Raw genomic sequence first — 255964 nt, forward strand, 5'->3', positions numbered from 1 at the left:
GACAGAGCAAGACCTTTTCCCTTCACGGACTGCTGAGCTGAAGAACTGCCTGCTTCCCCTTGGATGGATCAGAGCCTCCCAACTCGATGGAGCTGCTTCTTTCATCCTGGCGCAAGCAACAGCTTTCCTATTGATAAAGTATCATTTCCTGGAACCAAATTCTTTCCCCGCTGCCAACTTTGTTCTCTTTGCCACCGACGTTTTCGAGCCAACTCGCAGATCAAAATAAGCACAGCGCAAGTGTGGCCTCTCTTTGTGGAGGTGTGCAGAGATGCCACACGAGGCAAAGAATAAATGGTGCATCTCTTTCTCTCTGTGCCGCAACTCAGCCCACATTTATCTGGACACAACTGTCTGCTTTGCAAAGTAAGCCTTGCTGTGGTGTAGTGAAACCCGATGATATTTGCCAAGCCAGACAGGCAGAGGAACTACTGGTTAAATCAGGTGTGATGTCAGGTAAAGGTGGGGCTGCCTTCACCATAGGAGCTAGCTCCTAGGGGCCAAGGTACCTTCAGCCCCCCCCCATAAAAATAATCTAGGGAGCTGGACTCCCCCAAGTTGATGGGCATTTCCAGGTTGTGTTTTTTAAAGCAGGAACTTGGGGATACTTACAATTTTAAAATTAAATATATATATATATATTTGTCTGTGGGAGCTGGAACACATATACACCCAATGCCTGAGCCCCAAATCCACCTGTATCTGGAATCAATAAAGTTGCAGCCATTTCTAATTCAGATCATTGTGTGCTTGAGTTTATTAATCACATCTTACATTTAGCCACTGCTCAGGGGCTGGGAATGGCACTGCGGCTGGGCCCGCAACAAACAAACAAGCAAACAAACAAACTTTGTGGTGAGTGTTAAGTTGTGGATGAACATATCAGACGACACAGCGATTATTCAAACAGCTCTTGTTTATTCACAGGCCAGAACAGAACTGAACTGAAGGGTTCAGCCAGCCTGCTTATATAGAGCTCCACTAGAACGCAACAGTAGCCATTTTCTGTAACTATCAAATCACTGAACGTCACTTTCAATCCCTTATTTGCATATGTGGACCTGAGTGAAAACTATCTACAGTGTCCCCCTGCTGGCCCAGGGTGAGAACTTCAGTACATAACAGTGAGTTCCCCCACCTTTATTCCAGAAAAAAAGCTCTGGGCATTGCCATTCAAATGGTGTGTGTGCCATTTGAATGGCAATGCCCATGGGATCAATTATGTGGGGCAGGGCTTACCTGCCCCCCATCCCCTATTTTACTCAAGTTCACACCCCTGCTCACCATTGGTTTCCAAATGGTTTGCAGTGGAATGGCTTGTAAGGCGGATTCAAAGCAATGTCTCTGAATGCCCACCAGCTGATTGACACCGAAAGACTTTGCCCTTGAAGTCCCTTTGCTGGCAGTTTTGGTACAAACTGCTCACAGACTTCAGACTCTTAGCACCAATTGCCAATATCTCTTGGTGATAGCCCAGAGACATCACCTCTGAGGTCCCTTTCCAAACCATTTGTATTGTTGCCCCTTAGGCCATTGGCGAGGCACCCGACGTCATAATGATGTTGGGTGATTGACAGGTGGGTGGTCCTGCCCACCTATCAAAGGTGCTCTGCAAGTGGCAAAGGGTTAGATCTAGTGCAGAGGTCGCCAGGCTTTGGGCGACAATGGGCACATCTATAATTCCCACCAAGTGCCATGGGCCTCAATTGCAAAATAGCTACCACTGGAGTGTGGCATAAAACACACAGCACTGAGCTATGACCCCCTCTTTAAGCTGTTCTTGTTGTCCGGTGTTTAAGTACTTCCTTCTCCTTTGTCACCACCCCTATTACACTTGAGGTTAAGCTAGCAACCTTTCCTTCTGGTCTCCCACCACACCATCAGCCAGATGTGGAAGGGAAGTGATTGACTGGTTGGCCCATTGCCATGGATACAGTTGCCATGGAAATAATGGCCCATGTTGCTGCCCTAGCCCCTTTCCTCCATAGTGCTCTCCTAAGCATGGGTTCAGTGGCTACAAGTGGTGGAGGCTGGGGCAGCTGGGAATTCTGGCTTCTCCGAGAGGCGCAAATGAGTTATTGCATGCTGCTGGGAGAGAAGGCCGGGAACGTAGAATTTCATGTTCTCAGCAGGAAGAAGATCAATGAGTCGCTATACATCAAGGGGAAGAGGAGGGGGAGATGAGAGAATTGGGACTCCCATGTTCTCTGTGTGTGGAAGGAAAGCAACCTAAGGAATTTCCTCAGAAGGCATTGCAAGTTGTAGGTCTGGGAGAAGGAAGAGGGAGAGAATAGGTGGAAGGCAGAGAAAAGAGTCGGGACGATTTCCCCAGGGTAGGCGTTTGATCCATAACCTCCAAGTGTCCTGATTTTCCAGGGATAGTCCCGGAATTTCTAAAACCATCCCAGCTTCTGATTTGATCCCGGAATGTCCCTATTTCCCCTGCCAGTGCTGCTGCAGCAGAGCTCAGGGAAGAGGATGAGCTGGTACTTGTCCCCAGTGGTGGCGGCGAGGGAACGTCCTGTTGCCTCTCTGTGGTTGCTGCTGCCGGCCTCCTCGCCTTGGCAGCTCGTAGTGGCTGCTGGAGAGCAGGAGAGGCTGCCATTGCTGAGGCCCAGCCCCGTGTGATGCCCTGTCTCTGAGGTGCAGGCAGAGAGCAGGGTCGCCCTGGGCAGGAAGAAAGGGGGAGTGGAACAGAACATAAAGAGTTTAATTTTTTTTAAAAAAATGCTTTGTGCATCCGTGTCTAATCTTGACCCTTTCGAAAAGTTATTTATTGGTGTGTGTTTTTCTTGTTGTAAATCTGCCAAAGGATAAAAACAAAATAACATCAGGATTCTAATTTTTTAAATCATTTTAATTTGATTTTACAAATATAAAATTTTCACAATCCAAATACATATCCATATATTGAGATTACTCTGAATCTCGCGACTTCCATGGGGTCCTATTCTCAACATTTACAACTGCATATTATTGATTCATATCAATCCATATTATCCATGGCCACTGGGCCCATCACCTCCTGGCAAATAGAAGGGGAAGAAATTGAGGCAGTGAGAGATTTTACTTTATTGGGCTCCATGATCACTGCAGATGGTGACAGCAGCCATGAAATTAAAAGATGCCTGCTTCTTGGGAGAAAAGCAATGAGAAACCTAGACAGCATCTTAAAAAGTAGAGACATCACCTTGCCAACAAAGGTCCGTATAGTAAAAGCTATGGTTTTCCCAGTAGTGATGTATGGAAGTGAAAGCTGGACCATAAAGAAGGCTGATCGCCGAAGAATTGATGCTTTTGAATTATTGTGCTGGAGGAGACTCTTGAGAGTCCCATGGACTGCAAGAAGATCAAACCTCTCCATTCTTAAGGAAATCAGACCTGAGTGCTCACTGGAAGGACAGATTGTGAAGCTGAGGCTCCAATACTTTGGCCACCTCATGAGAAGAGAAGACTCCCTGGAAAAGACCCTGATGTTCGGAAAGATGGAGGGCACAAGGAGAAGGGGACGACAGAGGACAAGATGGTTGGACAGTGTTCTCAAAGCTACCAGCATGAGTTTGACCAAACTGCGGGAGGCAGTGGAAGACAGAAGTGCCTGGCGTGCTCTGGTCCATGGGGTCACAAAGAGTCGGACACGACTAAACGACTAAACAACAACAATAACAAATATTATCCATGGTATTTGTTACATAACAAGTCAAATTAAAATCCTGCTAATGTTTCCATCTGCTTAGAGTGGTCTCCTAGATAACTTATAATTTTTTTCCATTCTTTTTTTAACGTTTTTGTCCTCTTGGTTCCTGAGTTTTTCCAGTCAGCTTTGCCATTTCAGCTTGGTTTGCCATTCCTCTTTGGTTGGGGCTTTGTTTTCTTTCCATCTTTCTGGGCTAGTAACATGGATTCTGAGTGGCTGTTGTCCCAAACATAAAAAATCTTTTCTGCTCCTTTGGGATGTCGGTACCTATAATTCCTAATAAGAAAGCTTCTGGGTTTTTTTTTTAACAAAGGTTATTGTAAACATTTCCCCCCCCCCCCATTTCATTATATATAATCTCCCAGACTGCTTTTATTACCTTACAAGTCCGCCACATATGATAAAAGGTACCTTCTTTTTCTTTACATTTCCAGCAGGAATTTGTACTAACATAGAATAACATCAGGATAAAGGGGTTTTCTCAGGATGGTAGAGGGTGTGTATTCTGTGTAACTCACCCTTCTTCTGATAGGGAATGCTCTGCAGTGAGAGGAGAGGGACAAAAATGGGAGATTGAGGAATCCAGTTGCAGGGAATTGACCATCAGCTATCCTACCTGGGGGCTGTTGATGGGAGCTGGAGAAGAACGACAGCTGCAGAGACTCAGGTCCCCCAGCCCTGATCTACTAGGGAAGAATGGAAGAGGATGAAAGCCTGGATTTTCTGGAAGGCATTTTAATAAGGAGTGGGTGGCCCTCTGGATGGTTTCTGGACTCCAGCTCCCAACATCCCCAACCAGCATGGTTGACGATGGTGGAGTCGGTGCTGTTATATACTGAGATGAATAGGATCCAAATTGCAGCAGTCTGATTGGTCCTAGAACAATAGGATACAGAATGCAGCAGTCTGATTGGTCCTAGAACAATAGGATTCAGAATGCAGCAGTCTGATTGGTCCTAGAACAAAGGATTCAGAATGCAGCAGTTGATTGGTCCTAGAACAATAGGATCCAGAATGCAGCAGTCTGATTGGTCCTAGAACAATAGGATTCAGAATGCAGCAGTCGATTGGTCCTAGAACAATAGGATTCAGAATGCAGCAGTCTGATTGGTCCTAGAACAATAGGATCCAGAATGCAGCAGTCTGATTGGTCCGCAGGAGCCACCCAATCCAATTCCAGGTGGAAGTGAATCTGCAACCTGATTGGCCTACAGGAGAATCCCAGAATTAGCCAATCACGTGGGGCCCATTGTGTAAATAATGTATATAAAGCAGACAGTTTGGGGAAACTTCCATTCCTCACTACTATGAGTAAATAAATAAAGAGCATGAAATCCACACTCACCTCTGAGTCTATTTCAGGTGCCTAGCAATGTATGGAAGGCTGCAGTTTCCCCTCCCGATCTAAAGCATCGGAGGGACAACCCCATGCTTGAAATGGCCTTTGCGGCCTGCAGCCATCTGAAGATGTCCAGTTGAGCTCCGCTTCGCCATCACCCCTGCTGCCCCTTCGCTCCTCCCAGAGTTCCCATGCGTGCTCAGAGTAATTGCTCTTTCCTGTGGTAACCTTGCCCGCCAGGCCTGTTTGTCAGCCAGGATTAGCCTGCGATGTGCTGACATGTGCCGCAGGGCGGCGGCGTGACAGCGAGGGACAGTGACAGGCAGGTGCCTGTAGCCAAAGAGCTGCCCTCTCGTCTTCCTGACATAATGGCTCCATGCAATTTCCTGCTTGGAATAGTTGCGCACGGGCGGATGTATACCCAATATGTATATTCAAAATGCAGGTAAGCTGGTTGAGTCAATTATAATCCGTTTATCATGAGTCAAAGGACTCCATTACCCCAAATCCTGTGTTTTATAATTTCAAGATGAGATTCTGCAGGGAAAGAGGGCTTCCAAAATGGCAAAACCAGTTTCTTTGTTAAACAAATAGACTAGTCAGGTCTGTTAAGCATCTGCTTTGCTATGTAAACTTGGACGAAAGTGTTAGCAAGGGCGGAGGAAGGGTGGGTGGGTGGACCGCCCCAGGTGTCACCACTGAGGGGGGGGGGTGACAAAATGCTGGGCAGCACTCACCACGGGGCCTGCAGCATGCCCGAGCCATGCGTCTCTTCTGGGAGAGCCATGGTGGCTTGGGCACGCACAGGTTCCACACTACCCAAACCATGGGTAGGCAAACTAAGGCCCGGGGGCTGGATCCGGCCCAATCGCCTTCTAAATCTGGCCTGCAGACGGTCCAGAAATCAGTGTGTTTTTACATGAGTAGAATGTGTCCTTCTATTTAAAATGCATCTCTGGGTTATTTGTGGGGCCTGCTTGGTGTTTTTACATGAGTAGAATATGTGCTGATCGCCAAAGAATTGATGCTTTTGAATTATGGTGCTAGAGGAGACTCTTGAGAGTCCCATGGACTGCAAGAAGAACAAACCTCTCCATTCTTAAGGAAATCAGCCCTGAGTGCTCACTGGAAGGACAGATCCTGAAGCTGAGGCTCCAGTACTTTGGCCACCTCATGAGAAGAGAAGACTCCCTGGAAAAGACCCTGATGTTCGGAAAGATGGAGGGCACAAGGAGAAGGGGACGACAGAGGATGAGATGGTTGGACAGTGTTCTGGAAGCTACCAGCATGAGTTTGACCAAACTGCGGGAGGCAGTGGAAGACAGGAGTGCCTGGCGTGCTCTGGTCCATGGGTCACAAAGAGTCGGACACAACTAAATGACAAAATAGTGGCAGTCTGGAAGTACCCTGGTAGGATTATCATCCTGATATTGTTGATGGGAGTGTGAGGCTTTGGGAGAGTGCTTGCCTAAACCCAGCTATTTAGCATATGGCAGAAGTGGGATTTGAATCGAGGAATTCCGGATTTACAGCTCAGTCTCCCGTTGCTTCGTCCCTGCTCCTGCCCACCTAGCAGTTCAAAAGCATGCAGTGCAAGTAGATAAATAGGTACCGCTCCAGCGGGAAGGTAAACGGCGTTTCCGTGCGCTGCTCTGGTTCGGCAGAAGCGGCTTAGTCCTGCTGGCCACATGACCTGGAAGCTGTACGCCGGCTCCCTCGGCCAGTAAAGCGAGATGAGCGCCGCAACCCCAGAGTCGTCCGCGACTGGACCTAACGGTCAGGGGTCCCTTTACCTTTACTCTTAGTTGCTACGTGCACAGAATGTGTGCGACACCAGTAATGGGTTAACGTGTCCCTTGAAAGAAATTGGGGCTGCATACAGACCATAAATCTAAAGCATGTGTCTTCCCCCAAATTTCTTTGGAACTGTCGTTCGCCCTCAGAGACCTACAGTTCCCAGTACCCTTAACAAACTAAAATTCCCAGAATTCCTTGGAAGGCATGTGCTTTAAATGTATGCTATGTATACAGCCTGAGAGTTGTATCCCTCTGCGTCCGACTCAAAGTGCTTTTTTATAAAGAGTCCTACTCAAAAGTTGATCCATTGAAATTAATGGCTCTGCATTCGCCATGCCCATTAAATTCAGTGGGTCTACTCTGAGTCTACTTTGACTGAAACCCAGTGTGTCTATATGGAACCAGAATTTTTCAGGCAGCATTTGATCCATCAAAATCTTCTGGGAAGCAAGGAATGGGGGCCGAGGAGCGGGAACTCCCTCAGCCAGTTATGAAAGCAGCCATCCCTTACTGGTTGCTGGCAGGCGCCAGGTCCTCTGAGCATGCACAAAACGTTTCACATTCCAGACAAAGTAAACACAGCCAGCCTCATAATCTGGGTTTTGGAGCATCAGAAAAAAAGCAACTTCTAAGCAGGCATGTGTCCTTGGTTCCTTTTATTTTAGAACTGGCATGTAAGTGCATACGAAAGAACAGCTTGTGAAGATGTGAGTTGATCACAGTGTCCTCTCTCTCCCTGCTTCATGTTAGACTCTGTCCTCTGGACGCCAGAAACCACATGGCCACAGAGAGTGGCCGGGCAAGAGCAAAGCCATATGTTTCAAGTCAGCATAGCCCAAGGGCTGTCTCTGCACAGAGCAAGCACAGAGAGACAAGGCGATCGGGAGCGAGAGACTTCTCTGGTGAGCCTAGGCACGCTGAGAAATGAGTGGCAGGTGGTGCATGCAGTTTGTGGCTGCAAAGGCGCATGCCAGCCGAGCATGTGTGCGATGGGTGCACTACGGGGGGGGGGGGGAACGACACACAAAGCTGAACCCTCCTTTTGGAAAGCGAGATTCCAAAGACTGCCTGCTCAAATCAGAACAGTCACAAAACTCTCATCTGGAGTACCCAACTTCCAGAGCTGAAAATTATTTTTTGCTCTATAAGACTCACTTTTTCCCTCCTAAAAAGTAAGGGGAAATGTACACGTCTTATGGGGCGAATGCAGGCTGCGCAGCTATCCCAGAAGCCAGAACAGCAAGAGGAATTCCTGCTTTCACTGCGCAGCGATCCCTCTTGCTGTTCTGGCTTCCGAGATCCAGAATATTTTTTTTCTTGTTTTCCTCCTCCAAAAACTAGGTGCGTCTTGTGGTCTGCTGCGTCTTATAGAGCGAAAAATACGGTAATTGTTGAGAGTGTGTACACGTAAGAAGACCTGTGCTTGGGAGGGTTGAGCTGGGGTTTGAACTTGAAGTGTAGAATTGTGTCCTGGACATGCACACCAATCTTCCCCGTGATATCACAGTCTTCACAACATAATCTGCATGACAATGTGTTCTGTATTTTCCTCCTTACACCCTTTGAAATGTAAAGTGTTTATGACCAAACTTGAAATGGGTAATGAAATTTATAAAGAAGCATATACTGAGCTCTCAATCTTTAAGTTGAAAATTGGGTTGTAGCTTTTTTGCAGTTTCCTGCCTCCCCTTGAAAACGGACACGAAGCTGGGAGGGCTGGTGAATTTGAAGCATGCAGTTGTGTTCCCAATGTACACACCAAGATTTGTTCAAATGTCCCGGGAGTTCAAAGGAGACACCAGGTGTTAGGGGAGGGGCAGTGCAAGGGGGAACGTCGTGCTCCTTGTGGGGTAGTTTGTCCACTTTTTCTACCTATCCTGCACTCAGCTCTCACTCATGGCTCCTAGAAGCTATCAGCATGTGACAGCAGCAACACCTTGGGAATGGCTTCGACTGCCCAGCTAAACCAGGTGAGGGTGTCAGGAGCTCGTCCTACACTTGAGTAGGACCCTGGCAGAGACACATGCCCAACTGGCATGTTCTCTCCCTCCTGGTTGTTCATTTGGGAGCTTCAAAAGCTTTCTTCTGCCTGAACATCACAGTGACCGATGCCAAGAGACATCGGCACACTTAGGGATCCACAGAGTCTTCGTAGTTACGTAACAGACCTCAGCAACTCAGCATTTTGGCTAATCTACTTTATTTACATATAAACACACACGGAGCCCTGCAACATGGCTCCCTCTCTCTCTAGCATCAGACAGCAAAGAGAAAAAGAACAAGGCACAACAGTCCACTTCACGGAACACAGTAACACAAACATCCTGTCTCCGTCACTTCCCACTCTGTGGAATCAAAACACACACCGTCATGTCATAGACAAAAATCCCATGACTGCAATCATGGAGCAGGAATTCTAACAGAGGGTCGGCTGATGGGACTCAAAGGCTCAGTGAGTTGGCGACTTACCCTTGCATGCAAAGACAGGCTCTGGCAGATTGAGCAGACAGGACCAATAGTGGGTTCAACAGTCAATGAGGCGGTTTCTGCATGTGCTGTAGAGGAAAGCGAGGGGCAGATCTGCCGCAGATGGGATTCATCCTGGGAAGGTAAGCAGCCCATCTAGGAGAAAGAAAACTCTGATCCTAAACCTCCACTGTTTTGTGAGATACATTCGGGAAAAGAAAAGGCTAAGGAGTAAACCCAAACAAATCTGCAGTGGAGTCCCTAAAATGGTCGGATGGCGTCTTGTATGTCTCCTTGCAGCAACTCCTGCAGCCAAGCTGGTGCAAAATGTATTGCTCTGCTTTCCTTTGGACCTCATCAGCACGGCTGAGAGGAGGGTCTTGTCGTCTGGGCAGCCCAGGACCTCCATACACCTTGCCCAGGCTTGCGCCCTGAAGAGGTCACTTCGGTGCTGGTAACGCAGCAGTTTGACTTCACCCCCAAAGGTGCACTCCATTGTCTCTTGAGACAGAGGGAAGTCAACAACAACCACCTCCTGTGCAAATATGTGTGTGTATAGCTAATATGCAAGCTCGAAACAAAGACTAGCACCTCAAACATGTCTATTAAACTTCCTTCTGTTTTGATGTTACACACAAACTGTCAAACAAGCCTTACAAAAGAGGATGCTGAATCTGCAAATTAAACCACAGTTGTTCCATAGCGGAGCCCTTTATTATTTCTAGAAGAAGAAGAAGAAGAAGAAGAAGAGGAAGAAGAAGAAGAAGAAGAAGAAGAAGAAGAAGAAGAAGAAGAAGAAGAAAAAGAGTTTGGATTTGGATTCACTCCCCTTCAGGAGTCTCAAAGCGGCTAACATTCTCCTTTCCCTTCCTCCCCCACAACAAACACTCTGTGAGGTGAGTGGGGCTGAGAGACTTCAGAGAAGTGTGACTGGCCCAAGGTCACCCAGCAGCTGCATGTGGAGGAACGGAGAAGCGAACCCGGTTCCCCAGATTACAAGACTACCGCTCTTAACCACTACACTACACTGGCTCTAACATTTCTAACATCAATGCACATGGAACTTTATAGAGCAACCTCAGTTTAAGACAACTTCAGGAGGCTGCTGCCCCCATGAGCTTACAATCTAATTTTTAAAGGGTGGGAGATAATAATGATGATGATGATGATAATGAATTTTATTTATACCCCGCCCTCCCAGGCCAGAGCGACTAACACCAGTAAAATTACAGTAAAAACATTAGGGCGGGGAAGGGACCAGTTTAAAATACAGGTTAAAATGCAATTTAAAATGCAGTCTCATTTTAAAAGTAGCCCATAGATCAAGACCATAAGGGGAGGGAAACATAAGGGTCAGACTGAGTCCAAACCAAAGGCCAAGTGGAACAGCTCTGTCTTGCAGGTCCTGCGGAAAGATGTCAAGTCCCGCAGGGCCGTAGTCTCTTGTGACAGAGCGTTCCACCAAGTCAGGGCCAGTACTGAAAAGGCCCTGGCCCTAGTTGAGACCAATCTAACATACATCATTTCATCACAGAGGAAAAGAAGGAATGAATCCGGCGAGGATAACTAGTTATGAATGTGAGCTAAGAGCACTTACATTATGGGACGACTAACTAATGTAAACATGGAATGCATAAGGCAATGTGTTGAATATGGTTTTGCAGGGAATCTCGGGCCCACGGGTCAAATGTGGCTTCACACTTGGAATGTTTTTACCTGACTGCAATGTGGCCTTGAACTCTGATCATGTCTCTTGCTTGTCTGGATTTGGGAGTAGGGAGTGTTTAGAAATGTACAAAGGAAAAATGTAAATTCATTGCTCCACCCACTTTTGAATCTGGCCCCACCCACTATGGGCATGTGACCCTCAGAAGGTTCCACAGAAGAGAATGTGCTCTCAGTCGGGAAAAAAGATTCTTCACATTGGTGCGGTCTGTATGAAAAAGCATGTGCACAGGCAAGAAACCCAGAATTGCTTTTGCAGGTAAATCCAACCAGGTAAATCTGTGCCTGCAGGTGGGTGGATGTGCTTTGAGCATCAGGCATGCAGGCCTAAAGAAGTTACATTCATTTCTGTCGGTGCACACTCTAAACCTGGCAGCCCCTAGTGTGTATATGCAGAAGGACATCACAGGATCCGTGCACTCTGTGTGCATGGGAACGAGCAATCTCCCTCTGCCTCAGTGCTGTGGCTCCACAGATGCTGTGTCCCCGTGGCTTGTCTCTTTCCCCAGTCCCAGAAGGTAAACGGAACACCTTCCCAGCTGTGAAATGCTAACAGGAGCTTGCTCCATGTTGCAAAGATGTCCAAATGGCTTCTCAATGCACCATAAAACAGGAGCATGTGGCACTTGTACAGGTACCCAAGCCCAGCATGCAGACACGCACAATCTACTATGAAGCTTCTTGCACTAAGCCTGGCCTGATCTATTAATAATAATAATAATAATAATAATGTTGTTGTTGCTGTTGTTGTTTAGTCGTTTAGTCGTCCCCGACTCTTCGTGACCCCATGGACCAGAGCATGCCAGGCACTCCTGTCTTCCACTGCCTCCCGCAGTTTGGTCAGACTCATGTTTGTAGCTTCAAGAACACTGTCCAACCATCTCGTCCTCTGTCATCCCCTTCTCCTTGTGATGATGATGATAATAATAATAATAATAATAATTTTTATTTATACCCCGCCCTCCCCAGTGCTGAGTGTATGTTGAAATTCCTGAGAGCATTTAAAATAAATAAATACTGGAAGCAATACTTGAGTGTTCGTGGGTTTGGTTTTTTAAAGGAAGTTTCTAGTCCATAAGAATGCCAAGATTGGCTTGGAAGCGAGCAAGAAATACTTGTTAAAACTGCAGAAGCCAAACAAATGTCTCAATGAATCAATTTTAACACTCATTGGGCGCAGCCTCAGTGTCTCACAAACACTCGCAACTTGTGCAGAATCATTTTTTTAAATTCAAAATTCCGACAATGAGAGATTATACAAACATACCCAGTGCGTATGTGTCATGCCGTTTGCAGAATCCAGCTTATGTCGATGCGGAATTTTATTTCTGCGAGTGTGTGGACACACCCCTCTTTCCAGTAAGGAGGGACCACAATGCAACTATTTCTGGGGGGAGCTGCGCACACTTTTATTTTTTGATATCCTAGCTTTCCTCCTCCTGCCAACCTAGCAGTTCGAAAGCACGTCAAAGTGCAAGTAGATAAATAGGTACCGCTCTGGCGGGAAGGTAAACGGCGTTTCCATGCGCTGCTCTGGTTTGCCAGAAGTGGCTTAGTCATACTGGCCACAAGACCTGGAAGCTGTACGCCGGCTTCCTTGGCCAATAAGGTGAGATGAGCGCCACAACCCCAGAGTCGGCCACGACTGGACCTAATGGTCATTGGTCCCTTTACCTTTACCTTTCCTCCAAGGAGCTCAAGCTGGTAAACATGGTTTGTGCCTCCATTATACCTCCACAACAACCCTGCAATGTAGGTTGTGCTAAGTGTCGCCCAATGAGCTTCGTAGCCGAGTCAGGATTTGAACCCTGGTTCTTCCGAGTCCTAGTCCAACACCAACCACTACACCACAGTGGCTTTGGTGCAGAGATGCACTTTTTCTTGAGGTTGGGCCACTGGGACAGTTTGCTCAGCAATGCTGGGTCAAGTTCCCCACACGCACCCTTGCTCTGGTTCCTGTGACTATAGCCCTGGGGTGCCCAATGTAGTGCCATCCAGGTGAGGGGAGAGGGACTTTGCGCTGGCCATCAGTCAATGGCTTTCCCCACCTGTCTTGCCCCATCCTCCAGCCCTAGGAGCCTTTAAAGGAGCTGTTTCCAGAGGAAAAACTGTGAGGGGAGGAGAAAGGAACTTTCAGAATAGAATTGCTGCCACAGAGTGCAAGATTATGGCCCAGGGGAAGGGGGAGTATGTGTGTGTGTGTGCGCGCACAAATTCAATAGTGCTTATTTTAGGGTTGCCATACACCTGGAATTATCCCAGATATATCTGGAATACCGTGGTACCTCAGGTTAAGAACTTAATTCATTCTGGAGGTCCGTTCTTAACCTGAAACTGTTCTTAACCTGAAGCACCACTTTAGCGAATGGGGCCTCCTGCTACGCGATTTCTGTTCTCATCCTGAAGCAAAGTTCTTAACCCGAGGTACTATTTCTGGGTTAGTGGAGTCTGTAACCTGAAGTGTCTGTAACCTGAGGTACCACTGTACTGCAGTTGGTAGCAGTGTCCTGGCAGAAAACAACATATGGCAACTTTTCCATAAAAAATAGCTCAAAAACGTCTACTTTTTAATGCGATTTTGCTCAACAACTTTGGCAAAAAACAAACAAACAGTGAAACATATTTCACTGTTTGAAATATGGCAACTCTAGTTGGATTGCTATTTTGTCGTTAGTATTGTTTTATAGATTAAAACAAACTAAGGCGGGGAGCACGAAAGAGGCAAAGTTAATTTCTGGTGAGACAACCCTCTCCCTACATGTTAGATTTCTGAAATTGAGAGATGAGTCCATTATTATTATTATTAATATACAGTAGTAGCTCAGGTTACAGACGCTTCAGGTTACAGACTCCGCTAACCCAGAAATAGTACCTCGGGTTAAAAACTTTGCTTCAGGATGGGAACAGAAATCATGCGACGGCGGTGCAGCCGCGGTGCAGAACAAATTAAGTTCTTAACTCGAGGTACCACTGTACTGCCCTATACCCGCAGGTCTCACTTCAGAACCCCAATCCTAACATCTCTTCTCTGAAGTCGTGGAAGCACGTTTAGGATTATAGTAGCCTGGATTTAACCTCCAGTTAAATGATTCAGTTATAATGAGCTATGATGGAAATTAAGAAACCCTCCCTTCCAGTAACCACAAAAGTCCAGCCACGGGGCAGGGATGGGGCGAATTATTGGCCAGTTATTGTTGTCGTCACCCCCTACCTACCCTTTAACTCTCCTGTGGCACCAGCTATGCAGAAATTAGGGAATCATGCAGAAATTAAGCGCATGAATCTCCTTCCCATCCCCGATAGCAGGAAGGGCCCCCAAAGCTTAGTTCCTGCACATGAAACCGCTTGTTAAAAGCAGGAGGCGAGGGCGAGGGAAGAAAGGTCCGCTCCCCAAATGCGCAAAGCTCTCCTTGCGCACGTCGGGGGTGAAAACTGGGGGAAGGAGCAGAGAAGCAACCTGCTTGGCCTGTTACGCGCTTCACAGCAAATAAAAACAAAAATAACCAGGCAGCAGTGCAAAGGCTGTCTTGGCCCTGCTCATTCTTTCCCCAGACCCAAAGGGACCTCTTGCAAAGTTGGCAATCTCCAGGGCACCTTCTGCCTTGCCGGACTCCCCTTCCTCGACCCTCCCTTTAAGGGCACCCACCACCTGCGTCCATCTGCACACCCAGCGCCTCCAAGACGCCTTTGCAAAACCGGGGGCTGCCCCAGTTCCCGCCCCGGAACCCAGAAAATGCACCGCCGCTCCTAGAGCACTGCTGGGCGTGCGCGCGCACGCTGGGCCATGCACCCCGGCGATGCACAGCCCGTGTACACGCGCAGCGCACAAGCGCCGCCGTCCAGCCTCCGCTTGCAGTCTCTCCACGCGGGGAACCCTCCTGTTCCTTCCCGCCGCCCCCTGACCCACCCGGGTTTGGGGAAGCGGGCTGCCTGCTGCAGCTCTCTTCGCCCACCACCACCACCACCACTACCCCACCTCTCCTCTTTCCTCTCTTCCTTCCTTCCTTCCATCTATCCATCCATCCATCCCTTTCCAGGACGCGCGCCCTCTAGCGCCGCCGCTTCGGCCGGCAGCGCCAGCTCCCGGGCAGCCGGGCGAGGGAGGCGGCGGTCGTGGAGCTCAACAAGGCGCCCGCCCTTCGCGCAGCAAGCAGCGGCTACTCCGCTGCCGCCTCTGTCCTGCAGGTAAGGGAAAGGCGACTCCGGACGGGCGCTGCTGCTGCTGCCGCCGCCGCCGCCCCTACCGCGGAGACAGGGCGCAGGGCCGGGCGATGCGGTCGGGGGTTGGTTGCTTTGCTTTCCCCATCGGAGGAGGAGGTGGTGTTGGGAGAAGAGAATAAGGGGTGCGCTGAGAAGAGGGAGGTTGCATGGTCGAGGGGACCCCCCCCCGACCCACGGACATCGCTGCAGAGAGGAGGAGGAAAGTGCGGTACAGGTGGGCCGGGTGTAGGGCGAGAGCAGAAAGGGGTGCTCCGTAGGGAGAAAAGAGGGGTGCACTTTGGGGGGGGCAGCGGGGGGGGGCTGTGGAGGCATGCAGGCGGCTGGAACGCGAGAGGCGGGTGGGGCAAGGGGGCATTTGATTGAGGGGTGCATCTGGAAAGGCGGGGGGGCGGGCTGCAGGCTGGGGGGCGAGGCACAGGTGGGGGTAAGATGAGAAGGGTTCGGGTCTCGGTGGGGAAGCCTAAGAGCTGAGGATGGGAGGAGGGAAGAGAGAAGGGGGCAATGTCTGGGGTGCAGTGGAACAGGGGTGCAAGTGGTTTAGGGCCAGGTTAAAACGCTTTGCTTCTTTTTTTGCGTGGGGGTGGGGGGAAAGGGAGGAGGAACGTGGATGCGCTGCAGCTGCAGGCAGCCAGGCAGCAATGTATGGATACTGGGCCCCTGCTGGTGCTTGGCGGTGGGGGCGGGTGATGGGGGCAGCACCCATCAGGCTTGCACGGGCCTCCCCCGCATGCATGCACACAGACACACACACCCCTGCCTGGCACAGGGTGTAATTAGGAGGCGGTTGGCAGGGCTCGGCACGTCAGGGCACAGACAATGGGCCAGCCTCCCCGGGGCGGCTGTTGTGCCAACACGCTGCTAATGTGATTAGGGGAGCATTTCGGCAGCCAGAGCTGGCCTCCTGTGTATGTGTGCACGCTCGTGTGCCAGGGAGTGTGCAGGGGGGAGGCAGCGTGGGTGCGAGGCAAGGCGAGGAGGAGAAGGGGTGCGAGGCAGGGAGGAAGGTCAGTGAAGGCCGCGTCCCCTGGAGCAGAAGAGGGCAGTGAGAACAGGCGTGGTAGCCAGAGGCGTTCCGTAGAGCTCGAGAACAGAGGGTGCTCACACGCGTGTGCACCCGTGTGCATGTGCCTGCCCAGACGAGGCAGAGGGTGTGATTTGCACAAGGGTACCTGAAGCACTGGTGCCCATGCAGCGTCCTCCCCCTCTCCCCCAGCCTTTTGCGTGAAACACGTGTGTCAACAGCCATCCCGTGACCGGGCGTGTGTAACACCACCAGAGCTCGCGCTTGGTTTGTGAACGCACCAAGGGTGCGAGTGCGATAGAGCAGCTGTTTTTCTGTGTGCAATAAATAGGATTCTAGTAACACCCTGTGCGTTTGCGCTGCAGCTTCGCAACTCACGTTAGAGATGGGAGATGTTAACGTGTGTGTGTGTGCGTGCGTGCGTGCGTGTGTGTCTGTGTAGCTGAATGAGGGAAACGTGCCTGGGAGATTGGGGATACTTTTATTCAAGGCATGAGTAGTTGGGGGTCATCAATCAAAATTTTTCACACTTTCCCTGCATGTATTGTGTAGGAAACAGTGATGGACATGCGTGTCTCTTTTGCCTTGTGCATATTGGGCCTAATAGACTCGTGTGCCTATCATGCATGTTACAGGTGTTCATGCAGAGTAAATGCAACTTTCTGTATCAGGCCGCGGAAAACTAGGTCCTGGTAGAAGTTGCTGGACTCCAACTCCCATCATCCCCAGTCTGTGCGGCCAGGCATGATGGGAGTTGCAGTCCACCAACTTCCAGAGGGCCACAGGTTTTCCACCCCGGTCCCGCAGAAAAGCAGTATCCACGTGGGGAATTTGTCATGCATTAAACAAAAATAAATGCATCCACAATATTTGTCTCGTGAACTACAGTATTATGCTATTTGCTTGGTGTGTGTCCTTTGTATGTATATATGCATGTGTGAATTGCATCGTGTGCTAGTTTGAGGAAAGTATGAACTGTTTTCTCCTATGGGGGAGCCTGTGGCCCTCCAGATATTCACATAGAATTGTAGACTTTGGAGGAACCACGGGGGTCGTCTAATCCAACCCCCTGTAATGCAGGAATCTTTTGCCCAATGTGGGGCTTGGAACGCATGAACCTGAGAGTCAGAGTCTCATGCTGTACTAACTGAGCTATTGCGGGACTCCAACTCCCATCATCCCTGGCCGTTGGCCCTGCTGGCTGGGGATGATGGGAAATGGAGTCCCAACAGAATCACCTGCCTTGCTCCATCTTTGCTTCTTGATTTCAGGTGCTTTGCTTTGGACCAAGGATGGCTTGTTAGCCTGCAGGTGTTGCTGAGACTCCAACTCCCATCAGCCACAAGCAGTACCGCCAATGGGCAGGGATGATGGGATTTGTGGTCTTTTCTACCCTGCTTGTGAATATTAGAGCTCTCACTCACCCCACTAGGCCCCACCCCTGCCTGCTAAAAAATCCTGCCTCCCAGCTCCCCACTCACCATTCCAAAACCTCCTGGAAGAATTTCAGGAGTTCTGATTTGCAACTCCTTTTTCCCCCTCCTAGGAATTCTGTTCCCATTTTGGAGAAATGCAGCAGTCGTCCCCCACTCCCGCTCACCCATTAATGAAATTAGAAGGAAACCAGTATTAAGAATCAGGAGGGAGGGGATATATGGATTCCCCCCCCCCACCACCAATAGGCAAAACGAATGGCAATCACTTCCGTCAAGGGGGTTGCGGGAAAAGTTTGCGGAACGGTGTTAGGATTCCTCTTTCTGGCAGCGACAAGGTGTCCTATCGACCCGACACGGCTGTGGATGCAACAGGGGTGGGTCATGTTTCCCGGAGATGCAAGCTCTGGGAAAGGCAGACTTGGGGAGGGGAGGGACTCATCGCTTTATATATGCGCAGGGTTGGGGCCTACCAGGCGAGAGCGAATGAGGGCAACTGGACTCCTGGGAGGCCGGATTCCTGGGTTCACTGGACGACGCATGAACAAGCCAGCAGGTGAAAGAAGCCCGTGGTGGTTAGGTCATTTTAGACTCTCCACCACCCTTTCTCCGCTGTTGGAGGGGAAAGTACAGTTGCTCTCAGGTCCTGCTCTGGTCACTGTGAGAGCAGGATGCTCAACTAGATGTGCCTGATCATAGAATTGTAGAGTTGGAAGGGACCACAAGGGGGCATCTAGTCCAGCCCCCGCCGATGCAGGAATCTTGCCCAAGGTGAATCTTGAACCCACGACCTTGAGATAAGAGTCTTGTGCTCTTCCTATGCCCCCTTGGTGTTATGAAGATGTGGGTGGCTGTTTAGATAGCGATGTGTATTACTTGTTTTTAAATTGAAATCTCCCCACCTTTTGACTGCAAGGTAAACGGTGCAAATATGACGAAGGGCTGCATCTCACAGGTAGATCATCAGCTTTGTGTGCAAAAAGTCTCTGATCCATCCAATCACTGACATCTTTGGGCAGGCCTGGGAGTGACTCCTGCCTGAAATCCTGTGAGCCCCTGATATTACTGAGCTATGGGGACCAGTGGTCCGGTTCCTATGTGTATGTCTGCACTTGTCTTCAAAATATGGTAAGCCAGCATTGCTGCATATGGGGAATGGGGGCCTGCACTTTCTGCTGGGTGGGACCCAGACCTCTGCCCTGATAGCATTACTTGAGAGTAGGATGAGAGGGGAAAGTCGTGACTCTTGAGTTCACAGGGTATGGTTCTAGGTCTGGTGCTGGGCAGGGCTGGGTGATATATCGCCCCAAACTGGTTTGAAGTCCATATTGTGTTATCGGTTTTGTGATTTTTGACCTGGCAGTATATTGTAAATCATGATGCGTATGTGTGTGTGTGTGCTATGCAAAAAAACACAATGTGGGGGAAACCGTGAAGCCAGCCAATGTTTCTGCGTAGCTCCATCCTTAATTCAGATATTGTGAAATATTGGTATATTGAGACGTTTAGCTGGTGATATATCACAGTGTTGGAAACCAGATGTTTCCCAGCCATGGCTTTTTTCCAGCTGGACTCAGTTCCGGCACCTCTCAGGTGGGCACTATTGCCATTCAAAGAGAAACGAGCGAGGTGTTAATGGTGAGTTAAAGGTAAAGGGACCCCTGACCATTAGGTCCAGTCGCGGACGACTCTGGGGTTGTGGCGCTCATCTCGCTTTATTGGCCGAGGGAGACGGTGTACAGCTTCTGGGTCATGTGGCCAGCAGACTAAGCCGCTTCTGGCGACACCAGAGCAGCGCATGGAAATGCCGTTTACCTTTCCACCGGAGCGGTACCTATTTATCTACTTGCACTTTGAGGTGATTTTGAACTGCTAGGTTGGCAGGAGCAGGGACTGAGCAACTGGAGCTCACCCCATTGCGGGGATTCGAACCGCTGACCTTCTGATCGGCAAGTCCTAGGCTCTGTGGTTTAACCCACAGCACCACCCGCATCCCCTTCATGGTGAGTTACGGCACCTCTTTTCCTAGAAAAATAGCACTGCTCCCAGCCATAATGCTAGGCTGTGAAAGCCTGCCTCCCTCTGATTGTTACTGGGACTACAACTCCCATCAGTCCTGGCCGTTGGCCATGCTGGCTGGGATTGATGAGAGCTGCAGGCCCCCAGATCCACCATCCCTGGATTATAACACAAGCAAAGTGTAGCAAAGGGTGTGCAGGAACAGTCCCCACCATCACCCCAAGATGCCAGGAAGGGGTGTGTTTCAGTGGGGCTTGCCCTCATGAATCATAGCAGGTGAGAACTGCTGGATTGGGGAGAGAGGCTAGGCCGGAGTTGCAGGATCTGCGGCCCTAGCCCTCATGACTAGTGGTCAGGGATGATGGGAGTTGTAGTCCACCAGTACATGAAGGACTACAGGCTTCCCTTATCCCTCAGTTAAGCTGAGGTAAACTTGAGGAGCCAGGGCCCAAGGCGTGTTGCTGCCTGAGGCAGAATAGCAAGTGGCAGTCAATCCCCCGCATCCTCCCAGCTGCCTCCCCCCCCAAAAGTCATGGTGCCCGGCTGGCCAAGTTATTTTGGCACCTGGGGCTGAAGATCTCACAAGCACCTCTATTCCTCCCTGGCAGCAAGAATGGTAACAGTTTTAATTAACAGATTACTTGCACGATGCTCAAAACCAGCTGCTTGAAGACACGGCAAATGGTAGGGCCGGCTCTGTGAAGTCAGGAGGAGTGCTATGATTTAGCGGGGGTGAGGGGTGGGTTCATGCACCTTCATTTTCTTGCCCCTGCCGGGTGAAAGAAAGCACTACTTCACACTGCGCCTTGTTAAAAGTCTGGAATGCTCTCCCACAAGACGCCATGATGGCTTGAAAAGAGGACTGGGCAGATTTGTGGTGGGCAAGGCTGTTTGTGGCTGTTCCTGTTAACTGCTGCTTCCTCCGCTGAGGGAGGCAATGTGCCTCTGAATCAGTGATAGGGACTCAGGTATATAAGCTAGGTGCCAAATGCCTCCTTAAACCAGGGTTACCGTCACCAAAACGGAATATCTAGTTTCCATTTTGAAGCCGAATGGCTTGAAAGTCGTATTTTTAAAATACTACTTTTCGGTTCCTGTAATTCATTCTGATTGTGCAGATAAAATATAACTGATAGAATTCCAAAGGATGTGTTACTAGTGTGTGAAAACAATCAGGATCCAAGGATCCCCCAAATGGTGGAGACATCTTAGGCATCTTCACTTGTTCTTAAGTGGCCAATAAGGTAAAGGGGTGAAGGGACCCCTGACCATTAGGTCCAGTCGTGACCGACTCTGGGGTTGCAGTGCTCATCTCGCTTTATTGGCAGAAGGAGCCAGCGTGGCCAACATGACTAAGCCGCTTCTGGTGAACCAGAGCAGCGCAAGGAAACGCTGTTTACCTTCCCGCCGGAGCGATACCTATTTATCTACTTGCACTTTGACGTGCTTTTGAACTGCTAGGTTGGCAGGAGCAGGGACCGAGCAACAGGAGCTCACCCTGTTGCGGGGATTCAAACCGCCGACCTTCTGATCGGCAAGTCCTAGGCTCTGTGGTTTAACCCACAGCTCCACCCACCAGGTGCAAAATGCGCCTGGCGAATTTCGAACCCTGCCCTGAATTCCAGCTGCTCGAAACTGCAGGAAGGGAGAACACCATTGCCCTCGGGTCCTGCAGGCTCCCAGTGGGCATCTGGTCCGTGTCTGTGAGAAACAGGACGCTGGGCTATGCTGGGCCATTGGCCTGATCCAAAACACTCTAACGTCTTGCCTGCCTGCCTTCCCCTCTTCCCACGTGAGCAGATGGTGGCAGATTCCCGCCTGGGTTATGCCGGCTATTGTTCACCTGCCCGGGCCTCATTAGCACCGCTGCCATGTCTCCCTCTCTCCCTCTTTCTCTCTCTCTCTCTCTGCTACCTTGCCAGAGATGCTCTGCTTTTTCTCTCCTCCTCCGCCAGCAGCAGACACAGACACATAGGGGAGCCCTGTCTGGAATCGCAGCAGCCCCAATTAGTCAAGGCCTTTTTGTGTACAACACAACAGTGCCCCACAAGCTCTCTCCACGCAGCTGAAGGAGGGAGCAGCGTGGAGCCGAAGGAAACAGCTTTCATGTTCAGTTGTGTGCGTCGTGTAAACTGCAAGGCCTCCTGGACGGGGATGGGGGGCTTTTTTTTTAAAAAAAGTGCTGTTCCTGGCGCACAGTTGGGGCTGGAGATGTGCTAAATCACAGCATTAGCTGTGGCTCCTTCCTCCCGTCTCCCCCAACCCTTCCTTGCTACGCTGTGTTCTCTCTCTTTTTTTTAATGTATAGAGCTGCCTTCATGTCGGTTTGGGTTCCCACCCGTGCCTTCCTTCCCGTTCCCTTCCACCCCCAGCCTTGGAGACCCTGCAGAGGAGGAATCTTCTTCCTCTCTCCTGTGCACTTCTGCACTGACGTGGGGGCGGTGGCACTAGCACACTGCTCCAAACCACCTTTGTGGAGGTTCCCTCGAAAATCCCCGTTTCTCTTGTTCCTCCTCCTCATCTCCTTCACACACAGCACAGTGACTCATTGCATGCGGGGGTGGGGAGTGGCGAGTGATTGAAGCGGTCTGATGTGGGAGCTGGGGAGCTGAAATCCCCGTGTCTCCCCCTGAGAGCGTGCGCACGGCGCTCGGACACACGCTTTCACGCACGGACACATCTCTCTCTCCTGGATTCCTTCCTTCTGCGTGGCATCCAACCGGCAGCCAGCAAGACAGCAGGTGAGCGCCTGCCGAGCATGCCACAGGTGTGTGTGTGTGTGTGCTTGCACATTTGCAACATGCCCATGCTGGGTGGGTGTTCAACATTTGCAGGAGGGTTGTGTGACATGCTTTCCTGAGTTTCAGCGTATGGGCTCAGCGGGGGGTGGCGGCGGGCTATTGTGAATTTCTCTCGAAAGCAGCAGGCCCTGTGCTAATTGTTGTCGCCCTGGTGGAGTTCTGTGTGCCAGTATTGTGCGCGGTGAGCACTAAGTGAGGTGGGCGTCGGCGTTCAAAGTGCTTCGAAGCAGGTGCTTTGCCCGTGCGCTTAACGCCAAGGCAGGTTTCAAGGGCTGGGTGTTATCGGTGGAAGTCCCAGTTGGATGCTGGGCAGTGGACCAAGTGGAGCGGAATTAGACTGTTGCTGCATCCTTTTTTTGCCCAGCCAATGAGCATGTGCGTAATGAGCGAGGGATGATGTGCAACAGGCTGGTGGAGGTGTGTCCGGTGCTGGGGACAAACTGTAGAGGATGGCTGTTGCTTCCATGCTCCGCTTATGTGCCTGCAGAGGCATCTGTTGGAAACTGGATGCTTAGCTAGACAGACCTCAGTCTGCTCCAGCTAGCCAGCTTGCAGGTTCTCAGGTGAGGCGTGGGAAATATTTCAGCGGCAGGCAGGGTACTGCGACCTGCATGGATGCCTGTGTGCTGCTGGGTCTGCGTATGGATGCGTGCAATTCAGCGGCGCATGTACATGCAATGACAGGAAGGGTCCCGCGACAAAATGCTGCAATTCGGAGAGCTTCTGTTCAGGATCCCAGGCATGCCAATTTCCCCCAGCTCTGCCCCATTTCCCTTTCTCTCTCTTTCCCACAACCAGGCAGCATTCTGTGCCCACTGAACACGCTCAATACAGTGGTACCTTGGGTTAAGTACTCCAGAGGTCCGTCCTTAACCTGAAACTGTTCTTAACCTGAAGCACCACTTTAGCTAATGGGGCCTCCTGCTGCTGCCGCGCCACTGGAGCACGATTTCTGTTCTCATCCTGAAGCAAAGTTCTTAACCCGAGGTACTATTTCTGGGTTAGTGGAGTCTGTAACCTGAAGCGTATGTAACCCAAGGTACCACTGTATTTATTGGACTTGTTTCTTATATTGACAGTGGGGGCAGAGATCAATTTTAGATGAAGAAGGATGGTGGGACGTTCTTGTGCCTAATCCCAGGTGTATTAAAATCTTGGATTTCTCCATTGCTTTCTATGGGCAGCTTCCACTTCCATCCCTGGAGACGTTTAAAAACAGTTCGCCCGTGTGAACCAGGAAGCTACCTATCCCAGGCAATGAGGGGATTCTCTACACCTTTTTTTATGTCTATGGTTCTTTCTTCCTTCTTGTCCAGCTGCTCCATTCCATCCTCCCTCCTCCTTGATTCCCTTTTCACTTTTCTCTCAGCATTGGGCTGTTTGGGATTCCCCCCACCCAGGTTTGTGTGTGTTCACTTCTGCAGACACCAGGTGTACCTTGACCCTGCTGATACCTCTCTCTTACTTGTGGGTGGGTGGTGCTGATTGGCTACATTTGTGCAAGCACACGAAGACTCAGAGGCAGAGGGAAGGTTGCGTTGACATGCTCCTGATGTGCACTTAAGTTTGTGCAGTGGAGGTGAGTTCTTGTAAAATTCCACATGGAGCACTGCAATGCCTTGGAAGAACACAAGAGCTGGATCAAGGCCTTAACATGCCTGTCTCTGAAATGGGGATATTCCTGATCTTTGTCAGGTGCGAATGAACCAAAGAAATAGAGGGACACTCTCTCTCTCACACACACACAAACATGTTTCCTGTTATAGGGCTTTCAAAAGAATGACGATGATAAAAGAAAACGAGAAGAGATCCATATGCCAAAACCTCACAATTAAAAATAGAAAGGATATGGAAATTTGCCAGCACGAATGGCCCTATTGTTCTGTCTGCTCTTGGAGCTGATACTTAAATTGCTTGAAAGAAGTACGAGCCAGAAAGACAAACTGCACTAGGAGGTTGCCTTCCCACCGCCCCAAAGAAAGGAACTCGGAAGAGTTGTTCTTTAACATCTTTTAATGTGGCATAAACAGGAGCCTGTTTTTTCATCAGATGCAGAGATGTCATCAGGGCTGAGCAGGAGGACCCCAAACCCAGCAGGGCTGGGTTGCTACATTTTAAAGTACATGAAAAGAGGCCCGCCCTTGCCCAGAGGCCATTAAGCCACGAGTCTAAAATTACTTAAGTGCACCATCTGGTCTGATGCTGCCTGTTTACGAAAGTTCGTGCCATAGTATGACTGCAATCCTGTACCTAGGAGTAGTGGATGGGGAAGAAATTCTGCTCCGTTTGCTCTTGAAGGCAAATCGGTCAGATGTGCACTTTGAAAAACTGTATGAGGACCGTAACAACGACCTTCCTTCAAAATTCGCACTTGTCCGAATTTTGTGATGCAGTTGTTTGACCAAACTATGCTTACAAAGGTGCATATATAAGGAGGTGGGGAAAGTGTGCGTTAAAATGAATATGTTCCCAAAAGCAACATACCAAAAAGCATTGCATGATGAGAAACTGCTTACAAGAATGAGTACATTGCTCAAAACTGCATACAAAGATGTGTTTATTGGGAGAAATTTGCAAAAGTGCTGATGAATTTTCTTGAAATTGCAATTTCAAGAACGGAAATTAAGGTTGGGGAAATGAGAAACCAAGGGGACCAGAATTGGCAGATCCTGGGAGCAGGTCCCATTGAGTACAGTAGGACTTACTTCTGAGTAAAGAGGTGTAGGATTGCACTATTAAGTGTGTGAGCATTAAGGTGCCGCCTGACTCTTGAAAGTTAGCAGGCATTCCTATTTATCTTCCTGGGGAAACGTGAAACAAACAAGCATCAGACATATTGCCTTCCTAGGAAGTTTCCTGAAGGCTTGGAAAGCCCAGACACAAACAGAGGTGAAAAAAATCAATCTCTCTTTCAGATATTTTATCTCTGACATGCTTGATCCATATCTGGCTTATGCTGAGAAAAGATGATGATGATCACAATTCTCATCACAGGCTAAAACTGGCCATAAACAGTGGCACAGAGAAGACTGCAAAAGGCTGAGGTGTGCTAACTTAAGCAAATACAGTGGTACCTCGGGTTAAGAACTTAATTCGTTCTGGAGGTTTGTTCTTAACCTGAAACTGTTCTTAAACTGAGGTACCACTTTAGCTAATGGGGCCTCCCACTGCCGCCGCACAATTTCTGTTCCCATCCTAAAGCAAAGTTCTTAACCCGAGGTACTATTTCTGGGTTAGCGGAGTCTGTAACCTGAAGCGTCTGTAACCTGAAGCATCTGTAACCCGAGATACCACTGTATGTGTAATGCAACTGGCCCAACTGCAGAGGGTTCCAGGCTCTCCAAAGAACTAGGGTGGCCATGTGCCCTATTTCACAGAGACAGTCCTCTGTTTGATGGAGTCTTCTCCAGTCGAGAGAGCCAGTGTGGTGTAGTGGTTAAGAGCGGTAGTCTCGTAATCTGGGGAACTGGGTTCGCTTCCCCGCTCCTCCACATGCAGCTGCTGGGTGACCTTGGGCCAGTCACACTTCTCTGAAGTCTCTCAGCCCCACTCACCTCACAGAGTGTTTGTTGTGGGGGAGGAAGGGAAAGGAGAATGTTAGCCACTTTGAGACTCCTTAAAGGGAATGAAAGGCGGGATATCAAATCCAAACTCTTCTTCTTCTTCTTCTTCTTCTTCTTCTTCTTCGAGAAGTCCTCTCCAGTTCAGATTCTGGCTAAAACCCAAAAACCATAAGAAGGGAGCCACAGAGGTCATGAAACTGCCCACTGGCAGTTAGTGCACCCTTGACCACTGACTGAACAGGACTGCAGATCACAGTCCTCCCCGCGACATTGAGATATATAATTCTATTTAAATTGGCGAATGGGGAACCTGTAACATTTCCAGCAAACGCACCTCACTAGGGACAGTCCCTCCAAGTGTCTCTGTTTTCCAGGGACAGTCCTGGATTTGCAGAAGCTGTCCCGGTTTCTGATTTGATCCCAGAATGTCCCGCTTTCCCTTAGGAGGTCCCTCTTCTCCTCGGAGAAATGTTGGAGGAGGATGTCTCTATTTTCATCAGGGAGATGTTTGAGGGTATGTAGGATAGTGTGGGGTATCTCACAGTCATGGAGCCACCAATGAAAGGCTCTGCCAAGGGCCAATGCCAGCTGGGCAGCCAACCAAGCCGGGTGAGGGTTCAGTGCCCCATTGGTCTGACATTGCAGGGCTGTTCCTCCATCTTTATGAGCTTCTCAAATCCTCCAGGCCTCCTAAGTGGGGCCACAGTTCTTTTCGCGGTCAAACTGCATTATTTCCTGCTGTTGGCCTAGTCCAAGTCAGGTACAGTGGTACCTCGGGTTAAGTACTTAATTCGTTCCAGAGGTCCGTTCTTAACATGAAACTGTTCTTAACCTGAAGCACCATTTTAGCTAATGGAGTCTCCCACTGCTGCAGCGCCACCGGAACACGATTTCTGTTCTCATCCTGAAGCAAAGTTCTTAACCTGAGGTACTATTTCTGGGTTAGCGGAGTCTGTAACCTGAAGCGTATGTAACCTGAAGCGTCTGTAACCCGAGGTACCACTGTACCATGATTCATTTTTAGAAGCCATAGTCTGCCACGAAAGAATGCACCTACCCTGTTTTGCATCCTACTCAGAGCCAACCTTCGGTTCCCGGTACACCTTGCAGTTTAAAAGAATAAAATGTTATAATAAAAATTCATTAATCCAAAATGCAAAAAACCCAAACAAACCACAACTCCCTGGCAGCATCAATTTAATTAAATCAGATTGGACAATAAAGCAACACTTAAAACCAGTGCTTTTTTCTGGGGGGGACGCAGACCCCTAAACATTTTGTGTATCTAAGTTTGGCCTCATTGAGGGGAAGTATTTAAATATGAGTAGCAAAATGAGAGTACCCCATAACATTTTATTTTTTTAAAGAAAAAAAGTGCTGCTTAAAACTAGCTGTATAACACACTGGAATGTCTGGATATTATTATTATTATTATTATTATTATTATTATTGAAAAGCTCTAAGAGCAGGGGCCAGGCAGGCTTCTTCGAAGTGAGCACTCCAAAAGTGAAGCGCCATGACTTAGAGGAACCTCCTTGTGGTCATCAGCCACCTAACCACGGATAGTGACAAAGAATTGTAGAACTGGAAAGGTACACAAGGGTCATCTAGTCCAACCCCCTTCAATGCAGGAGTCTTTCACCCAACGTGGGGCTCAAACCCACAACCCTGGGATTAAGAGTCTCTTGCCCTACCGACTGAGCTATCCAGCAGGTGATTGTAAGGTTTGGTACAGACTCAGATAGTGTGGTTAGAATATGGTTCTAAAGAGGTCCCGGGCCATTTGTTATGCATTCCCTGCCACTGCTTTTTCACTATATTTTTCATTTATATTTTTAATTCTATTTGAGGAGTCTGTATTTGAGCACCCTTGCCACTAAATCCTCCTCCTTTTTTGACTGCTCATTGCCTTTTTAAAAATTAAGCACATCACAAAAATTAAATAGTGTATACGACTCAACGGCGAAGGGGCGGCGCTGTTCACCCGCAATCCTCCAAGTTTGTAAAATCGCTTTCTCTCAGAATTCGGCCATCTTTTCCAAGCCAGCCCATGTTGAAGTTTTGTTATTTGTTACATTTTTATCCCGGCCCTTCCCCTGAAAACCTTGGGATGGCGTATGTAATTCTCTCTTTCCCTCCAATTTTATCCTCGCAACAGCCCTGTGACGTAGATTAGGCTGAGAGCTGAGGTAATTCAGTAAGCATTGCGGCTTACTGAACTCAGTCCCCTGCCCCCCAATGTAAGTCCGACCATTGCACCATACTGCCCGTCTGTGGACATCTGCCGTGACTCTGTCTTGTAGGGCCCGGCTCCTGAGAAAGGGAACACGGGTTCATAGGTAAGATGAGTGCTGGAACTTCCCTTTTCGCGAAATTAAGCATTTCTGCTCCCGCAAGCATGTCAGAATTAATGAACTCCTTTTAAGCAGCTTTGCGTCAGAGACATGGCGGCACCAGCGCGCTTTTGGTGTTCTCCCAGGTTGTGTGACATATTCGGGGCAAAGCAGCGTGGCTGTGCTTGGAGAAAAGGAAGCTGGCTTCTACCGAATCCGACTCTTTGACCATCAAGCCTAATATTGTCAACTCAGACAGGCAGCCGTTCTCCCAGCTCTCTAGCAGAGAGGGGGTTTCCCCCACTTACCTGCTGCCAAGTCTTTTAAACTGGCGATGCCAGGGACTTAAACCTTTGTGCCTGCAGAGAAGGTGCTCTGCTATCGTTCCCCATGGAGTCCTTTCATCGCTCAGGAGAACGGCGGGCATTTGATTTGCTAAACGGAGGTTTGAGCGCGTGGGCCAGCTTCTCAAAGAAAAACGTGCGTGAGCAAATATGTGCGCGGACCCCGGAGCCACGCACACGGGCACGGATTGTACCGCATCTGGGCTGGCGCTGCAGACAGCTGGGTGCTTTGCGTATGTTTTCCACATGCTCCCTCTGCCCTGCCTTCATCCCCAAGCGGACTGGCAGAAGGCTTGGGCTGGCTGCGGCCTTGTTTGCAAAGCTTTCCCTAACGTGATGTGGCAGGGACCATCTGGGCGCCTGGCATTGATGGGGTCTTCCTGCTAACACTTTGACCCGCAGCGCCAGGGGAGAGGATTTTCCGGAGTGGGTCACCGTCCCAGCCCTTGAACTGTGGCTGCCTACACAATGTGTGCTTTGCTTTTACTCCTCAGAGAACCACAGTCCCTGGGATTTTTTGGGAGGCGGGGAGTGGTGTGTGCTAAATGTAGACTACGTAAGCAGCCTCTGCCAGCCGGTCCAGTGGTGTGAACACCTTCTCGGGCCTGTCCTCACTCCCTGTCATGGACTGGCTTGATGCAGAGGGGTGGGGGCAGGAGTCAGTTGGGGAACCCCCCCAAGGGAACCCCCAGGGGAAGAAGGCTCAGAGCCAGGGGACTGGTGGTGGGACAACAATGAGTGGTCAGAGGGAGGAGAGAGAGGAGACTGGGAGCAGGAGCAGTGTTCAAAATTAGCCAAGTGCGTTTTGTGACTGGCATGGGTCCAATTGCGACCATGTGGAGATCTCTGGAAGTCAGGCTGGTGACTACGGAAAGCAAAATGCCACTTAGAGGAAGATCTGAAATATTTTCCTTGAAGCCTGAATTGTGTTTTACAGTGGTACCTTGGTTCTCAAACTTAATCCATTCTGGGACTCCGTTTGACTCCCAGAACGGTTCAAAAACCAAGGCACAGCTTCCGATTGGCTACAGGAGCTTCTTGCACTCAATCGGAAGCCATGTCAGACGTCCAGATTCCGAAAAACGTTTGCAGACCGGAAAACTCCCTTCCGGGTTTGTGGTGTATGGGAGCCAATTTGTTCGGGAGCCAAGCCGTTCGGGAACCAAGGTACCACTGTATTCTGGATTGTTTTATTTGATGTTTTAATGTGTTGTAAATAGCTTTGAGATTTATTCATATATATATGTGTGTGTGTGTGTGTGTGTGTGTGAAAATAAGAGTGAAAATAAGAGGTTCCATTGCAAAAACAAAAAATGCGGTACCTAGAGGTTCCGTTGTGGCGACTATAACCTATGTACCTGAGTTTCTAATGCTGAGGAGGAGTCAGAAACTGAAGAGGTAACATGGTTTAGTGAGCAGGAAGAAGCTGTGGCAGAGAGCAGTCCAGAAGCAAAGGCTGGAGAGGAGTCAAAAGGCAGAGTGGAGGCAGGTTGCTGAAGAAGTTGGGGGGTCTCCTCCTCCTGTGGCACTCAGCTCCCTGCTCCCCAGTCTCCAAGAACCCAAAGAGGAATGAAGAGGGCGGAGCAAAGAGAGACAAGATGAAGGCGCCTCAGGTTGCTTGGAGAGAAGGAGATTTGGGCAACTGTGGGAAGGCAGTCCTCACAACTGCCACATTGGGGCAAGATCTACTCACTCGGCCTGAGCTGCTTTTTGTTTCTTTGAATAAAGAGTTAACTTCGCCAACACCTTGTGAGTTACTGCTGACCTTACACCGGCACCTGCCCTGACACTCACTTCCACATGACGGAGGGCAAGGTTTATGGTGTCTCCTAAGCGAGGGGGCCTGTGAAGAATCCGACATTTTGGGATGGTTCACTTCAGAGAGATTTGGGTGCATGGATGCGCTTTCACCCCAGAGGCCTTTGGGATCTGTTCTTCCCCATCTCCTCCTCCCCGTAGCTGAGTGATTCCTTCTGGAGCTGATAAATGAAGGCTCGGGTGGCAAGGCAGGGTGTTGCAGGGTGGATGGATGAATTGAGGAAAACTGGGAGGCAGAGATGGTGAAGATGTGTGGCAATTAGCCGTTCGACCGGGGAAGGTGTGAAAGGTGCATGTGTAGTAGCAGAAATCCTGTAGATAAGGCTGGGAGGCTAGACAGGAAGATATTATCATCAACAACAATAATAATTAGATTAGCTTTGGCCCAGAGGACGCTACTTAGCTGGGCAGGAGAGCAAGAAATAAATCGAGGGAGGCCGGAAGGGGCATGGGGGGAGACCCCAGGTCTGTCTGATAAGGATGTCAAAAATAATTATTAATGATTTTAGATGATCCTGGAAAAACCGAGAGGACAGGGGGTGAGATAATGAAATGGCTGAAACCTGCTAATTCGGGGTTTGCCGAGGGCAAGGCTGTTGCCAGACATGTGCCTTTCATTCTCCCCTCAGCCCCCGCCACCCGGTCGAAACGCTGTCATGTTTACCTGCCTTTTTGAAAAGAAATGTTTATAAATGGTGGCAGCGGTATGGAAAGAAGAACCGGCTGTTTTGGGGGTGTAGAGGAGCTGCCAAGGATGGGGTTGCACGGGGGTGATTTTTGGTCCGGGTGTGTGGGCGAGGCAGGCCGAGGGCCGGGGATGAGAGGTGAGCGAGAAAGATTGAGATCACAGCTGTAAAGACTGGGGAGGAGGGGGGCGAGGGGGGGATATGCTGTACTATCATCACCCAGCCCTTGGTACTTGTTATTCTGGGCAGGAGCGGACGCTGGCGACTCCAGCAGAGATGCAGCGGAAGAAGCTGCAGCGGTATTGGCAGGGTGGGGGAAAGCTGAAGACCTGGATATCATCTCCTCACCCTCATGACTCACTATTCTCCCGGAGAAAAGGAGTCTCCCATGGTTAGCCCGTCTTCCTTTATAGAAAAGGGACAAAGGTGGAGAATGAGAAAAATTGGTTTGTGTTATCTCTTTCTCTTGCACACAAAAACCATTGTGATTTCCAACCTTCCAGTCTCTAATTAGGCCACACACACTGTTCCTCAGTCTGCAAAGGCAGGGAATGCTGTGATGGAATTTATATTTGGGGGAGACCCCCCCCCCACGTTTTTACGCAAGAGCACAGCGGCACAGATTATCAGCAGGTGCCTAATATACCCCATTCCTCACACCCGTAGGGCGTCTCGGATTCCCTCGCCTGAATCCACTACATCACACCCAGGGGTGTTGATAGCGGGTGGCCTAGGGGAGTGCCAACCTCTTTTGTGTGTGTGTTTTTAGCCCCATCTCTCTCTTCCCCACCCCCAATATTTATTTACTTATTTATTTGCGCTTTGTTTACGGGCCGACCCAACACACTGCAAAGTGCTCTGCCAGTCAGGGTTCCAGGCCACCCGCCATCTTCATTGACTTTTCGGTCATGGCTCCGATTGTATTGATCTGTGGTTGCCAGGCATCCCGCGTGGATGGTATCGACTGGCGACAAGTGACTTGCAAGCACTGTGGTCTAAACCACTGAGTCTCTTGGGCTTGCCGATCAGAAGGTCAGTGGTTCAAATCCCCGCGACGGGGTGAGCTCCCGTTGCTCTGTCCCAGCTCCTGCCAACCAAGCAGTTCGAAAGCATGCAAGTGCTACTAGATAAATAGGTACCGCTGTGGTGGGAAGGTAAACGGCGTTTCCGTGCACTCTAGTTTCCATCATGGTATCCTGTTGTGCCAGAAGCAGTTTAGTCATGCTGGACACATGACCTGGAAAGCTGTCTGTGGTCAAACGCCGGCTCCCTCGACCTGAAAGCGAGATGAGCGCTGCAACCCCATAGTCGCCTTTGACTGGACTTAACTGTCCAGGAGTCCTTTACCTTTTCTTTTACCTGCAAGCGCTGGACAGGGCGGAAAGGGGAAATGGATGCCTGTGAGTAGGTGAGGGAGAGAAGTTGCATTAGAGGTTCGAAGAGACCTCACAGTTTTAATTCTAATATGTACCTAAGCAGCAGCTCTTGCTGGTAGATCGCAGGTGGGGCAGAGGTCCCAGTTAACGTACAGCGAGCCCAGAAAATGCTGCTGGCACTCAATAATGTAATAGAGTAATCTTTGATGGTGAGAACCTAAGTTGTCTTCCCCCTCCCTCAGAAACTCTGCACTATAAATCTATAAATAAATCTATAAATGGATGGACTGTATCCAACCAAGTCCTACTCACAGTAAACCTGTGTGGAACCCAAAAGGATCCAAGTCAGCAGCTTCCATTAATTCCAGTGGGCCTGCTCTGAGCTTGACTGACGTTGGTTACAACCCTATGGCTGCCCACTCACCTTTAAAGAACATTCAAAGCACATTCTCTGCCCTCAAAGAATTATGGGCACTGTCATCTGTTGAGAGTTGCTGGGAATTGTGACTCCGTGAGGGGCAAACTACAATGCCCAGAATTCTTTGAGGAACATAATGGGCTTTGAATGTGTCTTAAGGTTACAGTGTGTATACAGCCTATATCTTGGAAGTGGGCCCCAAGTCTTGTGTGTACTTGGCCCTGATCACACTCTTGGCTTAGAGAATCTGGGCGTTATTGCCTTTCAGTGACTGCCACCTCTTAATTCTTCTAAAACATTGCCGGCGTTTTTTTAGGCCCAGTTTTTGAGCGAGAGCTGTAGGTCCCTCCCCCTCTGATCATTTCCTTTCTCCTTCCCACAAATGACACCCGTAACACACACCCCTGCTGCCTCCTCGAGAGACAGAAAGGGAGAAAATGTGTGCGCAGTTTGCTTTTCCAAGGGATCTGGGTATAAGGTGGATGGTAGAACCATAGATTTGTAGAGTTGGAGGGGGCCACAAGGGTCAGGAATCTTTCACCCAGTGTGGAACTCGAACCCACAACCCTGGGATCAAGAGTCTTGTGCTGTACTGGCTGAGGTATATCGATGCGAGCCTCGAAAAGCACATCTAGCTGAAAGAGGAAGTGGGAAAGAATGGCACTCCTCCAACTTTTTCCTTAGCTTGATGAAGAAAAAGGTAAGCACCTTCCCTATCTGATTGCCAGGGGGGCAGTGAAGGATGGGGGGGCCCTCAGAGGCTTTGTGGGCACCAGAAGAAGACTTCAAGGGCACCATTGTGCCCATGGGCACCACGCAAACAGTGTTTCTTTTGTGAGAACCCTGGCATAACCAATTCCCAGCGCTAGAATTTGGATTTCTCTTACTCTGCGACTGCCCAATCCCACCAGATAGCTCTCAAGAAACCCGGGTGTCCTGGCTTCCACTATTCTTGTTTTCAGCCTGTTGGAAGAAGATGACTTGCCAGCGCCAGCGGAGGAAGAAACTTAAACACAATGCAGAGTTTTATAACATAGACCAGAGGCAATTGTACTTCATCCAGCAGAGCTTTACTGAAGGCAAATGAGCATAATGGTCACGGATCCAACACATTCAGGATTGGAACAGTCCGCGAAAAATCCAGTTGTAGCACTTACTATGAAACTTGCAATACTTATAATAAGGCCAAACCTTAACATTATAGCATCCAGAACACCAGACTAGAACAAAGAGACAGAAAAGAGATAATAAGTGAAACTCGGGCTCCTTCTGGCCTCCCTATTATAATCAGCATGACCTTGACAGAAAGATAACAGAACGAGTTTAAACCAGCTGTACTCAGCTTCCCAGAAGGAAATAACCCAAACAACAAAAACCTTCCTGCTTCTTTCACATAGAAACTTCTTGAACCTTCTTGTATTAAGTAGAATAGGAAAGATCTCCACACATCAGATCAATACTTTCTGTACTAGGAAATGCAAACTGACAGAAGAAGCTGTCTTTGGGCTTACAAAAATGATGTTGGGGTGGTGGGGGTGCTAGAGATCCATATGCTCTGTTCCAGGTGATGTGGCTGGGGGTGGTCATGGGAAGAATGGGAGCAACAGGAGGAGGGAATGAGCCCACCCCAAATAACTAGCCTTTGTATCCATGCAGGTGCTTACGGAACTAAAGAGGGTGGCAACTGCAGCGGTGCAATTTCACCAAGGACTTAAGACAACAGCCCCCTCCCGCCATGAAGAAGCCCCCCAAGGACAGCTGGGGATTGGGCACGCCACCCAGGCATAGCAAAGCCAGCCAGGACTACTAACCCAATTCGCCTCTGCAGATTGTTCCCTCGTGCATCCAGCAGAGGGCGCAACCCCTCTCACCCTGCCGCTTCCCCACTTGGCGACCCATGGACCCAGCAGCTCGCCGGATGGCAGATTGGGTGCCCTGCTTCCGGCTTGCAGCTGCTCACACGCGGACTCGGATCCCCGGGGACTTGGTATTGGCATCTTGCTGGCATTGACCTGGACTGGTTGGCATCCTGGATCCAGCAACACGGAAGCAACCTGACAGCCACCCCCTGAACCAGTTTGCTGACCAGGTGAGATAGCGCCAACGTTCATTTTCGAAAAGGGCGGTTCCTGCCTCCCATCTCCTTACTTCCCCTGTGTTGAATGTTTGATTGTAAGTTCCTTGGTGGGTAGGGACCTGCCAGAGAGCCAGTGTGGTGTAGTGGTTAAGAGCGGTAGTCTCGTAATCTGGGGAACCGGGTTCGCGTCTCCGCTCCTCCACATGCAGCTGCTGGGTGACCTTGGGCCAGTCACACTTCTCTGAAGTCTCTCAGCCCCACTCACCTCACAGAGTGTTTGCTGTGGGGGAGGAAGGGAAAGGAGAATGTTAGCCGCTTTGAGACTCCTTAAAGGGAGTGAAAGGCGGGATATCAAATCCAAACTCTTCTTCTTCTTCTTCAGTCATCTTGCGCTCTGCAAAGAAAAGAAAAAAATGTTCATAGACACCAACTATGGGACCAGAAGTACTGAAACAGCTGTTTCCCCCCCTTAAAACTTGATCCAGTGGTGATCTAACCTTGAGGGAAAGCCCGTAGGCCTATATCTGTAGGGAAATGTTCCACTGTCTTTCCTCAACGTGATGTCCATCAGCTCCACAAACGGTGCTGGGATGTGGGGCAGCCATTGCCATTCCTCCTCCAGGGCCAATCTCCCCATCTTTCTTTCTTTCTTTCTTTCTTTCTTTCTTTCTTTCTTTCTTTCGCAATCACTCATAGCCGAGTAAGATTGTCTTCCATAAACACAATTTTAACATTGAGTCCGTAAGTGGCTATGGAGGCCAATTCTAGATCCACACGTCCTTCCACAGTGGGGACATTGGTGTCCGGGCAGGAGTTGATCACGGTGTGGATTTGCCAAGCGTGCCTTCCTCTTAGCACGTTTCTCCCTTGCCTCCTGAGTTCGATACCTGGACCACAAAACAGCAGCGGTTGGGAAACAGGAAGTGATGTTTAGCGAATCCTTTGCTTCTCTCCTTCTTTATACATTTATTTATCTAGTTTTTCAAATTAAAGTTTTACAATCAAATATCCAAAATACATCATGAAAACAAGATTCCAAATAATCTTCCTTCCTCCCTTTCGTGGGCCCTATTGTTAGTCATTTCCTCCTGCATCTTTTATAATAATCCAAATCTTTTACATCTCCATTATGTCCAAAATTCACCATTAAACTCCTTTGCCTCCTTAGCAACCGGCCATGTCCCTTTTGGAAGGGCCTAACATGCTCTCCATTTTATATGCCTTGTTGACTGTGTTTCACCTCAGTGCCCCATCTGGCTGAGGAGAGCCCTTCAAGTCAAACTTACCTATAGGAAATGCCTCTCCAAAGGAGCCTGGGAGCACCTTAGAGCAGCCTTGGCCTACCTGGTGCCTGGTTTTGGACTGCGCTGGCAAGGACTTCTGGGAGTTGTAGTCCAAAATGTCTGGCGAGCGCATGTTTGCCAAGGCTGCCTGGGAGGGACTGAGATCTAAAAAGTGTTGCCTCCTGATTCTGCTTTGCAAATGTGGCCCCCATGCAGACATGTTAACGTTACAAGAGAATCGAGCTCATTTCCCTGGTTAAGGTCCAGTTTGGCTCCTGGCCTCCCTTCTGCAATTCTCTGAAATGGGGAATCCCAAGCATGGATCGGTCAGGAAACCAGAAGCCCTTCCTATAAATGCCTATTACCCTGAAAAAAGGTCATGTTGCTTCTCCTGCTGTCTGCCCTTGTCTGCCTGCCTTTCTATTTTCTGCCTGGAATAAACAGAACGCAGGCTGACTGCATTTGACGCTTCTGTCAGGGGTTACTGGAGGAGAAGCCTTTCAATCTAGGCTGCTCTACATTCCCTTCACTGTATATGATGTACACCCTGGCTCAAAAGGAAAATGGGGTGTTTGTGGGAAGGGGTGAGGTCCATACGCTGCAAATCTAATCCCCCCCCCCCAATAGTTTTCCTGAGGAGACATCATGTATAAAATCCATTTACAGCCCACCCTTTCCTCTGGGGAACTCAAAGGTGGCGCACGTGGGTCTCCCATTTTATCCTCACAACAACCTTGTAAGGTAGGCTAGGCTGAGAAAGATTGACTCATAGTGGCTTGCCCAAGGTCACCCAGTTAGCATGGCTGAGACCCCACTGAGCTGCTTGGACCTGGGTCTGCCCAGATATATTTTGGCTTAATTTCATGGAGGGAAAACAGAGGGGTTAAATGGGTAGCAGAAGCAAAAGAGCAAGAATGAGATGGCAGAGAAAAAGGAGGTTCACACCCCGCTTCTGTTCAGCCCCCCACAAATTATCCCCATGGCCTTTGGCAGAAAGAAGTAACAACAACAATAACAATTTTATTATTTATGCCTCACCCATCTGACTAGGTTGCCCCAGCCACTCTGGGCAGCTTCCAGCATATACAAAAACGTAATAAAACATTAAAAACTTCCCTATACAGGGAAACTGCCCTGTCACTGCTCTAACCTTTATACGGTACTGCTTTTCTGGGTAAAGTAAATTGGTATGCCAAGTAGGAAATTGGGCAAGTTTTTTAGGTGGGGTGGACCAAAGCTGGTCTCCCCACAAGGTAAATCTAAACAGAGGCCCAGGACGGCTTATTCCAAGGCAGGCTTCCTCAACCTCAGCCCTCCAAATGTTTTGAGACCACAATTCCCATCATCCCTGACCACTGATTCTACTAGCTAGGGATCATGGGAGTTGTAGGCCAAAAAGATCTGGAGAGCTGAGGCTGAGGAAGCCTGTTCTAAGGGGTGACGGTTTTGTCACATCAATGGACGAGGCTTCCCTTTTCCTCTTCTGCTGGGGGAATTGAAGTTGAAGGCATGCTGAAGGCGAATGCGGAAGAGGGCAGAACCCCAATGGAACAGATGCAGTCGTTTCCAGCGGCAGCCCAGTTGCCCCCAAATAATGAGCAGACATAGGACGCATTTCTAGGAACACAGGAAGCTGGCCTTATTTCAGGCCAGACTAGTGATGTCCACTCTGACTGGCAGCCACTGTCCAAAGCCTCAAGCAGAGAATCCTTTTCCCCTACCTGCACACCTGATTTGTTTACCAGGGGACGCTGGGGAATGAACCCAGGACCTTATAGGCAGTAGCCTCTTGGGAACCCACTTCCGTGAACATTGGGAATCAGTGTCGCGCTGAAAAGTAGCCACATTGAGCTTCGGTTCTGAGGTAACCGTGGCCCCAAAGACTTGCATGACCTTGGTTTCCCCCCCTCCCTCCTTAAATATATGTTGAAAAATACGTTTTCTGTCCTGTCTTCAGGCATCATGTCGGGAGATTATGATGAAGACAGACACCGCAGGGCAATGGAGCTTCTTCATGTGCTGTGTTCCAACACATGCGCTGCCCAGGAACGTGAGAAGTGTCAGGAACTGACAGGCCATGTGGGTCCCATCAACTCAGGTGAGGAGCCTAGAGGTAGGGAAGGACATGACCCATATCTAGGGGAAGGATCTCAACAGGAGGAAGAATCGAGGCCTAGGCATAGGCAGGAGTCCATGAAGGTGGAGGGAAGGCACAGGGACTGTTAGGGTAAAATCGGATTCTCAGTGTTGATGCTGGCACTCAGGCAAATGGTGTGTCAGCTGGTCCGTGTTTACCAACCAAATGTGAAGATCTGTAGGATCCTGGCAATTGTATTTTAAAACAATCAGGCTTCCAGTCCTCACTGCTTTTGCTGGAGCAAAAAACCCCCCCGTGGGTGGTGGGGTGGGGACAAATGTTTTGAATTGAGAAGTGTAAACATGTCAACTCCTGTTGCAAAAATGCAAATTACCTCCAATTCGATTTTTAAAAATAAAATTCTGGAAGTTTTTTGTTTAAACTTTTGTTGCTGGGGTATTTATTAGGGCACGGGTTGTGCTGGCTGTCTCTTGCAAGGGTGGGATTTAATGGGAGGCAGTCTTGGCATATTTTAGCAATGGAGAAATCTGGAAGGCTGGATATACAAGAGAGACCTTTTCTTCAAGGTGCCAGCCAGTGAGCCATATCTGTTTTCCAGGGTACTCCATTCCATTGTCTTCCATCCGTTTTCTTCCCTCAGCAGATGGCTCTGCGGCCATTGAGCATGCTCAGTCCTCAGTAGACTGTTTTGGGTCTCGCCCCCATCACCCTAATTTATTACTATCATCATTACTATTTCCACAGCTTGGGGGTTGGGTTTCCCCGTAGCCCAATGATACCTCCCTCTTGTGCTTAGATTTATAGAATTGGACCATCTGGTCCAAACCCCTGTAATGCAGGAATATGCAGTTGTCCCATACTGGGATCGAACCTGCAACCTTGGCATTATCCCTACCACACTCTAGCCAACTGAGCTGCCTAAGACTCCACCCTTGGCAAGCTGAGTTTCCTAATATGTACGATTTATTCTATTCATATCTCGATTTCGAGACAAGTGGCCCCCAAAGCACCTTTTCTATTAAAACCTGCAGAAAAGGCATATTATTATTATTATTATTATTAAAATTTGTATAATGCTTTTCATCCGTAGATCTCAGGGCGGTTCACAATATCATTAGGGGCTATGTGGATTTGTCTGCCAGGGTGCCAGGGGCTGGACTGAGGAGGAAAGGTGGAGATTGCTGTCCCCCCCTCTTCCTGAACATTCCCGAGAAGAGGACAGTATAGATGTAGAACAGTGGTTTGCAGAAGGGGATAGTTCACAGGCTGCAGAGGGGAGAAGCTGGGGAATATTGGGAGAAGAACAGCAGGAAGAAGCAACAGCACCAGGGGAGAGACAGCTGACAGACTCAGGGTCTTTGGGAAGCATTCCTAACCCTACCCCCCCCCCCCCCAGAACCAGGTGAGCCTTGAGAGTAGTAGAACAGAGAGCTCCGAGGCAGAAAGCTCAGATTAGCCGCCACAGGGGTGACGTAGAATAGGAGAGACAGAGGGGGTGGGACTTTACTCAGAGCAGCGCCACTATCTTTGGGAGACTGAATTCCCTCTGTGAATACAGTTGTACCTCGGGTTACATACCCTTCAGGTTACAGACTCTGCTAACCCAGAAATAGTACCTCGGGTTAAGAACTTTGCTTCAGGATGAGAACAGAAATCGTGCTCCGGCGGCGTGGCAGCAGCGGGAGACTCCATTAGCTAAAGTGGTGCTTCAGGTTAAGAACAGTTTCAGGTTAAGGACGGACCTCCGGAACGAATTAAGTACTTAACCAGAGATACCACTGTATTGAATAAAATTACTTGGTAAAAATTATTCTTGTTTACCTGCTTTTTGGCTGCCAGTGCGGGAGGGATCAGATTCACAAGGCCTCTACTGGCAGTTGGTGACATCGCCCAGGTTCCGGGCTGTTCCGTCCTGAGTAGACGAGGCCCCTGAGGGTGCTGGAGACAGGTGCTGCATGAGGCCAGCGCTGGCTTCATAGTGTCAACCAAGTCATACAAGCGGCCCTGTCACTGACCTGCAGAACCCCCTGGCCTTCGGCCATTGCTGATAATAGTTCAGGTGTCCTGGGCAGGGTAGGGGACAGAGTCCAGCAGAGTAGAGGGGACGCGCCTGGGCCGGCGACCGAGATGCCAGGCGCCTACAGCAGCCACCTCCCTGCCGTTGACCTCCCGTCGTGGTATCTGCCCCTCCACTTTTCTCCCCTAGAGATCCTGGTCAGCCTCCTGTCAGTGATCGTGACCTTCTGTGGGATCGTGTTGTTGGGCGTCTCCCTCTTCGTCTCATGGAAGCTGTGCTGGATCCCCTGGCGGGACAAGGGCTCCTCTTCACAGACGCAACGCAAGGAGCACCCTCTCCATGCTCACCTCCACCATTCGCCTTTCGGGGACCTCCTGGCCGAGCGGGTGGAGCTGGGTCCCGAGATGCCCGAAAGGTCCTACCTCGATATGGATTCCTACCCTGAGGCCAACCTCAAGGTCAGCCAGACCTCCCCTGACCTCCCCGTGGAAGGCCAGACCAGCACCAAGGAAGGCACCATGCCCAACGCCCACTCCCATCAGCAAGTAGCAAGCTTGGCGCCCACGCCCAGGTGAGTTGGGAAGGTGGGAGGGTTGCCAGGGGCGGTGGGCATAAGGATGAAAGAGGGATGGATGGTTTAAGGACTTTAAGAAGTGGCACCCGTTTGCTGTTTTCCTGTTCCATCCTTCCCCCTTTTGTGTCATGTCCTCTGCTTTGTGGGCAGAGACAGCCTTGTTTTAAGTCATCGCAAGCCGTTTGGGAAGGGACGCAGGTGGCGCTGTGGTCTAAACCACAGAGCCTAGGACTTGCCGATCAGAAGGTCGGTGGTTCGAATCCCCATGACGGGGTGAGCTCCCATTGCTCAGTCCCTGCTCCTGCCAACCTAGCAGTTCGAAAGCACCTCAAAGTGCAAGTAGATAAATAGGTACCGCTCCAGCGGGAAGGTAAACGGTGTTTCCGTGCGCTGCTCTGGTTTGCCAGAAGCGGCTTAGTCATGCTGGCCACGTGACCCCGAAGCTGTACGCCGGCTCCCTCGGCCAATAAAGCGAGATGAGCACCACAACCCCAGAGTCGACCATGACTGGACCTAATGGTCAGGGGTCCCTTTACCTTTACCTTTTTAGATGGCACCAACTCTGCATATATTTGAAAGGCTTGCAAAGAAGGGGCACGTTTTTTAACCTAAGCATTTGGGAATCTTTGTTCATCTTACTGGTTTTCTTTTGTTTGTGCTGTTGTTTTTAGTTGGTTTGATTGTTTCCTGTCCTGTGTTTCTTATTGTTTATTACTGTGTAACCTGCCCTGGGACCTTCTGGTCCAGGGTGGGTGATGTATGCATTGAAGACATGAACCTGGGAGGCCTGGTGTGTTGAATTGTAACTGACCCCTTAACTACAGCCCAGACTCTTCCTTCCCTTGACCAGGAAAACGCCCAAAGCTGTTGCATATTGAACAGCTATCTAAGAATATTGGGGGTTTTTAAAAGGGGAAACCCACCTTAAATTGCCAACAGATTGCTCAACTGGCAATGAATGGTGTGGCAAGTAGGATTCAAGTGTTGCCTCCATTGTGAACTCTTTGGAAAAGTTGCGATGGGGCACAGAAACTGTGGAACTCACTGCCACAAGAGGCGGTGATGGCCGCCAACCCAGATGGCTTTAAAAGAGGATTAGGTAGATTCATTCATCCAGTGTTGGAGGGAGTGTGGCTCTGAATTCCAGTTGCTGGAAATCACAAGAGGGGAGAGTGTTGTTGTTCTCAAGTTTCGGGCTTTGCTTTCGGGCTTCCCGCAGGTTTCTGGCTGGATACTGTGAGAACAGGGTGTTGGACTACAATGGGCCTCTGGCTTGATTCAGCAGGTTCTTCTCATGCTCTTATTCCTTGGCGTTGCGCCTCAACCCTAAAATGAAAATTGTAGGGACAACCCACAAGGTTGTTATGAGGACAACGAAAATAAATAGTGTTTCCAGGTGTCTGGAATCTAGACCAGCAGCTTTAAAAAATCTTTTTGGACTATCTGAGAAATTGTTAATGTCAAATGAAATCGCAGGCAGGTCCAGAAATATAAGCAAACGAACGAAAAAGGAATGCAATGTAGGGTATATGTTATAGAAATAAGCATTCTATTTAAGGCAGTAGATGAAAGGACTTGGAACAGAAACAGCGTGGAAATAAGGATGGGATGTCAAAATGATAAGGGAATACTTTATGAAACTCAATTGAATTTGTTAAATTGGGTGAAAATCATTAAAAAAAATTATGACCAAAACAAAAAAATCTCTAAAATGAGGAGTCACTCTATCTCTCTCCTCCAATGCTTTTCTTCCCTGGCCAAGGGCAGAATTCAACTTAGTGTTGAGGAGATTTCTCCATAAGCACAAGCATTAATAATAATAATAATAATAATAATAATAATAATAATAATAATAATAATAAATATTTATAACCTGTCCATCTGGCTGGGTTTCCCGAACCACTCTAGGTGGCTCTCAACAGAATATTTAAAACACGATAAAACATCAAACATTTAAAAACATTCCCTAAACAGGGCTGCCTTCAGATGTCTTCTAAAAATCAGATAGTTGCTTATTTCCTTGATATCTGATGGGAGCGCGTTCCCACAGGGAAGGCGCCACCACCGAGAAGGCCCTCTGCCTGGTTCCCTGTAACCTCACTTCTCGCAGTGAGGGAACTGCCAGAAGGCCCTCAGAGCTGGACCTCAGTGTCAGGCTGAATGATGGGGGTGGAGACGCTCCTCCAGGTATACTTGCTTGATGGAACAATGTCCCCTCTGGCTGTCGGAAGTTCTCTTGACCCTCGCAGAGGTCATTTGGAGGTGTGGGGGGAGGAAAGGGGGGAAACCTATTGCCCTAGTGGAAGTCTTTGCACTGGCTTCCATTTGCAGGACCCCTTAGTTGAATTTGGCCCAGAAGATTCTCCATTTGTCCGGTGAATCGGCCCATGGTGGCTAATCTATACGGTCACGCAAGCCACTGTTTTCTCCCCCCCCCTTTCTCCCCAGGTACAATACGCTGCCACGCCCCGTGACACAGCAGTTGAGCAGCCCGGACACCGGGGTCCACGTAGGGGAAGAGAAGGTGGAACAAGTGACTAGCATTGGGCAGATCAAGCCCGAGTTATACAAGCAGCGCTCGGGCGAGTCGGACTCCAAGAAAGGCGAGGCCGCCAGCTGCGGGCGGATCAGCTTTGCCCTGCGCTACGCCTACGGCACCGAGCAGCTGGTGGTGAGGATTCTGCGGGCCTTGGACCTGCCCGCCAAAGACGCCAACGGCTTCTCCGACCCCTACGTGAAAATGTACCTGCTGCCCGACCGCAAGAAGAAGTTCCAGACCAAGGTGCACCGCAAGACGCTGAACCCCATTTTCAACGAGACTTTTAACTTCAACGTCCCCTTTGCCGAACTGCCTTCTCGCAAGCTCCACTTCAGCATCTACGATTTCGACCGCTTCTCCCGCCACGACCTCATCGGCCAAGTGGTGCTCGACAACCTGCTGGAGATCGCAGAGAGGGACAACGACGCACCCCTCTGGAGGGACATCATGGAGGGACATTCGGTGAGCGGGGTGATAAATCTGGGGCGGGGATGGGGGGGTGGGCACCTCCTCAAAACGACAGCACATGCCCAAATCTAGCCCTCTTCAGGTACGTGATTTAATACGCAAGGGTTAAAATGAGGGGCAGCGGTGCCCATGCAAGTCATGCCCTCTGAGCCTCCCCATATTTCTGCTCCTTGGTGTAAGCTAGGGCTGGCCAATATATCATCCAAACTGGTTTGAAGTCCATATCATGAGAGTGGTCTCCTAGTTTCTGACCCGGCAATATATCATGGATCAGGATGTGTGTTAGGGCTGGGCGATATATCGTCCAAAACTGGTTTGAAGTCCATAATTTTTGACCTGGCAATATGTTGCAAATCATGGTGTGTGTGTGCGCGCTATGCAAAAAAATCACAATGCGGGAAAGTCTGTGAAGCCAGCCAATACCTCCACATAGTTCCATCCTTATTTCAGATATGGTGATACAGTGGTACCTCGGGTTAAGTACTCAATTCGTTCCGGAGGTCCGTACTTAATCTGAAACTGTTCTTAACCTGAAGCACCACTTTAGCTAATGGGGCCTCCTGCTGCCGCCGTGCCACCTGAGCATGATTTCTGTTCTCATCCTGAAGCAAAGTTCTTAAGCCGAGGTTCTATTTCTGGGTTAGCGGAGTCTGTAACCTGAAGCTTCTGTAACCTGAATCGTCTGTAACCCGAGGTACCACTGTATATCAGTATATTGCGATGTTTAGCTGGTGATACACCATTAAGTTGAAAATCAGATTATCACCCAGCTCTAGTGGAAACACACCAGGAGGAGCACCAGATTTGTTCCACTGGTGCATTTGCAGTGCGCCAGTCTTCCTTCTGCCTCATCCTGCGTCTTGGTAAGCAACAGTGAACCCACCTGCTGGCAAATTTCTTCCGATGATCATTAGGGCAGCTGAGACTGGAATGCAGGGCCCAAGTCCAGGGTCCCCCTTAGTGATCACCCGGAACATGGCAAAAGCTGTGGCTTGCAGCAAACAGGTCTGTGGCTTGCAGCCCGCCGGGGCTGGTCGCTATATCGCCTTCTTTCTCTCTTCCTTTTAATTTCATAAAATGTTTTATAGTTGGGGGACAGCCAGCTTGGCACATACACGTTTACAGATGCTCAGTTTATTATTTTTACTTTCAAAACATATCATCCTCTTTTCTTTTCTTTTTTTCTGGCGGAAAATGTCCATGCTTATACTCTAGTGAACACATCTAGCCTGTAGCAATAATGGTGCTGTGATTGAAAATGAGTTATAAAATGTGAAACTACACATGCTGAGGGTATTTTTCCCCTTCTTTAATCAGAGTTGGCAAGCTGGGTTCTCTCTCTTTCTCTCTGTTCCTTGGAGGCAGGGGAGAAGAGAAATTTTAATTGTGTCCTTCCCAGCTGAAGCGACAGAGATAATACATATTGCTCAATCCCTCCATGTAAGTCCATTAGATTCAGGGTCCAAAATTACCAAGTTTCACCTCCGAATGTGATGTAGGAAGCATTGCCCTCAATCTGATTTGGCTTTGCTTGAATGTAATAAGATTGATTGATTGATTGATTGATTGATTATTTATTTATTCAATTTACATAGACAAATCTGACTGGCTGCAGTACGCCATCACTCTTCCCGAGAAAGGTGAAGCTCCCTTCTCCTTATTAAGGGGAAACTGCCACTTTAAAAGAGGCCCTGCGCAACACAGTCTCTCCTCCTCTCTTGGCAAAGGGAAACTGGTTGATTTCATGGCAAGCAGCTAGCCATTGCTGCTAACCCCGAAATCCCATGTCTCTCAATGAAACAGGAATCCTGCAAAATTTCAGCATAGTCCTGGTATGACTGGTAGGCACCAGTTCGTAACTGCAGTATTACCCCCTAATAGTATCATACGTGGGGTCTACGAGAAAAGAGGCATCCCTAGTAAATTTGTGGCTGAGGTGACTTTTTTGCTGAGCGTTTTTGGCTCAGAAGCCCTGCTCTTAGGCCCTGCTCTTAGAGCCAGTACCCAGTTCACTCTTGAGTATGGAGGACTGACGAATAAACCTCATACTCCGTAGGCTCCCCACTTCTGAAAATGATGTGCCTAGTACAGCGCTGCAAACCCATCCCTGCATCTCAGCTGTTGAAAAGGAGAAGGGGTTGTCAGCTGGTTATTTATTTATTTATTTATTTATTTGGGTAAAGTTTTAAATTTCATTTCATTTGATAACGTATATAAAACAGAGAGAACAAACAAAAATTAGAAGGTGAGAAACAAAATAATAAAATAGGTACGTAGAATGAGTAGTTGCACATGAGTTAACAAAGTCCAAGTATAGACTATTAACATTATCAGATCATCAAGTCTAGCTCCAGGCTTGTGATGGGTATAATCAGTTTTAATGCCGGCCATTCGACACAGTCAAAAGCCTTAAAAAATCCAATATACCAGCTTTCAATTTATTTCTTATTATATCTATTTTATTCAGCACTCTTCCTATTAAGCTAGACACCTGTGTCTTCCTGCTACAAAGCCACATTGGTTTTTATTTATATATTTATACGTAAAATTATTCATCCTTTTTGACATTATTGTGGCTAATATTTTAGCATCTTGATTTATTAGGGAAATCGGCCTATATGATCCTGGGTCCTTCAAATCTTTTCCTGGTTTTGGAATTAAGATAATTATTGATGGTTCCCACAATGGAGGGATCCTCTCACCCTCTATTACTGAATTATATAATGCTTTTAATTTAGGATCCAATATTTTTAAAAATACCTTCTAATATTCCGTTCCCAATTCATCTGCTCCTGGGGCTTCTCCCCCTTTTAATTTCCCTATAGTTTCATTTCTTTCTTTTCCTGAAATTGGCTGTTCCATAGCCTCTCTATCCCTGCTTTCTAGCTTTATCTTCCAGTGTGTCTCGATATATTCTTTCATCTTCCCCATAAAATATGTTACCTGCCGAATATAACTCCTGGTAAAACTCCTTAAATACTCTCAACTTATCTTTAATCAGATTGTGAATATTACCCGTTTTATCTTTTATTAGGCTAATTGAATTCTTTACTTTTTTTTACGGTACAGCTCTCGCCAGCAATTTGGAATTTTTATTACCATGTTCAAAAAATTATCTTTTCAAGCATATCAAATCCCTCCGAACTTTTTCCATATCTTTATTTTCTAACTCCTTCCTTTTTGCCTGTGATTGTGCATAACGTCTTTTATGCTTATCATGAATATATTGATTTTACAATGTCCTAATTTCTTCCTCTAACTTTTTCATCTCATTTGTCCCCCCCCCCCCCGCACCCTTCAGTTTACTGGATTTCCTTATGCCAATTCCCCTCATCATCGCTTTCATTGCACCCCATATGATTCCTTGAGTGCTTTGGCCCTTCTCATTAATCTTCCATATGTCTAATAATTCTTTCCCTATCTTATTTAGTACTGTGTCCAGTTCTGGGCACCACAGTTCAAGAAGGACACTGACAAACTGGAACGTGTCCAGAGGAGGGCAACCAAAATGGTCAAAGGCCTGGAAACGATGCCTAATGAGGAACGGCTAAGGGAGCTGGGCATGTTTAGCCTGGAGAAGAGGAGGTTAAGGGGTGATATGATAGCCATGTTCAAATATATAAAAGGATGTCACATAGAGGAGGGAGAAAGGTTGTTTTCTGCTGCTCCAGAGAAGCGGACACGGAGCAATGGATCCAAACTACAAGAAAGAAGATTCCACCTAAACATTAGGAAGAACTTCCTGACAGTAAGAGCTGTTTGACAGTGGAATTTGCTGCCAAGGAGTGTGGTGGAGTCTCCTTCTTTGGAGGTCTTTAAGCAGAGGCTTGACAACCATATGTCAGGAGTGCTCTGATGGTGTTTCCTGCTTGGCAGGGGGTTGGACTCGATGGCCCTTGTGGTCTCTTCCAACTCTATGATTCTATGATTCTATTATATGATTTACTGTTTGACTATCATTGAAGATCCTCGTATCTAACTGGGACTGGTGATTCAGACGCTTCATGCCATGTGAGTCAGGGGCAGGGGAGTCTCTGGGAAGCCCCCTTTTCTCCACCAAGCAGCATGGAAGTGGAGCCTGTTGGCCTGGGAGAAAGAGCTCATTCTGTTCCTCCATGAGCTGTTCTCGGGGTTTCTGTGCTGCATTTTGCGGAAGGGGAGCCCTAATTCATCCGGCTGCTGCACTGCAACCCATCAAACTGAGTGTGTGTGAGGCGTCTTTGCGTGTGAGTGTGCATGCATGAGAGAACAGTACATGTGCGCATACATGTGTGGCGTTCTCACATCCATGCCACACTCTTGTATCGCTTTAAGAGTCACGATACCCCTCTTCAAAGTGTCCCAAACGCCTGTCACAGAGAAGAGGGGCAAAGACGTGCTCTGCTACTGCTTCAAAGGAAAGGACTAGATCTAAGAGGGTTAAATGCCAGGAGTAGTAGATTTCAGCTGAAGATTCAAGATTGCTTCTTGACGGCAAGAGCAGGTCAGTCACATCCACACCATGTGTTTAAAGCACTCTTGTGAGATTCGAAGCGTCATGGTTTCCCCCAAAGAATCATGGGACCTGTAATAAAAATTATAATAATAAATTTTATTTGTACCACGCCCTCCCCAGCCAAGACCGGGCTCAGGGCAGCTAACAACCAATAATAAAAACAAGTTGATTAAAATACATCTTAAAAAACAAGATTAAATAAAACATTAAAATGCAGCCTCTTCACAGGAGGAGAAAGGAAAAAAGAAAGAGGGGGAGGGAATCAAATTGGCTCTAAGCCAAAGGCCAGGCGGAACAACTCTGTCTTACAGGCCCTGCAGAAAGAAATCAGATCCTGCAGGGCCCTGGTCTCATTAGACAGAGCGTTCCACCAGGCCGGAGCCAGTGTTGAAAAGGCCCTGGCTCTGGTTGAGGCTAATCTAACTTCCTTAGGGCCCGGGACCTCTCGGGTGTTGCTATTTATGGACCTTAAGGCCCTCTGTGGGGCACACCGGGAGCTTTAAGGGTCTCCTTAACCACTCAGATATTTCAAAGGCTGTCACATGGAAGATGGAGCGAGCTTGTTTTCTCCTCCTCTGGAGGGCAGGACTCGAACCCATGGCTTCAAGTCGCAAGGAAGGAGATTCCGACTCGACACCAGGGAAAAACTTTCTGGCAGTAAGAGCTGTTCCAACAGGGAAGTTGGGGACTCTCCTTCCTTGGAGGTTTTTAAGCAGAGGTTGGGTGGCCATCTGTCATGGGTACTTTATCTGAGCTTCCTGCATTGGTCCCAATGACCCTTGGGGTCGCTTCCAACTCTATGAACTCTATGATTCTATTAACCCCTCAGCTCCCAGTCAGATGCCTCTAAAGGAGGGTTAAAGATAAATAAATCCACAGAGAATAAGTCCACCAGTGGCTGGTACCCCAGATGGATGGATATGTTCCACTGTCGAAGAGGGGGCCAGTTTTGGGGAGACGCAGGTGGGGAGGGTGTTGCTGCCCTCAGGTGCTACTTGCAGGCTTCTTTTAGGGATCTGGTCGGGCACTGGGAGAACAGGATGCTGAGCTAAACGGGGTTTCGCCCTGATCCCTGTCAGCTTCTCCCTCCTTGCCACCCTTTCCCTTGGCGTCAGCACAAAGCAGGTTTGCTTCGCCCAACTCCCTGGTGCATATTTTTAGCTGGATTTGTTATTCAGGAAGCCGGTGGCTAATTAGGGCAGTCAGGTGTGAGGCAGACAGTCCCCTCTCCCGCCTCCTTCCCTGTGTCATCCCAATGCCCCCTCATCTCAGTCTCCCTGGTTATGACAGGTGCTTTGATTTACCAACTCCCCCACCCTGCCCACAGTCCAGACCTGCAGCCACCTTCTTTTCCACCCCCTCACCTTCAGAGCCCTAAATGTCCTCCCGGTTGAATGCAATTGTCATTGATTGCAATCTTGTTCCTGAGCTCCGGGAAATCAGCTGATGTCGGTAGCGGGCAGGGCGGGGAGGGGGGAGACCGAGGAGAGAGACGGGCAGCGCTGTGTGGATGTCTCCACTTTGGGGTGTGTGGAGAAGGGAGAGGCTTACCCACAAGCCAAAGGAACTGGAGTGCTAAAGACAGCTCAGGCCTGTGAATTGTGGAAATAATTTCGGCCTAACAGAAATCAGTGGTGCCACTATTTCGACACACACAGCTGAGCCGAAACATGCCCCCCCACCCTGCCCCCCGCTGCCCGGTTTCCCACTTGCCTTCCTTCCCGATGTGGCGGCCAGCGCCCTTGCTCCGAACTGGCTATGCTTGTCCTCGGTGCCAAATCTGATAGGACTGTTTGGCATGAGGGATGTCATCACATCCCTAAGATGCTCTCTCATTGGCTGGGGTCACATTTTTAGGAAGAAGCAGCTCAGTGGAAGGCCAAAAAAAGAATAAAAAAGTAGCACAAGCAGCTGCCCAGAAAGGCAATAAATACTACTACATACAGTGGTACCTCGGGTTAAGTACTTAATTCGTTCCGGAGGTCTGTACTTAACCTGAAACTGTTCTTAACCTGAAGCACCACTTTAGCTAATGGGGCCTCCTGCTGCTGCCGCGCTGCCGGAGCCTGATTTCTGTTCTTATCCTGAAGCAAAGTTCTTAACCTGAAGTACTGTTTCTGGGTTAGCGGAGTGTGTAACCTGAAGCGTATGTAACCTGAAGCGTATGTAACCCGAGGTACCACTGTACATAAAAACGCATACCCACACAGATTTTGAAACACTTTTGAAGAACATTTCCCCCTCCTTTTTTTCCATGCAATATCTCTATCTCTATCATCTCTATCCAGTGTTGTTGTTTTTCTGGAAAAAAGGTTGGAGAACTCACCATGAATTTTGTTTGTTTGTTTGTTTGTTTGTTGCGGACCCAGTCACAGTGCCAACCCCCCACCCCCACCCCTGGGCAATGGCTAAATGTAAGATGTGATTGATAAACTCAAGCAGACAATGATCTGGATTAGAAATGGCCACAGCTTTATTGATTACAGAGAAAGGTGGATTTTTTTGACTCAGGCATTGGGTGTATATCCGTCCCAACCCTCCTCCCCCATCCCAACAAAAACAATAATTATTTCATTTTTAAAAGGTAAGGGAATTCAGTCCCCCTGAGTTCCTTCTCAAAAAAACCCCTATCTATATCTGTATCTATGTTGTTGTTTGGTCATTTAGTCGTGTCCGACTCTTCGTGACCCCATGGACCAGAGCACGCCAGGCACTTCTGTCTTCCACTGCCTCCCGCAGTTTGGTCAAACTCATGCTGGTAGCTTCAAGAACACTGTCCAACCATCTCGTCCTCTGTCGTCCCCTTCTCCTTGTGCCCTCCATCTTTCCCAACACCAGGGTCTTTTCCAGGGAGTCTTCTCTTCTCATGAGGTATTGGAGCCTCAGCTTCAGGATCTGTCCTTCCAGTGAGCACTCGGGGCTGATTTCCTTAAGAATGAAGAGGTTTGATCTCCATGGGACTCTCAAGAGTCTTCCAGCACCATAATTCAAAAGCATCAATTCTTCGGCTATCAGCCTTCTTCATGGTCCAGCTCTCACTTCCATACATCACTAATCTGTATCTGTAGCCATAGCTATTCACTGATGAATATTTGATACAGCCCTAGCTGTTAACTCAGGATTTGCCTTAGGCTTATAAACAGCCATTCACTTTGTTGCCAATGACAAGAATAGTCTCCAAGTGACCCGTCAAGGAATCATTTCCAAACAAGGAAAGGATGACTAACATAGCACCTGTTCTGGAGCTGTGGGGAGAACAATATGCGGGTCCCACAATTCATCCCTGGCATCTCCAGGTAGGACGTGGAAATACTCAATGGTCTGACTCTGTATCAGGCAGCATCCAGAGCTCCTTCTCAAAGTGCATTTCCATGTGCCAGAGTGATCAAGCTTCTGCTTGAAGATCCCCAGCTAGGTCCCATTGTTGACCTGTGTCAAATCCACTCTTCGAAGAATCCTGGGGACTGCAGCTTATTAAGGGTGCTGAGAGTTGCTAGGAGGACCCCCGCCCTCACAGAGCTACAGTTCCCAGCACCCTATAGTTCCCACGATTCTTTGGGGGAAGCCATGACGCTTCAAGTATCGCAAGAGTGCTCCAGACACATGGTGTGGATGTGACTGATCTGCTCTTGCCGTCAAGAAGCTCTCCTTAATCTTCAGCTGAAATCGACCCTCCTGGCATTTAAGCCTGTTAGATCTAGTCCTTTCCTTTGAAGCAGTAGAGAGCAAGTCTTTGCCTCTCTTCTATGTGACAGGCCTTTGGGGCATTTTGAAGAGTGATATCATGTGATATCAGTCTTCTCCTTCATCGTGTTGAATTTAAAGGAGGCGATATGAGAAATGACTGTTAGCTATTTAGGACTGTATTCAGTGCTAGACCCATTGAAACTAATGAACATGATCTAGCAGGGCATATATTGTACAAGTGCCTGCTGAGAAACTCTCTTGAGTAGTTTTTTAGGGGCGATAGAAGCTCCTCTTTGGGTTTGCTCCATGTTTTTGTGGCACCATTCCACCCTTCCTCCAAGGAGCTCAGCACAACATATTATATATATTTATAATATTACATATTATATATATTTAAGTTATTTATCAAATTTACACACACACATCTTTTCTCCTAGGACCTCAAGGTTCTCCCCCTCCCCATTTCATCCTCACAACAACCCTGTGAGGTAGGTAGCTTAGACTGGGAGACAGTGACTGGCCCATTGAGTTTATTGGCTGAGTGGAGATTTGATCCTTTATATCCCAGGTCCTCCCAGTCCAGCACTCTAAACCAGGGTTTCTGTGCTGGTCCCATGGGTCAAATGAGAGGCGAGGTCCGAGTCCAGTCCGAGGTCGAAGGTGTGATATGGAGGCAGTCTGTAAAAGCTGGAGCTGGGTGCAGGGCAGGGAGTCAGGTGAGGTCAGGAACACAGGACAGGGTTCAGGTAGGAACTGGCAACCTACAAAGTTGCTCCCACAACCTGGGACTGGGGCTGACTGGCTTTTATTTGCCCTGAGGCATAGGGCAGCCCCAATCCCCTGGCCTGGAGGTGAGCACTCCTCCTGCAGGAACTTAGTTCCCTCCGCCTCTCTGCCCTGAGCCTCTGCAGCCCAGGAGAGGCTGGAGGGTTACTGGACCCAGAGGCAACCTCCACTTCCTCTGACGGGGCTGAGAGTGGAGCACCTGCAAGCAATGGGTCCTCCCTCACCTCAGGAGCCAGAGCAGACTCAGCTTGAGCCTACACCTGAGGATCCAGCACAGGTGAGGACCCTTCAGTCTCATGCCCCAGCTCCGGCTCAGCTGGTTCTGGAGGCAGGGAATCCTGTGCAGGCTGAGATTCCTCAGTTTCAGCATCTGAGTCCGAATCCCAGGCCATCACAGTTTCCCAAACTTGGGTTTCTGGCTGGTTTTGGACTACAACTCCCATCATCCCTAGCTAGCAGGACCAGTGGTCAGGGATGATGGGAATTGTAGTCCCAAAACAGCTGTCGACCCAGGTTTGGGAAACTTTGCTCTAAACACTACACTACGCTTCCTCCCCACCTCCCATTTTATCCTCACGATGGACCTCTGAAGGGGATTCGGCAGGGAGGGTTCAACTGGCCCAGGTCGCCTAGCAAGCTTTGTGAGAGGGCGAGTTTCGAACCTTTGTCTCCCTGGCTCTAACCACTGCACCAGGGACACAGAACCTTTTTGGCCCAAGGGCCGCATTCCTTCTACGCAGCCTTTCGGGGGCCAGAAGCGAAAATAGGCATAGCAACAATTTACCCCCACACCACTCCCTCTTCACCATCCATGCAAACATTATCAGAGTTCAAGGATGGGCAAAACATTCAAGGTTGGGAGGCCTGTGGTCTACAGAAAAGGGGTACGGCATGGGGAGGAGTGTGTCCTTCCTGGGGAAGAGGGAGCAGGCTTCTTTTCTCCTCCTCTCGAGGGTAGGACTCGAACCAGTAGCTTCAAGAAAGGAGATTCCGACTAACCATCAGGAAAAACATCAGAGGAAGCTGACAGCTAGGGACATCCCTCTGGACTGGCATGTGGCAAACTGAGTACTTCAACAAATAATACACAGGGTGGTGATATAATAGCAAAAATGTTGTGTGACTTTTGTTAAATAGTTTATTTTATTTCCATTTTTCATTTTTAAACAATATTCTAATACATTCACATCATTTTCAATTTTTACACTCCTGGGATTACTTAGATTACTCCCCCCGGCCCGGTTTCCAATTTTCCCCTATATTTTTTGCATCTAATTACATTTTTCTATTCCATTTTATTTCCTTTTTTTACCTCAACTCATATTACGTTAGAAGTGTTACAATAATCCTGCTAACGTTTTCAAGTGTACACAGTGGTCTTTAAGATATTCTATAAACTTTTTCCACTCTTCTTGACTGAATTCCATATCATCTTGGTGCCTGACCCTCAGGGTCATCATTGCCATTTTTGGCATAGTCCATCACCTTGGTTAGCCACTCTTTTTTGGTCGGGACTTTCTCTTTGGTCGGGACTTTCTCTGTTAAGAACAGTTTCAGGGTAAGAACGAACCTCCAGAACGAATTAAGTACGTAACCAGAGGTACCACTGTATTGGTATATTGCAATGTTTAAAGGTAAAGGTAAAGGTACCCCTGCCCGTACGGGCCAGTCTTGACAGACTCTAGGGTTGTGCGCTCATCTCACTCTAGAGGCCGGGGGCCAGCGCTGTCCGCAGACACTTCCGGGTCACGTGGCCAGCGTGACAAGCTGCATCTGGCGAGCCAGCGCAGCACACGGAACGCTGTTTACCTTCCCGCTAGTAAGCGGTCCCTATTTATCTACTTGCACCCGAGGGTGCTTTCGAACTGCTAGGTTAGCAGGCGCTGGGACCGAGCGACGGGAGCGCACCCCGCCACGGGGATTTGAACCGCCGACCTTTCGATCAGCAAGTCCTAGGCGCTGAGGTTTTACCCACAGTGCCACCCGCGTCCCATTGCAATGTTTAGCTGGTGATATATTGGAAACCAGATATTGCCTTGCCCTGGATAGCGTACGTTGGCCAAACGTGCTAGGAGGAAGGCACGCTTGGCAAATCCACACCGTGATCAACTCCTGCCCGGAAATCAATGTCCCCACTGTGGAAGGAAGTATGGATCCAGAATTGGCCTCCACAGTCACTTGCGGACTCATTGTTAAAACCGTGTTTATGGAAGACAATCTTACTCAGCTACAAGTGATCGCCAAAGAAGAAGAAGAAGAATGTTGGCCAAACTCATCCTGTGACTGAAAAGACTCTACAGCAAAGAAATGACAGGAATAAAGTAACTGATGGCTTCTGAACCACAGGCGTTTGGTGGTGGAAACAGCACCTGTGGCATTCCCACCTGCTAATAGGGTTGCTAAAAAGCACAACGGCCCTTGCCAGGAAATGAAAAAATGGGCCCGCAAGCCTAATTTCTGGTGGGGTGTCCAGAGAGACAATCCCACTGGAGAAACTTCCTGTGGTTCTCCAATCCCTTAACACAGGTGAGCCCTGAACACCCCTCACCCCACCATAAAGAATGTCTGGTATCAGAGGAGGGGGAGGCCAGGAACCTGAGCTATTTGGTAGAGGGGCAACGAGAGGATGCCAAGACTCCCGGCCTTACCAGGCGGTGCGTTGTTTCCTGCGTGAATATTTCATACCCTTTTACCAGCTCGATCCCATTTGCAGCTGCATCAATATTAATGAAGCCTTCCCCCCCCCTCCTTCCTCGCCCCCCCCTTGCCCCCGCTCCGGCCTCCACTCACCAGCCCTCCGGCCTGCTTTGCCAACTCACTTGTTCTGGGGCAAGCGAGGGCTTTGCTGGCCGTTGTTCAGGCCAAATCCCAAAGGGGCCTGAGGCTAAGAGAAAGAAAGGCAGAGCGAGAGAGCACTGGCGGCGGCCGGGGGGGGGGAGCATGACAGGGCACGGATGGGCCCAAAGCAAAAAAAAAAAAAGGATAGTTGGAGAAGAAGCAGAGGCGGCAGAGAGGAATGAATCAGTGAGAAGCACCGCCTTGATTTAGACAAGGCCTGAGAGATGTGCATCGATGCCCTAAGCTGGGGCGGTGAGGGTTTTTTTAAGGGGGGGTTGTGTGTGCAAGATCACTTCCAAGAGCGTGCAGGACTCCAAACACCGATAGCAGGAAGACTGTCCACCGGCACTGTCTCTTCAATATTTTCCCCGTCTCCTTCAGGGAGATGCCTCATGCCAGCAACCCAAACGCCCAAACGGAAGAACAGCCCTCCACAGCCAAGAGCCAGGGTGGCACACAGTTGAAATCCTGGCCTGTCGTAACCGGGGTTGCCGGTTCCAGGCCTGCAATGGGCATGGTTCCTGAGGATGGCTCTAGGCCCGTGGGTCCCAATTAGCTAAGTACAGTGGTACCTCGGGTTAAGAACTTAATTCGTTCTGGAGGTCCGTTCTTAACCTGAAACTGTTTTGAACCTGAGGTACCACTTTAGCTAATGGGGCCTCCTGCTGCCGCCATGCCACTGCACAATTTCTGTTCTCATCCTGAGGTATTGTTTCTGGGTTAGCGGAGTCTGTAACCTGAAGCGTATGTAACCTGAAGCGTATGTAACCTGAAGTGTATGTAACCCAAGGTACCACTGTATTGTGGACCCCCTGTTTTTCAAAACCCAAGCCATGGACCCCACTACTTTTGAAAATTTTGAAATCTCTATGGTAGTTTTTGTTATGTGAATGGGGCCACAGGCGTCCGTCCGCCCCCACCCCCGGCGGACCACCAATTGGGAACTGCTGCTCTAAATGCCAAACAGATGTACCATCTTTGCCAAAACGTGCTGGCGGACATCGAGGGAAACATTCCGTGGCAAATCGTCCATGGGGACTTAATTCCACATGCGCACCTCAGGACTGAGAGATGAATCAGCCCAATGTTGCGCCAGGGTGGGGAACCTCAGGACCAGAAGCCTAATGTGGCCCCTGACGTCTATGTAGGCAAAATTGCACCACCAATATGCAAGAGGGGAGATATCGGCAAGTCTGGAGAAAACCCAGTGTTTTCAGAAATATGAAACAAACCACGACAAATCTTCGGAGAAAATGCCAAGAGGGAAAACCCACAACAATATGGAAATGGGGTTGGAATGGAGTATCCTGATCAGGAGCAATTCACGCTGCAGCATGTTTTTTGCAGGTCATGCTCAGAGCAAGCTGAATGCCGAGGAGACAGGCCAGAATCCTACTGTCCCTGACATGTAATTTTCTATATGGATGCAATATTTAGACTGAATGCATAAGTGGGTTTTAGATAACCAGCCTCAGCAGGAAAGTTAGGCTCCAAGGAGCACTGTCAACAAGATTCTGGCTCGTGAGGAATATTAAAGACTAGATTTCCCCTGAAGCATTGCTGGGGTGGGGACTTGGATGAGTGTGTCCTCTTCTCTGTATGAAAATATTCTCTCCCCTCCCTCCCCACCAAAAAGCCCTGGATTTTGGGGAGAAGGGTCTTTGCCTAGTCTTCTCTCTGAGATGTTCGCTGGAAGCTGTCTTTTCTAGTGTGTTGTAATAGAACCCAGACGATGGTGTAGGAGGAAACTCATAAATTGATGATGACGATGATACAATTTGCCACCTCAGTGAAAAGTAGGCCTAAGGGGCCACTGATCAGAGGAGGCCTTTTCCTTCTCACCATGTTGCTGCGCTCTTCCTTCTTGGGAAAGAACAGCCACCCTGGGGACAAGGTCTCAAATATCTGCAGAGTTTCTGAACATATGTGTGTATATATATGCACTCCATCAAACACAGCAGCTGATCCTTGAGAATTCAGCGCTAATTATGCAATGACTCACTAGGCCCTCCGTACTCATAGAGCCAGTGTGTGTGTCTGTGTGTTTAATACACTCACAAGCATGTACACGCACAAACATATATTTCTGTTCCAACCCTGGTGTGTGATACTCACAGATACTCCATGTGTTGGTCACCCACTGAGTATCTGAACAGAATCTGTGTTTGTGTGTGTTAGCATCTTCCATCCCCAAACAAGAAGGTCGCAAAGAGCAGCAGCAAATCATCTTGCCCGGGGATGTGAAATTGGCATTAGCTGTCTACCATCTTGTCAATTTCACCTGCGCTCTTTGTGGTCTTGGTACACAGATCTTTCAACTTATGAAAGATGATCTGATCCCAGCCTTCTGATTTCTCCCTCCCTCTCTCTCTCTCTCTCTCTCTCTCTCTCTCTCATTTGTTCACCGCAGCTGCTTTTAAAACGCTTTCCCCAGGTGATAATAACCTGGGATAGAAATTGACATCAGCAGAGTCCAGGATATCTGTTCAGCCCAGCAGAATTCCAAGATCCATGTTGGTATTTGAATTCCAACTACATTGGGAAATACCGTACTTTTCTGTGTATAAGATGCCCCTGTGTATAAGACGCCCCCTATTTTGGGGACTGAAAATTAAGAAAATGGGGAGAGATTGCCCAGAGTGGTTGAGCTTTTTGGGGGAGGGTGACCCAGAAAATCACTCACCTGCCTGGCTGACGCTAACACCCAATCAACACCACCCCTTGCCGCAGACACCAATAACATGCTGCAGACCATCTCTGGCTCGTGGCCTCGACCAATCCCACGTCACCCCTAGGCACTACCCATGTATAAGACGACCCCCTATTTTAAACCGAATTTTTCAGTAAAAAAAACATAGCCTTATACATGGGAAAGTACGGTATGCCTGTGTGCTGATACTCTCGCCTTTTCTGCCTCAGAGGAAATGAAATTTATTATATTTCCTCCCCAGCCCATCTTTGCAACACTGAAATTCTTTGTTCTGAGATTCTGTTTTCCATAGTGCTTTTCCTAATGCAAACGTTGGTTAGATTTTTGAAGCAACAGTCCCTCCCATATACACACGTGTTAGGGCTGTTTAAGCTTTTAAAGAAAACCAGCAATATTCCATCAGGTTTGTATCCATAAGGTTGTAACTTGTAATGTGAAATTTGGCGAAATCCAGTTGATTCCAACATTATTATGAAATATGGTGGGTTCCTTGTGTCTGTCTCTCCTGAGGATTGTGTGGCTGCACAGATTTTCCTTGACTACCTTCTTGCAGAAGGAGAATAAATGTGCCAAGCTTGTTCTTCTTGCATTGTAGGGAAGATGCTAAGTAGCCTATATGTATTTATATATGTATGTATTTCAGAGATTGGATAATCCAAGTAAACAAATGCCCATTGACAGCATGAGGAAAAGGGGCCACTTGAGGGAATGCATTGGTGATAACAGATTCATTATAGTAATGAATAATATTAATATTCTGAATAAATCGGGTATAACTCAGATTAGAGCAGTTTGAAACAAAGCCTACAACGTGCTCTGATTTGGGGCTTGCCATGTGTGGCTTATATCAGATGGGTCATGTATTATTGATACAATTAATTGGGTATATGGGGGGCGGGGTTATGTTAGTTTCCGATGTGGAATTTTGTTATATCGTTGAATGGTGCACAATTGTGCAATGCTGCAGCCAGACCATTGACTGGGCCTGGTTTTAAGGAGCACGTGACACACATACACAACAGCGCAACTTTGGACCCGGTCACAGAATCACAGAATTGTAGAGTTGGAAGGGACCCCAGGGGTCATCTAGTCCAACCCCCTGCAATACAGGAATCCTGCCCACAGCTGTCCCTGGGTAAGCTCGAAGCACCAGCCTTCAGGTTAACAACCAGATACGCTTAACCTGTTATGCCACTGAAGGTTCCATCTGAAAGCCTTTACTCTTCATTATTCAGCATGTTTACTGGATGCCTAATAACATGGTTTCTCTGGGCTGCTCACAACGATAAAATACAATATTAAAATATTGGGTTGTAGCCAAGTAGGTTTTACTCAGAGTAAGCCTATAGAAATCACTGAATGGGTCTGCTCTGAGTAGGACAAACCCATTATTTTATATTATACAGCTGTACCTCGGAAGTCAAATGCCTTGTGGGTCGAACATTTTGGCTCCTGAACACCACAAACCCAGAAGTGAGTGTTCTGGTTTGTGAACGTTCCTTGGAACCCGAACGTCCGATGCAGCTTCCGCGGGTTCTGATTGGAGCTTCCTGCAGCCAATCGGAAGCTGCACCTTGGTTTCCTAATGTTTTGGAAGTCGAACAGACTTCCAGAACGGATTCCCTTCGGCTGCCGAGGTACGACTGTATATCATGCCTCTCAGCCACCATATTGACTGATGCTGCCAGATTCCAGCAAGGCAGCCTCCTCTGTGCTGGGATTTCCTTCTCCCCCAGATACTTTTACTGACCACGTTGTTTTCTTCTTCATCTTCTCCCATCTCACAGGAAAAAGCGGATTTGGGGGAGCTGAATTTCTCTCTCTGTTACTTGCCCACCGCTGGGCGCCTCACGGTCACCATCATCAAGGCCACCAACCTCAAAGCCATGGATCTGACTGGATTTTCTGGTGAGCCAGCGGGGCAGTCGTGGGGGAAGAAGGGCTATAGCAGGGCCGGCCCTATCATTAGGGCGAGTGAGGTGGGTGTCACAGGCGGCAGGTGCTGGCAGGGGCAGCAGGGGCGAGGTGTTGGGGGACATCGCTGTCTCCCTGTGTGTCACGGAGTCAGCTTCTATTTATGGAAGTGTGAGTAACACACGCCATCTTTTTCTTCGCTTTAGGCGGCAAAATGTGTTGATCAGTCCCATGTGTTGGCTGGTATGTTGGCCAATCCAATGTGTGGTTGGAGGCTTGAATACGTTCGGATTGAATCAAGCAGTGGAGCCCCACATTGGGGACGCGGGTGGCGCTGTGGGTAAAAGCCTCAGCGCCTAGGGCTTGCTGATTGAAAGGTCAGCGGTTCGAATCCCCGTGGCAGGGTGCGCTCCCGCTGTTCGGTCCCAGCACCTGCCAACCTAGCAGTTCGAAAGCACCCCTGGGTGCAAGTAGATAAATAGGGACCGCTTACTAGCGGGAAGGTAAACGGCGTTTCCGTGTGCGGCTCTGGATCGCCAGAGCAGCGATGTCACGCTGGCCACGTGACCCGGAAGTGTCTTCGGACAGCGCTGGCCCCCCGGCCTCTTTGAGTGAGATGGGCGCACAACCCTAGAGTCTGTCAAGACTGGCCCGTACGGGCAGGGGTACCTTTACCTTTACAAAAAGGGACCCCAGAGAGGGAAAGGGCTTGGAGGCAGGAGAAAAATATGGGCAAGTAAGATGAGGAGAGAAAAAATACAGTAATGCTGGAAAGGTGGAAAGGAGGTTGTGGTGTTGAAATACATTTGGCAGCTAGGATAGAGAGGCACCAATCGTGTTTTGGGATCCGGTAATCAGTCTGTGGCTTATTTGCAGTAAGTTGACCAGGGTGGTTTAACAGCAGCAGAAACAACACAGCTCTTTCCCCCCACAAATGAAACTGCCGAAATTAAGAAAATGGCAGCGGGTGGGGGGACCAGGAGCGATTTTTGTGTGCGAAAGGATGTGTGAGCTCAGGGACGAACAGCATGTGATGTTAAATGAAATGAAATAATGTCTTTGCATTTTATGGTCACATTAAAAAAAAGGCAAATTGCAGCCATGGGGCGGGGTGTTGATGCTTAAGAGATTGCAGCAGGAGGAGACAGGAAGTTCAACCGTTTCCTTCCTTGTTGTGCTGCTGAAGTAAATCTTCCCTCCAAAGCTTCCTTTTGTAATCCGCCTAATGGTGCCTGCTATAATGCAATAATTATTCACCACCACTCCAGCAGCTGCTATTTGCATTACAAAAAACCATTCACGTGAAATGCAAGGATATGTTTAATGCCATGTCTAGCTGGGCCTATCCCTTCCAGGGCTGAAAACAACCTCCTGGACTGAGCATGTGCTCAGAGGCACCCTGTTTCTTATTTCTGTGTATGTGTGTCCACCCATCTGAGGCACTGTTTTGCACCTGGACCTGATTGGTAGACTTTGGAGCTCCTGGAAAAAATAGGTCACACCAGCCTGATAGCTGCCCTCCCCTTGGCTAGGTTTTAGCAGGGTGACACATGGTGGGTGGGGTGGGTGGAACTGTGTCTACTGTAAAGGTGGGATAAGGCAGGATTCGAGGCTTATTAATAGGAAGAAGGCAGGACACAAAAGGTGGCTGTATGGTTGGTGAGAAGCAAATGGATGCTACCAAGAACACGATTGCATCTCTATGGTAGTTGCTGCAAGCAGCCTTTGTGTGGTTGTCATGGAGGGGTGGACTTTGAGAGTCATAAAATGTGAAATTGGCTCTGGCAGGCTGGGGCTGGGCCTCAGTGCTTGGGGAGAGGTGTAGACCTGAAATATTCTGGGGGCAAGTAGGTTTTCACAGCCTGCAGCATTAATATTAATAATAATAATAATAATACCCTGCCCATCTGGTTGGGTTTCCATTCTGGGTGGCTCCCAACAGAATATTAAAAACACAATAAAACATCAAGCATTAAAAACTTCCCTAAACAGGGCTGCCTTCAGATGTCTTCTGAAAGTCAGATTGTTGTTTATTTCCTTGACATCTGGTGGGAGGGCGTTCCACAGGGTGGGAGCCACTACCGAGAAGGCCCTCTGCCTGGTTCCCTGTAACCTCACTTCTTGCAGGGAGGGAACCGCCAGAAGGCCCTCCGGAACTGGACCTTAGTGTCCGGGCTGAACAACGGGGGTGGAGACGCTCCTTCAGGTGTACTGAAGTCCCCCTTCTCTCTCCCGGAAAACACAGTTGTATGGAGTTGGACGAGGTTGTACCCACTGACCCTCACCCAAGTGTCACATCCCATCTCGGGCATCTTTGGAGCAAAAACAATTGGCAGGCGCTGTTCCCCAATCTCTAGAGGTCATCTCTGGTGGGACTGGGGAGCACTTCCTGGAACTGCCCAGCAACCGCAAAGGCCAAGCATATCTTAGGACTGGAGCCTCTGTCAAGATGGCAGGGTGGGGAGAACGGTGGCAAGTAGGCAGCATGGGCCGGGCCTGGGCTGCTTCCCCCATAATTCCACCAGCCTCCTCTCTCCAGATCCTTATGTCAAGGCATCCCTCATGTGTGAAGGAAGGCGGCTGAAGAAGCGCAAGACGTCCATCAAGAAGAACACCCTCAACCCCAGTTACAACGAGGCCCTCGTCTTTGACATCCCCCAAGACAGCATGGAGCATGTCAGCATCACCCTGGCGGTCATGGATTATGACTGGTGAGGCACAACGCACACAGGTGTGCACTCTGCCCCAAGTCCCTCTTTTCTCCATTCAGCAGATGAGTCTCTTCTGGGCAGCGGTGATTCCCACTGTGTTTCTTTGCTCTCCTGCCAAAATAAGGCAACTCTGGGATTCTTAGCTCTGACCAAAGGGATGTGTGGGGTCTTAAGGGCTCTGGCAAAGGGGACACTAGGAACCAGGACCACACGTGGAGGAGGAGGAGGAGGAGTTTGGATTTGATATCCAGCTTTATCACTCCCCTTCAGGAGTCTCAAAGCGGCTAACATTCTCCTTTCTCTTCCTCCCCCACAACACTCTGTGAGGTGAGTGGGGCTGAGAGACTTCAGAGAAGTGTGACTGGCCCAAGGTCACCCAGCAGCTGCATGTGGAGGAGCGGAGACGCGAACCCGGTTCACCAGATTATGAGAATACCGCTCTTAACCACTACACCACACTGGAGGCAGAGACCCAGTTTTCCTAGGCCAGGGAATGGCATGATGTGCGGTGCAAGAGGCAGCAAGGGAAGACGTCTGGCTTCTCAGGAAAAGGCAGTGCAAGCTAGAGGAAGAGCTGAGATTTCTGCTTCTTCCGAAAGGGGTGTGGAAAATCCAGACCAGGTTCTCCTGGGAGGAATCTGGTGTCTAGTGAATGGCAAGATGCAGGGGGTTCAAGGGAGGACCCCCACTTCTCAGGAAAGGCAGTGCAACCTACAGGAATGCTGGGATTCCTGCTTTGACTGTGCAAAAATGGGAGCTGAGTTCTCTGCAAGGCGAGTGGGGGCTTTTCAATGAGGGGAGGGGGCTGAGTGCCAGGATTTCTCACTTCTTTCGAGCGATGGGAAGCAGAGCAGAGAATGGGAGTCTGGGAGCCCGGATGCCTTGGTTCCATCCTCTTCTCCTTGACCTTGAATGGAAAATGTTAGTGTGGCAGGTTTTGTTATTTTTTAAGAGCTGCTTCAATGTTATTTCTGCACAGGAGCCTTGCAGTGCTGAATCAGAGACGAGAGTCTGGCTCGTTTGCACAAAGCAAGCTTTCCTTGTGTCGCCAGCCTGCTGCCCACAGCCACCACCATTTCTTACAGCAGAGATGGGGAACTTGCAGCTCTCATCAGCCCCAGCCAGACTGGCCAGTGGTCAGGGATGATGGGAAGTCCGGAAACATCTGGAGGAGTTCCTCATCCCCATCTTAAACTATTAATTCTTTAAGTGGGGAAGGGGCATAGCAAGTTTTTTAATGGCCTTAATAGTCTTTCTCCATCCCCGGTCCCAAGATTGCAATGCTAGTTCTACCCAGAGGAAGCCCATTGACTTAGATTCAGTTATTTTGACGGTGTGCTCTGAATAGGACCAGCCTTGGTTACAGCCCAATGTAAATAAGTTAAACTGACTTATAACACACGCGCCGCAATGCTGAAGTTGCATCGTGCCCCCTTCCCCACCCTATTCGTTGCTCATCCTCTTCTCTCCGTTGGTAGAGCATGATACTCTTCATCTCAGGGTCGTGGGTTTGAGTCCCACGTTGGGCAAAAGATCCCCCACATTGCAGGGGGTTGGACTAGATGACCCTCGTGGCCCCTTCTGCAATCCTTATGATTCTATTATTCCACAGCATTGGGCACAACGAGGTCATCGGGATGTGCAGAGTGGGCAGCGACGCAGACGCACCTGGGAGGGACCACTGGGCCGAGATGCTGGCGAACCCACGCAAACCCATCGAGCACTGGCACCAGCTAGTGGAGGTGAGTCTCGCATTGCAGCGAGAGCAGGAACTACAATTCCCATCATCCCTGCTAGCTAGGGATGATGGGAGTTGTAGTGCAAAATCAGCTGGACACCCAAGTTTGGGAAACACTGGCTTAGAGGAAGTGGGGGCGTGGCGTTGAAAAGCCAGGGATGTGATCTGCTGGGGCACAACGGGAGAGCAAGGACGCCTCGGTCCTCTCTGGGAAAAGCAGGCAAAGCAGTAGCATCCAGTGGTTAGAGGGCAAGGCTGGTGGCTTCAAAATGCCGTCAGTGGGATTTTGGATCATGGTGGGAGCTGAGAGCATCCCGTTTGCTCCTTTGAACACTTCCTCCTCTTCCCTTCTTCAGGAGAAGACTTTGAACAGCTACATCAACAAGAATCCTCCAGCGCGGGACAAACCCAGCATCGTAGTAGAAAGCGTTCAGTCGGACTAAGGCAACCACCACCAGCCCTTTGCCACCAGGGACTGTGAGTACCTATGGCAGAAGGGGGCATGGCAGCGGAGGCAGGAGAGAGAGAAATGTACCCACGAGTCATAACTTTAGTGCAATTTGGAGATGCTTCCCTGGTTACTTTTTTTTTTTAAGGGGCAAAAAAAAAACCCTACACTGAACTTTTTAAACCACTGAACTGTTTTTATTTTGATTCTATATTTTGTGGTTTTATATTTTGGTTTTGTTCTGTGAACCGCCCGGAGACCTCCGGGAATAGGGTGGTACAGTGGTACCTCGGGTTAAGTACTTAATTCATTCCAGAGATCCATACTTAACCTGAAACTGTTCTTAACCTGAAGCACCACTTTAGCTAATGGGGCCTCCCGCTGCTGTCACGTGATTTCTGTTCTCATCCTGAAGCAAAGTTCTTAACCCAAGGTACTATTTCTGGGTTAGCGGAGTCTGTAACCTGGAGTGTATGTAACCTGAAGCGTATCTAACCTGAGGTACCACTGTATATAAATTCAATAAATAATAATAATGGTGATGGTGATGATAATAATACAGTTGTACCTCTGAAATCAAACAGAATCCGTTCTGGAAGTCCGCTCAATTTCCAAAACGTTTGGAAACCAAAGCGTAGCTTCTGATTGGCTGCAGGAAGCTCCTGCAGCCAATCGGAAGCGGCGTAAGCCCCTTCTGTTATTCAGGTTCCAAAAGTAGCTTGCAAACCGGAACAGCTGTGGCATTCGGGAGCCAAAACGTTTGAGAACTAAGCTGTTTGAAAACCAAGGTACGACTGTAATAATAATAATAATAATAATAATAATAATAATAATACCTTGGTCACTCAGCTTGCTTGCGGTTCCCCCCTTTGACCACCTGAGGGAGTCAAAGCCAGGTCTTTTACAGCTCCTCTGAAGCCCCTTCCCTCCCCACTTTGAGCAGGTCAAAAGAGGCCTGTGGCCAAGGGAGGGCTATTTAATGCATTGCTCCACTTGCAATAACACTTTGCCCCACTTAGGTTTTTATTTTTATTTTTTTAAAAAAAAAACCATACACAGAGGTCTTCATTTGTCAGCTCACAAGCTGCCCATTTGATAAATGAGGTTTTCATTTTGGAATGGAAATTTGGCACCCCTGCCATAAAGCAGCAGGGCCCATCCAAGAATCGCGTTCCCTTGCTCACCGTGGGTTTTTCAAAATCACGTTGCTGTACTAACGCTTTCAATCCCTACTTTTTTGTCTATCGTAACTGGGAACATGCCTGGGTAACTTAAGAAAGCTCTAGTTTATTTACAGTAAGGAAGGCATTTGGTTTCAAGTAACCAAATACCACAATCAGGACGCGGGTGGCGCTATGGGTTAAACCACAGAGCCTAGGACTTGCCAATCAGAAGGTCAGCGGTTCGAATCCCCGCGACGGGGTGAGCTCCTGTTGCTCGGTCCCCGCTCCTGCCAACCTAGCAGTTCAAAAGCACGTCAAAGTGCAAGTAGATAAATAGGTACTGCTCTGGCGGGAAGGTAAATGGTGTTTCCGTGCACTGCTCTGGTTCGCCAGAAGCAGCTTAGTCATGCTGGCCACATGACCCGGAAGCTGTCTGCGGACAAACACCGGCTCCCTCGGCCAATAAAGCGAGATGAGCGCTGCAACCCCAGAGTCGGCTACGACTGGACCTATTGGTCGGGGTCCCTTTACCTTTACCTAAAACCCCAAGGGATCTGGTTGGATGGTCTTTTCATTTTATTATATTGTGGATTATGTTTACATGGGATTGTAGGATCCCCACCCCCTTTCTATGCCAACCACTAAGGACTAAACCCTACACAAATCCAGAGTGGAGTCCCTAAGTGGGTGGATGGCACCTTCTGGCAACTCCTGGTGTCGATCGTTTTGCTCTGCTTTCCTTTGGACCACATCAGGGAGGCCAGGGCCAGGGGGGAACTTGTCGTCTGGGCAGCCCAGGACTTCCATATACCCTGCCCAGGCTTGTGCTCCGGGGAGGTGACCTTGGGTGCTGTTAACTCAGCGGTTTGACTTGACTCCCAGAGGCACACTCCCATTTCCCTTGAGACAGACAGATGCCAACAACTCCAGCACAACCCTGGTGGATTACCTGCGCTGAGAGATGGCCAGAGGACATGCAAATATGTTGGTTCTTGTACACTTCTCAGCAGCTTTTGAAACCATCAGCCATCCTGGTCTCTGCAGCCACAGCTGGTGCTGTGATTCTCCAGCAGTTCGACCCTCAGAGGCGCATTTCACTGTCTCTTGAGACAGACAGTTGCCATCAATAATACAGTGGTACCTCTGGTTATGTACTTAATTCATTCCAGAGGTCTGTACTTAACCTGAAACTGTTCTTAACCTGAAGCACCACTTTAGCTAATGGGGCCTCCTGCTGCCGCCGCACCAGCAGCGGCATGATTTCTGTTCTCATCCTGAAGCAAAGTTCTTAAACCAAGGTAATATTTCTGGGCTAGCGGAGTCTGTGACCTGAAGCATATGTAACCTGAAGTGTATGTAACCCGAGGTGGTACCTTGGTTCTCGAATTTAATCCGTTCTGAGAGTCCGTTCGACTCGAGGAACGGTTCAAAAACCAAGGCGCGGCTTCTGACTGCCTGCAGGAGCTTCCTGCACTCAATCAGAAGCCGCGTCGGACTTTCAGCTTCCGAAAAAAATTCGCAAACCAGAACACTCACTTCCGGGTTTGCGGTGTTCGGGAGCTGATTTGTTCAGGAGCCAAGGCATTTGAGTAGCAAGGTACCACTGTTCCAACCTGTTTCTAACACACACACAACACTAAACTAAACCCCACTGAAACCGCAGTTAAAGCAGTATACAAATTCCAATAATTAGAGAAGTAATATCACTGTTCAGAGCAGGGATGGGGAGTCTCTGGCCCTCTTGCATGTTGTTGTACTCCGATGCCCATCATCCCCAGCTGGCATGGCCAGTGGATGATGGGAGTTGTAGTCCAACGGCACCTGTAGGGCCACAGGCTCCCATCCCTACCAGCCAACTCCCACTTCCATCCTATCCCAAATGCTGCTGTCTAAAAGGTACCTCCCCCTTTGTCTCTCTCCCATTATGCCCAACCTAGACTAAAATGTATGATGGTACCTTGCGGCTGCTGTCCCTTCCAGGGCCAAAACATGGTGATCTCAAACATTCTCAACACAAAACCTGACATTTTGGGAATGGGCCGGGGTGGGTGGCGTGCAGGGGGAGAAGAAGGAGCAGCAAAGAAACCAACATCAATTTCCCTTTCCTTTCTTTAGGGTTCCAGTGATGTGCGCTCAGCCTCGGAACTTTCTGGACTGTTGTTTCCTCCGCCCCCGCCCCACAGGAACTGTCAGCAAAGGGGGTGGGGACGCCTGATATGGTGGGGTGTGAGATTCTGCCCTTCTTCGATCCCCCAGGAAACCGCTGCCTGTTGCATCTTATTTATTTTTTTCCAAAGCCATAAAGGCAGCCACCAAGGAGCATTTTCCATGCGGGGCAGGAATTGTGCGTGCCAGGCGTCTAGAGCGGAAAGACATTCCCCTTTTCCCCCCTCGTCCTTTTTACATCGGGGAGGGAGGGGAGGTGGCAGCCGGTGACATGCATGTTTGGGGAGTTTTTGCTACGAAGGGTCAGGCTGGAGAGATCGGGCGCGCCACCTTTTTGTTTTCCGGCGGAGGTCCCGTACCTTTTCAACAAGTTGCATGGCAGGCAGGAATCAAACCGGTGCCCCCTTCACGAAACACACCTGTGGGCCAGGCGACTGCTCTGTTGGGAGTTTTGACAGCAGAGACTCCATGAAGGGCAAGAGGGACATTTTTTGACAGGTTCCCAGATTTAACCTTCTCCCCTCTCCCTCCCCACTCCCAAGTATGGGATTTCGCTCTCTTCCTAGCTGTGAATTTTGGACAAAGTGACTGTTTACCCTCTGCTGGGGAATGTGGATGTTTTTTTGTGGGGTGGGGTGGAGGGGATATTCTGGGCTCCCTCTCTATTCTTTGCTTTCTCTCCTCACAATAGGCCTCTTGGATGAGGTAAGAGAACAGGCAGTGGTTCCTTCTGCTGCCTCATTGGGGGGCAGAGAGGGAAAAGGTCCTCCCATTTCGCAAGAATGCACGCGGGACCCTTTGCTCCAGTCTGCATGTGGGGCAGGGGGAGATGTTGGGGCTTTCCTGCCCTCACTACTCCGCCCAGAGGGGCAACTGGCAAAGAGAGGGTTAAGGGGGGCACTGCCAGTCGTGCCCGACTGTGCCCGCCCACGCTGAAAATGGCCGCAGCATTTCTCAGCGCGCATTAGAAGGTGGCCTGTAGTCACCACAAAAGGCTCCACGATGGACAAAGTTTGGAGCCCATGTTTTGCTCCTCCTTTAAACTGGATTGGGGCCTCCCTGAACTCCCAGCGTAGTCAACTGATTCTGGACTGTTCATGTGCGTGTGTGTGTGTAAGTGTATGGGGGTAACAGTGTCTCTCTTCCCCCCTCCTTCCCCAAACTTCGTTAATTTAGTTCTTCTGTAGCTTGCATGGTTGCCTCCCGCCCGGTTTGGGTAGGCGGGCTGGTTCCCAGATTTAAGCTGGGGGAGTGCCTGTTCAGAGAACCCAGGTGTCCTAGTTTTGTCTTATAAAAGTCCTGCTCGTGTCGCTCTTTCTCCCTGCTTCTCCCCCCCCCCCCCCGGAATTTCTTCTTCTTTGGAATGTCAAAAGGTGTTCTGTTTCCCCCGCCCTTGCCCTCCTTCTATGCCCCCACCCACCCAAAACGCACGTCCATTCGTCATTTTGTCTTTGTCCGTCCTCTCGTTTATTGAGATTCTGTCCTGTTTATGGTTGGGTTGTTTTTTTGGGTTATTTATTTATTTTAATAATATAAAAAAGTGTGTGAAATGAACGTGGGGAGGGGAACAAAACAGGAAAAACAGCCCTGCTTCCTAAACCTCTGTCCCCCTTTTTTTTGGAGAAGCCATATACCTCCCCCCCAATTGCTTGGGTGCCAACCCGCCCGGCACGAGTGGGGGAGGGGAGGGGGCCGGAAGGTGTTCTCTCTCTGCAATAGGTTTGGAACTTGAAGCTGCTGCTAAAACAAAACAAAACCGTGACATCAATAAAACTGGATAAAAACACCATCTTTAAGACCAATGAGATTGAAGCAGTGGAGGGCTGAAGCTGGGTTTGTGGATTCCAAATAGTTTGAGGCTTGTCTCTCTCAGAAACATTCTCCTAAGTCCAGTGTTTCCCAAACTTCAGTCGTCAGCTGTTGATGGACTACAACTCCCATCATCCCTAGCAAGCAGAGCCAGTGGCCAGGGATGATGGGAACTGTAGTCCAAAAGCAACCCAAGAAACACTGTCCTAGTCATTTCCATATAAATCCATTCTACTGGCGAACCTGGCGACTGAACGGCACTGCAGACAACTGTGGCATCTTAAGCTTGGTGTGGGGTGGGCAGTGGCGTAGCATAGGGGGCACGGGGCAGTTGTCCAGAGAGCAAAATTGTTAGGGGGGGGGAATTTCAACACCCAGTGTTGCCTAAATAAAGGTGCGTGGTTCTCTTGCTGGGCTCCTGGAAAACAGCTTCTCCATGAGAACCAGGAAGTGATCTCTCCAGACAACAGATCACTGCAGCTGTGATCTCCTGGGTGACACGGACGCCATAAGGCAGTTGAATGTGCATGCATACTCCGCCCATTTTCCTCCCTAGCCCCCCTTCCATATGTCCCCGGGCACTGGCAGCCCACGCTACACCACTGAGTGTGGAGTGAGGATTTAGAGCCTGACACTGTAGGGATGGGGAACCAGCCCCCCTCCAGCTGTTGCTGAGATTACAACTCCCACCCATGACTAAGCAACCGGCAGGAATCTGAATACAACATCTGGAGGTCCACAGGTGCCCCATCTCTGGCTATATAGAATGATCATGTTGCAGACTCGAAATCTAGCACAGTTGCTCTGACTTTGCAATACACACTTGTCGTCTTTATTTTTAAAAAAATGCATCGGCTGATCTGTAGGAAATCCCTCAGCCAGCCACACAAGAACCAGACTTTATGTAGCCAAGGCCTTCAAGACAGGAAGAGAAGATCCTGTGCTGCCAGTTTGCATCTGTGTTTTGGGGTAAGCATGTGTTATCCAGGCTAATAGTTGTACCCAAGTCCCAACCAAGCATGTCTACAGAAATGAAGCTCCCAAGGGTGGCTGAATTTGGGGAGAAGTACACTGCAGGGGATGCGGGTGGCGCTGTGGGTAAAACCTCAGCGCCTAGGACTTGCTGATCACAGGGTCGGCGGTTCGAATCCCCGCGGCGGGGTGAGCTCCCGTCGTTCGGTCCCAGCTCCTGCCCATCTAGCAGTTCGAAAGCACTCTTAAGTGCAAGTAGATAAATAGGTACCGCTTTATAGCGGGAAGGTAAACGGCGTTTCCGTGTGCTGCGCTGATGCAGGCTCGCTAGAGCAGCTTCGTCACGCTGGCCACGTGACCCGGAAGTGTCTCCGGACAGCGCTGGCCCAGGGCCTCTTAAGCTAAATGGGCGCGCAACCCCAGTGTCGGACACAACTGGCCCGTACGGGCAGGGGTACCTTTACCTTTACCCTTTACACTGCAGGACCTCAGACAAACCCGACAAAATGGGTCAGGCCAAAGACCACTGAGAACACCGTTCCCGCTTCTCAGGAAGACCACATTTGGAAGGGGGGGCTGTACCATTAAGCTTTATGTCAAGAATGCCTCCAGATAGAAAACTAGAAATTGGGCAGAAAGGTTCTAGCATCCCCAACCTGCTAGCCTGCTGCACACAGCCAACTTCAAAAATTCCATTAATCAGGAATGGGAAACCTATGCCTCCAGGTGTTTATGGACTGCCAACTTCCAGCAGACCTAGGCAGCCCAGCAGCAGCGGCGAGAGATATGCTCTCAACAGGTGGAGGGGGCCACAGGTCACCACATCCCCAGGCCGCTAAGCAACAAGGGCTTTTACAGTTGCTGCCTATTTAAGGACTTGCTTAATTAGGCAGCAACTGTAGCCATAGGAAGCAAGAGAATTACTTTCAGGTACATAAGCAGGCAAAACGCTCGGCACAAAAGTACAGCAGGTTTGGTGGAGGAAGATCTCTGTCCCTCCGCTACCAGCCCCCTCTTGGGATTCAACTTACAAAAGCTGGCCTTGTAAATGGTGCCTGACCCTGCCTGTGTTGCAATGTTAAGGAGTCAGGCTCAGTAAGGACTCTTCGGGTCAGATATAAATAAAACAGTTGTAAGGTAGTTCAGTTCTTGACCTTGTCTTGTTCCAAGGACAAGAGGCTCAGGAAGCTGGGCTAGCAAAGGAGCTGGAGATCCCACTAGACTAACAAATCAATACTTCTCTGATCCCACTGGGTAGAGTCTGAATGTACTTAAATCAGCAAGAAGAAGAAGAAGAAAAGTTTGGATTTGATATCCCGCCTTTCACTCCCTTTAAGGAGTCTCAAAGCGGCTAACATTCTCCTTTCCCTTCCTCCCCCACAACAAACACTCTGTGAGGTGAGTGGGGCTGAGAGACTTCAGAGAAGTGTGACTGGCCCAAGGTCACCCAGCAGCTGCATGTGGAGGAGCGGAGACGCGAACCTGGTTCCCCAGATTACGAGACTACCGCTCTTAACCACTACACCACACTGGCTACACACACACACACACTGGCTACTACACACACAGGGAAAAGACTGGACCAAGGATCTGGGGTTCTCTATGGCAGAGTAGGGTCCCTTGGACCCTGCATCCGCAAGCAGGCTCTTCCTTTTGTCCTAAAAACACAAGCACTGCTTAGGTGAAAAAGAATAGAAACCCACTATTCATCATTCTTGCCCAGTGGAGCACCCAAGTTGCAGACTCCGTCACAGCTATGAGCAGGAGAGATGTGCTGCTGCAGCTGGTTATCTTTATTTAAAATGCAGCGGTCTGGACCCTGCAGAAGAGAAATGGGACAAGCTAAGTAGTTGCAGGTGCCGGTGCAGGACTGCAGAATCAGCAGCCTAAATGCCTTGGCCTTCCTCTGCAGGGAACAAAAGTTCCTCTGGTTTCTAGGTCTGGTGAATGCAAAGAAAAGCTCGGGGACAGATGAGCAACATCAGCTGAAACCTCAAGTATCCAAAAAGGTTTTTTGAAAAACCCCTCAAGTAAAACTCCCTGCACAGCATTCGCTTCCTTCCATAGGGGCATTTTAATCATCCCCTTGGCTTGCATCCAACTCACCAGTTCCCACAACTGCCCCAGTGAACCGCCTTGGAAACAGAATTATACAATATAAGCAAAAGTGCAGCCCTTCAGTTTATTCCAGGCAGACTGTTGGGGTAAGATACTAGCTGTGTGCAGGCTCATAGCCTACTCGCCATATTAAACAGACATGGGGCCTTGGCTTGACTCCTAATTCAAGCCCAATCTGTTTCACGGACTCTCCTTCACACAGCGCCAAGCTCTCATCCCCACCAGTTCCACATTCAGTCACACGATCCTCCTGTTTGCAAGAGTTCTGGGTCCAAGCTCCACAATTAGGCCACCCCCCCCCCCCCAAAGGAAGCCAAATACCTTCTGCGTTTGCCTTGCTGTGCATCACACATTCTAGAACTCCTCCCCACTCCCGAGTTCTGTTCCTTTGTTGTTGCTGCGGCAACACAGGGACAGGAAGCTACAGGAAGCCCAGCTGGGCCACAAGAGTGACCCACAATCGTGAGGGACGCAGCATGGAAGAACACCGGCCAGGACCACCACAACGGGGGATCCATGCGTTCTGGGTTCTGGGTCGTAACAGGTAGGCAAGGCAGTCTCATATATGGTTCATGGTAGTTGCTAATAAGTGGGAGTGGCTCGTTTTGTCCAACAAGCAACAGGGACTTACTGTGTGTCTGTCTTACCTGTCACATCCTCCCCCTCTTAAGTCCTACAAGGCAACTAACCTGGAATATTTAGAACTATCTGGCAATGGTGCAGAAAGGCCCTGCTCTCTGCCTTGCCTTAGTTGGCTGTAGCGTCAGGGAAGCTGTCACTGCTATCTTGGCCCTTGGCTCTTCACCTTTTTGTGGATGCACATTCCTCACATAAGGGCATTCAAAGTGTTCCAAGTGTTCCAAGGAAGCAGCACTTCACGTCCCAGCCACAAAATCTAGCATGACTCAATGGAGGAGGAGACAAAGTTCCTGATTAAACAAGCACATCAGCTCCCAGAGCAAATGCCTGTGCTTGGCTTGAGAAAAGGTTAAATTATGAAACTCCTTGCCACAAGGAAACCACTATGGCAAATTATAGCAAATTCAATTGATTAGATAACAGCATGATGCTGGTCATTGCTAATTTATGCCCAAATCTGCCTCCACCTGCCTCCATTTTGTGACCGGCTGTGCCCTGCACCACCAGTTTGTGGCTGACAATCCCAGTAATCTTTAGCCATCTCAGGCAGATCTGCATGGAAAGTTTGAGAATCCTTGCTCTAGAAAATGCACAGAAGTGGATGGCTTGAATCCACCTCTTTCCTTGTCAGGACGGGAATTGGCAAAAACACACTCGGTTCCATAGATAGAGCTGTGGCACCTGGTAACTGGGTTATTTTGAGCATGCTGTCGGTTGTTCCTTTTGTTTTCAGTATTATCAGGAGAGCCAGCTGTAACTTATTGATTCCACCTATACATCTCTTCCCTGTGCCTCATCTCCTCTGCTAGTAACAAAGGCATCCTACAAATATCTTCTACAATCTTTTTTTTTTTTTTTAACCCAGCAAGCTCCTAGTCCTCATGTTTTCAGGGATACAACAGTGTAGAATTGTGGACAGTTTCAACTGCAGGGCTTGGTCAGATAACCATTTCCTGTTCTGAATTCTGAAGGCAAAATTTGAGTCACTCGGACATAAATATTAGGGTGCCCAGGGACACAGCAGTGTGGTTACTTGGGAGCGAATCTACCTGGCTTGACAGGAGGGCAAGCTGGCATTTCCTCTCAAACTCCAGCAGCACTTACTTCACGATCAACCCTGGCCCTGCTCCCCCACAAATCAAAACTAGGAGAGATGCTATTTTCCTCCAATAATATTTATTTACACGATTCTTTCCTGCAACGTAGGAAAGGCAGGTCTCCCCTCACCGCCCCCCTCCCCCGGCACTGCCTCCATTGCCCCCTCCTTGGCCCCCCGCGTCAGGTGCTCCAGACATCATGAGGAACAGGACAATGGGGATGATGTACATCCACTGTGGGAGAAAGAGAAAGAGGTTACAGCTGAAAAGAGGCTCTCCCACCTGCTCCTTCCCTGAATTCTCCTCCTGGGCAATGGCAACAAGTGCCCCCACCACCCTCAAGGTCTGACCCACCCCCATCAGCACTCCGGAAGAGGGTTCACTTGAAAACCAAAACGCCATTCCGTGTTACGTATCCCTCCCTCCCCAACAGCACGCAGACACGGTCCCTTTTTCCAAATCCCAATCACAAGATTCCCACCACCAGGGATTAAAAATGGTTAAGTCTCCGTGACAGCCAGTGGGAAGGGGGTTGTGCCCATGAAGAAGGAAGGACCTTCCACCAGAAAAGGGAATTTTGATTCTGCCATGCTTTGGTGGGGCGCAGGGGAGCGAGAGCCTGGCAGGACGAAACGGAAAAGGACACAGAGGAAGGGCTAGACTCCTGTTTCCATAAAATGAGCCTGGCTTTCTTTTCACAAAGAGCTATCCAACCAGGGGCAGAGGAGGTGAGTTTCTTGACTCAAGCAGGGAAAGTAGTAGGTAAATGAAATCAAAACAAAACGTGGCAACAAGCTTTTGAAGGCTTTGGCTGTTCTTGGAATGTACTGTACCAGGGACTAGAAAATGGAACACCAGCCCACTGAATCAATCGATCCGCAGGTGATGAATGGGGGGAAATGCATCTATCTACCTTAAGCACCCTCCACCTTGATAGACAGCAGTGGGGTGGGAAACCCAGGGCCCTCCAGGTGTTACTCCTATAACATCCTATAACTCCCATCACCCCAGACCATGCTGCCTGGGGCTGACAGGGGCTGGAGTTCTTCACCTGGAGGGCCAAAGCTTTCTCATCCTCATACAGAGGTTGTGAGACAGAAAGAGGCTTACAGGAAAGGCTTTTTTGTGGGAGGGAGGGAGTCCTTTCAGGGAGATATTGGCGGGGGTGTGGGAGGGAGGGAGAAAGGGGAGCACCGAAAAGTATCGAAGGTGTGCAGGAGGAAGATGGAAGCAAGATGAGCTGAGTGTGGCTTTACTTTTGCTCAGGGCTGTCGTCCTGGCTCCCGAGGGGCCGTTGCAGAGCTGGTTGCTAGGAGAAGCACTGCCCCGCCCAGAATTAAATGCCACTGCAGGGATCGGGGAGAACAGATATCAGAGCAGGGAGCAGGGATCGCCCTCACCCTCACCCAAGAGCAGTGCTTTGGCCAGATTCAGAGTCAAGCCAGCAGTCGGACTCCTGAGCTTATTCTGTATTTTTGTATGGAGGGGGGAGGAAGAGAAGGGAGGAACTGGGCAGCTGCTCTTCCCCACCCCCACTTACATATTTGGCAAAGAAAGATTTCTGCTCCTGCGGATTCTTGGCTTTCTGAGCCTGCTCTTGTTCCATGCGTTCAATAAACGCCGCCGTCTCAGGGCTGGGGAAGAAAGCAAAAGGCCGTCAGTGGCAAAAAAAGAAGAAGTCAAAGCCAGAAAAGAGAGAGAGAGAGAGAGAGAGAGAGAGGAGGGAGGTGCAAATCCTCATGCTGCTGCTAAAAATAAATGGAATATTATTACAACATGTGATATGCCCAACACATTTCAATACAGTGGTACCTTGGTTTACAACCATAATCCGTTCCGGAGGTCCGGTTGTAAACCAAAACAGGTTGTAACCCAAGGCGCGCTTTTGCCAATGGGGCCTCCAAAAAAAAAGGGGTTGTAATCCAAAAAAAGGGACACGCGCTTCCAGGTTTGACATGGCTGTAATCCAAAACGGTTGCAAACCAAGGTACCACTGTACAGTTTTATCCATGGACCAAGTAATAATATTAATAATACACAAAGCAATGTTCTGCAGTCCCTCCCCTCATTTATACAAGACATCTAAGTGTCCATCACCACATCTTGTGGCAGTGAGTTCCATGCATTCATTACCTACTTTGCGGCCTACCAGAACCCCTGCTGCCAGCCCCGCCTAACTGCACACAGAGACTCACACAGCTGCTGGTATGGGCTGTTGGAGGAGGACGGTGGTATTGAAGAGCTCTAGGTCCACATCTTCCACCTCAGCCCCATGGCAGGAACTGGGCAGGGTGACAATAGAGAGACCAATGATGTTGCCAGCGACATCCGTGTGAACAGTCAGCCTGTCTGACAGATGAGACTCCACCATGGAGCACTGCAAGGAAGGGGAAGACAGACAGAAGTTGTTGACCATCTTACCCTTTTCTCCAACGCAAACAAGCAATGGGACGCAAGCTGGCCTTCCACGGCTCAGCTAAAAAACCACCGGTGGTGAGTAAATGGAGTCCACAACAAGCAATGCTCTGTCCAGAGACAGACTCATTTTGAACTTGGCCACTGTCTTCCGACGTTCTGCCAGTTTCTAAAGATTAGAGGATAATAATGATCTAACCCCAAGTGCATGTAGGAGTTGGGTTCTTGGTAGCTGTGCCAACAAGGAAGGAGTTCCTTTTTTCTGGAGCCGAATCAGCCCCCTAGCATCTTTAGAAAGCATCATAAGACAAGTTTCTAACTTAGGAACCAAGCCAACATTTCCCCACATTTCTGGCTCTCAATCTCTCAAACCCCAAAATAAGATACATGTACCCTCAACCACTTCCAAAGCTGTCATGTGCCTAGGCTAGATACTTATTTAGCAAGTTTTTAGACTGCTCTTCCTTAAAACAATTCCAAGGCGGGATACAGTGTAAAATGTAAACACGTAATACACAATGAAAACGAAGTACAGAAAACCTGTAAAACAATAAGCTCATCTTCACATACAATAATTCAATGGGGCAAAGGGGGGCAGGCTATGCAACTCCAAATCCAGTGTGGCCAAAGGCCTGAGCAAAAATGTTTTCTTGCCTGGCACTGAAAGCCCATCAGGGTTTGTGCCAGTGCAATCTGTGAAGGGAGGGGACTCCACAACTGAGTGCCAATATTGAGAATGCCCTCTCACATGTTGCCTGCAGTGCTGCTAAGAAGTCACCTCTACCCGACTGTAAAGTCCAGGCAGGTGTATATGGGAGCAAGAAATCCACCTGTTTGTGGGTGTTCTGGCAAAGAGGTGATGTCGGTCCAAGATGCTGGGCAGAATTCAGCATCTACATCTGCACTCTCCACATGCAGAAAAGTACAACCCCTGCCCATGGTTCCCCATGAAAGGCACTCACCGCTCGGATGAAAGAGGTGACGTATTCAACTCCAGCCTCCTCCATGCTGCCCAGGGGCCGTCGTGGGATCCACACACGGTACAGCCCACCCTCTGTTGCCACCTCCTGGGGTATGTGGAGAAGAGACACTTAAGTAGAAAGGAGGCACAAGGCGCCCAACTCCCCCAAACCCCACCCCAGCCAAAGGAACCATATCCAAGGCTGCACAATCAAAACTCAATGGTATTGAAGTACATTTGATTAGTTTTGCATGGCTTATTTTGCTTTCAGATAGTAATTTGGAGCCTTTAAAAACATGTAGAAGGAAATAATGGAAAGGTGAAGTATTTACAAACGTCTATCAGGAGAGACAGAAATTTGCTCCTTTTTTTAAAAAAAAAAGGTCCTTGGGATGCTACAGTTCTGTTTCAGAGGCACAGCCACCATAAAAAATGTAGCATAAACACCAACAACTGGGAACACTGGCCTGCGAGCGCTCCAGTTGGAAAACAGCCTTTACCAAGGTGTCATGGGCTTTGAAGACGCCCGAACTCAGGACGAAAGGGAGAAACACACTAAGAGGAAGGCACACTTGGCAAACCCTCACCGTGATCAACTCCCGCCCGGAAACCTATGTCCCCATTGTGGAAGGATGTGTGGATCCAGAATTGGCCTCCACAGTCACTTACGGACTCACTGTTAAAACCATGTTTATGGAAGACAATCTTACTTGGCTACGAGCGATCGTCACAATAGAAGACACACTATCCTGCTGGTAGCTGGCAGGTGCATGGCACACAACACACACTCCAAGTGCAGCATCACCAAAGTCCCCCTTCCATCCATGACTCACCCTCACTAGAAGAAAGTCACCCTCTTTCAAAGTGCCCCACAGCTAACTGAGACTGCTTCTCCTGGAGAAGGCAAGGCTTCTCCTCTTCCACCCACACTCACCCGGAGTTTGTTGCGCTCTTCCTCAGACAACTGCTTCTGGCTTAGTGAGAGGCTGGAGTCGGGGCCCACACTCCACAAGAGGGTGCCCCGCTTTTTGAACCGGATGCTGTCATCTGAAAGAGAAAGAAAATCCCACAGGGCCCTGGATCACGGTCAAACTCCAGTAGGATGAATCCCATGCCTCTTTCTATATATACCTCCTGACCAGCACAAGGCCCAAATCTGGAGATCCCAAGAGTCTTAGTTCCAACTAGACCTCCCATCAGAAATCCACTGGTGCGACACATCTCTGTCCCTTTTCTCACCAGCATGTCGGAGGTGGAATGCACACAACCATCAAGCCAAGCCCTACCAACACAATCTAGACCCCAGTGTAGCACAAAAAGAGAACAGGTGCGCACAGAAGCATTTACATAGGCAGGGACTGTCAAAGACTGAAACAAGAAATTGATTGGTGGGTTTTAAAATACATATTTTTAAGGAACTTCTATTTTTGGAAGACAAATGTAGTCAAAATTATTGGGCAAAGGTAGGCATGTGAATGTGTTGGACAGCTGAAGGGACTCTTCTTTAATCCTTCCTCAATGCAGCAGTTGCCCCAATTGAGGGCAAGGGTGCTTCACTTCACCTTTCCCAGGAACTGGGAACAGAATAGAGGGGACAGGGCTTGCCCTCCTCTCAGCTAGTCTGGGAAACGTACAGTGCTTTCCAGGGACAGTACTGCTGGGGGAAATGGAATGGACAAGGGCCAGGGTTTGGCAAGAGTGCACGGAAGAGGAAAGTTATGATTTATGCTTTCATGGACTAGAGCCCACATTCTGAAGGAGAAGGCCTTCTCAAGCCTCACTCGTCATACCAAAGCAAAATCCATCCACAAAGTAATCTCTTCCTCTTCTGCTTCACATACAACATTAGGGGTGACTTACACCCCACATCGCCTGTGGCAGGAGATAAATTCCAAGCTTGCATCTGGGAGGGGCACAGCAGCAGCAGCAGCAGCAGCAGCAGCAGCAGCAGCAGCAGCAGCAGCAATGTGCGGGGGTTCATTTTTTAATGGATTTCCCCCCCCCTGTTCCATAAGTTCATTAGTAATAGTGAACTGATGCCAACTGCAAATGCATCAGGCAAGCCTGGCAGTTTCAAAACTTTTAGCTTATGTTTACAAGTAAAATAAGCATACTAAATCAAATCACTTTCTGGGGTATCAGATTTCCCCCCAAAGTAAACTGAAAATTCCCCGATGCATATTACCGCATGCAAATTAGGGGAAATCTCCCGAAAACCCACCTTAATTAACAAAATGCACCCTTCCTGAACCCAGTAGGGCCATCAGACCAGGAATCTCATAATAATTCTGCAGTGCAAAGGCCCCATTATCACAAAATATCCAAGGTGAGTCACATACATACAACTGCACAAAAATAAAAAGATCCCTACATGTATACATTTATGAACATATGGAACGGACTCCCCCAGGAGGTTGTGGACTCTCCTTCCTTGGAGGTTTTTAAGCAGAGGTTGGATAGCCATCTGTCATGGATGCTTTAGCTGAGATTCCTACATTGCAGGCGGTTGGGCTAGAAGAGCCTTGGGATCCCCTCCAACTCTACAATTCTATGATTATACAATATAGACATTCAGCTGAGAGTGTGCAGGTTGTGGATGAGCCTGATGCCATGAACCTTCACTCACCCTGGGTATGTTGCCTAATCAGGCTTCACAAACCCTTGGGTCCATCCCTATCCCATCAACTCACCCAACTCAAATGAATGCTCCAGCTGCAGGTTCAATCCACAGGCCTCAGTGTCACGGGCCTCACCTGGCTGGAAGGAACAAAGGTAGATCAGAGAGTGATTCTGATATTCTTTTGGCTTCTGTCGCCATCCTCTGCTGTGCCCGTTCTTTCCCATCCCACATGTGTAACTATTTAACAGGCCTGGCACCTACTTTCTTAAAGAGCACACTGTTGATTGCCATGAAGCAAATACAACAGAGCTTCTCTACACAGCATGTTTTGCTTGGGAACAGACTCTCACAGATTTGGTGGCATACACTGATTACAAAATACTGATACTTTCATTCTGGGTGAAAACAATGGGCAATGCCAGAAAAAGTAGATTTATGACATGTAAATACAACTAAATATTATAGTATTATAGTATTATATATATAGTATTATATATATTTGCTTTCGTAGATTTTCACGGGTACAGGAATGCAGGTTTTGGTGTCCTCGGGTGTCTTCCCGTGTAAAAGTTGGGGTGTCTAGGCGACGTTTCGACGAGGTCTCACTCGTCATCTTCAGGCTGGTGCTTTCGGCTTCTTGTTACTGGAACAGAGCAGGATCTCAGTGTTTGAGTTCCTATAAATACTGTTGAGGAGGTGTGGTGTATAGCCTCCAATGTTCTGGGCAGAGAGGAGGTTCCCAGGCTAGTGTGCCTTTTCTTCTTTTGTTCCTTAATTACTTGAGGGATATCTTGAGTGATTTCTTGAGTGATTTCCTGAATCCCACTTAGGTGGGTCATTAGGTGTGGATTAGTTGCTAAAGCCTTCGTGTCTTGAACTCTTGAACTTTGTGAAGAGTTTTTCTGAGAAGATGGCTGTACTGCACTTGGTTGTGCTCTGGCTTGGCTTCGTGTATAGGGGCGAGCTGTGGTTTTGTGGCCTGTGCCAGCCAAATCTGTGTAGGGATTGCAGGGGGGTGCAGCATCCGGAGGTGCCACCCTGGTTTGGCTACTGGATGGTGTCTGTAATTTATCTGTGGAGAGGGTCTGGGTTTGGGTCTGGTGTGGTTGATTGGTGATGGCGTTCTGTGTGCCTCTGGATCTGGTGTCAGATTTTGTGGGGAGGGCTAATTTCCAGATGTCTGGCAAGCGGGATGTGTCGTCACGCTTGTTCATGTTGTGAGGGTGTTTCTCTATCTCGATGGCTTCCATGATTATTCTCTTGTGGTGATGTTCCATGTTAAAGAGCAATTTGGAATCTGCAAAATTAATTTCGTGTCCTGTTTCTTTCATGTGTTGGAAAAGAGAGGAAGTTTTTTCTTCTTTTTTGACGGCATTCTTGTGTTCTGCGATACGTGCATTTATTCGTCTGTTTGTTTGTCCAATGTACGTGGCTGGGCAGATGAACTTTGCAGTCGCCCCGAGACGCATCCCCACGGAAAACATCATATGCGGAGTCGAAGCTAGCCTAACCAAAATCAATCCAGATGAAGCCAATAAAATCAGACTTGAAGTCACCAACATCCTCTGCTCCAGCAAACCACCCAGAAGCAATTTACACAAAGAAGAACAGAAAGCACTCACCAACCTGAGGAAAGACAACAACATAATCATTCTCCCAGCAGACAAAGGTAATGCCACTGTTGTGATGAACACATCGGACTACCAAGCAAAACTATCAAATCTACTCCAAGACCCTACCTACCAACCTATAAAAACAGATCCCACCACCTATCTGGAAAAAACCACCAAATCCAAAATAAAAGCCTCTCCTATCAGTGAAGAAATCCAGCTAAGAATCATCCCCAGAGAAAAATCATCCAGATGCCCCAAACTCTACGGCCTCCCCAAGATACACAAAGAAGGAACACCACTCAGACCAATAGTCAGCTCCATAGGCTCACCTCTACAAAATCTCGCTAAATTTCTCGCCAAGCAACTTCAGCCCTATGCAGAATCCATCTCTTCACACGTTCCAAACTCCTTCCAGTTCATAGAAACAATAAAGAAGCAAAACCTACAACCCAATGACCTACTTGTGAGCTTCGATGTTGTATCTCTCTTCACACAAGTACCCATTAATGAAGCCTTGACAGCCATCCAAAACAAATACAATCCCCCCGAATACATCTTGGACCTGACCAACCACTGCCTAACCAACACGTACTTCATCCACAATGGACAAAGATACAAACAGATAGAAGGAGCACCTATGGGATCACCCCTCTCACCGGTCATCGCTAACCTGTACATGGAACACTTCGAAACCAATGCTTTAGACAAGTCAGAACACAAACCCAAACTTTGGCTCAGATATGTTGACGACACCTTTGTAATTTGGCCACACGGGAAGGAAAAACTGGATAGCTTCCTCACACATCTCAACAGCCTACACCCCAAAATACAATTCACTATGGAAATAGAAGCCAACAACCAACTTCCCTTCCTTGACGTCCTAATCTACAAAAAACCTGATGGCTCCCTAGGACACACTATCTACCGGAAAAAAACACACACCAACCGCTACTTACATGCACAATCACACCACCACCCTGCACAAATAAACTCCGTAGCCAAGACTCTCATCTCCAGAACCAAACGCCTGGCTGACGAAGACCACTTGACAACTGAGTTACAGAATCTCTCAAATGTGTTAATTGCCAATGGATACCAGCAAAACAGGGTTACGAAGCTAATCCAAAAAGAAACACCCCCCAAAAACCAAGACACAGAAGAAAACAATGGCATAGCCCTCCTTCCTTATATCAAGGGCACTACAGATAAAATTAGCAAAATCCTCCATAAACACAATATCAAAACAGCCTTTTGCACCAACCAAAAAATAGCCAATATCCTCAGAAACCCCAAGGATAAAATTCAGTTGGAAAACCAAGGGGTCTATGAAATACCCTGCAAAGTCTGCCCAGCCACGTACATTGGACAAACAAACAGACGAATAAATGCACGTATCGCAGAACACAAGAATGCCGTCAAAAAAGAAGAAAAAACTTCCTCTCTTTTCCAACACATGAAAGAAACAGGACACGAAATTAATTTTGCAGATTCCAAATTGCTCTTTAACATGGAACATCACCACAAGAGAATAATCATGGAAGCCATCGAGATAGAGAAACACCCTCACAACATGAACAAGCGTGACGACACATCCCGCTTGCCAGACATCTGGAAATTAGCCCTCCCCACAAAATCTGACACCAGATCCAGAGGCACACAGAACGCCATCACCAATCAACCACACCAGACCCAAACCCAGACCCTCTCCACAGATAAATTACAGACACCATCCAGTAGCCAAACCAGGGTGGCACCTCCGGATGCTGCACCCCCCTGCAATCCCTACACAGATTTGGCTGGCACAGGCCACAAAACCACAGCTCGCCCCTATACACGAAGCCAAGCCAGAGCACAACCAAGTGCAGTACAGCCATCTTCTCAGAAAAACTCTTCACAAAGTTCAAGAGTTCAAGACACGAAGGCTTTAGCAACTAATCCACACCTAATGACCCACCTAAGTGGGATTCAGGAAATCACTCAAGAAATCACTCAAGATATCCCTCAAGTAATTAAGGAACAAAAGAAGAAAAGGCACACTAGCCTGGGAACCTCCTCTCTGCCCAGAACATTGGAGGCTATACACCACACCTCCTCAACAGTATTTATAGGAACTCAAACACTGAGATCCTGCTCTGTTCCAGTAACAAGAAGCCGAAAGCACCAGCCTGAAGATGACGAGTGAGACCTCGTCGAAACGTCGCCTAGACACCCCAACTTTTACACGGGAAGACACCCGAGGACACCAAAACCTGCAGTATTATATATACTATATATTATATATATTATATATATAGTATTATAGTACCTAAAAGACTAACTGATTCATTGTGACAAACTGCTCACTTCAGATGCATAAAATGCCACTTGAGACGTTATAGTGTGTATGCAACAGGTTTTCCACCCATTTTAAGTGACTTGCAAGAAGTATGACACAGACTTCATTAGGTAAAAGTTGTGCTAAGTGCAAAGAAAAACACCTCTCTAGCCACACAGCAACCAGTTCAAGTAACTGGAAATTCACCTGTCCCAACCTGGTGATGCCAACAACACCCTGTGGAACTCCTGCTGGAGCAGTTGCCTCATTTCTAAGCAGGAGCTCATTACGTCTGAAGAGGAGAAAGTGGACAAGAGAGGCTGTTTTCCTTCTCTTATAACACTCGAATCAGACACCCAAGTTTCTCAAGCCTTCCGAAGAAGCTGAATGCTAGGACTTTCCGGACGGGCAAAACAATGTATGTCCTCAGAAAGAAGAAAGCTAAAAACTCTGGAACTCACTGCCACAAGACACTGCAACAGTCACAACCTGGGACAGATCCAAATGTGGGGTGGGGCTAGACAAATTCATGGGAGTTAAGGCTACCAGTCATTGTGGCTCTATGCCACCTCCAGAATCTGTCTGTATATATGCTATACATTGCAAAGCACCCCATGCTTTACAATGGGAACTGTAGTTTAAGGGTGCTGGGTGGCACTGTGGTCTAAACCACAGAGCCTAGGAAGTGGCACTCGTTTGATGTTTTCCTGTTCCATCCTTCCCCCTCTGGTTTGTGGGCAGAGGCAGCCTTGTTTTAAGTAATCGCAAGCCGTTTGGGAAGGGACACGGGTGGCGCTGTGGGTTAAACCACAGAGCCTAGGGCTTGCCGATCAGAAGGTCGGCGGTTCGAATCCCCACGATGGGGTGAGCTCCCATTGCTCGGTCCCTGCTCCTGCCAACCTAGCAGTTCGAAAGCACGTCAAAGTGCAAGTAGATAAATAGGTACCACTCCGGCGGGAAAGTAAACGGCGTTTCCGTGCGCTGCTCTGGTTCGCCAGAAGTGGCTTAGTCATGCTGTCAACATGACCCAGAAGCTGTACGCCGGCTCCCTCGGCCAATAAAGTGAGATGAGTGCAGCAACCCCAGAATCGGCCACGACTGGAGCTAATGGTCAGGGGTCCCTTTACCTTTACCTAAGTTAAGAAAACTACAGTTCCCAGGATCCTTTGGGGTGCGTGGAGGGGAAACGTGATTAAATGTGCGTGGTGCGTACGCAGCTCTGAGAGGGCCGCTGCCCTCGTGTCCTGCCCATGGGGCTTTTCAGGGGCCCCTGGCCGGCCACCATACGAAACCAAACGCAGGACTAAGCAGGCTTCTCCTCTGACCCAGCAGACGCTCTTGAATACAAATCAGCCGGTCTCCCGGCAGCCAATCCCCGCTCGGCCCTCATTGCATATTAATTACCCACCCCTCAGGAGACTCACTCTGAGGCCCGACTCCCCCCGGCAGCTCCCGGCTCCGGCGGCCCGGGCGAGGAACGGCGACGACAGCAGGAGGAGGAGAGCGAGGAAAACCGGGAGGGAGCGGCTGGAAGGCCTTCCAGCGGCCCCCACGGCGGCCATTGCTCCCTTTTCCCCCTGTCACGTGACGGAGCGGGCCGCAAGGCACTATGGGAGGAGGAGCAGGCGTGGGTTAACCGAGGCATCTCGGCTAGGCGAAAAGAGCCAATCGAAGGCCGCCGAAGGTTTGGCTCGCGCGCGCGTGCGCGCAGGGGCTGGACCTCCTACCCTGAACGCTACCCGGTTTTAAAAAAAGGCGGGAAGCTTGCTGGGTGGACGCAGAACAGGTGGCGGCGGAGGGGAACCAGTCGCCTCCCAATAAATGTGCACTATTTAGGCTGCGATCCTATTGACTTGAAGCCAGTACCAGATTTACATATAAGCTAAACAAGTTATAGCTCAGGGCCCCACTCTCTTGGGGGCCCCCAAAAAAATTGTAAGAAAAAAAATAGATGTACATTTCCAAAATATAAGATAATAAACTAAATAAAATAAAACCTTCATACAGCAACAGTGTTTTGTGTTGTGTAGACTCCTCTGATGTAAGTTATGGGCCCCGCCTGCTAGCCTGCTCCCTGAAATATCACTGGTTTGCTCATTTCTAGATATAGGGTGCCTACATTCTGCATGTGCAAATGGCTTTAGATACCTATTAGGGCCATAAATTACCATATAGAATATATTCAACATAAAAAACAGCGGCAATTTGTTGTTGACAAAGGACAGCTGGACATATAAAGGGCCCCATGACCTTCAGTAGCTTAGGGCCTCGTCCAACCGAAATCAGGCTTTGCTTGAGGCAAATTATTTTTTGGGGGGGGGGAGAAGAAATAACAAATGGGGATTTTGTGCATCAACACACTGCCTCCTCTACTGCCTTGCAAAACCACAAGCTATTACCCTCCGAATTTTTATTTTTATTTTGCCCAACATTAGCCACTGATGATTGGGGAGCAGTCTGTGGTTTCCCCAATGGTTGGTCAAGCAGATGAAAATAAAGACAGAAGGGGCTGCTGTCTGTATTTCTGTTGCTTCTGTCCTTGCTCCATATGAATTTGGGCAATGCATAGCTGTCAACTTACAGATTTGAAAATAAGGGACCAGCAGCCTCGAAAATAAGGGATCAGCAGCCAAAATAAGGGATTTTTGGGACACAGGTATGTTCGACTTCTGAGCCCCTCCGAGCCAAATGCAGAAAGCCCAGCCAGCAGCCAAGCAAAACCTCAAGCGGTGGCTCCCACAGCGCAGCAACCCGGCAAAGGGGATGCAGCAAGGAAAACCACCGTCACCTCTCCGCTGGGAAGCGCTGAGCAAAGGCGAGTCCCCAGGCAACGCGGCCGATTTGATCGGCACAAGGCATGCAGGCTTCACACACACCACAGTCGTTCTTAGACTCCTTATTGGGTGAGCAGCGCAGCCAAGCAACACAGTTGGAGCCTCCCTCCTCCCTGGCCAGCAGGGAGGGAGGGAAAGGAGCTGCTTCCTTTGAAACCCGGGAAATTTAAGGGACATCATCAATAAGGGACAGCAGTAGGACACAGCGCTGGGATAAGGGCCTTTCCTGCCAAATAAGGGATGGTTGACAGCTATGGCAATGGCTGCATTTTTAGTGGTTTCAGAATCAGCTTTTCCACAATTGTTCCTCCCTCCGCTTCCCAACATCGCGGTGTCTCACCATATCGTGATGTTTGGCTGGTGATACATTGCAATGTTGAAAAGCTGACGTTGTTTCCCAATTGTCTTTTGTGACCAGAATAGGATTTCTCCCCCCCCCCCTTTTTTTCCTTTTCTATAATTTTTATTAATTTTTCTGTTTCACATTTTAGAATATTCATTGAAACAACCTTAAAATATCAAGGACTTCCCTTCTTCTCTTTCCATGGTTCATTTTGCATAGCATAAATCCCTGCATATTTTACATAAACTAAACCATTCAGTATTCCATTATTACATCCATCAAAACTCATACTGTTGAATTTATCTTAATGCTGCTAATGTTTTCACAGCTGTACACAATTATTTCCCATATATTCAATAAACATTTTCCAATCATTCTTTAAACGTATGTTCTTCTTGTTCTCTTATTCTATATTTTAGGTCCGCAAGCTGCACACATTTTGTCAGTTTAAGTTGCTATTCTTCTTTAGTTGGGAACCTCGTTCGTTTTCCATTTTTGGGCTAACAAAACACGGGCCGCAGTATTGGCATACATAAATAACCTTTATTGACACCTGGGAATTTCCGTCTGAATTATCTCCCAAAAAAAGGACTCTTTTTTTTTTTTTTTTGGAAAAGTCCTTTTAAACATTAAAAATAAAACCAGAATAGGATTCCTTGGCACTTTCAGACTTTCCCCATGTCCTCCTCCTTCTCCAAACAGGTTCTAGGCTGCAGTAGCCCGGACCGCTTTTGTGCCCACTGGATGTCCCAAGTTTTGGAATGGGAGACCTGCAGAGGTGCCTAGCTACTGGGGAATATGGCTTGCTGAAGGATTGTCCCCTGTTTGAAAGCAATTTCATGCAGGTGAGTTTGGTACTTGACTCGCAGTGGAGGCTGCCCCATTAGAGCAAACTGCCCCAAGCAACCCCAGGTCTGCCGTCAGCCAAATACACCTGCCTGCCTTCTTACTTAACAGCCAATGCAGTGCAAAGCGAATTAGTTGGTTCCCCCTAGTGTTGGCTTCCCTATTTTCCACCCCAGCAAACACCACTGATATAACCCTGGCAGGCCCACTTGACTAAAAACAAGCTTAGTCAGATGTGTTGCAGTTGGTTCATCAACTGATTCATGTTGGGTTGAAATCATACGTGGCAGACGAGTAGTGGTGTCATGTGGGAGGCATCTCCTCGACCCAGTCTCGGAGAGTCCCTTTTATTGTATATTACCCCAATTGCTGCATATGTGCTTGGTGCTGATTGGTTACACGTGGGGTGCGTACAGGCATTACAATATTGCATACACATACGAGGGGTTACATGAAGACATTACACATCACTAGATAGAGAGAGCACAGGAACATAGTAATCTATGATTGATAGGATAGTACTCAGAGATTATATAGAGTGCACTTAACATTCTTCTAGTCTGCGGTGATAAACAGGGGATGTATATAGTTAGATAGGAAGGTCATGACATCACTTAGAGACTCCGAGTTATCCGTGCCAGGGTTGTTTGGAAGGCAATGTGCAGAAATACCACCTACGCAGGATCTCTAAGAATTCAACAGGAAGGCAACACAGGAAAGGAATACAGGAAGGCCATATTCTAGTAATACAGGAAAGAAATACTCTACAGATTCATCTACATAAATATGTGTAGGACTGCAATACAGGCTGGGTGATGGCACTTTTCCCCTCCACAATATATTTTATGATCTTCTGGATTATAATGATAGATTCTAAGTACATAAAATTCATAAATACATCATGTGGTTTTTTAAAAAGTTACTCTGAGGATAAGATGGAGAAGAGAAGGTATGTAATAATTATAATATGCAGCAGTAATAGATAATTTGAGGAAACCACGGAATGGTGGAAGGGAAGTTGATTACTAAGGGAAAGAATATTTGAAAATGTTTGACTAATTGTCTTATATTTTTGGAGCTCATACCATCACACACCCCATAGTCTCCTTTGACTGGACTTAACTGTCCAGGGGTCCTTTAACCTTATTTTTGGAAAATTTAGATTTTTTTTTTTTAAAGCATCTGCATCACCCAGGAGATTGCAGCCACAGAGATAAGAAAAGAAGATCCATTCTGTTGTCTGGAGAGGTCGCTTCCTGGTTCGCATAGAGAAATGTTGCACCCCCCCTAACAATTTTGCGCCCAGGGCAACTGCCCCTGTGTTCCCCCCTCCCCATACACATTACACCACTGGGTTTCCTCCTCCCTGTTTTAGCTGCTACTAAGTGCTTGGGGAATTCCCTGAAGTTTGGGAGGACCAGATGTCTCTCTCCCTTGCTTTTAATAGTCCTGATGTGAATGCCGCCCCAAGATGTTCTTTAGCGGCAGTTGCTGTGAAGGCGTGAGAAAGGGAGTCTCTCTCTTCCCAGGTTACCAAGACAGGAGACATAGCCAACAGGGTGACCGTGGGCATCGCTGCCACCAGCCCAAGCCTGGAGCTGCCAGATCTCATGTTGCTGGCCCGACCCGGCTCATGTATAACAGGGCAGTACCAGTGCGAGTGTCCCAATCCTGAAGCATCGCCAGGCCCCGACGATGAGCTGCAGCTCTTTGGGTAAGTCCCTTTCTCAGCACTTGCCGCCCAGTCCTGGAGCATCCCTACAACTCGGAGGCAAGTCCCAAAGGTTGCATTTAAGACACTGTGTTCTGTTTTCAAGCCTGTGTTCCTAGGGTTCCACCTTAAATCATGGTGTAGGAGGCGTAGAGAAGGTCTGGAATCTCGAGGCTGCCTGGAAGTTTTGCTTCCAAATTACCGTATTTTTCACTCTGTAAGATGCACCAGACCACAAGACACACCTGGTTTTTGGAGGAGGAAAGCAAGAAAAAAAATAATTCTGAATCTCAGAAGCCAGAACATCAAGAGGGATCGCCGCGCAGTGAAAGCAGCAAACCCTCTTGCTGTTCTGGCTTCTGTGATAGCTGCGCAGCCTGCATTCGCGCCATAAGACGCACACGCATTTCCCCTTACTTTTTAGGAGGGAAAAAGTGAGACTTATAGAGCAAAAAATACGGTATGTAATCCTACCCGCTTACCATAGACCAGGAATGGGAAATCTGTGGCCTGCCAGATGACTCCCAGCATAACCTAGTCGCAGCTCAGGACTTCAGTACCTACGGACGCCTCTCCCCAGACCCTGTGCTTGTCATCCGAAGCCCTTCTCTGTGTCCCCCCCCCCTCTCTCTGAGAGGCTCAGAGGGTGGCCTTTTCTGTGGTGGCTCCCCATCTGTGGAATGCTGTCCTCAGAGAGGCTCACCTGGCAAGATCATTACAGTCATACCTCATGTTACGTCCGCTTCATGTTACGTTCTTTCAGGTTACGTCCCGCGTCGACCCGGAAGTACCGGAAAGGGTTACTTCCGGGTTTCGCCACTCGCGCATGCACAGAAGCGCAAAATGACATCATGCGCATGGGCAGAAGCGGCGAATTGCAACCTGCGCGTGCGCAGACGTGCTGCTGCGGGTTGCGCTCCTTTCATGTTGCGAACGGGCCTCCAAAACGGATCCCGTTCGCAACCAGAGGTACCACTGTGCATGTCTTTAGGCGCCAGGCGAAAACATTTCTCTTTACCCAGGCCTTTGGCCATTAAATAATCTATGGCCTGTTAAATGTGGGACAGGAGGCTGTTATTATACTAATAGTAGTAATGGTAATAGTAGTAGGAGTAGTAGGAGTAATAATAATGATAATAAATTTATATGCCACCCATCTGATTGCACTGGCCCAGCCACTCTAGAAGCTCCCAGCCAAAAAGAGTAAAAATAATAGCAATAGCAATAGCAGAAAAGAAATAATATTAAAAATAAATAATAGATTTTAAAAGTAAAAAAAAATGTTTTTATTAGTATGCTGTCTATTAAGGTTTGTATTATGTTGTTGTTGTTATGCTCCATAAAATATCTTCTTAGTGTGGTACACTGCCCTGGGATCTTTTAATAAAGGGCGGTATATAAATCAAATAAATAAATAACTAAAATAAACAGTAATTGGCTGTGCTGCCTTGGGCTAATGGGAGTTTTAGTTCAACCACATTTGGAGGACCACAAGTTCCCTGTCACTGCTTTAGATGGACAGATCCTGGTCAGGACCCTCTGCACATGCTCAGAGTAATTCTCCAGCCTTTTCTCTGAGTGTGTTCAGGAAAACAACCCCAGGCAGATACTTTAGAAAAACAGATTCTGGATACAACCAACATATTCAAGTTAACCTGTTTCAGTAAAAAGAACTGTGGTGCTTGCTATAAAGATTGAACAGTTACTGTGGCCAAAGCTTCCAAGGGCTATGAACTAAGTGGAAAAACATGAGCCGTGGGGACTGTGTGAATTCAACAGTCTTTAGTTTGTTTTTGATTGTTACGGTGGTTAATATCGTTCTGTGGATTATGAGTGCTGTAATGCTTTATGAATTTCACAATTTCTTGTGGTTGTGCTATGTAGCCTTTAGAGGGGTGTTTTCTTAATAATGTATTATAGAAGGTGGTTGTTTTACCGATGGTTTGCAATTGTTCCACTGATGGTTTGTTAATTATTTTATACAATTTATGTTGCGATCGTGATCTTCCATTATGTCATTGTTATTTGTTGTTTGTAAGCTGCTTTGTTAACTCGCGCGGGTGAAAAGTGGAAGCATAATAAATAGATAGTAGAAACGTAATAAATGACATGAAGTTAATTGGGCCAGAGGGAACATTATTGGCTACCCAGACATAGAATCTAAAAAACCCTGCAGACCGGAAGTTCCTCACGACTGAGGTAGATGGATCAATGGTACGTAGCAGTTTCAGAGGACTTGGGGTACAGGTGGCAAAGATGACATTTCTGGGCCTTCTCAGAAAGCCCTATGGATAAAGACAGTCTCTTAACTAAGGTAAGCCATTATATCTGTAATTACAGGCCAACCTCTTTCTCCAAATCCTGCCTTAGCCTTGCTATCTTTGGACATACAGACCTAAGCTCCACCCTGCACCACAGAGAACTACAATCATACCTTGGAAGTCAAATGGAATCTATTCCGGAAGTTTGTTTGACTTCCAAAAGGTTTGGAAACCAAAGCGCGGCTTCTGACTTGCAGCCAATCAGAAGTCATCGAAGCCCCATCAGACGTTCAGCTTCCAAAAATAGTTCGCAAACCGGAATAGTCAGTTCCAGGTTTGCAGCGTTCAGGAGCCAAAATGTTTGAGGACTAAGCTGTTCAAAAACCAAGGCACGACTGTACTAGGCTTCTTACTGACCACAGCACCATATGCGATAGCTGAGCAACGGAAGATCCAGACTGAAATACCCCTGAATATACGGGAGAATAATATCTGGGATACACTAATGCCCAAGTGTCTCACCAGACACAGGAGGGCAGTTAAAGGCATCATGAATAGAGACACCTTCCAAGACACAGGGGCCCCTTAACTACGTTAATGACCCAAATCAAGACCTTGTTATACCAACCACTCAATACTCTCACTGGAGAGGTTATGTTTGAATGTTGAGAGTGTAAGTGTATGTCCAAAGACAATGGATACAACAAGCACCCTTAGATGTAATAATAATAATAATAATAATAATAATAATAATAATAATTTATTTATATCCCACCCTCCCCAGCCAAAGCCGGGCTCAGAGCGGCTAACAACAATAAAAGTAACACAGAATTCTAAAATCAATTCACTCTAAAATCAATTCAAAATCAAATTAATGGCAACCATTGGGCTAGAGATCCATGAGGATTACCAAAGGAGGGGGTCAGCCTGTGCCTTGGCCAAAGGCCTGGTGGAACAGCTCTGTCTTGCAGGCCCCGCGGGAAGATGTCAAGTCCCACAGGGCCCTAGTCTCTTGTGACAGATCGGGGCCACAGCCGAAAAAGCCCTGGCTCTGGTTGAAGCCAGCCTAACCTCTGTGTGGCCCGGGACCTCCAAGATGTTTTTGTTTGAAGATCGTAAGGTCTTCCATGGGACATACCAGGAGAGGCGGTCCCATAGGTACGAGGGTCCTAGGCCGCATAGGGCTTTAAAGGTTAAAATCAGCACCTTAAACCTGCTCCTGCTCCATCGGGAGCTAGTGCAACTGGTATAGCACCGGGTGAATGTGATCCCGCGGCGAAGACCCCGTAAGGAGTCTCACATTCTGCACCCGCTAGAGTTTCTGGGTCAGTCTCAAGGGCACTGCTAGGTAAGTATTTAATGGCTATTGTGTTTGTTTAAAAGCAAATAAAAATTGTTAACCAAAAAAGACTAGGGTAAGCCTAAGCGGCTTGAGGGTTTTCAGGCTGATCCCCACCAGCACTTTGAGCTGAGACTACAGTGCAGCAGGGAGCACCCAGGTGGAATGGCAACCGGTGACAACGGCCTGATTTCCGGAGCTGCCGCACTGATGTGAGAGTGGCCCTTTTGTGCCACAGGAGGGTCTTGGGGAGCAGGTGTCTCACCCTGCCTTCTCCTGTAGGGACGTGGGTGGCGCTGTGGTCTAAACCACTGAGCCTCTTGGGCTTACCGATTGGAAGGTCGGTGGTTCGAATCCCCACGACAGGGTGAGCTCCCGTTGCTCTGTCCCAGCTCTTGCCAACTTAGCAGTTTGAAAGCCCGCCAGTGCAAGTAGATAAATAGGTACCACTGTGGCAGGAAGGTAAATGGCATTTCCGTGTGCTCTGGCACTTGTCACGGTCCTCCGTGCACCAGAAGCGGTTTAGTTCTGCTGGGCACATGACCCAGAAAGCTGTCTGCGGACAAACGCCGGCTCCCTCGGCCTGAAAGCGAGATGAGCGACGCAACCCCATAGTCGCCTTTGACTGGACTTAACTGTCCAGGGGTCCTTTAACTTTACCCTTTACTACCTTCTCCTGATGAGCACACTTCCGTCTCCTCCGCCAGGCTTCTGCCCTTGAAGTTTGTCCGGATCTACATCCACGACGAGACGCGATACCAGCTCAAAATCCGCCTGGCCAACGGCCGCACCTTTTACCTGCAACTTCTGGCACACCCCCTTAAACAAGAGCATGTCTTTGGGCAGTGGGTACGGCTGCTCTACCGCTTGCGCTTCCACCAATCTGACGCTCCAGTCGCTTACGAGCAAGTGAACCAGCAGAGCCGGAGGCCCAGCAGACAATAGTAGGTGAGTCTTGGCTCGCTTCCCAAGGAAGCCAACGGATCCCTGGGGCCCAATTCACCAGGTGCACCTAATAACGAGGAAGCATCCAGATTCCTGGGGATGATGGTACATCAGGGGAGAGAGCAGAGGAGAGCAGTGGCTGCTCCTTTGGGCAGAAGGTGGCATGTGTGCAGAAAGTCCACCACCAGCAACAAGCCTGGGAGTGCATACCCTCCGACATTTCTCTGAAATGGGGGCATCCTATTTATTTAATAATAATAATAATAATACCCCACTTATCTGACTGGGTTGCCCCAGCCACTCTGGGCAGCTTCCAACATATATAAAATATAATAAAACACTAAACATTAAAAAACAAAAAACTTTCCTCTACAGGACTGCCTTCAGATGTCTTCTAAAGGTTGGATAGTTACTTATCTCCTTGGCCTGGAGGGTCACATAGCTCCACACCCTCCAACATTTCTCCAATGAAAATAGGGACATCCTATGGGAAAGCGGGACATTCCAGGATCAAATCAGAAACTGGGATGGTTTCTGTAAATCTGGGGTTGTCCCTGGAAAATTGGGCCACTTGGAGGGTCTGGGAGTGGCTATGTTCACATCCGCACCTGGCATTTAAAGCACTCCTTTACCACTTCCCCCAAGGAATCCTGGGAATTGTAGTTTGTTCAGGATGCTGAGAGTAATTAGAAGGCCCTTCACAGTTACCAGCACCACTCTGGGAACCAGTTGTGACCACCCTGGAGAACCAGTTGATGAAGCTTCCAAGTTCTGAGGCCCAGGAGTGCTCTGATGGTGTTTCCTGTTTGGCAGGGGGTTGGACTCGATGGCCCTTGTGGTCTATTCCAACTCTATGATTCTATGATTCTATGAAACCATAGGCTTTGGCCAGGGAGTCAACAAAGGATCACTAGGCCTAAGAGTATTATAGTTTCTGGGGAATTTTGACTTCTCAAGTGCACATTAGGATGTTCTCTATCGTTCGTCTGCCTCCTACATCTGTCTCCCCCTCTCTCTGTTCTCCTTTGTGCTTTGTATCAGGAGGAAAAGAAAGCGTGTTCTCCAGGTGAGGAAGAAGACAATGACTCTGGGGGAAAGCAAGGATTTCTTTTATCTGTCCCCCGAAACTAATACAGAGGAAGGTCCCCCTCCCTGGCAGGCTGCCTGGCCCCGGACACCGTTCCTCCTCACATGAAGTCGTCGCAACGCGCCCAAGGAGGAGACCGCGCCCCCGTTTCTTCCCCCCTCACACACACAATAAAACCAGTGAACACAAATGCTGTCTACTCGGCTGATCTTTGGCCGTTCCATCCCCTCAGACCAGCCTCAAAACTCTGGATCCCTTTCTTCAGCTGTGGCCTGCCAAACCATTTCAGTCACTGCTCCCCTTTCCAAAACAACTCCCTGAAAACCAGAGGGACAAGCAACACACACAGGTTATCCCATCAAGGTCACTTTATTGACACAACAACGGACCAGACAGGCACACGGACAGATACAGGGGCGGGTTAGCTGGTCTGTGGTAGCTTCCTTCTATCCAAGCATGAAATGTGTAGCTTCTTCAGTGGGGTGAGGAGGTGAAGACGGCTCAATCCCCTTTCCCACTTAGCATCTGCACGAGGTGGGAAGGGACACCGTGGAGAAAAGAAGGGGGGTGATCGTAAGCTGTGTGGAAAGAGCAGAGCAGGAATTAACACCGTTAGCTAGTGGGTAGGGCGAGGCAAACAGATTCATCCAGGTAAGCACACTCAAGCATCCCTCCTCCATTTTGTAAGCACGGCTTCTGTGCACAGTTCCTGCACATTTGGTCTTGCTTCGGACCACGAGGCTCTGTTCCTGCCAACCACGTCTGACACGAAACATACACAGCTCTCTCCCTCTCCACCCCAGCCCAAATTCTAGTCACCCAGCAACTCCATCCCAGACTGCCACAGCCTCCATCACCAGGCTGCTGCTTCCTCCACCCTCCAAATTGCAGTTGTTTCCAGATTTATAAAGGAATTCCGTTTTCTTTCTTGAAATCCAAATAACTGCTTGTTCCTCTTCACCCAGCATGGCGTGTTCCGTGTTACTCACCTCTTCCAGGTGTTGGCAGTTGTGGCAATAAGATTACTGCGGCGCTGTGGGGCGGGGGGGGGGGAGAGAAGAGAGGAGAGGAACAGAGTATCAAGCAAGAGTTTTGGCAGACACACTTTTACTCTCTGTGAACGAGAAGGGATTGTGTTTTCCACTTCCACCAATCCCACTTGCCTATGAATGCATGTGGGAAATAAGTATGGAGTCCTCCTTTCTGCACTTCTTAGCAAACATCTTCCTGCAGAGGCTGTTGAACTACAACTCCCATCAGCCAACAGGCATGGATGATGGGAGCTAAAGCCCAGGAACATCTGAAGGAACACATATCCCTCAGCCTAAAGGTACAAGTGAAATTGTCAGGTCTAAACCTGGCAGTCTATATACCATATTTTTCGCTCTATAGGACGCACTTTTCCCCCTCCAAAAATGTAGGGGAAATGTGTGTGCGTCCTATAGAGCGAATGCAGGCTCCTAGGCTTCAGCGATAGCAACGCAAAGCCTCTGAAGAGCAGACGGAGCGCTCCCTCCGTGCTCCGGAGGCTTCGCGTTGCTTTCGCTGAAGCCTGGGGAGTGAGAGGGGTCGGTGTGCACTGACCCCTCTCGCTCTCCAGGCTTCAGGGATAGCAGCCTGAAGCCTTTGGAGTGCAGGGCGAGTTCCCGCTGCGCTCCGCAGGCTTCAGGTTCCTTTCGCTGAAGCCGGGAGAGCAAGACTTTCCTGGCTTCAGCAGAGAGGCAGAGCTGCGCAGCGCCCCTTCAGCCAAGCGGGAGGAGAAATGGAAGGGGCTCCGTTTCTCCTGCCGCTTCGCTGAAGGGGCGCTGCACAGAGAGGGCGAGAATTTATTTTCTTGTTCTCCCCCTCTAAAACAAGGTGTGTCCTATGGTCCGGTGCGTCCTATAGAGCGGAAAATACGGTAACAACAGTAACCATTTTAGGGATGTGGAGTGAGCTTATGGAATGGCTGAGAGAAAGCTTCCCTTCACAAATCAGGGTTCTTGAACATTGCTGTTCAAGTTTCAGTTTCCGAAACAGATCCTGGGACTAAAACTCTCCCATTCTCTCCTCTGTGCTGCACCATCCCTAGGCTGGGCATGTCATTATTTTTAAAACAACGGCAACAAAAAGGAATTTGAGCAATGGCAACCCATTTCCCTTTCCTGCTGCAGTCACCTTTGACCTCCAGCTTGCAGTCCACTATGGCCTCCCCCAGTTCATTGACGGCCTTGCAGGAGTAAGTGGCGCTGTCAAAAGGGCTCGGCTTGCGGATGTTGAGGGTCAGCACTCCCTGGTTGTTTTTCTGCAGGAACTTTGGGTCTCCGCTGATGTCCATTTTGTTCTTCATCCAGATTATTTTGGGCTGGGAACAGACAAAGGGCAAGAAGAGATTAAAAGGAATCCAGATGAAAGGAATCCTGATCACCACACGCTCCATTCTAAACCACATTGTCATGTACCGAATTGTACCGCCTCAGACGCTCAAAGGCGAAACGGTTGCAACCAAAATTGTGTGCAAAAAATCCCCAACCTATCAGTTTTAAGTATTAGCATTGAAAACGATGCCAACCTTTTTATCCCTGAAAATGAAGGTTTGTCACCCATGTGCTTAAAAAAAGCAAAAACCCCAAGTGTGCCAGATTCCAGGTGTCTTTCCAGCACTCAGTATCTAAAAAGAGTTCATATTTCAGCTTGACAATGCATCCCATCTGTAGCAGATCAAGGCTAGACCAACCTCGGCTTAAAAACCGCCAAGGAAGGAGAGTCCACAACCATTTCCACCATCAAACAGCTCTTACTGTCAGAAAGTTCTTCCTGATGTTTAGTGGGAATCTCCTTTCTGGTATCCTGAAGCCATTGGGTTTGAGTCCTAACCTCCAGAGCAGGAGAAAACAAGCTTGCTGCATCTTCTACGTGACAGCCCTTGAGATATTTGAAGATGGCTCTCATATCTCCTCTCAGCATCTCCTCTTTTCCAGGTTAAACATACCCAACTTCCTCAACCGTTCCTCATAAGGCTTGGTTTCCAGACCTTTTATCATCTGGGTTGCCCTCCTCTGCACACATCCCACCATGTCTATATCCTGAAATTGTGGTGCCCAGAACTGGACGCAGTATTCCAGATGCGGTCTGCCCAATGTTTTATTGAGCATTGTGATTCGTTTTCAGGGTGGTTATAGGACATTAAGCACTCGTTCTGATTTGCTTGCAGGGGGTTCACATGCCTTCCTATTAAACATTCATTCCTTTCACGCCTTTCTGTGCATTTCTGCACTGCTTTTCCAAACTGCAAAAAAACCTGGGCTTTTTAAAAGTGGATTTGTTGCTCCAGGGCAGCACTTTAATCCACTTTAACTGTGCAAACCTCAAAGTTCCTGTATGCGCTAGATTTCCTCCCACAAATTACTGACTGACACGCTGGAGGAACTCTTGGAGAAAATCAATTAAAACATGCCAGCAGAAGGGGGGGCGGCCCTAGCAGTTGAGAGAAGGCTTAATCACCTCCCTCACAACACACTAATTATCACTGGTGGTACCTTGTCACCCTCCTTATGAGGAACAAAAAAAATGAATGGCTGGAGGCGAGGTGGGGGGGAGCACAGGCATGTTTATTTTAATTAAATTAGCAGCATCTTCAAAATCATATTCACAGTATCTGACAATTATTGAGGAGTTGGTGTGTGTTGCTATTAAGAAAAATCCTCAGGTTTAATATTGGTTTTAATTTACTGAATCTAAGGTTGTTGTTTTCTTATTTGTAGCAACGCTTTTTTTTTAAAAAAAGCCCAACATTTTGAAAGTACCATCCTTAGTCCACTGTTCACTTTCCCCGCCTTCATGCTTTCCCCTCCTCTAGTTATCTCACATCCCTCTCAGCGCCACATTCCTAGTCTTTCGATAACAGCCGCTCCAAACAACTCGACATCATCCCTTTCCACCTCCTCACTCAGCACTTACTTTAGGAAATCCTCTCACAGCACAGTTCAAGGCAGTGGTATACCCAGCCACGACTGTCCGGTCTACCAGGGGCGTCATGAACACAGGGGCATGGCTGAAGTCGTGTTCCTTGTAGTTTAGCTGTTTACAGATTATTCCTGAAAGGGAAATGGGGTGGGGAGGGAAACAGCAAATCCATCAGCGGATCTTAGGGATGGGCAAATTGGGCTGCAAGGCCTACGATACGCACAGACCCGGGAGTAAATCATAGAACTGGAGAGTTGGAAGGGATCCCAAGGATCATCTGGGGATCTCAACTGAAGCATCCATGACAGACGGCCATCCAGCCTCTGCTAAAATGAGAGCCTCTCAAGGGAGACTGTCGAACAGCTCTTAATGTCCCGTGGAAGCTTTCTGTAAACTGCTTTGAGGATTTTTACAGTGTGTATGAAATAAACTCAATGGGGTTTACTTCTCAGGCAGACATGCATAGGATTGCATTGCCAGCTAATTTCTAGTCTGTGTCATTCTCACGTCTGTTGGCTTTAGTGTTTTTGGGTACTAATTTGCCAACGGCATGTTAGGTTGCATGAAAATTTGCATTTAAATATGTATTCATGAATATATTATTTTCCCTCAAAATATTATTATTATTATGAACATTTGTTAGTCACTTTATCTTGCCCAAGGCAACCCAGAGTGACGTACGACCAAAACATCTAGCCAGTATGCATTGCATGAAGTAGCCCAAAACCGTGGGTCAGGTTTCAATCCTATACAGACTTAACCTGGGGTAAGTCCTGTCTCCAGTTGGCCCCGAACCACAACTCCCATCACCCCTAGCCAGCGGGACCAGTGGTCAGGGACGATTGGAACTGCAGTCCAAAAACAGCTAGAGACCAGAAAGCCCTGGTTCAATTGAATATTTCTCCTCAAAATATCCATCTTAATGTCCTTTGATGCTTTTTTTATGAGCCAAGAACTGCACCAGAGCATTCAGAAGCATGAAAGCCAGCAGATAACGAAGTTCCCTTCTGTGCATTAGTCTAGAAGGTGCAGACCGCAGCCCCTTCTGCTAAGCCCTGGTGGTCCCATTCCCTGACTGTTAGAGCAAATTCCAGCCACCATCTGGCTCCACCGCGTTTACCAGATTTCTGAATGTTGGCGGTGTTTTTGGAGACCCCGGGAGCTTCGCTAAGCCCACAGATGTTCTCGCTGTAGACTCGGAAGTAGTATTCGTTGCCGATGATGAGGTCAGACACCGTGCAGCGGGTGAGGCGGTTGTGCTCATATACTGTGAACCACTCCTGCGGAAGGAGAGCAGGGACGGTCAGAGAAATAGCTGCAGGGGAGGGAGGATCTGAGCCACAGGTGCCCCCCCCCCCAAACAACAGAGAGGTGTGCAGGGTCCACAGAGAGGGAAGGAATAGATGCTCAAGAAGTGGGATGAGAGGCGATGTAGGATTGAGGCTCCCTGGTTGTGCAGAAGTGCTTGATGCCATTTTGGCAGTAGGCAAGGGAATGGTGTTCTTTTTTATTTAAAAAAAAAACCAGCCCGGCTTTTCTGTTTTATGCATTATTTTATGTGGCTGAAAGTTTCTCCTGCTGTTGTTTTTAACATGCTGTTTTCTGTGCTGTACTTCTACAAATCTGTCATTTGGGTTTTTATTTTTACTCTGAAAGCTTGTAGCCTAAAATAAGAGGATATAAATCATATATATATATATATATATATAATGGGAGGTAACTACATCATGTCCTCCAGAAACAAGATCTGTGCTCCTTTGATGCTGCTCTCATAGCAGGCTTGGAACTGCTGCCTGGTCTTCCTGCTGTGAATTTTGCCACTGGCAAAATGTGAACCTTCACAGTGGTAGAAGAAGTTCTCTTTATTTCTTCCTCTCTCTCTCTCTCTCTCTCTCTCTCTCTCTCTCTCTCTGATAGTGTCAGCAGTAAATGAGCAATCTGAGCATGTTTTTATGAATTTATTCTGACTGAATTGGGGTCACTAACTTAGGATGGGAGGCTGCTTCCCTTTTGCACAACTATTCAGAGTATCCATTTGTCGCAAGTGTTTTTATACTGACCAACTCACAAAAGCAAGCCGCAGGGTCTAAAACCGCATTGACGGCTGGGCACGCACCGTATATTTAAAGCATGTTTAAAGCACACAGGTTACCCCACCTCAGGAATCCTGGGAACCGTAGTTTGTGAAGGGTGCTGGGAGTTGTAGCTCCGTGAGGGGCAAAACTACAGTTCCCGGGTTCTTTGGAGAGAGTTGTGTGCTTTAGATGCATAACACAGCCTAAAGAACTCATGGGGGGGAAATGTTTAAAGCATTTGCCCCTGTCAAAAAGGATTCTAAGACCAGCACCGAGCAAATATTTCTAGGGAGAGCATTCTGCAAGTGGTGTGCTGTCACCAAAAAGTTCTTACCTCTGGTCACCTCTCAACTTAGATGGCAGGGGCACCTGTAGGAGGACCACCACAGAAGATCTGCACGTGCAGGTAAGTCCACCAAGACAGGTGGTCCTTCAAGTACCCTGACCCTATCTCATGAAGGGCTTTAAAGACCAGTGTTTTTGGTTTTGGTTTTTTTAAAATGTATTTTTATTAAAGATTTTCTTGGCTTACAAAAGTATGTGCAATGCCTCTCTCTCTCCTTTTTTTCTTCTCCAAGTAACATTTTTTGCAGATCAATTTCATTTGTTGAGACATTAGGAAGAAAAGGAGGAAAGAGGTGGAGGGGGGAAGGTGAGTGGGGGTGGGGTCGGGTGGCGATGTTTCTATTATACTTAATATATGTGGGGATTTGTGTCAGCGTCGCTTGTGCAGGTTCTCTGCTATTCACTTGTGTTTCTTTGGTGGTGAGAGAGGTTAGGGTTGACCTAGGGTGTGGTTGTTTGTTTGTGATTGGCTGTGGTGATCTTTGTTTTTAGGTGTGGGTGGGTGTTTTGGAGCAGGTTAGCCATATTGATTTGTATGCCGTTGGTGGATTTTTGTCATTGTCTTGTTGGGCTGTGTATGCGATAAAGGGGAGCCATACCGGGGTGAAGGTGTCTTCTTCTATTTGTCCCCATGTCAGTTTCAGTTTATTGGCTAATTTTTCTAGTAAGGCTGTTTCCCATACTATTTGGTACCATTGGTCCATGCTTACTCCTGACAGGTAAAGACCAGTGTTTTTGAGCAGGTCCTGGAAATGGACTGGAAGCCATTGCAGTCATTGTCATTAAGGGACCTAGTTAACCCTGTTGGTTGATTTCAATGGGTCTTTTCACTGCATACAACCCACAATATCCTGCCTCAGTTAGACTCTTTGCAAGGTAGCCGCTGGCACACGTTCTCAGCGAGAGCCAGGGGAAAACCCAAGCCCATTACTAGACTTTGATTCATCATTACTAGAAGCAGAAGCCCAGTAGTGAAAGGGAACCTTACCATGGTCTTTTTGTCAGCTTTTTGGATGGAGTAGCCCGTAATCTCCGAATTCCCATCGTCCTTGGGAGGTTCCCACTCTACTAAGGCATTGAAGCCCCACACTTCCTTCACCATCACGTTGTGTGCTGGACCCGGTTTCTCTGCAGAAGGAATGGGAAACAACAAGGGCTGCTGCATCACTATGGATAAACAGGGAACGGTCCCTTAGCCAAAACAGTGTAAGCAAAGGTTCCCTGCAATTGCTAAAATGATGTAAACAAATACAATAGGCCCAGCAGCTCTCTAAAAAAGGTAAAGGGACCCCTGACCATTAGGTAGGTCCAGTCGGGGCAGACTCTGGGGTTGTGGCACTCATCTCGCTTTATTGGCCAAGGGGGCCGGTGTACAGTTTCCGGGTCATGTGGCCAGCATGACTAAGCAGCTTCTGGCAAACCAGAGCAGCACACGGAAACGCCGTTTATCTTCCCGCCGGAGCAGTACCTATTTATCTACTTGCACTTTGAAGTGTTTTCAAACTGCTAGGTTGGCAGGAGCAGGGACCGAGCAACGGGAGCTCGCCCCGTCGTGGGGATTCGAACCGCTGACCTTCTGATCAGCAAGTCCTAGGCTCTGTGGTTTAACCCACAGTGCCACCTGCGTCCCTAGCAGCTCTCTAGACCATATTAAATTATCAGATTTTCCTCCACCAGGGCCAGGGCCTTCTCAGTGATGGCTCCGACCTGGTAGAATGCTCTGTCCCATGAGACCAGGGCCCTGCAGGATTTAACTTCCTTTTGCAGGGCCTGTAAGACAGAGCTATTCCACCTGGCTCTCAATTTGAACTTAGCCTGATCTTTTATTCCCCTTCCTTCCCTCCCCCTCCCCTTTTTATGAAGATTACCCACGCTGGGATCCCACAGCTAATTCTCCCCTGGTCTCCTCACTGGCCCAAACAGGACTAACTTAGCCAGCTAGTCCTGGTGATCATGTAATGTTTATTGAATGAATTTCCCACTAAATTGATTTTTGAATTCTGAATTTATTGTTGTTCACATTGCATTCTGTATTTTATGCTGTTTTTTGTTGCATCAATTAAGTGTTTTAAATTTGTTGTTAGCTGCCCTGAGCCCAGTTTTCTTAACAGGGAAGGGCAGGTTATAAATAAAAATAAATAAAAAATTGTTGTTGTTGTTGTTGTTGTTAAATGGGGATAGCATGAGTGAATCATTGAATCTTCTGTAACCTGCTAAAATGCTTTCAGCAGGCTTTGGGGCAAAAGTCCAGGGCTCCACTCAGCAGACTGAGCAAATCCAGCAAGGCCTGCTTGTCACATTTCAAAGTTAAGTAGATAATACACAATATCACCACAGTGGGTGGCGCTGTGGGTTAAACCACAGAGCCTAGGACTTGCCAATCAGAAGCTCGGCGGTTCGAATCCCCGTGACAGGGTGAGCTCCCATTGCTTGGTCCCTGCACTGCCAACCTAGCAGTTCGAAAGCACATCAAAGTGCAAGTAGATAAATAGGTACCGCTCCAGCAGGAAAGTATACGGCGTTTCCATGCGCCAGAAGCGGCTTAGTCATGCTGGCCACATGACCCAAAAGCTGTACGCCGCTCCCTTGGCCAATAAAGCGAGAGGAGCGCCACTACCCCAGAGTCGGCCATGACTGGACCTAATGGTCAGGGGTCCCTGTACCTTTACCTATCATCTCAAGAGAGGAGCCCATTAAGAACAGTAAGACAATAGCCTGAAACGACCCAAAGGCTGAAGCGTCATTGCACCCCTGGCTGAAACGGATGCAGGAAGCAGCTAATTCAATACATGGTCGATACATGCAACACAAACACAGAGAGACCCAGCCCTGTCCGCTGGTGCTGGGAAGGTGGGGTGGGGCGGGCCGGAGGGCAGATTTGCGGCTAGCACCTTCTCCAGCGTGCTCCACTTTCAAAGGCAGATTCCCAGAAGGCTCTTGGAAGATGCTAAATTTCACTTCAAACATTCCGCCAGCCAAATCGGGATTAGAGGAGGCGGCTGATCAGAAAGTGCCCATGTCTGGGGAGGGCGAGGGAGGGGGGCCTTTTTCGGTGGTGTCGGGAGAGGTGACATCTGGCTTAAACCATCAGGGAGAAGCTTAAATATAGAATGGAAGAACATGATCTCTCCCCTCTCAGCATGGGGGAAGGGTGGGAGCTGATAAGAGATGGTGACACAGGCAGAGAGGGGGGAGGAGGGGGTGGGGGAGGGGTACCAGGCACCAAGGAGGTCAGGATGGAGGGGGAGGGGCGAGGGGGGGGTAAGAGAGAAGTTGTGGGCACCAAGTTTGTCTCCCAATGGAAGGGGGAGAATTAAAAGGTAAAGGGACCCCTGTGGCCGACTCTGGGGTTGCGGCGCTCATCTCGCTTTACTGGCCGTGGGAGCCAGCATACAGCTTCCGGGTCATGTGGCCAGCATGACTAAGCCGCTTCTGGAGAACCAGAGCAGCGCACGGAAACGCCGTTTACCTTCCCTTTATCTTTTGAATTATGGTGCTGGAGGAAACTTTTGAGAGCCCCATGGACTGCAATAAGATCAAACCTATCCATTCTGAAGGAAATCAGCCCTGAGTGCTCACTGGAAAGACAGATCCTAAAGTTCAGGTTCCAATATTTTGGCCACCTCATGAGAAGAAAAGACTCCCTGGAAAAGACCCTGATGTTGGGAAAGATGGAGGGCACAAGAAGAAGGGGGCGACAGAGGACGAGATGGCTGGACAGTGTTCTCGAAGCTACCAGCATGAGTTTGACCAAACTGCGGGAGGCAGTGGAAGACAGGAGTGCCTGGTGTGCTGTGGTCCATGAGGTCACGAAGAGTCGGACACGACTAAATGACTAAACAACAACAAAGCACAGACATTTTTGTACACATTCCTTGGCAGGAGAGCTGCGCTGCAAAATGCAGGAAAGGGTGGGTTTTTGAAGGACGGCCGTGTTTCGGTTTGTGCATTGTTTCAGAATGGGGTCTGTTGGGATGTTTGCTTTTAAATGCAAACTGGATCCAATTATTTTCTCCTCTCCCTAGGCAGAACCCCAGTGGGGCAGAGGCCAGGAGGCAGCTGCCAGCCCAGCCAGACGACGAGGTGCCTTGCTTCCATGGGCAGCATCTTCTGAGGTCGCTGCGCAGCTGGCTGAAGGCTGCCTAGTGCCCTGCCAACCCTCCTGTCTCTCTCGCAGGCCTGGGAGTTGAGAGCATCTAGGTCTCCCACGGGGAGAGAGGAGACTGATGGAGGAGGCCTGGATTAAAGCTTGTTAACAATTTAGCAGCTGCAGAGAGAAGGAAGGGGGAAGGGAGGGGGGGGGGAGAACAGAGACTGCGCCCACCCCTTGCTTCCCTCTAAGTTGCCAGGCCATCTTCCAGCCGCCCTTGGACAGCAGAGCTGAAGCGAAGGAAACTCTCGCCTCTGGGCTTTGGGTTTAGGGCCACTGGTTGCCTGCACCTCTTGCCTTCCAGGAATAATAATAATAACAATAATAATTTATTATTTATACCCCGCCCATCCGGCTGGGTTTCCCCAGCCACTCTGGGCGGCTTCCAACACAATATTAAAATAAAGTAATGCATGAAACATTAAAAGCTTCCCTAAACAGGGTTGCCTTCAGATGTCGTCTAAAAGTCTGGTAGTTGTTGTTCTCCTTGACATCTGGCGGAAGGGAGTTCCACAGGGCGGGTGCCACTACCGAGAAGGCCCTCTGCCTGGTTCCCTGTAACTTGGCTTGTCGCAGGGAGGGAAGATTATAATGGAATTATATTATATAATGGAAAGGTAAAGACCAGCTCAGCCCCGCCCATTGGCCAGATAAGGGAAGAGCAGAACAGCTGTTCGAATGCTTGCTTCCCTCTTCCCTCCCTGCTCCTTTCGCCAGTCGATTGTGAGCCTGTGGGCAGGAGTTGGCTCCACACATTTAAAGCACATGGCTTTCCCCTGAAGAATCCTGGGAACTGCCATTTTGCTCCCCAGCACCTTTTAACAAACCACAGTCCCCAGGAGGTGTTGACGTCATGGGCTTTACTTGTACGGTGTGTGCACACTCAGCTACCACCTTCCTTTTGAATGTCTGCACAACACTTAGAAAATGTTAGGCCTTCTGTAAGTGTTTCTTCATCTCCCTTTCTGACTACCTGCACCAAGGCGAGAGTGGACCTCACCAAAGACAAAATAAAGATTATCTGTTACAAGATTCGCGCATTGAGCTGGGTGGGGTGTTGAACTAGACCAATGGTTCCCAAGTAGCTAAGCACCCCTAACCAAACCGTCGACCCCTTACTTTTGAAAATTTTGGTATCTCTACGATATCATTAGACCTTTAAAGCCCTAAACAGCCTCAGCCCAGTATACCTGAAGGAGCGGACCCACCCCCATCGTTCAGCCCGGACACTGAGGTCCAGCGCTGAGGGCCTTCTGGTGGTTCCTTCCCTGTGAGAAGTGAGGTTACAGGGAACCAGGCAGAGGGCCTTCTCAATAGTGGCGCCCGCCCGGTGGAACTCCCTCCCATCAGATTTGAAGGAAATTAACAACTGACTTTTAGAAGACATCTGGACGCAGCCCTGTTTAAGAAAGTTTTTAATGTTTGATGTTTTAGCACTTTTTAAATTATTATTAATATTCTGTTGGGAGCAGCCCAGAGTGGCTGGGGAAGCCCAGCCAGATGGGCAGTGTATAAATAAAGAATAGTAATTATTATTATTATTATTATTATTATTATTATTATTATTATTAATTATTATTATTATTTTATTATTATTATTAATTATTATTATTATTATTATTATTATTATTATTATTATTATTATTATTTTATGGTAGTTTTTGTTATGTGTATGGTGCCACGGACCCCTTGGGTGAGTTACACAGGCCCTCTAGGGTCTGTGGACCAACAATTTGGGTACCACCGAAATAGACGTTGATTGATTGACGCAACTAGATGACCGCCAATGTCCTTTCGGCTCTAAAAACATGATTCTAAGAGAACTGGAGACAACACACACACACATCCCCCTCTACATAGTCTCCCCCATATTCACCTACCCCGGCTGCACCCTCAAAACATGGTTAGCTTTTTAAAAAAATGTAAATTTGCTGTTGCAACAATGAAATCTCAAAGGAAGGCCGGTCCTCCTTACCAACAACCCGGATCTTGATGATAGCCTTGTCCTCCATGTTTTCAATCTTAACCGAGAGTTCGTAGAAGCCCGAGTGGTGCCGTTGAGCTTTGCGTATGAAAAGGATGGTGTCCAAGTCGGAGGTGCGGATGTTGATCTCTTTGGGGTCCAGAGGCTTCCCATCCTTTGACCAGGTGACTACAGGGCGGGGTTTACCCTGGAGATGATAAAATGCTTGGCATTGCCACAGAGACCTTCATTCCAGCAGCATCCCTTCCACCCACCCTGCCCCACTTCTCCCAACATTTTGCTCCAGAGCTGGAAGCTTTTCCCAGCTGAGTTCTCGGTTGGCGCATGAATAGTTTTATGCAGGCATAGCCGGCCCTCCAGATGTTTTGGGAGTACAACTCCCATCACCCCTAGCTAACAGGACCAGTGGTCAGGGATGATGGGAGTTGTAGTCCCAAAACATCTGGAGGGCTGAGTTTGCCTATGCCTGGTTTTATGTCTCTAAAAATCAATAAATAAAAGGAAGTTGTGTTTGTCTATAAGGGGAGGAAGTTCAAAACCCACAGCTGGCAAACCTTTTACAGTTGTACCTTGGAAGTCGAATGGAATCCGTTCTGGAAGTCCGTTTGACTTCCAAAAGGTTCAAACACCAAAGTGCGGTTTCTGATTGGCTGCAAGAAGCTCCTGCAGGCATTGGGAAGCCACAGAAGCCCCGTCGGACGTTCAGGTTCTGAAGAACATTTGCAAACCAGAACACCTTCTCCTGGGTTTGCGGTGTTCAGGAGGCAAAGCGTCCGAGTACCAAGGCGTTCGGGATCCAAGGTATGGCTGTATTAGGAGTGCCAACCAAAACGTCACCTAAAAAATGAGTTGCTTTCGGACTTCTCCTGCACAACGAGGAAAGACCCCGCAAAATATGAGGAAAATAAACTGGCAGGATGTTGTAGGCATACATTCTCCATTTGGGCTTGGTCCCGAATTGGAGACTGCAGGGGGAATGAGTCTGCAAACACTGCAGTTGGGTGGAATATTCCTAGGATGCTGGGGTGTGGGGGTTCTGGCTCTTTTCCAAAAACAAAGTTTTTCAGTTGCTTGGGGCAACCTTCTTTCAGTAGGAAGGTTTGCAGGCTAATGGGGCTGGCGCTTCCTCAGTGGGAGAATCATGGTTGGGAAATACAGTGGTACCTCGGGTTACATACGCTTCAGGTTACATACGCTTCAGGTTAAAGACTCCGCTAACCCAGGAATAGTGCTTCAGGTTAAGAACTTTGCTTCAGGATGAGAACAGAAAATGTGCTCTGGGGGTGCGGCAGCTAAAGTGGTGCTTCAGGTTAAGAACAGTTTCAGGTTAAGTACGGACCTCTGGAATGAATTAAGTACTTAACCTGAGGTACCACTGTATCTGGAGAGCTTTCAGAGGTTAGCCATCAACGCTCAGAGGAGAGTTTTGACAGACACAGCACTGAGAGGAAGGGCTGACAGAAAGACTGTGTAGGTAAGTGTTTGCTTGCTTGCTTGCTTGCTTGCTTGCTTGCTTAAAACTGTGATGGGAACATGAAGCATGATGCAGAACCTGGATGAGGAAGGGCTTCAAGTGAAACTTCAAACCTCCCTCAATGTTCTTCTGGGCAAAGGTGAATTCCAGGGTGGGTGGAATCCCCAAAGCCAGCTGCTCACCTGGAATGGGATCACCAAGTTGACCTGTTCTCCAACTCTCCTGATGTACGTCGTCCGGAGATGGCGAGGAAGGCGGATCTTGGGCTGCTCTATAAGGCGAGAGAGAAAGCAAGTGGGTCAGCATGAAATTTGCATAAGATGGCAGGTGGTTGGGGTCCAGACTTTCCAAAGTCAGTTTAGGCACATATTGGGTTGGATCTAGATTAATGTGTTGTACTTAAGAGCACATCTACTGAAATAAATGGGATGACTTTAAGACAACTAAGTTCAGTCTTACTGATTTCAGTGGGTATATATTGAGTATAACCCCCCTTTACCTGGGAGTAGGCCCTATTGAATTCAATAGGACTTACTTCTCATCAAGCATGGTTAGGATAGTGCTGTAAGTCTAGACTCAACTCCTTCAGTGTTTTAAGTTTATAATTTGGCAACGTCCTTTAACATTCCAGCCTTAAATCCAGTTCTCCCTATTTCTGCAGCACTTTGCGGTTTTTAAATGCTTACAAAAATTCTTCAGCATTTCAGTTTGAATTTCTCCTACTAAACACATTTACATGTATTCCCCTTTTTTGCAAGCCATTTCTCCTAATTCTTGTATACTATTTTCATGGCTATAATAACTTTCATGCACACTTTCACCTAACATGTGCGTTTTGTAAACTGTGGTAGGAGAAGCGCATTGCAAAATATGGCTAAGCACGAATTCCGAAGGACGGCTGTGCGTCAGTTCTTATTTGGTTTTGGAAACTGCAAATTTGACAGATCCACCTCTAAATGCCAATGGAATAATAATAATAATAATAATAATAATAATAATAATAATAATAATTTATTATTTGTACCCCGCCCATCTGGCTGGGTTTCCCCAGCCACTCTGGGCGGCTTCCATAGAAACCAAAAATACACTAAAATATCACAGATTAAAAACTTCCCTGAACAGGGCTGCCTTAAGATGTCTTCTGAATGTCAGGTAGTTATTTATCGCTTTGACATCTGATGGGAGGGCGTTCCACAGGGTGGGCGCCACTACTGAGAAGGCTCTCTGCCTGGTTCCCTGTAGCTTTGCTTCTCGCAATGAGGGAACCACCAGAAGGCCCTCAGAACTGGACCTCAGTGTCCGGGCAGAACGATGGGGGTGGAGACGCTCCTTCAGATATACTGGACTGAGGCTGTTTAAGGCTTTAAAGGTCAGCACCAACACTTTGAATTGTGCTCGGAAACGTACTGGGAGCCAATGTAGGTCTTTCAAGATAGGCGTTATGTGGTCCCTGCGGCCGCTCCCACTCACCAGTCTAGCTGCCGCATTCTGGATTAGTTGTAGTTTCCGAGTCACCTTCAAAGGTAGCCCCACGTAGAGCGCATTGCAGTAGTCTAAGCGGGAGATAACTAGAGCATGCACCACTCTGGCGAGACAGTCCGCGGAATCAAGTTTCTCCCCTCCTCCTAATTCCTAGCGACTTGGAGCAACAAGCACATCTAGCCCACGGACATCTTCTCAGTCTGGCTCTCCAAGAACCTTTGGAGGAGTGAAACTAGAAGCTCTTGTATGTTCTGCCTCTGCAGGCTCCCTTTATAAGGCAGCAAGGCCCAGGGTAGGGACATTGAGGGAGCTCAGGGTTCACAGCTCAAGAAATACAATTGACTCACGGACAATCTCTCGGATAGTGACCGGCTGCGCAAGGGTGGCTGGTAAACTCTTGCCAGCGATGTTGACTGCAATGACCCGGAACAAAAGCTTCTCCCCTGTAGGAAGTCCCTTAGCGGTGTAGCCACAGCGTTCGACCAGCTCTGTGTTGGCAGCGACCCATTCGTCGGCTGGGAGCGGAGAACACAAGGTTAGGTGTTGGATGACAGGAGCGAGCCAGCAATAAATCACACTGTGTAAATTGGAGTTAACTCTTTATTAGCCAAAAAACCACACCCCAGCATGTGGACAGGAGTGCCAGGCCTAATAAGCCCAGCAACTCATGTCTGGTAGGTCTTGCCTCCATGAAGCAGTTGCTGAGATTGAAGGTCCTTCCCTCCCCACAGCTCCCTAACTCCCCTTCTTTCCAGGGTTTCCCCCAAGCAATTTGAGACTACGCCTATGTAAAGCTAACTTATCCTCCACCCTCTTCATGCCTCTCCTGGTTCTGGGAGACAAGTGGGGAGGGGATATTGTAACAGCAGGAGGGGAAAACACCCATGCCTCTTCACCAGCCAGAGTCATCTCTGCCTCTTGGCCTCTCTCCTCTCCTGCCTCCGATTCTGGAAATCTCTCTCTGCTACAGACTCTGCCAACTCATTGAGCCCTGTTGCCCCTTCAGCTCCTGACACCTCCTCCACCCAGTCTTCTCCCTCTGACCACCTCAACATCATCCCACCACCAACCCCAGGCTCTGAGTCCTTTCCACTGCCGAACAGCTCTTCCTGACGTTTAGCTGGAACCTCCTTTCTTGTAACTTGAAGCCATTGGTTCGGGTCCTACCATCCAGAGTAGCAGAAAAGAAGCCCGGTCCATCTTCCATGTGACTGCCCTTTAGATATCTGAAGATGGGTACCATATCTCCTCTCAGTCTTCTCTTATCCAGGCCAAACATAACCCAACTCCCTCAACCATTCCTCAATAGGCTCGGTTTCCTTGACCCCCTGATACTCACTTCCTTCCTTGCACCACTCAATGAGGTAGCCATCAATACCCCCTGCACCAATCCGGTCTGGAGCACGCCACTTCAAAGTGGCCGTGGTGTCTGTTACATCCTCCAGGGTGAGGTGGAGTGGCTCGCTAGTGGGGGCTGAAGGAGGAGGGAGGAAGCAGAAGAGCAATTACACATATGCACAAACATAACATTGGTCTCTCATCTACACTGACAAATCCACAACTTCCAGTTGGTCTCGAATGCCAAGAGCCTGCCATTTTGTACTTTTGGTCAATGCCTTCTCCTTCTCCTTCTAAAAATGTAGCATAAACAACTGGGAAACACTGGCTGCGAGCGCTCCACTTGGAGAACAGCCTTTACCAAAGGTGTCATGGGCTTTGAATACTCTCGAACTCAGGACGAAAGGGAGAAACATGCTAAGAGGAAGGCATGCTTGGTAAACCCTCCCCGTGATCAACTCCCACCCAGAAACCTATGTCCCCACTGTGGAATTAGCCTCCACAGTCACTTACAGACTCACTGTTAAAACCGTGTTTATGGAAGGCAATCTTACTTGGCTACAAGTGATTGCCGAAGAAGAAGAAGAAGAAGAAGATTATACTCTCCTAGTTTTCAAAGTTACTCATGACATCATACAATGCAAAGGACAAAATGATAATAAAATATATCGGGGGATTTATTATTAATATTTTATTGAAAAATTTTCAGTTATAAAGAAATAAAGTGATACAAAAGATGGGGAGGAAAGAAAAAGTCGCAAAAATGTGTAGAGAAAAAAATATGTGAATAGATCCCAAAAAATACCCTAATCCCATACATTTGTTTATAAATCTGATATTATTATCCTAATACATATGTAAATTTTAATAATAAAATATAGAGCGATCCCTTGAAAAATCACCAATATTGACATCAAAACCAGGCCCCTAGAATGACATCAAGAACAGCTAGTGAAATTAAGGCATCAAATAATTACCAGCAAAAAAGAGAACAGCCAGGTAAAAGTATTTTTGAACAGCCATGTTTTCACTAGCTGCTTCAAGCAATGTTGGGAGAGGGCCTAGCTCACCTCACTTGGCAAGGCACTGAACAGGCAGGGTGCCACAACTAAAAAGGCCCTGGCCCTGGTTACCGCCAGCTGGGGTGAAACAATCTGCCAATTACAGTTCTCTCAATTTCTCATTTTTCCCAATCATAAATTTGGTACCTCACATTTTGCAGCAATTTGTGATTTGTTTTATTTTTAAACCCTCATAAAAATCCACAAGCATTTCAATGCAATTTTTTCTCCTAACATACACATTTTCATATGCAGTTTGGACTAATGTACACATTTTTACAAGCAATTCCCCCCCCCCCCAAAAAAAACGTAATGCATTTGTGTATGTTATTTCCACCAGTGCGTTCATTTTTATGCCCACTGCCCCCTAATATATACACTTTTGTAAACACTTTTTGGCTGCTGAGCTGCATAGCAAAATGAAGATAAGCGCAAATTTCAGAGGGTAACTGCGTTTTTCAGTTCATACATTGTTTCACAAAGTGTGAATTTGATAGATTTGGATTCAAAACGAGACCCAAATCAAATTTCTCCTCCGTCCCTACTGCCAACTAACTTCCTTTTCTTTGTCAGTCCCTCTGCAGGCGAGAGAAGAAGGGGCGAGACACCCAGCGGCGCAGCAATAAAATGGCTAGCACCATTGCAAAGCTAAGCAGGGCCCAGTATGATTTCATTCACCTAGGGTAGGAAGAAGGGATTATTTGGCTTTTATCCCGCACTCTTTATCATTACTCCACGGCTTCCACATTTCATACTCTTGTCTCTTTCCATCTCTTTATCCATAGCGCCCTCCCCCATAAACACACAAAATGTACTCACCGATAGGCATGAAAGGTTTGGTATTCAGGCTGGGCTGAGAGACTCCGATTGCGTTGACGGCAAAGACTCGCATCTCATACAGCACCCCCTCAATCATCTTGGTGGACTCATAGGTTGTCTCGGTGAAAACGTCAAAATTCAGCTTCATCCAACGCATGCTTCCTTTCTTCTTGCGCTCGATCAGGTACCCTGAGGCAGAAAGGGGGGAAATGTGGTCAGCGGGAGGAGATACCAGCTCCCCAGAGATTGTCCACAGAATGGAAAGTGGCAGGATCCGCAAGGATGTGCTCTACGGGCAGCTGGCTTCAGGCACCAGGCCAACTCTTGAGTTACAAAGTTGTCTGAAGAAGAAGAAGAAGAAGAGTTTGGACTTGATATCCCGCCTTTCACTCCCTTTAAGGAGTCTCAAAGCGGCTAACATTCTCCTTTCCCTTCCTCCCCCACAACAAACACTCTGTGAGGTGAGTGGGGCTGAGAGACTTCAGAGAAGTGTGACTGGCCCAAGGTCACCCAGCAGCTGCATGTGGAGGAGCGGAGACGCGAACCCGGTTCCCCAGATTACAAGACTATAGCTCTTAACCACTACACCACACTGGCTCTCTTCATGTCTGCAGACATGAAGGCTGACAACATCAACCCCATCATTCTTGAGGGTGACCACAGTGTCTGGAGATACGTAAGCAGCCAGGTTGGGCATCCACAGCAGTGACCAGAGGAGGAATGACCGCTGGGAGGAGCACAGAGAGAAGAAATGCCATGGTGCATCTGCAGCAGCACAACCGGACGCCTTTATCTGCCCCAGCCGCAACAAAACATGTCTCTCCCATATCAATCTCTACAGCAGACGCTGCAACCTTCCAACAGTTTGACTTTACCACCGAAGATGCACTCCTCCATCGTTTCCCTGCCAACAGCAACTGTCCCCACAGAAAAGGGATCCCCCCCCCCCCCAGTGATCCAGCTATGCCATGGGTACATAGCTGGCAACTGTTTCCTTTTTTAAAGGGAAATTCCCTTATTCCGAATGGGATTCCTCACAAGAAAAGGGAAAAGTTGACAGCTATGCATGGGTAGGCAAAGTAAGGCCTGGGGGATGGATCCGGCCCAATCGCCTTCTAAATCCAGCCCACGGACAGTCTGGGAATCAGCGTGTTTTTACATGAATAGAATGTGTGCTTTTATTTAAAATGCGTCTCTGGGTTATTTGTGGGGCCTGCCTGGTGTTTTTACATGAGCAGAATGTGTGCTTTTATTTAAAATGCATCTCTGGGTTATTTGTGGGGCCTGCCTGGTGTTTTTACATGAGCAGAATGTGTGCTTTTATTTAAAATGCATCTCTGGGTTATTTGTGGGGCATAGGAATTCGTTCATCCCCCCCCCCCCAAAAAAATATAGTCCAGTCCCCCACAAGGTCTGAGGGACAGTGGACCAGTCCCCTGCTGAAAAAGTTTGCTGACCCCTGAGCTATGCCATCTCAGGTTCATTCGCAGGTAAGATTCAGAAGAACTTTATGCTACTGAGAAGAACTATACAAGGCGATGGAGTTGTGAAATCGACTGGGCCAATTTCTCTCCCAATGGGGAAAGAACCCAAACTAAAAATGTAAATGCTTTTGAATAGGCACGTGCAAGAGTGATTGATGGAGGAGGACACATAACCATTAAAAAAAATGATTTTGAAAAGAAGGGGCATGTTTTTGTAATCTGTGATGATGAACACACCCATTTTAAAGGTATAATAATAATAATAGGTATGGGCACTCATCTGAATAAGAGGGATATGCACATATCCTGAACACACAGAAACACTAATAATAATAATAATAATAATAATAATAATAATAATAATAATAATAAATAATTAATAATAATAATAATAATAATAATGTGACCTGACCAATGGAGAGTGAGGGTTTGCCACTCCCCAACAAGGCATGTGAAGGGCATATTTTTATTATTATTATTATAGCCACAGTATCAAGCAATATGCACAATTTGTACGCCACCCTATACCACAGGTCTCTTACCAGTCACAGGCATGCCGCCGTCGTATTTGGGCACATCCCACACCAAAATGGCCCAGTCCTCTCCCACCGAAGTGATGCGCACAGATTCCGGAGGATCGGGGACGTCTGCCAAAGACATGGAGCAATGGGAGTAAGATGGGAGCAGTGAGACGGCAGGCCAGCCAGGACTAAAAGACTTGCCCCGCAATTGCAGCCGGCCAGGTTACTCACCCACCACCTTGATATTGAGGGTCGCTATGTCCTCCCCCACCGGATTGGTCACCTTGATGGTGTAGCTCCCTTCATCTGAGCGCTCGGCACTCTCTATCACGAAACTGCTCAGCTCATTCCTCTCCTCAATACGGACCCGGCCTTCCTTCTCCGCAAAGACCTGAGGAGCATGGGAGAGCAGGCAAAGATGAGTCAAGCAGAGAAGTACACATAACCTCCAATGAAAACAGGAACATCCTAAATACTACTACTACTACTTCTAATAATAATATTTTTGACAACCATTTTTATTAATTTTCAATTACAATAATCCAATGGTAGCCACATTATAACAACGCCAAATCACAATGCAATTACAGTGGTACCTGTGGTTACATACGCTTCAGGTTACATACGCTTCAGGTTACATACGCTTCAGGTTACATACTCCGCTAGCCCAGAAATAGTGCTTCAGGTTAAGAACTTTGCTTCAGGATGAGAACAGAAACCGTGCGGCGGCGGCGCAACGGCGGCAGCAGGAGGCCCCATTAGCTAAAGTGGTGCTTCAGGTTAAGAACAGTTTCAGGTTAAGAACGGACCTCTGGAATGAATTAAGTACTTAACCCGAGGTACCACTGTACTAATCCCAAACATTCATATGCCAAATTGTATAATTTAGGCACGTGCCAGAACTGATGGTTTGATAATTTACTTTGTTTCTGCATTCCAAGATCTTATTCCTCTCAATTCCATTCCATTCCATTCAAAATAACAATCCCTTATATAACAACTGCTATATTAATGACATCCATTCGTCTTGACGCATTAAACGATTTATAAACTTATAGGTGAAGCGATAGCCTTATTCCTCCTGTGTGTGACAATTATTCTGTCTGCGGTGTTCCTTCCTGTCCTTGTAAAATGTTATGCCTATCTTTTTCCAGCCGATACTTCCATCATGCCTTGGGCGGCGCTAATATCAATATCAATAATAATAATAATAATAATAATAATAATAATAATAATAATACCCCCGCCCATCTGACTGGGTTGCCCCAGCCACTCTGAGCAGCTTCCAACTTATAGAAAAACAGAATAAAACATTGGAGGTTGTGCACTCTCCTTCCTTGGAGGTTTTTAAGCATAGGCTGAATGGCCATGTGTCATGGATGCTTTAGTTGAGATTCCTGTATCGCAGGGGGTGGGGCTAGAGGGCTCTTGGGATCCCTTCTAATTCACAATTCTATGATTAAACATTAAAAAAAACAGGGCTTTCAGATTTCTTCTAAAGATTGTAGATTGTATAGTTACTTAACTCCTTGGCTCAGTGGGTCCATACCCTACAACATTTATCCAGCGAAAATAGGGATGTCCTAAGGAAAAGCAGGACACTCTGGGATCATGGGCGTAGCTAAGGTAGGGGCAGCTGCCCCCCATCAAATAAAACAATAGAACTAACTTACCAATCACGTCAGTTCTGCCCGCCCCCCAACAGAAGTCCTGCCCGCCCTCCCATAACAAAAATCCTAGCTACACCCACGTCTGGGATCAAATCAGAAACAGGGACGGCTTCTGTAAATCCGGGACTGTCCCTGGAAAATAGGGACAATTGGAGGGTCTGAATAAGCTGCGCTGTGCAGAGTCGATACAGTGGTACCTTGGTTTACAACCACAATCCGTTCCGGAGGTCCGGTTGTAAACCAAAACAGGTTGTAACCCAAGGCGCACTTTCGCCAATGGGGCCTCCCCCCCCCCCAAATGGGTTGTAATCCAAAAAAAGGGACACGCACTTCCGGGTTTGACGTGGTTGTAATCCAAAATGGTTGTAAACCAAGGTACCACTGTATATGTATATATCGTCAAAAGCAGAAACAAATCTTGAGCTCTCACGATGGAGCAAACTGACTTCTAAAACGTGCTCTTCCGAAAAAGAGCACATGTGTTTGGATCCGGACTAAGTTAGCTGAGATCAATGTGAGGGGGAAATCAGTCCTGGTTTAAATGTGAAAACAAGCCAAGGCCCATCGATTTCACTGAGTACCAAGGCTGCAATCCTAACTACGTCTACCCAGAAGTAAGTTACATTGAATGGGGTGTGCAATTCCACAGAATTTAGTGATTCACGGTGGTTAGGATTGTGCTGTTAGTGCAACTAGCAAGGCACTAAGACACAGTGGTGTGGCTGCTCCTTAAAAAGGCTACCCTGGACCCAATGGTATGCAATTACTAGAATTTTTTGGGTAGGGGTTAAAATGTTCTTCTAAGTGTTCTTGCCTGACAGCCACAGCTGACTTCTGCTTTGGTGTTGTTTAAACCAGAGGTTCCCAAAGTGAACAGTACCATCCCCTACAGGGCAGAGGGGTCACCTATGGGGTGCCAAGGAGCAAGGGGGAACCAGAGGCATAAAAGACTTCGAAAAGCTGATATCACTGGATGAAGTCCATCATTTTTGCTGAACGAATTGAGCTGTATCATTTTATCTGGATTCTAAATTAATGTGGTATTAATCGTTACCATTTGAATCTCATTGTATTATTATCTTGGGTTGTGCAAACCACTACAGTGGTACCTCAGGTTAAGAATTTAATTAGTTCTTGAGGTCCGTTCTTAACCTGACACTGTTCTTAACCTGAGGTACCACTTTAGCTAATGGGGCCTCCTGCTGCTGCCGCTCCACCGCCACACAATTTCAGTTCTCATCCTGAGGTAAAGTTAGTACCTGAGATACTATTTCTGGGTTAGCGGAGTCTGTAACCTGAAGTGTCTGTAACCTGAAGCGTCTGTAACCCAAAGTACCACTGTATTCCAAAGAATGCTTTTTATAGAGTAGGGGCATTGGGGATGAGCATATGAAACCAAGGGGGCAGGACCTCCACAAAAGTTTGGAAGGGGGGCAGTGGGGAAACATCGCAGAACAACTAATGACACCATGTGGACACAGGACAGTCCAGTTTCAATCCGCCACTAATTCACTAGGATTGCATCAATGTTGTTGCTGGCATCCGTTTGCCTTGGGAGACAATGAAGGAGTGCCCCTTTGAGAGTGAAGTCAAAGTGTTGAAAGGTTGCCTCAAAGACATGCTATAGAACACCTGCTTAAAAAGTAAGTAGTAAGTGTGCAAGTAGGACTAGACAAGTTCTTTTGTGGCCAGCTTGAGAGATTTCAGAGCTCCACCTGGTACGCAGGCTGAGACCCTACCTGCCCGCAGACTGTCTCGCCAGAGCAGTGCATGCTCTAGTTATCTTCCGCTTAGACTACTGCAATGCGCTCTACGTGGGGCTAGCTTTGAAGGTGACCTGGAAACTATAACTAATCCAGAATGTGGCAGCTAGACTGGTGACTGGGAGTGGCAGCCAGGACCACAACACACCTGTCCTGAAAGACCTACATTAGCTCCCAGTACATTTCCGAGAACAATTCAAAGTGTTGGTGCTGACCTTTAAAGTCCTAAACGCCCTCAGCCCAGTAAACCTGAAGGAGTGTCTCCACCCCTGTCATTCAGCCCGGAAACTGAGGTCCAGTTCTGAGGGCTTTCTGGCGGTTCCCTCCCTGCGAGAAGTGAGGTTACAGGGAACCATGCAGAGGGCCTTCTCGGTAGTGGCACCCGCCCTGTGGTACGCCCTCCGATCCGATGTCAATGAAATAAGCAACTCTCTGACTTTTAGAAGATATCTGAAGGCAGCCCTGTTTAGGGAAGTTTTTAATGTTTGATGTTTTATCGTGTTTTTAATATTCCGTTGGAAGCCGCCCACAGTGGCCATACCTACCTCAGTGCCCCTCATCCAGGTGGCCACAGGTGCTGGTTCCCCAGTGATGGACACATCCAAACGCAGCTTGTTCCCAGCAACCACCACAAGGGTGTTTTCATTAGTCTTTCCGGAACAATCCAAGTGGATCTTGGGGGGCTCTGGAGAAACCAGAAATGACTTGAGGGCGGAAATGAGAGACCTCTTCTCCACACCACCACATTTAATACCTTAAATCAAGACCCACATTTTCCCCACAGCACAGCTATTCACTGCCTGCTGCCCCAGAAGGCCGCAAACAATTGGAAGTTGCCTTCTATGGGTTTTACTTCTTCGATTTTCCCCATTCCCTCCCTCATTTGTTTCTGAAAAATTGGGAAAATCAGGAAAACATAATTGAATTTTTTTCCTGTGTCCCGCCCTCCCCCCCTCCCCGGGCTTTCACATCTGTACTCTCTCTTTCTTCTTTTTTTAAAGTAATTTTTATTAAATTTTCCATTTTAACAATCCAATCAAATGACATTAAATTTTCCAAATTATACAAATACATATCATATAGTCTGAATATTCTGCCAAATTATAAATTTTTATTGGGACTTCCCATGCTTCAAGTTCGGGGGGGGGGGGCCTCTGATCTCTACTCTCTCTTTCTTAATGGATATTGAAAAAAATCCTCCGGCTTTCATACCCACCCACCCTCAAAGGATGGCAGGGCCCATCCAGGACTCACCTTGCTTGGGAACATATTCAATCTTGATTTCTAGAGTGGGAAGAGAACAAATGGGGAAAATGAGAAACAGCCGTGAGTACCTCTGGAAAGTGTGGGATGTTGCAATACCTGCTTCCACCCTCCCACATTATTTTAGAATTAAAGTGCAGGGGGATTCCACACCAGCAGTGTCCCTGTGAGAAATGGGGACATCAAACAAACTCTGTCAGGATGCTGTCAGCGGCTCCTGTCTGTAAAGATTGAAATCAAAAAGGAGGCTAAGAAACTTTTCCCAGGAAACCTCCCAGGAAAGTATAAAGACAAGGAAAAGTTTCTTACCCTCCTTTTTGATTTCAATCTTTACAGAGGCTATAGAACCCAGCCTCAGGGGCAGAAGAAGGGGGGGCAGTGGAGGTGGACTGCCCCGGGTGTCATCACTGAGGGGGTGACATTCGGCGTGCCACCCACCCACAACTCCCAAGCCTACCCCGAGCAGTTGGGTGAAGGGGGGGAGCTGTGCCGCCTTGCCTGGCGGCCCTCCCCCCGTCGTTCTGACAGCTCAGGGGAGGCTTGGGAGTCATAGGCGGGTGGCGCGCCATTGACCCCTGCTTCCGGGCTGCTTCCTGGGGAGGGGGAAGCCTCCCCCAAGCTGTCAAAAGTAAGAGGAAAGGGAGGAAGGCTGCTGGCAAAGAAGCGGCTCCCTCCCCCTTTGCCCAGGAAGCAGCCCACCATGGATGGCTCGCTCCACCCCCCATGGGCAGCTCGCTCTGCCCCCTAAGGGTGCTTCACCCCCTGGGATGCTTGCCCCACCTCATGGCCCCGCCCCCAGGTGCCTAGCATGTCCGCCGCTCCAGGTGCCAGAGAAGAAGAAGAAGAAGAGTTTGGATTTGATATCCCGCTTTATCACTACTCAAAGCGGCTAACATTCTCCTTTCCCTTCCTCCCCCACAACAAACACTCTGTGAGGTGAGTGGGGCTGAGAGACTTCAGAGAAGTGTGACTAGCCCAAGGTCACCCAGCAGCTGCATGTGGAGGAGCGGAAACGCGAACCCGGTTCACCAGATTACAAGTCCACCGCTCTTAACCACTACACCACACTGGCTCCGCCTCTGCCCAGCCTCCTGGATAATGGCGTTGTCCCAAGTCAATCTCCGCCCCCCGTCTCTCTCACTTACTCATTCGACACTTCTATGGGTGCTGAAACATGCCCTCTGTCTTTGAGCTCTTTGCTCTCCTACTTTTAAAGCTCGCCTGGTTCTGGGAGATGGGGAGTCTGGAATGCTTTCTAATAACAACATGTCAGCTGGGTGTTGTTCCGGCTCTCCCATGACTTCCCCAGCTTTCCCCCTCATCTGCCTCTGAGCTGCGACCTCCCGCAAACCCCTGTTGTAAATCTACACTGTCTTCCTCTTCCTCCTCCCTGGAAGGCTCAGGATGGGGAGGCGGCCTCCACCATTCCTTCTCCTCTGCCCAGTCCCTGACAAATGCCTCCTCACAGCGAGGGAAGATCCATGGGGTCTCAAGTCCCTGAGCATGTCTTTGAGCAAGAAACATGGGTTCTGCAACAAGCATGGAAACTGGTGTGTTTCACCTCAGGGCAGAACCTCAAGGCCTTTTGTCCAAAGTCCCTCCATACACTGACCCAGGAAGTTGAGCTTGGCGGACAGAGAAAGAGCATATCCATCAGGGACGAAGGTGTAGTCTCCCTCGTCCTCTGGCCTCACGTCATCGATGACCAGCTTGTGGAACCTGAGGGGTGAGAGCACGATTAGGGGCAAAGCAGATGGGAGGATGGAAGAGGCTTCCGATGGCAGTCACTGAGAAATGCCCTGTTCATAGCGGAAAGAGGAAGAAATCCCGACGAAAGGAGAATGGATTTTTAAAGTTAATGGACTAGAAGGAGATGGCAAAGCGGACAGCAACAAAAACACCCCATCAAGAGATCAAAAAGATGAGAACCTTGTCGAAGAGTGGAGGGTTTTTTTGGGCCATTTGAGAAAAAAACTGTGGCCGAATGAAAACGCAAGCAGGATTTGAATAAACGGCAAGGAAAGGAGAATAAATAAATGATTGTAATGTACCGTATTTTTCGCCCCATAGGACGCACCGCCCCATAGGACGCACCTAATTTTTTGGAGGGGGGAAATAAATAAAAAAAAAATTATTTCCCCCCCAGGCACGGGGCTGGCACGGGGGAAGCCCGAGCTTCCCCCGACCCCAGCCCCCAGAACAGCCTGCTATCCGCAAGCCTAGGGAGCCGCTATCCGCAAGCCTAGGGAGCCCAGGCTTGCAGAGAGCTGTGCGAAGCCCAGAAGCGCTCTTCAGCGCGCCCCAGGCTTCGGAGTGCAGGCAGCTCTGCGCGACCCACCGGAGCCAGGCGTGGCTTCGCGCCGGGCTCCAGAGGGTTGCACAGGGCTTCGTGAAGCCTGGAGAGCGAGAGGGTCGGTGCATACCGACCCCTCGCGCTTTCAAGGCTTCAGCGAAAGGCTGTATTCGCCCCATAGGACGCACACACATTTCCCCTTCATTTTTGAAGGGGAAAAAGTGCGTCCTATAGGGCGAGAAATACGGTAAGTTATAATTCAACAGAAAATAAATGGCAGTTATGACAGCCGATAAAGGAATACAGTGGTACCTTGGTTTAAGAACAGCTTAGTTTATGAACAACTTGGATTAAGAACGCTACAAACCCGGAAGTAGGTGTTTTGGTTTGTGAACTTTGCCTTGGAAGCAGAACATGTTGAGTGTGTTCCATTTATAAATTGAGTCGCCCACTGCTATGGGAAAGCATGCCTTGGTTTAAGAAGGCTTTGGTTTAAGAATGCACTTCCAGAATGGATTAATTATTAATTAATTAATTAATTAATTGAGTGTTTGTGGGGGGGAGGGAGGCTCAGTTAATTTCATTGTACAGTGATTGTACATTGACAATAAAGGTATTATTATTATTATTATTATTATTTCCCCTTCCTCTCAGGAAATCAGAACATTAACAATATTTTCAGCACCTGCTAAAAACATTTCTGTTTAGATAAGCCTACCTGGGTATGTAGAATATTGACATATGCTTTAATCTGTTTTTTTAGCTCATTGTTGATTTTAACTCTTTTTCAAATCTTTTAAGTACAGTATATGTTTTTATTGATAATGTTACAGTTTTTATTCTTCTCGTAAACCACTTCGAGGTTTGTTTGGTAACATTAAAGCGGTAAATAAATTGTATGAAATAAAGAATATTCCAGTGCAATACATTAGACCAGTGATTCCCAAACTCCGGTCTCCCGCTGTTTTTGGACTACAACTCTCATCATCCCTAGCAAGCAGGACCCAGTGGTCAGGGATGATGGGAATTGTAGTCCAAAAACAGCGGGAGACCAGAGTTTGGGAAACATTGAGAAGTGATAGCTGGCGCAAGGCCTTCTCATGAGATCTGTGACAGGATTCAAAGCTGGATTTTACAGTCCAAATGTGATACTCTACCCACAGTACCACAGAAGAGTCACCTCTGCTTACAAAAGCAAAATGGCGGCCGCCAATGGAGCCGCAGAGCCTGCAACTACCCCACATAACACGCTCGGCCCTCAGAGAACGCTGGCTTCCCTTGAGGCTCACCTGCCCTTGTGAGAGATCGTGATGCGTTTGCTGGGTCGGACCTCGACTCCGTTTTTGTACCATTTGCCGGTAACCTTCTCATCCGACACTTCACACTTGAAGACAGCCTGCTCCGCGGCTTTGACGGTAAGGTCAGCAATGCCCTGAAGAACCTCCAGCTGTTTGTCTGGGTGGCAAAAGAGAGAGAGATGAAGAGGACTGATCCCACAGCATCCCACGTGGGGGTGGAAGCCATCCAAATCTCTTTCGGAGGCTATCTACCCGCTGGTCCAACCACTCCTCACAAACCGTCAACTATAAGGTCCGCCTCTGACTGGCCGCCATTGGTCATGATCATGTAGCGCCCAGCATCCTCCTTGGTGGCTTCGTTGATGATGAGAATGTGCTTTTTGCCATCCTTCTTGAAGCGGTACTTAAACGTCTCTTCACGGGTCAGCTCTACACCATCCTTCGACCTGGAGGCAGAAAGAAAGGAGAGGAGACTAAGATGGAGAGGGGGCAAAGCTGGGAAGACAGCTAGCTGTTTGTTTGTTTGTTTGTTTGTTTGTTTGTTTGTTTGTTTGTAATGGGATTCTGTCAGGTTTGGTTTCTTTCCATTTCTCATTATTCCAGCCATCATAAGTTCAGTTCACCACAGTTCACCATCAGTTTGCAATTTATTTTTTAAAGGAAAATCACCAGCATTTTAGTGTGCCTTGCTCCATATATATGTTTAATGTCATTATCATCGATATGTGCCTTTATCCCTAACACATGGATAGGCAAACTAAGGCCCGGGGGCCAGATGCGGCCCAATTGCCTTCTCAATCCGGCCCACGGACGGTCCAGGAATTAGTGTGTTTGTACATGAGTAGAATGTGTTTTTATTTAAAATACATCTCTGGGTTATTTGTGGGGCATAGGAATTCATTCATCTCCCCCCAAAAAAAATATAGTCCGCCCCCCCCACAAGGTTTGAGGGACAGTGGAATGGCCCCCTGCTCAAAAAGTTTGCTGACCCCTGCCCTAACATATACTTTCTCTTTTCTTGTTGGAAAACTGCACCACAAAAAGTCAGAGAAGGGTGAATTTCGACGGATAGATTGCTTTTGATTCACATATTGTTTCAGGAACCGAGGCAGGCCTCACATTAAAATGTGAACCGAACTGAATTGCTCTTTTGTCCCTAATAAACATTTAGCTGTCTAGACACGCTAAATGGGAAGGGAAGGAAAAGGGTGGGGGGAATAAGTCTGCCTTAAACATGGAGGGTGGGGCAAAAATCTGCACCAAATTCAGTGTCGTGCTTGTGTGTGTATAGAAAAGCCTGGAAAGGAGGAAGTTTGTACTGCAACAAAAAAGCTCCTGCCCCTTGCAGAGAGGCACCTTCAATATATTTTGTGTGCAAACGATAAATCCATTGAAGCATATGATGCTTCCTCTTTTTTTTTTTTGTATATAATTTTTATTAAATTTTTGGCTTCACAATTTAAAGTACTCATTTTTTATATCCTTAAGATATCAGTGACTTCCCTTCTCTTTCCATGGTTCATTTTACATATGATAAATCCCTGCATATTTTACAAAAACTATACCATTCAGTATTCCATTATTATTGCATCCATCAAAACTTATTTACACTGTTGAATTTATCTTAATGCTGCCGGTGTTTACAGCTGTACAGAGTTATTTCCCATATACAGTAGTACCTCTGGTTACGAACTTAATTTGTTCCGGAGGTCCTTTCTTAACCTGAAACCGTTCTTAACCTGAGGTACCACTTTAGCTAATAAACGTTTTCCAATAATAATAATAAATAATAATAATAAACATTTTCCAATCTTCTCTAAACGTATGTTCTTCTTGTTCTCTTATTCTATATGTTAAGTCTGCAAGGTGCGCATATTCTGTCAACTTAAGCCGGCATTCTTTGGTTGGGACCTCGCTCCTTTTCCATTTTGGGGCTAACATATGATGCTTCCTGATATTGGTACAAGCATCTAGTCTAGGGAGGTCCAACTTTTCACACTAAGTGGGCCACAAGAGTACTTCAACACAGGACCCACGGTCCGGTCCACACACTGACTTATCGCACAGGGAGTGGGACCAAAATTTGACACCTCCTCCCAGTCCTCCTGCTGCCTTCTCAGAGCTGGATAAGTGGGCTTTGGGAAGGAGGCGTGAGGCTCTGGCAGGGTCCTAGAGCCCTCCCACCTCCTTCTCAAATCAGGGGAAACACTAACTAGGCTTTGGGAAGAAGGCAGGAGGACTCTAGATCGCTGTCAGAGCCCTTACACCTCCTCCCCAAAGCCCAGCTCATTGCTTTCCTGGCTTTAGGAAGGCAGTGCGAAGGTTTCAAATGTTGCCCAGGGCTGCCCAAAACATCGGACCTGTTGGGAAACTGTGTACGTGCAGCTACTCACACAGAGTCAATTAAGGTTTGGCAGACAGCCAGAAGGCAATCTGAAGGAGTAAGTCTGCCTGGAGATAACAGAGGCATGGAGACCGCTCCCTGATTGGTCAAGCTCTCTCAAAGGAGTGATAATTAATGACCTACTAACTGGAATGTGTTTGAGTTCAGTGGTTCAGTGTGTCAGTGTAGGAGTTGTGAGTCGTGTCAGAGAGAGCTAGCAAAAGATCCGTGTTCTGTTCCTGTAAATAGTCCACTGTATATAATAAACACCTAACTACAAGTTCCTGGTTCCTGCTTCGTCTATCCTGTCTGCAGCCAAGCTGCCAATTGCTTCCGTGAATTCTGCGTGTAGTCTGCTAGGTCTGGCTAAGGTCCTGCAACTAGTCAGAAAGTTGTGAAACACCAAATAGGTTTTGCCAATAGGACCACCACAATCTAGTCATCTATTGTGACAGACAGCAACTTGCCAGGGCCTTTCACCTTGCCTGACCATTTTAACAGGGGATCTCTGGGACTGAACTCAGGACCCTCTGCAAGCATCACACGTATGAGAAGATTCAAGAGGCAGCTCTACGGAAGCCAAGGCTGGAGTGGGAGGGGGTTGTTCGGATGACAACGGTCTGGTCAGGGAAAGTATGGGGAGGGAACTTACCACATCACCTGGGCTCCTTCCTCAGACACTTCCACTTCCATCTCCACCTTGTCCCCAACGAACACTTGCTGGTCATCCAAGGCACCCACAATCAGGACAGGTGGTTCTAGGGACAGACAGACAGAATAGCATGGGCACAGCTCCAGGGCCAGCATCAGGCGGTCCCAAACAAACCTCTCCAGCCCATCCCCTCTGCCTGCCCCCAGCCACCTTGGCATCTTCCTAACTCTGCTAAGTTTGTTGTTTGCTGCATTTGCAGCACGAAGTGACCTCTCTGGGGGAATTTGTGTATCACTTTCATTGTAAAAAAACCCTCTAAGTTGTGTGTGTGTGTGGTTGGTATTATTTTTGCTGGCATCCATCCTTCTCGAGAGACAGTGGAATGCACCTGGAGAATCACAGCACCAGCTGTGGCTGCAGACACCGGTATGGTTGATGGTATCAAAAGCTGCTGAGAAGTGTACAGGAACTCACATGTTTGCATGTTCTCTGTCCATCTCTCAGCACAAGATGTGCAGGGGTTGTCGGTATCTGTCTGGATCAAGAGAAAATAGAATGTGCCTCTGGGAGCAAAGTCAAACTGCTGAGCTAGCAACACCCAAGGGGCACAAGCCTGGGCAGGGTGTATGGAGGTCCTGGGCTGCCCAGAAGACAAGACCCCCTCTCTCGGCCTCGCTGATGTGGTCCAAAGGAAAACAGAGCAATACGCTTGGCTGCAGGAATTGCAGGAAGGAGGCATACGAGGCGCCGTCTTAGGGACTCGTGTAGAGTTTACTCCTTAGACTTCTCTTCTCCTAAAGATGTCCCATAAGGCAGTGGGTATGGATTGTTCCTCAAGGTTTATTCCCAAAGCCTTCCTCCTGAACGGAGGTTCCGGATCAGTGTTTTCCTTCTCCTAGATGCGCTACCTTCCCAGTTGGATGACCCCAGTGTGCCCCTCATTCGCCTCCAAAGCTCCTGGAGAAACCACCTTCTTGACTGTTGAACCCGGTCTCACCCGCTCAATCCGTGGGAGTCTGTAATTGCATGCAGAGGGACTCCCTAACTCATGGAGGGTTTGGAATAATCCATCCTCTCACCCTCACCTGGTTTAGCCGGCCAGTCGAAACCATTCCCGGGATGTGGCTGCTGTCAATGGCAGCTTCTCAGAGCCACAGATGAGAGCCGAAAGCAGGGGCAGAGAGGGGACCATCGGTTGATGAACTACCCAGAAGGAGCGCAACATGTCCCCCAACCGAGATACTGTCCCCCCCTTTACAAACACACACACACTCTTCTTCCATCATCCTCACCTTTAACAAAGACCTCCGTGAAGCACCTCTCTTCTCCACAAACGCATTCATAGGCTGCGTCGTCAGCCAACGTGGTCTTAGTTATGGTCAGGATGCGTTTCTTGCCCACGTTCTCAAAGATGTATCTGCCCACGGAGAAGAGACGCCACGTCACAACTGAGAAAGACTAATCCAGAGTCCGTCCGTCCGTCTCAGCAGCTGTTTTCCCATTTTCCCCACCCAACAGAACCCAACTCTGCTTTTAGAGGATGCCAAGAGGCACCCTTGGCTATCCATCCACATTCAGACTCACTTTCCACTGGGCTTGATCACTTGGCCGTTCTTCATCCATTTGATAACAAGGTCTGGGTCGCTCAGCTCCACATACATCTTGATCTTGTGCCCTTTGTCAACTTGGTAGGCTGGGTCCAGTTTTTTGATAAAGGCTGCAAAAGAGACGGGGAGAGGACTACTAAAAACGCCTTTGGGGCCCCAGCCTGCTTCCTACTTCCTTGCTGCAGTCATGAGGTTTCTGCTCCAAATACAGCCTCTTCCTGTCCTGAGAGCTAAAGATCTCCACTTCCACCTCAGGGGGAATTTCTGCGCTCCTGTCACTAAGGTGCTCTGATCACAGCAGCCAGCTGGGATATAGCTTCCATCACTTCAGCACAGAATGCCACCTTGATCTCCTTAGGAGAAAGGCGGGATAGAAACACGGCGAGAAAAAGGGAAATGGATGGAAACCGCAAGAAGGGAATGGTACCTGAAAAGGGAGTTGGGTTCAAATCTCCTCTCAGCCAGGAAGCTCATTGGACGACTCTGTGGGCCAGTCGCCGTCTCTCAGCCTAAACTACCTCACAGGGTTGTTGAGGGGACAAAATGGAGGGGTGAGGGGAAGAATTGTGCATGTTGCCTTGAGCTCTTTGGAGAAAAGGCCCAGTATAAACATAATGCACATATAAAAAGGAAGGAAGGAAGGAAGGGGCACCTCTCAGGTGGGCGCCATTTTTATTCTAAGAGAGGTGTTTTGGCCCCTCTTTTTCTAGAAAAACAGCACTGAGGGGGGGTACTGGATGGCACTGTGCTGAAAGACCCCCTCCATCCTAGAGCCATCTCCCCCACCACACATACATACAGCACCGCAGATAGTCAATGTAGACGTGGCCTCCTCCCTAAATTTCCCAGAAGGTCTGATACGGGGTCCAGGCCCACCCACCCATTCCTAAGATACCCTGCTCCCAACCAGTGACCTCAGGAGACTTGGCTCCCAGGCCAAAAGGCAGAGAGTCCAGGCATTCTGACTGACCTTCGCTCTTCTTGACTTCCACCTTGGCTTTCTTGAGCCTCTTCAGCATGCCACGAAGGTCAGTAATGCCATACTCAAAGGCGATGCGCTCATACTCGCTCTTCTTGGTCACTCCTTTAAGCAGCTCCCAGATCTCCGGCGGGATCCCCAAATCGTCGTCGTCGTCCTTCTTCTTCTTCTTCTTCTCTTCTTCCATCTGCTGCTGGCCCTCTCTGCACAGAGAAGGAGGAAGGACCTTCTGAGGTGTAGCTTCCCGTGGGACCGTCGTTCAACCCCTGCACCCCACTCACAATGGGTGAGGTGGATAAGGGACTAAACTGCATTCACAGTCGTGTACTCCTCAACCTCATACCTGTGCATCTCTCACGGGGAATTAATTCTGAGTCCAACCCAGCCTCTCAAGCTACCACAAAGTGCATGTTGACAAGAACTTCTAAGAAATTGCAAGGAAGAAGATGAAATGGTGGAAGAAGCACAATTTAGTCCTGAAATTATTCCCCTGGTAGGTATGGACATCTCTTCCACATGGAACTTTGGGGGGTGGGGTGGAGGCTGGACAAAGCATGGAATTGGGGGGAGGGCAGAGGAAGTGGGAGACTCTCGCTAACGTTCAAAGTTGCTGTCCTCAGCCTCTGATTGGCTTCCAACCTGCCCTCCTCCAATGCCAGCCACCTATTACAAAACGCTAATCTCCTGTCCCTTTGCATCTGGACTCCTGCCTGTCATTATGAGCTGCTTTGCTTTCTGCCCACGCTTGATCATTTTTGACCACAGCATCGGCCTAGTGGATTCCCCCATGACCAAATTCGGTTTCTAGACTTCATCCTACACCTACAAGGGTCTCCAAGCAGGTTAAAAAAAAGGGGGGGCAAAGGACCCCTTTAAGTCCAGTCAAAGGCGCCTCTGGGGTTGCAGCGCTCATCTCGCTTTCATGCCAAGGAAGCCGGCGTTTGTCCGCAGACAGCTTTCCGGGTCATGAGGCCAGCATGTCTAAAGCGCTTCTGGCGCAACGGGACACCATGACGGAAACCAGAGCGCACGGAAATGCCGTTTACCTTCCCGCCACAGCAGTACCTATTTATCTACTTGCACTGGCGTGTTTTCGAACTGCTAGGTTGGCAGGAGCTGGGACAGAGGAACAGGAGCTCCCTCCATTGCAGGGATTCAAACCGACAACAGTTTTTCTAAAATTGGCTAACAAGAAATGCAATAATTGCTTGTGCTCTGAAATGGAAGCAGCTGAGGAGCAATGTTTCATTTGCCCAAGCATGCCTTGTAAATGATTTTCAACCCTTGCCAAACCGTTTCCCTTGTGTCTCCTGTGTTATGCACTAAGCTGGTGGGTAGGACTGCTGTTTCCCCACCTCTTAAGGCACTCCATCCTCTGACGGCCACCAACTGGGATGGCTTCAAAAGATTAGACCGATTCATGCAGATGAGGCTATCAAGAGCGACCAGCTATGACTTGCTGGGGTGCACTAATTGGGAGAGTTGCTCCTTACGCTGAGGCCCTGCTTGCAGGTTTCTAATGGACATGGATACTGGGCCTTTGGTCTGATCTAGGAGGGCTCGTATTGTGTTCTTATTCTCCATTCTTCACCTACCTCTTCTTCAGCAACCCGCTGAAGTCCAGCTCTCCAGCAGTATCGTCTTTGCCGCCTTCCCCTCTGCAAGGAGAAGAAGGGGGGAGATATAACCCAGCACTCATTGAACTGGCTCAGCCTCCCGAGCAGCAGATGTTTGCAGCGTGTAAGGGAGCTGTGCCTATCAAGGCACAGCCTAAGAGTCTGTGCTCTAACCAGCGACACTTACGTCCTTTTGAAAGCCTGCAGCACGCCGCCGGTTTCCTCTGTCCTTGGTGCTGGAAGAGAAGAAAACAGACTTCTAAAACTGGTATCTTGAACCTAGTTGGCTCTTCCCTTGAAAGGGTGTCTCAGCTTAATCTGACCTTCGCCAAGCTGGTGCCCTCCATGCGTTTTGGACTACAATTCCCACTAGTCCATTTTGGACCGCAACTCCCATGAGTCCAACGTGACCCTAATGGCTGATGGGGCTGATGGGAGTTGTAGGCCAAAATACTGGAGGGCGCCATCTTGGTTAAGGCTGGATTAATACATTAGCAAGCCACATGCAGAAAGGGAGCTTAGCTACCCACAAACACCTCCTTCCCCAGGGCGGCTCAGAATCATTGTGCTGTGTGGGATCCAGAGAGTCTTTATTCAGCTGGTGCGGTGAACAAAAGCTTGTCCCTCCATGGATCTTTTCAGGTGCCACGGAAACTCTGGGCTGTCGTGATTCATTCTGCCATTTTTACTGTTTTGCACACATTATTCTACTCTTGTTACTCAGGGTAGGTACATTACTCAGGTGAGGTACAGTAAAAAATGTAAAGGTGATTAGGGAATTAAAATAAACTCATGCCACTGCAGAGCTCTGCACATTTTTAAAAGGCAGGAATCATATTTTGGAAAAATAGTGATGATGATGATAATTGTTTGTTTGTTTGTTTGTTTGTTTGTTTGTTTATACCCCACCCATCTAGCTGGGTTTCCCCAGCCACTCTGGGTGGCTCCCAACAGAATATTAAAAACACAATAAGACATCAAAAATTAAAAACTTCCCTAAACAGGGCTGCCTTCAGATATCTTCTAAAAGTCAGATAGTTGCTTATTTCCTTGACATCGGATGGGAGGGCGTTCCACAGGGTAGGCGCCACTACCAAGAAAGCCCCTCTGCCTGGTTCCCTGTAACTTCAATTCTCACAGGGAGGGAACCGCCAGAAGGCCCTCGGCGCTGGACCTCAGTGTCCGGGTTGAACAATGGAGGTGGAGATGCTCCTTCAGGTATACTGGGGCGAGGCCGTTTAGGCCTTTAAAGGTCAGCACCAACACTTTGAATTGTGCTCGGAAATGTACTGGGAGCCAGTATAGATCTTTCAGGACCGGTCTTGGGCCTTGGATAGATTTCTCAGACTACAAGCACATGAGGGACAAGGATACCTCTACTACCTGTCAGCTGCCATGAGCCCTTGGGACAGGGGGAATAGACTAGGAATCCAAATAAAAGAAATAAATATCCAGGGGAAGGGAGTTCCAGAGGTGGAAAGCAGGCAGCAAGAATGCCGCTCAGTGTGTTCTTGTGGTTCAGATTTCACAGGTGACAGGTTCACACTCACAAGACCACAAGGGAGGATGTTGCCTCCAAAGGATAAGGCTATTTAAGGAGCAATCTTATATACAATAAGCTGGCAGAAAGCAGGAATGGGGTTGCTGCTGGCTGAACCAGGCTCAGCCTGGCAGAGGGAAAGCAAACCTTCAAAATAGTATTTGCCAGCTTAACTTATGCCAGGTTCCCAGGTCACACCCCTAGAATGCCTCCTTTTCAAGACGTATCCCAGTTTAAGATCCTCTGGGCTCAGTTCAGCCGGCTGGGTCCCTGCAGCTTAGCTGATTATGGTGTGGCCCAGTTGTGCTGGATCCTAACCCCTCTTGCTCTAGGATGACTCCTTTAGCGTTTACTGAGTTAGGGCTCCTGGTGGTACCTTCCACGTCGATGTTGAAGGTGCAGCTGTCAAACTTGTCCTTGGCTGCCACCTCAAAGCGATAGTCCCCTCGGTCTCCGATTACCACTTTGCCAATTTTTAGCTCATAGGTGTAAACCTTCGGGAGTAAGCAAAGAATAAGCAGGAGGATTAAGGTTCGTTAGTGGCGACCATTTCCGCCATAGCCTTTTGAGGATGCAATAGGCATGATCCAGACAAAGCCTGGCATGCCTCAATCTCAATTAACAGAGAATTCTCAGTCGCCTTTGCAAACTATAATTCCCAGGATCCTTCGCAAGAAAGGATAATCATGTAAAAGGTGGTTTAAAGGTAAAGGTAAAGGGACCCCTGACCATTAGGTCCAGTCGTGGCCGACTCTGGGGTTGTGGTGCTCATCTCGCTTTATTGGCCGAGGGAGCCGGCGTACAGCTTCCGGGTCATGTGGCCAGCATGACTAAGCCGCTTCTGGCAAACCAGAGCAGCGCACGGAAACGCAGTTTACCTTCCCCGCCAGAGCGGTACCTATTTATCTACTTGCACTTGACGTGCTTTCGAACTGCTAGGTTGGCAGGAGCAGGGACTGAGAAACGGGAGCTCACCCCGTCGCAGGGATTCGAACTGCCGACCTTCTGATCAGCAAGTCCTAGGCTCTGTGGTTTAACCCACAGCGCCACCCGCGTCCAAATGAATAAATAATTGCAACAGTCTGGTATGAGTTTAAGAAGGCAACGAGTCATAGGAGACTTGATTCGCCCCTGGCCAAATCCTTCACTTTTCCTTCTTCTGGGACTCACGTTTTTCTCCTTGTCGAAGCTGTCCTTGAACTGGAACCTCAGTCCGCTCTTGATACCCAGCTCCAGCCATTTCCCCTTGAACCATTTGACGGTGGGCTTGCAAGGCAGAAGAGCCCCGTTCACCTGCACTACGATATCAACATCTTTCCCTGAAAGACAAGACAGGACGCATGGAAGTCACGACTTCCTCCACTTAAGAAGGAACCGCCTCTCATCTAAAGTCAAAGCCTCCATGGGGCGTTTGCCGGAGAAACTGCTCAAGCACCAGCAGATGGTGCAAAACACAAAGTTGTCACGAGATGGACAGTGGTACAAGTTAGGTCTCTGGCATCTCTAGGAAACGCCCCTCTCTCTTAAACTCTGGGGAGTCTTTGCCAGTGTTGACAGTAGTGAGCTGGGCGGACCGGTGGTCTAAAGCAGTTTACGAATGCCATTTCCCTCCGAATTCATTAGTCCAGTGTAGCTGTCAACCACTGGCTCAAAAAAAACCCAACCCACTTCATTTCTTTGACCATGGACATCATTTTTACTGTGCATTCATGACGATTTGTGCTCATGATGCTATCAGAGTGGTTACACAAACACACACACAGGATTCCAATTTCAATACTGTTTGTGCCTTCAAAAGACATGGGATAGTCACACCGCTTCATTTCCAATCAATAGCTATCCTGCTGGAATCCCAGGACCGTTCTGGTTCGGTTTTTGTCCTGCTTTTGTTGCGCGATAACGCCTCCAGATGCCAATCACAGAATGAACCAAAGCAGGTTAAATCTGCCACTAATGCACCACGCTAAAGAACACATTAAAGAATACTCCTGCGACAAAAAACACCACTCTGGAGGGCCCCTTGTACATCACATGATTAGGACCAAACTGAAAGTGATGGGGCCACCTGTGTCTGCTTATTAACTTGCCTATCTGGTTCACCTCCAAAGTAGCATCATGGTTTGAAGTTTGGCCCTAGCTTCAGTCATGTTACTGAACGTGAGCCAGTCAGAGTCTAATCTGTAACTGGAGGACAGACTGCCTGGGAATCTCACATATACCCGCTTGAGGCAGCCTCCTCACTGCGCCTAATGCTTGGGCCGGCCCCCCCGGTGCAATTCTGCTCTGCCACTTACCGCTTTCTATTAAGGCGCTTTCTGGCTTCTTGAGGAAGAGTGCGTCGGACTGAGTGGAGGGCTCCCCTTTACCTTCATCTGAAAAAGAGGGAAGGGAAGATGAAGAATGGGTCACGGCTTGCAGGTGAGCTGGAAGCCGAAACAGAGTGATTTGGGAGTAGTGGGGTTCTTCAGGGCAGGGGGTGTGGGCATTGTTAGAATTCCTGCTCCATGATTGCAGTCATGGGATCTTTGTCTTTCACATGACGGTGTATGTTTTGACTCCACAGAATGGGAAATGACGGAGACAGGATGTTTGTGTTACTGTGTTCCGTGAAGTGGGACTATTGTCCTTTGTCCTTTCTCTTTGCTGTCTGATGCTAGCGAGAGAGGGAGCCATGTTGCAGTGCTCCGTGTGTGTTTTTATGTAAATAAAGTCGATTAGCCAAAATGCTGAGTTGCTGAGGTCTGTTACGCATGATGCACAAACTCTGCGGATCCCTAAGTGTGCCGGTGTCAGTTGGCATCGGTCGCTGTGATGTTCGGGCTGAAGAAAGCTTTTGAAGCTACTGGACGATCAACCAGGAGGGAGGGAACATGCCAGTTGGGCATGTGCCTCTGCCAGGGTCTTACTCAAGTGTAGACTGAACTCCTGACAGGCATGGCTGCCCTGGGGGTAAGAGGAGGAAGGGCCTCAACTCAGCGGTGCAGCATCTAACTTGCACGCAAACATTCCGCATTCAATTCCTAGCATCTCCAGGTAGGGCTGGAGTATTGTGTAGACAATAATAAGCTAGGCCTGACTCAGCATAAGGCAGCTTCCAATGTTCCCAGGGGACAGGTAGGCCACAGTCCATGGGGTCTACTCATGAGTAGTACAACTCACATGGGATTAAGAGGCCAATGAGGAAATGTTCTCCTGTATCCCTCACTGACACAATGGAGAGTCCCACATGGTTCAAGCATGCGGCTATATTTTCACTGCTGGTAAAGATAAAGGACCCCTGGACAGGTAAGTCCAGTCAAAGGTGACTATGGGGTTTTGGCACTCATCTCGCTTTTAGACTGAGAGCCGGTGTTTGTCCACAGACAGCTTTCCGGGTCATGTGGGAAGCAGGACTGAACCGCTTCTGGCGCAAAGGAACACCATGACAGAAACCAGAGCGCACGGAAACACCGTTTCACTGCTGGAGGAGGTATCAAAAGGCAGTAGCAGCAGCAGCAGCAGCAGCAGTGGCTCAGTGGTTTAGACCACAGCGCCACCCGCGTCCAGTAGTAGCAGCAACAGCAGGCAATAGGTATTGGGGTGGGATATCACTGAAGGGTAGGGATACACCTCAGGGAAGAAGCTGATATTTATTCAAAGCCCTGCAGAAGCTATGAGTAGGCATGGGACAACTTATTGATGGAAGGTGGGACATCTCGACAGGTAGCTGTGAGAACTTCTATACACGAGGAGTGGTACGTCTCTGGGGACAGAGCATATGGAAACACATATAACCAATATACAAGCAATACCAGCAGATGTTAAGGACATTTTTCTCCAGGCTGCAATCTCTGGGCCTCACCTGATGGTGCCTGTTCTGCCGGAGCCTCTGCTAAGGAACACAGAAAAGGGGGAAAATATAAATAATGTTAGAACCTTGACCCAAACCATGCTGGTATTTCTCCACAACTCCAAGTATATTTCCCCACTGCCTGAAGCTTGTAAGTCTGGTGAATATTCTCTAGGTCTGGAAGTTGGTACAGCCGTACCTTGGAAGTCGAATGGAATCCGTTCCAGAAGTCCCTTCGACTTCCAAAATGTTTGAAAATGAAATCACGGCTTCTGATTGGCTGCAGGAAGCTCCTGCAGCCAATCAGAAGCCACAGAGGCCCCGTCGGACGTTCAGGTTCCAAAAGAAAGTTCGCAAACCAGAACAATCTCTTCCGGGTTTGTGAGCCAAAACGTCCGAGTTTCAGGGCATTCGGGATCCAAGGTACGACTGTATTTTACTTTTGTTCCTGTTCTGTTCCAGGACATCCCTTATGAAGAATAATCAGAAATCTGTGCAGCTATGTTTTCATATCAGCTCACATGATGCATAAAACGAACCAGTATGTTTTGTTAAGGATGTGATGGTCAAACCTTTGTGTAGCAGCTGCATTTATGGCTTAAGGATCTGGGGTCTAGATCGGTCTTGTGTCTTGTGTGACTGCCTGCTTTAAATACATATTGTCTAATTTTGGCTTTTAATTTTTTTTAAAGGGCAGTAATGTCCTTCTCACTGCCATGAGGGAAGGTTGCAAAATCAGCAAAGCACCACTTTTTTACTGGGCCAGCATTTCCAGTAAAACATATCATCTTACCTCTGTGCCATTTATTTAATTAAAACAGTCTGGCGGAGGCCTGCAGTTTATTAGCTGGGAGTCAGAGCTTTCGACGGCAACACGCCAGAAGATGAAAGTTTAATGCTGACCAGGAGGATGGGCAGAATATCTTTGTGTAGGTTACAGGGCACACAAACTCTCCCCCTCTCAATTCTGGAAATTCAGGAATAATACTGCCCTCCTGTTCAACTAGAAATCTAATTAATGAAAGCGACTCGTGCCAAAAACATGGCCTTTTCATTCAAGGCAACAGTTACATGGCACCATGCAACAGGATTTCCAGGGAATCAAAAACAAGGACTTCAGCAACGGCCCCATCTGCACCATACATTTAAAGTAGTATCATACCGCTTTCAACAAGCATGGCTTCCCCCAAAGAATTCTGGGAACTGCAGTTTGTTAAGGGCGCTGCAAGTTGTTTGGAGACTCCGGTTCCCCTCACAATTCCCCAAGCTGTTAAAGTATGGTAAGAATTGTAGTTCTGTGGGGGGGGGGAATAGGGGTCCCACAGCTCTTCATTCTCCCACTCCCCCAAAATTATGACTGGAGCATGACTCCCTCTGCTAGCCAGCATGTGCCTGAACATTCCTGGCCCCACCTTTCGCCTCTTCTTTCGCCTCTTCTTTCTTCTCCTCTTTCTTCTCCTCTTTCTTCGCTGCCTTTGGGTCCTCCTTCTTCTTCACCTCTTTCTTCTTTGCGGCTACAGAAGAATGAAAGTAAGACTGATTACGAGCCAGAACAGAAGTACGGGGATAAGGAGCCGTTTGAGTTTGGTATATAGTCAAATATGCACACTGATTCCAAAAATATGGCAGTGGTGATATGCATCCCAGGCACGCAGAGCTTTACGAAGTACCCCCGCCTCCCCACACCACACCAAAAGACAAGTACCCTATTTTTTGCTCCATAAGGCGCACCTGACCGTAAGATGCACCTAGTTTTTAGAGGAGGAAAACAAGAAAAAAAAATTCTGAACAAAACAGTGGATGTATGACTTTTGTGGTCCACGCTGTGGCCCCAGACATGTGATTTGATGGTGAGTTTGGGGTAGCCCAGTGCAAAAATCCTGAGGATCCATGTGGATCCATGCTTTGTAACCACGTTTGTGCGCCTTGCAGCCCTAGGGAACAGTGGGTGAGTGATTTTTTGTGTGCAGGCTGTAGCCATGGACATGCTATGTGATCTGATGGTGAATTTGGGATGAATTTAGGGTGACCCAATGTAAAAATCCTGAGGATGCATGGGCTTTTACCTCCCCCCCCCCGTCAGCCTACTTTATCGCTAGCGTCCCTTATCTCTCTCCCGATCGCTTGCAATCAGTGGCTTTGTTTCAACACCCACTTCCCTCTTTCAAAAAAAAAAAAAAAAAAAGCATGATCTGCTTTTTGCCCCTGGGCAATTCAGCTCCAGGGACCACACATTTGCTCCATAAGATGCGCAGACATTTCCCCTTACTTTTTAGGAAGAAAAAGGTGTGTCTTATGGAGCAAAAAATACAGTACTTGCCCCCAAGAAACACAGTCTAAACGCTGAAAGTGTGGGAAACAAGAAAAGGCGGAGAGGGGGAGAAGAAAGGGGATCAAGAGATGATTGTGTGAGCAACTGCATACGCATACTTGTCTTTATTTGGATTGTGGGTTGTGTTATGACTGAAGGGTTCAGTGCCAGTCCAATACACTTTTTCACCAAAAGCAAAGCCCAAATTGCAGGTACTCTCCTGCCTGAAGCTGAGCTGAAATTGTGGCTCAAAACTTGTTGCACCATTGAGACATCAGTTCCTGCCTTTATTTCTCCTCGCAGGTCACTTCAGCATGGAAGGTCCAGCAGGGTTAAGCTGGATACTTCAGAGAAATGGTACATTTTGAGGAGGGAGTTGAAGAAAGAGGGGAAGGTTTGACTCTATTGACTCTTACAACTAGGCAGAAAAGGTGGACCTGATCCATTTCTTCCACTTGAAGGCTCCTCCCAAATTTGTGTGGTGGTTAGGTTAGGTTTTATTTGTTTGCAGGAAAGTTATAGGCAACAATGAGTAATATACAATTCTTCCTGCATTCATCCTGATTTGCTTGTAAGGTATTTATCCACCTTCCTGCTAACCATCAATCCATTCCGCACTTTTCAATCCATTTCTCCATCACTTTCCTAACTGCAGAAAAGTCTGTTTCTTTTCCTCTTCTTTTTAAGTGGATCTATTGTAAGGACGCGGGTGGTGCTGGCGATCAGAAGGTTGGTGGTTCGAATCCCCACGATGGGGTGAGCTCCTGTTGTTCGGTCCCTGCTCCTGCCCACCTAGCAGTTCGAAAGCACGTCAAAGTGCAAGTAGATAAATAGGTACCGCTCCGGCGGGAAGGTAAACAGCGTTTCCGTGCGCTGCTCTGGTTCGCCAGAAGCGGCTTAGTCATGCTGTCCACATGACCTGGAAGCTGTACGCCGGTTCCCTCGGCCAATAAAGCGAGATGAGCGCCACAACCCCAGAGTCGGTCACGACTGGACCTAATGGTCAGGGGTCCCTTTACCTTTATTGCACTTTGGTCAAAGGAGGAAAGCCAATGTGACCAAAAGAGAGTGTAGAAAAATCTGTAGCATGGGAGGCTTAGGAAAGTTATTAAGAAGCAGGAGTTTTGTTATGTCTAGTACAGAAGAGCAAGGTGGAAAAGAAATATGGAAGAATTTTCACACACGAATTTGTGGAAAATGTGACGAGACATTTTGAGGTGGAAAAATGCAAGGCAATGGAGTTTTTGGACCTAAACTTTAGGACTCAGAAACATCAGTTTTGATCTTTGAATTTAGTGGAACCCACACAATGTAGACCATCTACTGGCATATATTGCACACCCAACCCCACCTGTTGGGCATGTTCCATCCCGTCCCTTGCAGTGCCTTCCAGGCTTTAGGCTGCTCTCCAGCTTTCCATGCCCCTTATGTGTAAATGCGTCTGCTGGGGGTGTTAATCCAGAGCGAGGGCCCTAATTACCACCTATAGGAGGAGGAAGGAGGTGTGGATTTGGGGGCGCAAATAGGGGGACTGCAGAGGAGAAGCAGAAAAATGGTAAGGATGAGCCTGGAGGAATTGGGGTTGTTGCCACTGGCTGGTTAGGGGACCCAGGAAGCAGGGAGCTAAGGGAGATAAATCATGACTGTGGGATGGAACCAACGGGGGAAGGAAACACAGGAAAAGTGAGAACGTTACAGCTCTATCTGTAATGAAGAGCAACCATTGGAGGCTGTCATCAGGAAAGAATAAAAAAAGAAAGGTTAATGAGGGTGAAACACTTAACTTTTCCCCTGCCTGTATCTCTATTCTCAGAATTGTCCTCCCCTCAGAATGCCCACCTGCAGCAGAAAATAAATTATGGGGCTGAGTTCTGGCATGCATTAAAAGCAGGCCAGATATAAACACTATTGCCTCAGTCCAGATATCATGGCAAGCCATGGCCGTGGAAGCTTTAGTGTGAAGTCTAAATTGGCAAACCATGGTTTCCAATCATCCATCAAACCAGGATTGGAAACCATGGTTTGAGGTGGGTATAGGAACCATGATATGTGCAAACTATGGTTTGGAATTATCTCTGAATCGATCAACTGTGGAGCTGCCAGACCTGTTATGTCTCCAGAGCCCCTGCACTTAGAAAGAGGAGTTGCAAAAATGAAAGCAGAGATGCAACTATAAACTATGGTTTGCCTGTATATTTGGAAGCTCAAACCATGGTTTGCTCAAACTCCAGTGACTGTACACCATGGTCTGGTACAATGTCTCAGTTAAGCCCATATCATACTTGCTGGTGCCCAACATAGTAAGTTGTCAGTTATTTTGTCCATCTACTCCAGTATTGTCCACACAAACTACCAGAAGCCCTCCAACGTTTCAGGCAGAGTTCTTGTGCATCACCTGCTTTCTGCTACTTCTAGCCAGAGATGCAAAAGAATGAAAGGGCCTGTTGATTTAAACAATTTTGTGTGTTTTTAATATTGGTTGTTAAGATGTCCTATATAGTGATATCTCTGGTTACGAAATTAATTCGTTCCGAAGGCCCGTTCTTAACCTGAAACCGTTCTTAACCTGAGGTACCACTTTAGCTAATGGGGCTTCCTGCTGCCACCGCACCAGTGGCACGCAATTTCTGTTCTCATCCTGAGGTAAAATTCTTAACCTGAGGTACTACTTCCGGGTTAGCGGAGTCTGTAACCCGAAGTGTTTGTAACCCGAGGTGTTTGTAACCCAAAGTACCACTGCATAGTACAAGGCAACGCAAAATATAAAACAACATTAAATTGAAAATGGAACTGTAATGGTTCTAGGGGTTGCTCGTGCGTAAGTTGCCGCCACTCCTGGCTAGGTTACCTGGTTGAACCCTTTCTGTCTAGACAGCCTCAAGTTTCGTGGCTGCCTCAGTCGCTGGCAGAATCCGTCAGTGGGCGTTTCTTGAACCTCTTCCAGCATAAAAGCTGTTTGACGCCCAGTCTTCTCCTACTCTCCCTGCGTGGAAGTCTTCTGCGCAGGGTGGGTGTGGGCAGCGGAGTACCCGTATTCTCTCCGCTGGTCTCCGGCGAGGAGTCCTGGAGCCACCTCTCCGATTCCCCCATCTGCCCCCCTTCTCGAATGGTGTTACGCTGATTTCCTTCCCCAGCGGATGGGCTGCCCCTCTCCTTGCTGGGACCCTCTCCGGCATCCCTCTGGAGCCTTCTCTCCGCCTCCAGCTCCGATGGCAGTTCCCTGACAGGAACTTTCAGCATGTGTTGCAGGGGTTAGACTAGATGACCCTCTGGGTCCCTTCCAACTCTACAATTCTATGACTGTATCTCAGGATTGTGCTCTACCGGTGAACTATGGCCCCTACCCATAGTTCCCCTTGGGGAAAGGGAAGCAAAAACAGCACCATATATAATATAAGGCCCTTGTCCTCCTGTCGAGCCAAGGTTTCAGACCCAGGTTAAGCAAAAAACTAAAGGGACTGCATTTATGGACGTTATAGCTGATTCACTTATTTATGCCATAAAATAACAAAAACCCAGACATTTAGAGCAACAAGCAAGCCATAAAGTTGCCAGGTCCATTAAAACAGCAAGCCTCGTGCTTTGCCAACAGTATAAAAAGCAATAACATCACAATGGAATAAAAGCACCTAAAATCGATACGGTGCAGCCGTCCGCATCAGAAATCATCAAGTAGTTTCCTATTGATCCAGACAAAAACCAAGAACATTTAGAGCGTTTTTGCCGAGCCGAAAAGGCTCCCATCCAACAGGGCAACATCTAATCCCATTTTAACCAGTGCTAATGCAAAGGTGGCCTGTTACAGTCATTTGCATGCAAGAAGGTAGCTTGCTCATATTCACAACCTTGTACAGGAGCAGAAAACAAATGTAATCGTCCTAATGACGGGAATAGCTCCAGTTAGGGGAAAATAAAAACCTGCTATCTAAAAGGGTTATTAAACACGTCAAGAGACAACTGCTAAAGGCGAGATCCAAGTGCTTGTACCAGTTAACTCTCTGAACATTTGTGAATCAGCATTGGAAATGAGCTAGGTTTGCTTCCAGGTTACTGACCTGCTTTTTGACATTTTGCAGTACTTGCTCCCCAGACCGTTGAATGAAAAATCAGATAAATTAGTGTGACTGACAGTAAAGGTGCCTCTGATGAATCACCATTTTTTAAAAAAATGTATACGTGTTTTCAAATTATATTATATTCTAATTCAGGCAAGTACTAATCTTTTATAAAAGTAGCACCTATAAAAACTGCAGATTGGAAGCACCACGTTTTTTAAAAAAGGCGTTCCCTCCTGCGTGACAGAAAACAGGGTATGTGCCCCTTCTAATGTGTTCGTTGACACCTGTATGCATCATCTAAACAAAAACAACAAACATGACTTTTCCCTTTAGAATAGTTTCATTTCATCAGCTTTACAATCCATTTAACATTTCAAAATTTGACTTCCTTCCCCCTCTTTCTGCGGTTTCTTAAATTTGTTTTTTAATATCTTCTGCATATCAAAATTCATTTAACTTGCTCATTTAATTATCTACTGTAAATATATACTTTGATAAAACTGCAGGTTATTACATTAATCGTGCTAATGTTTTGTTTATCTGTAAATATCCAATAATGTTTATCTGTAAATATCCAATAAACAGGGACGCGGGTGGCGCTGTGGGTTAAACCACAGAGCCTAGGACTTGCCGATCAGAAGGTCGGCAGTTCGAATCCCCGCGATGGGGTGAGCTCCCGTTGCTCGGTCCCTGCTCCTGCCAACCTAGCAGTTCGAAAGCACATCAAAGTGCAAGTAGATAAATAGGTACTGTTCCGGTGGGAAGGTAAACAGCGTTTCCGTGCGCTGCTCTGGTTCGCCAAAAGCGGCTTAGTCATGCTGCCCACATGACCCGAAAGCTGTATGCCGGCTCCCTCGGCCAATAAAGCGAGATGAGCGCTGCAACCTCAGAGTCGGCCACGACTGGACCTAATGGTCAGGGGTCCCTTTACCTTTACCTATCCAATAAACCATTTCCTTTCTTTTATTAAAAAAAAGTTTGTTATCTTGATTTCTTATTCTTCTGGTAAGTTTTGCCATTTCTGCATATTCCATAAGTTTTTGTGTCCATCCTTTACTGGGACTTCTGCTTCTTTCCATTTTGGGGCAAGTAACATTCTTGCTGCTGTCGTAGCATACATAAGTAAATTTCTATACAATTTAGGTAGTTCTGTCTTTACAATTCCCAAATAAGTAATATTTTATACAAGTGTTTTTTATTTTATAAGGCATGGGTAGGCAAACCAAGGCCCGGGGGCTAGATCCAGCCCAATTGCCTTCTAAATCCAGCCTGCAGACAGTCTGGGAATCAGCATGTTTTTACATTAGTAGGATGCATGCTTTTATTTAAACTGCATTTCTGGGGCATAGGAATTCGTTCATTTTTTTTCCTTCCAAAATACAGTCCGGCCCCCCACAAGGTCTGAGGGACAGTGGACCGGCCCACGGCTGAAAAAGTTTGCTGACCCCTGTTCTAAGGTTATCAGTTGCTCCACATCTCAACCCTTTGCTCCCCCCCCCCCCGTCCCTTGTTCAGGTGATTGTTGTCCAACAGAATCACAATTTGTCCTTCTGCCATTCCAACAGCCCCCCAAAACCTGTGTGTTATGTACTGAGTTGAATAGGATCCAAAATGCAGCAGTCTGATTGGTCCTAGAACAATGCAGCAGTATGATTGGTCCGCAGGAGCCACCCAATCCAGCTCCAGGTGGAAGTGAATCTGCAACCTGATTGGCCTACAGGAGAATCCCAGAATTAGCCAATCACGTGCGGCCCATTGTGTAAATAATGTATATAAAGCAGATATTTTGGGGAAACTTTCATTCCTCACTACTATGAGCTGAATAAAGAACATGAAATCCACACTCGACTGTGGAAAAGGCCTCTCGGTCCAAGACAGGGCTACCCAGGCAGGCCTGAGCTCTGGCACCTCTCATTTTGGAAAACGAGCCCTTCTGCATGATGTCATTCCTGTTCCATTCCCACTATGCGCTGAGCCCACACCGCCCGCCTCCCAATAAAGCCACCAGCATCGACTCCTTTTTCCCAGCCTGTCCTGACCCCCTAATATAGCCAGGTGCAGAGTGCTGAGCCATCACGACCGGCGATCAATAATAACCCAACCTCCGGGGCCAAAGGAGCAGGGAGATGAGCGACGGAGGGGTCCAGCTGTCGCCCGGGCTCCGCCAGAACCTTGCAGGGCTCAGCTTAGCTCCAGGATGCTTTGCATAGCTCCCGTTGGGAGACAGGACCGTGGAAGATGGAAAAGTGGATCCCAGAGGCTTTGGGTCTTCCTTCTGCAAGCGTGACGACACACCGAAGGGCAATGGGAAACAAAACCCACTTTTTCCTCCGCAGCTGTCCACACCCTACAGTTCACGGAGGAGGCTCCCCTCATTCTTGGAGAAAGCAGAGCCCTGAGGAAACCACGGACCACTTCATGGTATCAAACTCCAACTCCCATCATCTCCTGCCAGCGATGGTTGGGAAAGATGGGAGGTTTAGTTCGACAACAGCTGGAGGGCCACAAGTTCTCCATCCTCGCTATAGAGTAGGCATGGCCAAACTTGGCCCTCCAGATGTTTTGGGGCTACAATTCCCATCACCCCTGACCACTGGTCCTGTTAGCTAGAGATGATGGGAGTTGTAGTCCTAAAACATCTGGCGCTCCAAGTTTGGCCGTGCCTGCTATAGAGGTTGGCAAGATCCTCAAACTTGCATACAGTGGTACCTCGGGTTACAGACGCTTCAGGTTACAGACTCCGCTAACTCAGAAATAGTACCTCGGGTTAAGAACTTTGCTTCAGGATGATAACAGAAATCGTGCTCCGGCGGCGCGGCGGCATCAGGAGGCCCCATTAGCTAAAGTGGTGCTTCAGGTGAAGAACAGTTTCAGGTTAAGAACAGACCCCCGGAATGAATTAAGTACTTAACCCGAGGTAGTACTGTACTCTCTGACATTTCCTCGATGAAAATAGGGACATCCTATTCCTTAATAACATTAATCATAATTTTGCTATTTATACCCCGCCTATCTGACTGGGTTGCTCCAGCCATTCTGGGCAGTTTCCAACATATATAAAAGCATAATAAAACATTAAACATTAAAAAAACCTTCCCTATGCCTTCTCAGATAACTTCTTAAGGCTGCCTAGTTAATTATCTCCTTGGCTCAGCGGTGGCACAACTCTGTACCCTCCAACATTTATCTGATGAAAATAGGGGTTCCCTAAGGAAAAAACGGGACATTGTGGGATCAAATCAGAAACTGGGACGCCTTCCGTAAATCCCTGGAAAATAGGGACACCTGGAGGGACACTGAACTTGTTCTAACTCACTGCTGACTAGAATGCAGCCGCTGCCTCTTGAAGCACTGCTGTATTTCAAAGGGCTCTGGTTTCCACTTGTTTTTCCCAAGCAAGTTAACTTCACACATTACGGGGATGGGAATTATTCTGCTCTGCTTTTACACAGTGCTTACGATCTCCACTGCCTGTCCTGAAAAGCCCCCAGAACTGGAGGAGGGGGTGTGCTGTACTGAACTAAAAATATGGTTAGGAGTCCACAGTGGGGATGTTGTGAAAGGGCTGCAAATTGTTACTTATTTCATTTTATTACAATTGCATTTTTACTCCCTGGGAGGGGCGCGGGTGCGGTTTTTCTGCCGCGGGTGCCAAAATACTTCAGCCGGCCTCGAGTAATGAGTCTATTCCACCTCATGCAGTGAAAATCTCAGGCCCTGGCGGCGGGCGACAAAAATGGCAGGCCTGCAAATCAGCACCAGAAAGGAAACAAGGAGGAGGAAAAGGAAGAAGATAGGGGAGATTTCCTGTGCTTAGTGCATTTAGAAAGCTTGTGGAACTAGGGGGAGAGACGTCTACTAGGAGCCTGCCACAGTCTGGGCATTTGGAAACTTGCAACTGGTTGCCCAACAACCAGAAAAACAAGCAAAACATTGCCCTGGTCATTTGGAAGAGTAGATGGCTTTGCTTTTCAGTATGGGCCAATTATTCAAAATGGAGGGACCTAAAAATGCAAGGCGCCGGGCTTCCATGGAAGGATCCCAATTTGAGTTCATCCCAGCTCTCCTTTGGACTGGTGCAAACTCAAAGCAGGCTCTCACCCTGGGATTTGTTTCAGCTGAGACTTGCCAGAACTCAGTTCACAGCTTGTCTTTCATCGTAGAAAGTCTGGTACCTCGCTTCATTTAAAGATTTTCAGGGACTTTGGGACTAAAGATTTCCTTTTGTACTCGTTATGGTTTGAAGGAATTCTATAAAGATGGCCTATTGCATATGTACATGGTCATCGTGTTGCCTCGACATTGCTGAAGAACTCAGTTCCGCACTCCTCAGGTGGGCGCCATTGCCATTATAAGAGAAAAATAGCACTGCTCTCACATTCACCTCATCTACTTCCACGCCCTGTCTTCTCCAAAGGGAGCAAATAGTTTTATTTTACGAAAGCGGGGGGCACAGGGAAGGAAAGCAGGCTAGGGAAAGGCTTCTCAGCAGCAAACTGCATGCTCCTTGTTTGCCACCAGATGTGACCTAGTCCCATAATCCCTGGCAGGATATGAACGATGGAGCGTGTGATTTGCCACCACGAAGTCGCCATGCAGAGTCTCCCAAGGCACCCTTCCTCTCTTCTTCCCCGAGTTAAGGATCCTTCTTTTGTTTTGGGGTACAGTGGTACCTCAGGTTAAGTACTTAATTCGTTCCAGAGGTCTGTTCTTCCCGCCGGAACAGTACCTATTTATCTACTTGCACTTTGATGTGCTTTTGAACTGCTAGGTTGGCAGGAGCAGGGACCGAGCAACGGGAGCTCACCCCATAGTGGGGATTCGAACCACCGACCTTCTGATCGGCAAGTCCTAGGCTCTGTGGCTTAAGCCACAGCGCCACCCGCGTCCCTGTTTATTGGATATTCACAGATAAACATTATTGGATATTTACAGATATTTACAGGTCTGTTCTTAACCTGAAACTGTTCTTAACCTGAAGCACCACTTTAGCTAATGGGGCCTCCCGCTGCCGCCGTGCCGCCGGAGCATGATTTCTGTTCTCATCCTGAAGCAAAGTTCTTAACCCGAGGTACTATTTCTGGGTTAGCGGAGTCTGTAACCTGAAGCATCTGCAACCTGAAGCGTATGTAACTCGAGGTACCACTGTATTTGATTTGTTTTCAGCACTTGGATGTGGGTTGAACCCAGCCGAGCACAACTGCTTCAGGGCTTGTCGAGCCTCTTCCGGGAGACATTGATTTAGCACTTTCCCACCTGTAAGGCCTTCATACCTTCCTGAGTGCCTGCCTGACCTTTCCTGGGCTCCGTCTCACATTGCCTTTTCGGGGACCCTGTGTCCTATTAGGGGCAGGGAGAGAAGACTGGGCTCCGTGCTGCTCCGAGGAAGGAGGCAGGGCCAAGAAACGTTTATAATTAGCTGCCTGGTTTCGAGCGGCTCTTGCCCAACCGCTAAGGTAACCCAACCCCCTGGCTGCAGCAGAATCCCCTGGGATCAGCAATTTAGGCCAGGCGGGCCTCTCAGCTTACCCCTTCTTGCTTCTGTTCAGGGTGTTTGCTGTCACTAAGCCAAGACTCCACATACAACACCCATGTAGGTGAGAGAAACAGCCCCCCTGAAACGCGTGTGTCTGGTTGGGGAGGCATACATCAGCCACAGCAATCAACTCTACAGAAATCTGCACCTAAAACATACAGCGGTTTTCTCTCTTTGCACACCAAGAGAGCACACCCAGATATGCACTGCGATTACCCACCTACCCCACAAAACTATTTGCAGACTCACAGCAAGCCTGAAAGATGCAGATGACGTTTAAAAATGTTTTTATAGAATGCGTGTCTAATGCATAACCCAAATTGTCCACGGCCCACCTTCAATATTACAGGTTCTAAATTGGACGCCACGCCTACAATAAAACAAGTACCACACTGTGCATGATCGCAGAGCGCTCATCAGGTTGTGCGTATCAAACATGTAGCTTCAAAAACTGGAGCTTTTTGTTGTTGTTATTTACAGGGATCAGCCCTGGAATATGTGAGTGATAGGAAATTTAGGGGTGAACATGTGCAGAGTGATATTCCATGATGACTGAATAGCCACAGCCTGACTCCATATATACTTGCAATTAGAGACGCAACTTTGGGACTGAAGGATTCCCGCTTTTACTGTTTTTAAATTATTATTATTATTATTATTATTATTATTAAACCACATCTCTCAGTCATATTAAGATTTTGCAATGTAGCTTTTTAAGGTTATCTTTAGTCACCGTTTTATACACACATATCTTACGGAAATGTTTAAATTACCAACGGGCAGGGCAGGGCACATTGCCTCAGGCAGCAAATGTCGGTGTACAGCAACAGTTTGTCAAATATAGTATTATTGTTATCACCATTGGATTGTCTGCCCTACCCACTAACGCATTTTGAACTATGTTCCAGTATTCATAAAACACATAGCCTTGAACTCCACATGTACAAACGACAACTGAAATTCCATTTCTACAAAGTACGGCACTACACAATTAACATTCAGTTACCAACAGGCCCTAATCTCTCGCTCTCACATGCATGCGCAATAACACACATGGCATCTAACATGCCGGATATCACCATATGGATCCAGTTATACATACCGTTTTAGTGTTTCAGTTACTCTATATTGATTATATTTCATTTTGAGATCTTGTCGGCCACCCTGGGAAATACTTCTTTGAAGGACAGGATATAAACCTTAGAATAAATCAACTGACATACAGGGAAACGCAAATTGTACTGACATACGGGGAAACGCAAAATATATAACAACTTCATAGAGACTGATCGCAGTCTCAAAACCCAGTGCTTAGGTAGTACTCAATACTCAGGCAGACAAAACGGGACCATCCACACACAAGATGTACTTGTTAATGAGCTCAGGGGAATCCCAAGGTTACAGAAGTTAAAAAAAGAAGGGGGGGTTCTTAATTGAGGCATGGGGGACGTACACTCAAAAACGGCTCGGTGAGGACTGTATGTGCTTGGTGGCCACAGAATGCTGACTAATAGTTTGGGGAAGGAGGGAAAGAAGTATTCTCAGCAGCAGCATGCTGCACTGCAACATTTTGTTGCAGATCCCACGTGTACTTTCATCCCAGAAAAACTAGGCACCTACGGTGCATGCCTCAAGACTCACACAATCCACACACCCACTTTAGGTATCAAGCAAACTAGATAGCACAGCAACACACACACAATATTCCTCCATCTGCAAATATATAAAAATGTCCTGGAATGCACCCTAGTGGCCATTAAGCTGCTTACTGCACACACACACACACACAGAAAACACATATTTAAATGTACCTTCCAAAGTGAAGAAAATCCATGGCTAACTATAATTATGGGCTATGTATACACTATATATCCATGCACACAGCAGAGATCACAATCCAGTGCACAGCAATCAGGCGCACTGAAGTCCCACTGAAATGAAAGTGGCTTCTGTAGGCCAAAGGCTGCGTACACACTGTACATTTAAAGTGCATGAACCCCTCCCCCAAAGAATCCTGGGAATTGTGGTTTAACACCCAACAGCTATAATTCCCAGCACCCTTAACAAACTGCAGTTCCCAGGATTCTCTGGAGGGTGTCATGCGCTTTGAGGGCAAGCCGTGTCCTTTCAATGTATGGTGCGCACATGGCCTAGCTCTGTGCTGGATGGTGACTGCAGCCTGCACATGCCTTGCCCTAACTGCTTTTGTGACAAATATAAACACATTCACGATTGTGACAGTCACCCGCTATGACACTCGCCCACGCTGGTTGCCTACCACACTACAATCAGCATTCCCAAAGTGACAAGTAAATCCATGTGGCACAACAAACATCCCCGGACAATCTTACGAAGCAGCACAACCATATTTTAACTAACAAGTGGCCTGGAGAACGTCCAGAATATTCAGAGAATCCAAAGACCAGATAAATGATGGGTCTTGTTTATGCTAGCAGTTCTTCCTTTGCTTAAGTGCTTGCCCCGGCCTGTCTTCAAAGGCCGAGGTCCACCAGTTAGCGCAGACCAGAATAAGACATCAATAGATATTCCATTTCTTCCTTTATTTCTGCTCCCTAACTGCTCACAAGAGCAAACAATCCATTTATTTTGCGCTATTACATTTGACAGCGCATCTTTCTTCCATCATTGAAACCAAGGCAAATATATGTGTAGGTTTTCACCTGTCACCCATCCAGATAGTAACCAGACCCGGCCCTGCTTAGCTTCGGCAAGGAGGTGACATCATGTACCTTCCCCCAAGGATCTTACTATGTACTCTCCGCAAGTCATATCTATCTATCGACAACCCCACAGGTGCTAACCTTATCACCTTGCAATAAAACGGACACAGACCCCCCCCCAGGAGTCCCTGTTTTCCATGGCTGAGAGCATCGCTTTGCAGATGGAGAGAGACTGGCTGCTGGATTGAAAACTGGCTTACTGGGGGGTGGGGGGTGGGAATGCAAGCACTACCCCAAAAAAGTACAGTGGTACCTCAGGTTAAGTACTTAATTCGTTCCGGAGGTCCGTACTTAACCTGAAACTGTTCTTAACCTGAAGCACCACTTTAGCTAATGGGGACTCCTGCTGCTGCCGCACCGCCAGAGCACGATTTCTGTTCTCATCCTGAAGCAAAGTTCTTAACCCGAGGTAATATTTCTGGGTTAGCGGAGTCTGTAACCTGAAGCGTATGTAACCTGAGGTACCACTGTAGTTCATTCTGACCCTGACCCCACTGCCTCACTCACTTTCCCATGATTAGTCAACAGAAAGTTATTCTGCCACAAAAACTTACGGAATATGCAGAAATGGCGAAACTTACCGGAAGAATAAGAAAGCAAGATAAGCTTTTTATAAAAGAACGGAATGGTTTGTTGCAGATAAATTGTGAACAGATAAGAACATGGGCAGGATTATTGTAACAACCTGCAGTTCCATAAGAGTATATATTTAAAGAAGATGAGTAAATGAGGAAATTAAGTTAATTTGGATATGCAGAAGATATTAAAAATAAAGTTAAGGAACTGCAAAACGAGGGGGAAGGAAATCAAGTTTTGAAATGTAAAAGTGAATGTAAAGTTAGTGAAATGTATAAACCTGAAAAGTAGGAAGGAAGGAAGGAAGGTATTCTGCGCATACTAATTATAACGTCATAATAAATGCCCAGGAAACAAAAGTCCTACTGGGCACCTTAAATATAAATATAGTAAATAAAGAGCAAAATAAACTGGGTGTTAAAATCAGCCTGCAGTCCTAAACCAGCGTACTTAAAATTCATCTCCATAAAAATCACTAAGACTTTGTCAGAGAAAATATATTAGATGGGAGCCTTAATGTGAAATACACCATTATTTATTTAACTTGTAGGGCACGGTTTGGTTGACACCACCAGAAGCACACTTTGCCCAGAGGAGGGTTTAGGGGAGCACGACCGGATCGCCCGCACTGGGCGCCAAGCTGAGAGGGAGCTGCAACAATGATGAACAGAAGGCAAGAGGGGAGGGCGCCCCAAATTTTGGCATCACACAGGGCACCACTGAAATTCTAAAGCCCAAAGTCCACCCCTGCTTTGCCTATCATGCGCCCCTTTGGTATTTACCCCAAAACGCCTCCGTTCCAGCTTGCATCCCTCCTATTGGCTCCTCTGAATCAGGGCTCGTCAGAATTTTGTTAGTGAGTCTGCTAAAGCTGTCGTTCTGCCAGCTTCAGAGCTTTCTCTCCAGGGTGTCTATAAGTTATAACTCTCGGCGGGGTTGGAACTGGATGCATCTTGTGCCTAATGCACATGCATTTAAATGCTCACAGCAGGAACACTGAGATGCCAACAGCACAAAACCTGACATCTGGCCATTACACAATGCTGGTGAGAGGCCCATGTTAAACTGTTGATAACAGATTAAAAGACAATCATTATGTTTTTCTTGCATCTCTTTAACCATTATACATACGCACACACACACACACACACATATATATATATATATGCACGCACATGCACAAATGTTATGCAGATTGCCAGCATCTTTTGTCCTCTTTTTTTGGCAATGCCGTTATTGCAAGTGGCCACTCTGCCAAGTGCCCTCTGATGAGCCCTCTGTAACATTGATGGGCACCTTTCAGTCTTATTTTGTAGTGAAAGCAGCAAAAGAACTCAAAAAATGGCCGGGGGCTACCATTTTAATTCCCCCCAATTTTCCCCAGTGTCGCAAAGCACCTAATGTAGTGTTACTCCAGGGCATTGTGGGAAATTTCCCAATGAATCCTCTCAACAGAATTAAGGAGTGTCCTGATCAGCTGCTCAGAATGGGGTTAGGGCCTACAAGCCTGAGATTAAGAATCTCATGCTCTACCAACTGAGCTATCCCAGCTGGCTCATACGGTAGTAAGACAATGCCAGCCATCAGACCAACATACAGTGGTACCTCGGGTTAAGTACTTAATTCGTTCTGGAGGTCCGTTCTTAACCTGAAACTGTTCTTAACCTGAAGCACCACTTTAGCTAATGGGGCCTCCTGCTGCTGCCATTCCGCCGGAGCACAATTTCTGTTCTCATCCTGAAGCAAAGTTCTTAATCTGAAGCACTATTTCTGGGTTAGTGGACTCTGTAACCTGAAGCATATGTAACCTGAAGCATATGTAACCCAAGGTAAAGGTAAAGGGACTCCTGACCATTAGGTCCAGTCGTGGCCGACTCTGGGGTTGCGGCGCTCATCTCGCTTTATTGGCAGAGGGAGCCGGCGTACAGCTTCCGGGTCATGTGGCCAGCATGACCAAGCCACTTCTGGCGAAGCAGAGCAGCGCATGGAAACACCGTTTACCTTCCCGCTGGAGTGGTACCTATTTATCTACATGCACTTTCACGTGCTTTCGAACTGCTAGGTTGGCAGGAGCAGGGACCGAGCAACGGGAGCTCACCCCATCGTGGGGATCCAAACCGCCAACCTTCTGATCGGCAAGTCCTAGGCTCTGTGGTTTAACCCACAACGCCACCTGTGCCCCGTAACCCGAGATACCACTGTATATATCTTCCTCTTTCCTCACCCACTCTGCTGCCAAAGTCCATTGCCTCTCCCGGCAATATGTTTATCAGAGGCGATGATGGGATCAGGAAAAGCCAAGTGGTGAGCTTTTCCAGGACTGTTCCACTTCAGGGTAAAGGGGTGTGCTTGTGTGATGTATCAGCGTTCCTCCATGGGAAGAGAATTCCACAAAGCAAGCAAACTAAGCATAGATATAAGGGGTTGGTTGCAACATCAGTCATACTCACGGCCGACCCACTGAAATTAATGGGCATGAACCAGAGGCTTTTTTACTAGGAGTTTTAGGCGCAGAGATAGCAAAGGAGCAGAAACGATTATTTATGTATGCGGCGACAGCAGCGCGGATACTGCTGGCCCAGAGATGGAAGATAAAGTCCCGACCAGAGCCGAATGGCTGATGAAGATGATGGACTATGCCAAAAAGGTGAAAATGACCAGGAAAATCAGAAACCAAGGAGAGAGGAACTTGAATAAGGTATGACGAAAAATTACCATGTACTTAAGAAAACACTGTAAACAACTAAAAACTTTGGCAGAATTTGAGTAACGCTTCTTATGTACTAAAAACGAAGGGAAAAATTGGACTATTTAAGAAAAACAGAGAAATATGAGGCAGATGAAAAAGATTGAAAATGGTAACCATGGAAGGGTGGAGGGGAGTCTAAGGACTCAGAGAATCCTAAATGGTGATGATCAGGCATGTCCAACAGGTAGACCGTGATCCACTGGTAGATCAGTGGACATCTGTGGTAGATCACTGGCTCCCCCCAAAGAACTCCAGAATCTTTGGCTCCCCTAAAAAGCTCAACAACTTTGACCTGCACCCCAAAAAAGGGAGTAGATCACTCCCAGTTTTTAACTCTGTGAGTAGATCGCAGTCTCTTGGAAGCTGGCCACCCTGCTGATGATGATGTTTAATGTTTGAATTTAAATGTGTAGTGTAAAACTCAATAGAAAGATTAATGGACATGACTAACTTACTCCCATTGATTTCAATGGATTGGCTCTGATTATGATTGACATTGGCTAAAACCTGATTAGCTATTTCACTCCCCCCATATGTGGAGTACAGGTTGTGGAGTACAGTGGTACCTCAGGTTAAAGACGCTTCAGGTTAAAGACACTTCAGGTTACAGACTCTGCTAACCCAGAAATAGTACCTCGGGTTAAGAACTTTGCTTCAGGATGAGAACAGAAATCGCGCAGCGGCGGCGCAGCGGCAGCGGGAGGCCCCATTAGCTAAAATGGTGCTTCAGGTTAAGAACAGACCTCCAGAACGAATTAAGTTCTTAACCAGACGTACCACTGTACTGCTCCCCTTGTAGCCTGAAGTGGTACGGTCTTGAAAAAGCTTCACCTTTTGGCTCTAAACCACCTCTTGGAATCAAGCTGTTCCGAGGCAGTTGCCAATTTAAGCCTCCTGCTTGCCTCTGCCGCATGAAAGATCTGGCCCAACTGCGCAAACAACTCGGCTGGTTGCTTGGGGCAACTGTGTATGTATTTAAGGGCATCGTTCCAACGAAGCACCAGGCAGTCTGAGAGCTGTGTTGCCGCACAGGGCGCTGGTCTGTAATGCTTGGATCTCGCAGCACAACTGTTTCAGGGGGGAAAGACTCCACAACATGGAGAATCGGGGCCATTTTTGCAGCTCCTAAGCCAGCCTCAGACTGTGGCATCTCTTTGGGTGTTGCTACTTCCCCTGGCATGGACATAGCCAGGGGGGCAGCTGCCCCTCCTAAATCAAGTAAATAAATTACAATACTTAACAAAAAGTAGAAATATTTGAAATTGAGATGCCCTACCACAAAAAAGCCTCTGCTCATCTCTCTTGCTCAGCCGTACACGACGTGTACCGAACAGCGGTCATTCAGTACCTTGCAGAGAGTGAAGAACTGGCTAAGGTCAACGATGATAAGGGAACCTCTCAATGGGCTACGTTTAAATGCTGAGAAGGTTTTCAGCAATAAAACTTGTTCAGATTATCTTTTTTAAGATGAGAAAAGGCGTGTTCTTTGTAATTTTTCAAAACATACCCGTTAACCGCATGAAAGCTACTCTCTGGTGTTAACTTTGATGGTTTCGTTTTTATTTAACTTCCTAGTTTTCCAATAACTGAAGATTGCAACAGATTTTTCTGAGTGCTTGGGGTCAAAAGAAAGTAATTTAAAACAACTGTGGTCAAGACATTTCATTCTGATTTGGCTAGACAGAGCCAGACAGAGGATGATGACAGGTGGGTTACCTGCTCCCCCCCCCAACATAAATCCTGGCTATGCTCATGTCCCCTGCATTTGATCCCTGATTGTTTACATCCGCTGCACTTAAACAGCACTGAATTGCAGAATCATAGAGTTGAAAGGGACCTGCTCCATGCAACTTACAGCATCCTTGACAAATGGCCTTCCACCTTTCAAGGTTGTCGGTTCCACTGTCAAACAGCTCTTTGAAACATCCCAGTGCATATGATAACTGTTACCCTTACAACAGCCTTGCAGGGCAAGCCGGTAGTACTATCCACACCATGGGTAGGCAAACTAAGGCTGGGGGGGGGCGGATCCAGCCCAATTGCCTTCTAAATCTGGCCCCCGGACAGTCCGGGAATCATTGTGTTTTTACATGAGTAGAATGTGCCCTTTTATTTAAAATGCATCTCTGGGTTATTTGTGGGGCACAGGAATTTGTTCATTTCCTCCCTGAAAATATGGTCCGGCCCCCCACAAGGTCTGAGGGACAGTGGGCCGGCCCCCTGCTGAAAAAGTTTGCTGACCCCTGATCCACACACTGCAGGTTGGAGGGCTAACCTACAGGACACAGAAGTATTTCAGCTGTAGCTCCCCCAGCCCACTTTACTCCATGGACAAGGCTACCAACTCCAGTGTCATCACTGTCAAAAGGGCCCAACCAATCAGCGCTCTGAACAGCTGGTTCACCCTGGAAAAAAGTTTGGTTCTCTCGGGATTTGTAAGGTTGTATGTCTGCCCAAAGAGTGGTGAGTGCGGATCCTCGACTGGCTTTCCACTCTGCCTCTCATGGGTCTTTAATGGAGGTGAGATTCGAACTGGGAACTTGGTTTCCTGATAGGGTGCATTTCCCAAAAAGGGCATAAATTTGCAAGTGCTATTAAAAAGCAGAGACATCACCTTGCTGACAAAGCTCCGTATAGTTAAAGCTATGGATTTCCCAGTAGTGATGTATGGAAGTGAGAGCTGGACCATAAAGAAGGCTGATCGCTGAAGAATTGATGCTTTTGAACTATGGTGCTGGAGGAGACTCTTGAGAGTCCCATGGACTGCAAGAAGATGAAACCTATCCATTCTGAAGGAAATCAGCCCTGAGGGCTCACTGGAAGAACAGATCCTGAAGCTGAGGCCCTAATACTTTGGCCACCTCATGAGAAGAGAAGACTCCCTGAAAAGACCCTGATGTTGGGAAAGATGGAGGGCACAAGGAGAAGGGGACAGTGTTCTTGAAGCTACCAGCATGAGTTTGACCAAACTGCGGGAGGCAGTGGAAGACAGGAGGGCCTGGCGTCCTATGGTCCATGGGGTCACAAAGAGTCAGACACGACTAAATGACTAAACAACAACAAAATTTATGTGTATAGATGCACATTCAGAAATAATAGCTGTCATTTAAATAGTAATATATCTGACCCATCTGATGCCTGGGTGCTAACTGCTGTTGGGCAACTTTGAGGCTCCCATTCTCCCTTCCTGGGGTTCTTTATCTTTAAACTAGGTGGCCAGACAGACCTTCAAATAGAGGATATTTTCACATATAAGGTTGCCCTCTAACAGTCCTTCAAACAGATGGGACAACCACTTTCACTACCTCTGAAACAGAGGCCTGTCCTCACTCAAGTAGAACACTTGGCTATCCTACTTCCAGGCTCAAAGCTCACACTTTCTTCCTTTTTTTAAATTACATCTTTATTGGTTTTTCAATTAATTTACAGCCATCGTTTTCATACACGTCAACATTCACAATAAACAATTGAACATAATAAGCATTCCACCATTGAACATGTATGCATAAACAAAAAGGAAAATAAAAATTATGTGACTTATCTACTTATTTTGTTGTTATTTTGTTTGCACCAGACTTCCTTCCACCTCTGTACTTGGGTCCATAGAATTCTATGTTATGTGCCTTTCCAATCATATCTAATATTCCATTTACCATCTTTCCCACTGTTTCTACTAGTTATCTTTACAAGGGACATTCTAGCCCAGCCAAAAATTGTTAAATCGCCACAGTAATCTTCCATATATTTTTTTTAAAAAAAATTATTCCAATTTCTGTTAAATTTTTGGTACTCTTGGGTCTCTTAACTGGCCTGTCAACTTATCCAAGCTCACACTTTCAACCAGCCAAGCCAGCTCTCAAGAATTCATTTCTGTTTCAACCAACCAGCCAACTCTTTTTGCTTTCTGGATATTGTTCTCTCTTTTTTTTTAGCCAAAATTAGGTCATCAGCAAATGTTTCTTTAATACATTTAACCCCTGCCCCTGTGTATCAAATACACACACAGAAGCGCTCCTTCAAAAATAATCTGCAAAAAACTGACCACCTCTCCTCTCCCCTTACCCCTGAAAGATGACGCCTTCTTCCTGGTCTCGTGCTCCCCAAGTACTGTAGAACTACACCGCTTTCCTGCTTACCCCTTTATGCTGGGCTGATTGCACCTGCTAGGTGATACTGATGTGCGATGCATCTTGGCACAGAGGCATGGAAAGGCTGACTCCATCCCATTATCCACCTCTCCCAGGCACTGACGCAATGGCTGTTGGTCCTGGGGCGACATTCCCTCACCCTCATCCATGCCACCTTCTCTCCAAACCACTCCCACTGGCATCTTGCACCCTCTAGCAGAAGGCATTTCTGCTCCACCGATTGCATAAGCACGAGGCGAGAATCACGTGTGATGTCCTGTGTGGCGGGAGGCTTCAAGAAAGGTCATTGGATCCAACCCTCTGCTCCAGTGATCAGCCCGCAGTCGGTCAGGAGCAGAGAGCAGGAGCAACAGTATACAACCATGAGGGTCTGCAGAACAGAGAGCTTAAGTAAGTGAGCCAGGTTACGTGCTCCGAAGCGACCTCTAGGGTCAAACCAAGGTATTGCACTTCCCCCAAGCAAAATTGGAAAGGTACATTTCAGGATCCCTTGCACAGTGTCTCAGAGGAGAGTGGGGGGGGGGGCAATTTAGGTTCTCCTAGGTCTGTGACAACTCTCACTTGTAAGTAGATGGGGTTATTTTAGCGGCATCGGGACACAAATTTGGAGAATGAGCCCGATATTAGTATATAGGTTCTGGGGTTATTACAATCAGTAAAATGGATTACGTTTTACTCCTCTGCTTGTAAAGATGTATTGTAAGAATAACAAATGTCTATCCTTTCCCCGCTTTTTAAATAATAAATAATAATAATTATATTATTTTTATTATTTTTATGCCACATATCTGACTGGGTTGCCCTAGACACTCTGGGCGGCTTCCAGCAAAATATAAAAACATAACTAGTTGGATCCCACCTTCAAAGTGTAATCAAATAATCAGCTAGTTCAACTTATTAAAAAAAATTCTATTGACTAAAAAGTTAATGCCAAAAGGTGTCCCAATTAATTGGGCGGGGTTTAGTTGTCGTTTTAAGTCACTTTTAATACAAATATGGCAGGTGGACAATTTTAAAAAGGATTTGCTTTTTTGCTTCAGAACGATCGTTTTCACTCAAACGCAGAATTATGCATATCTAACTGATTGATTAATCAACTACTGGAATGAACTAAAAGTCATGCAACCGAGGCTACAGTCTCCCCAGGGAGTAAGTCCCATGAAACTCAATAGACTTTACTTTGCAGTGAACACGCCAAGATTGCACTGTAAGACTTTTTGCAAGCCGCTTTGAGGTTTTCTACAATCAAGCGCAGTATATAAATTTTGTGAAGTAAAAAGCATAAATAAATATGATTGCAATCCCTATACACACTTCTCCGGGACTAGCTGAGCTGAGTGGAAAATTGTGGTGTGAACCCCCTCTTAACTACTAGTTTCTTTTTGGTTTTTCCTGAAGGAAAAACTCTGGTCCTTGGAGACTTAGAGAGGAGTTAACGAGATAAAAGGTTTTAAATTAACAGAACAAGGTTGGTAAAACAAAGGATGTGTCAGGAGACAGAATTCTTCCTAGAAACCCTTATATTTATATATTAAATTCAGTGGATTTTACAGACTTCTAAACAAGGTAGTGAACATACAGCTTTTCAATTACCGTATTTTTTGCTCTATAAGACTCACTTTTTCTCTCCTAAACGGTAAGGGGAAATGTGTATGCGTCTTATGGAGCGAATGCAGGCTGCGCAGCTATCCCAGAAGCCAGAACAGCAAGAGGGATTGCTGCTTTCGCTGCGCAGCGATCCCACTTGCTGTTCTGGCTTCTGAGATTCAGAATATTTTTTTTCTTGTTTTCCTCCTCCAAAAACTAGGTGCGTCTTGTGGTCTGGTGCGTCTTATAAAGCGAAAAATACGGTATTTCACTTCAATTCCTTAAACTGATTTGTATAGGTGCTACAGCTTAATAATATTTTGCTTCTTATACAAGGTGGTACTTTCTGTCAGTTTCCCAGCCTTCTATAAAACACATTCCCAAGGCTCCTCTAGCAGTATAACAGACCCAAGGGATCACCCAACCCTCTCCTGGTGGTTTTGGGGTTGCATTGCGAGGTTTCTTGTAACTGGGCGACATTGCCATTAAATGCAACACGGCTAGTCAATTTAACCCACGGCAAATGCTTTCCCCTAACTTGAGAAAGGTTCAAACGGTGCAAAGGAAAGACTCTCAGAACCTGCTGCCCATCCTGGGATCACAGGTTTGGCTTGGCTTGGCTTGCCCGCAGGAGTCCTGCCGGTTACTATTATGAGAAGGGACTTCGCTTTGCACATTTTGGACGCTAGATTAAAAATTTCCTGCAGTCAGACTTTTCTAGTGACCAGGATGCCGGTGGGTGACTGACATCCAAGCGCCTTTATATACAGATACGAGAGATGATTTATTAGCTGTGAACGAAGGATCGGAGTATATATTGAGGCAACGAAGTATCAGCTATCATAAATGATGTAGCCATCTGTTGACGGGGGAGGGGGGTGCAGAAAGGAGGGAGAGATGGTTGCCCCTCGTCTCATTATTTCTAAACGTGTCAATATATGTGTGTGGACAATATTGAAATTTAATTTCCATCATAATTTCCATCATAATTTCCATATTAGCATCATCATCATCATCATCATCAATATTACTATTAGCAATGGCCACACTAATTTCAATACACATCCATTATACAAAATAACACTGAAATTAAAGAGGGAAGGAGACACCGGAATAGAATTTATTCAGCCTGAAATGTTCCAGTCAAAATCTTTGCAAGCGGCACTGAAAAACAAAAGTGGAAAAAGCAGAGCTCTCCACGTGCTCTGTTCTTAAGAATTCGCCTTGCTTTAAAGTTCAATTGAAATTTCTTGGGATTCGTAAATTATAATAAACACAAAGCAGCATAACCACATACACAAAAGAGAAGCTCAGAGGCGAAGAATTTGAACCCGGCTCCTAATCTGACAATCTAACCGCTACCCTTCACTGTTCTTTTATAGGGAGGCGAGATTCTTAGCTAGGGGAACAAAAACTGATACGAGGTCTCTTCCCTCCCTTTCTCGCATATTTTAAGGTACATTCCTAATTGCAAACAATTTGCTCTTGCTTGTTTCAGCCTCTTAGAATGCAACGATTGCGGGGTGCCTTGTATTTTATATGAGGCAGCAACAGAGCATTCATATTTTGGGGCGTTTTAGAGCCACGCTTGGCACTCTGCCACACCTCTTTGCAGCCCCTCTCTAGTTGCCCCTTCCAGGCGGGATGTGTGTGTCTTTGCAAACGACCCACCTTTGGTGGGCCTGATGTGCCGTTTCCAAATATTTCCTGGAGCGGTTTGGAAGGAACACACACGAGAGAGAGGCAACGAGCGCAGTTTTGTCCGAGATCTGAACACACCAGGCCCGCACGATTTAAGCGTGGCTTTATTCCGACCACTGATTCTTCGATTTCCATTCTTCGTTAGCAAGGACCGCACAAGGCAGCTCAGAGGCGACTGAAGCCTCACACGGAAGCATGCACAAAAAGGCAGATTCTTACATGCACAGGAGAACCCAAAAACAAGGTGATGGAGGACACAGGGACCAAAACCTCTGTGAGATTGGGGAAACATCCAATCATCACCAGCCTCAATGGGTGCCGTCGGGACAGGACTATAGGGCAAGGAGTCCTGGGCCCCACTCAGCAGAAATATCACAAGGGTCCCCACAACACCAGCAGGGCTGGCTTTACACACTGCAAATTACATAATCGAATACACCATAGCTGTCAACCTTCCCTTTTTTTGCAGGAAATTCCCTTATTCCAGCGCCATTTCCTGCTGCTTCCCGCTGCTATCCCGGATTATTAGATATCCTGTAGACTGTCCCCGGGACAGGTGAGGCTGCTGATCCCTTATTTTCAAGGCTGCTGATCCCTTATTTTCAAATCTGAAAGTTGACAGCTATGAATACGCTGTCTATAGAAGCCCCCTTCCCACTGTACGGCTATTAAATCTGGAGTCTAAAATTACCAAATTGCACCACGGACCACTCTAACAGGCCCAACATCCACTTTTCTCTCTCTCCCTCCCTCCCTTTTATTTTATTAAAAAGGGTTCTTCAGCATCTCTGCCTAGGTGACCTTTATGACACACCTAAGGACCCTTACCAGGCTTGGCGGGTTCAGGCATGGCTGAAATCTCTGGGCTGATACGCTGTGCCTGTCTGAGTTTGGGATCTCCCTGGAGAATGCACTTGGCTGGGTCGCTTTAAAGACCCAGCAAAGGGGACACTGAGAAGGCGTCACCTGACCCCCAGGGACCATTGCCAAATTCCAGAGCTGTGGCATAAACGTCTTCAAATCCCGGGCTTGGCCTTGCTAGAAAAAGAACCCAGCTGGTGGGATGGGAGGCAGAGGGAAAGGCGGCCAGGAGCCAAGTCAGACTCAGAAAGAAAAAAAACCGGGGGGATAGTTCAAGGGAACAGCACCTCCATGAAAAGGGGCGTAAATATTTCCCAAAACATTGCTCCTTTGAGACACAAAACAAAGGAAACCATATTGGCCACAAGAAAATCCTTTAAAAATATTTTTAAAAATGTTTTTTTCCTAATAAAAGAAAGAAAGAAATTCCTTTTAAAACCCACTGTTTACATACCCACCAACATTTCTCCAATGAAAATAGGGACTTCTATTATTATTATTATTATTATTATTGACACAAAACAAAGGAAACCATAATGGCCACAAGAAAATCCTTTAAAAATAATAATCATAAATATTTTTTTCCTAATAAAAGAAAGAAATTCCTTTAAAAATCCACTGTTTACATACCCACCAACATTTTTCCAATGAAAATAGGGAGTTCTATTATTATTATTATCATCATCATCATCATCATTTAAACTCCACCTATCTAACCTGGTTGCTCCAGCCACTCTGGGCAGCTTCCAACATATACAAAAGCATAATATAAAATTAAATATTTTAAAAACTTCCCTATACAGGGCTGCCTTCAGGTGTCTTTTAAAGGTTGTATAGTTACTTATCTCCTTGGCTCGGGGGGGTTGCAAAACTCCATATCCTCCAACACTTCTCTGATGAAAAGAGGGACATTCCAGGATAAAATCAGAAATCAGGACGGCTTCTGCAAATCCAGAACCGCCTCTGGAAAATACACTTGGAGAGTCTGTGTTTATCACAAAATAGCGAGCAAGCTTTTCTGAGTTTTCCAGAATTCTCCATCATCAGCCACTACCCTGACGAAGAACTCTGGATAATTCAAACGCTTGCTCTCTATTTTACATTGTTTTGGTTTGACCTAAAAAGAAAAGGTATTGCCCACCTGCGGACGTCGGAGCCCCTTAAGGCAGTGCTTAATAAACCAAAGTTGTACATTTGATTTTGATTATTTGTTTCCCCGCCATCCCACAGTTCAGAGAACCTCCAGGTGGCTTACAGACTTCCAAAGCAGTCTAAAATGCCAGTAGCAAAACAAATCAACACAGCCTAAAAAAAGCAAATAAATCGGTGGAGAGCAGCTAGGAGCGAATCGATATGAATGGCCATTAAATTCAAGGCCCAAATTAACAGGGCAGCATTTGAAAGATAATAATGAAAACGGGCAAGTGCAGTTATTAGGGCAAGAGTTTACTCTCTAGGGGTGTCACCACAGACAAGGCCTTACCTTCAGCAGCCAAATATCTGATCTCTAGGCAAGTAGGACCTATAACCGCCATGGAAGATCTTCCTTCTGGTGCAAAGGTACTAGACGTCAGTCACAGGCAGTCTTGCCAATAGACAAGAATGATGGCAAATGGAGTTCTCGGTCCCCATGGCCTGAAAAACTATCACCTTCCTTTCTTCTTCAAATGGCATTTGATGGTGCTTTAGCCCTGGTAAAGAAAAGGTCACTCACATCCACGCCAGACATTTAAAGCACTCATACCACTTTAACAGTCATGGCTTCCCCCACCCCCAATAGTCCTGGGAACTGTAGTTCGTCACAGAGCTACAAACTCCATTTCCCAGGAGTCTTTGGGGGAAGCCATGACAGTGATCTGTTTTTATAAGACAGCCTTCCTGTTCCTGTACTGCAAGATTAGCAATTTCCATTAAAACAATGCATTTGTGTGTGTTGTATACGTTTTCAGGCACACTTCTGCCTATTAAACACATTTTTTTGAAACACTGGTTGCAGAGCCTCCAAGTGTCCCTATTTTCCAGGGACAGTCCTGGTTTTTCAGAAGCTGTCCTGCTTTCTGATTTGATCCCAAAATGTCCCGCTTTTCTTTAGGACGTCCTTATTTTCCCCACAGAAATGTTGGAGAGTATGGAGTTATGCGACCCCTAAGTCAAGGAACTATACAACCTTTAGAAGACATCTGAAGGCAGTCCTATCTAGGGAAGGTTTTTTAAAAATGTTTAATGTTTTATTATGTCTTTCTATACATTGAAAGCCAACCAGAGAGCCTGGGGCAACACAGTCAGATGAGTGGAGTATAAACTAATAAATAATAATAATAATAGGATAGGATAGGATGTCGGCTGTTCGAATCCCAACGACGGGGTGAGCTCCCGTTCCTCGGTCCCAGCTCCTGTCAACCTAGCAGTTCAGAAGCCGCCCAAAAGTGCAAGTAGATAAATAGGTACCACTCCGGCGGGAAAGTAAATGGTGTTTCCATGTGCTGCTCTGGTTTCGGTGTTCCGTTACACCAGAAGCGGCTAGTCATGATGGCCACGACCCAGAAAAACTGTCTGCGGACAAACGCTGTCTCCCTCAGCCTGTAAAGCGAGATGAGCGCCGCAACCCCAGAGTCGTTCGCGACTGGACTTAACTGTCAGGGGTCCTTTACCTTTATCTCTTATGTGATTGGGGAATAGCACCACACAATTCAGAGATGTGCAGATTTCAAAGGCTGGCTAAGTTTTGGTCCTCATTCCGGTTTGAGAAGTGCACGTTAGGTAGTTTCCCTTTAGAACTTAATTTGCTCCCACAAGGAGGCAGTGATGGCCGCCATCTTGGAAGGCTAAAGAGGATTAGATCAGGCTTCCTCAAACTCGGCCCTCCAGGTGTTTTTGGTCTACAACTCCCATGATCCCTAGCTAGCAGGACCAGTGGTCAGGGACGATGGGAATTGTAGTCGCAAAACTTCTGGAGGGCCGAGTTTGAGGAAGCCTGGATTAGATGATTTAATGGAGGTAAAGGCTCTCAGTGGCTCCTGGTCATGATGACTATGCTGTGCCTCCATAGTTGAAGGAAGCATGTTTCTGAACATCAGCTGCTGGAAACGACAGGAGGAGCTCTCTCACTTCCCATAGGCATCTGGCTGGCCACTGTGAGAACAGAGTGTTGGACCAGATGAGTTGTTAACCTGATCCAGCACAGCTCCTATTATGTTCTTAAAATGAAAACAAAAATAAATTTCTCCCCCTCTCCCTACTCCCAGCCATAGGCTCAGACCTACCGAGTGTCCCTATTTTCCAGAGACAGCCCCAGATTTACAGAATCCATCGCAGCATCATGGACTACTTGCAACAATTTATTTTAAAAAACCCACAGTAAAACATCGAACATTAAAAACCTCCCTAAACAGGACTGCCTTCAGATGTCTTCTAAAAGTCAGATAGTTGTTTATTTCCTTGACATCTTGGGGGGGGGGGGCCTTCCCAAAATCATACTTTATTTAGAGTTCAACAATAACAAAAAAACCCCGCAATAACTACTACATCAATTCATTACAATTGATCAACTTTAACAATAAATAAACAATAATTGTAAAATTACAAAACATCACTTTTCACTTCCTCGAGTTTTCATATTTAACTTTTGTCTCTTTATCTCTTTCTTAGCAGGTCCAAAAGCAAAAGACCAAAGAAAGAGGTACAAAAAAAGAAAAAAAGAATAGAAACAATTAACAAATTTGGAAGATTGGCAAGATTCAAAATAAAGTTTATTTCCTTGACATCTGATGGGAGGGTGTTCCACAGGGCGGGCGCCACTACCAAGAAGGCTCTGTGCTGGATTCCCTGTAATTTCACTTCTCACAGTGAGGGAACCACCAAAAAGGCCCTCAGAGCTGGACCTCAGTATCTGGGCTGAAGGATGGGATGGAGATGCTCCTTCAGGTATGCAGGGCCAAAGTCCTGTATAATGGCCCTAGTACTCATCCCCTTCTCTGCATAAGATCCCACAAATGCCACAGCCAGTCGAGAAAAGACAGTTTGGGGCAAGACAGGTCCATGGAGTGACTCGGTAGAAGGCAGCTTCGTTCACAGCCCAGCTCATCCCCTTCACCTGCATGAACAGTGACGCCAGGTAAGCCTTACAAATGCGACAGGCAAGGCCAAGAATGTAACACCATTACAGAGAAGGGCCTGTCTGTTTCAACAGAGGCCAGGAATAGACGGCATTCTCGCTTGCGCTGCCAAATTATGGGACAAGGATTTGAAACTTCCTCTTGGAGAAGATAAACGTATTGAGGGGTTGGTGGTGGAAGCAGGGAGGGAGGGAGTGGGGCAGAACAGCCACATTTGCCCACTCCCATTCCCTGCCAGGATCCTGTCAGACCGCCATTGAAAGAAGGGATTCTGGTTGTGGAAATATCCTTCTTGGTAGACACAGTTTCTTGGAATCCAGACTTCTGCGACGGATTGTCTCAGGTTAGGATTTAGTGCCCCCGTGTGGCCACAGGAGAGCATCTTGTTGGGAAGCCATGAGTAAGGGCATGCAAAACCAAAGGCCAGTTTCTTGTATGTATAGCAGAAGAATCAAGTGGTAAGAAGTTTCCTAGGTTCCTGGTATATATGCTCCAGCTGTACCAGGCATGGTCCCTGCTTCCTAGCAGCCATTCCTGATTTACAGCTGACTTTACCCACTTCAAGGGACGCGGGTGGCGCTGTGGGTTAAACCACAGAGCCTAGGACTTGCCGATCAGAAGGTCGGCGGTTCGAATCCCCATGACAGGGTGAGCTCCCGTTGCTTGGTCCCTGCTCCTGCCAACCTAGCAGTTCAAAAGCACATCAAAGTGCAAGTAGATAAATAGGTCCCGCTCTGGCGGGAAGGTAAACGGTGTTTCCATGCGCTGCTCTGGTTCGCCAGAAGCGGCTTAGTCATGCCGGCCACATGACCCGGAAGCTGTACGCCGGCTTCCTCGGCCAATAAAGCGAGATGAGTGCCGCAACCCCAGAGTTGGCCACGACTTGGCCTAATGGTCAGGGGTCCCTTTACCATTACCTTTACCCACTTTGAAGAAGACAATAATCCTCTTTTGGAAGGGCTTGCCGATTCAAGTCTGCTTTGAACCAGAAGCGCAAAGCTAGAACCTAGAGAACAGGCCAACTTGCCTGGTCTCTGTTTTCTGCCACAATGGTAACATGAATTGTATTCCTGTTTAACCGATGCCCATTGTGTCTGTGTTTGCATCTATGCAAACTGGTCTTCTCTTCTCTCTTTTGGGGGCGATGCCTTCATTTTATAAACCGCTATTCCTATTTTGACTTTGGCAGATAAAACTCTGCCTCGTCACTGCATATGCACTATATATTTAAAGCACATTGTTGTTGTTGTTGAGTCGTTTAGTCATGTCCGACTCTTTGTGACCCCATGGACCAGAGCTCGCCAGGCACTCCTGTCTTCCACTGGCTTCACTCAACTGTAGTTTGCCCCTCACAAAGCTACAATTTCCAGTACCCTTAACATTCTAAAGTTCCAAGAATTATCATTTTTTGGTGGGGGTGGGTGGGTGGGGAATGTGTTTGTGGTGTGTATGCAGCGTAAGAGTAGTTCAGCTTTTTCAGTCATTGCCATTTTGCAATGCCTCCAGGCAGTGGCGTTGCGTGGGTTGTCAGCACCCGGGGCAAGGCAAGTAATTTGCGCCCCCCCCCCCGCTGCACTGTCCCACCCCCAGATAGTCCCTTGCTCTCTCTCCGCACCGCACCGCACGCCTGGCACCCCCCCCCCACAGTGGGCGGCGACCCGGCAGCTCGGATCAGATTCGCACAGCCAGCACTGCAGTGAGAGAGAGTGAGTGAGCCAGGTAGGGGCAGAGAGCTGCGAGTGCGAGCGCGCCCCCCCCCCAGATGTTGCGCCTGGTGCGGCCGGCCCCCCCTGCACCCCCCACGCTACGCCACTGCCTCCAGGGAGCTGTGTGACCCAAGTGAGTGTAGTCACACACACACACCCCCCAACATGCACACATTCTATGTTTTCCCTCCCAGCTCATCCTCAGCTGATTTGTACAAATCCGTAGCATTGGGGGTGGGGGAGAGAATTATTCCCCCACTGCAGTGCTAGCCTGGTCCAAGAGGTTCTTCTCCATTCAGCCCAGCATCACAGAGAGAAGGGGAAAGTGCCATCTCTGCTTTTCGGATCAATCTGAAAAGCAGAGAGGACGATATTTCCTCCTCGCTATATCAATGGGTTGGGAGGGAGACAGTGACTTCTCTGCCCAACCCACTGTGTAGATGCTAAGTCCCAGGATATCTCCCAAGGGACAGCGGGAAAAGCTCGTGGTCTTGCAAGGATGCCAAGAAGTCTTTGCACAATCTGCTCTGGAGCACTGAAAGCATATCTAAAGACAAGTTAATCCATAAGAATATTTTTGTAGTCTCGCTCTGCAAAAGATCTGGAGTTAGATGTAAGCCAGGATGGAGTGCAATGTTTAAAAAAAGAGTCCCCAAAATAGAATCCGTTACATGCAATGGTGGTAGGCTTGAGCGGCTAAGCATCTCGTTCAAAGCTCGCTTCTGCCATGAGTGTACAAACCAATTCCTAGGGGCCAAGGACGTCTCTTCACGCCCCACCCCATAAAATCTTTGAGGGAGCTCACCCCCCTCCAAAGTTGATGGACACTGCAATTCAGAGCCTCCCACTGCCCATCACTCCAGAACAAGGATTTAACGACCCCCTCCAAATTAGCCAAACTCCTTAAAAATTTATTTGCAAATTTTACAATTTATACAGAAGAGATCCATTTAAAAAATAATAATCAGATTTTGTACAAAAACAAACAAACAAACCCTTCAGGAGACTGAAATCCAACCAAACCCCCAGACCTATGGCATTAAATAAACATCTTGCCTACATATATATATACATATACACACAGACAGAACTCCTGGACAAGAATTTTTGGTTCCTCTGCCCCACCTAAGCAAAGCAATATGCTGCTTCTAGCAATCCCAGCACCTTGCATAAATACTCACAAAAGCTCCTTCTGTTTTAAAACTACCAGTTTTAAACTGCTAGCCAGGGTGGAAGGGGGGGCAGAGAGTGACCTCAGGGCCCCCCCTCAGACCAAACTTTGGCCCCAGTCCAGCAGAGCAAATCCACCAACCTATTTCCTATTTCACAGCGTAGTCCCCCCCCACACCTCATCAGAAGGTAACCACATGGACCCCTTTGCCTCCCCCGTACTGTGATTAACCTCCCCACACCCCTTTTTTTACGTACTCCACCAAGGAAAAATATGGACCAGGCCCTGCTGAAAGAGCCCTCCCTCCCAACCAACCCAGGCAAAGCCAATAGCCTCCTAAGGATCGCAGAATGCTTCGCTCCACCTCTGCTGTATCATACTTTACCCTCACCCTACCATGACAGTCCAAGCAGCCCGATTTCCGCTAAAGTGCATATCTCCCACCCCTCTGGTGGAAGATCTCGGTGCCTTCACACCTGGCCTCCCTGACTGCAACCTACTGGAGCCCACCCCACCCAGATTTGGGTCTTCACATCTCTTCCCACCCAGCCTAGATTCTTTCACGCAGTTTGGTTGAAGGCACCAGAAAGCGGGTGGTCTGGAGAAGGCAGAGAATGGAGGTCCAGTCATTATTAAGGGCCCCAGCCCCGTATTCTTGCAGCGGGCGGGCGGGTGGAGTTTAGGAGGTGGCCGACTGCGCCAGCAGAGTGGTCCCAAACTGGTAGGTGAGCTTCTTCTTGACCTTGCGAATTTCGCCCGTCTTGCTGTAGTTGCGCAGCGCCCGAGCCATTTTCTGATAGGTCATCTTCTTGCGGTTGCCCTTCTGCTGTCCCCAGCGATGCGCCAGGAGCTCCTTGTGCTTCGAGGAGAACTGGAAGATCCCTGCGTCGCGGTGCACCCACCACACGCATTCCTTCATGTCGCCGCGCTCAAGGAGCTCCAGCAGGAACTGGTAGAGGCGCAACTTCCGTCGGGAGCCTGCGGAGGGCGACAGAAAACAAAAATTGTCAGCGCAATGCTCTCCATGCCCAGCGACTGGCGTTCAGTGGAGGTTAAGAAAATAGCCATCGTGCCTATTGAGGGTACCTGAAGGAGCGTCTCCAACCCTGTCATTCAGCCCAGACACTGAGATCTAGCTCTGAGGGCCTTCTGGCGGTTCCCTCACTGCGAGAAGTGAGGTTACAGGGAACCAGGCAGAGGGCCTTCTTGGTAGTGGCACCCACCCTGTGGAATGCCCTCGCATCAAATGTCAAGGAGATGAATAGCTATAGAACCCTTAGAAGACATATGAAGCCAGCCCTGTATAGGGAAGTTTTTAATGTTTATGGTTCTATTATATTTTTATATGGTATGGTAAACGTAAAAAGGCGTCTATGGGGTTGCGGCGCTCATCTTGCTTTCAGGCTGAGGGAGCTGACGTTTGTCCACAGCTTTCCGGGTCATGAGGCTAGCAGGACTAAACCGCTTCTGGCGCTACAGAACATCATGAGGGTAACCAGAGCACACGGAAATGCCGTTTACCTTCCTGCCACAGTGGTACCTATTTATCTACTTGCACTGGTGTGCTTTCAAACTGCTAGGTTGGCAGGAGCTGGGCAGAGCAACAGGAGCTCACCCCGTCGCGGGGATTCGAACCGCCAACCTTCTGATCGGCAAGCCCAAGAGGCTCAGTGGTTTAGACCACAGCGCCACTCGCATCCCTTTTTGGTATGATAAACATAGTGTTGGCTCCAGGGTTTTGTGGGTGCTCAGACAAGGCACCCTCTGTGGGCCCACTTTAGCTGGGAGATCAGAGACTGCAAACTCAAGGACTCTTTCAGGCAAAACACCAGCCTTCTTGGCAGTACCCTATAAGTGGTGGCTCTTTTGGGGGCAGGGGTCAGCGCACAACCCCTGGGCAGCAACATCCTCTCAACTTCCTGACTTCTTGACATACAGTGAGTATTTCTGCATGTGTGCGCAGAAACATACACACAAGATGCATGGTCTTGCTGGGTGCTGAAAACACGGGATGGAGGCACCCACCTGAATCAAAACCAGGCGAGAGATTCTCATCCAAGTCGCTGTCGGAGGACACCTCCAGGTTCCGACTCTCCCCGTGGAATTCCTCTTCTTCCGACGAGGGGCTAGGCACTTCCCTGGGAAGAGGGTACTGCTCGTAGGGGAGGTAAATCTGTAGATGTCCATGGGATGGAGGATGGAGGGGTAAAAAACCCACAGCATTCGTTAGCCAAAGTGGAATGTCCTTGCCCAGGAAGTTAGGACCAAACTACATGTTACACAGGAAGCCCATGGGGGGATTCCCCTACTGTTCTTTCATTCATTCATTCATTCATTCATTTAATGTCTATAGCACCCTTCATCCGAAGATCACAGGGTAGTTTACAATATAAAAACACAAAAATACACAACACAGTAACAATCAAAAACAACCCCCCACCTGAGCCTTTGGGTGATACAGGAAGGGAAGAAAAAGGAGTTTATTTTTTCCTTCCCCATAGAAGACTCCTGATCTAGGCTGGCCAGAGCCCTGGCTGAGTGTTCTCATTAGGGACTTGGAACATTTTGTTGAGTGGCGCTATGTGTTAGGACCCAAATGATACATTACGCAGGAAAACCGTGATAGGATCTCCTTGGTGCTTTGTTTACTTTTTGACAAACAGTAGCAGCAGGGGGAGAATGGGAGATAGGGCGATTGGGGAGGATAACACTATCAGTTGCTGCTAGCCAAGATGGCTGTCAGAGGCAGTAATCCTTCTGAATACCTGTTCCTGGTATTCTTAGGAGGGCAGGATGTTTACTGAGCTTGGGTCCTACATCTCAGTTTACCACAAGCATCTCACTGGCCACTGGGAGGACAGGATACTAGACTATAAAGGAACCATTGGCCTGATCTAGAAGGTTCTTCTTGAATGTTATGATGAGAGGACCTACCAATTTGATCAGAGCAGTGGTGCCTGGGGGGAGAGAGTAGTTAATCTTTCCCCTCAGATGCCATTTTCCTCTTATCAAAACCACTCATCCCCCATGGCTACAGCTTTGGACTACAGCTACAGAACCCAGATAAGGCAAAACAGATAACCCCATTTTCTGTTTCAGATTAATCTGGGGCCACATCTACACACCAGTACATTTAAAGCATGCATATACCACTTTAAACAGTCTTTTATAGCACCCTCATACCACTTTAACAGCCGTGGAGATCCTGGGAACTGTTGCTTTCTAGAGGTGCTGATCTCACAGAGTCATAATCCCCAGCAACAAGACCAAACTACAGTTCCCATGATTCTCCATGGCTGTTAAAGCGGTATGAGAGGGCTATAAATGTGTGGTCTGGGTTAAAGGTAAAGGTACCCCTGCCCGTACGGGCCAGTCTTGCCAGACTCTAGGGTTGTGCGCTCATCTCACTCTATAGGCCGGGAGCCAGCGCTGTCCGCAGACACTTCCGGATCACGTGGCCAGCGTGACAAGCTGCATCTGGCGAGCCAGCGCAGCACACGGAAACGCCATTTACCTTCCCGCTATAAAGCAGTCCCTATTTATCTACTTGCACCCGAAGGTGCTTTCGAACTGCTAGTTTGGCAGGCGCTGGGACAGAACAACGGGAGCGCACCCCGCCGTGGGGATTCGAACCGCTGACCATGCGATCGGCAAGTCCTAGGCGCTGAGGTTTTACCCACAGCGCCGCCCGCGTCCCCTGGTTAGGGCTGGGCAATAGATTGATATATCATCCAAAGCCGGTTTGGGAGTCCATATCGTGCTATCGGTTTCATAATTTTTGATGTGGCAATATATTGTGAATCCTGTTGTGTGTGCGCGCTATGCAAAAAAATCATAATGTGAGGAAAACCATGAAGCCAGCCAATGCTTCCTCTCGATTCCTGCAGCCTCTGTTAACTCCGTCAGCTCAGCCCTCCCCTGCCTAATGCAGGGGGCAGCAAATCACATGAGCAGGCGCCATCAAAAAATCATGACACTGGAAAAACTGTGAAGCCAGCTAGTGCCTCCACATAGCTCCATCCTTATTTCAGACATCGTGATATATTAGTATATTTATATATGTTTAGCTGGTGATATATCACAATGTTGAAAACTAGATGTTGCCCGGCCCTAGTCTGAGTGTTACCAAGAACTCATTGGCACCCTGTTTATGTACAACAGCTGCAAGGATGCTGCTTGCCCAGAGCTGGAAAGATGATAAGATACCTACTAGGGCGGACTGGCAGATGAAATTACTGGACTATGCAGAGATGGCAAGATTAACTGGGAAAATCAGAAATCAGGAGGATCAAAACTTCAACAGAGGATGGGATACATATAGATTGTATTTGAAGGACCACTGTAAACACTTCAACTCTTTTGTCAGGTTCTAAATAACTCTTGCAATGATACATAGACTTTGGATACAATGGAGGGTTGTAAATAGGTGGACTTATAATATGCAGTTGAAAAAGTTACTTAAAGAACCCATGGAGCGAAGGAGGGAAGCCCTAGGATTTGGAAGAATCGTGTGTAAAGTTTTAATATCTGCAAGAACAGCCACCTCTATTGGTCTGTCACCCTCCCCCACAACTGTATTACCTGGGTTATGAAGGCACCCTAAAGATGTTAAAGCAAAGATTATGGGATAATGCACACAGTGACTTGCGATCTCAATCACAGGCAGTCTGTAGTCCGCTGGCAGTAGGAGTACAATATGGGCATGTCTTTAAGTTATCATCTTACGTTAAAAACCTGACAGTACCAAATTATCGAAGGCTTTTCACCAAAGCCAGATTAAACGTCTTTCCTTCTGCAGTGTTGGATGGCAGGTTGAGAGGAGTTCCCTACCAGGACAGACTTTGCTCGTGTGCTCAAGACATCGATTCCATAAAACATATTTTGTTGCACTGTGCAAAATATGAGCAAGCCAGGGCTGAACTGATATTACCCTTGCTGGTACCTTTCCCGGGAAAATCAGAGGCTCACTATGTCAGGTTCCTATGGGAAGACCAGACAAACACTAGAACATTAGCAGTGGCAAAATTTTTATCAGTGGTTGCAAGAACCAATGATCCCTATATTTTGAACAAAATGCTTGTTTAACCTGGAGGTAGGCTGTATGAATTGTGTATTACTTTGTAATGATTTGTTGGGTCTCTGGACCGTAATAAAGATTGATGATGATGCCATTATCTGTGTGAATGAATTTGTAAAGTCAAATAAAAACTTTGAAATAAAATAAAAAGAAGTCATTGGCATCCAGCAGCACTTTGTCTTACCCACCAAGCTCCAATACCAGATCTGAGAACCCAGGTCCCCTGGCATCCCATTCCCAAAACCCATAGAGCCCACTCCCTTCCCAGGTCCTGGCTCTTTGTCGCCCCACCCCAAATGGACTAGGCGCCGCCTTCACCTGGGTGTTGTAGTCTTCCTTGGGTGCGAGGCACATGTTCTGCGTGGGCACCACTCCCTCCTGGCTGTAGACAGAATCCATGGAGAGCTGCGGGTAAGAACTATGCAGGTAGGAGACTTGGACATTCTGCAGCTGGGCCAGCTGCCCCACCTCATAGCCTTCATAGCCAGGCTCCTGCATCTCCAGCCAGTTCATGCAAGACTCTGAAAAGCAAGGGGCTGCGACGTCAGAAAGGAGACCCAAGAGAACAAGCCAACGAGTCAGGAGCAGGGGACTTTTCATAGCCCGGGGGCCACATTCCCTGGGCTCAGCAAGCTTTCAGGGGCCGCATGCTAGTGGTGGGCAAATGCCAGCGTCAAATGTGGGTAGGGCAATGGATGTAAATGTTGTACAGTAGGCTAGTTTACATGTACACAAACAAGCACTCCTCTAACCCAGGCAAGCAAGAGATATTCTCAGAGGACCTATTCCAGCCAGGCCAAAAAAAACCAACAACACCCAGAATACGGTGTCCAATTCTGGACACCGTAATTTAGGAAGGATGTTGACAAGCTGGAATATACGCAGAGGAGGGGAACTAAGACGGTCAAGGGTCAAGAAGCCAAGCCTTATGAGGAACGGTTGAAGGAGCTGGGTATGTTTAGCCTGTGAGAAAGGAGACACAATAGCCATCGCCAAATATCTCGACAGCTGTCACCTGGAAGATGGAGCAAGCCTGTCACCTCAAAGATGGAGCAAGCCTTGTTTTCTCCTGCTCTGGAGGACAGGACTTTCATTTCATTTATTTTCGTTTATTGAATTTATATACCACCCTATACCTTGACTTTCTCTTCCAAGGGCTTCACGTTACAGTGGTACCTCGGGTTACAAACGCTTCAGGTTACAAGCGCTTCAGGTTACAGACTCCGCTAACCCGGAAGTAGTACCTCGGGTTAAGAACTTTACTTCAGGATAACAACAGAAATTGCATGGCGGTGGCAGCGGGAGGCCTCATTAGCTAAAGTGGTACCTCAGGTTAAGAACAGTTTCAGCTTAAGGACAGACCTCCGGAACGAATTAAGTTCTTAACCAGAGGTACTACTGTACTAGAAAGGTGATTCCAACTACAGTGGTACCTTAACCTGAAACTGTTCTTAACCTGAGGTACCACTTTAGCTAATGGGGCGTCCCACTGCCGCCGCCGGAGCACGATTTCTGTTCACATCCTGAAGCAAAGTTCTTAACCCGAGGTACTATTTCTGGGTTAGCAGAGTCTGTAACCTGAGGTAACACTGTAAACATCAGGAGGAACTTTTGGACAGTAAGAGCTGTTTGGCAGCAGAACGGTTTGCCTCAGGAGGTTGTGGGCTCTCCTTCCTTGGAGGTTTTTAAAGCAGAGGTTGGATGGGGCCATCTGTCATGGATGCTTTAGCTGAGATTCCTGCATTGCAGGGGGTTGGACTAGATGACCCCGGGGGGTCCCGTTCCAACTCTACAGTTCTATGATTTTACTCAAGAAGGGTGTGAAGCAGAGTGAGTGGGCAGTGCTCCATCTGTTATAATGAACCAGTCTCTGCCCTTTAAAAAGTTGCCTTGGTAGCTTTCCCTCCTCCTGTTTCCCCTTCTCTGCTTTGTGAATCCTGGAGCCATCGCTCCCAACATCCACTTGGATCTCTTGGGTATGAGAGCAGGAGGGTTGAGGGTTGTATTACTCAGCTCAGGCTACAAAGGCTTTTCTTCTGTGTGCAAATGCCTTAAGCCATCGGTTTTGCATAGGGAACAGCAGTGTCAGGGAACTGCCATCAGTGCCGGAGGGAGAGAGCAAAATCCAGAGGGATTCCGGAGAGCATCCCGGGATTGGGAGAGGCAGCCCATCTTCTGGGGAAGAGAATCAGCGTAGCACCAGTGGAGAAGGGGGGCAGATGGGGGAAGCGGCGAGGCGGCCCCATGACTCCTTGCCGGGGACCAGCGGGGAGAGTAGAGGTCCTCCGCTGCCTATGCCCTCCTTGCGCAGAAGGCTTTCGCGCAGAGAGAGTAGGAGAAGACTAGGCGTCAAAGAGCTTCTTTGCTGGAAGAAGTTTAAGAAACGCCCACTGACGGATTCTGCCAGCGATTGAGACAGCCACGGGTGAGTGGCTGTCCGGACAGAAAAGGTTCACTCAGGCAATCCAGCCAGGTGTTTGCACTGGCTTACGCACGAGCAACCCCTAGAACCATTGCAAGCAGGTACATACAGTACCGGCTGCAGGCCCGGAATCTCTCCTCTCTCCATTGGAGGGCACAGTTTTTGAAACCAATATCCGGACCCTATCTCCAAAGAGTGAACTCACTTCTCTGAATGTGAATTCTTATCCAGTCAAAATGCCGTGCAGAAGAAAAAGATATTAGAAGGCTTAGGAGAACCCCAAGGTTTGTAGAATACATTTGGGGCTGTATTACCTTGAAGAAATAGGAGAACAGAGAAGGAAAGGCAAGGAGTAGAGGCCAAAGCCTTGGGAGAAGACGTACCATGTCGAAAGCTATTTATTTTTTTAAAAAATGCTGTGTTAGAGGGGGCAGAGAAGCAAGCAAAAGAGGAACCTGAAACAGTATAGTGCAAAGTTTAGGCCGCAATCCTAATCCCATTAACCAGGGAATAAAAACCCCATTTAATTTACTAGGATTGTCCGTGGTGCTGTGAGTTAAACCACAGTGCCTAGGACTTGCTGATCAGAAGGTCGGCGGTTCGAATCCCCGCGATGGGGCGAGCTCCCATTGCTCGGTCCTGCTAACCTAGCAATTCGAAAGCACGTCAAAGTGCAAGTAGATAAATAGGTACCGCTCCGGGGGGAAGGTAAACGGCGTTTCCGTGCGCTGCTCTGGTTCGCCAGAAGCGGCTTAGTCATGCTGGCCACACGACCCGGAAGCTGTACGCCGGCTCCCTCGGCCAATAAAGCGAGATGAGCACTGCAACCCCAGAGTCTGTCACAACTGGACCTAATGGTCAGGGGTCCCTTTACCTTTAAACATGGATAGAATTGCTCTGTTAGCTGTGATGAAGGTATAATATACTTAAAATACTTGAAATACTTATGTCTCACTTTATATAGCCCAAACAGGCTCTGAAAAGCGGCATTACAAAACAAAACAAAAGAGTCTCGAAATAAAATTGCACTAAAGACGGATCTTAAAAAGCAGAGATATCACCTTGCCAACAAAGGTCCATATAGTTAAAGCTATGGTTTTCCCAGTAGTGATGTATGGAAGTGAGAGCTGGACCATATTAAAGGCTGATCGCCAAAGAATTTATGCTTTTGAATTATGGTGCTGGAGGAGACTCTTGAGAGTCCCATGGACTGCAAGAAGATCAAACCTCTCCATTCTTAAGGAAATCAGCCCTGAGTGCTCACTGGAAGGACAGATCCTGAAGCTGAGGCTCCAAGACTTTGGCCACCTCATGAGAAGAGAAGACTCCCTGGAAAAGACCCTGATGTTGGGAAAGATGGAGGGCACAAGGAGAAGGGGACGACAGAGGACGAGATGGTTGGACAGTGTTCTCGAAGCTACCAGCATGAGTTTGACCAAACTGTGGGAGGCAGTGGAAGATAGGAGTGCCTGGCGTGTTCTGGTCCATGGGTCATGAAGAGTCGGACACGACTAAACGACTAAACAACAACAAAAGACGGATGTGACAGCTGTACTTCAAAGTTGGCAGGATGAAGACCCACCATCCATTGCTAAGTAGTCTGAAGATCTTACTCCCCCTTCTGCAGTTGAACGTATATCTTATCATTGTCAGTCTACATTAGATATCTATTTGGGGACACACACACACATTTTTGTTGCAGGATGGAATATTCTTAATGTGAGCCAATGCTGTTTCATAGAATCACAGAACTGTAGAGTTGGAAGAGATCTTGAGGATCATCTAGTTCAACCCTCTGCAATGAAGGAATATGCAGCTGTTCTTTCTGGGTTACGCCAACAATAAAAAATAGGGGGAGGAGAAGAGGGGAGTGAGATGGAGCCAGGATTTTGCAGGCAGCATTTCCTGCCCTCATCCTCAGTCTTCCCTAGTGTCATCGCAGAAATCCTCTTCTGAGTTAAGGGAGTGGGGCTGAACTAAGAGAATGATAGAAGGCAAATAAAAGAGAGATAAAGAAGGAGCCAAAGAGCGAAGGGTTTGAAAAAAAAACAAAAAGGAAGAGTAGCAGATTAAACCCGGATCAGATAAGAGAACGGAAGCCTTAGAAAATGGTAAGAAGGATGAGCAGAAAATGGTAGCAAGTCAAACTGGGAGAGAATATTTATTTATTATAACAGCTATATTCCTCCAAGCTGCTTAAGGTGGCTGGCTCAAAGTCACCCAGCAGGCTTCATCGCTGAGCGGAAATTCGAACCCGGGTCTCCCAGGTCCGAGTCCAGCACTCTAGCCGCTACTGTTAAAAAAAAGACAATCAGCCAGTGCCACCGCAGAAGAAAGGGACAAGAAGAAAAGAATGGGATTTAGCAATTGGAAAGATTTGGGAATGGCAAGTTACTTTTTGCCTTTTCCTCAAGGACCTCCTCTCCTCCTCTCCTTCATGTGACCTGAACCCAGCAATCATTATTTGAGGCCTGTCTTCGTGTGCCTCCTCTGTGAGAGGTCCGGAAGGTGGCAACCTGAGAACAGGGCCTTTTCCGCATTGGCTCCCAATTTGTGAAATGCTCTCCCCAGTGAGGCTCTCCTAGCACCTTCATTACATACCTTTAGGCGCCAGGGGAATACATTTCTCTATAACCAGACCTTTGACTGATGAAACATTTCACAGCCTTTTAAATGTTATTGTGGTGGTGGGGATATCGGTTTGTTTTTGTTTGTTTGTGTTCTCATTTTGTACTTTTATGTTGTGATCCTCGGATGAAGGGCAATCTAGACATTTAATTATAATTAATAATAACACATTTCTGGAGCAGGGGCCCGCAGGGTAGAAGGGAGTGGGATGGAGAACTCTCATTTTTATGTTTTGAACAGAAAAGGGAAGGTTTGGGGGAAGGAAAGACTGAATGCGAGCCCCCAGCAGGAGAGAAAAGGAGAGCGAGGAATAATTATTTTCTGGGCAAATGATGCTTAAGATAACCAGAGGGCATCTAGTCAGAAATGGTAGCGAGATTAGAAAAGGAAGGTGTAGAGTTCCAGGCCATCAGCATAAAACAAGTACATTGTGGGCGTATTTGCCCCTTAAGGCGGGCAAGACTAAAGGAAGTCCTAGGGCATGGCTGGGAGGCAAGCGATGAGGCCAAATTGCCTGAAGCTAAAGCAAGTCCGAGCCTGGTCAACGCCTGGAGCAGAGACTAAGTTGTGTGTTAACTTTGGATACCGTAACAGAAGAAAGGCAAAGTAAATAAAAAAAAACCCATAGGGGTGTGTGTGTGTGGAAAACCACAGAGACACATTCTGGAGCAGTTTGATCGCTTCAGTCCACTCTCTGCTTTTGGAAAAGTTCTTGCAAGTTTGCTCCCTGTATAGGACAGCTGCATATTCCTGCATGGCAGGGAGTCGGACTTGATGAACCTCCCAAAGGTCCAATTCTGCGGTGCCATATATGTATTCCTCAGACTGCATTTATACGCCTCGCCTTCCCACCCAAGGAGCTCGAGGCGGCGTAAACAGTTCTCGCTCCCTCCTGGCGCAACCCCAACAACCACCCTGCGAGGTAGTGACTGGCTCAAGGGCAGCCAGTGAGCAGGGCCGTCTTACCCATAGGTGCTAGGGGTGCAGGGCACCCGGGGGTCAGGCTCTCAGGGGCGCCAGGCTGAGAGTCCGGGGCCCGAGAGTTGAGTCAGGGAAGAGCTCGCCCATCGGTCAGAGCCCTGTGGCAGGCTCTTCTGCTGTGGGCAGCTCTGCGCTGCGAGTTCGGGGGCAACCGAGCCAGTGAGACGCTGAGGTGGCTAGCCAGGTCCACCCTCCTGCGTGCCTGGGACTGGCCAACCTGAGGGGGGGGGCGGGTGGATCTTTGCACCCCCTGCCGCTTAAGACAGCCCTGCCAGTGAGCTCTGTAGCCAAGTGGGGTTTTGAGCCCTGGCCTCCCCAGGCCCTAATCCTGACACTCTTAAGAACCCGACACACCGGCTCACTTATGCAGAGGCCAGGGGTGGGTTGGTGTGTGGAGGGTGTTGCTTGAAAGGGGAAGGGTTCAGCCCGAACACTGAGATCCAGCTCCAAGGGTCTTCTGGCAGTTCCCTCCCTGCCAGAAGTAAGGTTACAGGGAACCAGGCAGAGGGCCTTCTCGGTAGTGGCACCCGCCCTGTGGAACGGCTTCCCAATCAGATGTCAAGGAGATGGCCTTTAGGAGACATCTGAAGGCACCCGTGTATGGGGAAGTTTTTAATGCTTATTGTTTTATTATGTTTTGTATGTGCTGGAAGCTGCCCAGAGTGGCTGTTGCAACAAATAATAAAATTATTATTATTATTATTATTATTATTATTATTATTATTAATATTATTGACTGCTGAGCAGGAGTGGGAAGGCTCATCAAACTAGCCAGGCTGTGAGCTTCTTGGGTGAAAGGCAGAATAAAAAACCAAACAAAGAACACATACTGATAAGCTGCCAGATCTACACATCAGCTCTGTCTTGCCACCCAATGCAGCAAAACTACACTGCAGATGTGGCAGGAAGCAGATGCTGGGTGGGCGGGCGGTCGCTGGATTATAATAACTTTATTATGTATACCCTGCCCATCTGGCTGGGTTGCACATTAAGGGTACACCAGAGTAGATTGGCAACTTGGTGCCAGAGATCAAAAGTGGCAGGCCAGTCCCAGATTGGATTATCCTGATCTTCAGGCAACTTCCAGCCTCCCCGAGACTACAAAGCCCAAACGCAGTTATCTCTTTCTCTCTCTGCAAATAATACAGAGTGCCTATCTGTGGCGGGCCCCCACCAAGGCCTGTATAGATGCAAGCACATCCCAGAAATCAGATGGCAGCCGCCGATTAAATGCAGATTGCACAAGCGAGCGGGGCAGGTGGGGAGGGGGGAGGAAGGGAGAGAGAGAGAGAGACTCGTCTGTTCTAAACAGGAAAGCCGTGCATGACTCTTCTGCAGGCCCTCTTAACGGCTAGGCAAAAGAGGGTCACATGCAAATCGGCGAGCGAGAGAACAAGAACTTACTTTTGTTCATTCAGTATGTAGAGGAAGGGTAGTCAACCTGGTGCCCTCACAAGACTGGGACTCCCTATTCCCATCAACATGGTCCGAGTTGTACCCACGGGGTATATAATATGCCTCCTACAATTAGTTTGCACACCATACATTTAAAGCAATCCCCAAACAATTCTGAGAACCATAGTTTGTAAGGGTGCTGGGAATTGTAGTTCTGTGAGAAGTAAACTACAGTTCTTCCCAGGATTCTTGAAGCCGGGGGCGTGGGCGTCATGTGCTTTAAATGTATACTGTGTGTGCAACCCTGGTCTCCTGGCTCCTGTAGTAGTCGTAGTAGTAGTAATAATAATAATAATAATAATAACAATAATAATAATAATGGCTTTTTTCAGCCAGAGCTCAGCTCCAGTACCTCTCAGGGAAGAGAACATGGGAAAAGTTAATGGTGAGCTCCAGCACCTCCTTTTCTAGAAAAATAACACTGATGATAATGATGATGATGATGATGATGATGATGATGATGATAATAATAATAATTTATTACTTATACCCCACCCATCGGTTCAAGTTGCCCCAGCCATTCTGAGCAGCCACTCCCCAGCACTAAGACATGCCTTACCTGGGGAGCTCTCGGGGTCTCCAAGGCAGGAAGCAAACGTGGGTTCTTGTTTGCAAGAGTCCAGGTCATAGATGCAGCCGCTGGGAAACTGGGAAGACGACAAGCAGGCCTGTGAGCAACATTAAAACCCCTTCACTCCAAACCCTCAAATGCAAGAAGAACCCAGGAAGACTCCCAGTCTCTAAACCCACCTTCTGCTTCCACTAAGAAAACGAAAGGAAAGCCTGCGGTTAAGAGCACATGCGAATGGCCCCAGATTCAACCCCCCAGGATCTCTAGGTAAGGCTGGGAATCCCCCCCATTTGGAACCCTGGAAAGCTGCTGCCAGCCAGTGTAGGCCATATGAGCTAGATGAGCCAATGGTCCGACTCTTACGTTTCCATCTTGGCTTCTGAGCTACACAGCTCTCAACAAAGTCCCACTTTGAAATCCTCTTCTCTCACTCAGACTAGTAAAAGGCAAGGATTCTGGGCCACATACTTACCATATAGCCATACTGGGACCCCTCGAACCTGCCGAGACAGAAGGGAAATTGGTTAGCAGATTTTATCATCATCATCATCATCACTATTAACAGACACATTTACAGCACCATCCTATATATTCTACCAACCAGAAACTGATGATCAAGATTTGAGTGACAGCCCTAGTCGCTGCTAAACTAGCAATTAAACCAATTAAGGCTTGCTGTTCTGCTAGTTACTAATTATCTAAGTGCCACTTCTTCCTTGCAAAGGGATTTATTATATTTATCGGGTTTGAATCTTTCATCCCCACAGAAGAGGAAAGAAAGAAGGAAGCATTGTTCCCATTTTACAGACGGAGGCAGGTATATTGAGGTTTGGGGCTGCTTGGTCAAATTGCACCGCACATTATTTTTCTTGAAAATGCATAATTATTTATTCAGGGATATGTTCCCAATAATTCATACACCCTCAAAAAGAGGGCATCTACACAGTAAAGCTCAGGAACCTGGAGGGGTGGGGAAGCTTATGGAGCAGGTGTGGGAAACCTCCAAATGCTGCTGAACTACAACTCCTATCAGCAAGGAAGGTCAATGGCCAGGGATGATGGGAGTTGTAGTTTAGCAAGAGCTCCCCAGATATGGTCTAGACCTACCCTGTCACACCAAAATTGAGACTCAAGTCAGAGCAGGGAACTGAGTGTGGATGTGTGAATCATAAGCACCCGTGTCAATAGACAGGTGGGGAACCTGTGGCCCCAGTTCAGAGGTCATGTTGCCTAGGGCTGATGTACTATACAGTGGTACCTCGGGTTAAGTACTTAATTCGTTCCGGAGGTCCGTCCTTAACCTGAAACTGTTCTTAACCTGAAGCACCACTTTAGCTAATGGGGCCTCCTGCTGCCACCATGCCACCAGAGCACGATTTCTGTTCTCATCCTGAAACAAAGTTCTTAACTTGAGGTACTATTTCTGGGTTAGCGGTGTCTGTAACCTGAAGCGTATGTAAGCCGAGGTACCACTGTACAGGTTTGCCATCCCTACAACCCACAATGTTGAGTACCCAAATGTTAACTGAGCCAAAATAACTCCCCTTCTTTGTTTTCCAAGTGAGACATTTGAGCATCTAGGACAGGGGTGACCAACTCAAGAGACTGCAATCTAAAAACTGGCAGTGATCTACCCCCTTTTGGGGGGTTCAGGTCAAAGTTGTGGAGCTTTTTCTAGGGGAGCCAGTGATCTACCAGTGATCTACCAGCTGGACGTGCCTGATCTAGGAGACAGAAAACTGAGGCTTCGCAGCAGATGTGGCACAGATGTGGATCTCTCCTGTACCCAAATGCACTGCCTTGGCCACTGGAAATTTCTCTTTGGCATGTCCTGTTTTGTTCAGGAGCCACGCCTGAAAACATTGTGGAAACCAGGTGTGTGTGTGTGTGTAAATACTGATATTTCCTGGAATACATCTGAAAGCACAACACTTGTGTGGGTCCAAGTCTCAGAGCCTGAACAGTTCCCATTAAATCATACCTATATTCTCAGTTTGTGCAGCAGCCTAAATGTTGGCCTTGGGCCCAGTTTCAAACCCCTGATTGAAAACCCCCCCAAAATATTGTTACCTGCCCCAGGAATATGGTGGGCTTCTCTGGCTTAATGATAACTCGTTTCCTGTGCCAAATACCCAGAAGGCCTCATATCCTCTTCCCTACACTGCGCTAGGGACAGATATCCCAACACACGCTATGCATTTTTATAGCTGTGTGTGTTAAGCCAAAGTCAAATGCATCTAGAAGGGCAGCCTTGAACAAGTCACCCTCTCTCGGCCTCAGTGTTCCCACCATAAATCTGCAAAATGGGCATAGTAAGTGCCCTGCCTCGTTGGGCCACTTTTGGAGGATTTGTCACAAAGCGCTTTTGGGAGCCCTGAAAGTACTAGAGAAACAAAAACGATAAAAGTCAGACCTCTTCAAAATGTCTCTGATGGGAAATAGAGATACACTGCAAAGAGAGGGAGGGAGGGGACTTTAGAAAAAGATTAAAAAGGGAAACAGACGGGGAGGGGAGGACAGATAAAGGGAGATCACAGTCAGAGGTTAAACTGGCAAATACAATGAAGGCAAGACGTGTCAGGCAACTTACTTTCATGCAGCACACATTTAAAGTGCCCCCTCACACACACACCCCGGGGGGGAAAAGAATCCTAGGAATTTTAGTTTTAAGCAGGTAAGAAATTTGCACATCTCTGAATTGTGTGGTGCTGTTCCCCAACCACAAACCCTCCAACATTTCTCTAATGAAAATAGGGACGTCCCATTCCATAATGATAATTTTACTTATTTATACCCCACACATCTTATTGGGTTGCCCCAGCCAGTCTGGGCAGCTTCCAACATAAATATATTTTGTTTTCCAGGGACAGTCCTGGATTTGCAGAAGCCGTCCCGGTTTCTGATTTGATCCCGGCATGTCCCGCTTTTCCTTGGGACTGTCCCTATTTTCATCAGATAAATGTTGGACGGTGTGGAGTTAGGCAACCACCGAGCCAAAGAGATAAGTAACTTGACAACTTTTGGAATACGTCTGAAGGCAGCTCTGTAGAGGGAAGTTTTTAAAATGTTCTGTGTGCTGCACACACAAACTAAAACATCTAAAACATTTTAAAAACTTCCCTCTACAGGGCTGCCTTCAGATGTATTCCAAAAGTTGTCAAGTTACTCATCTCTTTGATTCAAGGGGTCAAATAACCCCATACCCTCCAACATTTATCTGATGAAAATAGGGACGGTCCCAAGGAAAAACGGAACGTGCTGGGCAGTGGCGTAGCGTGGGTTGTCAGCACCCGGGGCAAGGCAAGTAATTTGCGCCCCCCCCCCGCTGCACTGTCCCTCCCCCAGATAGTCCCTCGCTCTCTCTCCGCACCGCACCGCACCGCACGCCTGGCACCCTCCCCTCCCCAGTGGGCGGCGACCCGGCGGCTTGGATCGGATTTGCACAGCCAGCACTGCAGTGAGAGAGAGTGAGTGAGCCAGGTAGGGGCAGAGAGCTGCGAGTGTGAGCGCGCCCCCCCCCAGATGTTGCCCCCGGTGCGGCCGGCCCCCCTGCACCCCCCACGCTACGCCACTGGTGCTGGGATCAAATCAGAAACCGGGACGGCTTCTGCAAATCTGAGAATGTCCCTGGAAAACCGGGACAACTTGGAGGGTCTTCAGGTGCCTGTAGAAAACCAGCAAGCAGGATTTGAGCGCAAAGCATCTTCCCCTCCCTCCTGTGGTGCCTAGCAACTGCTGTTCAGCAGCATTATAGACATCGTGGCCTTATCTTCCATGAAGGGTGTTCAGGTATTGAAACTCTGTGAGGGGCAAATTAATGTCATGGAAAGGCAGCCCATTGTTATTTATTTGTACTATTTTTTTTCCTACTTCCAGAGAAAAGGTGGGTGGTTTTTTCTGCCTCAGGTGCCAAAATAGCTCCGCTGGCCTTTATGCACCTTGAATCACAGAGCGTGGGTGGGTGGAGACCATTTCCTCTTCTACCTCAAAATGTCTTGGGCCAGCGCTGGAGAAAGTGGTGGCGGAGATGTCAGCGGAAATGGGGTATTATTGGTTATGGAGAAATGGGACAGAGGTAGGATAAAATACACCGGATGGGGAAATCAGGGCGATGGGCACCTACCCCTTGTGTAATTCAATAGCTGCAACAAGAGGAAGACACTAAACAAGAAATAAACAGGGTTTATTTACCTTGAGGGGCTATCTATAGTGGTACGTCGGGTTACATACGCTTCAGGTTACAGACTCTGCTAACCCTCGGGTTAAGAACTTTGCTTCAGGATGAGAACAGAAATCACGCGACAGCAGCGGGAGGCCCCATTAGCTAAAGTGGTGCTTCAGGTTAAGAACAGTTTCAGGTTAAGAACCGACCTCCGGAACGAATTAAGTACAGTGGTACCTCGGGTTAAGTACTTAATTCGTTCCAGAGGTCCGTTCTTAACCTGAAACTGTTCTTAACCTGAAGCCCCACTTTAGCTAATGGGGCCTCCTGCTGCTGCCGCACTGCCGGAGCACGATTTCTGTTCTTATCCTGAAGCAAAGTTCTTAACCTGAAGCACTATTTCTGGGTTAGCGGAGTGTGTAACCTGAATGGGCACGTTGTCCCTTTCAGTTATGTCACAGGATGCTTAAAAACAGATCAGTTTTTGCGGGCCCATAGGAAGCTGCTGCCTCATACTGAGTGATACCCGTTTGCTCCATTTAGACCAGTATTACCAACACTGACTGGCAGCCACTCTCCAGGATTTCAGGCAGGATTCGCTCCCGGCGCTGATGGGGACTGAACCCTGGGACCTTTGGCAGACCCCTGTTCCCTTTCCAGAGCTCCGATTCCCAGCGAAGAAGAACCAATTGTTAAACCACTCTGAAAATTGTAGGTCTGCAATTCTCAGAACGCTTGACAAACTACAGTTCCCAGAATTCTCTGAGGGAAGCCATGGCTGTTTGTAAAGGGGTCTTGGTAGCACTTTAAAACATACGGTGTCAATGTGGGCCTAAGTTGGCAGGTATTAAAACTGGCTCAATCAACGCTGAGGGCAGGAGGGCTGTGAATAATACTGTATACCCAACATTTGGGATGGAAAAAGCTGGACAAGGAAGCTCCACACCCTCCCCTCATACAAGGCGCCACGCCACCCCCCTCACAGTCACACTCTCATGAGCCGAGGAAATATTCAAATCTAGCTTTCCCCACCTCAGCATTTGCATAACAGGCAAGAGGAGGGGAAGGAAAGTGAGAGGAGAAAGTTGAAGTTGGGGTGCGCTTGGGGTGGGTGGGGCGTTCAAAAGCACCCAATATTAGATGGCAAATAAATTGGGGCGGAAATTTGGAGTAGGGTCACCGTATTTAAAGTGCAAAGTCTCTGAGCCTTTTCACTGTTGCATAAAATAAAATAAAATAAATTGGGGGGGGGGGGAGTTGGAATTCAGCAGCTGAAGTTTTGCCCAGCATGGTGGGAAAAGTTATACCAGAGAACTTTTCTCCTTACAGCAGGTCCTGCCTTGCAAAGGAGCCCCGTTTGAAAATGTTGGCGGCAACCTGCCTTAAGAGACAAGCAGCAGCCCTAAATACTGGCGTTTCCAGGAACTTTCCAGGCATAAGGCATGGATCCTTGCCCACAAAGTGACCAAGGATAAAGCCCCCCAGGGCATAAAAAATTGACACACGCTTCCCACAGCGTGTTCTTTCTCCTCCAGCCCCCTACTTTTCCCAACTGACAGTAAATTAGAGAGACCATGTGGTGAGTCCAGTGGCGTAGCGTGGGGGGTGAAGGGGGGCCGGCAGCACCGGGCGCAACATCTGGGGGTTAGGGTTAGGGGGCGCAAATCCACGGGTTAGGGGGCGCAAATTACTTGCCTTGCCCCGGGTGCTGACAACCCTCGCTACGCCACTGGGTGAGTCGTGTTGGGCTTAGGCAGGAGACGTCCTGGGTTCGTATCCCAAGTTAGAGAATCATCGAATTGTTAAGAGGTGGAAGGGACCCCGAGGGTCATCTAGTCCAACCCCCTGAAATGCAGGAATCTTTTGCCCAACGTGAGGCTCGAACTCAAGACCCTGAGATGAGCAGTCTCCTGCTAACACTGACCAAGCTATCCCAACTATCCCATGAACCACATTGGGTGGTGAACTTGGGCAAAAAGCTAACACTCAGCCTCACCTACCTCGCAGGGCTGTTGTGTGGAGAAGGAGAAAAAGCCTATGGACTGCCCTGAGGGTGGGATCCAAGCATAGCAATAATATGAAGTGATAGCAGCCTGGCTGTCTTTATACAAAACTGCTCCCCCAGCCCAGAAACGCTAGGAATCCAAAATTTTGGCTCTTGAGCCTTTTTGTGGACACACAACGTGTGCGCTTGATGCAGTTAGTTTTTAGTTAGCTCTGTGCTGAGGTCCGTTCTCGGCTTTAACAAAATCGTTGTTCCTATTCAGAGAATTCCGGGGTCCGAACAGGTACCCCGCTTCCCCTGGCCGATTTCCCTCCTGCAAAGAACCCAGGAGTTCGGGAACGCAGCCAACCTGCCCCGACCTTAGAGGAGTCCTCTGCTCCTCTCGGGCGCCCCTCCCTCCACCCCTTGTATGAGCCTCGGGGCAAAGACTTTTTGCCCAACTTTCGCAGCCGGCAAGAAGCGAGTTGGGAGAAGAAGAGCGACTCCTAGACCCAGCGATCAAAGTTTTAAAAATGAAACAACGGCCCGTCTCCAAATGCGGGAGGCGTAGGCAAATGGGTGCTTTGGAAAAAAATACTCTGCACATGCTTGGAGACCACTTTAAAGAATTAAGAACAAAAAAACCAGGGCAGATGATTCCATATATTTGTGTGCGCGCCCCTCTCTCCATAATCGAAAACGCTTTCCCCCCCGGTTCACTCACTGCGCGTAGTCTACGTCCAGCATCCTCAGTCCGCCACGATCGCTGCCGAGGCCACCGATCCTAAACTTTCCGTCTCCGTCTGCCGATTGCAATTTGGCGGGGGGTGGGAATTATATAGCATCTCGCGGGCGGCGGCGGAGGGAGTGATCTCACAACCGCGAAATTCCCCCCCGATGGGCGTGGCCGGCCCGGGACTCTTACGCAATGTGAGGTTTCCAGTCCGGTGCGAGGAAAGGGGCGCGAGCGAGGGAGCGAGGGGAGGAGGAGGAAGGAGAGAGAGGGAGGGAGGCTGGGCTGGCAGCGAAGAGGGCACGCGCTTCCCCCTGCGCGATCCTTGCCCAGCAAAAGATTACGAAGCACATTAGTGCATTTTTTTTCGCCACCCATTAAAAAAATCGTGTCCGCGCGCCCAGGGATTTGCTGACCCATTGCTGTTTTTAGACCAATCTGACGATTTGTACTTTCTGTGTGTTGCATTTCGTGTTTTATTGGATTTTTAAGCAACGCTTGGTATAACTTTATATTGATGTTGCAAATTGTGTGCCCACTTTATTTTTGGCGGGGGGTAAGGTTTATGTATTTCATTTTATAATGTATTATAAAACAGAACCATTATAGCAACAGAGGAAACTGAAAAGTGGGGGGGGACCCCAAAACTGATAGTGTGTTGAAATAACAAAGGGCAAGTAATGGCTGTCGGTGTTACTAAGTATCTTTCCTGATTGGCCCGGATTGTGACGGGGGTGGTCTTGAAAAGGATGGTTCTACTGTATGTCAAAAAGAAAAGCCTATTAAAAGTGCCTGGAGGTTCTAGTAAAGGTAAAGGGACCCCTGACCGTTAGGTCCAGTCGCAGACGACTCTGGGGTTGCGGCGCTCATCTCGCTTTATTGGCCTAGGGAGCCGGCGTACATCCGGGTCATGTGGCCAGCATGACTAAGCCGCTTCTGGCAAACCAGAGCAGCGCACGGAAACGCCGTTTACCTTCCCGCCGCAGCGGTACCTATTTATCTACTTGCACTTTGACATGCTTTCGAACTGCTAGGTTGGCAAGAGCAGGGACCGAGCAACAGGAACTCACCCCATCATGGGGATTCGAACCAGCAACCTTCTGATCAGCAAGCCCTAGGCTCTGTGGTTTAGACCACAAGCGCCACCCGCGTCCCTGCCTGGAGGTTCTAGCCCTTGTCAAAATCCTATATATACTCTTTAGAGTTTGGGGGGCAGCGCATAAATACTAAAATAAAATTAAATAAGCTCCGCCAGCTGGGCAGTGAAGTTCACATGGAAAGATGCCCCTAGTCAAATATTCCAAGCAAAGTTTGCTTCTTGCTATGCAACAGCCAGTCAAGGACTAGATCCAGACCATCAACACTATTCCTAAACACGCCTTATTTCAAGAAATAATTTGCCAGCGAGTTCGGTGGCGCTTGCTCCCAGAGTTCAGTGGGCCATACACCTGTCAGCAATTGTGCTGCAGCATTCCGCACTGACTGCAGCTTCTCGATCAAGCACAAGGAGAGCCCCGCACATTGCAGTAATCCAGTCTTGAAGTAACCAGTGCATGAAACTACTGTGGGAAGGCTTTTCAGGTCCAGGAACGGCTGCAGCTGCCAAACCAGCCGCAGTTGGTAACAGGCACTTTTTGCCACTGAGGCTACCTGAGTCTCCAGCGACAGAGCTGGATGCAGAAGCAATTCCAAACTGCAAACCTGCTCCTTCAGGAGGAGTGCAGCACAATTCAGCAGTGCTGGATTACCAAATAGGCAGAGTAGCCACTGGCCTATGGGCCTTTTAGGGGCCCCGCCAGTGGCGTAGCGTGGGGGGTGCAGGGGGGGCCGGCCGCACCAGGCGCAACATCTGTGGGGGGGGCGCTCGCACTCGCAGTTCTCTGCCCCTACCTGGCTCACTCACTTTCTCTCACTGCAGTGCTGGCTGTGCGAATCCGATCCGAGCCGCCGGGTCGCCGCCCACTGTGGAGGGGAGGGGTGCCAGGCGTGCGGTGCGGAGAGAGAGCGAGGGACTATCTGGGGGAGGGACAGTGCAGCGGGGGGGGCGCAAATTACTTGCCTTGCCCCGGGTGCTGACAACCCATGCTACGCCACTGGGCCCCGCAACAACAGATCAAAACAATATTGATTTGATCTTGAAATAAAATTGCAAAAACATATCAAGGAGATCATTTGCAAGATAGGCTCCTTCTGAGATTTCGACTTCCTTTGGGCCTCCACGGGGTTTAATCCAGCACTGCCACCCAGGGTTGGCAACTGACCAATTTCTCGGGCATGGGAGCTACTCACCCACAGTGCCAGGATTCAACCTTAGCTTGTTTTTCGCCATCCATTTCACCACTGCATCCAGGCAACAGCCCCGGAGACTGAACAGCCTCTCCTCATTCGGATGTTATGGAGAAATAGAACCGAGTGTTCCTTTTTGGTTTTCACGGCTTGTTGTTACCGTTGTTTAGTAATAATGGTGGTTGCTTTTTCAAACTGTTAGCCGCATTAAGACTTTTGGTAGGAAGACAGGGTAAATCTTCGTGGGGGAGGGGGGCAATTAACTTTAACTAACGAACTGTACTTCTTTTAAAGGGTGAGGGTCTGGTGTGTGGTCAACTGACCCAATGCCACAAAAGTGACTTTGCATCAGCTGCCAAGGGAAGCATAAAAGCTGAAAAGTACTTGCATTTGTCATCCTGTGGGTTTCACGTACAGTGGTACCTCTGGTTACATACTTAATTCGTTCCGGAGGTCCGTTATTAACCTGAAACTGTCCTTAACCTGAAGCACCACTTTAGCTAATAGGGTCTCCCGCTGTTGCTGCGCCGCCGGAGCACCATTTCTGTTCTCATCCTGAAGCAAAGTTCTTAACCCGAGGTACTATTTCTGGGTTAGCGGAGTCTGTAACCTGAAGAGTATGTAACCTGAAGCGTATGTAACCAGAGGTACCACTGTACTGCACATGCGGGAAAGCAGAAAAATGCGAGGGCACTCTTGCTCACTAAGCGACAAAACTATTAACCTGAGCCAAGGGTGGGAGGGGAACCCACGCCTAAGGATAAAGCTTTATGCAACGAAGCAAGAAAGTTTACGTCGCCGCGAATCTGCTCTCTTTAAGCTGCTACCGGACTCGCAAAACCTTCTAATGGGTAGGCAAAGGAGCTTTGCAAAATTCACTGAGCACCACCAGTGGCGAGTTCGGCTTCCACTGTGGAGGCAGCACAGAATCCCAGAATTGTAGGGTTGCAAGGATCATCTGCCGGGATATGCAGCCAGCAATCTTGCCCTTATCAGCACCACGCTCTGATCAACTGTGCTATCCAGTCCGAGCATGTGCCTGAATTCCAGTTTCTGGAAACCGGAGAGAACCATTGCACTGAGGATCTGCTTGTGGGATCTGTTCGGCCACTGCGAGAACAGATGCCTGACTAGATGGGCCGCTGGCCTGAGCCAGCAGAGCTCTTCCCTTGTGGGTACAACCTGGCACCATTCTGCGCCCTCCCCACCTCATGCGGGATGCTCACATGAGCGGCTAGGGAGTCACGACTTGCGAAAGAATCTGGAAGATTGCTTATCTCCTTGAGACACCTTTCCTCATTATCTCCGCTGCCCTGACTCCTCCATCTGGATTGGGGGAGGGCCCTGACTCAATAGAGAATGGGGGGAAAGTGTGTGTGGGGGGAGGAGAGCCTACACCAGCCCCAATCTACTGCCTCCTTTAATCTCTCCCCTCCCCACTCCTTGCTCAAGTTTCTAACTAACTGGTGACATCCCATCTTCAAGGGAGTAGGGCAGGAAGATGTTACCACCAGCCGCCAGCTGCGGTCAGGCCAAGTTATAAGGAAGGGTCAAAGGTCACTGCCGGAAGCCCCAGTTACTAGCTGAAGTGTGCAACACGGCATTTCGTCACATTTCTCATGCCCTGTGAAGCCACCTTCTTCGCCACAACCCTGCAAGCCTGAGACCAGGTTGGTCCACCCTTGAAGGACACCAGGTGACCTTGAGCCAGTTGCCAGCTCCCAGCCTGAACTACCTGGCAGGGGTGTGGAGGATTAAGCAGGAAGAGAAGATCCCATGCATGCACCCCTAATTCAACGGCGGACCTGGGGGTCTCAAATTTCAGCGGCACCCTGTGTGACGCCAACATTTGGCGCCCATCTCTCCTGCTCATTGTTTTTTTTCTTTTTAGCAAAGGGGAGGAAACCTTTTATTTTCATTTATTCACTCTTCTCCTGCTGCTTTCTAAAGAACTGAATTGCAGATGTGGCAGGGACCGCGAGTCATCTAGTCCAACCTTCTGCATTGCAGGAATCTTTTGCCCAACACGGGGCTCAAACCTACGACCCTGAGGTTAAGAATCTCATGCTCCACCGACTGAGCTACGCATTATGGTTGCGGTGTCCCCGAGGCTCCACGGCCAGTGTGACCGAACCGGTCGTGCTCCCCTAAATCCGCCTCTGCCCGATTCTCTTGGAGGAAGGGTAGGATAAAAATTAAGGATTTTACAGCTAGGAAAGTGAAGCTGAGAGGAAGGCAACTGGGTGTGGGGAGGGGAGGACTGTAGGTCAGCAGCTGAAGACATACTTTGCTGACCTTTGGTCCTCCAGATGTTGCTCCCATCAGGCCTGGCCACTGGCTATGCTTGCTGCAGCTGATGAGAGTTGTTGTGTAGAAACATCTGGAGGACCAAAGCTTCCCCACTCCCAAGTTAGAAGAACAGGGGAGCAGCAGGTACAATTGCCTGAGACTCTGGACTGCTATCCTCAGCTTCAGTATACAGTATTGGGCTAGAATAAACAGACTGACCTGGTAGAACAGAGCTGCTTCCTATCTTCTAACTTGCCCCAGAACGACACGTCCTGGCTAAGCTGGGATTTGAAGCCTGGCATTCCTGCGCGCTTAAAAACAAAAAAGCAAGTCTCTAGCCACCTGAGTTAACTGCTTTTATTTGCGTTGTTTTGGTCGCACAGTAAGGTTGAATGCAACCACCTGGTGATGGAGTGCAAGTGGGCGACACCGTGCACTCAGCTGGCGCTAAATAAATGTTTAGGAGTAATTTATGGTCCTCCTTATCTCGTTTGGCGAATGACCGTGGCGGTGAAGGAGGAGGGGATCATGAGAACTGGGATGTGCAGAACACGGCAAGGGCCATGTTATGTGCCATCTCGAAATGCCGTCAGGAGATTGCCTTTGATGCTCAAATTTCCATGTTTACCCCCATCATATAAGACAATAAAGTTGCATGCACAAATCTGATTTCATCATGTAGGGCACGGAAAGTGAGAGAGGGCCATTGCCCTCTTGTTTTGCTTGTGGGCTTCTCTGACTGCTGTGGGAAACTAGATAGGTCTTTGGCATGATGCAGAAGGACCCCTTTTACGTTTGCTTGTTGAATGCATGCTGATCATAGAACTGTAGAGTCAGAATCAGTCGCCAGGGTCATCTAGTCCAACCCCCTGCAATGCAGGAACCTTTTATTAATGTGAGACTCAAACCCATGACCCTCAGATTAAGTGTCTCAGGTACAGTTCTCCTAGGACTAAAACAAAAGCAAAGCCCAAAACGTTAATGCAACACCTGGCAATAGAGGTCAGTGGTGCCACCTTTATGGCTTCCATATGGCAGGTGTTTCTTGAGCCTAGTGGTCCCTGCAGTCACCTGCTCCTAAAACACATCTAATTACACAAAACAAATGGAAATGCCATGAAAATCCCTGAAACGAGATGTAATCAACTATAGAGTTAAACTAAATAACAAAAATCAAAAAGTTTAAGGGGAAAAATTAACCTAGAATTAAACAAAGACTTAACGAGATGCCGGCTACAAAACTCGTTTCACTGAACTAATCAACTAGAGGAAGATTTCTTTTATAACCGAATGGCTAATCCTTATTTTGATGAAATACTCATATATAAGAGATTTGTGGATGACCTTTTCTTAGTGTTTAGGAACGTTAGTGATATCAATACTTTTTTTATATGGTGTCAGAACATTCATCCTAATATTAAGTTTACAACTCACTTTCATAGCCAACAAATAACATCAGGGATTTTCACAGCATTTTGTTTGTTTTGTGTAATTTTTTGGTTCCGTGACTGTCTTTTCCCCACTGGTTTCTATCCTAAAACACATCTGGCTTCTGCTATCCTTTAGTCCTCCTCCTGTAGAACTCAAGAGCAGCTCAGGTTACCCCACATAAGCCACTCACATGTAGAAAAAAAGAAATCTTTATTGGTAGAAATTCATACAAAACGTAGCCCCCACAATCATCTCCAGGGAGCTTTCCTGATGGTATCGGCCACTGATCCTGGCGACAGAAGCGATGCCCAGAGCAGAACTGGGCAAGGGGAGGGAGCAGTGCTTCCCCCTGCAGCATAACCGGGCATTGCTGCGTCTTTAAAAGGGAATAATGGGTGGTGGTGGGTTTCAGTCGGATGAACGGAAGGCAAAGAGGTATCACCACGTGGGAGGGCCAAAGCGTGAGATCAGCACTTCCTGGTCATCAAGGTCCTTCTGCACTTTCTTCCTCATGTAAAAGATGGGGCAGTCGCGGCTGAAAGGAGTTGGGAGAAAAATTCGTTCAGGGGTGGGAGTGATGGGGAGCAGACACTTAATTGGCAGCCTGCATTTAGGAAACTAACAAAAGATGCCTGATGATGCTTGGAAACACTAGCTGAAAAAAACTGGGTCTCCCCTGCAGGAAAAGGGGCCCAACAGAACACAGAAATCTTGGCTCACATAATCGTTCCCTGTTTCTGTCAATTTGTATGAGGTGGTAGAATGGGCCGTACTGCTTCAGGCTGCAGGCTTGCGGGTGGGGCGGGGATTCTTGTTTTGAAGTGTTCCTCTCTAGAAATACTCTGCAAGGAAACTAGTGCGGCAGGGAGAAAACGCTGGGCTTGTCATCTATTTGCAAGGAATTTGTGTTTGGGGGAGTTTAAATGGAACATTCAGAAACGGTAGGAGAATATAGTGCAGCCCACTCTGCCAACCTCAGGACTTGCTACCTGTACACACCAGACCGTGGTGGCTGTTGTTTTACACAGAAGTATGCCCCACTGGTATATCCAAGCAACCCCAGCTGATATCTCATGTGCCAGAGCAGAAGGCTCTATCTCTCTCTCTCTCCACACCCCTGGCCGCTGCCAGCATCTGACAGGTGTTATATTTATAAAGGTAATAAACATCTTCAGGAGTACCAGCACCCCGCTAGCTCTCTGCGGGAGCCATCTGTTTGCTGTTCTCAAACCAGCCTGATAAGCAGCTGTAAACACCCAGGGGTGGCGTAAAGTCATATTTTAGCCCATTATCCCGTGGGAATGGGCAAGAGCTGGTGGCTGCTCAGCAAAGGTGTGGTGAGCGGCCAGCCCCTCACCTGGTACACAGCACATCCTCGTGCAGGCTCCCTTGGCACCGCTGGCACTGTGTCCACAAGCGCGAGAACTTCTCCTCCAGAGAGCTCAGATGGGTTACCTGTGGGGAGAGGGAGAAGAGGCGGGTGGCAGGACCAAGGCACTTGGGCCCAATTGTTCCTTGGCCTTTTCAAAAACCCATGCAGACTGCGGTTGTGGATCCTCACAATTTCTACAAGTAATTCAGCATCATTTGTTGCAAGGTAGACTTAAGGCCACCCAGCGAGTTCATGGCAAAGTGAGCTTCAAACAGGAGATTTCCCAGGTCAGTCCACGGGCTACTACACCAGGAAACCCCATTTCCTATCCACTTAAAATTCCCAGCGGCTTGTTTGCAGCTGCATTCCTCTCCCAGTGAAGGGAGGATTTTCCAAGGTACAAGTTTAATTCAGAGGCTTGTGCCTCAGTCCAGTATGCAGGCCACCTGGGCTCCTCCTAGGTTTTTGCTAGTGGAATCCCTTGTGCTGGGCCTGGGGGTAACCCGAGCGACGCGGTCCCGGGCCGGTCCCGAATCCAGGACACGAGGCAGGAAACCAGGCAAGGTCAGGCACAGGGTCTCAGGCAGGTTCTAGCAAACCGCAATGTTGCTCCCGCAACCTGGGGTGGGGTCCGACAGCCTCTTATCTTTGTCGGGGTAACGGCCGGTCCTGATCCCCTGGTGACTCACCTCCCTGTCTCACCCGAAGGCAAGCACTCCTCCTGCAAGTACTCAGGTCTCTCCTTCTCTGAGACCTTAGTCTCTGCAGCTCGGGAGATGTCAGTTGGGTTACTAGACCCAGAGGCTGCCTCAGCCTCTCCTGACCCAACTGGTAGTGGAGCAGCTGTAAGTGATGGCCCAGCTGAAGGCAACAAGGTAATCCCTGCATCTGGAGCCAGGGCAGGCTCAGACCCCTGACTCGGCCCAGCTAGGGCTTGTTGCAGGGGAACCTGTGCAGAGTGGGGCTCTTCAGAATCAGGCCCCAGACTTGGTTCAGATGCCGCCTGAGGCAAAGGATCCAGTGCGGACTGAGACTCCGCTGGGTCCAAGCCCGAGCCCCAGGCCATCACACCCACCCAACCCAGTGGGCTCTACCACTTACCTCCTTCTGGTAAAGCTCAGACTGGCGGCCCAGGCAAAACTTGCACACAGCACCTGATGGAGGAAAGCACATCAGAAAGCCATTTTCCTCCCTATTCCATTTCCACTTTGGAGTTCCTTCCCTGCTGCCCCATTCCAAAGGAAAGCCACAATCAGGATGGAATGGCAAGGCAGCCTGTTTACACTCCTGCTGAGACGATGAGGCGGAATGAATTTTTGCTCATGCCCAGGACCTGACTGGCCTCCTCTGACTTTGGGTCCGGGGAGGAATTTTCGCTGTCTCGGACTGATCTAAAGTTACTCATTCTGCCATCTCCTTGCTGCTAGGCACCTGCTTTCTAGTGCAACACGATCAAGTTTGCAGTCAGAGAGGGCTCTTGTCGCAAAAAAACTTCTGTCTTTTTCTGTAGTGCATGTAAGGCTTTTGGGAAATCTCCGGTAAGTGACCAGAAAGAACCCAGGAATAAATAAATAATAATAATAATAATTTATTTATTTATACCCCGCCCATCTGGCTGTGTTTTCCCAGCCACTCTGGGCGGCCCCCTACAGAATATTAAAAACACAATTAAACATCAAACATTAAAAACTTCCCTAAAAGTGTTGCCTTCAGATGTCTTCTAAAAGCCAGACAATTGTTTATTTCTTTGACATCTGGTGGGAGGGCATTCCACAGGGAGGGTGCCACTACCGAGAAGGCCCTCTGCTCCCAGCCGTTCTCCAAACCGCCCACGAGAAATTACTCCCATCCCAGGGTATTCAGGCATCCTGGCAGAGCCCACCCCCTTTAACAGCGCCACGTAACTTCAAACAAACCAAGAAACTTGGTTTCAGATCCTCTCCCGCAACTTGCAAGTAGCCCTCCCCCCCCTTCTGCAAACTTGAGAAAGAGGGAGAACAGGGAAGTAAGCAGAGGTGCCCAGAGGTCAGTGTGTGTGTGTGTGTGTGTGTGTGTGTGTGTGTGTACAGCAAGGTTTTCCTGCTGGCAACGAAAGCTCAGCAGAGGCACCGTTTTGTGACACACGCTCCACTCTGTGGCAAATTCCGGCAAAAGGAACTTGCAACATGCGCTGCTGGTTAGAAGCGCGTGATGGGGGAGGGGAGGGGACTTGTTTTTGACATAAGACTCTGCAAAGCGGAGGCCAGGAAAGACAGGCGGGGACAGGATCTCACCATGGTGGTTGAGCACAGCCCGGCAACCGATGCAGGTGCTCCGTTTAGTAGCAAACGCCATGAGCCCTCCGACTTTGGCTGTCAGGACTGTTTTGCAGCGAGTGTGTTCCCCCTCTGCAAAGGGAAGGAAATTAAGGGTCAAGCACGTATGCCACCTCCAATACATTACAACAGTGGGGAGGAGAGGGTAAAGATCCGTATTCCAGCCGTCTCTCGCCCTGGACTGCTCACCGTTACTGTCCATGGAAAGGGATTGGTACCCAGATTTCCCTGGTTAGCACCTCCCACAGAGTAAGCCACCTGTGCCTGCACACTCATATAATTGTACCCAGGGGTCATCTAGCCCAACCCCCAGCAATGAAGGAATCTCAGCTACAGCATCCATGACAGATGGCCACCCAACCTCTGCTTAAAAACCTCCAAGGAAGGAGAGTCCACAACCTCCCCAGGGAGACCGTTCAAACAGCTCTTGCTGTCCTAGGAGGTTTTACCTACAGTTTTATCCCCTTTTCTGTGACTACATGAGGCAGCACGAAAGCAGCAGAAGGGGGGGCAGGACTGGGTGGCGGGAAACATATAGCTTCCGCCAAAACAGATGAAGAAAGAGTCTGGGGTCTCTTTCCGAAAGATGGCCCACACTGCTATTTCCTACCAACGCCAAGCATTGGAGACTCTTGTTTCTCTAGAACAGGGTTTCCCACACTTGAGTCTCCAGCTGTTTTTTTTTTGACTACAACTCCCATCATCCCTAGCTAGCAGGACCAGTAGTGAGGGATGATGGGAATTGTAGTCCAAAAACAGCTGGAGACCCACGTTTGGGAATTCCTGCTTGAGAAGGATAAGTTCCTGGTGGAGTAAAAAACATAACAGGAGAAGTAAATAAACAAGCCTCCTGAGAAGGCCTGCAGGGCTGCCTATTGAGATCACTTCCCTGCGGTGGTGAGACACTGCTTTGGAGTTCACCAAGCGCAAAGAGGGTGGACCAGACGCAAATACACAGCGACAGGGGTTTGGCTATGGATGCCACCAAAATTAATCCCAATTTAGGATGAGAATGATTATGGGGTCTGTAGCCTTTTCGCAGGATCACGGGGTCTCCTCCTCTCTCTTCTCCAGAAAGCAGAGCCAGCGGCCACACTCACTCAGCAAGACGTTCTGTGCCTTGCCCTCTCCCAAGATGGGCTCGAAGATGCGCAAGAGGGGCTTGGCAAGCTGCTGCTCCAGGTAGTACTGCGTGTCGATGGGCAGGTTATTCTCCAGCACGTAGATGGGATCCTGGGGAGACAAACAGGGGAAAGCCATAAAAGCAAGGAAGAGAAGAAGAAGAAGAAGAGTTTGGATTTGATATCCCGCCTTTCACTCCCTTTAAGGAGTCTCAAAGCGGCTAACATTCTCCTTTCCCTTCCTCCCCCACAACAAACACTCTGTGAGGTGAGTGGGGCTGAGAGACTGTGACTGGCCCAAGGTCACCCAGCAGCTGCATGTGGAGGAGCAGAGACGCGAACCCGGTTCCCCAGATTACGAGACTACCGCTCTTAACCACTACACCACACTGGTGTAGTGTGTTGGGTTAGGAGTGCACCTTAGCACCCGGGGCACAGTCCTCTCTGCCTCTGCAGTCTTGTTACCTAATCACCCTGGAAACCTGAAGGTAGGCAGTATGTATGGGGGTGTCTATGCACAGGCCATAACATAGGATTTTCATGGTAGCAGTAGTCAGTTTGATTCAATCAGTGCTAGAGGTTTTGTCCTTCCTTCCCTGGTTCAGCAGGGAGGAAGAGAGGATACGAAAGTGGTAGAAACAGACCTAGTTATGCACCTCCCACCCACCCACTCACAGATTAACTAACCCCAAACAAGATCCAGCGGAAGCATTCAAGCCAACCTAGTGAAAACTGGTGGGGAAGAGGGGCTCCAAAACTCACATCAGAAATGGCTTAGGAACGCCGGAACTGCCTTGTACAGTCAGGCCACTGGTCCATCCAGTTTAGTACTGCCGACAGTGACTGGCAGCAGCTCTGCGGGGTTTCCTAGCCCAATCTGGAGAAGCTGGGATTGAACCTGGCGCCTTGCAGGCCTGAAAAGCAGGTGCTCTTATCACTGAGCTACGGCATCCTGAGCCCCACTTTGAGTCCCTGCTTCCAAAAACCTCTTCCTCCTCGAAGCCTAATGGTGAATGGCCATCTCCGGCCCCCAGCAAGTATTTTGCAGTGCCAGCAGGGCACATTTCAATGCAGCTTTGCACCTGAAGAAGCATACATGTACAAGCCTGAACCCTTCCCCCCCCCCGAGTTACTGGTCCCTATTGCCCATTGCATCCCTCTCCCCTTTACTCACTTCAGATTTCATGTAAGCTGCTACGCCTTTGGCAGCGCCGATAATGACGTACGGAACCCGGTCCCCCAGGTTGGGAGCGCTGCCAGGATCCCGCCGACGCATCCTAAGGGGAGAAGCCATGAGGAGGTGTCACATGATGAGCCAGACTGGAAGGTGGCGCGCCAGGATCGAACCAAGGATGTATTAAGCAGAAGGAGGCACTGCAGAGCGGGACTGAGGAATGTTTTCAGAGCCAGAAGGGATCTGGGGGTGCATGTGCGTGAGAGCAGCATGACTTTAAAAGCAGTAACTTTGTTTGTTTTATGCTTGATGCACAAAAATTGAAAACCGGGCCACCTCAAACATCAAAAGAATAGCTGGCAAAAATCTGGAAGGTAGCAAAGATGAATAAACACACAGAACTGATTGGAGTGAGAGATTATACAGTGGTACCTCGGGTTAAGAACTTAATTCGTTCCAGAGGTCCGTTCTTAACCTGAAACTGTTCTTAACCTGAAGCACCACTTTAGCTAATGGGGCCTCCCGCTGCTGCCGCCGCGCAATTTGTGTTCTCATCCTGAAGCAAAGTTCTTAACCCGAGGTACTATTTCTGGGTTAGCAGAGTCTGTAACCTGAAGTGTCTGTAACCTGAAGCGTTTGTAACCCGAGGTACCACTGTCTACAACTTTTTATATGGTTTCATGTATTTTTGTTGTGAACTGCCCTGATGCTCTGACATATTTTTATGAAATAGCGGTCTATGCATTTTTATAAATAAACTAAACTAAAAAGAGAGAAAATTTTAATTATCTACGGAATCCTCCAACAGCATTTATGAAGAATAAATGTAAGTGTTGACAAATATAACAGCTTTTCTACGTGGCAAAACATGAATCTATGTATATTAAAGGTATTTATAATGTGTACATATTTAGCATTCTGGTGTGATTACTGGACGTTTTTTGAGATTTAATAAAAGCTGACTTTACTGAAAATAGATGCATACAAAACTGTCCCTCCAAAGGAGCTGGAAGAAGTTAAAACGTGAAATGCCGAAAAGCCCAATATGCGACCCCAGGTGCGATAATAACGCTATTAACATATTTTCCAACAGCGGAGGCACCGCTGAGAAACATCTTGAAAAAGATGACAGTATAGAACGAAGCACGAGGGCAAAGTGGTACCAGCCCTGTCCCGCAAAGGCGGCCCCACCGGGGACACTTTCGCCACCCAAACTTTTGTTTGTCAAGAGGCAGCGAAGCAAAAGGAGCAGGTCTGTGCCTGTGCGAGGCAGATGAAGTGGCGGCAGTCAGACAGGAAGCCCAGAGCAGGAGGGGTGGGCGTCGCAGAAGGTTCCACTTGCAGCTGCGCTGGCCATAACTATTTCTGCCCTTCCCTTCGGTCATGCCTCACCAGCCGCCCCACACCCACACACCTTTTTCCGCTGTCCTGAGGGCAGACGGGCCTCAATAACTCAGGGTAAAGAAAGTCAAAGGGGAGGGAGGAGGGGGAAGAGGAGAGAAAGAAGAGGAGGAGGAGTTTGGATTTGATATCCCGCTTTATTATTACCCGAAGGAGTCTCAAAGCGGCTAACATTCTCCTTTCCCTTCCTCCCCCACAACAAACACTCTGTGAGGTGAGTGGGGCTGAGAGACTTCAGAGAAGTGTGACCGGCCCAAGGTCACCCAGCAGCTGCATGTGGAGGAGCGGAGACGCGAACCCAGTTCCCCAGATTACGAGTCTACCGCTCTTAACCACTACACCACACTGGCTCCCATAATACCCTCTGGCTCTCAGAACTCAAGAAAGGGGACCACAGAGCGGCCGTAGAACATAAGGACACCAGGAGAGCCTGTGGGGTCAAGCCTGTAGCCCATCTAGGCCAGAATTCTGTTCTCACAGGGGCCAACCACGTGCCCTCATGGGAAACCTGCATGAGGGCACTCTCCGCTCCTGCAGTTTTGACAAACTGCTACTCAACACGACCTTTGAAAGGTCTAAGTGGGGGTGCCAACTTGAATACAGTGGTACCTCGGGTTAAGAACTTAATTCATTCCGGAGGTCCGTTCTTAACTTGAAACTGTTCTTAACCTGAGGTGCCACTTTAGCTAATGGGGCCTCCTGCTGCCACCATGCGATTTCTGTTCTCATCCTGAAGCAAAATTCTTTACCCAAGGTACTATTTCTGGGTTAGCAGAGTCTGCAACCTGAAGCGTCTGCAACCTGAAGTGTCTGTAACCCGAGGTACCACTGTAAAATATTGGGCAGGGGGCAGGTACGCCCCACCCCACATAGGCCATCACATGATGCAGTGCACACATGTCATTTGAATGGCAATGCCCGTCAATTTTGGGGAAGCCCAGCCCCCCTCAAATATTTTATTGGGGGGGGGGGAGAGGGCAATGACCCCTGAGGCCCTAGGAATTGGCTCCTATGGGTCCAATGCACGGCATCTCCAGTTATGAGGATCTCAGGTGGCAGGGCTGGAAAAGACTCTGCTTGAAAGCCTAGAACCATAGAGTTGTGTAGTTGGAAGGGACCCCAAGGGTCATCTAGTCCAACCCCCTGCAATGCAGGAATCTCAACTCAAGCATCCATGACAGGTGGCCACCATCCAACCTCTGCTTTAAAACCTCCAAGGGAGGAGCGTCCACAGCATCCCAAGGGAGACTGTTCCACTGTCAGACAGCTCTTACTGTCAGAAAGTTCTTCCTGATATATAGCTATAATCTCCTTTCTTGTAACTTGAAGCCATTGGTTCAGGTCCTATCCTCCAGAGCAGGAAAAAAACAAGCTTGTTCCATCTTCCATACGACAGCCCTTCAAATATTTGAAGATGGCTACCGTGTCTCCTTTTTCGCAGGCTAAACGTACCCAGCTCCTTCAACCGCTCCTCATAAGGCTTAGTTTCCAGACCCTTGATCATCTTGCTTGCCCTCCTCTGCACACGTTCCCGTTTAGCAACATCCTTCTTAAATTATGGTGCCCAGAATTGGACACAGTATTCTAGGTGTGGTCTGACCAAGGCAGAATAGAGTGGTAGTATTACTTCCCTTGATCAGGAAACTATAGTTCTGTTGATGCAGGAATAGCATCGGCTTTTATTTGCTGCTGCATCACACTGTTGACTCATGTTAAGCTTGTGATCTACTAAGACCCCCTTGATCCCTTTTACATGTACACTGGTACCTTGGTTCTCAAACTTAATCCGTTCCAGAAGTCCGTTCCAAAATCAAAGCATTCTAAAACCAAGGCACGTTTCCCCATAGAAAGTAAGGCAAAATGGATGAATCCGTTCCAGACTTTTCAAAACAACCCCTAACACAGCAATTTAACATGGATTTTACTATCTAATGAGACCATTGATCCATAAAACGAAAGACACACAATCTATCTATCTATCTATCATCTATCTATCTATCAGTAGCCGAACTGGGTTCCACACAGTCATGAAAACAAACCAAAAAGCCACAAAAACACCAAAGTAGTAGCAAAAACAGAGCGACCTCAGTGTAACACTCAAAACAGAAGAGTGGCACTCAAATCGGAAGCATAACATTCAAAACGGAGCACATTCGGCTTCCGAAAGACATTCGCAAACCGGAACACTTACTTCCAGGTTTGCAGTGTTGGGGTTCCAAACTGTTTGTGTACCAAGGTGTTTGAGAACCAAGGTGCCCCTGTACTACTAGTAAGCGCCCCCACATCTCATATTTGTGCATCTGGTTCTGCCTAGGTGCAGAACCTTGAGAGAGATGCTGCCAGTTAAATAAATGATGGTCAGACCTAACATAAAGGGAGTTTCGTGTTCGGTCTAAATACAGTGGTGCCTCGCAAGACGAAAAGAATCCATTTCGCAAGTCTCTTTGTCTAGCGGTTTTTTTGTCTTGTGAAGGAACCCTATTAGCGGATTAGCGCTATTAGCGGCTATTAAAGGCTTAAGGGATTAGCGGATTAGCTGCTAAAAGGCTATTAGCAGCTTAGTGCCTTAGAAAAAGGGGGTGGGGAGCGAAAAAAAATCGCAAGAATCGCAAGACATTTTCGTCTTGCGAAGCAAGCCCATAGAGAACTTTGTCCTGCGAAGCGCATTGAAAAATGGAAAACCCTTTCGTCTAGCGGGTTTTCCATCTTGCGAGGCATTCGTCTTGCGGGGCACCACTGTATGTGGGGTGTCTTGGGGTCAGGGCCGCCCCCTTTGCTCGCTTGGGAAGTGATGCATTTCTTTCCCCCTGCCCCCAACCCAGTAAGAAAAGGTGGAGAAAAGTGCCGCCTCTTCCTTTGCTCTACTCACCGCTCGGCCAGCTCCACATGAGCCTGGCGACCTGCGTACTCATCTGCTGTACGTGTCAGTTCCTTGGTGATCACCAGCTGTGAGATGTCGACTCTGTTGCAAAGCAGGTCGGAGATCACCTCCTTGGCATGGGCCACGGCACCTGTAGGGTCCCTGCAGAGAAGGAAGCGTGGAATAAACTGAGCCCCTCCTCTCTTTCCCGCAGAAGAGAACCATCCCAGAATGAATCAAGGTTCCGACCCTTCAGGGAGGCTAAAGAAAGCTGGGATGCTATACAGTGGTGCCTCGCAAGACGAAAAGAATCCGTTCCGCGAGTCTCTTCGTCTTGCGGTTTTTTTCGTCTTGCGAAGCAAGTCCATTAGCGGATTAGCGCTATTAGCGGCTATTAAAGGCTTAAGGGATTAGCGGATTAGCTGCTAAAAGGCTATTAGCGGCTTAGATCAGCTGTTAAGCGGCTTAGCGGATCAGCTGTTAAGCGGCTTAGCGATCAGCTGTTAAGCGGCTTAGCGAACAGCTGTTAAGCAGCTTAGGGGCTTGGGAAAAAGGGGGGGAGGGGGAAAAAACCCCAGGAATCGCAAGACATTTTCGTCTTGCGAAGCAAGCCCATAGCAAATTTGTTTTGCGAAGCACCTCCAAAACGGAAAACCCTTTCGTCTAGCGGGTTTTCCGTCTTGCGAGGCATTCGTCTTGCGGGGCACCACTGTAGTCGGGTTTGCCATTCGTAGGAGCCCGTTTCTAAGAGTTTTGTCCCAGCATCCAGGAATTTGAGATAAATATTGTTCAGCCTCGGATCATGCCCACAACCGCTCGGCAGACCAGAAGGGGGCTTCGTCTCAAACAAACACCTACGGACCTATCTATGAGCAGCTTCTGTAGGCAGGTGTTGATGAGGTTTGCCACTAGGGGGCAGTTGTCTCGGCGCACGGTCTCGATGCCCTTACAGTCCATCTTGTCGTGGGTGTCAGGGTTGGAAGAGAAATAGAGGCCAGCATAGCGTTTCTTGTTGATCAGGAGATAGGGGAAGTACACCTGGTGCGCGGACAGATTGAGAAAACAGTAAAGGTCTGTGTTATCCCATAGGAGCCTTCAGGCACTAAAGTTGAAACTTATTTCAGAAGGTTCTTGTTAGGCAGCATCTGGAACAGCTAATTCATTAGAGAATGAGACTTTTAAATCTCAGGGTTGTGGGTTCGAACCCCACATTAAGCGAAATATTCCTGCCTTGTGGGGGTTGGACTAGATGACCCCTGTGGTCCCTTCCGACTCTACAATTCTGCGATTTTATGATTCTAGGATGAACAGACTTTCTTTTTCAAATTATGATTGCTTTTCAGCTGAAACAGTGGATGTTTCAAGTACCTGTTCAGTAACTGCACAGGGTTTGAGTGCCACGGGAGGCTTGCTTTGAAATTAAAATACCATTTTTGAAGCGCTCAGTTTTCCCCATTAAGCTCACACACCCTTTGCCCATTCCATGTGGTCTCGAGGGTGCTTAGGCTTCCCCTCGGCTGCTTATTTACATTAACGGAAGATGGGTGCATTAATTGGGGTACACTAACGGAAGATAGGTGCGTTAATCCGTCATGGATGCTTTAGCTGAGATTCCTGCACTGCAGGAAGTTGGGCTAGATAACTCTTCGGTTTTTTCTCTCCCAACTCTATGATTCTAATTTCGCAGCAGACATCATGTCTAGTTTAGGCCCTCACAATCACAGGGAGGGACGCGGGTGGCGCTGTGGGTTAAACCACAGAGCCTAGGAATTGCCGATCAGAAGGTCGGCAGTTCGAATCCCCGCGACGGGGTCAGCTCCCGTTGCTCGGTCCCTGCTCCTGCCAACCTAGCAGTTCGAAAGCACGTCAAAGTGCAAGTAGATAAATAGGTACCGCTCCGGCGGGAAGGTAAACGGCGTTTCCGTGCGCTGCTCTGGTTCGCCAGAAGCGGCTTAGCCATGCTGGCCACATGACCCGGAAGCTGTACGCCGGCTCCCTTGGCCAATAAAGCGAGATGAGCACCGCAACCCCAGAGTTGGCCACGACTGGACCTAATGGTCAGGGGTCCCTTTACCTTTAATCACAGGGAAGATGCTATCAGTGTTAACAAACTTCCTTGACATGTACCAGTGTAAAGGTATGTGCCCTTGGTCTTCATTTCCCATCTCCTTCCTCCCTGCCCATCCACTCCAAACGTCATCTCTGTTTTCCACCTCTTATATCAAGGCACTTCCTAGCGTTATATGGGAATCTTATGGCCGAGAGTTTCCAAAGTTACGAACCTAGTGGGTGGCAATGGGAGATGGAGAGGCTTTTCTGAGACTCACCTTCTCAAACTCTAGCTTGATGGGGGGAATGAAATGGCTGGAGACCCAGGCAGCTGCGTCCCTGCCTATCTCCATGGCCTCGGCGACTGACGGCACACCCAAGCGGCACATGACGGAGTCTGTGTCCCCGTACACTACCTGTTAGGGGAGAAGGCCACAATGAAACTCTGGAAACTGCTAACCCATCTCTCTGCGTCTCACAGCTTCTCAGCCGCAGGACAGCTATGCCAGCTGCCTCCACCACAAGCCACAGTGTGTCACTTTCTCTTCCTCTTGCAGCTTCTGTCTGGCTCGCCCCCTGCCCCGTTTCCCTGTCTGTGCCACTTTCCCAGCCACAAGATCTCTTTCCCTTCTGACTGTCCTGTGGCCTCCCTGCTGCCACTCCTCCCTTACCAACGGCCATTGCGAACATGATAAATGCCGCTAAACAGACTTAAAAAATGACACAATATCCAAATGGGAGACTGGGGGAAAATACAGAAAGTCAATTTAAAATTTACTGATTGTATACAGAGGACCCTCCGGAGATGAACTTAATTAGCTCTGGGGGTCCATTTGCACCCCGAAAATTACATAAATAGAGGCACGCTTCTGCGCATGCGGCAAAACCCAGAAGTATACACTTCCGGGGTTGCCGTGGCCATAACCCAAAGATTCCATATCCAGAGGGATACGTAAGTAGAGGTACAACTGTATTGTTAAAAGAGAATTATATGAAAATGATGCATCGACTCCTGCAAAAATGTACAGAACAAGCTTCAATAAGCGTTGGAAATGTAAAGAAAAAGAAGGTACGTTTTTTCCATATGCGGTGGAATTGTAAAATAATTAAAAATTATTGGGTAATGATTTATAATGAAATGAAAAGAATGTTTGAGACAACCTTTGTTAAAAGACCAGAAGCTTTTTTGCTAGGCATTTCAGGTCAAGATTTGCCAAAAGAAAAGAAGAAACTTTTTATGTATGCTACAACCTTGGCTAGGATATTGCTAGCCCAAAGATGGAAAAGCGACAAATTACCAACTAAAGAAGAATGGCAAGAAAAATTGGTGGAATACGCTGAAATGGCAAAGCTAACTGAAAGACTTAGAGACAAGGACAATAGAGACTTTAAAAAAGACTGGGAACCCTTTATGTTGCACCTACAGAAACAATGTAAAGAAATGGACTCACTAGCAGGATGTGAGCAAACACTTACAATTAACAAAACAAATATAGGAAGTATAAAGATGATGGTAAAATGACAAGAGTATAAAATTATTGAATTTAAAGAATTTAATATTAAGATATGATAAAGAAAGCAGGAGAAGTTATTATATAAAAAACTAGAAGAGGAAGTTGAGGGAAGTCGTGGGGGGAGGGGGAAGCCTGGGAACTGCATTTTTTGTTATGATGTTACTATGATAAAAATGTAAAGGTCAATAAAAATTACATTTAAAAAGATAAATGCTGCCAAAGACAGTGTGTGAGGTGCCAGAACAAGGCCCCCAAACTGAGGTCAGACAGCTTTAGTACTGGTCATCTTTAACACTGCCGTAGATGTCCTTCTAGGGCTTTCCCCAATCTGCTCCACCCAAAAAAGAGACACATTATCCTGCATTCCCCCTCCAACCTTGGCGTCAGAACTGTAACCGTTGGCGATTGTGTACTTGGATTCCACCAGCTGCTTCGTCTTCTCAATCATCTGACGCCCAAACCCAGTCACGCTCTGGAAAAGAAGGGTTAAAACGATGCATTTCAGAGGACAGACAAAAGGGCTGAAGGAGACTTTTGCTTACCGCTTCCTTAAAAGCTTAACCTGAAACCCCAGCCATACTTTGCTAGCTGTAGGGTTTTCCTGAGGCTCACAGATGCTACCAAGTTGCATTGCTTCAGAAACAGGAAGCAGTGCTCCCAACACCCAAGAACCACAGAAGCAGATCCGAACATCCCTTCCTGACTCCAGAGTGCCCGAGGGCACCCTAATCTGCAAGAAGACGCATGCCATTTGCCCCAGATGCTGCAGATTGGATCGGAAGTGGGTAAGTCACCAGAAAATACTTTGTGGGCTGGATCAGGCCTAGTTTAGACACGGCATTGTTGGAGATGCTGTACCCATTACACCCAAACATTTCCCTGCTGACAAATCCTACCCTACAGAAATAAAACTAAAAAGGTAAAGGTAAAGGTACCCCTGCCCGTACGGGCCAGTCTTGACAGACTCTAGGGTTGTGTGCCCATCTCACTCAAAGAGGCCGGGGGCCAGCGCTGTCCGAAGACACTTCCGGGTCACGTGGCCAGCGTGACATCGCTGCTCTGGCGAGCCAGAGCCGCACACGGAAACGCCATTTACCTTCCCGCTAGTAAGCGGTCCCTATTTATCTACTTGCACCCGGGGGGGCTTTCGAACTGCTAGGTTGGCAGGCGCTGGGACCGAAAGACGGGAGCGCACCCCGCCGCGGGGATTCGAACCGCCGACCTTTCGATCGGCAAGCCCTAGGCACTGAGGCTTTAACCCACAGCGCCACCCGCGTCCCTTAGAAATAAAACTAGGAAAGCGAAAATCCATGAAATTCAGTATTTCGCTTCCAAAAGCAGCAAACCGGATATCTCTGAGCTGCGACCAGCAGGTAACGAATGGGCAGTGGGCTTACCCTGCTGTTTGTTCCCAGTATCTGGGCATTCACGAGATCTAGGATATGTTGCTTCCATTTATCTGTCACAGTTTATAGCTAGCCTGTAGATAGCAGCTCTCTGCCCTGCCTGGCTTTATCTAATCTTTCCAAAAACTAATCTAAGCGACTGGCAAGCAATGCCTCTTTGTAGCGGTGGATTCCATGAAGTTTAAACTGGGCTTTTTGCGAGCAGTACTTCCTTTTGACTTCCCTGAACTCGCCACCCATCAACTGCAGAACCTTGTTTCGTTTTCAAAGGGTCAGAAAGTTTGCTTCATAAATTATAAGCAGGCCACGAAGATCAGCACAACAATTCAGTCCAGTCAGCTCGCGATAGCAAATGAGGGATAACTTAATAACCGACTGATCTGCCCCGCGGCTGATATGCAACCGGCCGATCCGGTAAACAGGGAATCTGTAATAGGTGTTTTCCCCGTCTTTCGTTGACGCTTGTGCATTGTACTATAAAACCATAACCTGACAACTCCCCTGAGTTTGAAGGGGGCGGGCAGACTTACCTGAGAGATCTCAAGGCAAGGCAGTTTGCCCACCTGGGCGCCAGTGAAGCCGTACACAGAGTTGGCGCTGACCTTGAGCGCCAGCTGGCGTCCGTCCAGCACTTGGCGCTTGAATGGGTCAGTCTCCCGCTTCAGCTCTCCCTTGGCCCTGAGCCAAAAATGGGACAGAACAAAGCAGGAGTGAAGAATGACCACAACAGTTCTGTACTGGCCCCTCCCTACCAGCCACCAATGTGCACATCTGTTAAGTGAAACTCTTTTTAGCAGCCTTCTAAGCCCTCTGGATGGTGAGGACAATGAATATACCAGCCTTCATTAAAAGATCGCAGGGCAGTTCACGAGTTAAAAATACAAGATACCGTTTCCATTCAAGTTTTCAAATATACATGTCCACCGTTAAATATCCATCATTGTAATATCTTTAATAAAACTTTTTTTTAAAAAAATTACAAGATACTGTATTACATCTGCCACACCTGCGTTAAAAGAATGTAAAAAGAGTACAGTGGTATCTCGGTTTTCGAATGTAATCCATTCTGGGAGACCGTTCGCGTTCCAAAATGTTCGAAAACGGAAAACTGAATACGGAAGCCTCAATACAGAAAACTCAAAACAGAAGCCATCTGGCATGTTCAACCTCTGAGCCATGTTCAAAAACCGAAGCATTTATTTCTGGGTTTACAGCGTTTGAAAACCGAAATGTTTATAGCATATTAGAACAATAGGTTGTATGACTTGCTTTTGCATTCATAATTTGATGAAAAATAAAAACTCTCTTCCCCAAAAGCAACAGAAATCCAACATGATTCTCATTGGAGAAGGATGCAAAAATAAACATGTGACCCTTCTTCCAGTGGTTTGCTTTTTCCCTCATAATAGGGCTCTATCCTACCTTCCTTCCCCAATCCCCAGCACTGCCTCAAGTTTATTAAAGCGCCATTGCCAAATTCTAGATGACGTATGCCTTTGCTACAAACGCACTTCGTTTGCCACCCGCAAAACAAAGCTGTACTCACTTCCCTACCAGATCTCTAAATACCTCCAGGGTTCCAGGCATTTAAGGTATCTCTTCTCCCTCCCTCCTGCCGTGCATCCCAGACATCCTTCCCTTAGAGCACCCTTGCAATTACTAGCCTGAAACGAAACATCACTAGCAAGGAGAGCTCCACTCCTCTGCCAGAATGGGAGCCTTTTGCATCTCTATGCTGTGTGAGGAGGAGAGGGCCTTCTTTCCTCTGGCATCTCCCACATGGGTAGACGGCAGGCGACAGAATGCTTGGTCCCTCCTCCACCAGCCTGATCACTCACCAACGTACAGCTCCATGCACTTGCCTGCTTCCAATTCCTCGTCCCCTGTGGCTACCAGGTGAGTTCTTTAATACAAGGCTGCTTAAACCTTATTTCCAAGTCAGGGAAACCAGAACTCCGTCTCCAGATGCCTGGTCTTGCACAGGAAGATGCCTTCCTATGAGCTGGATTATCGGCCCCTCTAAGTCAGGTATTGTCTACTAGGACTGCCAACAGCTGCCCAAGGTCCTGGGTCTGCTATCAGCTGGAGGTGCTGGGGATTGACCCAGGAACACTCTGTGTGCAAGGAAGGTGCTCGAACCCCAAGTTATGGGCCTGCCCTCCCTTCTTCCAAATATCTTACACCCAAAAACTTCCCCACCGCTCCAGACATGTGCCTCCTACTTCACCTCTTGCGGGCAGCCAGGAGGTTCTCCAAGATCTCAGGCAGCAGCCCTTTGCGGACGGACTCCTTCACAAAGTGGTCCCCGGTCGGGGTGCGGATGAACTGCTCTGCCGAAAGCCTAGTAGGAAGAACCGACAATCCATCAGAGCCTAGCCACCCCCTTTGGTGCACAACGCCACCCCAGTCTCCAGCCCCTCCCTGCATATACCCTCCACTATTATTGGGGTCCACTAATATATGCCATTTGGATAGCTTCCATGGTCACTCGCCCCAATTCCCTGCTCCCCTAATTTTATCTCCCATAAGACCATGCCAGGAAAGAGAATAGCTCTCCCCCTTCTTCTGGGACATCAGTGATACAGCCAAGGTGGTCTCACTTACTTACTTTCTTTCTTTCTTTCTTTCTTTCTTTCTTTCTTTCTTTCTTCCTTTCTTTCTTTCTTTTACCCGCATATCTCAGAGTGGTTCACAACATAAAATCGCAATACAGTGGTGCCTCGCAAGACGAAAAGAATCCGTTCCGTGAGTCTCTTCGTCTAGTGGTTTTTTCGTCTTGCGAAGCAAGCCCATTAGCGGATTAGGGCGATTAGTGCTATTAGCGGTTTAGCGGCTATTAGCGGCTATTAAAGGCTTAAGGGATTAGCGGATTAGCTGCTAAAAGGCTATTAGCAGCCTTAGAAAAAGGGGGTAGGGAGCAAAAAAAAAACCCCAGGAATCGCAAGACATTTTCGTCTTGCGAAGCAAGCCCATAGCAAATCCGTCCTGCGAAGCACCTCCAAAACGGAAAACCCTTTCGTCTAGCGGGTTTTCCGTCTTGCGAGGCATTCGTCTTGCGGGGCACCACTGTATAAAAAACACAAATTACATAATAAAAACAAAAACAAAGACAACCTAATAATCCCCCCTTGACTTTCCATCTTACTTAGGATCCTCCATGTAAAAAAAAGTAAAGGTAAAGGACCCCTGGATGGTTAAGTCCACTCAAAGGCAACTATGGGGTGGCGTCACTCATCTAACTTTCAGGCCGAGGGAGCCGGCGTTTGCCCACAGACAGCTTTCTGGGTCATGTGGCCAGCATGACTAAACTGCTTCTGGCGCAACGGGACACCGTGACAGAAACCAGAACACATGGAAACGCCGTTTACCTTCCCAATGCACTGGTGCCTATTTATCTACTGGCGCTGGCATGTTTTCGAACTGCTAGGTTGGCAGGAGCTGGGACAAAGCAACGGGAAATTTGAACCGCCAACCTTCCGATCGGCAAGCCCAAGAGGTTCAGTGGCTTAGACCACAGCGCCACCCGCATCCCCCACGTGAGACACCAGGGAGGAGCACTCCCCCACTGCCCCAGGGCTGCAAAGTTGGTTCCTTGACTCCTCCCTGCAGTTTAGGCTGTTGTTCCCTTCAATTAACTCTGCGGTCCTTTGTATCAGATCCTTTTCTACTCACCCATAGCGATCAACCGCCCCCTGTTGCAACAGCGTGGTATAGCACAGGTTGTGAGCCATCATGATGGAAGGGTACAGGGAGGAGAAGTCCAAGGTCGCGATGGGCACGTCGTAATAGCTAGAAGAGAACAGCGGGTCTGTCATGATCTTCCGCCCCACCTTCGTACACAGAAACACAGGAAGCTGCCTCGTAACACTGATTTGGGTCACTGGTCCATCAAGCTCAGTACTGCCTAAACTGACCGGCATTGGCTCTTCAGGACCTTAGCCAAGGTCCTATCTCCCAGCCCTATCTGCAGATGCCAGGGATTGCGCCTGGTTTCTTCTGCATGCAAGCTATGAGCCATGGCCCTTTCCTGGCTCCGATAAACTGTACACCTTACCCTAGGCCCCAATCCTTGGTTCCATCTCTCCCACTTCCAGCCCCATCAGTCATTCTCATCAGAATCCTTCTCCCAAGGTAGAACTTACAATAATAATTTATTCTTTGTACCCCGCTCACCTAACTGGGTTTGCCCCAACCACTCTGGGCGACTTGCAGCAAATTAAAATGTTAAGGCACAGTAAAGCATTAAACATTTAAAACTTCCCTAAACAGGGCTGCCTTCAGATATCCTCTGAAAGTCAGGTGGTTGTTTATTTCCTTGACATCTGGTGGGAGGGCGTTCTACAAAGCGGGTGCCACTACTGAGAAGGTCCTCTGCCTGGTTCCCTGTAACCTCACTTCTCTCAGTGAGGGAACCACCAAAAGGCCCTTGGAGCTGGACCTCAGTGTCCGGGCTGAACGATGGGGGTGGAGACGTTCCTTCAGGTATACAGGGATGTCAGCACCAACACTTAAAATTGTGCTCCTAAATGTACTGGTGGCAAGAATACACAGAGGAACTATACCAGAAAGAAATGGATGTCTCGTATACCCCAGGTAGTGTGGTTGCTGACCTTGAGCCAGACATCCTGGAGAGTGAAGTCAAATGGGCCTTAGAAGGCACTGCTAATAACAAGGCCAGTGGAAGTGATGATATTCCAGCTGAACTATTTAAAATTTTAAAAGATGATGTTGTTAAGGTGCTACACTCAATATGCCAGCAAATTTGGAAAACTCAGCAGTGGCCAGAAGACTGGAGAAGGTCAGTCTACATCCCAATCCCAAAGAAGGGAAGTGCCAAAGAATGCTCCAACTACCGCACAATTGCACTCATTTCACATGCTTAGCAAGGTTATGCTCAAAATTCTACAAGGCAGGCTTAAGCAGTATGTGGACCGAGAACTCCCAGAAGTGCAAGCTCGATTTCGAAGGGGCAGAGGAACCAGAGACCAAATTGCAAACATACACTGGATTATGGAGAAAGCTAGAGAGTTCGAGAAAGACATCACTTCTGCTTCATTGACTATGCAAAAGCCTTTGACTGTGTCGACCACAGCAAACTATGGCAAGTTCTTAAAGAAATGGGAGTACCTGATCACCTCATCTGTCTCCTGAGAAATCTCTATGTGGGACAAGAAGCTACAGTCAGAACTGGGTATGGAACAACTGATTGGTTCAAAATTGGGAAAGGAGTACGACAAGGCTGTATATTGTCTCCCTGCTTATTTAACTTATATGCAGAATTCATCATGCGAAAGGCTGGGCTGGATGAATCCCAAGCTGGAATCAAGATCGCCGGAAGAAATATCAACAACCTCAGATATGCAGATGACACAACCTTGATGGCAGAAACTGAGGAGGAATTAAAGAACCTTTTAATGAGGGTGAAAGAGGAGAGCGCAAAATATGGTCTGAAGCTCAACATCAAAAAAACGAAGATCATGGCCACTGGTCCCATCACCTCCTGGCAAATAGAAGGGGAAGAAATGGAGACAGTGAGAGATTTTACTTTCTTGGGCTCCATGATCACTGCAGATGGTGACAGCAGTCACGAAATTAAAAGACGCCTGCTCCTTGGGAGAAAGGTGATGGCAAACCTAGACAGCATCTTAAAAAGTATAGACATCACCTTGCCAACAAAGGTCCGTATAGTTAAAGCCATGGTTTTCCCAGTAGTGATGTATGGAAGTGAGGGCTGGACCATAAAGAAGGCTGATTGCCGAAGAATTGATGCTTTTGAATTGTGGCGCTGGAGGAGACTCTTGAGAGTCCCATGGACTGCAAGAAGATCAAACCTCTCCATTCTGAAGGAAATCAGCCCTGAGTGCTCACTGGAAGGACAGATCCTGAAGCTGAGGCTCCAATACTTTGGCCACCTCATGAGAAGAGAAGACTCCCTGGAAAAGACCCTGATGTTGGGAAAGATGGAGGGCACAAGGAGAAGGGGACGACAGAGGACGAGATGGTTGGACAGTGTTCTCGAAGCTACCAACATGAGTCTGACCAAACTGCGGGAGGCAGTGGAAGACAGAAGTGCCTGGCGTGCTCTGGTCCATGGGGTCACGAAGAGTCGGACACGACTAAACAACAACAACAAAATGTACTGGGGCCCAATGTAGATCTTTTCTTCTCCATTGCTCCCAAAGTGGAAGAACGTGGGCTCCAGCTGCCTTATCCTCAGCCCTGCTCCTTCCTCCCCTCCTGGCCTCCATCCCTGCTCCAAGATGCCACCCCAGTGCTTTTCTGCACCAACTCACAACAGGCTGTGAAAAACCCCCAGCCTCACTCTTGACCCTAGGCTTAGGGAAGCAGATTTCCCCAGCTTCAGGTCCTGCTGGCCTTACCCTTTCAGAGGTTCAATGACGGTAGCCCCAGCATAGTCTTCCCCGCCTTCTGACTTCACCACCGGCATAACCAGATTCTGCTTCATGGCCTATGGGCAGAGAGAAGTTGTCAGTTTGGGATTTGCCTTGGCGCTCTCCCATCAACCACAGTGTTATGCCCAGGTGGGTCTGTCCCACTTGCTTCATGTGCCTGCCTGCCAATCCCTGCACTTCTTATTATATCAACAGAAACAACAAAGAGAGCGCTTAAGAAGTTAACATAATTTAAAATGCAGCATGGTGTAGGGGTTAGAGTTGGGGAATTAAAAATCACTGCTCAAACGTGAATTAGGTGACTAGGCCCTAGTAAAATGACTGGGTGGAGGGAAAGAGGAGCCAATCTAACAGGGGTTTTGTGAAGAATGAGAGTTACATTGCAATATTATCCATGTCTTCTCAAAAGTAAGCCCCACCAAGTTCAATGGGACTTGTTCAGAGGTGAGTGAATCTAAGACTGCTGCCTTGGAATGCAAAGTGCTTTGCATTTTAGAACAACCACGTGCATGTTTATTAATGGAAAGCTTTCAAAACTCAAATGATTTCTGTGAACCCCTCTCTGACTAATTTTTTTTTAATGATACTAATGTATACAGTGGTGCCTCGCAAGACGAAATTAATTCATTCTGCGAGTTTTTTCGTCTTGTGAATTTTTTTGTCTTGCGAAGCACCACTGTGTATTGATGGTTTCCCATAGGATTGCATTGGCGGTTTAAAAAAAAAGGCGCAAGACGTTTCGTCTTGCGAAGCAAGCCCATAGGGAAATCCGTCTTGCGAAGCAACTCAGAAAACGAAAAACTCTTTCGTCTTGCGAGTTTTTCGTCTTCCGAGGCATTCGTCTTGCAAGGTACCACTGTATGAGAAGAATTGGTCTTATATATATGATCTTAGCAGCCTGAATAACAATTGCAACTCGTGGAAAACAGCCCCGAATCCAAAACTGGATGCTTGGTACCACTCACTCTGGAATATAGCTTTCCCTTGCGTCCAACTCAAGAGAAAAAGCCAGGAACTCTCACCTGCCGCAGGAGCTGGGAGACAACCTTGATTTGCTGGCCACGCACCAGGAGATAGCTGAGAGGGACACCTGTCACTCTGGCCATCTCCATGTAGTTGATGACACACATGAGCTTCTCCAAAAGCCTCAGGGGCAGGTAGGCATCCTTGAGGCAGTACACAGCCAGTCGCCGACGGGACTGGTCCGAGCCATTCTGCAAGAGGACAGGGGAGAGAAAAGGCTTTCGGATTTGGAAAAAGCAGGAAAGAGCCCTTTCCTTCTGGATAAACAGAAACAAAGGGGAGGTTCAGTGCGAGAGAACAGGTTCAGACATCTCCAGGTAGGGCTGAGAAAGACCCTCCTGGGAAATCTGCAGAGCTGCCACCACTCAAGAGTTGACAACACAGAGTGAGAAGGATCTATGGGCTGACATGGTATCCACTGGCAGCTTCCTCTGAAGAGACAAAGGTTATTTGCTTGAGGGATCTGGAGAGCAAAAGCTTGCAAATTCAGAAAAAAAACAAATACTTTTGGATAAACGGGAACAGGAGGTGGATAAAGTTATTGGTTGTTCCATACTTCCCCCCACTCTTTAAGAGCTATAAGCAGACAGGCTGTTGACGATTCCATTATCTATTACAGTGTTTCCCAAACTTGGATCTCCAGCTTTTTGGGGAGGACTACAGCTCCCATCATTGTAGTCCAAGAACAACTGGCGACTCAAGTTTGGGAAACACTGATCTAGTAGATTAACGACCACCAAGAAAGAGTACTCTTGGTGGTGGGTCTCAACATTATGAACCAGCTGCTTGTTAAGAATCACAGGATTCAGAATCCTGGGCTAAAAAACCCTACCTTTTGGACAACCCATTCTTGTAGTTTATATGCCTTTTGGTTTTACTTGATCTTATTGGCTGACATTTAGAGTTTCACCACCACCCTTATTGCTCCTTTTGGGGGGAAAACATTTAAAAAAATGTTTTAAAAGTTCATTTTGGTTGGAAAGTCAGGTTATAATTTTTCTAAGTGGAGATAGCACAGGAAAGAACAGATGGCTACAGGAACACCACTCCATAAACAAGGGAGCCTTCTGATGATCAGTGTATACAATTAAATGAATTCCCACAACCATGAGAGTTTTTAAAATCGCCTTTCTAAAAAGTTAAAAAAAAGGTAAAGGCACCCCTGCCCGTACGGGCCAGTCTTGACAGACTCTAGGGTTGTGCGCCCATCTCACTCAAGAGGCCGGGGGCCAGCGCTGTCCGGAGACACTTCCAGGTCACGTGGCCAGCGTGACAAAGCCGCATCTGGCGAGCCAGCGCAGCACACGGAACGCCGTTTACCTTCCCGGGAGTAAGCGGTCCCTATTTATCTACTTGCACCCGGCGGTGCTTTCGAACTGCTAGGTTGGCAGGCGCTGGGACTGAGCAACGGGAGCGCACCCCGCCACGGGGATTCGAACCGCCGACCTTTCGATCGGCAAGCACTAGGCGCTGAGGCTTTTACCCACAGCGCCACCCGCGTCCCTCTTTAAATTTCCCTAAAATCTAAATTATTGATTGCGAAGATAATGGCTTTTCCAAGAGTCTCCCATAGACCAGGCACTAAACCTTAAGTACTTACCCTGCCTCAGACAAAACCAGTATGAACCTAGCTTGTGCACTGATAAGAATCTCAGTAAAAGAGCAGTTCTCAAATTCTGTCACACAGGGTTTTGTAAAGACCCTAAACAGATACAGCTTCATGCCAGCCCTTGAGCCCAGGAAACCCCAGAAAAGGTCGTTCTGGGAGGCCAAGTGTGTTGAATTGGCTAAACCTAGCACTCCGGATATTTCAGGCATCAGAAGAAAAAATACAGTGGTACCTCGGGTTAAGTACTTAATTCGTTCCGGAGGTCCGTTCTTAACCTGAAACGGTTCTTAACCTGAAGCACCACTTTAGCTAATGAGGCCTCCTGCTGCTGCCGCACCGCCGGAGCACGATTTCTGTTCTCATCCTTAAGCAAAGTTCTTAACCCGACGTACTATTTCTGGGTTAGCAGAGTCTGTAACCTGAAGCCTTTGTAACCTGAAGTACCACTGTAAATGGACAGTCAAGAATAAAAGTCACCAGACGTTTGTTCTACAGAGGAAAGCTTCTAGGCCACAAGGTCTGGCTGCTCACTGTCACCTGCAAATCTGTGATGATAGAGTGCTGTACGTCTTCCTTCTGCTCTTGCAAAAAGTGATAGCTGACAGCATTCAGCGTGTAGGAGCGCAATTTGTAGTCCCGCAGCAAAACCTGGCGAGGGAGGAAGAGAAGAAATGGCTAAGATGGGGAAGTGAACATGGTCCAGTGGGCAAAATGCTCACTCACCATCTTTGCTCACTCACCATCTTTCAGAACTTCATCTTCAAAACGGGTCTATCAGCCTTGCTTACCTGAAGCAGATCAAACTGGATTCTGCCTTCCATGTTAATGACTTTATTCTCTCGCCGGCCCATCTGCTTGGACTGGAAGGAAGAGTCACGGATGACGGACTTACGTGCAGGAATACGGCCCAGAAAGGGAAATGTGGTAACCTGGGATGGGAAGAGATGCAGAAAAGGAAGCTGTGAGCCGTGGCAAGAAGATAAAGGCAGGACGCTTATACGTAAGGCTGCATCGTTTAATCAGCTAACTGGTTCGATTCATTGAAAGTGCACCTGATTACCTGGGAATCAGATTTTCAAAACCGTTTTAAGTACAAAGTATTTGTAAAAAGTTCAGAGGGCAAACGCCATCTCATGTACGCAGACCTCTAAAGAGAAAACCTACAAAGAGGTACAGATAAGCCTTTGTGAGTGTGACAGTTCACGCATTTGGGGTGGGGAGGGTGGGGGCAGTGGCCAGTTTCCGCAGTTTCAAAAGATTCCACACTCCTGGCCTGGAACCTGTCAGACAAAGCAAAGTGTGGCCTGTTTTAATGCAGGAATAGCCACAGAACTGCACTTGCAGTGGCAGGCAAAACATGTTCTTGGTCAGAGAAAGCTAGGCTCACCTTGAGGGTCTGGGCACGGGTGATGAGGTACGGGAAGTCAAAGTTCTGGATGTTATAACCAGTGATGATGTCCGGGTCCACTGTCCGTATGAATTCTGCCCAGGCCTGGAAGAAAGTTGCGATATTTGGCTATATGGAGCTGTCGTACGCAGAACGTGTAATAGGGTCTGTCTATCCCACTACTGTTTCCTCTGTCTGGCAGAGGCTTTCAGCAATCCGGGATCTCAGGATGAGGCCCTTCCAAACTTTGCCACTTGTTTGCAGAGGAAATGACCTGTGCCTCCATGGACAGCTGTGAGTTACCCCGTTCAGGACGAGGGAGTCCCCCACGCCTGCCTGCCCTCTAGAAACAGTACTTGTCAGGATTCAACCTCAATCCGTTAACTCCCAACCATTCTCCAACCCCCTCCAGATACTCGAACAGGACATTCACCACCTTCACTGGTTCCGATTGAAAAGAGAGGTAGAGTTGGGTATCATCCGCATACTGGTGAACACCCAGCCCCTGATGATCCCTCCCAGGGGCTTTATATAGATGTTAAAAAGCATGGGGGAGAGGACAGAGCCCTTTAGTTTTAAAATTATTATTATAGTATATTATAGTATAGTATGTTTAATATCTAGGGACGCGGGTGGCGCTGTGGGTAAAAGCCTCAGTGCCTAGGACTTGCTGATCGAAAGGTCGGCAGTTCGAATCCCCGTGGCGGGGTGCGCTCCCGTTGTTCGGTCCCAGCGCCTGCCAACCTAGCAGTTCAAAAGCACATCAAAGTGCAAGTAGATAAATAGGGACCGCTTACTAGCGGGAAGGTAAACGGCATTTCCATGTGCGGCTCTGGCTCGCCAGAGCAGCGATGTCACGCTGGCCACGTGACCAGGAAGTGTCTCCGGACAGCGCTGGCCCCCGGCCTCTTGAGTGAGATGAGCGCACAACCCTAGAGTCTGTCAAGACTGGCCCGTACGGGCAGGGGTACCTTTACCTTTATGTTTAATATACTTATAGGAAACCCATTGAAGGCAGCTTCCAGTATGTAATTCATGAGGATATAAAGGATAAGTTTAAAATCATGTAACACCATCAACACCATTCGCAACCAGAGGTACCACTGTACATGTTGTTGAAAACAAACAATCATCCCCACAGACTAAGCCAGATAGCTTAGTACGTACACCTCCATATACAGCATTCCACTGCAACACCCAGGGGCCTCCACCGCTGCTCAGATCCTCCACACACTTCTCAGGGCATTTTCTAGCCGCGATATCGCCCCATTACCTTGAGCAGCTCCGCCTCCTTTTGGAAGCAGAGCACCTGGGAACCCACGATAGGGGCACAGCTCTGCAAGGTGAAGACATTGCGCACAAAAGGGTCCTTCTCCCCCTGGCGGAGGACCATATTGGCGATCTGGATCACTGGGTCCTTCTCCGGTTCAGGGAAAATACCTGAACAGGGAAACGAAACAAAATGCAGAATGGGATCGTCAATGGAAAAACTGACAGCTCCCCACTGCCATTCAGGGACTGTAGAAGTGGCTATCTGTTCTGGATTGTAGCAATGGTGAATCCACTATTATGGCTTAACCCCTTCACTTATAACACCTGCCCACACCAATAGTTAATCTCACAAGTTCTTCTGAGCTTATACACTGCCAGGGTGTCTTTTGCCAACTCTAAGCCTAGACACCCTGCCCTTGATATTACAGTAAGACTTAGGTAAGTTATTGTTCGCTCTGAAATCTAAGGAACAGCCGCCTGCCCAGGAAAAATAAGAATCCCCAGCTTGTCAGGCCTACTGCACAAACCACTACATAATAATACACTATTTCTTGTGGGCTGACTCAGATTGCCTGCAAAAATGACCTCAGAAAGAGACATTTCAGTGTTGAATGTATGTCTTACCGAACAGGGCCATTTAGACTAAGATAAGTTTCAGATTTGTAAAACCTTGTCATTTGTTATAAAACTTATGAAGTTACTCAGCAGAGTCCTGGTTAACTAGCCTCCCACCTACCAGGACCTAAAAACTTTCTCATCATGTCTTGTTCTGCCCCAGCTTTCCTCGATACCTTTGCGTCCAGCACATTCAATGTCGAAGCTGAGCACACGCAAGGGGGCAATGCGCTGCCACTCTCCCTCGGGCGGATGGCTCACGAAATCCATCCAGGCGATATCAGCCTCCAGTTGACACAGCGACACCTAGGGGTGAGGAGGAAAAGGAAGAATTAACGAGGAATTCCTACAGCCGCTGAGGGACGCGGATGGCGCTGTGGGTTAAACCACAGAGCTTAGGACTTGCCAATCAGAAGGTCGGCAGTTCGAATCCCCACGACGGGGTGAGCTCCCGTTGTTCGGTCCCTGCTCCTGCCAACCTAGCAGTTTGAAAGCACCTCAAAGTGCAAGTAGATAAATAGGTACCACTCCGGTGGGAAGGTAAACGGCATTTCCGTGCACTGCTCTGGTTCGCCAGAAGTGGCTTAGTCATGGTGGCCACATGACCCGGAAGCTGTACGCCGGCTCCCTTGGCCAATAAAGCGAGATGAGCACCGCAACCCCTGAGTCGGTCACAACTGGACCTAATGGTCAGGGGTCCCTTTACCTTTACCTCCTACAGCCACTAACATGTAGTTTTCAGCTCTGAAGATTTCCTATCCTGACTGCACACACTGTGCTTATATCTTCCAGAGGAAAATATCCCCCACTAGGCACAAAGCACCAAACTCTGCTCAGGTTCAGCCAACTAAAAGCTATGCCAACTCAGACATCCCCAAACACACCTTTCTCCACCTGCTCAACTCTACACCTTCCAAAACCTGCCCTCTCCCCAACCCCAGCACCTTGGGTGGGTTATCCTTGCTGGATTCTCCAGCAGGCTGTTCTTGTCGCAGGCGGTACTTTCCGGCAGGCAGTTCAATCCAGTTGCAGCCAACAACATCCCGGTCCACCATGAACCTAAGTTGGGAGAGAAATCTTGGGTTTGATGGGAGCTGTGTAGAGAAAGACTTGGAAAGAAATCACACCTTCCCCCATCTGCCTCAAATATAATGCAGGAGAGGAGAGGAGGGAAAGTAGATGGGAGCGTTAAGGGAACAGAGGCAAACAGGGTGTTTCAGCAGGCGCCTCACACTCAAGACTCTATCCAGGTGTGCTTGTAACTCACTTCTACCTATGTCCCACACTGCAGGATCACAGTCATTTGATTCTGATGGGGAAGTAACGGCATCTCTGCAAACATACCTGGATATGTGTGTTAAGACCAAAAACTCACCCAGTCTTCTCACATAATAAATAATAATAATAATAATAATAATAGTAAAGCTAAAGGTACCCCTGCCCGTCCGGGCCAGTCTTGCCAGACTCTAGGGTTGTGCACTCATCTCACTCTAGAGGCCAGGAGCCAGTACTGTCCGCAGACACTTCCGGGTCACGTGGCCAGCGTGACAAGCTGCATCTGGCGAGCCAGCGCAGCACACGGAATGCCGTTTACCTTCCCGCTGGTAAGCGGTCCCTATTTATCTACTTGCACCCGGGGGTGCTTTCGAACTGCTAGGTTGGCAGGCGCTGGGACTGAACGACGGGAGCGCACCCCGCCGCGGGGATTCGAACCGCCGACCATGCGATCGGCAAGTCCTAGGCACTGAGGTTTTACCCACAGCGCCACCCGTGTCCCAGTAGTAGTAATAATAATAACAGTAGTAATAATAATTTATTATTTCTAACCCCCCCCCCCCAATCTGGATGGGTTTCCCCAGCCACTCTGGGCGGCTCCCAACAGAATATTAAAAACACAGTAAAACATCAAACAATAAAAACTTCCCTAAACAGGGCTGCCTTCAGATGTCTTCTAAAAGTCAGATAGTTGTTTATTTCCTTGACAGCTGGTGGGAGGACGTTCCACAGGGTGAGCGTCACTACTGAGAAGGCCCTCTGCCTGGTTCCCCGTAACCTCACTTCTCTCAGTGAGGGAACCATCAAAAGGCCCTTGGAGCTGGACCTCAGTGTCCGGGCTGAGCGATGAGGGTGAAGATGCTCCTTCAGGTATACTGGGCCAAGGCCGTTTAGGGCTTTAAAGTTCAGCACCAACACTTTGAATTGTGCTCAGAAACGTACTGGGAGCCAATGAAGATCTCTCAGGACCGGTGTTATATGGTCTTGGCGGCCACTCCCAGTCACCAGTCTAGCTGCTGCATTCTGGATTTGTTGTAGTTTCCGGGTCACCTTCAAAGGTAGCCCTAAGTAGAGCGTGTTCAAGCCTATGCAGTCTGAGCCTCTGCATATGCCACACATTCCCAAGCAACCATGAGGGCTAGAAACTGCATTCTGCTGGAGCTGTTTAGCTCTGATTGGTTGAATAGAGCAGGGTGAAAAGTGCCAGCTTTCTGAGGAGGGAATATTCAAACATGGGGTTGGACTGTCCTACCTGATTTCAAAGTCAATGTTCGATTCGTAGGCTTGATAGTGGAGCACTCCCAGAGTCCCACAGCGTAGTCCCTGTTCCAGCAACCTCTTGGCTGGTGCAATTAGCCGGGGCAACGCCATAGTAATTTTCAGGAAGGGTGCAAGATGTTGCCCGTGGTAGCCATACATGTCTAAGTGAACAGGGGAAGAGTCTTAAGGCCCTGGGGGAATTCAGACTCCTCAAACCTTATCACAAATCCCCATCTCCTCCCGTTCCTGACATCTACAGCTTTCAGCTCTGCATCTTACTTCTTCCCTCCAACCTTGCACATCTGGCGGAGACCGCAGGCGCTCCAAGCCGGAAGTTCATAAACATTACAGTTGTAATGTTTCATAAAGCTATTTACAAGCATAAGGACTAGGATTGGTCAACGACTTTAGAACTCTTTTGCTCCTATTATACATACAACACAATCTTGCCTATTCAGGCCGGACTCAACCGCTACAAGCAGCATGAGGAATTGAGCATGAAAAGGCAACACTGTTCTGCGTGCTAAAAGAGCAAGGCTGCTGTGATGTTAATGCTCAGCAGGCATCCCAAATCTGGATCTAACACAGGGTTCCCCAAACTTGGGTCTCCAGCTGCTTTTGGACTACAATTCCCATCATCTCTGACCATTGGTCCTGCTAGCTAGAGATGATGGGAGTTGTAGTCCAAGACCCAAGTTTGGGCAGCCCTGGTCTAACCCAACCATCTTTCCAGACAAAGGGGGTGCCTACACACAAACTGTCTTGTGCTCACTTTGCTTGTTGCAGATCTCCACTGCCAGAACAACTTGGGTCAGACCGTCTTTGTTGGATCGCATGTCCCGGATGACAGCCGCATTCAGTTCCCGCTGAAAGTCAGCCAGATGTTCTGCTTGGAATCCTGGGAGAAAAGTTAACAGAAAGAGGAAGGGGACTAAGCTGCAGAAGGAAGGAGGGTGGTTTGGGGAGAACCCCTCCCTCTGTAAACACTCACCAGCCTGGGCGGGCACATAGAAATAGGGGGCAAAGCCATGGATGTGGCAGCAGATACTGTTGCCAGCTCCAGTGACTCCAAACATCCGCAGGACTGGAACCGGACCCTGAGTGGATCCTGGGAAGCCAGGGAGGTGAGCGCCTGCCTCAAGAAGAGAGAGAGGCTGGGTCAGTTGCTGAATGTTGATAATGTACGATTAGTATTTAACTATTTAAATTACAATTGTCTTTCCACTAAAAAACATCGCTAGTGAACCATGTATGATATGAACTGAAAAAACGCTCTTTTAGACCACCTCTAACTTTTTAATATATATTTTAGCAGAATCAGCCCACATTATTTTGGTACATTTTCCATCCCATAACCTTAAGGGCTAGCAACTTAACATTTATTTTCTTTCGAAATGAAAGCCTTCACAATACTTTGCACACAGATTTCCAAATGTGCCTTCCTACAAGCTTGCCATGATACCTTTCCTCATCCCGACAATCAGAAAAATGGGACTACAATTTCTCTGGGGAATTCCAGACTTCATCCACTCTGTCCGGCAAACAGGGCTAAGAATATTATGGGCCTATTGTAGCTATCAAAAGCCCCAGGAAGTATAACAGCTTCAGACTTCCCTTTCTGTAGCAGAGAGTTATTGTTCAGTAAGGCAAAGGGAATACCTAGTTCGGCAAACCCCTTCCCAGAAGGAACGGAATCCATTCTGCAGCACCTTCAATACCTTTTCGTCAGCATTTTATTCGTTTATGTACTCACCCACATAATAATCTAGTTCCACTTGCTGGAAACACAGAGCTTCCTCTTTGGGGTTTATTTTGGGAGGCGGTGGTCTCTGCCATTTTGGATTCTGCACCGATGAGAAGAGATTACCTGAAGGAAGAAGAAACTCACATCAATCACGACCATCAATTCTCTTTTGACCAACTACAAGTTTGGAACAGCTAAAGATCTTGCACCTTCCAAGTTCAAACTGCTAGTTGCAGAGAGTAGGAAGAAGAGAGATGGGGCAGCACCAAAAATAAAAAAGGAAAGGCAAAGTCTCACAGTGGTTTCAATTAAACACAATATGCAATGTGCTCAACATTACTCAGTGCCACATCTAGAAGGCCCATGGTTTCCCACACCTGGTTTATTGCTGTAATTCAGCATTTCTTTTTTTTATGTGCCATTGAATGCTGAATATCAGCAGTAAACTAGGTGGGAAACCATGGGCCTTCTAGATGTGGCTGAACTACACTGGCCATGCTTGCTGGGGCTGATGGGAACCTGTTCAGCAATATCTGGAAGGCCAAAGGCTCCCCATACCACCAACAAACATACATTTTGCTTTGTCAGTCCGCTGCCCAACCTTTCGGACTCATTTGCCTAGGTAGTCTGCTCCGTATCCGGAACCCATGGAACTCACCAAAGTGGATGACATCAGGTACCAACTGTGCTTCCTTCACCTCCAGAGCCATCTCAGCCTCTACCTCATCCAAAAAGGCCAGTTCCTCTTCAAACTGTGAGGGACCATCCTCCTCCCAATCGCCTCCTCGTGACTTCTTCCTCTGGGAAAGAGTAGGCTCCCCCACAGAAGCCTTCCGTTTGCTTTCCATATTGGCATTCCTAGGAGAGAGAGAAGAGTGTCCCACATCAATAGCCAAACCAGTTCTTCATAAATGTCACAGTCTTGCCCAAAGACTTCCACAACTCCTGGTTACACTATGAAAGCAGACAGGGATCTGTCAACTGGGGTAACCCATGTGGTGCCCTCCAGATTTTCTTGGACTATGACTCCCATCAGTCCTAGTCACCATGACCATTGATTAAGGATGATAAGAGCTGTAGTCCAACAATGCCTGGAGGATTATTACTCATTGGCTATTGCTGACCTTAACTAGGAATACACCATGGCGCCCTGTGCAGCCATTGTCCACATTATACATTGCTAAAGGGTCCAGTACTCTCATGGAATTGTGCTTCCCACCCACTGCACCCACCCACAAATGTGGCACCAGTTTTCACCTACTCCCCTGATATGGTGACAACCATAATCTGTACACTTTGCCTATAATGATGCACAGCAAGAATATGTAAATCCTTTCTGCTGCATGCATTCACACTGAAAGACTAAGTTCAAAGGCCAGTGATTATAATTAAGGCCTTACTCATGAAATAAATAAAAACAAAATTATGTTTGTTTTACTGAAAGGCAGCCTCAGAGGTTGCAATGAGCAAGCTAAGGGAGACTGTTTAACACTTCCCCTGTCTGTCATCTATCCACTCTTGCCCTCAAATGTTTCCCCACCTGCCAGGTAGAGGCTATTCTGAGCAGATAAACAACAGGAAGAGAAATAGTTAAGCAACTCTTCATCTTCCAAATTGATCCTCTGCTCAAAATGACACCTGCAATCAGCTGTTTTTTCAAAAACAACCACCCACCCCAACCTGCAAACACATATGCAAACTTCAGGAGAATATATATTTTGTGAGTTTGGATCTGAGTTCTCTTTAAAGCATATAAGGATGGTCATACTGAATCAAAGTAATGGGTCATGAAGATTAGCATTATTTCACCAATGACTGGCCAGATGCCCCCAGGGAAATTCACAGGCTGGGTTGACAGAAACAGCCATCACCACCTATGGCTTCGCTCCTTCAAGGCTATCAGAGGTAGAAGACACAACAAAAGCTGCACTGCATGAGTTCTACACAATTATTTTTAAAGCCATTTCCCAGCAGCAATTGATGAACCCGTTGGGTTTGATCCAGAAGGGAAGCTCTCAAGAGCAAACACAGTACCAGAATCAACCACTGACAAGAGCACTTAAGAACCATAGGCCACCTAAGGTTGTCACCCGCACACCACTTCCCCGCTCCCCGTGATCAACCCCACCTACCCTACCGCAGGGGTGCCAGCTTGAATACAATATCGGGGGGGGGGGAGCGAGGTAAGCCCTGCCCCACATAATCAATCACAGGACACCCTTTAAAAGGAAATGCCCATTAATGGGGGGAGGGGGTGGCCCCCTCAACTATTTCATTGAGGGGGCCAAACGGACCTTAGGCCCTAGGAGCTGGATCCTATGCCCTACCCCCACATTAACCTGCTGCCCTCTTCTTTCAATGCATCCTGCTCTAGTTTAATGATAATAATAATAATGCGGGATCTGATTTCTTTCCACAGGGCCTGTAAGACAGAGTTGTTCCGCCTGGCCTTTGGCTTCGAATCAGTTTGATTCCCTCCCCCTCTTTCTTTTCCCTTCCTCCTCCTGTGAAGAGGCTGCATCCTAATGTTCTAATGTTCTATTTTAATCTTGTTTTTCAAACTGTATTTTAATCAACTTGTTTTTATTAGCCGCCCTGAACCCGGTCTTGGCTGGGGAGGGCGGGGTATAAATAAAATTTATTATTATTATTATTTATACCCCGACCACCTGGCTGCGTTTCCCCAGCCACTCTAATTTCCTTTTCCACATTCGTTTTCCACACGACCCTTCTCCCAGGAGCACCCACACCTTCCATGCCTGCAGCACCCAGCACCCCCCCCCCACTCCCAGTTGCTTCCAAGAGTCTCCAATAGTCCAAGGGGGCCTGCAGATGTTGCTGGACCCCCAACTACCGTCAGCCCCAGGCTCCCTGCCTCAGTCTCTGCCCCCAGGGAACCCCTATGGGCTCGCTCACGTCACCCACCCTCTCCCCATACCCGCAGCCCACCCCACCCCCAAACCACTTCAAACCCGCACACTCTCACCTCACTACCCCGACTCCCTCGACCAGTCTCCCGCCAACAAGTTCAGGGGAGGAGCCTGTCACTCCAGCCCCTTGTTGCCATGCCAAACCTCTTCCTATTGGCCGCCGCCTCTGTGTTTTCTTCATCCGGGTAGCGGCGGGAATCCAAACTCAGACTTCGGCGAGTGGTCGGATGGAACACGCATGCGTAAGACCTACTACCCTCCGGCTGACCGCCGCCGCCATGTTTGGAGTGGCAAAATGGTGGTGGGGGGCAGCCATACCAACTGAGCATGCGTAAACGCTGCGGCCGGGTTTCGGCGGGTGGGCGGGGTGACTGGACTTGGGCACAGGCGATGCGCATGCGTAGCGTGATTCGCGGTGAGCGCCATAAGGAGTGTGGCTTTAGGTGGGTGGGATGAAACGTCATGTTGAGAAGGGCGCTTAAGATCTCGCCCTGTTTGTAGAGATTCAGCCCTTAGCCCTTCTGCCCGTTTTAGTTTCTGTCTGGGAATGTTGCAAGGGTTCAGGGCATCACCACGTTCACCCAGCCATTCACTGTCACTTAATTACGCTTATATCCTTCCCAGGGATGTAGTGGCGAATTCAGAAGTGCAGGGTCCCTTCATCATAGTCACAGCTACACCCCATTCTCATATTATACAATAACCTTCTAACTGCACAGTAGGAATAAATGTAATGCATTGCAACAGTATATGCAGATCTCCACGCGCTCGATCTTCTATTTTCTGTGTACATATGGGGGCATGTTGGATCAATCCATCAACCTCTGATGAATGATTTAGAAGGATTGGGTCCAGCATCACTTTTGCTGCTGGGTGTCCTTGCATAGACAAAACCATCTCAGCCTTCTGCTACTTCTTGAAACTTCTCTAGCCTTCTGTTTCTGGAACAAATGATTCTCTCTCACACAGAGAGAGAATATCCAACAGGGCAAATGATTTTGAGTGCTCCAATGTCCTTTTTCCCCAAGAGAGTTAAGGTTACCAGATTTTCTTTTCAATGCATCCAGGGACACTTTTCAATTTCAATGGATTTTGTATGGGGACTGAGTTGTAAATCCGGGGACTGTCCCCAGGAAACAGGGATGTCTGGTAACCTTAAGTTATGTTTCCTCTAATCGGCACACTGGACGAACGCAGAGTGGTTAAAAGGCTCCCCTTTCATGCTGAGTATAAATTGTAGAAAGGTTTTAACAGATTTTCCTGAGCTCAAGGGGTCAAAAGAAAGTAATTTAAAACAGCTGCTGTTGAGACATTTCATTCAAAATCAGCTAGACAGAACCAGACAGAGGATGACAACGTGTGGGTGTCCTGCTGCCGCCACAAACATAAATACTGGCTATTCCCATGCCCCCCAGGACTGACGTTCCCCATCCTGGGTTTAGATAAAGCAGCTTCGAGGAAGCTAGTCTTTCCACTTCCTCTCCAGCAGTCTTTCCCCTTTCCTGCTCCCCCCTGCCCCCAACTGAGTGGTTAAAATGACAGCACTTAGGTAGGAAGTTGAGCAATTACAAAGCACATTTTGTCTCTTTTCCTGCCTCCCCCACTGCAGTGCTGTAATAGCATTGTAACTCAGTTGTAAATGTTGAATGAATTGCTTCATATAATGTGGGAGTCGGCAACTTGGCAGCCCTTGGGCTGCATTTGGCCCAGTCTAACTCTCTGCTTCCCACTTGACAGCCCACTTTCCTCAACATACGCACACATCTTTCGCTTTAAGGCTAAGATACAAAAACGCTTGCGTGTGTAAGCACACACACTCCCTGATTTCCCCCATCAGTTGTGATAGTTTTCATACCAAACCTTCAGCTTTATACACAGTTACTGGGCATAATCAAGACCTTGCACAGATCCCAAGAAGGCGAAATGGAGATGTAGTGTTGGGGAGACCGTGTGGCTCAGCATCTCATCCAGAAAGCTGGGATCGGGACCCTTTTTTCGCACTCATGCAAAGCTGCCCTTCAGAAGCAGGAGTGGTGAAGCACAAGACCAGTGCCAGGGAAGAGCTTGCTGGACAAAAGACACACCCCGTCAATTATAAACAATCATTTTTCATGTCTATACAGTGGTACCTTGATTGTCAAACGTAATCCGTTCCGGGAGTCCATTTGACTCCTGGAACAGTTCAAAAACCAAGGTGCAGCTTCCAATTGGCTGCAGGAGCTTCCTGCACTCAATCAGAAGCCATGGAAGTGGCATCGGACGTTCAGCTTTCAAAAAACATTTGCAAACCGGAACACTCACTTTCAGGTTTGCGGCGTTTGGGAGCCAAAACGTCTGAGTACCAAGGCATTTGACAACCAAGGTAAGACTGTATTGGATATGGGGGAGCCTCTCTACACAGCATAGGCATCAACTCCTCGGGGCGAGGCAGTTTTGGGCCCCCGGATATTTTTATGAGAGGGTCGTGCCCCCTCAATATTCAGAGGACATTGCGTCAGGCCCCCCTGACCCTCTGGAGAGGCATGCACCTCTGTTACGCACTACCACAATAATTGATTCTTGGAATTCATTCTGTGGGGGGCAGCCATGGCTCCAGAGATTCCAGCTGGGTAAAAATGCTGCAGCTAGACTGCTGATTGGTGGCGCTGTGGGTAAAACCTCAGTGCCTAGGACTTGCTGATCGCATGGTCGGCGGTTCGAATCCCCGCGGCGGGGTGAGCTCCCGTCTTTCGGTCCCAGCTCCTGCCCACCTAGCAGTTCAAAAGCACCCCTAAGTGCAAGTAGATAAATAGGTACCGCTTTAAAAAAGCGGAAAGGTAAACGGCGTTTCCGTGTGCTGCGCTGGTGCTGGCTTGCCAGAGCAGCTTTGTCACGCTGGCCACATGACCCGGAAGTGTCTGCGGACAGCGCTGGCCCCCGGCCTCTTAAGTGAGATGGGCGCACAATCCTAGAGTCGGACACAACTGGCCCATACGGGCAGGGGTACCTTTACCTTTAGACTGCTGATTGGGGACAGACCATCGCCAGCACATGACTCAAAAGCTTGCATTGGCTGCACAGATGCTACTGGGGGCCAGGTTCAAGATTCTTGTGTCAGATTCCATTGCCCTTAAGAACAAGGGCCAACTGATTCCTTATATCCCCACCCCATCGCCAAGGCCTTGGGGGGAAGTCTCTTAGGTGGCTACAGTACCTGTGGCTTGGACCACAGAGCTCATAAGTTCTAGAAGTCCTGTGCTCAGTATTAGGGGCCCACTTCTGTGAAACACCCTCACAGCTGAGATTGGTGTAGACCCTTCCTTGATGAACTTCCGGTACCTACCCAAAACTTATAAAAATATATTTTAAAAATCCAGCAAGCCTTTTAACTCCTTTTTGATTTTATAATTAGATTAAAAAAAAACAAAAATGAAAAACTTTATTGCATTTGTTGGGCTTGATCAACACCACTTAGAGCAGAGCTTTCCAAACTTTTCACACTGTTGACACACTTTTTAGATGTGCATCATTTTGCAACATGTTAATTCAGTTTTACTAGCAACCCGGGAGGTTAAACTAACCCCTTATAAGAGATACAGACACATATCATGCGACACACCTAAACACACCGCAACCGACACACTAATGTGTCGCGACACACAGTTTGGAAAGCTCTGTCTTAGATACAGTGGAACCTTGGTTCCTGAACGCCTCCATTGTCATACATTTCAGTTCCCGAACGCTGAAAACCCAGAAGGAAATGCTTCTGTTTTCAAACATTTTTCGGAACCCAAACATGCGACGCAGCTTCCGCTGAGTGCAATAAGCTCTTGCAACCAATGGGAAGTCGCGCCTCGGTTTCTGAACGTTTTGGAAGCCGAACGGACTTCCGGAACGGGTTTCGTTCAAGACCCGAGGTACCACTGTATTATTGTAATTAAGCAGTACGATAAATCGCTGGAATAGACAAACGAGGTTCATGACGTGACGTGTTTTGATAAATGGTGTGAATTTTTGTAGACTTGCCTACGCAATAGATTTGTGTTTTTCTCGTGTAAACCCCCGAATTGTGCAAAAGGTTTTTCTTTTTATTTCCCACTTCAAGTAAAAGCACTTCCTTTTTTCCCCCTTTCTTTTTTGTTTTGTTTTTTGGTGTACTTATGTGAAAAGCTTTACAGTACTCGGAGTGAGGGTGGGGCCTAACTGGTAAGAATTACGTGTAGGGAGGTTATGGGTTCAGATGCTCCCTGTTGTTGAGTGATTGCCAGTATGGCGCAGTAGCTGCTTGGGAAATCAGATTCCCCTTCCAATCATAAACCTCACAGGGTTGTTGTCATAATCCTCACTGGGTTGTTGTCAGGATAAAGTGGGGTAGCCCCTATCAATGCATGCCAAACATCACTGAAAGAAGGCTGAAATACAAATGAGGTGTTAACAGAGAAATCTGAGGGCTCCCTTGGACAAAAAACAAGGTCACCAGCCAGGAATACCAGAGCAAAACAGCAGCCAGTAGGCTTGGTCTTTATTGAAGACTGTTGTGACAGGACTCCCACCTGCCACAAGGTGGAACAAGATGGAAGCCCCAAACAAAAGAGCACCCTAACTTTTATTAGCTGCTAATCCCCATGTTACACCCCCCCAAAAAAACCTACATCACACATACATCATGGTTACATCATGAAAGGGGAGGTCTGGTGGCAGTAATCTGAGCATCCTGGACCCTGCCCCATGTTTCTCCTTGCCCTCCACCAAACACCCATCAAGTGTAACAAAAGAGATACTTACATTTCCCTGTTTCCCAGCCAAGTTAATCACACCATTTTGTCTTCATCTGGGTTTGTTACTTCTGGAATGGCTACCTGTTTGGCACTCAGGTATCAGGATGCCAGGAATTATCATTCGGGCAGAGGGGCTGCTGAGTAGCTGAGCTCACATGTCTATATGAATTTCTGAAGTTTTCTCAGTGAGCCAGTACATAGATACATTTATCAGTGAATTCTTACATTTGCTATTGTGCAGCAGAGGCCCTTCGAATAGATAGGAAGAAATTGTGATGAAGTGCTTTGTGGGGACAAATCACAAAAGTCACAAAAGTGATTGTGCTGATTTTGGTAGTGGGCTGCATGCACATGATATCTGCTGGAGGGGCAACCCCCCCCCAACCTATACATAAATTCCTGCAACAGAGGTTAAGAGACATAATATGAAGGATGGTGCATGTGACCAATTTTTGTATCTATCCAGCTTTAAAAATGCAGCTAGTGTCCTTGGACATGCCATTATCTCATCTACACCATACAGTGAAACTGTTCATGCTGGGGCAACCCAGTCAGATGGGCAAATAAAATCATCACCATCATGGTTTCCAGCAATAAATAAATAAATTCTAGGAACTGTAGTTCGTTAAGGATGCTGAGAGTCCTTAGAAGTTCCCCTAACAGAGCTACAATTCCCAGAATTCTTTGGATGATGCCATGATGGTTAAAGCAGTATAAGGGTGTTTTAAATACATTTAGGTAGGTGTATATTCTTTATAGGGACGCGGGTGGCGCTGTGGGTAAAAGCCTCAGCGCCTAGGGCTTGCCGATCGAAAGGTCGGCGGCTCGAATCCCCGCGGTGGCGCTCCCGTTGTTCAGTCCCAGCGCCTGCCAACCTAGCAGTTCGAAAGCACTCCCGGGTGCAAGTAGATAAATAGGGACCGCTTACTAGCGGGAAGGTAAACGGCGTTTCCGTGTGCGGCTCTGGCTCGCCAGAGCAGCGATGTCACGCTGGCCACGTGACCCAGAAGTGTCTCCGGACAGCGCTGGCCCCCGGCCTCTTGAGTGAGATGGGCGCACAACCCTAGAGTCTGTCAAGACTGGCCCGTACGGGCAGGGTTACCTTTACCTTTTACCTCTATTCTTTATGCAATGACCAACCTAGACAGCATCTTAAAAAGCAGAGTCATCACCTTGCCAGCAAAGGTCCGTATAGTTAAAGCTATGGTTTTCCCAGTAGTGATGTATGGAAGTGAGAGCTGGACCATAAAGGAGGCTGATCGCCAAAGAACTGATGCTTTTGAATTATGGTGCTGGAGGAGACTCTTGAGAGTCCCATGGACTGCAAGAAGATCAAACCTATCCATTCTGAAGGAAATCAGCCCTGAGTGCTCAGTGGAAGGACAGATCGTGAAAACGAGGCTCCAGTACTTTGGCCACCTCATGAGAAGAGAAGACTCCCTGGAAAAGACCCTGATGTTGGGAAAGATGGAGGGCACAAGGAGGAGGGGACGACAGAGGACGAGATGGTTGGACAGTGTTCTCGAAGCTACCAGCATGAGTTTGACCAAACTGCGGGACGCAGTGGAAGACAGGCGTGCCTGGCATGCTCTGGTCCATGGGGTCACGAAGAGTTCGACACGACTAAACGACTAAACAACAGCAACATACTCTTTATATTTCTGTTGGACTATTAGCAACTGGGAAGCAAGGGAAACAAGGATGCTAACTCTTAATTCTTCCCTTTTTTCATTTATTTGGAAAGTCTTGTGTGTCTACTTGCATGGAAAATATGGTAATTGTCTTCTGCATATTACATCACTTGTGGTTTTAGTGCTTTTTTTGTAAAAACAAAACAAAACAAAACCCTCTTTTGTCATAATTTAGAGGTTTTAATGAAAATAAAGAAGTGGGGAGTGTTTAAAATGTATGGTGTGGAGCTGACCTGATGGTTGTGGGGGAAGCTCATGCTGCAATCCTTTCCCCCAGAGAACTTGGAATAAGTCCTACGCATATTAACCTTTGTGTAAACATTTATCCTGCCAGGCTGTAAATCACCCTTCTTACTTAGCTAACCAAGGGCAGGACACCCTGGTAATTTTAAAAAAAGTAGCTCTGAAAATCCATTTTTCAATTTATTTATTTTTAGAAAGATGTATAGTTCTGGGGGGTTTGGGGGTTTTTTTTGTTACAGGGGAAAAGGTTCCCCACAAATATTTAGGGCCTTTGTTAATCCGCCTGCTTAATCTAGGGAATTAACAGTGAACAGATGATGCAATGGGCGCTGGTTTAAATGGCTTGGGAAGGTGTTAGATAAATTCATGCAGGAGACGTTTAGCAATGGCAAAATGGACCCTCAAGATTAAGAGGTGGTTTATCTCTGAGGACCAGTTGCTAAGGAGGGGGCAACTATGGGGTAAAGGATGCTGGAGTAGATGGACCTGTGTTCTGTTCTGGCAAGTTTCTTCTTATGCTCTTAATTAATGCAAGTGTTTTTCAGTGGGGAAAACTGGATGGTCCCCACTGAATGACATTTACGGGCTGAGACACAGGATGCATTTAAAGCACATGACTTCTCCCAGAGAATCCTGGGAAGGGTCGTATGTTAAGACTGCTGGGAACTGTAGTCCTCTGAGAGCAAACTACACTTCCCAGGATTCTTTGCTGCCCTGTACTCCTGTGGGTACAATGAGAGATTTTACTTTCTTGGGCTCCATGATCACTGCAGATGGTGACAGCAGCCACGAAATTAAAAGACGCCTGCTTCTTGGGAGAAGGGCAATGACAGGCCTAGACAGCATCTTGAGAAGTAGAGACGTCACCTTGCCAACAAAGGTTCGTATAGTTAAAGCTATGGTTTTCCCATAGTGATGTATGGAAGTGAGAGCTGGACCATAAAGAAGGCTGATCGCTGAAGAATGGATGCTTTTGAATTATGGTGCTGGAGGAGACTCTTGAGAGTCCCATGGACTGCAAGAAGACTGCAAACGTATCCATTCTGAAGGAAATCAGCCCTGAGTGCTCACTAGAAGGACAGATCCTGAAGCTGAGGCTCCAATACTTTGGCCACCTCATGAGAAGAGAAGACTCCCTGGAAAAGACCCTGATGTTGGGAAAGATGGAGGGCACAAGGAGAAGGGGACGACAGAGGACGAGATGGTTGGACAGTGTTCTCGAAGCTACCAGCATGAGTTTGACCAAACTGCGGGAGGCAGTGGAAGATAGGAGTGCCTGGCGTGCTCTGGTCCATGGGGTCACGAAGAGTCGGACACGACTAAACGACTAAACAACAACAACAACAACAACAACAACTCCTGTGGGACCAGGGCACAAATCACATGAATACATAAACCATAGCTGTCAACTTTTCCCTTTTCTCGCGAGGAATCCTATTCGGAATAAGGAAATTTCCCTTAAAAAAAGGGAAAAGTTGACAGCTATGACATAAACTCATGTGCTACGTATATTTAATGTGCTTTAAATGTTCCCCAGGCCTTTTCGAATCTCCTACCCATTTTAAAAAGCTTATTCTCTCCGTGTTTCTCCCCATCATTCCTCCAACCCTATCCCACAATAGGCGGTATTCGAGTAGACCTATTGAAATTAATTGACCTAACAGAAAACGTGGGTGGGTGGAAAATATTACTACATTATTAAAGGCTTCACTGTAAGTGACATGTTCTTTTCTACAACGATGAATATCGGCGGGGGTGGGATTTTTGTTGCGTGTGTCATGGTCATTACTTTCAATGGGTCTACTTAGAGTAAAGCTTAGTTGAATGCCATATTATGTGCTCCCCTTCCCCAGCAGCCAAGCCCATAGATTATTTGTTTTTCTAAAAGTCTGGCTCCCAGCGGAAGCCCCTGTCCTAGATTTCCCTCTTCCATGGTACATAGTGTATGACGCTATTATCTGATAAAGCAATTATTATTGGATAAATTATTATTTGATAAAGCAATTCTCAGCAAAGCGTACTTGCCGCAAACGGTGTCCTCACTGCAGGCTTTGTCTGCAGAAGCTCTTAGGTCACATTTACGCAACACATTTAAGCCAGTTTCGAAGCAAGTTAACTGTCACCGTTTCCTCCAATGAACAAACCAAGGAAACTGACGTTTTGGGAAATTTCTAGTTGTGTTCGAAAGGTGTACACCTGACCTTTTTATATAGATCTTACAATTCCCAGGGCTCCTTTTAAAAAAGTTTATATTTATACATTTCATTAATTTTACAGTCATTTTAACACTTCAAAGTTTGACTTTCTCCCTGCCCCCCTTCCTGCGGTTCCTGAAATTTATTTTTTAATATCTTCTGCATAACCAAATTCATGTAATTTGCTCATTTAATTATTTTCTTTAAATATACTGTATACTCTTATGAAACTGCAGGTTATTACAATAATAATGCCAATGTTTTTATCTGTTTGCAATATACTTGTAAATATTTGATAAGCCATTTCCATTCTTTTTAAAAGAAGTTTGTTATCTGGCTTTGGCATTCTGACAGTTACAACCATTTGAGAGTCTGGGATGCAGCAGAAGATCACAGTCCCCAGCATTTCCCAGGTAGAATTGAGAGACTCAGGAAACCTGTTAGTTAGTGCAGCCAATACTGAGCTGAATAGACCAATGGTCGGACTCAGCATTAGGCAGCTTCCTGTGTTCCTCTGGTTTGCAGTTGTGGCCTGTAGACCAAGGCCGGGAAGACGAAAGAGGAAGCCTGAAGGGTCCTTTTCCTCAGCCTCCACACCCACTTACGGTATTTGCGTTCTGCTGGCTTTGTTGTGGTTTAGATGTGCATAATTCGTGTGGATTGCGGCATTTGATGGTCAAAGGAGCTTAACACAGTGGAAAATTTCGTTGAATTTTTCCTCCCCATTTTATCCTGGCAACACCTGGTTTTAAAAATCGTGATATATCACCAGCTAAACATTGTAATATACCGATAGATCACGATGTCTGAAATAAGGATGGAGCTATGTAGAGACACTGGTTGCCTCCAAGGTTTTCCCCACTTCGTGATTTTTGCATAGCACACAAACACGATTCGCAACACACTGCCAGGTCAAAAAGTTATGAAACCGATATCACGTACAGTGGTACCTCGGGTTAAGTACTTAATTCATTCCAGAGGTCTTAACCTGAAACTGTTCTTAACCTGAAGCACCACTTTAGCTAATGGGGCCTCCCGCTGCTGCCATGCCGCCGGAGCACGATTTCTGTTCTCATCCTGAAGCAAAGTTCTTAACCTGAAGCACTATTTCTGGGTTAGCGGAGTCTGTAATCTGAAGCGTATGTAACCTGAGGTACCACTGTACAGTCATACTTCGGGTTACAGACGCTTCAGGTTGCGTTTTTTCGGGTTACGGACCACCGAAACCTGGAAATACTGGAATGGGTTACTTCCGGGTTTCGGCGGTTGCGCATGCGCAGAAGCGCTAAATCGCGCTTTGCACATGTGCAGAAGCGCCAAATCAGAACCTGCGCATGCGAAGACATGCCGCTGTGGCTTACAAACGCTGTGGGTTGCGAACATGCATCCCACACGAATCACGTTCGCAACCCGAGTGTCCATTGTAATGGACTTCGTACAGTTTTTGGATGATAGCTCAATTGGTTAGAGCATAACCAGTGCTTTTTTTCCTGGGGGGTATGTGGGGGTACGCATACCCCTAAACATTTTGTGAATCTAAGTTTGGCCTCATAGAGGGGCAGTATTTCAATATGAGTAGGAAAATAAGAGTACCCCTAAACATTTGTTTTTTTAGAAAAAAAGCACTGAGCACAACATAATGCAAAGGCAAAAACCGCAGGAGGACAATGTGAGTTGGCGAGTGCCTCCGATGGCGCATAAATGAGCAAGATGTTGAAAACACGGGGAGAAGAATTGGTCTCCATGGAGGCCGTTGATTAGTTTCGGTTAACCTGACAACTGCTATACTCTCTCAGATGGAACAAAGCCCTTATAATAAAAGCAGAATTAGCAATATAGAATGCACAAAAGGTTGGCTTGTTGTTGCTGAAGAGGGGGATTAAAATATGGTCATAGACAAGAAAGTCCCTCAAATCTGTGTTTGCCAAGAACAACCTCTTCCTTTCGCCTGGCTTTCTGCCCAGTGGGCACCTGTGCTCTGCTTATCTCGCTTGACCTTGTCATCAGACCCACCTGAGATCCCTTGTTAATCTAGTGTAGCTCTTTTATAGCTTGAACGCCTTTGTTCTTGTTGAAATTCACTTTATCAAAAGATCTTGGCTGTTAACATCGCGTTTCCCTTGCTATTGAATTCGTTTTTTTAATTATTTTTCTCCCTTGCCAACCAGTTGAGACCAGTCTGGTGATTATAGCGTTTTGAGTTTGGTCATCACAAACAGACAGCCTATTGCAAAATACGGGACCAGTTGATCTCAGGAATCGGCTCTTCTCAGAGGGAGCTTCTCAAAACTTCGCTCCGCTTCAGAGAGACACCCTTATTGTTGCCCCCACCCCCTGACAGAAGTCTGGCCCCAGTTTAATTTAAAATGAAAAAATTGTGGTACTAGATATAAGCTTTGAATACATATTTATTTGCATAGTTTTAAATACTGGGTCCTCTGTGTTAAGTTGTTGGTGAACATATCAGACGACACAGCGATTCTTCAAACAGCTCTTGTTTATTCAGAGGCCAGAACAGAACTGAACTGAAGGGTTAGTTAGCCTGCTTATATAGCGCTCCAGTACGTTACTGTAACAACTTTCTAAAACTATCCAATCACTGAACGTCCCTTTCGATCCCTTATTTGCATAACTATCTACAGTATCCCCCTGCTGGCCCAGGGTGAGAACTTTAGTACATAACACTCCGGGCTCAGGCACAAGGAGATGCCCCTTTTTACTTGTATACCACTGAATAAGACTTTATGTTGAAATGCATTTGGATATTCAGAACACATCTGGTTGCTGCAGTCAATATTTTCAGATACAGTATTGACATGTGTGAAACTCTTTTACTTTTAATTCTAATTATCTTTAAATATTTTATCTTTTTTTACTATTTTGATTGGTAATTTTAATATTTCTTGTAAACTTCTTAGAGGTTTTATTTCAGTCAAATGGTATATATATATATATATATATATATATATATATATATATCAGTTAAATTTAAAACAGTGTTTATGGAAGACAATTTTACTTGGCTACGAGTGATCATCAAAGAAAAAGAAATAAAATAAAATAGTTTTGTGCAATTCTGTACAATTATTGCTTTTTAGTAATGTGCCATAGTTATTCTTTTCAGAACGTATCTAGTTGGTGCAGGCATTATCTTCAGAATACAATTGTTTTGTGCCACTACATCCATTCCTTGTATTTTGTTCATGTGAAGCTACATTTTATTGTTTGTTAATGTATGCAGCCACGAAATTAAGAGACGCCTGCTTCTTGGGAGGAAAGCAATGGCAAACCTAGGCAGCATTTTAAAAAGTAGAGACATCACCTTGCCAACAAAGGTCCTTATAGTAAAAGCTATGGTTTTCCCAGTAGTGATGTATGGAAGTGAGAGGTGGACCATAAAGAAGGCTGATCGCCGAAGAATTGACGCTTTTGAATTATGGTGCTGGAGGAGACTCTTGAGAGTCCCATGGACTGCAAGAAGACTGCAAACGTATCCATTCTTAAGGAAATCAGCCCTGAGTGCTCACTGGAAGGACAGATCGTGAAGTTGAGGCTCCAATACTTTGGCCACCTCATGAGAAGAGAAGACTCCCTGGAAAAGACCCTGATGTTGGGAAAGATGGAGGGCACAAGGAGAAGGGGACGACAGAGGACGAGATGGTTAGACAGTGTTCTCGAAGCTACAAACATGAATCTGACCAAACTGCGGGTGGCAGTGGAAGACAGGAGTGCCTGGCGTGCTCTGGTCCATGGGGTCACGAAGAGTCGGACACGACTGAACGACTAAACAACAACAAATGTATGCATATTTCACTTGTTGTTTGGCTATAGGATTGTCCTTGTAAAGGGTCTCTCTCAATAAATTTTGCATTTATTGATCATCTTGACTTCATTTTTTTGCATTTATCAAGTGGTCAGGGAATATATTATCTAGGTTGGTATTGTTTGCATAGTAGATACCAGCATAGCACAGAGTGTTTCTCTGCCCTAGCAGACAAAAACAATCTTGTACATGCCTGCCTGAGAGTTAGGTCATGTTGAACTCAGCGGGACTTGTTTCTGAGTAGACAGCCAAATCCTCAACAGGTTTGGCAGTTACGTTTAGATTAGAAGTTGTGAAACAGCGGAACTAACTTTTTAAATGGAATGAACCATTCCAAATTTGACAAATGTTAGGCAACGTTTCTGTAAACCAGGAACCTCTGGATTGCCAGATGTTTATCATCTGTCTGTCTGTCTGTCTGTCTTGTTGGACTCCAACTCCCATCATCCCTGACAACTGGCAATGCTGGCTGAAGCCGATGGGAATTGGAGTTCAGCACCATCTGGAGGACCACAAGCCCCCCACTCCTGCCATAAATACTGCACCTGTTCCCTTATATGTCAGGAGCCTCCAGGTCAACATTTTAAAGGAGCATCCCCCCTGTACAGTAAAGCCCGACCTGGAAGGATTGTAAAGGTTTCCAGGTCAGACTTGTACTTTTACAGGTGGATAGCAACAACAGCAGGGGCCAGCAACCTTTTTCAGCCATGGGCCAGCAGTGGCGTAGCGTGGGGGGTGCAGGGGGGGGCCAGCCGCACCGGGCGCAACATCTGAGGGTTAGGGTTAGGGGGCGCAAATCCACGGGTTAGGGGGCGCAAATTACTTGCCTTGCCCCGGGTGCTGACAACCCACGCTACGCCACTGTGGGCCAGTCCACCATCCCTCAGACCATGTGGTGGGCCGGACTATATTTTGGAAAAAAAAAATAATGAACCAATTCCTATGCCCCACAAAGAACCCAGATATGCATTTTAAATAAAAACAGACATTCTGCTCATGTAAAAACACCAGGCAGGCCTCACAAATAACCCAGAGATGCATTCTAAATTACAGGACACATTCTACTCATGTAAAAACACACTGATTCCCGGACTGTCCGTGGGCCGGATTGAGAAGGCGATTAGGCGCATTCGGCCCCCGGGCCTTAGTTTGCCTACCCCTGAACAACAGTATCTTCTCTGTTTGGCCAAGTATCTTGTGGGCAGCTTGTAGCCCTTCTGAGGTTGTTGTACTCCAACTCCCATCAGCCCCAGCTGGCTTGGCCAATAGTCAAGGATGATGGCAGCTGTAGCCCAGCAACACCTGAAGAACCACAGGTTTCCCCATCCCTGTGGCTCTATGCTTATAATTTATGGCTTCCAGTGGCTGACTCTCATTTCAACCCTGATGAGATACCAGAAGGGACAAATGCACCAGACAAAAGACAGCTGCTAGAATAGTTCAACAGACATATTATGCCTGCCAGAAATCAATTCTGGCTCCTGGTCTGTGCTCCACTATGCCCCACTTAATCCCACACCTTTTCCACAGAATCTAGGAAGCCCCGGCCAACCTCATTCAAGGCCATGAAGTGAAATAACAAGCACAGCAGTTTGGAAAGTCCCAAGTTGCAGAGTTTGGGCAGGGAAGAGGGAGGGATGAGGGGGATCCCCTGCTTTCTTGAATTCCCAGAAAGGGAGAAATTGCTAAGAACGGTAGGAGAGGATTAAAGACATTGGATCAAAACCGAAACATGGGCATTGCATAAAAAAACAAGGGAGAGGAGTGGGCAGCCATTGATTAGGTCTTATCAGAGAATCACAGTGTTTTACTTCCACGAAAACGAATCGAAGTGATTCCAAAGAGATTTTGGGGGAAATGAATAAGGGCACTACTTAATATGGGAAAGGTCGGACCACTTGGGTTGTTGTTTGTTGCTATCCGTTCCTGAACCTGCAGCAAGCAGGGTTATTTTAATATTGTAAATAAATTAATGGTATAAAACAGGGTGTGGCAACCTCAAGTTGTGAATGCGGCCCTCCAAGCATATCTGGCCCCTGGCACATTACCCAGAACACCCAATGTGCGACCATGAGGGAAGGAGGCCCCCTGGCCCAAGTCCCCCCCCCCCCGTTATAAAGCAACTCCATCCTTTCCTCCAATATTCAGGTGAATGCGCATTAAAAGACCTGTACTAGCTGCATGCACACTATACCTTTAAAAGACACTCAAAACACATTATTTTCCCTCAAAGAATTATGGGCACTGTAGTTTACCCCCTCACAGTTTACAATCCTCAGCAACATCCTTAACAAAATACGGTGCCCAGAATTATTTTGATGAGGAAAATGTGCTTTGATGTTATGTACGCAGCCTAACCATTTTTGTAACAGCCACAGAGAAGAATGTTATGTTCTTTCCCTTTCGGTCCTCCATCTTAAGTAGTTGCATTATTTTACAATTCGTGCCATTTTCTGTTCTCTGGAAATTGCGGGTAATGGCACTGAAGTATACTTTGTCTAGGGCTTTCTTTTCAGGGAAACCAAATGAGAATACTTTGAAGCAACTTTTAACAGTAGGGGAATTCAATATGCTGTGGTAGTTAAGAGAGTTAGACTAGGGAAACCCAGGTTCAAATCCCCAGCTGACCACAGTGCCAGACCCTGCAAGTGTCCCTATTTTCCAGGGACAGCCCCAGATTTACAGAAGCTGTCCCAGTTTCCGATTTTCCGATCCTGGAATATCCTGTTTTTCCTTAGGACTTCCCTATTTCCATTGGAGAAATGTTAAGAGTAATGTAATGGGTGATGTTGGACCAGCCTAAAATACCTAACAGGGTTGCTGTTAGCATTAAACAGAGGCGGAGCGAGAACTATGAATGTTGCCTTGACCACTCTGGAAAAAAATACAGGGTATTGTAATATGGTAATGTTCATAACTGCACGTACATAGATCAACACAGGAAGACCAACCTGGAACCATTTTGATTCCTAAACTGACCAAATCCTTTCTCTGCAAGGTTAAACTGGAAAAGCCTCCCCATTGTCTCTTTCCTCACAAATCCTGTCTCAAGGATATGTCTGTTTGAATAAGGTGTGAGCCTGTGACCTGGCCCAGGAAATAAGTATTTTACCACTACAAAAGAATGGCCAGGTTTCACAGGCAATCCAATCAAGTAACTTGCCAGACAGGAGATAAACTGTGACAGGAGAAAAACAACATTTAAATTTCTGTGATGTAGGTGGAATGTTTCTGGGGGTGGTCTTGATCTAGAGAATGGGAATTTCAAAAGTCTTTATAAGCCCTTGCATGGCAATTTTGGGGGTCCTCTTCCTCTCCTGCGTGTGAGGGGAGTACCCTGTTGCAACAGATCAATAAAGATCAAGCTTACTAGCTGCTTTGCTTCTCAATATTCTCTGGTTGGCCTCTGTTATTTTCTCCTACCAATAGGGAACCTATGTAAGGACTCTATATGGGCTCTTGGATACCCCATAAGGGAAAAGGGCATATTTTTTATTTACAACAGTATAAATGTGGTGAATTAAATGAATACCAACCAAAAAGTCATGAGGAGTTGATATTTTATTAGACCTGAGAAAAGAACAAGTGATATTTTGGTTAATCCTAATAAAACAGCCTTTGCACCCTCATAATGATAATGGACTGCAACACCCACCATCAAGTTGTAGTTCAAAACTTCTGTAGGACCCCAGCTGCAATAATGGCATTGGCAGGCCACGGGATTTTCATTTCCCTCAGTGTGGCCCAATGGAACGGTCCGCAGCTTTGCTCCTGTATGCTCCAATGCTGGCTGGATCGACAGACATGGTGTGCATATATGCATGTGCAAGTAATAACAATAACAATAATAATTTATTATTTATACCCCTCCCATCTGGCTGGGCTTCCTCAGCCACTCTAGGCGGCTTCCAACAAAGACCAAAAATACACTAAGATGTCACACATTAAAAACTTCCCTGAACAGGGATGCCTTCAGATGTCTTCTGAATGTCAGGTAGTTGTTTATCTCTTTGACATCTGGTGGGAGGGTGTTCCACAGGGCTGGTGCCACTACCGAGAAGGCCCTCTGCCTGGTTCCCTGTAGCTTTGCTTCTCGCAATGAGGGAACCGCCAGACGGCCCTCGGCACTGGACCTCAGCTTCCGGGCAGAATTATGGGGGTGGAGACGCTTCTTCAGGTATACTGGGCCGAGGCCGTTTAGGGTTTTAAAGGTCAACACCAACACTTTGAATAGTGCTTGGAAACGTACTGGGAGCCAATGTAGGTCATTCAAGACTGGTGTTATGTGGTCTCAGTGGCCGCCCCCCAGTCACCAGTCTAGCTGCCGCATTCTGGATTAGTTGCAGTTTCTGGGTCACCTTCAAAGCTAGCCCCACATAGAGTGCATTGCAGTAGCCAAAGCGGGAGATAACTAGAGCATGCACCACTCTGGCGAGACAGTCTGCGGGCAGGTAGGGTCTCAGCCTGCGGACCAGGTGGAGCTGGTTGCTTCTTTTCTTTGTCTGAGACATATTTATAACAGGAGGAGTCCCTCCAGACATTTTAAAGCACAAGCCAATACACATTGTACTCAGAAGTTAAGCCCTGGTATGTTCGGTGGAGCTTATTCCTTGTACAGTAAGTATGTACTGTATAGGATCCCGGCATTAGAAGATGGAAAATAATGGATTGGGTGTTTCACTTTCATGTCCCAAGAAGAGAGCAGAAGACCAGAGACCAAAGTCCAAATGGATGAATGCCTTCTCCTCCCCCCATAATATCTGTGCTTTCTTTCCCCTTACAGCTGGAACAATGAGATTCTACTTGGCTTTGGATGTTGTTGGTGAGCTCACAGCTGGCCCACAAAACTGTGGACTTTCCCTAACTAGGCCCTTGTCCTCTGTTTCCCTCTTCCTGGTTAAACAAAGCCCTTTTTCTAACTGACCCCTCCCTCTGCTTCCTCTATCCAACCCTGGGCCAGGTCTTCCTCTTCTCATTTTCCTTCTCACACAACTGTGTGTGCCGCACTCACAGTCCGGCTACATACACACCATACATTGGAAGCACATTTCCCCTCCCGCCCCACAGAATCCTGGGAAAAACTTGTCTTTTATCCTTTGCTGAGCTACAGTTCCCAGCATCCTTAACAAACTATAGTACAGTGGTACCTCGGGTTAAGTACTTAATTCGTTCCGGAGGTCCGTACTTAACCTGAAACTGTTTTTAACCTGAAGCACCACTTTAGCTAATGGGGCCTCCTGCTGCCACCGCGCCGCCAGAGCACGATTTCTGTTCTCATCCTGAAGCAAAGTTCTTTACCTGAAGCACTATTTCTGGGTTAGCGGAGTCTGTAACCTGAAGCATATGTAACCTGAAGCATATGTAACCCGAGGTACCACTGTATTTAGGATTAGGATGGGGTGGGGAGGCATGTGTGTTAAATGTAGTGGCGCTGTGGGTAAAACCTCAGTGCCTAGGACTTGCCGATCGTATGGTCGGCGGTTCGAATCCCCGCGGCGGGGTGAGCTCCCGTCTTTCGGTCCCAGCTCCTGCCCACCTAGCAGTTCGAAAGCACCCCTAAGTGCAAGTAGATAAATAGGTACCGCTCTATAGCGGGAAGGTAAACGGCGTTTCCGTGTGCTGCGCTGGTGCTGGCTCGCCACAGCAGCTTCGTCACACTGGCCACCCACGTGACCCGGAAGTGTCTCCGGACAGCGCTGGCCCCCGGCCTCTTAAGTGAGATGGGCGCACAACCCTAGAGTCGGACACAACTGGCCCGTACAGGCAGGGGTACCTTTACCTTTTTACCTTGGTTTATGAACTTAATCCATTACAGAAGTCCGTTCTTAAACCGAAACTGTTCTTAAACTGAGGCGCACTTTCCCTACTGAGGCTTCCTACCACCCGTGCCCTTCCACCATTCAGCTTCTGTTCTTAGACCAAGGTAAAGTTCGCAAACCAGGACACTACTTCCGGTTTTGCGGAGTTCGTAAACCGAATAGTTCATAAACAGGGCTGTCCTTAAACCGAGGTACCACTGTATTGCATATGCAGCTTTTTTCTTGGGCAGGAGCTCCTGGTCAGGGTAATTTTCTCCTCATTGCCCCATTCACTGTCTTGGCCTTAAACTTTGCATAATTCTACAGCAACCAGAGCTGGCCAAAGACATTTTGCTGCCCGAGGCAGAGGACAAACTGAGGACTCATCCAAACCTCCCATTGCGCTGCGCTTTCCAGGCGCGGGTTGATGCTTTGAAGCTCTGTGGGTGAGCAGATATTTTTTTTGCTTATCCCGGCATTTCCCTCATTTTCCAGTTTGGGGGTAAAACACAAGTTTTCCCAGGAGAAGCAATGGAACAAACAAAAAAACAAAAATGTTCAGAGCTTTAAGGCTGGCTTTGTGCCTAGAAATGCAGCACAAAACGAAGTTTGGATGATTCCCCAAGAGCTGGAATCCAACATCATCTGAATGGTCACAGGTTCCCCACTCCTGTTCTGCAGTGCTAGAGTGGGGCTGGGGGTGGGAATGCCCTCCCCAAGGAACTCACTGCCCCACTTGCTCAGACCCCCTTTTTCTGAATTCCTGTCAGAAGCAGCACTCACTTCATCAGTTCTGATGTGAGAGGCCAGATCCACTGGGCACCTCCGGCCCCCAGCTGCTCATTATAGGAACCACAGTTTAGAAAGGGGTGTCTGAGTTTTGAGTTTCCTCTTCCCTCCCTGTCCTTTCCCCCTTGTGTGCTGTGCTTGTTTTTAGACTGTAAGTCTGTTGGGGCAGGGACTGTCTTGATTGTATGAGAGCCACTCTGGGACTGGGAGCAGTGGTGTGCGGTCAGTGAATTAGGGTGGCTAGGCTATTTCCCTAAATGGTCCCCTGTTGCCTCCTTCTCCAAAGCTGGGAAGCTTCTAGGAGGAAGACGCGATGCTCACATGCGCAACATCTGTACCCCCTATCGCCCTCACAAGCGGCACCTCTGGCCCAAACTCCGGCATAGGCAAACTCCGGCCCTCCAGATGTTTGGGACTACAATTCCCATCATCCCTGACCACTGGTCCTGTTAGTTAGGGATGATGGGAATTGTAGTCCCAGACATCTGGAGGGCTGGAGTTTGCCCATGCCTGCCCTAACTGTTCCCCTACGAAAAATTCCACTGCACACCACTGTCTGGGAGGTTTTTTGGCCCAAGAGCAGGGTGCACATGCTCCAAATAAGAGAGGAAAATGGCTTCACTCCTATGGCAAGAGTGAGAAATCTGTGGGCCTCTGAACGTTGTTATAGACTCCAGCTCCTATCATCTCTATTTTCTGTGCTGGAACTGATGGGAGTTGGAGTCCATCAACATTTTATGCATATACAGTGGTACCTTGGTTCTCAAATGCCTTGGTTCCCAAATGCCAAAAACCCAGAAGTAAGTGTTCCGGTTTTCGAACGTTTTTTGGAAGCCAAACGTCCAGTAAGGCTGTGTGCTATTTTTATTGGGGCACCTGCACCAATCAGAAGCTGCGCTTTGGTTTTCAAAAATTTCAGAAGCCAAACATACTTCCAGAATGGATTAAGTTTGGCACTTTTGTTTTTGCTATTTATTTTGCGTTTTTGTCTTTCAGGCTTTTTCTGTTAATTTGTTTTTGTGATTGCATGGAACCCAGTTCAGCTACCGAGTGATTGATTGACTGCAGAAATTGATAAACGCCCCCCATCCAAACAATGACTATCATCAGTGCAGGTAAGAAAAAAAATTAATTTTAATTTTTAATCATCTACAATACTGTCATATTTATTTTATAGTACAGTACATTGATTGTTGCTTTCATTTTATGGATCAATGGTCTCATTAGATAGTAAAATTCATGTTAAAAGGGGTTGTTTTTAAAAGTCTGCAATGGATTAATCCGTTATGCATTACTTACTGTGGGAAAGCGTGCCTTGGTTTTGAAACGCTTTGGTTTTGGAACCGACTTCCAGAACGGATTAAGTTTGAGAACCAAGGTACCACTGTATCTGCTTCTTTTTAAAAGTCTGGTGATTCTATTGCTATTTTTAATGAATATGGTGGTACCTCGGGTTAAGAACTTAATTCGTTCTGGAGGTCCGTTCTTAACCTGAAACTGTTCTTAACCTGAGCTACCACTTTAGCCAATGGGGCCTCCCACTGCCACCACACGATTTCTGTTCTCAATCTGAAGCAAAGTTCTTAACCCGAGGTACTATTTCTGGGTTAGCGGAGTCTGTAACCTGAAGCGTATGTAACCTGAAGCGTCTGTAACCTGAGGTACCACTGTACTGTATATTATGTTATGAAAGCTGTTTATAGCTCAAGTGTGAGACACCTGCCCAGGTCGTACTCCTCATGTTCTTAACCAGAGGGTAGCTAACCAGGGGCAGCTTAACCAGGGGTAGCTAACCAGGGGTAGCTAACCAAACACTATTGGACTGTACCAGCATGGTCAATGACCAGTGGCATTGGAAGCTGTAGTCTAGCAATTTCTGGAGGGTTGCAAGTGAGCCACCCCGTTTTAAACCCTGAAAGCAAAGTTTGCAAAATGAAAGGAAATAACTAAACCCACCACTAACAGAGAAAACCATATATCCCCTGTGTGCATCAGATTGTCCCCTTTCACCCAAATAGTAATTCCATATTCTGCAGAAAACGTTCTCAAAAGGTTCTAAATAATTGAGCAACTTGAGGGGAAAAACTGGTATTTTACTTGCATAAATTGCTGAGCCTAGAAGCCTGATCTCATTTTTTCAGAAGAAGAACAGATGCTGCCTGCCTGAAATTTTAGGGGCATTTCTTTTCCACTTACATTGGCAACAGTCGTAAATTATTAGCACAAAATAATTCGCCCGCTAGAGAGTCGGGGGAAATCCCAGCTGCTTCCTCCATGCAAACCCAATAGACTTGGTAAAAAACTGTGGAGTTTGAGCGCCTTCTAGTGGTCACCTTTAGTGCCAGGAAGAGGAATTCCCCAAACTCCCAGGCAGTGTTGGGTTTTCCACACTCATTGCCAGCTGGGGAGTTCCAGGATGGGAACAGCAGGGGTGATTTGAGAGCCTGGAGATTTGGAGAACACTTAAACAGTGATTGAGTGACTCTGGTTCGGATTTAGCTTAGCTTTGGGGTGTGGGGAAAGTACACCCCGCTGAAACAAATGCAGTATGAAAGGCTACAACCGCATCATACATTTAAAGCACTATAATGCCACATTAGGGGCCGCGGGTGGCGCTGTGGGTTAAACCACAGAGCCTAGGACTTGCTGATCAGAAGGTCAGCGGTTCGAATCCCCGCGACGGGGTCAGCTCCCGTTGCTCGGTCCCTGCTCCTGCCAACCTAGCAGTTCAAAAGCACACCAGTGCAAGTAGATAAATAGGTACCACTTCGGCGGGAAGGTAAACGCGGTTTCTGTGTGCTGCTTTGATTCGCCAGAAGCGGCTTAGTCATGCTGGCCACATGACCCAGAAGCTGTACACCAGCTCCCTCACCCAATAGAGAGAGATGAGCGCCGCAACCCCAGAGTCGGTCAGGGGTCCCTTTACCTTTACCTAATGCCACATTAACAGACATGGCACTTCTCTGCTCCCACCCTTGAATCCCGGGAACTATAGTTTGAAAGTGAGCTGAGAGTTGTTAGGAAACTCCCCTATTCCCCCTCAGAGAACTGCAATTCTCAGAGTGGTTTTACAATTAATCCTTATCCTCAGGGAACTCTGGGAAATGTAGCACTGTGCAGCAAACAGGGGTCTCATAACAACTTCCAGTGCCCTTAACAAACACTCCCGTAATTCTTTCGGGGAATTCATTGCTATTAAAGTGGCCTACTAGTGGTTTAAATGCATGGTGCACATGTGGCCTTAGTCAAGACATAAACTTGAGTTCCATGGAAATCAGTAGGGCTCAACTAAATTACAGTCGTACCTTGGTTGCCAAATGACTTGGAACTTGGACGTTTCGGCTCCTGAACAATCGAAAACCAGAAGTGAGTGTTCTGTTTTTTTAATGATTTTTGGAAGCCGAACATTCTGTGTGGCTTCTGATTGGCTGCAGGAACTTCCTGCGGCCAATCAGAAGCCGCGCTTTGGTTTCTGAATGTCTTGGAAGTTAAACGGACTTCTGGAACGGATTCCGTTTGACTTCCAAGGTATGACTGTAATGCAATCCTAAACACGTTTACTCGGGTAAATCTTAATAAATTCAGTGGGACTTACTCCCTAGTAAGTATGTTTAAGGACGGATCATTAACCTGGCCCAAACCCACTGGCTCCAGGGCCATTCCAGTAAGCTAAGAGCTTTTATCACTTAAGGTTTTTTTTTGTTTGGTTTTTTTTTGAGAAATCTAGGACTTTTGGATCCCATTCCAGTTTTTATCTTGTCTCTTCTCCAAAGAATTCAAGAGTTGGAGATATTCCTCTTTCTCCATCTACTGCACCTTCGTAACAAACTTGTGAGGAAGCTCACGCTGAGAGAAATTACTGGCCCACATGTTATCAAGTGAGCTTCATAACTGAGTGAGGATTTCAACCAGAATCTCACTCGTCCAAGACTCCATTCTACACTGACATATACATTCTCTCAGTGGCGTAGCGTGGGGGGTGCAGGGGGGGCCGGCTGCACCGGGCGCAACATCTGGGGGTTAGGGTTAGGGGGTGCAAATCCACGGGTTAGGGGGCGCAAATTACTTGCCTTGCCCCGGGTGCTGACAACCCACGCTACGCCACTGCATTCTCTACATCAACTAGATCTCTTATAGCTGCCAGAAAACCTGCTACTGCTCTGGAGGACATACACCCACCACCACCAAGGCAGGCTCTAATCCTCTTTGGCCTACAGGCCTCAAATATTTCTTAATAACAACACAGGGAGAACCCTGTTGGATCAGACCAAAGGTCCATCTAGGCCAGCATCCTATTCTCACACTGACCAACCAGATTCAAAGTCTGCAAAGAAGACCTAAGTTCAACAATGCTATCTCCAGGTTTGTGGTTCCCAGATACTGGT

The 255964-nt window shown here is 47.9% G+C and overlaps 6 protein-coding genes across 13 annotated transcripts; 2 read left to right on the forward strand and 4 right to left on the reverse strand.

The window, feature by feature from the left end:
* Positions 1-14828: 14828 nt before the first annotated feature.
* SYT3 (synaptotagmin 3) lies at positions 14829-70558 on the forward strand. Of its 2 annotated transcripts, none has more exons than XM_083408191.1 (10): positions 14829-15209; positions 34714-35146; positions 38375-38515; positions 40722-41103; positions 43555-44107; positions 60417-60537; positions 63083-63254; positions 64867-64996; positions 65349-65469; positions 68719-70558. In XM_083408191.1, exons 3-9 carry the CDS (start codon positions 38380-38382, stop codon positions 65433-65435), a joined length of 1581 nt encoding a protein of 526 aa, XP_083264317.1. In that variant the 5' UTR covers positions 14829-15209; positions 34714-35146; positions 38375-38379; the 3' UTR covers positions 65436-65469; positions 68719-70558. The 2 variants fall into 2 exon arrangements, with proteins under 2 accessions (XP_083264317.1, XP_083264318.1); XM_083408192.1 differs by lacking the exon at positions 14829-15209 and adding an exon at positions 22300-22485.
* A 3494-nt stretch (positions 70559-74052) lies between these two features.
* GARIN5A (golgi associated RAB2 interactor 5A) lies at positions 74053-96883 on the forward strand. Of its 2 annotated transcripts, none has more exons than XM_083408280.1 (5): positions 74053-74212; positions 89207-89349; positions 90880-91064; positions 95369-95609; positions 96648-96883. In XM_083408280.1, exons 2-4 carry the CDS (start codon positions 89266-89268, stop codon positions 95604-95606), a joined length of 507 nt encoding a protein of 168 aa, XP_083264406.1. In that variant the 5' UTR covers positions 74053-74212; positions 89207-89265; the 3' UTR covers positions 95607-95609; positions 96648-96883. The 2 variants fall into 2 exon arrangements, with proteins under 2 accessions (XP_083264406.1, XP_083264407.1); XM_083408281.1 differs by lacking the exon at positions 74053-74212 and adding an exon at positions 86991-87011.
* On the reverse strand, positions 75467-86941 carry EMC10 (ER membrane protein complex subunit 10). Of its 2 annotated transcripts, XM_083408263.1 has the most exons (8): positions 86752-86941; positions 81471-81537; positions 79715-79827; positions 78782-78886; positions 77600-77781; positions 76945-77038; positions 76661-76750; positions 75467-75638 (listed from the first exon to the last, which is right to left on the reverse strand). In XM_083408263.1, the coding sequence occupies exons 1-7, from the start codon at positions 86887-86889 to the stop codon at positions 76667-76669; spliced, it is 783 nt and encodes a 260-aa protein (XP_083264389.1). In that variant the 5' UTR covers positions 86890-86941; the 3' UTR covers positions 75467-75638; positions 76661-76666. The 2 variants fall into 2 exon arrangements, with proteins under 2 accessions (XP_083264389.1, XP_083264388.1); XM_083408262.1 differs by lacking the exon at positions 76661-76750.
* A 163-nt stretch (positions 96884-97046) lies between the features above and the next one.
* Positions 97047-166311, reverse strand: MYBPC2 (myosin binding protein C2). 4 transcript variants are annotated; one of them, XM_083408121.1, is made up of 30 exons: positions 166016-166311; positions 139677-139778; positions 138277-138306; positions 136730-136807; positions 135606-135754; positions 134812-134929; positions 133083-133131; positions 132875-132937; positions 131271-131482; positions 130278-130410; positions 129986-130110; positions 128694-128799; positions 125938-126104; positions 125650-125815; positions 123680-123786; positions 122059-122088; positions 121350-121489; positions 117603-117762; positions 117393-117497; positions 115367-115555; positions 113488-113622; positions 112496-112663; positions 110849-110937; positions 109184-109379; positions 104047-104186; positions 101759-101918; positions 100633-100769; positions 98851-99037; positions 97683-97726; positions 97047-97271 (listed from the first exon to the last, which is right to left on the reverse strand). In XM_083408121.1, exons 1-29 carry the CDS (start codon positions 166065-166067, stop codon positions 97716-97718), a joined length of 3504 nt encoding a protein of 1167 aa, XP_083264247.1. In that variant the 5' UTR covers positions 166068-166311; the 3' UTR covers positions 97047-97271; positions 97683-97715. The 4 variants fall into 4 exon arrangements, with proteins under 4 accessions (XP_083264247.1, XP_083264248.1, XP_083264249.1 ...); XM_083408122.1 differs by having other exon boundaries at positions 138277-138303; positions 166016-166304; XM_083408123.1 differs by lacking the exon at positions 166016-166311 and adding an exon at positions 164500-164653.
* A 4932-nt stretch (positions 166312-171243) lies between these two features.
* On the reverse strand, positions 171244-191832 carry SPIB (Spi-B transcription factor). Its single transcript, XM_083408265.1, has 6 exons — positions 191529-191832; positions 185131-185158; positions 184647-184734; positions 176920-177122; positions 173550-173697; positions 171244-172502 (listed from the first exon to the last, which is right to left on the reverse strand). Exons 1-6 carry the CDS (start codon positions 191549-191551, stop codon positions 172204-172206), a joined length of 789 nt encoding a protein of 262 aa, XP_083264391.1. The 5' UTR covers positions 191552-191832; the 3' UTR covers positions 171244-172203.
* Positions 191833-197736: 5904 nt separating this feature from the next.
* Positions 197737-232575, reverse strand: POLD1 (DNA polymerase delta 1, catalytic subunit). 2 transcript variants are annotated; one of them, XM_083408133.1, is made up of 27 exons: positions 232340-232575; positions 230012-230211; positions 229363-229476; positions 228601-228741; positions 228382-228507; positions 227602-227770; positions 226019-226133; positions 225251-225380; positions 224461-224627; positions 223188-223292; positions 222589-222729; positions 222338-222448; positions 220191-220382; positions 219136-219224; positions 216428-216544; positions 214983-215096; positions 213286-213433; positions 211726-211821; positions 210114-210251; positions 208649-208824; positions 207796-207948; positions 203526-203628; positions 202331-202463; positions 201189-201302; positions 200017-200069; positions 198901-198998; positions 197737-198078 (listed from the first exon to the last, which is right to left on the reverse strand). In XM_083408133.1, exons 1-27 carry the CDS (start codon positions 232462-232464, stop codon positions 197982-197984), a joined length of 3465 nt encoding a protein of 1154 aa, XP_083264259.1. In that variant the 5' UTR covers positions 232465-232575; the 3' UTR covers positions 197737-197981. The 2 variants fall into 2 exon arrangements, with proteins under 2 accessions (XP_083264259.1, XP_083264260.1); XM_083408134.1 differs by lacking the exons at positions 197737-198078; positions 198901-198998 and adding an exon at positions 199005-199401 and having other exon boundaries at positions 199985-200069.
* Between the last annotated feature and the right edge of the window lie 23389 nt (positions 232576-255964).

The sequence above is a fragment of the Podarcis tiliguerta genome, assembly GCF_965153285.1.
Source record: "Podarcis tiliguerta genome assembly, chromosome: 13".
Classification (NCBI taxonomy): Eukaryota; Metazoa; Chordata; class Lepidosauria; order Squamata; family Lacertidae; genus Podarcis; species Podarcis tiliguerta.

Coding starts and splice junctions, on each gene's coding strand:
- POLD1 (XM_083408133.1), bottom strand. CDS start 232,464: ATGAAGAAAACACAGAGGCGGCGGCCAATAGGAAGAGGTTTGGCATGG. Junction 219,225..220,190: donor TCTCCCAGCTCCTGCGGCAG/GTGAGAGTTCCT, acceptor CTCTGCCCATAG/GCCATGAAGCAGAATCTGGT. Junction 207,949..208,648: donor CAGAAGCTGCTCATAGATAG/GTCCGTAGGTGT, acceptor CCTTCTCTGCAG/GGACCCTACAGGTGCCGTGG.
- GARIN5A (XM_083408280.1), top strand. CDS start 89,266: ATGGGAGACCTGCAGAGGTGCCTAGCTACTGGGGAATATGGCTTGCTG. Junction 89,350..90,879: donor TTGAAAGCAATTTCATGCAG/GTGAGTTTGGTA, acceptor CTCTCTTCCCAG/GTTACCAAGACAGGAGACAT. Junction 91,065..95,368: donor GATGAGCTGCAGCTCTTTGG/GTAAGTCCCTTT, acceptor CTCCTCCGCCAG/GCTTCTGCCCTTGAAGTTTG.
- MYBPC2 (XM_083408121.1), bottom strand. CDS start 166,067: ATGGCGGTTATAGGTCCTACTTGCCTAGAGATCAGATATTTGGCTGCT. Junction 122,089..123,679: donor CGCCAAGCTCAACTTCCTGG/GTCAGTGTATGG, acceptor TTCCCACTCTAG/AAATCAAGATTGAATATGTT. Junction 100,770..101,758: donor CGCCAACATTCAGAAATCTG/GTAAACGCGGTG, acceptor TTTCCCTTTCAG/GAATAATCTGTAAACAGCTA.
- EMC10 (XM_083408262.1), bottom strand. CDS start 86,889: ATGGCCGCCGTGGGGGCCGCTGGAAGGCCTTCCAGCCGCTCCCTCCCG. Junction 77,782..78,781: donor TCACCTCTTTCATCCGAGCG/GTGAGTGCCTTT, acceptor CCTTCCTTGCAG/TGCTCCATGGTGGAGTCTCA. Junction 75,639..76,944: donor AATCTTTCTTTGCCAAATAT/GTAAGTGGGGGT, acceptor TTTCTCCCACAG/TGGATGTACATCATCCCCAT.
- SPIB (XM_083408265.1), bottom strand. CDS start 191,551: ATGCTGGACGTAGACTACGCGCA. Junction 184,735..185,130: donor GGTCCCAGTATGGCTATATG/GTAAGTATGTGG, acceptor TCGTCTTCCCAG/TTTCCCAGCGGCTGCATCTA. Junction 172,503..173,549: donor CTCGCCTGGTTTTGATTCAG/GTGGGTGCCTCC, acceptor CGCCCTCCGCAG/GCTCCCGACGGAAGTTGCGC.
- SYT3 (XM_083408191.1), top strand. CDS start 38,380: ATGTCGGGAGATTATGATGAAGACAGACACCGCAGGGCAATGGAGCTT. Junction 44,108..60,416: donor ACATCATGGAGGGACATTCG/GTGAGCGGGGTG, acceptor CCCATCTCACAG/GAAAAAGCGGATTTGGGGGA. Junction 60,538..63,082: donor GGATCTGACTGGATTTTCTG/GTGAGCCAGCGG, acceptor TCCTCTCTCCAG/ATCCTTATGTCAAGGCATCC.